This window comes from Pristiophorus japonicus, chromosome 19, assembly GCF_044704955.1.
Source record: "Pristiophorus japonicus isolate sPriJap1 chromosome 19, sPriJap1.hap1, whole genome shotgun sequence".
Lineage (NCBI taxonomy): Eukaryota > Metazoa > Chordata > Chondrichthyes > Pristiophoridae > Pristiophorus > Pristiophorus japonicus.
Window position 1 is genome coordinate 8,726,241 of NC_091995.1, and position 267,553 is coordinate 8,993,793.

The 267,553-nt window shown below is 50.5% G+C and overlaps 1 protein-coding gene and 1 non-coding gene across 2 annotated transcripts; one reads left to right on the plus strand and one right to left on the minus strand.

Moving 5' to 3' along the window:
- Positions 1 to 1,313: 1,313 nt before the first annotated feature.
- prrt1 (proline-rich transmembrane protein 1) lies at positions 1,314 to 241,624 on the plus strand. The gene is made up of 4 exons (XM_070862168.1): positions 1,314 to 1,376; positions 209,646 to 209,938; positions 212,848 to 213,027; positions 241,168 to 241,624. The coding sequence occupies exons 1-4, from the start codon at positions 1,358 to 1,360 to the stop codon at positions 241,342 to 241,344; spliced, it is 669 nt and encodes a 222-aa protein (XP_070718269.1). The 5' UTR covers positions 1,314 to 1,357; the 3' UTR covers positions 241,345 to 241,624.
- Positions 241,625 to 257,490: 15,866 nt separating this feature from the next.
- LOC139230679 (U2 spliceosomal RNA) lies at positions 257,491 to 257,688 on the minus strand. The gene has a single exon (XR_011587958.1). It is a non-coding gene; the product is annotated as a U2 spliceosomal RNA (small nuclear RNA).
- Positions 257,689 to 267,553: the final 9,865 nt, after the last annotated feature.

Here is a 267,553-nt window from a genome sequence, read left to right on the forward strand (position 1 = left end):
ATCCGTGTTTTTCTAAATGAAGATTTCTCCTGTCCCTCAGAATTTTCTGCAATAATTTTCCCACCACCAAGGTTAGGCTGACTGGCCTGTAATTACTCGGTCTATCAGTTCCTCCCGTTTTAAACAAAGGTGCAATGTTAGCAGTCCTCCAATCCTAAATGGGGGTAGATGAACTCATAACAAGATATGAAGTGACTTCCCACAACTGCACTTTACAGACTGCAGCGGTTCAAGAAGGTGGCCTACTACTAGCTTCTCAAGGGCAATTAGGGATGGGCAATAAATGCTGGACTTGCCAGTGAGGCCCACATCCCAGGAACACTTTTTAAAAAATTAGTGATATCTACCTGTGGTTATTTTTTGCTTACTGCTCTATCTTTGTTTAATCCACTTTGTGATTTGTGATATCTTGGTGATCAAAAGGTTAAGGGCTAGAAATGCATCTTGAAAAGACCGGTGTTGGATTGGCTGCCTGATACTCAATTCCATGCAATAGAACTGAATATAAGAACATAAGAAATAGGAGCAGGAGTAGGCCACCTGGCCCCCGGAGCTTGCTCCGCCATTCAATAAGATCATGGCTGATCTGATCTTGGCCTCAACTCCACTTCGCTGACCACTCCCCATAATCCACGACTCCCTTATCGTTCAAAAATCTGCATATCTCCACCTTAAATACATTCAATGACCCAGCCTCCACAGCTCTCTGGGGTAGAGAATTCCAAAGGTTCATGACCTCTGAGAGAAGAAATTCCTCCTTATTTCCATTTTAAATGGGTGACCCCTTAGTCTGAGACTAGGCCCCCTAGTTCTAGATTCCCCCATGAGGGGAAACATCCTCTCAGCATCTACCCTGTCAAAGCCCCTCAGAATATCAGGCGTTGTGTATCACGAGCGGCCGCTCCGATAGTGCTCATTTTGCACTACCGCCGGAGATGAATTTCTAGGCCAATGGCTTTCCCGAGGGTAAGCCATTGAGGGTAAGCGAATAATCCTGAAATGCCAAATCATGCGCTCTGTTGCTTGACTGTCTCTTTAATTATTATCCATCGACGCAAATTTATATAACTCTCCATAAGTCAGCTACACCTCGCAGTGTTCCCCCTTTAGTTATTCCATTCCGCAACAGAACAGACGATTTCAGTGCTGACTGAGGTCTATGAAGAGACAGGCGATATTTTCTTTCTCCCAGCTCAGTCTCGCTTTAAGAGCTGTTCCTCCCGCCCCCTTTTTTTTAATTAATTATTTTATTCTGTTCTCGCGGTGGAACAGCTGATATTTAGAAACTGGCAGTGTATTCTCCTAAAGACAACATCTGGATCACCTCTTGCTGTATCGCTCTCTAGTCTCCCGCAAGATGTCGACAGATAAACAAGGTAAATTGCATGCATGTGTGTTTCCTCCTCCCTCTGTGTCAATTGCAGATTCTGTCCTAATTTAGAGAGACGTTTGAGGTCCATTTATTTCTCATATTGCTTTTGGCTTGGGGGAGGAGGGGGGAATGGATAGAAAAAAATCTCACCCAATATTTATTTAACTGCAGCAACATTTCCCTGTTGTATTATTTTTAAACGGACCATTTGCTGGCCAGTTGCATTGGGTTATTGTTAACACAATTGTTCAAAAGATCGAGACATTGCAGACTGTAACATTCCCCCCCCCCCCCCCAGGGTAAGCATTTCCACAGCGCGCTTATGGAATATTTGCAACCAAACCGAGATGCATTCTGACCAAATCCTGTTTTTTTTATGATGGCTTTTAATCTCTGTAATTGGAATAAGCCCGTGGCGCAATGGAATGAAATAATGATGTGACAGTATATGGAACTCTATTATTTTATTGCGAGGACTATTTACAGTTTATTGACTGTTAGGGGGCGGGGTGAAAACAAGACTCTGACAGGAGAGGGGGAAAAAACAAACAAATGCTACATAATTGTAAGGTGTCACTCGTCGGAATATTACTTTCATATCTTTTCTCACATCAATGGGACTAACTGTGGATGTGTAATGTATATCATTTAATAATACAAGTTAAGGAAATACCATGGTTAGCAAAAAAAAGCACATTTTCTTATTATCTCAGTTCCACATTGATAATCGTATTTATCTTTGATGGTTTCGAATACGATTCGCCTTTGTCCCTTTTGCTTTTGAAAAAAAAAGCATTTTTAGACCACTCTTTTTAAAACAAAAATTTGTTATTTATTGCCGTGCATCAGAGTGGGTTCTTGATGTTTTGCAATGTGACATCGCGCTTGTCATGTATCTCCCCCAGTCTATAGTTTGCTTGTTTGAATACTGTAATTAACACAACTGATCGCCAAAACTGCTCCAGCACCCCTCCCTCATTGTCATTTGCTGGAGAGTGGAGCTGAGCGAGTGCTGGAAAACTCATTTAATCAGAAAGCTGCTCGCGTAGACAATAACAATGACAATTTATTTAAAAAAATAAACCATTGCAGGTTGGATCCAGTAACGATCTGAATAGTTTGTTGATGCTCAGGGAGCGTCTTCAAATTTGGCACAGTACTTCCTTAACCCGCTGGTGTGCTGAGCAGCTTGTGCCTGCTTCCTGCCTTGATTTTCCTGTGCTGAGTGTTAACAGAATATGAACGAGGCAAAACAGTCGGCATCTGGACCACCTGCCCTATTTTCACAGTGTCACTGGGACGGTTAAGAGTTTGCAAGGCGGGTTTGCACAGATGAATGCAACTGCATTTTTGTTTCCATCGAAATATTATATTCAGGGTCTGGTGTCTGGAGCCAGTGCGTGACAGCCATGGGGTAGGATTTTTCTTCATTCTTCAAATGGACGTGTCCTCCTCCATTCACTGTGCATTTTACCCCCTTTTGAAAAGGGACAGACAACAAGGCAGGAATAGATACACTTCTTGTGAGCACCACAGGAAAGAGGCATTCATTGAATGGATGTCAGTGGCGAGGTGCTGCTTGAGGGGACCTGGATAGTGTCGGGGGTGAAACAAGTGGGGGTAATTTGAACCGAACCCGGCGGGCGGGAATCCCACGGGCTTTACACCCTGCCCAGTGTTACTCTCCATTTACTTCAAAAGAGAGTAAAATCGTACGCGGGGTGTAAAACCAGCGTTGCACCCGCTCCCGTCAGTTTCCCGACGGGTGAGTTAGGTTAAAATTGCCCAAAGCTGTCCCCCACCCACTCCCTCTGGGAGCTGGGTTCAATTCCAGCCGGGCCGATACAATATGAATGCCTCCTTGGTCTGCGGAGTGAAATGAATTTGGGCAGTCTTACTCAGGTTGCGAGTGGTCAGGGCCCATGGCACAACATTCCACAAAATAGTCATTTCTTTGTACAAAACTGCCAATCTCAGCCACAGAGGCAATAGGATGAGCAGTGTAGGAAGTGGGAAAAGTCCATATTGATGCAGGACGGCGTCCTTTATTACATTGGGCCACATTGTTGAGGCACAAGAGAAGAAGCTTTGCTGTGCATCTAAATGTGTTTCAAGTCGCTCGGTGGCCTCACCCCTCCCTAACTCTGTAGCCTGCTCCAGCCCTACAACCCTCTGTGATCTCTGGGCTTCTTCAATTCTTTCCCCACCATTAGTGCCTGTGTCTTCAGCTGCCTAGGTCCTACACTCTGAAATTCTTCCCTAAACCTCTCCATCTTTCCACCTCTACACCTTTAACACACCTTAAAACCTATAAGAACATAATAATTAGGAGCAGGAGTAGACCATTCCACCCCTCGAGCCTGCTCTGCCATTGAATGAGATCATGGCTGATTTTCTACCTCAACTGCACTATCCCCATATTCCTTGATTCTCTTAATATCTTAGCCTTGAATATACTCAAAGACTGAGCCTCCACAACCCTCTGGGGTCGAGAATTCCAAAGAGTCACCACCCTCTGAGTGAAGAAGTTTCTCCTCATCTCAGTCCTAAATGGCCGACCCCTTACTCTGAGACTGTGACCCCTGGTTCTAGACTCCCCAGCCAGAGGAAACATCCTCCCTGCATTCACCCTGTCAAGCCCTGTAAGAAGTTTGTATGTTTCAAAGAGATCACCTCTCATTCTTCTAAACTCCAGGGAATATAGGCCAAGTCTCCTCAATCTTTCCTCATAGGACAATCCCCCCATCCCAGGAATCAGTCTGGTGAACCTTCGCTGCACTCTCTCTATGGCAAGTATATTCTTCCTTAGGTAAGGAGACCAAAACTGCACACAATACTCCAGGTGCGGTCTCACCAGGGCCCTATATAATTACAAGGTGGGTTTGTAATAAAGGCCAACATACCATTTACTTTTTTAATTGCTTGCTGTACCTGCATGTTAACTTTCAGTGATATGTGTACAAAGACACCCAGGTCCCTCTGAACACCAACATTTCCCAATCTCTCACCATTTCAAAAATACTCTGCTTTTCTATTTTTCCTACCAAAGTGGATAACTTCACATTTCTCCACATTATATTCCATTTGCCATGTTCTTGCCCACTCTATATCACCTTGACTATCTCTTTGACCAAGCTTTTGGTCACCTGTCCTAATAGCTACTTCTGTGGCTCGGTGTCAGATTTTGTTTGCTAATCGCTCCAGTGAAGCACCTTGGGACATTTTACTACATTAAAGGCGGTATGTAAATGCAAGTTGTTGCTGCAATACTGCTTGTTTTATGTTACAATCTTTGACCCCAATATATTTGTACTGACCCTGCTGCGTGCATTACTTTCTTATACAGTTTCATCAACCATGTCTTTTTAAGGCATTCGAATTGTGGGTTCACATGCATATATTTGAAGGTGATATTTATAGATCTTGAGGGCCTTTGTCATTAGGAAGCAGCCATGGAGCCTCTATTAATCTAAGGAATGTGCAACAGTCTGGTGAAATCAATAGTGTTCAGTATGACACCATCATGGGTCACTTGTGGCAGCCGGGATTTATTAAGTGGTAAATGTATGAATCCCAAAGTACACCGAGAATAGACCCATCATCCATATTCAAAAGCTTAAGAGACCTTGGGAGCCCGACTAGTTATTAGTTTACAGGAGCTGTTCTATGTTCAGCTCATCCTGAGAGCTTTGTGTCGATTATTACACTTTACCCGATGTTTTTGAGAAGTGTTGAGAGTTTTTTTTTTAAATGGAAGAATGCTGAACTAAGCAATAGGTAACCGCTGCTGCGATTATTGCATGAGTTCTCGAACCCTGAGATGATGATGATGAACCATGTTCTAGATACAGAGCTATGGGGAGACAGGAGAGTAGCCGGATTAGTTTTGTACTGCTCATGCAAAGAGCTGGCACAGACACGATGGGCTGAATGGTCTCCGTCCACCCTTTAAACCTCGATAGTTCCATGGAGAATTTGTGAATCGTGATTACGGAATGTGCTATATTATAGAAAACCAGGATTACTGTGTGTGCTGGGTTGTAGAGTCCTGTTATTATGGTGTGGTAATTTATAGCAACCTGTGATTATGATGGGATGGATTTTCAACTTGTCGCTAGGGGTGTGAAACTGATATTCTAGATTGGCCATTCGTTAGAGACTTTAATTTCTATTCAAATCAATGAAAATGAGAATGGGCAGTTTCTATAGCAGGCAGTCGATCCACAGCACAAATTTTACAGCCTGGCATTAATTTGAAAATCTACCTCATTATGTATTGTGGAAGCCTGTGACTACTTTGTGCTGGATTATATAACCTCATGATTACGCATGATGAATTCTAGAACCACATCAGACTTTAGCATGCCACAATTTCTGCATGCTATCTTCTAGAACACCAATAGCAGGGTGTCAGATTTTAGAACTCACATTGGAGTGTGCCAGATTCTAGAAATGTGATTGGAGTGTGCCAGATTCTAGAACCCAGATTGGAGTGAGTCAGGTTTTTGAATCGTGTTTCGATTGTGCCAAATACTGGAACCCATATTGGAGTATGCCAGATTCTAGAATTGTGATTGGAGTATGCCGGATTCTAGAATTGTGATTGGAGTGCGCCAGATTCTATAACCGTGATTGGAATGTGTCAGATTCTAGACCCGAGCTCAGAGTGTGCCATATTCTAGAATGCAGATTTGAACTTGTCAGATTCTAGAACCCAGATTGGAGAGTGCCAGGTTCTAGCACCATGATTGGAGTGTGCCAGATTCTTGAACCCAGACTGGAATGTGCCTGATTCTAGAATGCAGATTGGAGTGTGTTAGATTCTGGACTTGTGATTGGACTGTGCTAGATTCTAGAACTACAATTGGAGTGTGTCAGATTCGTGAACCTAGATTAAAGTGTACCAGATTATAGAACCGTGATTGAAGCATGCCAGATTCTAGAACGCAGATTAAAGTGTGCCAGTTTACAGAACTGAGACTGGAGTGTGTCAGATTCTAGACCAATTATTGGAGTGTTCTGGATTCTTGAACTCAGACTGGAGTGTGTCTGATTCTAGAAGCAGGTTGTTCCAGATTCTAGAACATGGTGAATAACATACACTAGATTCTAGAACCCTGGCAATTTAATTAAATTTTTTCAATCCCGCGTATATTGTTTTGACACAAATCTCACAAGTGGCATATATGGCTGATAACTAGAGGTAAACTAAATGTGATCAAAATGTCACTTTTTTCTTAATTTCTCCCTGGATCTTCTGTCACCGTGTAGATTGTTTCTTAATGTAACTTGAATTCGTATTGGAGGGCAGCACTGGGCAATTGTGCACTTGGGAAGGAGACTGGAAAAGTTGGTCAGAAAAGTGGTATCTATTAACATAGAAACATAGAAACATAGAAAATAGGTGCAGGAGTAGACCATTCGGCCCTTCGAGCCTGCACCACCATTCAATAAGATCATGGCTGATCATTCCCTCAGTACCCCTTTCCTGCTTTCTCTCCATAGCCATAAGGGCCACATCTAACTCCCTCTTGAATATATCCAATGAATTGGCATCAACAACTCTCTGCGGTAGAGAATTCCACAAGTTACCAACTCTCTGAGTGAAGACGTTTTTCCTCATTTCAGTCCTAAATGACCTACCCCTTATCCTTAGACTGTGTCCCCTGGTCTGGGGACTTCTCCAACATCGGGAACATTCTTCCTGCATCTAACCTGTCCAGTCCCATCAGAATTCTATATGTTTCTATGAGATCCTCTCTCATCCTTCTAAACTCCAGTGAATAAAGGCCCAGTTGATCCAGTCTCTCCTCATATGTCAGTCCAGCCATCCCAGGAATCAGTCTGGTGAACCTTTGCTGCACTTCCTCAATAGCAAGAATGTCCTTCCTCAGATTAGGAGACCAAAACTGAACACAATATTCCAGATGAAGCCTCACCAAGCCCTGTACAACTGAAGTAAGACCTCCCTGCTGCTTTACTCAAATCCCCTAGCTATGAAAGCCAACATACCATTTGCCTTCTTCACTGCCTGCTGTACCTGTATGCCAATTTTCAATGACTGATGAACCTTGACACTCAGGTCTCATTGCACCTCCCCTTTTCCGAATCTGCCGCCATTCAGGTAATATTCTGCCTTTGTGTTTTTGCCCCCAAAATGGATAACCTCACATTTATCCACATTATACTGCACCTGCCATGCATTTGCCCATTCACCTAACCTGTCCAAGTCACTCTGCAGCGTCTTAGCGTCCTCCTCACAGCTCACACAACACCCAGTTTAGTGTCATCTGCAAACTTGGAGATATTACACTCAATTCCCTTATCCAAACCATTGATGTATATTGTAAATAGCTGGGGTCCCAGCACTGAGCCCTGCGGCACCCCACTAGTCACTGCCTGCCATTCTGAAAAGGACCCGTTTATCCCGACTCTCTGCTTCCTGTCTGCCAACCAGTTCTCTATCCACGTCAGTACATTACCCCCAATACCATGTGCTTTGATTTTGCACACCAATCTCTTGTGTGGAACCTTATCAAAAGCCTTTTGAAAGTCCAAATACACCACATCCACTGGTTCTCCCTTGTCCATTCTGCGAGTTACATCCTCAAAAAATTCCAGAAGATTTGTCAAGCATGATTTCCCTCTCATAAATCCATGCTGACTTGGACCGATCCCATCACTGCTTTCCAAATGTGCTGTTATTTCATCTTTAATAATTGATTCTGACATTTTCCCCACTACTGATGTCAGGCTAACCGGTCTATAATTACCTGTTTTCTCTCTCCCTCCTTTTTTAAAAAGTGGTGTTACATTAGCTACCCTCCAGTTCGTAGGAACTGATCCAGAATCGATAGACTGTTAGAAAATGATCACCAATGCATCTACTATTTCTAGGGCCACTTTCCTAAGTATTCTGGGATGCAGACTATCAGGCCCCGGGGATTTATCTGCCTTAAATCCCATCAATTTCCCGCCTAATAAGGATATCCTTCAGTTCCTCCTTCTCACTAGACCCTCGGTCCCCTAGTACTTCCGGAAGGTTATTTGTGTCTTCCTTCGTGAAGACAGAACCAAAGTAATTTTTCAACTGGTCTGCCATTTCTTTGTTCCCCAGAATAAATTCACCTGAATCTGACTGCAAGGGACCTACATATGTTTTCACTAATCTTTTTCTCTTCACATATCTATAGAAGCTTTTGCAGTCAGTTTTTATGTTCCCTGCAAGCTTCCTCTCATACTCTATTTCCCCCCTCCTAATTAAACTCTTTGTCCTCCTCTGCTGAATTCTAAATTTCTCCCTGTCCTCAGGTTTGCTGTTTTTTCTGGCCAATTTATATGCTTCTTTCTTGGATTTAACACTATTCTTAATTTCCCTTGCTAGCCACGGTTGAGCCACCTATCCCATTTTATTTTTACTCCAGACAGGGATGTACAATTCTTGAAGTTCATCCATGTGATCTTAAAATGTTTGCCATTGCCTATCCACTGTCAACCCTTTAAGTATCACTCACCAGTTTATTCTAGCCAATTCACGTCTCATACCATCAAAGTTATCTTTCCTTAAGTTCAGGACCCTAGTCTCTGAATTAACTGTGTCACTCTCCATCTTAATAAAGAATTCTACCATATTATGGTCACTCTTTACAAAGGGGCCTCGCACAACAAGATTGCTAATTAGTCCTCTCTCATTACACATCACCCAGTCTAGGATGGCCAGCCCTCTAGTTGGTTCCTCGACATATTGGTCCAGAAAACCATCCCTAATACACTCCAGGAAATCCTCCTCTACCGTATTGCTACCGTATTGCTACCAGTTTGGTTAGCCCAACACTGTTGCAAAACATTAGTCTTCTGGATAATGTAGCCCGGACTGCAAGGAGGGGAGCAGCAGCATACAGACAAGATTGGATCTGTGGGAACATGTTGTGAAATACTGAAATCTCGTTCAGTTACAAATCAGATTGTTTTAAAAAATAACTTGGAACAAGAAACATTACCTTTAAATGTAGCAACCAACCTGTTCTTTGTGGAAGGCTCCCTGAACTATCATTCTGTTTTGTGTGGCAAACTCACAATTTGTGAATTTACAATGTTTTTCCCAAATACTATTGGAAAGGGACTGGATAGTAGGTTGGACCAGCAGGCTGCCCAGTCACATGTAAGAGCTGGGATTTTACAGCGTTATTGACATTACATTGAGTGTTGTTAATCAGTCTGTCTTCAAGTTCATTTACGAGACTGTTTGTAACAATCTCAGCTGGACAGAATGAAGTTAACAATTGTGGTCCTTATCGGAGGAGATAGAAGACTGCAACATCATGGCCTCGTCCCATCCTACCCCTGTTACCTCCTCCAGCCCAACAAACAACATTTCCATTAAGTTGCGGCCATGCAGCTGTCTGGAGGTCCCATATAGGCTGCTCATCGGCTTTGATATGAGAAAAACTCTGCATGCCTGAAAATGTGAATGGGCCGTGTAGCCAGTTAAAGGGCCCGTACACCTGAAACAACCCTGCCGAATCACAGCGTTCCTCCAAGTCTGGCCTCTTGCACATTCCCGATTTTAATCACTCCACCATCGGCGGCCGTGCCTTTAAGCTGCCTGGGCCCTAAGCTCCAGAATTTGTTCCCTAACCCTCTCCAACTCTCTATAACTCTCTCCTCCTTTAAAATGGTCCTTAAAACCTACCTCTTTGACCACTCTTTTGGTCACCTGCCCTAATATCTCCTTATATGGCTCGGCATCAAATTTTGACTGATAATGCTCCTGTGAAGGGCTTTGGGATGTTTTTCTAATTTAAAAGTGCTATATAAATACAAGTTGATGTTGTTACTTAGAAGATGGCATAGAAAGTCATATATCCAAATTTGCCGATGACACAAAGGTAAGTGGAATTGTAGGCAGTGTAGTTGGAAGCATAAAATTACAAAGGGATATTGATAGATTAAGTGAATGAGCAAAACTGTGGCAAATGGATTTCAATGTCGGAAAATGTGAGGTCATCCGTTAAAAGGATAGAACAGGATACTTTCTAAATGGTGAAAAACTAGAATCAGTGGCGGCACAAAGAGACTTGTGGGGGGTCCAGGTACATAGATTATTAAAATGACATTAACCGGTACGGAAAAGTATTAAAAAGGCCAATGGGATGTTGGCCGTTATATCTAGTGGACTAGAATACAACGGGGTAGAAATTATGCTGCAGCTATACAAAGCCCTGGTTAGCCCACACCTGGAGTACTGAGAGCACAGCTTAGGAAGGATACATTAGCCTTGGAGGGAGTGCAGCGTAGGTTTACCAGAATGATACACAGATTCCAAGGGTTAAATTACATGGAGAGATTACACATATTAGGATTCTATTCCCTAGAACTTTGAAGGTGATCTGATCGAAGTTTTCAAGATATTAAGGGGAACAGATAGAGAGAAACTAGTTCCACTGGTTGGGGATTCTAGAACTAGGGGCCATAGTCTAGAAATTAAAGCCAGGTATTTTAGGAGTGAAATTAGGAAACACTCCTACACACAAACGGTGGTAGAAGTTTGGAACTCTCTTTGACAAACAGCAATTGATGCTGGGTCAATTGTTCATTTTTAATTAGAGATTGATAGTTTTCAGTTAACCAAAGTTATTAAGGGATATGGGGAAAGGTATATGGAGTTAGGTCGCAGATCAGCCGTGATCTCATTGAATGGCAGAACAGGCTCAAGGGGCTAAATGGCTTCCTCCTGTTCTTGTATTCCTATGTTACCAGCACTGTCATAATGATCCCCACGGCCGGAAACTGTAGTGGTTTGGGGAATGAAGGAAGGAGCCATGGAGGAGAGCAGCGGATTATGTACACAATTGGATCTGAGAGAATGGGAGCAATTTTAATCTACCCGCCCAGTGGAAAGGCAATTTGACACCCTGCCCAATATCACTATCCATTGACTTCAATGGGGAGTAATTTCTTGCGTTGTGTAAAATCGGTGTTACACCTGATCTTGTCAGCTTTCCGATGGGTGGTTAGGTTAAATTGCCCTAGCATTTTCCTCGTATTTCCCCTGTGTTTCTCTGTCTCTTCCTGTATTTTTCTTGAAGGTCCTGAAAGTAAATAGGCACCAGTTCGAGAAACGATGAAATTGTGCTAATATTATGATAATTAGTAATTAAAACGAACTCTCCTACCTGTTTAGATGGTCATCTCCACTCTCTGTAACCTCCAATATGGGCCACTTTCATAATGGTCCTTAGCCAGTGAAATTCTCTTATTTAGCGATTCCTGGATGCATCCCATGGAGATTGCACAGATCCTGACAGCTCCGTTTCACTCATCTTGCAACGTCCCAGTTTTAAAGTCATGCAGCCCTTCTATGTGCCGTTAAACAGCTGAGAAGTCTAGAGAAATATCCAGTTGCCCTGAGTTGGGCTATTATTTTTTAAAATGTACAGTTGATACTGTGAAGCTGAAACAAACACTAATATTACAGTAACTTGAGGTCATCCAAAACTCGGCAGCCCGTGTCTTAACTCGCACCATGTCCTGCTCACCCATCACCCCTGTGCTCGCCGACCTACATTGGCTCCCGGTTAAGCAATGCCTCGATTCCAAAATTCTCATCCTTGTTTACAAATCCCTCCATGGCCCTCGCCCCTCCCTATCTCTGTAATCTCCTTCAGCCTCACAACCCCCCGAGATGTCTGCGCTCCTCAAATTCTGTCTCTTGAGCATCCCTGATTATAATCGCTCAACCATCGGTGGCCGTGCTTTCTGTTGCCTGGGCCCCAAGCTCTGGAACTCCCTTCCTAAACCTCTCCGCCTCTCTATCCCTCTTTCCTCCTTTAAGACACACCTTAAAGCCTACCACTTTGACCAAGTTTGCCATAATTTCTTCTTATGTGGTCCGGTGTCAAATCTATTTATTTTGTCTTGAAACACTCCTGTGACGGGCCTTGGGATGTTTTACTACATTAAAGGTGCTATATAAATAGTAGTTGTTGCTGTAATAAAGTTATTCAATATCTGGAGTACCTTTATTGCTGTAATATCAATCCAACATATCTAAAATAACTTCAGGTTTCTCTGGGATTCTGCCGACCTCCTGGAAAAGTTACAGCAGAGGAACAGGAGGAGGCCATTCAGCTCCCTGTTCTGCCATTCAATCAGATTGTGGCTGATCTCTATCTCAACTCTATTTACCCGCCATTGCTCCAAATATTCTTACTCAATAAAAATCTGTCGCTCTCAGTCTTGAAATTTTCAATTATCACAATTTACCAGCACACACAGCCTTTTGGGGGCCAGAGTTCCAGATTTCCACTACCCTTTGTGTGAAGAAGTGCAGGAAATGAGGACAAACCCCATAGAAGCTCAGGGCCTCAACATACAAACTCTAAACAGCTTACTTCTGCTCTCCATGTCTTCACTTTTTCTCCGCTCTTTCATGTTCCTCACTCTCACTCTCTCGTTTTATTATATTAATCTGAGTGTCTGTCCGTCTTTCCCCCCCCTCATCCTACACATGATCAGCTTTCCCTATTTCCCTTGATTTCAGTAAATATTCCTTTTTCAATAGCATTCCCTTTGTTAAATTATTTATCACTATAATTCAGTATTTTGTGCTACATGGCATTACGCACACACACATACCTGGAGTGGGACTCAACTTCATCAACATCATATTTCTCATTCAAACACAAAAGTAAAATACTGCCCATGCCGTAATCTGAAATAAAAGCAGAACATGCTGGAAACACTTTGCGGGTCAGGCAGCATCTGTGGAGAGAGAAAAGCCAGTTCTGACGAAGGGTCGTCGAGCTGAAACGTTAACTCTGTTTTTCTCTCCTGGCCCGCTGAGATTTCCAGCATTTCATATTTCTCATTGATTGCTAACTGCCATCACAGCTCCCATTGCAGTAACCATGGGTTGAATCACGGGGAGGGAGGGGGTATGTTCACATACATAGTTTAATGGCTGCCATCACGGTGTGCTGATTGATAAACTGGTCTTTTATTGTTAGTTGGTGTGTTGGGCATGTGGGATTGGGGTCGAGAGCAAAGCAATGATCTTGTTTTGCTGAAGCAGCATTGTATGGTGGAGGAGGAGAGAGAAAGCGATTCCAGTCTCGCCTCGCTCAGCAATATCCTCATTAAGGAAACCACAAATTAATTAGTTTGAATGCAGCTGGTCCAGTTTAGGGCAGGAGATTGATGGCGGGCATGGGATGTAAGATTGATTTACATTTCAAAAGCTTGGTGAAGCTTATACTTAATGCAAGGACGAGAGCAGGTAAATGCGAGGGAAGATACAGACAGCATTATAATTCCTGCTCTCAAATGAGAAATAATGCACAATTGCATTTTCTCCTTTCATTTACTCACTATATAGTTTAGTCCTCACAGTGCAGGTGCCAGCCATGGCTCAGTTGGTAGCACTCTCGCCTCTGAGCCACAAGGTTATGGGTTCACGACCCAAGCCATGGTACTTGAGCATGAAATCCAGGCTGATACTCCCAGGGCAGTACTGAGTGAGTGCTGCACTGTCAGTGATTCCACATTTTGACACGAAGTCAAGGCCCCATTTGCCCTGTCAGGTGGAGGACTAAACTATAGTGAGTAAAGATCCTTGTGGCAGCATTTTGAAGAGGAGCAGGGAAGTTCTACCTGTTATCCTAACTAATATTTATCCCTCAGCCAACATCACTAAAAACAGATTATAGGGTCATTATCACATTGCTGTCTGTGGGACCTTGTTGTACTCTCCCCATCCAAGGCTGCCGCATTACCTACATTGCAACAGCGATTACCATCCCAAATTGTATTTGGGAGGTCCCGAGGTCACAAAAGGCACTGTCTAAATGCGTGTCTTTCTTTTTCCTCTGATGCACCATGGCACAGGGCTGCAGGACACTGGGTGGAATTGGCACGTGCTGAACTTTCTATTACAGCTGCACCAGAGGCTGCTTTAACTAAAGTGTGGATGGTGGTTCATTCAGTTAAAGAATTTCTTCCTTACGCCTATTGCTATGAGCGTCGTCACGTTTCTGAAGGTCGGTTTGAGGAATGCGTGGGTCATGCGCTCACTCTGCCGACCTCTGCCCTTTGCCCTTAGGCTCTGTGATTGGCAGGAACATAGATGGGTGGAGAGCAAAGGTCAGCAATGCCGGTGAAAGAGGACATGAACCAAAACATGACCACTGCTGTGACGCTTGAGTATCGTGGTAGCGATGAACATCAGGATCAGTTCTTCTGCGAATTTGAGGTTACCTTCTTTGGAAGACAATTAAAATAATGTCACCGCAGTTCTGAAGCAGCTTTAAGTTTCGGAAGACAGCTTTGAGATTTAAATTCAGCTCTGTATTTAAAAGAAACCTGAGCCTTTGAGTTGCTGATCTGGGCTTTGTGCCGCAAAATAAAATGCAACGCGTGGAAGACTGACACCAGATGGTCTACTGTTCCCATTTGGAAATATTCCGAGGAATAACATGAATTTCTGCTGACTGCAAACACTGGCACAAATGGCATGCCTGCGGATGAGATAGATTTTATTTGAGACGGGAGCAGGCATTTTCTGTTTCTTCAAATTGTTGAAATATATTACAACCAAACATGACCTGATTGAATGGTGGAACAGGCTCGAGAGGCTTTTTGGCCTCCTCCTGTTCTCATGTTCACGGGACATTGCACGGGTATTAAAATCAGCTAAAGTCTGGAGAAAGGCCAGCCCGATTTTAACCTATGAGTTGATCACCCGTGGTATTGCTCCAGTCTGGGACCTGGAGCTTAGGTTTTGATGCGTAACCCAGTTCTCATAGAATCATAGAAATTTACAGCATTGAAGGAGGCCGGCTGACAAAGAGCTATCCAGTTGAATCCCACTTTCCAGCTCTTGGTCCGTAGCCTTATCAGTTACGGCACTTCAGGTGCATAGCCAAGTACATTTTAAATGCAATGAGGGTTTGTGCCTTTGCCACCCTTTCAGGCAGTGAATTCCAGACACCCTCTGGGTGAAAAAAGGTTTCCCTCAACTCCCCTCTAATTCTTCTACCAATCAAGTTAAATCTATGCTCCCTGGTTATTAATCTCTCAGCTGAGGGAAATCAGTCCTTCCTATCTACTCTATCTAGGCCCCTCATAATTTTATACACTTCAATTAAGTCTCCCCTCAGCTTCCTCTGTTCCAAAGAAAACAAAACTAGCCTATCCAATCTTTCTTCGTAGCAATATCCTTGTAAATCTCCTCTGTGCCCTCTCTACTGCAATCACATCTTTCCTGTAATGTGGTGACCAGAACTGTATGCAGTACTCTAGCTGTGGCCTAACTAGTGTTTTATACAGTTCAAGCATAACCTCCCTGCTCTCAGTTGTGGCAATGGTTCACCCATCAGTGCAACACTGCAAATGTACTGAAGCAATATACCATTTGACTAGGATGAAGTAAAAATATTACACAAGGTACCTTACTGATAATGGAAGTTACAGGTCTTATCAATTTGTATTATTTACCTATTATTTCACAAAACTTGCTTAAAGTCCAGGAAACTTTGTTGGTCCATCACGTAACCTTTTATTATGAGTTATGTATAGCAGTGCTGTCCAATACAAATGGCTACAGGCATAGCTATGGTGACACCATTTTAGCCACATGCACTCATTTTGGAAGAAAAAGCCTTACATACAATACAGGTCAATGTACTAGATGGTAGAACTAGGGGGCATAATCTTAGAATAAGAGGCCGCCCATTTAAAACTGAGATGAGGAGGAATTCCTTCTCTCAGAGGGTTGTAAATCTGAGGAATTCACTGCCTCAGAGAGCTGTGGAAGCTGGGTGATTGAATAAATTTAAGACAGAGATAGACAGTTTCTTAAACGATAAGGGAATAAGGGGTTATGGGGAGCGGGCAGGGAAGTGGAGCTGAGTCCGTGATCAGATCAGCCATGATCGTATTGAATGGTGGAGCAGACTCGAGGGGCCGTATGGCCTACTCCTGCTCCTATTTCTTATGTTCTTATGTATTTCATGTGTATACTTAGTTAGACATCTAGCACCATTCATTGCCAAGCTTTGCAGTCTTTCACCAATATTTGGAATTCTGGCATGAATTTACCAGGCACACCACATCGTAGTACAATTTCTCAGTTTTTGTTCAGCAGTTGTGAGCGGTGCTTTGGCTTCATCAGAGCGATTGCTGAGAAAGTTGACTCATACAACAAGATGCTCAAGACACGCCCCTGCTTGTTATTGTTTGGTTTCCTTTCTTCTGCTGGCCAGGATTGGTTATTCCGATTGGTCGAGCTGACCATAAGACGCCCCCGCTGTCTACATACAATGTTGCTGGTGTTTCCTTGGTGCTGAATTCAGGCGTTTTCAGGAGTGCTCCGCACCGTTTTAGTGGATAACTGAAGATCAGGAACCAAGGAAGTAAAGCACAGCAAATGATCACGCACACCGCTTTTCATCTTACTATTGTACCAACAAACGGACTAAAAGGATAAAACACTCACAGTTACATTGAGATCACATGGCCAGTTACGGTAATCATTACCTACATTTCATTTGCTGATCAAAAATGCAATTAGCCACATCTAGAGTCCCAACTAGCCACATGTGGCTACTGACCAACGTATTGGACCACACTGATTTATAATATAAAATGCTCTTTTGGTAGCCCTACCTCCCATAATGGATTTGTGGCATTTGTTTAAGATGTAACTGCTTTACATATTCTTTCCTCCTCCCTCCGCAAATTATCTTTTTTTCTCATTATTTATATATATATATATATATATATATACTTTTCTTCTTCTTCCCAAAGTTGATTTGTAGATGTTTTTGAAGCAGTTGTTGATGTTGCCTAACTGACTAATAGAATAAGGCCACAATGAAGGTGGTTAACATCAAAGTGCCTTTTACGCATCCTACTCTAGCTCTGGGGAAAACAGCAGTGCACCCCATTGCCACGCAGTGAAACAGAACCATCAGCTGGAATTTTAATGGTTTAAATGGCATCAAATGCTGAAAAAGATGCAAGGTTAGAAATTCGTCTTGGGCTGCGGAGCACGATGGTATCGGCTCGGCCGCCCGTGATACGTAGCGGCTGATATTCAGCTCCATTGCAGTCACTCTTTTAATTTGTAACGCCTCTTCCTGGCATTCGAATCTCACAGTCACTTAACAATCTCCTGCCTGGTTGTTCCTGTATACTCTGGCTATTGTAGTCCTGCAGGAGGAGGAACGAACTGCAACTCAGGGATGGTGAGAGGCAGCAGGAAGGAGCAGTTAGTGGCATTAGGGGGGGGCGGGGGCAAGGTGCCGAGGCTAGGGCATGGTTCATGAGCGGCGAATGGGATGAAGGAGTGGGAAGAGGCAACAGGAATTTGGGTTGGGCGAGAGACCTGATCGGCAAAGGTCTCAGGTGGGTGGGATTGTAGAGAACACATTGGTAGCTGAGTGGACTCAGTGAGAAGAGGAGCATGGGAAGGCTGAACCAATCAGAGGTATGTTTAAGAATAGAAATAGCAAGTTTAAGCATGACCGACAGGAATGATTGAAATAATGACAGGAAAGGATGAGTTACACTTACAAGAATGCATGTGATACGGAAAACTATTAATCTATCCAACATTACAACAGTGATTACACTTCAAAAAGTACTTCATTGGCTGTAAAGCACTTTGGGACATCCGGTGGTCGTGCAAGGTGCTATATAAATGCAAGTCTTTCTTTTTTATTCTTTTCATATATAGACAGACAGACAGACAGACAAAGCAATAGATAGAGAGAGAGAGAGAGATACATAGATAGATAGTTAAAGAGAGAGAGAGATACATAGATAGATAGAGAGAGAGAGATACATAGATAGATAGAGAGAGAGAGATACATAGATAGATAGAGAGAGAGATACATAGATAGATAGAGAGAGAGAGATACATAGATAGAGAGAGAGAGATACATAGATAGATAGAGAGCAAGAGATACATAGATAGAGAGAGAGCGAGAGATACATAGATAGATAGAGAGCAAGAGATACATAGATAGAGAGAGAGAGAGAGAGATACATAGATAGAGAGAGAGATACATAGATAGAGAGAGAGATACATAGATAGATAGAGAGAGATACATAGATAGATAGAGAGAGAGAGATACATAGATAGATAGAGAGAGAGAGATACATAGATAGATAGAGAGAGAGAGATACATAGATAGATAGATAGAGAGAGATACATAGATAGATAGATAGATAGAGAGAGATACCTAGATAGATAGAAAGAGCAAGAGATACATAGATAGATAGAGTGAGAGAGAGAGATACATAGATAGATAGAGAGAGATACATAGATAGATAGAGAGAGAGATACATAGATAGATAGAGAGAGAGAGATACATAGATAGATAGAGAGAGAGAGATACATAGATAGATAGATAGAGAGAGATACATAGATAGATAGATAGAGAGAGATACCTAGATAGATAGAAAGAGCAAGAGATACATAGATAGATAGAGAGAGAGAGAGAGATACATAGATAGATAGAGAGAGATACATAGATAGATAGATAGAGAGAGAGAGAGAGATACATAGATAGATAAAGAGAGAGAGAGATACATAGATAGATAAAGAGAGAGAGAGAAATACATAGAAAGATAGAGAGAGATACATACACAGATAGATAGATAGATAGACAGACAGGTGGATAGAAAGAAGCCAGGATTTGTCCATTGGTGAGACTGGAGTTCTGTCTGTCACCAGCTGATTTCCAGGATTAGGCTAATTTAAATAAATTCTGTCCAGCAGTGACGTGATTCCTACTTCTGTTGGCCATTCCGTCTGGAAGGAGAGGAATATGGCTGCAGCAATTCCCCTTCTGGGGCCGGGTAATCTACCCCAGTACTCCCAGCACTCTCCGGAGCACTGAAATGGGAAACCTAGGCCTAGATTTCTGTAATGTATTCAATGCATTTTAGAGCAATTTCCAGATTTATCTAATATTAAAGCACTATAAAATAAGGGTGTCAAAATCTTTTAAACAAAATATGATTGTGTATATTGCCTGTGGAATGCTTAAAATAAATGCAAAGCATTGTATGACGTATGGATGATTTATAATGTATACAGGGTGCTGTTTAATATACACAGGAAATGTACACATGGTTTTATTACAACACATAATATTACCCACACCACCTTATCTCTGAAAATGATAACCATTGCTCACTTTGAGTGGCATGATGCACACAACCTGAGGCATCTGGGAAACCATTTTTCCAGGAAACCATCCAGGAATGTGCATTGCTCTAAAATGTGCTTCATTGGTGCCTTCCGTTTGCTGAACATGAAACGCCACAGATCAGTTTTATCTGTGCTCGGAGACATGGTGCACTTCACCTCGTCTCTGTCTTCACAGATCATGTATCTGAACTGAATATAGGATCGAATGTGTAAAATAAACTCGATCTTCTGTCACAGTATTTACACATAAACATCAATGAATCAGTGTATTAATGAATGATGCCTCAGCATTTATAACATTCTATAGTATTTAGACTTGCACCAAGGTATCTACAATAATCTCATCAAAATCAGACACTGGTGTCATATAAGTGTTGGCAATGAAAGGTTGGAGATAAGGACCTAAGAACATAAAAAGTAGGAGCAGAGTAGTCCATACTGCCCCTCGAGCCTGCTCTGCCATTCAATAAGGTCATGGCTGATGGAGAGATAGACACCATGAAGGATTGGAGAAGGAAAGATAGACACACTGAGGGATGGGAGAGAGAGGGATAGAGACATTGAGGGATTGGAGAGAGAGGGGTAGAGACACTGAGGGATTGGAGAGAGAGGGATAGAGAGACTGTGAGATTGGAGAGAAAGGGATAGAGACATTGAGGGATTGAAGATTGAGGGATAGACAGACTAAATGATTAGAGAGAGAGGGATAGAGACATCGAGAGATTGGAGAGAGAGGGATAGAGAGACTGAGGAAATGGAAAGAGAGGGATAGAGACATCGAGGGATTGGAGAGAGTAGGATAGAGAGACTGAGGGATTGGAGAGAGAGGGATAGAGAGACTGAGGAATTGGAGAGAGAGGGATAGACAAACTGAGGGATTGGGGAGAGAGGGCTGGAGACATTGAGGGATTGGAGAGAGGTATAGACAGACTGAGGGTTCAGAGAGAGAGAGAGGGGTAGAGACACTGAGGGATTGGAGAGAGAGGGATAGAGAGACTGTGAGATTGGAGAGAAAGGGATAGAGACATTGAGGGATTGAAGATTGAGGGATAGACAGACTAAATGATTAGAGAGAGAGGGATAGAGACATCGAGAGACTGGAGAGAGAGGGATAGAGAGACTGAGGAAATGGACAGAGAGGGATAGAGACATCGAGGGATTGGAGAGAGTAGGATAGAGAGACTGAGGGATTGGAGAGAGAGGGATAGAGAGACTGAGGGATTGGAGAGAGAGGGATAGACATACTGAGGGATTGGAGAGAGAGGGTTAGACAGACTGAGGGATTGGAGATAGAGGGGTAGACAGACTGAGGGATTGACGAGAGAGGGATAGACAGATGGAAGAATTGAAGATGAAGCGATTGGCAGACTGAAGGACTGGAGATGGAAGGACAGAGACCATGAAGAATTGAAAAGGTAGGAATATACAAACTGAAAGATCGGAGATGGAAGGGAAAATACACTGAAAGACTGCGGGTAATGTAATAGACACAATGAAGGAACAAAGATGGAGGGACAGAAACACTGAGGGATTGGAAATGGAGAGACAGAGAGACTGAGGGATTGGAGATGGAAGGAAAATGAGACTGAAGGATTGGAGATAGAGGGACAGAAACGCTGAGGGATTGGAGATGGAGGGTTAGAGAGACTGAAGGATTCGAGATAGAGGGATAGAGAGACTGAGGGATTGGAGATAGAGGGATAGAGAGACTGAGGGATTGGAGATAGAGGGAGAGAGAGACTGAGTGATTGGAGATGGTGAGTTAGAGAGACTGAGGGATTGGAGATAGAGGGAGAGAGAGACTGAGTGATTGGAGATGGTGAGTTAGAGAGACTGAAGGATTGTAGAGCAATTAATAGACAGACGGAAGAATTAATGATGGAGAAATAGGGAACAAAGAAATAGAAGGTCAGGAGAAAGGTGAGGGATCAGACTATACTATTTGTAAGTGTCTGTGTTACTTTAGTTTTCAGCTCTGAAAGTGGGAAGTGACTCTAAGTTTAATTCGGATATATCCCTACCTTATCATTTCCCAATCATGCCTAAGGCATAAAACGAAACTACATATAATAGACTGACAGATTCAGAAATACTGTATCTTCAGCTGGTTGTCTTCAATTTAATGGCTGACCCCTATTTTTCATTTCATTTTGCAGAATTTCAATTTATATAAAGTACTTTGCAAGCTTTGATACTTTAACATCTGGGCCATAACCAGGTTAGATTTCATGAATATTAAACAGTCAGCTTCCATTCCAATAACACTTTTAATGAATCGGTTCGCTCTATTTTATTTAAATGAAATTACTTTTTGACCTTTATATTTTTCCCATTTTTAATTACACCATGAGAGGCCATGTTTCCTTGGTGAAATCATTTTTCTTCCACTGTTGAACACCACTGGCATCCAACGATCACTAATCCATTATTTCAGGCTCTGCTATCACAGGAGGACCTGCGCCCCTCACCGGAAACAAAAAGAAAGACTTGCATTTATATATCGCCTTTCATGACTTTGGGACGTCCCCAAGCTCTTTACAGAGAAGCGTAATCACCGTTGTAATGTAGGGAAATGCAGTGGCCAATTTGCACACAACACGGTCCCACAAACAGCAGTGTGATAATGACCAAATAATCTGTTTTACTGATGTTGGTTGAGGGATAAATAATGGCCGCAGGACACCTGGGATAACTCCTCTGCTCTTCTTCGAATAGTGCCATGGGATCTTTTATGTTCACCTGAAAGAGCAGACGGGACCTCGGTTTAATGTCTCATTCAAAAGACAGCACCTCCAACAGTGCAGTGCTCCCTCAGTACTGCACTGGAAGTGTCGGCCTAGATTCTGCACTAAAGCCGCTAAACTTGAAGCCATGACCTTCTGACTCAGAGGCAAGAGTGCCATCAGACTGAGCCACGGCTGATGTATATACAAACAAATGATTTCAAGGCTACCAAGGAGGAGAGGGTTCAGCTCCAATGGAAGTGGGATTCACTGTGGGAGTTGGTAAAGAAACTTTGCAAGAGATGGAATTCAATTTTTGTCAAAGAAGCAATTGGATCACCTGATCGAAGGAAAATGGGAGAAATATCAGTAAATGTTAAGATGAGACTTTCAGGGAGGGAGAGGGAGAGGGACAAGCAGGGAGAGGGGTTCCAAGTCAGGGGACTCACTGGGTGCTGAGTGTCCCACTCAACACTCAATCTTTCATTGTACTATATGGACATAACTATATTACATCATGTACTATGTAACCCGAAATGCACCATAGCCCAAAACAGCTTGTAAGATTTTTCTGCGTTGAATGTTTATTAAGCAGTAGGGACCGATGTCCATTTATCCAGTAGCAACAGGTGGCATATGCTATTTGTCACAGTGAGCCAGAGGATACGCTGAGGTGTGATGTCTCGGGTGTGACATTTGAAGTGTGATGGCTAAGTCGTGACAGGAAGCAAGTGTGATGCTTAGCAGAAGCACATGCTACACACTAGACTTTTAATATACTGTTAGTCCATATCCTATGGCATTGCACATGCACAGTCAAGAGCAAGTGAAGTCTTTGGGTATAGTGGGGTCTTCTAAGGCAGACCCCCGGAGTCGAGGATGACTTGCTTCCGCACTAAAATGAGTTCTCAGGTGACTGATGAGCCCAATGCGGGACCTACAGTCTCTGTTACAGGTGGGGCAGATGGTGGTTGGAGGGACGGGTGGGTGGGGTGCTTGGGTTGTCGTGCGCTCCTTCCACTGTTGGCTTCTGTGTGCTCCCAGCGGAGAGACTCGAAGTGTTCGGCGCCTTCCCGGATGCTTCCCCTCCACTTTGAGCGGTCTTGGGCTGGGAATTCCCAGGTATCGGTGGAGATGTTGCATTTTTTTCAAGGATGTCCTTGAAGCGTTTTGTCTGCCCTCCTGGGGCTCGCCTGCCGTGACATAGCTCGGAGCGGAGTGCTTGTTTCGGGAGTCTAGTATCGGGCATGCGGACAATGTGACCCATCCATCGGGCGGGGTACATAGTGGGGTTGAAGGGCAGTAAATAACAAGCGGGGTGCGAAAATGTACTTTTTTTTTGGGAGCTATTTCGGTGCGATGCTGACTCAGAAGTTCGGAGATGCAAAACCAAGCTGCTATTGCATTACCAATGATGGGAGGGTTTAATTACAGCAGTTATAGGCAGTTTCTGTTACAAGTGTCGAAATAGGAACTTATAATGGGAAAAAGTTGGCACATTAGTGTGACAAATCGCAACAACTGGGAATATGGCAATATAAACACCAATGTGTGCAGGCATTAGATTTTAAATATATATTATAAGATAGCTGTGTCGTGGTCGTGGAATTTTCATTGAGTTTGAGTTATGTGTGTCATAGAATGATACAGCACAGAAGAGGCCATTTGGTCCATCGTGACTGCCGGTTCTTTGGTAGAGCTATCCAATTAGTCCCATTTCCCCCCCCCTCCTCCCCCCTGCTACTACCCCATAGCCCTGTAAACTTTTTCTCTTCAAGTATTATCCAATTCTCTTTTGAATGTTATTATTGAATCTGTTTCCACCATGCTTTCAGGCAGTGCATTCCCGATCACAACAACTTGCTGTGTAAAAGTATTTCCTCATGTCACCTCTGGTTCTTTTGCTAATCACCTGAAATCTGTGTCCTCTGGTTACTGACCCTTCTACCATTGGAAGCAGTTTCTCCTTATTTACTCTATGCAAACTATTCAAGATTTTGAGCACCTCCATCAAATCTCCTCTTAACCTTCTCTGCTCTAAACTTGTTCTCCGCCTCTCCATCTCTCTTTCCTCCTTTAAGATGCTACCTCTTTGAGCAAGTTTTTGGGCATCTGCCCTTATGTGGCTCGGTGTCACATTTTGTTTGATAATTCTCCTGTAAATCGCCGTCTGACGTTTTACTACATTAAAGGTGCTATATAAATGCAAGTTGCTGTTGTTACTCTAAGGAGAACAACCCCAGCTTCTCCAGTCTCCCCACATAACTGAAGTCCCTCGTCCCTGGTACCATTCTAGTAAATTTCTTCTGCACCTTCTTCAAGGCCTTGACATCCTTCCTAAAGTGCGGTGCCCAGAATTGGACACAATAATCCAACTGAGGCCTAGCCTGTGTTTTATAACAGTTTAGCATAACCTCCTTGCTTTTATACTCTATTCCTCTATTAATAAAGCCAAGGATCCCAAAAGTCTCTGCGCTATTTGGCCCATCAAACCCATTCCTTCCACTGACTCAGAGAGGTTAGAAGGACCACAGATATGGCCAATGGTTTTATAAATTAAGAGTCGTGCAGAAGGGGCTCGTGTTCTGGCATAGCCAGCTGCAATAGGGGGCGCTGTGGTTGATGTGGCTACTTCTTAACCCACACAATGTTAGGCAGGCTGCAGATAGAGGAACTAGCCGCATGTGCCAGGTATTTGGATGGGCGGTCCCAGTGCGTGAAGCTCAGTGCAGGAGCAATAATTTGCAAAGCTCGCCCCACGACATGCGCAGGTGTAATAGATGGTGCCGATCTGAAGCTGGGGCTAGGTCATGTTGTTGGTGTTAAAAGAAAGAAAGACTTGCATTTCTGTAGCGCCTTTCACGACCACTGGACGTCTCAAAGCGCTTTACAGCCAATGAAGTACTTTTGGAGTGTAGTCACTGTTGTAATGTAGGAAACACGGCAGCCAATTTGCACACAGCAAGCTCCCACAAACAGCACTGTGTTAGTGATCAGATCATCTGTTTTTGTGATGTTGATTGAGGGATAAATATTGGCCCAGGGGATAACTCCCCTGCTCTTCTTTGAAATAGTGCCACGGGATCTTTTATTTCCACCTGAGAGAGCAGACAGGGCCTTGGTTTAACATCTCATCTGAAAGATGGCACCTCTGACAATGCAGCGTTCCCTCAGTACTGCATAGGAGTGTCAGCCCAGATTTTTTATGCTCCTGCAGTGGGACTTGACTCCCACTGACTCCAAGATGAGAGTGCTACCCACTGTACCACAGCTGACACTCAGAGTAGAGGGGAGATGATAGCTCATCCATTCCTTTGCTGCCCATGGAGATGTGGGAATTTGCGAAGAGGAATTCAAATGCTGAGAGAGATTAAAAGAAGAATCACGAAAAATAACAGTTGCAATCTTTATTTGCCTGGTATTTTCCTTTCGGTACAAAAGTGCATTTGGATTCTTCAAAGGGTTAAACCGGATAGCATGTAGGGTGGGCAGTAATTATAGTTTTCAACTGAAAGATGCAAATTATACTGCCGGCAAGCAGAAGCTGGCATTCTCTGGGTGTTGGGAACGGTTACTATCTGAGGAAGCAGCTCATAATTGTCAAATAACACCAGTTTCCAGTCCCAGATGTTCAATTTGAGGAGGCAGTAGCTATATTGAAATATGGGGATCAGGATGACGCAGCAGAGGCATTGGGGGATATACTGAGAGAGCAGAAAAAGAGACCAACCGGCCAATCCAATTGCTTTTCACAGGGTGCTGGGAGACTATCCTCCCATCCCACCATTATATTTGGAGATGTCGTTCTGAGTCCACTCAAATCCATTTTTGGATTTAAAAGCTACATTAAGCGCTTAACCATGGAATCTTGTTACGGTTGCAATAGAATTAGAAGTGTGTGGGTTAAAGATTTGGTTAGCTGGGGGGTGGGGGAGTGCGTGGCCCCGTGGATATGGCACAGGGTCCTTTTTTCACGACTTTGGTTTGAATCCTATCCATTGCGTGGGCCAGCAATCTCTATAGGGGGTCCCGTGTAAAATGAGTTTGAGCAGCCTTGACCCAGTTTCTGGTGAGTGCAGGCTCCCTGCATAAAACTGAGCCGATTTCGGCACAATTGGGACTAAAATTGTCAGTGTCAGAGAGATAGCAATTGTCTGACAGACAAAGAAGGATGCTGCAATTATACAGCACCTTTCATGCCCTGAGAGTGTCCAAATTGCTTTAGAGCCAATGAAGTACTTTTAAAGTGTGGTCACTGCAGTAACTTACGAAACACGTTTGAGCACAGCAAGATCCCACAAACAACAACGTGATCATGACCAAATATTCTACTTCAGTGACGCCGGCTGAGGGATAAATAAGATGTCTGGGAGAACTGCCCCTGCTCTTCTTCAAAATTGTGCCGCGGGATCTTTTACGCCCACCTGAGAGGGCAGGCGAGGGCCTTGGTTTAACGTCTCATCCGAAAGACGGTGTTGTGTAGGCATGCCTGTTCACTGTGTGATGTCTGTAACACTGTATGCAACATTGAATGTGCTCTTGTACTGTACATACCTTACCGGTACACTAGAGGGTGCTGTTGCTGGAGACCCAGGGGTTGCCTGCACACGGCAAGTAACCCAGTATAAAAAGGAACATACAGCTTGTCATCACTCAGGAGCTGCTAATAAAGGACTGCAGGTCTGCACAGTTTAAGTACCATACCCTGCCTCATGGAGTCATTACTAAAGCTGCCTACATACACTACAACTGGCGACGGGAATACAGGATCACGAACTACACGCTCAACATGTCTAACCTCAGCAACTTTCAGAAATTTACAGAGGGGGAAGATTGGGATGCTTTTGTGGAAAGATTGGAACACTTCTTTCGAGCCAACGACCTGGATGGGGACACACCGGCCACACTACCGAACAAACGCAGGGCTATCCTGCTTAGCAGTTGTGGGTCCACCATCTACGGTCTCGTCAGGGACTTACGAGCCCCGGAGAAGACAACCACCAAGAGCTATGAGGAACTTGTAACCATCATACAGGAACAACTAAAACCAAAAGAAAGCATCCTCACAGCCAAGCACCGGTTCTACACTTACCGGCGACCTGAGGGCCAAGAAATTGCCAAGTATGCTGCACACTTAAGACTAGCTGCACCGTGTGAGTTTGGCGACCACCTTAATGAAGCACTAAGGGACATATTTGTCATCGGAATCGGCCACGAAGGCCTCCTACACAAATTGCTCTCGGCTGACATCACGGTCACCCTGCAGAAAGCAATTCAAGTGAGTCAGGCCTACATGGTTTCGGCGAATACTGACCCAGGACTCTAAACCGGCGAGTGCAGTGCACCGCATGGACACTTTTAAAGGCAGAAATGCTGCCCCGAGTCCCGCAACCCTGAGTCCGCCACATGGGGCAAACCGGATGGCCCCGTGCTGGTGCTGTGGAGGAAACTACAGGGCCCACCAGTGCCGCTACAAAGACTATGCGTGCAAAGGCTGCAAAGAAAAAGGGCACCTTCAGAGAATGTGCAGAAAAGGCTGTACTCACTGCGTCTCTGATGAGTTGGCTGATCACCGGGGCTCCGACACAGATGCAGATGAAGCTGCTCAAACCCTGGGAGAGGAGTATGGAATCTTTACCTGTTCCACCGGAAGTTCTCCGTGGATGATGGAAGTGGACATCGACGGGGTCCCAGTCTCCATGGAGATCGACACCGGGGCGAGCCAGTCTGTGATGAGCCAAAAGACCTTTGAAAAAATTTGGAGGAATCCTGCCACTCGACCAAAACTGTCTCCTGTCCAGGCAAAGCTGCTCACCTATACCAAAGGTAAAATCCAAATCATTGGCAGTATAGATGTCCAGGTCTCCCAGGGCGGCGTGTTGAACAAACTCCCCCTGTGGATTGTAGCCGGCGACGGTCCCACACTGCTGGGCAGGAATTGGATGAACCGGGTCCACATCGGGCGAAGTGGCCCTGTGGAAGAAGAGAGCACCACAAGCAGCAGACCCAAGCATGTGGAAAAAATGAGCACCACATAATGGCTGCAGCACCACAAGCAGCAGACCTGCGTTTAAAATGGCCTCCTCCATGCCACGAGTCAACATGGAGGAGCAGCATGTGACATCGAGCGGCCAATCGGATTTGAAGGCTCCCTTAAAGGAGACCGGTAACCCAAAAAATTTAAAGGGCAAGTTCCAACTATTTGAGTACACGGACTTTAAAGCTAAAGATGCAATTAAAGGGTGCAAGTATGAAAATATATGCAATGTAACCATGAATTGTGATGCTGGTTTAACTAATGTGACTAATGAGATGAATGCAGGTGTCAGTAAGGTTAAGAACAAGTTTATTATGCTTAACAATAAAGATAGAGATTGTGAAATGCCTAATGTAACCATATCTGTTGAAACCAGGACACCCAAAAGTGATGCAAGTGCTCGAATGTATAATGCATGCTTGACTATGTGTGATCAGAGCCAAGGTGTCATGTATACCGGTAGGACACTGCCAAAGGACATTGGGTCCTACAGGGACCATGGTGATGCCAATGGAATCCCCCTGTGGGAGACCCCCAGGTCCAGCAGGCTACCTGACCATGTAGCCTGGACCTTTGGAACGAATGTGATGCCCCTTGCAGGACACACACACTGGCAGTGGGAGCAGACCCACTACAGGGACAGTGGCCAATGGGCAGCCCAGCCACCACCAATGGCAACCTGCACCAGACCGGCCCTACAGCCCCTGGCCACCAGGGCCAACGCCAGAAGCATGAGGCCAATACCCTCCAGCTTCCCTGGCAAACCCTGGGATGACCTGACCCTCATCCCCATTGGTGGACAAGGAGCCCACCCAGTCTTGTGGCCCTGCCCACCACCCCACAACTACCCACATCACAGTGTGTACACACCACCCACTGCTGCCGTGACTACTTTCCTGAGGGATCCAGAACCAGGGGTCACAGTTCCAGAACCAGGGGTCACAGTCTAAGGATAAGGGGTAAGCCATTTAGGACCTAGATGAGGAGAAACTTCTTCACCCAGAGAGTGGTGAACCTGTGGAATTCTCTACCACAGAAAGTTGTTGAGGCCAATTCACTAAATATATTCAAAAAGGAGTTAGATGAAGTCCTTACTACTAGGGGGATCAAGGGGTATGGCGAGAAAGCAGGAATGGGGTACTGAAGTTGCATGTTCAGCCATGAACTCATTGAATGGCGGTGCGGGCTCGAAGGGCCGAATGGCCTACTCCTGCACCTATTTTCTATGTTTCTATGTTTCTATCCCACACAGTGACACCCAGTTGGTCTGTGTGTGAGGGAGGGGAAACGTACGAGCCCAGCCTCAAGCACAGGGGTCACACCTGGCAACCACACAACCCTCACCACAACCTCCCATAGCCCACCACTGATCTCCTCCCCTGGTCATGACAACTAGGATATGAAAAATGCTCAGGGGGGGAGTATTGTGGTGTAGGCATGCCTGTTCACTGTGTGATGTCTGTAACACTGTATGCAACATTGAATGTACCCTTGTACTGTACACACCTTACCGGTACACTAGAGGGTGCTGTTGCTGGAGACCCAGGGGTTGCCTGCACACGGCAGGTAACCCAGTATAAAAAGGAACACACAGCTTGTTGTCGTCACTCAGGAGCTGGTAATAAAGGACTGCAGGTGCTGCACAGTTTAAGTACCATACCCTGCCCCGTGGAGTCATTACTAAAGGTGCCTACATACACTACAGACGGCACCGACGACAGTGCAGCGCTCCCTCAGTACCGCACTGGGGAGCGTCAGCTGAGGTTTCTGTGCTCAAGTCTCTGGAGTGGGGACTTGAACCTTCTGACTCAGAGGCGGGAGTGCTCCCCGCTGAGCTGCCGCTGTCACCATCGAAGTCTTGATCGTGTGCAGAACCCCAAGCCGCTGGGCAGAGGCACAACTGTGTTTCAGGGGTTGGGCATGATTGGGACAATTCTGGGCTCTTTAGCAGTAGAGTAGCGAAGTGTCACTTACCCCCCCCCCCCCCCCCCGCCTTCTTTGCCGCCCTCCCTATTCCCCAGATGTCTCCCAGTTATTGTGCATATCCTCTTGGTGTAGAGGAGTTTCACCCCATCCTCTGGCTGGATTCCAAGCTGGGTCCGAGAGGTGAGAGGTGAACCTCATCTACCGAAACGTCAATAGTACATGTTCAAACACATTAACGTCGACTGCTGCGAATAAACACTCTGATGCAGATGTGTGCCTGTGAGCTCTAATGTCCTCGTTGTGTGTATAGACTCACTCCAACTACCACACTGACCAACGAGACCTTACTCACTGTGTATTTGGGATAATAGGAATCGATCAGTGTCGGCCACGGGATATATCAAAGGATCTGTTTCTGAAGTAAACATTCATTCCCGGAGTTTGCATTTGAAGCTGTTTGACAAGGGAACAAGCAGAGGATTAGCTCTGTGTGAAAGCTCGCCCCATGTGTATGGTGACGTGCCCTATAACTAACGCATCATCTTGTCACTCGCCCCGCATTTTGGAAGTTGTGTGATCATCTGTTATCCACAAGCCCCCACAGTCACCACAAAATTATTTTTTTCCTCCACATCCAGAATGATTGAGAGATTGAGTCTGGCTTAAATAACAGTCCGTACAGCACAGTTTACGGTGCAGATATTCAATGTTTTTCCTGCATATTTGAGTTCAGCTGCATTAGAATCTGTGCTGTGACTGGAACACGTAAGAATTAGGAGCAGGAGTGGGCCATACGGCCCCTCGAGCCTGCTCCGCCATTCTATAAAATCATGGCCGACCGTCGACCTCAACTCCACTTTCCCGCCCAATCTCCATACACCTTGATTTCCCCTAGACTCCAAAAATCTATCTATCTCAGCCTTGGACACATGCCTGCCTTTGGACCACAGTAGGAGCATTGAGCATTTCCATGACATGTATCAGACATCCTCATGTTCTCTCTGAGTCAGACAGTGCAAATTTATGCCAAAATAAAAGCATTGGACGCAAAGAGAGTACCTGTGATGCAGAATGGCCTGAGTGCGAGAGTATCTGTGAGTGTGGGATGGGGTGAATGTGAGAGTGTACGTGTGGGACGGGCTGAGTAGGAGTGGGAGTGTGGAATGGGCTGAGTGTGAGAGTGTGAGTATGAGAGTGTGAGAGTGGAATGGGCCGAGTGTGAGTCTGTGAGTGTGAGAATGTGAGTGTGGAATGGGCTGAGGGTGACAGTGTGAGAGTGTGAGAGTGTGAGTGTGTGAGTGTGGAATGTGTCGAGTATGAGAGTGGAATGGGTCGAGTGTGAGAGTGTGAGTGTGGGAGTGGAATGGGCCAAGTGTGAGAGTGTGAGAGTGGAATGGGCTGTGTGTGAGTGTAAGAATGTGAGAGTGGAATGGGCCGAGTGTGAGAGTGGAATGGGCCGAGTGTGAGTCTGTGAGTGTGAGTCTGTGAGTGTGAGAGTGGGAGTGTGGAATGGGCCGAGTGTGAGTCTGTGAGAGTGAGAATGTGAGTGTGGAATGGGCTGAGGGTGACAGTTTGAGAGTATGAGAGTGTGAGAGTGTGAGAGTGGAACGGGTCGAGTGTGAGTGACAGTGTAAGAGTGTGAGAGTGGAATGATCTGAGTGTGAGAGTGTGAGTGTGGAATGGGCCGAGTGTGACAGTGTGAGTGTGAGAATGGAATGGGCCGAGTGTAAGAGTGTGAGTGTGAGAGTGGAATGGGCCGAGTGTGAGAGTATGAGTGTGAGAGTGGAATGGGCCGAGTGTGAGAGTGAGTGTGGAATGGGCCGAGAGTGTGAGTGTGGAATGGGCCGAGTGTGAGAGTGTGAGAGCGTGAGTGTGAGAATGGGATGGGCCGAGTGTGAGAGTGTGAGTGTGAGAGTGGAATGGGCCGAGTGTGAGAGTGTGAGAGTGTGAGTGTGGAATGGGCCGAGTGTGAGAGTGGACTGGGTCGAGTGTGAGTGAGACTGTAAGAGTGTGAGAGTGGAATGGTCTGAGTGTGAGAGTGTGAGTGTGGAATAGGCCGAGTGTGAGAGTGTGAGAGTGTGAGTGTGAGAATGGAATCGGCCGAGTGTAAGAGTGTGAGTGTGAGAGTGGAATGGGCCGCGCGTGAGAGTGTGAGAGTGTGAGAGTGTGAGAGTGTGAGAGTGTGAGAGTGTGAGAGTGTAGAGTGTGAGAGTGTAGAGTGTGAGAGTGTAGAGTGTAGAGTGTGAGTGTGTGAGAGTGTGAGAGTGTGAGTGTGGAATGGGCCGAGTGTGAGAGTGTGAGTGTGGAATGGGCCGAGTGTGAGAGTGTGAGAGTGTGAGAGTCGAATGGGGAGAGTGTGAGAGGGTGAGTGTGGAATGGGCCGAGTGTGAGAGTGTGAGAGTGTGAGAGTGGAGAGTGGAGAGTGGAGAGTGGAGAGTGGAGAGTGGAGAGTGGAGAGTGGAGAGTGTGTGAGTGTGTGAGTGTGTGAGTGTGTGAGTGTGTGAGTGTGTGAGAGTGGAATGGGCCAAGTGTGAGAGTGTGAGTGTGGAATGGGCCGAGTGTGAGAGTGTGAGTGTGGAATGGGCCGAGTGTGAGAGTGTGAGAGTGTGAGAGTGTGAGAGTGTGAGAGTGTGAGAGTGGAATGGGCCGAGTGTGAGAGTGTGAGAGTGTGAGAGTGTGAGAGTGTGAGAGTGTGAGTGTGGAATGGGCCGAGTGTGAGAGTGTGATAGTGTGAGAGTCGAATGGGGAGAGTGTGAGAGTGTGAGTGTGGAATGGGCCGAGTGTGAGAGTGTGAGAGTGTGAGTGTGGAATGGGCCGAGTGTGAGAGTGTGAGAGTGTGAGTGTGTGAGAGTGTGAGAGTGTGAGAGTGGAATGGGCCGAGTGTGAGAGTGTGAGAGTGTGAGTGTGGAATGGGCCGAGTGTGAGAGTGTGAGAGTGTGAGTGTGAGTGTGGAATGGGCCGAGTGTGAGAGTGTGAGAGTGTGAGTGTGGAATGGGCCGAGTGTGAGAGTGTGAGAGTGTGAGAGTGTGAGAGTGTAAGAGTGTGAGAGTGTAAGAGTGTGAGAGTGGAATGGGCTGAGTGTGAGAGTGTGAGAGTGTGAGAGTGTGAGAGTGTGAGAGTGTGAGAGTGTGAGAGTGTGAGAGTGTGAGAGTGTGAGAGTGTGAGAGTGTAAGTGTGGAATGGGCCGAGTGTGAGAGTGTGAGTGTGAGTGTGGAATGGGCCGAGTGTGAGAGTGTGAGAGTGTGAGAGTGGAAATGAGCCGAGTGTGAGAGTGTGAGAGTGTGAGAGTGTAAGAGTGTGAGAGTGTAAGAATGTGAGTGTGTGAGTGTGGAATGGGCCGCGCGTGAGAGTGTGAGAGTGTGAGAGTGTGAGAGTGTGAGAGTGTGAGAGTGTGAGAGTGTGAGAGTGGAATGGGCAGAGTGTGAGAGTGTGAGAGTGTGAGAGTGAGTGTGAGAGAGTGTGAGTGTGGAATGGGCCGAGTGTGAATGTGAGAATGTGAGTGTGTGAGAGTGTGAGTGTGGAATGGGCCGAGTGTGAGAGTGTGAGAGTGTGAGTGTGTGAGAGTGTGAGTGTGAGTGTGGAATGGGCCGAGTGTGAGTGTGAGAGTGTGAGTGTGAGAGAGTGTGAGTGTGGAATGGGCCGAGTGTGAATGTGAGAGTGTGAGTGTGTGAGAGTGTGAGTGTGGAATGGGCCGAGTGTGAGTGTGAGAGTGTGAGTGTGTGAGAGTGTGAGTGTGGAATGGGCCGAGTGTGAGAGTGTGAGAGTGTGAGAGTGTGAGAGTGTGAGAGTGTGAGAGTGTGAGAGTGGAATGGGCCGAGTGTGAGAGTGTGAGAGTGTAAGTATGGAATGGGGAGAGTGTGAGAGTGTGAGAGTGTGAGAGTGTGAGAGTGTGAGAGTGTGAGAGTGTGAGAGTGGAATGGGCCGAGTGTGAGAGTGTGAGAGTGGAATGGGCAGAGTGTGAGAGTGTGAGAGTGTGAGTGTGTGAGAGTGTGAGTGTGGAATGGGCCGCGTGTGAGAGTGTGAGAGTGTGAGAGTGTGGAATGGGCCGAGTGTGAGAGTGAGTGTGAGAGTGTGAGTGTGGAATGGGTCGAGTGTGAATGTGAGAGTGTGAGTGTGTGAGAGTGTGAGAGTGTGAGTGTGGAATGGGCCGAGTGTGAGAGTGTGAGAGTGGAATGGGCCGAGTGTGAGAGTGTGAGAGTATGAGAGTGGAATGGGCCGAGTATGAGTGTGAGTGTGAGTGTGTGAGTGTGAGTGTGTGAGTGTGAGTGTGTGAGTGTGAGTGTGTGAGTGTGAGTGTGTGAGTGTGAGTGTGTGAGTGTGTGAGTGTGTGAGAGTGTGAGAGTGTGAGAGTGGAATAGGCTGAGTGTGTGAGAGTGTGAGAGTGGAATGGGCCGAGTGTGAGTGTGAGAGTGTGAGAGTGGAATAGGCCGAGTGTGTGAGAGTGTGAGAGTGTGAGAGTGTGAGAGTGTGAGAGTGTGAGAGTGTGAGAGTGTGAGAGTGTGAGAGTGTGAGAGTGAGTGTGGAATGGGCCGAGTGTGAGTGTTGAATGGGCCAAGTGTGAGCGTGTGAGTGTGTGAGAGTGTGAGTGTGGAATGGGCCGCGTGTGAGTGTGTGAGTGTGTGAGAGTGTGAGAGTGGAATAGGCCGAGTGTGAGAGTGTGAGAGTGTGAGAGTCGAATGGGGAGAGTGTGAGAGTGTGAGTGTGGAATGGGCCGCGTGTGAGAGTGTGAGAGTGTGAGAGTGTGAGTGTGTGAGAGTGTGAGTGTGGAATTGGCCGAGTGTGAGAGTGTGAGAGTGTGAGAGTGTGAGAGTGGAATGGGCCGAGTGTGAGAGTGTGAGAGTGTGAGAGTCGAATGGAGAGAGTGTGAGAGTGTGAGTGAGGAATGGGCCGCGTGTGAGAGTGTGAGTGTGGAATTGGCCGAGTGTGAGAGTGTGAGAGTGTGAGAGAGTGTGAGAGAGTGTGAGAGAGTGTGAGAGAGTGTGAGAGAGTGTGTGAGAGTGTGAGAGTGTGAGAGTGTGAGAGTGTGAGAGTGTGAGAGTGTGAGAGTGTGAGTGTGTGGAATTGGCCGAGTGTGAGAGTGTGAAAGTGTGAGAGTGTGAGAGTATGAGTGTGGAATGGGCCGAGTGTGAGAGTCGAATGGGGAGAGTGTGAGAGTGTGAGTGTGGAATGGGCCGAGTGTGAGAGTGTGAGAGTGTGAGAGTGTGAGAGTGTGAGAGTGTGAGAGTGTGAGAGTGTGAGAGTGTGAGAGTGTGAGAGTGTGAGAGTGTGAGAGTGTGAGTGTGTGAGATTGGAATGGGCCGAGTGTGAGAGTGTGAGAGTGTGAGTGTGGAATGGGCCGAGTGTGAGAGTGTGAGAGTGTGAGTGTGGAATGGGCCTAGTGTGAGAGTGTGAGAGTGTGAAAGTGTGAGTGTGAGTGTGGAATGGGCCGAGTGTGAGAGTGTGAGAGTGTGAGAGTGTGAGAGTGTGAGAGTGTGAGAGTGTGAGAGTGTGAGTGTGGAATGGGCCGAGTGTGAGAGTGTGAGAGTGTGAGTGTGGAATGGGCCGAGTGTGAGAGTGTGAAAGTGTGAGTGTGGAATGAGCCGAGTGTGAGAGTGTGAGTGTGGAAATAGGCCGAGTGTGAGAGTGTGAGAGTGTGAGAGTATAAGAGTGTGAGAGTGTAAGCGTGTAAGAGTGTAAGCGTGTAAGAGTGTAAGCGTGTAAGAGTGTAAGAGTGTGAGAGTGTGAGAGTGGAATGGGCCGAGTGTGAGAGTGTGAGAGTGTGAGAGTGTGAGAGTGTGAGAGTGTGAGAGTGTGAGAGTGTGAGAGTGTGAGAGTGGAATGGGCCGAGTGTGAGAGTGGAATGGGCAGAGTGTGAGAGTATGAGAGTGTAAGAGTGTAAGAGTGTGAGTGTGTGAGAGTGTGAGTGTGGAATGGGCCGCGTGTGAGAGTGTGAGAGTGTGAGAGTGTGAGAGTGTGAGAGTGTGAGAGTGTGAGAGTGTGAGAGTGTGAGAGTGTGAGTGTGGAATGGGCCGAGTGTGAGAGTGTGGAATGGGCCGAGTGTGTGAGAGTGTGAGTGTGGAATGGGCCGAGTGTGTGAGAGTGTGAGTGTGGAATGGGCCGAGTGTGAATGTGAGAATGTGAGTGTGTGAGAGTGTGAGAGTGTGAGTGTGGAATGGGCCGAGTGTGAGTGTGGAATGGGCCGAGTGTGAGAGGGTGAGAGTGTGAATGTGGAATGGGCCGAGTGTGAGAGTGTGAGAGTGTGAGAGTCGAATGGGGAGAGTGTGAGAGTGTGAGAGTGGAATGGGCCGAGTGTGAGAGTGTGAGAGTGTGAGTGTGGAATGGGCCGAGTGTGAGAGTGTGAGTGTGGAATGGGCCGAGTGTGAGAGTGTGAGTGAGAGTGTGGAATGGGCCGAGTGTGAGAGTGTGAGAGTGTGAGAGTGTGAGAGTGTGAGAGTGGAATGGGCCGAGTGTGAATATGAGAGTGTGAGTGTGTGAGTGTGGAATGGGCCGAGTGTGTGAGAGTTTGAGAGTGTGAGAGTGGAATGGGCAGAGTGTGAATGTGAGAGTGTGAGTGTGTGAGAGTGTGAGTGTGGAATGGGCCGAGTGTGAGAGTATGAGAGTATGAGAGTGGAATGGGCCGAGTGTGAGTGTGAGAGTGTGAGAGTGGAATAGGCCGAGTATGTGAGAGTGTGAGAGTGTGAGAGTGTGAGAGTGGAATGGGCCGAATGTGAGAGTGTGAGAGTGTGAAAGTGTGAGTGTGGAATGGGCCGAGTGTGAGTGTGTGAGAGTGTGATTGTGGAATGGGCCGAGTGTGAGAGTGTGAGAGTGTGAGAGTGTGAGAGTGTGAGAGTGGAATGGGCCAAGTGTGAGAGTGTGAGAGTGTGAGAGCGTGGAATGGGCCGAGTGTGTGAGAGTGTGAGAGTGTGAGAGTGAGTGTGAGAGTGTGAGTGTGGAATGGGCCGAGTGTGAATGTGAGAGTGTGAGTGTGTGAGAGTGTGAGAGTGTGATTGTGGAATGGGCCGAGTGTGAGAGTGTGAGAGTGGAATGGGCCAAGTGTGAGTGTGTGAGAGTGTGAGAGTGTGAGTGTGGAATGGGCCGAGTGTGAATGTGAGAGTGTGAGTGTGTGAGAGTGTGAGAGTGTGATTGTGGAATGGGCCGAGTGTGAGAGTGTGAGAGTGTGAGAGTGTGAGAGTGTGAGAGTGTGAGAGTGTGAGAGTGTGAGTGTGGAATGGGCCGAGTGTGAGAGTGTGAGAGTGGAATGGGGAGAGTGTGAGAGTGTGAGTGTGGAATGGGCCGAGTGTGAGAGTGTGAGAGTGTGAGAGTGTGGAATGGGCCGAGTGTGAGTGTGGAATGGGCCGAGTGTGAGTGTTGAATGGGCCGAGTGTGAGAGTGTGAGAGTGGAGTGGGCTGAGTGTGAGAGTGTGAGAGTGTGAGAGTGAGTGTGAGAGAGTGTGAGTGTGGAATGGGCCGAGTGTGAATGTGAGAGTGTGAGTGTGAGAGAGTGTGAATGTGGAATGGGCCGAGTGTGAGAGTGTGAGAGTGTGAGAGTGGAATGGGCGGAGTGTGAGAGTGAGAGTGAGAGTGTGAGGTGTGAGGTGTGAGAGTGTGAGAGTGTGAGAGTGAGTGTGAGAGAGTGTGAGTGTGGAATGGGCCGAGTGTGAATGTCAGAGTGTGAGTGTGAGAGAGTGTGAACGTGGAATGGGCCGAGTGTGAGAGTGTGAGTGTGGAATGGGTCGAGTGTGAGTGTGTGAGAGTGTGAGAGTGTGAGAGTGTGAGAGTGGAATGGGCCGAGTGTAAGAGTTTGAGAGTGTGAGTGTGGAATGGGCCGAGTGTGAGAGTGTGAGAGTGTAATGGGCCGAGTGTGAGAGTGTGAGAGTGTGAGTGTGGAATGGGCCGAGTGTGAGAGTGTGAGAGTGTGAGAGTGTGAGTGTGGAATGGGCCGAGTGTGAGAGTGTGAGAGTGGAAATGGGCCGAGTGTGAGAGTGTGAGTGTGTGAGAGTGTGAGTGTGGAATGGGCCGAGTGTGAGAGTGTGAGAGTGTGAAATTGGAATGGTCCGAATGTGAGAGTGTGAGAGTGTGAGAGTGTGAGAGTGTGAGAGTGTGAGAGTGTGAGAGTGGAATGGGCCGAGTGTGAGAGTGTGAGAGTGTGAGAGTGTGAGAGTGTGAGAGTGTGAGAGTGGAATGGGCCAAGTGTGAGAGTGTGAGAGTGTGAGATTGTGAGTGTGGAAATGGGCCAAGTATGAGAGTGTAAGAGTGTGAGAGTGTGAGAGTGTGAGAGTGTGAGAGTGTGAGAGTGTGAGAGTGTGAGAGTGTGAGTGTGTGAGTGTGTGAGTGTGTGAGTGTGTGAGTGTGTGAGTGTGTGAGAGTGTGAGTGTGGAATGGGCCGCGTGTGAGAGTGTGAGAGTGTGAGAGTGTGGTATGGGCCGAGTGTGTGAGAGTGTGAGAGTGTGAGAGTGGAATGGGTCGAGTGTGAATGTGAGAGTGTGAGTGTGGAATGGCCCGAGTGTGAGAGTGTGAGTGTGGAATGGGGAGTGTGTGAGAGTGTGAGTGTGGAATGGGCCGAGTGTGAGAGTGTGAGAGTGTGAGAGTGGAATGGGCCCAGTGTGAGTGTGAGAGTGTGAGAGTGGAATAGGCTGAGTGTGTGAGAGTGTGAGAGTGTGAGTGTGTGAGTGTGTGAGTGTGTGAGTGTGTGAGTGTGTGAGTGTGTGAGTGTGTGAGAGTGTGAGTGTGGAATGGTCCGAGTGTGAGTGTGAGTGTGGAATGGGCCGAGTGTGACTGTTGAATGGGCCGAGTGTGAGAGTGTGAGAGTGTGAGTGTGGAATGGACCGAGTGTGAGAGTGTGAGTGTGAGTGTGTGAGAGTGTGAGTGTGGAATGGGCCGCGTGTGAGTGTGTGAGTGTGTGAGAGTGTGAGAGTGTGAGTGTGGAATGGGCCGAGTGTGAGAGTGTGAGAGTGTGAGAGTGTGAGAGTGTGAGAGTGGAAATGGGCCGAGTGTGAGAGTGTGAGAGTGTGAGAGTGTGAGAGTGTGAGAGTGGAATGGGCCGAGTGTGAGAGTGTGAGTGTGGAATGGGCCGAGTGTGAGAGTGTGAGAGTGGAAATGGGGGGAGTGTGAGAGTGTGAGAGTGTGAGAGTGTGAGAGTGTGAGAGTGTGAGAGTGTGAGAGTGTGAGAGTGTGAGAGTGTGAGAGTGTGAGAGTGTGAGAGTGTGGAATGGGCCGCGAGTGAGAGTGTGAGAGTTTGAGAGTGTGGAATGGGCCGAGTGTGTGAGAGTGTGAGAGTGTGAGAGTGTGGAATGGGCCGAGTGTGTGAGAGTGTGAGAGTGTGAGAGTGGAATGGGCAGAGTGTGAGAGTGTGAGAGTGTGAGAGTGTGAGAGTGTGAGAGTGTGAGAGTGTGAGAGTGTGTGTGAGAGAGTGTGAGTGTGGAATGGGCCGAGTGTGAATGTGAGAGTGTGAGAGTGTGAGAGTGGAATGGGCCGAGTGTGAGAGTGTGAGAGTGTGAGAGTGTGAGAGTGTGAGAGTGTGAGAGTGTGAGAGTGTGAGAGTGTGGAATGGGCCGAGTGTGAGAGTGTGAGAGTGTGAGAGTGTGAGAGTGTGAGAGTGGAATGGGCCGAGTGTGAGAGTGTGAGAGTGTGAGAGTGTGAGAGTCTGAGATTGTGAGAGTGTGAGTATGGAAATGGGCCGAGTGTGAGAGTGTGAGAGTGTGAGAGTGTGAGAGTGTGAGAGTGTGGGAGTGTGAGTGTGGAATGGGCCGCGTGTGAGAGTGTGAGAGTGTGAGAGTGTGGAATGGGCCGAGTGTGTGAGACTGTGAGAGTGTGAGAGTGGAATGGGCAGAGTGTGAGAGTGTGAGTGTGTGAGTGTGAGAGTGTGAGAGTGTGAGAGTGTGAGAGTGGAATGGGCCGAGTGTGAGTGTGGAATGGGCCGAGTGTGAGTGTTGAATGGGCCGAGTGTGAGAGTGTGAGAGTGTGAGAGTGGAATGGGCAGAGTGTGAGAGTGTGAGAGTGTGAGAGTGTGAGAGTGTGAGAGTGTGAGAGTGTGAGAGTGTGAGAGTGTGAGAGTGTGAGAGTGTGAGTATGGAAATGGGCCGAGTGTGAGAGTGTGAGAGTGTGAGAGTGTGAGAGTGTGAGAGTGTGAGAGTGTGAGAGTGTGAGAGTGTGAGAGTGTGAGAGTGTGAGTGTGTGAGAGTGTGAGAGTGGAATGGGCAGAGTGTGAGAGTGTGAGAGTGTGAGAGTGTGAGAGTGTGAGAGTGTGAGAGTGTGAGAGTGGAATGGGCCGAGTGTGAGTGTTGAATGGGCCGAGTGAGAGTGTGAGAGTGTGAGAGTGGAATAGGCCGAGTGTGTGAGTGTGTGAGTGTGTGAGAGTGTGAGAGTGTGAGTGTGGAATGGGCCGAGTGTGAGTGTGGAATGGGCCGAGTGTGAGTGTTGAATGGGCCGAGTGTGAGAGTGTGAGTGTGGAATGGACCGAGTGTGAGAGTGTAGAGTGTGAGTGTGTGAGAGTGTGAGTGTGGAATGGGCCGCGTGTGAGTGTGTGAGTGTGTGAGTGTGTGAGAGTGTGAGTGTGGAATGGGCCGAGTGTGAGAGTGTGAGAGTGTGAGTGTGGAATGGGCCGAGTGTGAGAGTGTGAGTGTGTGAGAGTGGAATGGGCCGAGTGTGAGAGTGTGAGAGTGTGAGTGTGGAATGGGCCGAGTGTGAGAGTGTGAGAGTGTGAGTGTGGAATGGGCCGAGTGTGAGTGTGTGAGAGTGTGAGTGTGTGAGAGTGGAATGGGCCGAGTGTGAGAGTGTGAGAGTGTGAGTGTGGAATGGGCCGAGTGTGAGAGTGTGAGAGTGTGAGTGTGGAATGGGCCGAGTGTGATAGTGTGAGAGTGTGAGTGTGAGTGTGGAATGGGCCGAGTATGAGAGTGTGAGAGTGTGAGAGTGGAAATGGGCCGAGTGTGAGAGTGTGAGAGTGTGAGAGTGTGAGAGTGTGAGAGTGTGAGAGTGTGAGAGTGTGAGAGTGTGAGAGTGTGAGTGTGGAATGGGCCGCGTGTGAGTGTGAGAGTGTGAGTGTGGAATGGGCCGAGTGAGAATGTGAGAGTGTGAGTGTGAGAGAGTGTGAGTGTGAGGGAGTGTGAATGTGGAATGGGCCGAGTGTGAGTGTGAGAGTGTGAGTGTGGAATGGGTCGAGTGTGAATGTGTGAGAGTGTGAGTGTGGAATGGGCCGAGTGTGAGAGTGTGAGAGTGTGAGTGTGGAATGGGCCGAGTGTGAGAGTGTGAGAGTGGAAATGGGCCGAGTGTGAGAGTGTGAGAGTGTGAGAGTGTGAGAGTGTGAGAGTGTGAGAGTGTGAGAGTGTGAGAGTGTGAGAGTGTGAGTGTGTGAGAGTGTGAGAGTGTGGAATGGGCCGAGTGTGTGAGAGTATGAGAGTGTGAGAGTGGAATGGGCAGAGTGTGAGAGTGTGATAGTGAGTGTGAGAGAGTGTGAGTGTGGAATGGGCCGAGTGTGAATGTGAGAATGTGAGTGTGTGAGAGTGTGAGTGTGGAATGGGCGGAGTGTGAGTGTTGAATGGGCCGAGTGTGAGAGTGTGAGAGTGTGAGTGTGGAATGGGCCGAGTGTGAGTGTGGAATGGGCCGAGTGTGAGTGTTGAATGGGCCGAGTGTGAGAGTGTGAGAGTGTGAGTGTGTGAGTGTGTGAGAGTGTGAGTCTGGACTGGGCCGAGTGTGAGAGTGTGAGAGTGTGAGTGTGGAATGGGCCGAGTGTGAGAGTGTGAGTGTGTGAGAGTGGAATGGGCCGAGTGTGAGCGTGTGAGTGTGGAATGGGCCGAGTGTGAGAGTGTGAGAGTGTGAGTGTGGAATGGGCCGAGTGTGAGAGTGTGAGAGTGTGAGTGTGTGAGAGTGGAATGGGCCGAGTGTGAGAGTGTGAGAGTGTGAGTGTGGAATGGGCCGAGTGTGAGAGTGTGAGAGTGTGAGTGTGGAATGGGCCGAGTGTGATAGTGTGAGAGTGTGAGTGTGAGTGTGGAATGGGCCAAGTATGAGAGTGTGAGAGTGTGAGAGTGGAAATGGGCCGCGTGTGAGAGTGTGAGAGTGTGAAAGTGTGAGAGTGTGGAATGCACCGAGTGTGTGAGAGTGTGAGAGTGTGAGAGTGGAATGGGCAGAGTGTGAGAGTGTGAGAGTGTGATAGTGAGTGTGAGAGAGTGTGAGTGTGGAATGGGCCGAGTGTGAATGTGAGTGTGTGAGAGTGTGAGTGTGGAATGGGCCGAGTGTGAGAGTGTGAGAGTGTGAGTGTGGAATGGGCGGAGTGTGAGAGTGTGAGAGTGTGAGAGTGTGAGAGTGTGAGAGTGTGAGAGTGGAATGGGCAGAGTGTGAGAGTGTGAGAGTGTGAGAGTGTGAGAGTGTGAGAGTGTGAGAGTGTGAGAGTGTGAGAGTGTGAGAGTGAGTGTGAGAGAGTGTGAGTGTGGAATGGGCCGAGTGTGAATGTGAGAATGTGAGTGTGAGAGAGTGTGAATGTGGAATGGGCCGAGTGTGAGAGTGTGAGAGTGTGAGTGTGGAATGGGCCGAGTGTGAATGTGTGAGAGTGTGAGTGTGGAATGGGCCGTGTGTGAGAGTGTGAGAGTGTGCGTGTGGAATGGGCCGAGTGTGAGAGTGTGAGAGTCGAAATGGGCCGAGTGTGAGAGTGTGAGAGTGTGAGAGTGTGAGAGTGTGAGAGTGTGAGTGTGGAATGGGCCGCGTGTGAGAGTGTGAGAGTGTGAGAGTGTGGAATGGGCCGAGTGTGTGAGAGTGTGAGAGTGTGAGAGTCGAATGGGCCGAGTGTGAGTGTGGAATGGGCCGAGTGTGAGAGTGTGAGAGTGTGAGTGTGGAATGGGCCGAGTGTGAGAGTGTGAGAGTGTGAGAGTGTGAGAGTGTGAGTGTGTGAGAGTGTGAGAGTGTGAGAGTGGAATGGGCCGAATGTGAGAGTGTGAGAGTGTGAAAGTGTGAGTGTGGAATGGGCCGAGTGTGAGAGTGTGAGAGTGGAATGGGCACAGTGTGAGGTGTGAGAGTGTGAGAGTGTGAGAGTGAGTGTGAGAGAGTGTGAGTGTGGAATGGGCCGAGTGTGAATGTGAGAGTGTGAGTGTGAGAGAGTGTGAATGTGGAATGGGCAGAGTGTGAGAGTGTGAGTGTGGAATGGGCCGAGTGTGAGTGTGTGAGAGTGTGAGTGTGGAATGGGCCGAGTGTGAGAGTGTGAGAGTGTAAGAGTGGAATGGGCCGAGTGTGAGAGTGTGAGAGTGTGAGTGTGGAATGGGCCGAGTGTGAGAGTGTGAGAGTGTGAGAGTGTGAGTGTGGAATGGGCCGAGTGTAAGAGTGTAAGAGTGTAAGAGTGTAAGAGTGTAAGAGTGTAAGAGTGTAAGAGCGTGAGTGCGTGAGTGCGTGAAAGTGTGGAATGGGCCGAGTGTGTGAGTGTGAGAGTGTGGGATTGGAATGGGCAGAGTGTGAGAGTGTGAGAGTGTGAGAGTGTGAGAGTGTGAGAGTGTGAGAGTGTGAGAGTGAGTGTGAGATAGTGTGAGTGTGGAATGTGCCGAGTGTGAGAGTGTGAGCGTGTGAGTGTGGAATGGGCCGAGTGTGAGTGTGTGAGAGTGTGAGTGTGGAATGGGCCGAGTGTGAGAGTGTGAGAGTGTGAGTGTGTGAGAGTGTGAGTGTGGAATGGGCCGAGTGTGAGAGTGTGAAAGTGTGAGAGTGTGAGAGTGTGAGTCTGTCAGAGTGTGAGAGTGTGAGAGTGTGAAATTGGAATGGGCCGAATGTGAGAGTGTGAGAGTGTGAGAGTGTGAGAGTGGAATGGGCCGAGTGTGAGAGTGTGAGAGTGTGAGTGTGGAATGGGCCGAGTGTGAGAGTGTGAGAGTGTGAGAGTGGAATGGGCCGAGTGTGAGAGTGTGAGAGTGTGAGAGTGAGAGAGTGGAAAGGGCCGAGTGTGTGAGAGTGTGAGAGTGTGAGTGTGGAATGGGTCGAGTGTGAGTGTGTGAGTGTGTGAGAGTGTGAGAGTGGAATGGGGAGTGTGGAATGGGCCGAGTGTGAGAGTGTGAGAGTATGAGAGTGGAATGGGCCCAGTGTGAGTGTGAGAGTGTGAGAGTGGAATAGGCCGAGTGTGTGAGAGTGTGAGAGTGTGAGTGTGGAATGGTCCGAGTGTGAGTGTGGAATGGGCCGAGTGTGAGTGTTGAATGGGCCAAGTGTGAGAGTGTGAGAGTGTGAGTGTGAAATGGACCAAGTGTGAGAGTGTGAGTGTGAGTGTGTGAGAGTGTGAGTGTGGAATGGGCCGCGTGTGAGTGTGTGAGTGTGTGAGAGTGTGAGAGTGTGATTGTGGAATGGGCCGAGTGTGAGAGTGTAAGAGTGTGAGAGTGTGAGTGTGGAATGGGCCGAGTGTGAGTGTGTGAGAGTGTGAGTGTGGAATGGGCAGCGTGTGAGAGTTTGAGAGTGTGGAATGGGCCGAGTGTGTGAGAGTGTGAGTGTGAGAGTGGAATGGGCAGAGTGTGAGAGTGTGAGAGTGTGAGAGTGTGAGAGTGTGAGAGTGTGAGAGTGGAATGGGCCGAGTGTGAATGTGAGAGTGTGAGAGTGTGAGAGTGGAATGGGCCGAGTGTGAGAGTGTGAGAGTGTGAGAGTGTGAGAGTGTGAGTGTGGAATGGGCCGAGTGTGAGAGTGTGAGAGTGTGAGTGTGGAATGGGCCGAGTGTGAGAGTGTGAGAGTGTGAAAGTGTGAGTGTGGAATGGGTCGAGTGCGAGAGTGTGAGAGTGGAAATGGGCCGAGTGTGAGAGTGTGAGAGTGTGAGAGTGTGAGAGTGTGAGAGTGTGAGAGTGTGAGAGTGTAAGAGTGTAAGAGTGTAAGAGTGTAAGAGTGTAAGAGTGTAAGAGTGTGAGTGTGTGAGTGTGTGAGTGTTTGTGAGAGTGTGGAATGGGCCGAGTGTGTGAGAGTGTGAGAGTGAGTGTGAGAGAGTGTGAGTGTGGAATGGGCCGAGTGTGAGAGTGTGAGCGTGTGAGTGTGGAATGGGCCGAGTGTGAGTGTGTGAGAGTGTGAGTGTGGAATGGGCCGAGTGTGAGAGTGTGAGTGTGTGAGAGTGTGAGTATGGAATGGGCCGAGTGTGAGAGTGTGAGAGTGTGAGAGTGTGAGAGTGTGAGAGTGTGAGAGTGTGAGAGTGTGAAATTGGAATGGGCCGAATGTGAGAGTGTGAGAGTGTGAGTGTGGAATGGGCCGAGTGTGAGAGTGTGAGAGTGTGAGAGTGGAATGGGCCGAGTGTGAGAGTGTGAGAGTGAGAGAGTGGAAAGGGCCGAGTGTGTGAGAGTGTGAGAGTGTGAGTGTGGAATGGGTCGAGTGTGAGTGTGTGAGTGTGTGAGAGTGTGAGAGTGGAATGGGGAGTGTGGAATGGGCCGAGTGTGAGAGTGTGAGAGTATGAGAGTGGAATGGGCCCAGTGTGAGTGTGAGAGTGTGAGAGTGGAATAGGCCGAGTGTGTGAGAGTGTGAGAGTGAGTGTGGAATGGGCCGAGTGTGAGTGTGGAATGGGCCGAGTGTGAGTGTTGAATGGGCCAAGTGTGAGAGTGTGAGAGTGTGAGTGTGGAATGGACCGAGTGTGAGAGTGAGTGTGAGTGTGTGAGAGTGTGAGTGTGGAATGGGCCGCGTGTGAGTGTGTGAGTGTGTGAGAGTGTGAGAGTGTGAGTGTGGAATGGGCCGAGTGTGAGAGTGTGAGAGTGTAAGAGTGTGAGAGTGTGAGTGTGGAATGGGCCGAGTGTGAGTGTGTGAGAGTGTGAGTGTGGAATGGGCCGCGTGAGAGAGTTTGAGAGTGTGGAATGGGCCGAGTGTGTGAGAGTGTGAGTGTGAGAGTGGAATGGGCAGAATGTGGGAGTGTGGGAGTGTGGGAGTGTGAGAGTGTGAGAGTGTGAGAGTGTGAGAGTGTGAGAGTGTGAGAGTGTGAGAGTGTGAGAGTGTGAGAGTGTGAGTGTGGAATGGGCCGAGTGTGAATGTGAGAGTGTGAGTGTGGAATGGGTCAAGTGTGAATGTGTGAGAGTGAGTGTGAGAGTGTGAGTGTCGAATGCACGGAGTGTGAGTGTGTGAGAGTGGAATGGGGAGAGTGTGAGAGTGTGAGTGTGGAATGGGCCGAGTGTGAGAGTGTGAGAGTATGAGATTGGAATGGGCCGAGTGTGAGTGTGAGAGTGTGAGAGTGGAATAGGCCGAGTGTGTGAGTGTGTGAGAGTGTGAGTGTGGAATAGGCCGAGTGTGAGTGTGGAATGGGCCGAGTGTGAGTGTGGAATGGGCCGAGTGTGAGAGTGTGAGAGTGTGAGTGTTGAATGGACCGAGTGTGAGAGTGTAGAGTGTGAGTGTGTGAGAGTGTGAGTGTGGAATGGGCCGCGTGTGAGTGTGTGAGTGTGTGAGTGTGTGAGTGTGTGAGAGGGTGAGAGTGTGAGTGTGGAATGGGCCGAGTGTGAGAGTGTGAGAGTGTGAGTGTGGAATGGGCCGAGTGTGAGAGTGTGAGAGTGTGAGAGTGGAATGGGCCGAGTGAGAGTGTGAGAGTGTGAGAGTGGAATAGGCCGAGTGTGTGAGTGTGTGAGTGTGTGAGAGTGTGAGAGTGTGAGTGTGGAATGGGCCGAGTGTGAGTGTGGAATGGGCCGAGTGTGAGTGTTGAATGGGCCGAGTGTGAGAGTGTGAGAGTGTGAGTGTGGAATGGACCGAGTGTGAGAGTGTAGAGTGTGAGTGTGTGAGAGTGTGAGTGTGGAATGGGCCGTGTGTGAGTGTGTGAGTGTGTGAGTGTGTGAGAGTGTGAGTGTGGAATGGGCCGAGTGTGAGAGTGTGAGTGTGGAATGGGCCGAGTGTGAGAGTGTGAGTGTGTGAGAGTGGAATGGGCCGAGTGTGAGAGTGTGAGAGTGTGAGTGTGGAATGGGCCGAGTGTGAGAGTGTGAGTGTGGAATGGGCCGAGTGTGAGAGTGTGAGTGTGTGAGAGTGGAATGGGCCGAGTGTGAGAGTGTGAGTGTGGAATGGGCCGAGTGTGAGAGTGTGAGAGTGTGAGTGTGGAATGGGCCGAGTGTGATAGTGTGAGAGTGTGAGAGTGTGAGAGTGTGAGTGTGAGTGTGGAATGGGCCGAGTATGAGAGTGTGAGAGTGGAAATGGGCCGAGTGTGAGAGTGTGAGAGTGTGAGAGTGTGAGAGTGTGAGAGTGTGAGAGTGTGAGTGTGGAATGGGCCGCGTGTGAGAGTGTGAGAGTGTGAAAGTGTGAGAGTGTGGAATGCACCGAGTGTGTGAGAGTGTGAGAGTGTGAGAGTGGAATGGGCAGAGTGTGAATGTGAGAGTGTGAGTGTGTGAGAGTGTGAATGTGGAATGGGCCGAGTGTGAGAGTGTGAGAGTGTGAAAGTGTGAGTGTGGAATGGGCCGAGTGTGAGAGTGTGAGAGTGTGAGTGTGGAATGGGCCGAGTGTGAGAGTGGAAATGGGCCGAGTGTGAGAGTGTGAGAGTGTGAGAGTGTGAGAGTGTGAGAGTGTGAGAGTGTGAGAGTGTGAGAGTGTAAGAGTGTGAGTGTGTGAGTGTGTGAGAGTGTGAGAGTGTGGAATGGGCCGAGTGTGTGAGAGTGTGAGAGTGGAATGGGCAGAGTGTGAGAGTGTGAGAGTGTGATAGTGAGTGTGAGAGAGTGTGAGTGTGGAATGGGCCGAGTGTGAATGTGAGAATGTGAGTGTGTGAGAGTGTGAGTGTGGAATGGGCCGAGTGTGAGAGTGTGAGAGTGTGAGAGTGGAATGGGCAGAGTGTGAGAGTGTGAGAGTGTGAGAGTGTGAGAGTGTGAGAGTGTGAGAGTGTGAGAGTGTGAGAGTGTGAGAGTGTGCGTGTGGAATGGGCCGAGAGTGAGAGTGTGAGAGTCGAAATGGGCCGAGTGTGAGAGTGTGAGTGTGGAATGGGCCGCGTGTAAGAGTGTGAGAGTGTGGAATGGGCCGAGTGTGAATGTGAGAATGTGAGTGTGTGAGAGTGTGAGTGTGGAATGGGCCGAGTGTGAGTGTGGAATGGGCCGAGTGTGAGAGTGTGAGAGTGTGAGTGTGGAATGGGCCGAGTGTGAGAGTGTGAGAGTCGAATGGGGAGAGTGTGAGAGTGTGAGAGTGGAATGGGCCGAGTGTGAGAGTGTGAGTGTCGAATGGGCCGAGAGTGAGAGTGTGAGAGTGTGAGTGTGGAATGGGCCGAGTGTGAGAGTGTGAGTGTGAGTGTGGAATGGGCCGAGTGTGAGAGTGTGAGAGTGTGAGAGTGGAAATGGGCCGAGTGTGAGAGTGTGAAAGTGTGAGAGTGTGGAATGGGCCGAGTGTGAGAGTGTGAGGGTGTGAAAGTGTGAGTGTGGAATGGGCCGAGTGTGAATGTGAGAGTGTGAGTGTGTGAGAGTGTGAATGTGGAATGGGCCGAGTGTGAGAGTGTGAGAGTGTGAAAGTGTGAGTGTGGAATGGGCCGAGTGTGAGAGTGTGAGGGTGTGAGGGTGTGAGGGTGTGAGAGTGTGAGAGTGTGAGAGTGTGAGAGTTTGAGAGTGTGAGAGTGGAATGGGCCGAGTGTGAGAGTGTGAGAGTGGAATGGGCAGTGTGTGAGAGGTGAGTGTGGAATGGGCCGAGTGTGAGAGTGTGAGAGTGGAAATGGGCCGAATGTGAGTGTGTGAGAGTGTGAGTGTGGAATGGGCCGAGTGTGAGAGTGTGAGTGTGGAATAGGCCGAGTGTGAGTGTGTGAGAGTGTGAGTGTGTGAGAGTGTGAGAGTGGAATGGGCCGAATGTGAGAGTGTGAGAGTGTGAGAGTGTGAAAGTGTGAGTGTGGAATGGGCCGAGTGTGAGAGTGTGAGAGTGTGAGAGTGGAATGGGCACAGTGTGAGGTGTGAGAGTGTGAGAGTGTGAGAGTGAGTGTGAGAGAGTGTGAGTGTGGAATGGGCCGAGTGTGAATGTGAGAGTGTGAGTGTGAGAGAGTGTGAATGTGGAATGGGCCGAGTGTGAGAGTGTGAGTGTGGAATGGGCCGAGTGTGAGTGTGTGAGAGTGTGAGTGTGGAATGGGCCGAGTGTGAGAGTGTGAGAGTGTGAGAGTGGAATGGGCCGAGTGTGAGAGTGTGAGAGTGTGAGTGTGGAATGGGCCGAGTGTGAGAGTGTGAGAGTGTGAGAGTGTGAGAGTGTGAGAGTGTGAGAGTGTGAGAGTGTGAGAGTGTGAGTGTGTGAGTGTGTGGAATGGGCCGAGTGTGTGAGAGTGTGAGAGTGTGAGATTGGAATGGGCAGAGTGTGAGAGTGTGAGAGTGTGAGAGTGAGTGTGAGAGAGTGTGAGTGTGGAATGGGCCGAGTGTGAATGTGAGAATGTGAGAGTGTGAGCGTGTGAGTGCGGAATGGGCCGAGTGTGAGAGTGTGAGTGTGGAATGGGCCGAGTGTGAGAGTGTGAGTGTGTGAGAGTGTGAGTGTGAGTGTGAGAGTGTGAGAGTGTGAGAGTGTGAGATTGTAAGAGTGTGAGAGTGTGAGAGTGTGAAATTGGAATGGGCCGAATGTGAGAGTGTGAGAGTGTGAGTGTGGAATGGGCCGAGTGTGAGAGTGTGAGAGTGTGAGAGTGGAATGGGCCGAGTGTGAGAGTCTGAGATTGTGAGAGTGTGAGTGTGGAAATGGGCCAAGTGTGAGAGTGTGAGAGTGTGAGAGTGTGAGAGTGTGAGAGTGTGAGAGTGTGAGTGTGTGAGTGTGTGAGTGTGTGAGAGTGGAATGGGCCGCGTGTGAGAGTGTGAGAGTGTGAGAGTATGAGAGTGGAATGGGCCCAGTGTGAGTGTGAGAGTGTGAGAGTGGAATAGGCCGAGTGTGTGAGAGTGTGAGAGTGTGAGTGTGGAATGGTCCGAGTGTGAGTGTGGAATGGGCCGAGTGTGAGTGTTGAATGGGCCAAGTGTGAGAGTGTGAGAGTGTGAGTGTGGAATGGCACGAGTGTGAGAGTGTGAGTGTGAGTGTGTGAGAGTGTGAGTGTGGAATGGGCCGCGTGTGAGTGTGTGAGTGTGTGAGAGTGTGAGAGTGTGAGTGTGGAATGGGCCGAGTGTGAGAGTGTGAGTGTGTGAGAGTGTGAGTGTGGAATGGGCCGCGTGTGAGAGTTTCAGAGTGTGGAATGGGCCGAGTGTGTGAGAGTGTGAGTGTGAGAGTGGAATGGGCAGAGTGTGAGAGTGTGAGAGTGTGAGAGTGTGAGAGTGTGAGAGTGAGTGTGAGAGAGTGTGAGTGTGGAATGGGCCGAGTGTGAATGTGAGAGTGTGAAAGTGTGAGAGTGTGAGAGTGGAATGGGCCGAGTGTGAGAGTGTGAGAGTGTGAGAGAGTGTGAGAGTGTGAGAGTGTGAAAGTGTGAGTGTGGAATGGACCGAGTGTGAGAGTGAGTGTGAGTGTGTGAGAGTGTGAGTGTGGAATGGGCCGCGTGTGAGTGTGTGAGTGTGTGAGAGTGTGAGAGTGTGAGTGTGGAATGGGCCGAGTGTGAGAGTGTAAGAGTGTGAGAGTGTGAGTGTGGAATGGGCCGAGTGTGAGTGTGTGAGAGTGTGAGTGTGGAATGGGCCGCGTGAGAGAGTTTGAGAGTGTGGAATGGGCCGAGTGTGTGAGAGTGTGAGTGTGAGAGTGGAATGGGCAGAGTGTGAGAGTGTGAGAGTGTGAGAGTGTGAGAGTGTGAGAGTGTGAGAGTGTGAGAGTGTGTGAGTGTGGAATGGGCCGAGTGTGAATGTGAGAGTGTGAGTGTGGAATGGGTCAAGTGTGAATGTGTGAGAGTGAGTGTGAGAGTGTGAGTGTCGAATGCACGGAGTGTGAGTGTGTGAGAGTGGAATGGGGAGAGTGTGAGAGTGTGAGTGTGGAATGGGCCGAGTGTGAGAGTGTGAGAGTATGAGATTGGAATGGGCCGAGTGTGAGTGTGAGAGTGTGAGAGTGGAATAGGCCGAGTGTGTGAGTGTGTGAGAGTGTGAGTGTGGAATAGGCCGAGTGTGAGTGTGGAATGGGCCGAGTGTGAGTGTGGAATGGGCCGAGTGTGAGTGTTGAATGGGCCGAGTGTGAGAGTGTGAGAGTGTGAGTGTGGAATGGACCGAGTGTGAGAGTGTAGAGTGTGAGTGTGTGAGAGTGTGAGTGTGGAATGGGCCGTGTGTGAGTGTGTGAGTGTGTGAGTGTGTGAGAGTGTGAGTGTGGAATGGGCCGAGTGTGAGAGTGTGAGTGTGGAATGGGCCGAGTGTGAGAGTGTGAGTGTGTGAGAGTGGAATGGGCCGAGTGTGAGAGTGTGAGAGTGTGAGTGTGGAATGGGCCGAGTGTGAGAGTGTGAGTGTGGAATGGGCCGAGTGTGAGAGTGTGAGTGTGTGAGAGTGGAATGGGCCGAGTGTGAGAGTGTGAGTGTGGAATGGGCCGAGTGTGAGAGTGTGAGAGTGTGAGTGTGGAATGGGCCGAGTGTGATAGTGTGAGAGTGTGAGAGTGTGAGTGTGAGTGTGGAATGGGCCGAGTATGAGAGTGTGAGAGTGGAAATGGGCCGAGTGTGAGAGTGTGAGAGTGTGAGAGTGTGCGAGTGTGAGTGTGGAATGGGCCGCGTGTGAGTGTGAGAGTGTGAAAGTGTGAGAGTGTGGAATGCACCGAGTGTGTGAGAGTGTGAGAGTGTGAGAGTGGAAATGGGCCGAGTGTGAGAGTGTGAGAGTGTGAGAGTGTGAGAGTGTGAGAGTGTGAGAGTGTGAGAGTGTGAGAGTGTGAGAGTGTGAGAGTGGAATGGGCCGCGTGTGAGAGTGTGAGAGTGTGAAAGTGTGAGAGTGTGGAATGCACCGAGTGTGTGAGAGTGTGAGAGTGTGAGAGTGGAATGGGCAGAGTGTGAATGTGAGAGTGTGAGTGTGTGAGAGTGTGAATGTGGAATGGGCCGAGTGTGAGAGTGTGAGAGTGTGAAAGTGTGAGTGTGGAATGGGCCGAGTGTGAGAGTGTGAGTGTGGAATGGGCCGAGTGTGAGAGTGGAAATGGGCCGAGTGTGAGAGTGTGAGAGTGTGAGAGTGTGAGAGTGTGAGAGTGTGAGAGTGTGAGAGTGTGAGAGTGTGAGAGTGTGAGAGTGTAAGAGTGTGAGTGTGTGAGTGTGTGAGAGTGTGAGAGTGTGGAATGGGCCGAGTGTGTGAGAGTGTGAGAGTGGAATGGGCAGAGTGTGAGAGTGTGAGAGTGTGATAGTGAGTGTGAGAGAGTGTGAGTGTGGAATGGGCCGAGTGTGAATGTGAGAATGTGAGTGTGTGAGAGTGTGAGTGTGGAATGGGCCGAGTGTGAGAGTGTGAGAGTGTGAGAGTGGAATGGGCAGAGTGTGAGAGTGTGAGAGTGTGAGAGTGTGCGTGTGGAATGGGCCGAGAGTGAGAGTGTGAGAGTCGAAATGGGCCGAGTGTGAGAGTGTGAGTGTGGAATGGGCCGCGTGTAAGAGTGTGAGAGTGTGGAATGGGCCGAGTGTGAATGTGAGAATGTGAGTGTGTGAGAGTGTGAGTGTGGAATGGGCCGAGTGTGAGTGTGGAATGGGCCGAGTGTGAGAGTGTGAGAGTGTGAGTGTGGAATGGGCCGAGTGTGAGAGTGTGAGAGTCGAATGGGGAGAGTGTGAGAGTGTGAGAGTGGAATGGGCCGAGTGTGAGAGTGTGAGTGTCGAATGGGCCGAGAGTGAGAGTGTGAGAGTGTGAGTGTGGAATGGGCCGAGTGTGAGAGTGTGAGTGTGAGTGTGGAATGGGCCGAGTGTGAGAGTGTGAGAGTGTGAGAGTGGAAATGGGCCGAGTGTGAGAGTGTGAAAGTGTGAGAGTGTGGAATGGGCCGAGTGTGAGAGTGTGAGGTTGTGAAAGTGTGAGTGTGGAATGGGCCGAGTGTGAATGTGAGAGTGTGAGTGTGTGAGAGTGTGAATGTGGAATGGGCCGAGTGTGAGAGTGTGAGAGTGTGAAAGTGTGAGTGTGGAATGGGCCGAGTGTGAGAGTGTGAGGGTGTGAGGGTGTGAGAGTGTGAGAGTGTGAGAGTGTGAGAGTTTGAGAGTGTGAGAGTGGAATGGGCCGAGTGTGAGAGTGTGAGAGTGGAATGGGCAGTGTGTGAGAGTGTGAGTGTGGAATGGGCCGAGTGTGAGAGTGTGAGAGTGGAAATGGGCCGAATGTGAGTGTGTGAGAGTGTGAGTGTGGAATGGGCCGAGCGTGAGAGTGTGAGTGTGGAATAGGCCGAGTGTGAGTGTGTGAGAGTGTGAGTGTGTGAGAGTGTGAGAGTGGAATGGGCCGAATGTGAGAGTGTGAGAGTGTGAGAGTGTGAAAGTGTGAGTGTGGAATGGGCCGAGTGTGAGAGTGTGAGAGTGTGAGAGTGGAATGGGCACAGTGTGAGGTGTGAGAGTGTGAGAGTGTGAGAGTGAGTGTGAGAGAGTGTGAGTGTGGAATGGGCCGAGTGTGAATGTGAGAGTGTGAGTGTGAGAGAGTGTGAATGTGGAATGGGCCGAGTGTGAGAGTGTGAGTGTGGAATGGGCCGAGTGTGAGTGTGTGAGAGTGTGAGTGTGGAATGGGCCGAGTGTGAGAGTGTGAGAGTGTGAGAGTGGAATGGGCCGAGTGTGAGAGTGTGAGAGTGTGAGTGTGGAATGGGCCGAGTGTGAGAGTGTGAGAGTGTGAGAGTGTGAGAGTGTGAGAGTGTGAGAGTGTGTGAGTGTGTGAGTGTGTGGAATGGGCCGAGTGTGTGAGAGTGTGAGAGTGTGAGATTGGAATGGGCAGAGTGTGAGAGTGTGAGAGTGTGAGAGTGAGTGTGAGAGAGTGTGAGTGTGGAATGGGCCGAGTGTGAATGTGAGAATGTGAGAGTGTGAGCGTGTGAGTGCGGAATGGGCCGAGTGTGAGAGTGTGAGTGTGGAATGGGCCGAGTGTGAGAGTGTGAGTGTGTGAGAGTGTGAGTGTGGAATGGGCCGAATGTGAGAGTGTGAGAGTGTGAGAGTGTGAGAGTGTGAGCGTGTGAAATTGGAATGGGCCGAATGTGAGAGTGTGAGAGTGTGAGTGTGGAATGGGCCGAGTGTGAGAGTGTGAGAGTGTGAGAGTGGAATGGGCCGAGTGTGAGAGTCTGAGATTGTGAGAGTGTGAGTGTGGAAATGGGCCAAGTGTGAGAGTGTGAGAGTGTGAGAGTGTGAGAGTGTGAGAGTGTGAGAGTGTGAGAGTGTGAGAGTGTGAGTGTGTGAGTGTGTGAGTGTGTGAGAGTGGAATGGGCCGCGTGTGAGAGTGTGAGAGTGTGAGAGTATGAGAGTGGAATGGGCCCAGTGTGAGTGTGAGAGTGTGAGAGTGGAATAGGCCGAGTGTGTGAGAGTGTGAGAGTGTGAGTGTGGAATGGTCCGAGTGTGAGTGTGGAATGGGCCGAGTGTGAGTGTTGAATGGGCCAAGTGTGAGAGTGTGAGAGTGTGAGTGTGGAATGGCACGAGTGTGAGAGTGTGAGTGTGAGTGTGTGAGAGTGTGAGTGTGGAATGGGCCGCGTGTGAGTGTGTGAGTGTGTGAGAGTGTGAGAGTGTGAGTGTGGAATGGGCCGAGTGTGAGAGTGTAAGAGTGTGAGAGTGTGAGTGTGGAATGGGCCGAGTGTGAGTGTGTGAGAGTGTGAGTGTGGAATGGGCCGCGTGTGAGAGTTTCAGAGTGTGGAATGGGCCGAGTGTGTGAGAGTGTGAGTGTGAGAGTGGAATGGGCAGAGTGTGAGAGTGTGAGAGTGTGAGAGTGTGAGAGTGTGAGAGTGTGAGAGTGTGAGAGTGAGTGTGAGAGAGTGTGAGTGTGGAATGGGCCGAGTGTGAATGTGAGAGTGTGAAAGTGTGAGAGTGTGAGAGTGGAATGGGCCGAGTGTGAGAGTGTGAGAGTGTGAGAGAGTGTGAGAGTGTGAGAGTGTGAAAGTGTGAGTGTGGAATGGGTCGAGTGTGAGAGTGTGAGAGTGTGAGAGTGTGAGAGTGTGAGAGTGTGAGAGTGTGAGAGTGTGAGAGTGTCAGAGTGTCAGAGTGTCAGAGTGTCAGAGTGTGAGAGTGTCAGAGTGTCAGAGTGTGAGAGTGTGGAATGGGCCGAGTGTGTGAGACTGTGAGAGTGTGAGAGTGGAATGGGCAGAGTGTGAGAGTGTGAGAGTGAGTGTGAGAGTGTGAGTGTCGAATGCGCCGAGTGTGAGTGTGTGAGAGTGTGAGAGTGTGAGAGTGGAATGGGGAGAGTGTGAGAGTGTGAGTGTGGAATGGGCCGAGTGTGAGAGTGTGAGAGTATGAGATTGGAATGGGCCGAGTGTGAGTGTGAGAGTGTGAGTGTGGAATGGGCCGAGTGTGAGTGTGGAATGGGCCGAGTGTGAGTGTTGAATGGGCCGAGTGTGAGAGTGTGAGTGTTGAATGGACCGAGTGTGAGAGTGTGAGAGTATGAGTGTGGAATGGGCCGTGTGTGAGAGTGTGAGAGTGTGAGAGTGTGAGTGTGAGTGTGGAATGGGCCGAGTATGAGAGTGTGAGAGTGTGAGAGTGTGAGAGTGTGAAAGTGTGAGAGTGTGGAATGGGCCGAGTGTGTGAGAGTGTGAGAGTAGAATGGGCAGAGTGTGAGAGTGTGAGAGTGAGTGTGAGAGAGTGTGAGTGTTGAATGGGCCGAGTGTGAGAGTGTGAGAGTGTGTGAGTGTGAATGTGGAATGGGCCGAGTGTGAGAGTGTGAGAGTGTGAGTGTGGAATGGGCCGAGTGTGAGAGTGTGAGAGTGTGAGTGTGGAATGGGCCGAGTGTGAGAGTGTGAGAGTGTGAGTGTGGAATGAGCCGAGTGTGAGATTGTGAGAGTGGAAATGGGCCGAGTGTGAGAGTGTGAGAGTGTGAGAGTGTGAGAGTGTGAGAGTGTGAGCGTGTGAGCGTGAGTGTGAGAGAGTGTGAGTGTGGAATGGGCCGAGTGTGAATGTGAGAATGTGAGTGTGTGAGAGTGTGAATGTGGAATGGGCCGAGTGTGAGAGTGTGAGAGTGTGAGAGTGGAAATGGGCCGAGTGTGAGAGTGTGAGAGTGTGAGAGTGTGAGAGTGTGAGAGTGTGAGAGTGTGAGAGTGTGAGAGTGTGAGAGTGTGAGCGTGAGTGTGAGAGAGTGGAATGGGCCGAGTGTGAGAGTGTGAGTGTGGAATGGGCCGAGTGTGAGAGTGTGAGTGTGGAATGGGCCGAGTGTGAGAGTGTGAGAGTGTGAGTGTGGACCGAGTGTGAGAGTGTAGAGTGTGAGTGTGTGAGAGTGTGTGTGTGGAATGGGCCGAGTGTGAGAGTGTGAGAGTGTGAGAGTCGAATGGGGAGAGTGTGAGAGTGTGAGTGTCGAATGGGCCGAGTGTGAGAGTGTGAGAGTGTGAGAGTGTGAGAGTGTGAGAGTGTGAGAGTGTGAGAGTGTGAGTGTGTGAGAGTGGAATGGGCCGAGTGTGAGAGTGTGAGTGTGGAATGGGCCGAGTGTGAGAGTGTGAGAGTGTGAGTGTGGAATGGGCCGAGTGTGAGAGTGTGAGAGTGTGAGTGTGAGTGTGGAATGGGCCGAGTGTGAGAGTGTGAGAGTGTGAGAGTGTGGAATGGGCCGAGTGTGAGAATGTGAGAGTGTGAGTGTGTGAGAGTGTGAATGTGGAATGGGCCGAGTGTGAGAGTATGAGAGTGTGAAACTGTGAAAGTGTGAGTGTGGAATGGGCCGAGTGTGAGAGTGTGAGAGTGGAATGGGCAGTCTGTGAGAGTGTGAGAGTGTGAGAGTGAGTGTGAGAGAGTGTGAGTGTGGAATGGGCCGAGTTTGAGAGTGTGAGAGTGTGAGAGTGTGAGTGTGGAATGGGCCGAGTGTGAGAGTGTGAGAGTGTGAGTGTGGAATGGGCCGAGTGTGAGAGTGTGAGAGTGTGAGAGTGTGAGAGTGTAAGAGTGTGAGTGTGTGAGTGTGTGAGTGTGTGAGAGTGTGAGTGTGGAATGGGCCGCGTGTGAGAGTGTGAGAGTGTGAGAGTATGAGAGTGGAATGGGCCCAGTGTGAGTGTGAGAGTGTGAGAGTGGAATAGGCCGAGTGTGTGAGAGTGTGAGAGTGTGAGTGTGGAATGGTCCGAGTGTGAGTGTGGAATGGGCCGAGTGTGAGTGTTGAATGGGCCAAGTGTGAGAGTGTGAGAGTGTGAGTGTGGAATGGCACGAGTGTGAGTGTGTGAGAGTGTGAGTGTGGAATGGGCCGCGTGTGAGTGTGTGAGTGTGTGACAGTGTGAGAGTGTGAGTGTGGAATGGGCCGAGTGTGAGAGTGTAAGAGTGTGAGAGTGTGAGTGTGGAATGGGCCGAGTGTGAGTGTGTGAGAGTGTGAGTGTGGAATGGGCCGCGTGTGAGAGTTTGAGAGTGTGGAATGGGCCGAGTGTGTGAGAGTGTGAGTGTGAGAGTGGAATGGGCAGAGTGTGAGAGTGTGAGAGTGTGAGAGTGTGAGAGTGTGAGAGTGTGAGAGTGTGAGAGTGAGTGTGAGAGAGTGTGAGTGTGGAATGGGCCGAGTGTGAATGTGAGAGTGTGAAAGTGTGAGAGTGTGAGAGTGGAATGGGCCGAGTGTGAGAGTGTGAGAGTGTGAGAGAGTGTGAGAGTGTGAGAGTGTGAAAGTGTGAGTGTGGAATGGGCCGAGTGTGAGAGTGTGAGAGTGTGAGTGTGGAATGGGCCGAGTGTGAGAGTGTGAAAGTGTGAGTGTGGAATGGGTCGAGTGTGAGAGTGTGAGAGTGTGAGAGTGTGAGAGTGTCAGAGTGTCAGAGTGTCAGAGTGTCAGAGTGTCAGAGTGTCAGAGTGTCAGAGTGTCAGAGTGTGAGAGTGTGGAATGGGCCGAGTGTGTGAGACTGTGAGAGTGTGAGTTTGGAATGGGCAGAGTGTGAGAGTGTGAGAGTGAGTGTGAGAGTGTGAGAGTGTGAGTGTCGAATGCGCCGAGTGTGAGTGTGTGAGAGTGTGAGAGTGTGAGAGTGGAATGGGGAGAGTGTGAGAGTGTGAGTGTGGAATGGGCCGAGTGTGAGAGTGTGAGAGTATGAGATTGGAATGGGCCGAGTGTGAGTGTGAGAGTGTGAGTGTGGAATGGGCCGAGTGTGAGTGTGGAATGGGCCGAGTGTGAGTGTTGAATGGGCCGAGTGTGAGAGTGTGAGTGTTGAATGGACCGAGTGTGAGAGTGTGAGAGTATGAGTGTGGAATGGGCCGTGTGTGAGAGTGTGAGAGTGTGAGAGTGTGAGTGTGAGTGTGGAATGGGCCGAGTATGAGAGTATGAGAGTGTGAGAGTGTGAGAGTGTGAGAGTGTGAAAGTGTGAGAGTGTGGAATGGGCCGAGTGTGTGAGAGTGTGAGAGTAGAATGGGCAGAGTGTGAGAGTGTGAGAGTGAGTGTGAGAGAGTGTGAGTGTTGAATGGGCCGAGTGTGAATGTGAGAGTGTGTGAGTGTGAATGTGGAATGGGCCGAGTGTGAGAGTGTGAGAGTGTGAGTGTGGAATGGGCCGAGTGTGAGAGTGTGAGAGTGTGAGTGTGGAATGGGCCGAGTGTGAGAGTGTGAGAGTGTGAGTGTGGAATGAGCCGAGTGTGAGAGTGTGAGAGTGGAAATGGGCCGAGTGTGAGAGTGTGAGAGTGTGAGAGTGTGAGAGTGTGAGAGTGTGAGAGTGTGAGAGTGTGAGCGTGAGTGTGAGAGAGTGTGGAATGGGCCGAGTGTGAATGTGAGAATGTGAGTGTGTGAGAGTGTGAATGTGGAATGGGCCGAGTGTGAGAGTGTGAGAGTGTGAGAGTGGAAATGGGCCGAGTGTGAGAGTGTGAGAGTGTGAGAGTGTGAGAGTGTGAGAGTGAGTGTGAGAGAGTGTGAGAGTGGAATGGGCCGAGTGTGAGAGTGTGAGTGTGGAATGGGCCGAGTGTGAGAGTGTGAGTGTGGAATGGGCCGAGTGTGAGAGTGTGAGAGTGTGAGTGTGGACCGAGTGTGAGAGTGTAGAGTGTGAGTGTGTGAGAGTGTGTGTGTGGAATGGGCCGAGTGTGAGAGTGTGAGAGTGTGAGAGTCGAATGGGGAGAGTGTGAGAGTGTGAGTGTCGAATGGGCCGAGTGTGAGAGTGTGAGAGTGTGAGAGTGTGAGAGTGTGAGTATGTGAGTGTGTGAGAGTGGAATGGGCCGAGTGTGAGAGTGTGAGTGTGGAATGGGCCGAGTGTGAGAGTGTGAGAGTGTGAGTGTGGAATGGGCCGAGTGTGAGAGTGTGAGAGTGTGAGTGTGAGTGTGGAATGGGCCGAGTGTGAGAGTGTGAGAGTGTGAGAGTGTGGAATGGGCCGAGTGTGAAAATGTGAGAGTGTGAGTGTGTGAGAGTGTGAATGTGGAATGGGCCGAGTGTGAGAGTATGAGAGTGTGAAAGTGTGAAAGTGTGAGTGTGGAATGGGCCGAGTGTGAGAGTGTGAGAGTGGAATGGGCAGTGTGTGAGAGTGTGAGAGTGTGAGAGTGAGTGTGAGAGAGTGTGAGTGTGGAATGGGCCGAGTTTGAGAGTGTGAGAGTGTGAGAGTGTGAGTGTGGAATGGGCCGAGTGTGAGAGTGTGAGAGTGTGAGTGTGGAATGGGCCGAGTGTGAGAGTGTGAGAGTGTGAGAGTGTGAGAGTGTAAGAGTGTGAGTGTGTGAGTGTGTGAGTGTGTGAGAGTGTGAGTGTGGAATGGGCCGCGTGTGAGAGTGTGAGAGTGTGAGAGTATGAGAGTGGAATGGGCCCAGTGTGAGTGTGAGAGTGTGAGAGTGGAATAGGCCGAGTGTGTGAGAGTGTGAGAGTGTGAGTGTGGAATGGTCCGAGTGTGAGTGTGGAATGGGCCGAGTGTGAGTGTTGAATGGGCCAAGTGTGAGAGTGTGAGAGTGTGAGTGTGGAATGGCACGAGTGTGAGTGTGTGAGAGTGTGAGTGTGGAATGGGCCGCGTGTGAGTGTGTGAGTGTGTGACAGTGTGAGAGTGTGAGTGTGGAATGGGCCGAGTGTGAGAGTGTAAGAGTGTGAGAGTGTGAGTGTGGAATGGGCCGAGTGTGAGTGTGTGAGAGTGTGAGTGTGGAATGGGCCGCGTGTGAGAGTTTGAGAGTGTGGAATGGGCCGAGTGTGTGAGAGTGTGAGTGTGTGAGAGTGTGAGAGTGTGAGAGTGAGTGTGAGAGAGTGTGAGTGTGGAATGGGCCGAGTGTGAATGTGAGAGTGTGAAAGTGTGAGAGTGTGAGAGTGGAATGGGCCGAGTGTGAGAGTGTGAGAGTGTGAGAGAGTGTGAGAGTGTGAGAGTGTGAAAGTGTGAGTGTGGAATGGGCCGAGTGTGAGAGTGTGAGAGTGTGAGTGTGGAATGGGCCGAGTGTGAGAGTGTGAAAGTGTGAGTGTGGAATGGGTCGAGTGTGAGAGTGTGAGAGTGTGAGAGTGTGAGAGTGTGAGAGTGTGAGAGTGTGAGAGTGTCAGAGTGTCAGAGTGTCAGAGTGTCAGAGTGTCAGAGTGTGGAATGGGCCGAGTGTGTGAGACTGTGAGAGTGTGAGTTTGGAATGGGCAGAGTGTGAGAGTGTGAGAGTGAGTGTGAGAGTGTGAGTGTCGAATGCGCCGAGTGTGAGTGTGTGAGAGTGTGAGAGTGGAATGGGGAGAGTGTGAGAGTGTGAGTGTGGAATGGGCCGAGTGTGAGAGTGTGAGAGTATGAGATTGGAATGGGCCGAGTGTGAGTGTGAGAGTGTGAGTGTGGAATGGGCCGAGTGTGAGTGTGGAATGGGCCGAGTGTGAGTGTTGAATGGGCCGAGTGTGAGAGTGTGAGTGTTGAATGGACCGAGTGTGAGAGTGTGAGAGTATGAGTGTGGAATGGGCCGAGTGTGAGAGTGTGAGAGTGTGAGAGTGTGAGTGTGAGTGTGGAATGGGCCGAGTATGAGAGTGTGAGAGTGTGAGAGTGTGAGAGTGTGAAAGTGGTGAGAGTGTGGAATGGGCCGAGTGTGTGAGAGTGTGAGAGTGGAATGGGCCGAGTGTGAGAGTGTGAGAGTGTGAGTGTGGAATGAGCCGAGTGTGAGAGTGTGAGAGTGGAAATGGGCCGAGTGTGAGAGTGTGAGAGTGTGAGAGTGTGAGAGTGTGAGAGTGTGAGAGTGTGAGAGTGTGAGAGTGTGAGAGTGTGAGAGTGTGAGAGTGTGAGAGTGTGAGCGTGAGAATGTGAGTGTGTGAGAGTGTGAATGTGGAATGGGCCGAGTGTGAGAGTGTGAGAGTGTGAGAGTGGAATGGGCCGAGTGTGAGAGTGTGAGTGTGGAATGGGCCGAGTGTGAGAGTGTGAGTGTGGAATGGGCCGAGTGTGAGAGTGTGAGAGTGTGAGTGTGGACCGAGTGTGAGAGTGTAGAGTGTGAGTGTGTGAGAGTGTGTGTGTGGAATGGGCCGAGCGTGAGAGTGTGAGAGTGTGAGAGTGTGAGAGTCGAATGGGGAGAGTGTGAGAGTTTGAGTGTCGAATGGGCCGAGTGTGAGAGTGTGAGAGTGTGAGAGTGTGAGTGTGTGAGAGTGGAATGGGCCGAGTGTGAGAGTGTGAGAGTGTGAGTGTGGAATGGGCCGAGTGTGAGAGTGTGAGAGTGTGAGTGTGGAATGGGCCGAGTGTGAGAGTGTGAGAGTGTGAGTGTGAGTGTGGAATGGGCCGAGTGTGAGAGTGTGAGAGTGTGGAATGGGCCGAGTGTGCGAATGTGAGAGTGTGAGTGTGTGAGAGTGTGAGTGTGGAATGGGCCGAGTGTGAGAGTATGAGAGTGTGAAAGTGTGAAAGTGTGAGTGTGGAATGGGCCGAGTGTGAGAGTGTGAGAGTGGAATGGGCAGAGTGTGAGAGTGTGAGAGTGAGTGTGAGAGAGTGTGAGTGTGGAATGGGCCGAGTTTGAGAGTGTGAGAGTGTGAGAGTGTGAGTGTGGAATGGGCCGAGTGTGAGAGTGTGAGAGTGTGAGTGTGGAATGGGCCGAGTGTGAGAGTGTGAGAGTGGAAATGGGCCGAGTGTGAGAGTGTGAGAGTGTGAGAGTGTGAGTGTGGAATGGGCCGCGTGTGAGAGTGTGAGAGTGTGGAATGGGCCAAGTGTGTGAGATTGTGAGAGTGTGAGAGTGGAATGGGCAGTGTGTGAGATTGTGAGAGTGTGAGAGTGAGTGTGAGAGAGTGTGAGTGTAGAATGGGCCGAGTGTGAATGTGAGAATGTGAGTGTGGGAGAGTGTGAGTGTGGAATGGGCTGAGTGTGAGTGTGTGAGAGTGTGAGTGTGGAATGGGCCGAGTGTGAGAGTGTGAGAGTGTGAGAGTGGAATGGGCCGAGTGTGAGAGTGTGAGTGTGGAATGGGCCGAGTGTGAGAGTGTGAGAGTGTGAGAGTGTGAGAGTGGAATGGGCCGAGTGTGAGAGTGTGAGAGTGGAATGGGCCGAGTGTGAGAGTGTGAGAGTCTGAGATTGTGAGAATGTGAGTGTGTGAGAGTGGAATGGGCCGAGTGTGAGAATGTGAGAGTGTGAGTGTGGAATGGGGAGAGTGTGAGTGTGTGAGAGTGTGAGAGTGTGAGATTGGAATGGGCAGAGGGTGAGAGTGTGGGAGTGAGTGTGAGAGTGTTTGTGTGGAATGGGCCGAGTGTGAGAGTGTGAGAGTGTGAGTGTGGAATGGGGAGAGTGTGAGATTGTGAGTGTGGAATGGGCCGAGTGTGAGAGTGTGAGAGTGTGAGAGTATAAGAGTGGAATGGGCCAGTGTGAGTGTGAGAGTGTGAGAGTGTGAGAGTGGAATAGGCCGAGTGTGTGAGAGTGTGAGAGTGTGAGTGTGGAATGGGCCGAGTGTGAGAGTGTGAGAGTGTGAGAGTCGAATGGGGAGAGTGTGAGAGTATGAGTGTGGAATGGGCTGAGTGTGAAAGTGTGAGAGTGTGAGTGTGGAATGGGCCGAGTGTGAGAGTGTGAGAGTGTGAGAGTGTGAGTGTGGAATGGGCCGAGTGTGAGAGTGTGAGAGTGTGAGTGTGGAATGGGCCGAGTGTGAGAGTGTGAGAGTGTGAGTGTGTGAGAGTGGAATGGGCCGAGTGTGAGAGTGTGAGAGTGTGAGTGTGGAATGGGCCGAGTGTGAGAGTGTGAGTGTGGAATGGGCTGAGTGTGAGAGTGTGAGAGTGTGAGTGTGAGTGTGGAATGGGCCGAGTGTGAGAGTGTGAGAGTGTGAGAGTGTGAGAGTGTGAGAGTGTGAGAATGTAAGAGTGTAAGAGTGTAAGAGTGTAAGAGTGTAAGAGTGTGAGTGTGTGAGTGTGTGAGAGTGTGAGTGTGGAATGGGCCACGTGTGCGAGTGTGAGAGTGTGAGAGTGTGAGAGTGTGAGAGTGTGAGAGTGGAATGGGCCGAGTGTGAGAGTGTGAGAGTGGAATGGGCCGAGTGTGAATGTGAGAGTGTGAGAGTGTGAATGTGGAATGGGCCGAGTGTGAGAGTGTGAGAGTGTGAGTGTGGAATGGGCTGAGTGTGAGAGTGTGAGAGTGTGAGAGTGGAATGGGCCGAGTGTGAGAGTGTGAGAGTGTGAGAGTGTAAGAGTGTAAGAGTGTGAGTGTGGAATGGGCTGAGTGTGAGAGTGTGAGAGTATGAGAGTGGAATGGGCCGAGTGTGAGTGTGGAATGGGCCGAGTGTGAGTGTTGAATGGGCCGAGTGTGAGAGAGTGACAGTGTGAGAGTCGAATGGGGAGAGTGTGAGAGTGTGAGTGTGGAATGGGCCGAGTGTGAGAGTGTGAGTGTGGAATGGGCCGAGTGTGAGAGTGTGAGAGTGTGAGTGTGTGAGAGTGGAATGGGCCGAATGTGAGAGTGTGAGAGTGTGAGTGTGGAATGGGCCGAGTGTGAGAGTGTGAGTGTGGAATGGGCCGAGTGTGAGAGTGTGAGAGTGTGAGTGTGTGAGAGTGGAATGGGCCGAATGTGAGAGTGTGAGAGTGTGAGTGTGGAATGGGCCGAGTGTGAGAGTGTGAGTGTGGAATGGGCCGAGTGTGAGAGTGTGAGAGTGTGAGTGTGAGTGTGGAATGGGACGAGTGTGAGAGTGTGAGAGTGGAAATGGGCCGAGTGTGAGAGTGTGAGAGTGTGAGAGTGTGAGAGTGTGAGAGTGTGAGTGTGTGAGTGTGTGAGTGTGTGAGTGTGTGAGTGTGGAATGGGCCGCGTGTGAGAGTGTGAGAGTGTGAGTGTGGAATGGGCCGACTGTGAGTGTGTGAGAGTGTCAGTGTGGAATGGGCCGAATGTGTGAGAGTGTGAGAGTGTGAGAGTGGAATGGGCCAAGTGTGAGAGTGTGAGAGTGTGAGAGTGTGAGAGTGTGAGAGTGTGAGAGTGTGAGAGTGTGAGTGTGGAATAGGCCGAGTGTGAGAGTGTGAGAGTGTGAGAGTGGAATGGGCCGAGTGTGAGAGTGTGAGAGTGTGAGTGTGAGAGAGTGTGAATGTGGAATGGGCCGAGTGTGAGAGTGTGAGTGTGGAATGGGCCGAGTGTGAGTGTGTGAGAGTGTGAGTGTGGAATGGGCCGAGTGTGAGAGTGTGAGAGTGGAATGGTCTGAGTGTGGGAGTGTGAGAGTGGAATGGTCTCAGTGTGAGAGTGTGAGAGTGGAATGGTCTGAGTGTAAGAGTGTAAGAGTGTGAGTGTGAGTGTGTGAGAGTGTGAGTGTGGAATGGGTCGCGTGTGAGAGTGTGAGAGTGTGAGAGTGTGGATTGGGCCGAGTGTGTGAGAGTGTGAGAGTGTGAGAGTGTGAGAGTGTGTGAGTGGAATGGGCAGTGTGTGAGTGGAATGGGCAGAGTGTGAGAGTGTGAGAGTGAGTGTGAGAGATTGTGAGTGTGGAATGGGCCGAGTGTGAGAGTGTGAGAGTGTGAGAGTGTGAGATTGTGAGAGTGTGAGAGTGGAATGGGCCGAGTGTGAGAGTGTGAGTGTGGAATGGGCCGAGTGTGAGAGTGTGAGAGTGTGAGTGTGGAATGGGCCGAGTGTGAAAGTGTGAGGGTGTGAGAGTGTGAGAGTGGAATGGGCCAAGTGTGAGAGTGGAATGAGCCGAGTGTGAGAGTGGAATGGTCAGAGTGTGAGAGTGTGAGAGTGTGAGAGTGGAATGGGCCAAGTGTGAGAGTGGAATGGGTCGAGTATGAGAGTGTGAGGGTGTGAGAGTGTGAGAGTGGAATGGGCCAAGTGTGAGAGTGGAATGAGCCGAGTGTGAGAGTGGAATGAGTCGAGTATGAGAGTGTGAGAATGGAATGGGTCGAGTGTGAGTGTGGAATGTGTCGAGTGTGAGAGCGTGAGAGTGTGAGAGTGGAATGGGCCGAGTGTGAGAGTGTGAGAGTGTGAGAGTGGAATGGGCCGAATTTGAGAGTGTGAGAGTGTGAGAGTGGGATGGGCCGGGTGTGAGAGTGTGAGAGTGTGAGAGTGGAATGGGCCGAGTGTGTGAGTGTGAGAGTGTGAGAATGGAATGGGCCGAGTGTGAGAGTGTGAGTGTGAGAGTGTGAGAGTGGAATGGGCCAAGTGTGAGAGTGGAATGAGCCGAGTGTGAGAGTGGAATGGGTCGAGTGTGAGAGTGTGAGAATGGAATGGGCCGAGTGTGAGTGTGAGAGTGTGAGAGTGTGAGAGTGTGAGAGTGTGAGAGTGGAATGAGCCGAGTGTGAGAGTGGAATGGTCAGAGTGTGAGAGTGTGAGAGTGTGAGAGTGGAATGGGCCGAGTGTGAGAGTGTGAGAGTGGAATGGGCCGAGTGTGAGAGTGTGAGTGTGAGAGTGTGAGAGTGGAATGGGCCAAGTGTGAGAGTGGAATGAGCCGAGTGTGAGAGTGGAGTGGGTCGAGTGTGAGAGTGTGAGAGTGTGAGAGCGTGAGAGTGTGAGAGTGGAATGGGCCGAGTGTGAAAGTGTGAGAGTGGAATGGGGAGAGTGTGAGTGTGAGAGTGTGAGAGTGTGAGAGTGAAATGGGCCAAGTGTGAGAGTGGAATGAGCCGAGTGTGAGAGTGGAATGGGTCGAGTGTGAGAGTGTGAGAATGTGTGAGTGTGAGAGTGGAATGGGCCGAATGTGAGAGTGTGAGAGTGTGAGAGTGTGAGAGTGTGAGAGTGTGAGAGTGTGAGAGTGTGAGAGTGTGTGAGTGAAATGGGCCGAGTGTGAGAGTGTGAGAGTGGAATGGTCCGAGAGTGAAAGTGGAATGGGTCGAGTGTGAGAGTGTGAGAGTGTAATGGGGCGAGTTTGAGAGTGTGAGAGTGGAATGTGTCGAGTGTGAGAGTGGAATGGGTCGAGTGTGAGAGTGTGAAAGTGGAATGGGCAGAGTGTGAGAGTGTGAGTGTGGAATGGGCCGAGTGTGAGAGTGTGAGTGTGAGAATGGAATGGGCCGAGTGTGAGAGTGAGTGTTGAATGGGCCGAATGTGAGAGTGTGAGTGTGGAATGGGCCGAGTGTGAGAGTGTGAGTGTGGAATGGGCCGAGTGTGAGAGTGTGAGAGCGTGAGTGTGGAATGGGCCGAGTGTGTGAGTGTGTGAGAGTGTGAGAGTGTGAGTGTTGAATAGGCCGAGTGTGAGAGTGTGAGTGTGAGAATGGAATGGGCCGAGTGTGAGAGTGAGTGTTGAATGGGCCGAATGTGAGAGTGTGAGTGTGGATGGGCCGAGTGTGAGAGTGTGAGTGTGGAATGGGCCGAGTGTGAGAGTGTGAGAGCGTGAGTGTGGAATGGGCCGAGTGTGAGTGTGTGAGAGTGCGAGAGTGTGAGTGTTGAATGGGCCGAGTGTGAGAGTGTGAGAGTGTGAGAGTGGAATGGGCCGAGTGTGAGAGTGTGAGAGTGTAAGTGTGGAATGGGCCGAGTGTAAGAGTGTAAGAGTGTGAGTGTGTGAGTGTGTGAGTGTGTGAGTGTGGAATGGGCCGAGTGTGAGAGTGTGAGAGTGTGAGAGTGTGAGAGTGTGAGAGTGTGAGAGTGTGAGAATGTGTGAGAATGTGTGAGAATGTGAGTGTGTGAGAGCGTGAGAGCGTGAGAGTGTGAGAGTGTGAGAGTGTGAGAGTGTGAGAGTGTGAGAATGTGTGAGAATGTGAGTGTGTGAGAGCGTGAGAGTGTGAGAGTGTGAGAGTGTGAATGTGTGAGAGTGTGAGAGTGAGTGTGAGAGAGTGTGAGTGTGGAATGGGCCGAGTTTGAGAGTGTGAGAGTGTGAGAGTGTGAGTGTGGAATGGGCCGAGTGTGAGAGTGTGAGAGTGTGAGTGTGGAATGGGCCGAGTGTGAGAGTGTGAGAGTGGAAATGGGCCGAGTGTGAGAGTGTGAGAGTGTGAGTGTGGAATGGGCCGTGTGTGAGAGTGTGAGAGTGTGGAATGGGCCAAGTGTGTGAGATTGTGAGAGTGTGAGAGTGGAATGGGCAGTGTGTGAGATTGTGAGAGTGTGAGAGTGAGTGTGAGAGAGTGTGAGTGTAGAATGGGCCGAGTGTGAATGTGAGAATGTGAGTGTGGGAGAGTGTGAGTGTGGAATGGGCCGAGTGTGAGTGTGTGAGAGTGTGAGTGTGGAATGGGCCGAGTGTGAGAGTGTGAGTGTGGAATGGGCCGAGTGTGAGAGTGTGAGAGTGTGAGAGTGTGAGAGTGTGAGAGTGTGAGAGTGTGAGAATGTAAGAGTGTAAGAGTGTAAGAGTGTAAGAGTGTGAGTGTGTGAGTGTGTGAGTGTGTGAGAGTGTGAGTGTGGAATGGGCCGCGTGTGCGAGTGTGAGAGTGTGAGAGTGTGAGAGTGTGAGAGTGGAATGGGCCGAGTGTGAGAGTGTGAGAGTGGAATGGGCCGAGTGTGAATGTGAGAGTGTGAGAGTGTGAATGTGGAATGGGCCGAGTGTGAGAGTGTGAGAGTGTGAGTGTGGAATGGGCTGAGTGTGAGAGTGTGAGAGTGTGAGAGTGGAATGGGCCGAGTGTGAGAGTGTGAGAGTGTGAGAGTGTAAGAGTGTAAGAGTGTGAGTGTGGAATGGGCTGAGTGTGAGAGTGTGAGAGTATGAGAGTGGAATGGGCCGAGTGTGAGTGTGGAATGGGCCGAGTGTGAGTGTTGAATGGGCCGAGTGTGAGAGAGTGACAGTGTGAGAGTCGAATGGGGAGAGTGTGAGAGTGTGAGTGTGGAATGGGCCGAGTGTGAGAGTGTGAGTGTGGAATGGGCCGAGTGTGAGAGTGTGAGAGTGTGAGTGTGTGAGAGTGGAATGGGCCGAATGTGAGAGTGTGAGAGTGTGAGTGTGGAATGGGCCGAGTGTGAGAGTGTGAGTGTGGAATGGGCCGAGTGTGAGAGTGTGAGAGTGTGAGTGTGAGTGTGGAATGGGACGAGTGTGAGAGTGTGAGAGTGGAAATGGGCCGAGTGTGAGAGTGTCAGAGTGTGAGAGTGTGAGAGTGTGAGAGTGTGAGTGTGTGTGTGTGTGTGTGTGAGTGTGTGAGTGTGTGAGTGTGTGAGTGTGTGAGTGTGTGAGTGTGTGAGTGTGTGAGTGTGTGAGTGTGTGAGTGTGTGAGAGTGTGAGTGTGGAATGGGCCGCGTGTGAGAGTGTGAGTGTGGAATGGGCCGAATGTGTGAGAGTGTGAGAGTGTGAGAGTGGAATGGGCCAAGTGTGAGAGTGTGAGAGTGTGAGAGTGTGAGTGTGGAATGGGCCGAGTGTGAGAGTGTGAGAGTGTGAGAGTGGAATGGGCCGAGTGTGAGAGTGTGAGAGTGTGAGTGTGAGAGAGTGTGAATGTGGAATGGGCCGAGTGTGAGTGTGTGAGAGTGTGAGTGTGGAATGGGCCGAGTGTGAGAGTGTGAGAGTGGAATGGTCTGAGTGTGGGAGTGTGAGAGTGGAATGGTCTCAGTGTGAGAGTGTGAGAGTGGAATGGTCTGAGTGTAAGAGTGTAAGAGTGTGAGTGTGAGTGTGTGAGAGTGTGAGTGTGGAATGGGTCGCGTGTGAGAGTGTGAGAGTGTGAGAGTGTGAGAGTGTGGATTGGGCCGAGAGTGTGAGAGTGTGAGAGTGTGAGAGTGTGTGAGTGGAATGGGCAGTGTGTGAGTGGAATGGGCAGAGTGTGAGAGTGTGAGAGTGAGTGTGAGAGATTGTGAGTGTGGAATGGGCCGAGTGTGAGAGTGTGAGAGTGTGAGAGTGTGAGAGTGTGAGAGTGTGAGTGTGGAATGGGCCGAGTGTGAGAGTGTGAGAGTGTGAGAGTGGAATGGGCCGAGTGTGAGAGTGTGAGAGTGTGAGTGTGAGAGAGTGTGAATGTGGAATGGGCCGAGTGTGAGAGTGTGAGTGTGGAATGGGCCGAGTGTGAGTGTGTGAGAGTGTGAGTGTGGAATGGGCCGAGTGTGAGAGTGTGAGAGTGGAATGGTCTGAGTGTGGGAGTGTGAGAGTGGAATGGTCTCAGTGTGAGAGTGTGAGAGTGGAATGGTCTGAGTGTAAGAGTGTAAGAGTGTGAGTGTGAGTGTGTGAGAGTGTGAGTGTGGAATGGGTCGCGTGTGAGAGTGTGAGAGTGTGAGAGTGTGAGAGTGTGGATTGGGCCGAGTGTGTGAGAGTGTGAGAGTGTGAGAGTGTGAGAGTGTGTGAGTGGAATGGGCAGTGTGTGAGTGGAATGGGCAGAGTGTGAGAGTGTGAGAGTGAGTGTGAGAGATTGTGAGTGTGGAATGGGCCGAGTGTGAGAGTGTGAGAGTGTGAGAGTGTGAGAGTGGAATGGGCCGAGTGTGAGAGTGTGAGAGTGTGAGTGTGGAATGGGCCGAGTGTGAGAGTGTGAGTGTGGAATGGGCCGAGTGTGAAAGTGTGAGGGTGTGAGAGTGTGAGAGTGGAATGGGCAAAGTGTGAGAGTGGAATGAGCCGAGTGTGAGAGTGGAATGGTCAGAGTGTGAGAGTGTGAGAGTGTGAGAGTGGAATGGGCCAAGTGTGAGAGTGGAATGGGTCGAGTATGAGAGTGTGAGGGTGTGAGAGTGTGAGAGTGGAATGGGCCAAGTGTGAGAGTGGAATGAGCCGAGTGTGAGAGTGGAATGAGTCGAGTATGAGAGTGTGAGAATGGAATGGGTCGAGTGTGAGTGTGGAATGTGTCGAGTGTGAGAGCGTGAGAGTGTGAGAGTGGAATGGGCCGAGTGTGAGAGTGTGAGAGTGTGAGAGTGTGAGAGTGGAATGGGCCGAATTTGAGAGTGTGAGAGTGTGAGAGTGGGATGGGCCGGGTGTGAGAGTGTGAGAGTGTGAGAGTGGAATGGGCCGAGTGTGTGAGTGTGAGAGTGTGAGAATGGAATGGGCCGAGTGTGAGAGTGTGAGTGTGAGAGTGTGAGAGTGGAATGGGCCAAGTGTGAGAGTGGAATGAGCCGAGTGTGAGAGTGGAATGGGTCGAGTGTGAGAGTGTGAGAATGGAATGGGCCGACTGTGAGTGTGAGTGTGAGTGTGTGAGAGTGTGAGAGTGTGAGAGTGTGCGAGTGGAATGAGCCGAGTGTGAGAGTGGAATGGTCAGAGTGTGAGAGTGTGAGAGTGTGAGAGTGGAATGGGCCGAGTGTGAGAGTGTGAGAGTGGAATGGGCCGAGTGTGAGAGTGTGAGTGTGAGTGTGTGAGAGTGTGAGAGTGGAATGGGCCAAGTGTGAGAGTGGAATGAGCCGAGTGTGAGAGTGGAGTGGGTCGAGTGTGAGAGTGTGAGAGTGTGAGAGCGTGAGAGTGTGAGAGTGGAATGGGCCGAGTGTGAAAGTGTGAGAGTGGAATGGGGAGAGTGTGAGTGTGAGAGTGTGAGAGTGTGAGAGTGAAATGGGCCAAGTGTGAGAGTGGAATGAGCCGAGTGTGAGAGTGGAATGGGTCGAGTGTGAGAGTGTGAGAGTGTGTGAGTGTGAGAGTGGAATGGGCCGAGTGTGAGAGTGTGAGAGTGTGAGAGTGTGAGAGTGTGAGAGTGTGAGAGTGTGAGAGTGTGAGAATGTGTGAGTGTGTGAGTGAAATGGGCCGAGTGTGAGAGTGTGAGAGTGGAATGGTCCGAGAGTGAAAGTGGAATGGGTCGAGTGTGAGAGTGTGAGAGTGTAATGGGGCGAGTTTGAGAGTGTGAGAGTGGAATGTGTCGAGTGTGAGAGTGGAATGGGTCGAGTGTGAGAGTGTGAAAGTGGAATGGGCAGAGTGTTAGAGTGTGAGTGTGGAATGGGCCGAGTGTGAGAGTGTGAGTGTGAGAATGGAATGGGCCGAGTGTGAGAGTGAGTGTTGAATGGGCCGAATGTGAGAGTGTGAGTGTGGAATGGGCCGAGTGTGAGAGTGTGAGTGTGGAATGGGCCGAGTGTGAGAGTGTGAGAGCGTGAGTGTGGAATGGGCCGAGTGTGTGAGTGTGTGAGAGTGTGAGAGTGTGAGTGTTGAATAGGCCGAGTGTGAGAGTGTGAGTGTGAGAATGGAATGGGCCGAGTGTGAGAGTGAGTGTTGAATGGGCCGAATGTGAGAGTGTGAGTGTGGAATGGGCCGAGTGTGAGAGTGTGAGTGTGGAATGGGCCGAGTGTGAGAGTGTGAGAGCGTGAGTGTGGAATGGGCCGAGTGTGAGTGTGTGAGAGTGTGAGAGTGTGAGTGTTGAATGGGCCGAGTGTGAGAGTGTGAGAGTGTGAGAGTGGAATGGGCCGAGTGTGAGAGTGTGAGAGTGTAAGTGTGGAATGGGCCGAGTGTAAGAGTGTAAGAGTGTGAGTGTGTGAGTGTGTGAGTGTGTGAGTGTGGAATGGGCCGAGTGTGAGAGTGTGAGAGTGTGAGAGTGTGAGAGTGTGAGAATGTGTGAGAATGTGTGAGAATGTGAGTGTGTGAGAGCGTGAGAGTGTGAGAGTGTGAGAGTGTGAGAGTGTGAGAATGTGTGAGAATGTGTGAGAATGTGAGAATGTGAGTGTGTGAGAGCGTGAGAGTGTGAGAGTGTGAGAGTGTGAACGTGTGAGAGCGTGAGAGTGGAATGGGGAGAGTGTGAGTGTGGAATGGGCCGAGTGTGAGAGTGTGAGAGTGTGAGTGTGCAATGGGCTGAGTGTGAGAGTGTGAGAGTGTGAGAGTGGAATGGGCCGAGTGTGAGAGTGTGAGAGTGTGAGAGTGTGAGAGTGTGAGAGTGTGAGAGTGTGAGAGTGTGAGTGTGTGTGAGAGTGTTAGTGTGTGAGTGTGGAATGGTCCGAGTGTGAGTGTGTGAGAGTGTGAGAGTGTGAGAGTGGAATGGGCCGAGTGTGAGAGTGTGAGAGTGTAAGTGTGTGAGTGTGTGAGTGTGTGAGAGTGTGAGAGTGTGAGTGTGGAATGGGCCGAGTGTGAGAGTGTGAGAGTGTGAGAGTGTGAGAGTGTGAGAGTGTGAGCGTGTGAGAGTGCGAGTGTGAGAGTGTGAGAGTGTGAGTGTGGAATGGGCCGAGTGTGAGTGTGTGAGTGTGTGAGTGTGTGTGAGAGTGTGAGTGTGGAATGTGCCGAGTGTGAGAGTATGAGAGTGTGAGAGTGTGAGAGTGTGAGAGTGTGAGAGTGTGAGAGTGTGAGAGTGTGAGAGTGTGAGCGTGTGAGCGTGTGGGAGCGGAATGGGGAGAGTGTGAGAGTGTGAGAGTGTAATGGGCCGAGTGTGAGAGTGGAATGGGCCGAGTGTGAGAGTGGAATGGGGGAGTGTGAGAATGGAATGGGCTGAGTGTGAGAGTGGAATGGAGCGAGTTTGAGAGTGTGAGAGTGTGAGTGTGGCATGCCTCGAGTGTGAGAGTGTGAAAGTGGAATGGGCAGAGTGTGAGAATGTGACTGTGAGAGTGTGAGTGTAAGAGTGTGAGAGTTGAATGTGTCGAGTGTGAGAGTGAGTGTAAGAGTGTGAGAGTGGAATGGGTCGAGTGTGAGAGTGGAATGGGTCGAGTGTGAGAGTGGAATGGACTGAGTGTGAGAGTGTGAGAGTGTGAGTGTGGAATGGGGTGAGTGTGAGAGTGTGAGAGTGTAATGGGGCGAGTTTGAGAGTGGAATGTGTCGAGTGTGAGTGTGGAATGTGTCGAGTGTGAGAGTGTGAGAGTGTGAGAGCGTGAGAGTGTGAGAGTGGAATGGGCCGAGTGTGAGAGTGTGAGAGTGTGAGAGTGGAATGGGCCGAATGTGAGAGTGTGAGAGTGTGAGAGTGTGAGCGTGTGAGAGTGGAATGGGCCAAGTGTGAGAGCATGAGAGTGTGAGAGTGTGAGAGTGGAATGGGCCGAGTGTGAGAGTGTGTGAGTGTGAGAGTGGAATGGGCCGAGTGTGAGAGTGTGAGAGTGGAATGGTCCGAGTGTGAGAGTGTGAGAGTGTGAGAGTGTGAGAGTGGAATGGGCCGAGTTGGAGAGTGTGAGAGTGAGAGAGTGAGAGAGTGAGAGTGTGAGAGTGTGAGAGTGTGAGAGTGGAATGGGCCAAGTGTGAGAGTGGAATGAGCCGAGTGTGAGAGTGGAATGGGCCGAATGTGAGAATGTGAGAGTGTGAGAGTGTGAGAGTGTGTGAGTGGAATGGGCCGAGTGTGAGAGTGTGAGAGTGTGAGACTATGAGAGTGTGAGTGTGGAATGGGCCGAGTGTGAGAGTGTGAGAGTGTGAGTGTGGAATGGGCCGAGTGTGAGAGTGTGAGAGTTGAATGGCCAAGTGTGAGAGTGTGAGAATGTGAGTGTGGAATGTGGCGAGTGTGAGAGTGGAATGAGTTGACTGTGAGAGTGTGAGTGTGGAATGGGCCGAGTGTGAGACTGTGAGAGTGTGAGTGTGGAATGGGCCGAGTTTGTGAGAGTGTGAGAGTGTGAGTGTGGAATGGGCAGAGTGTGAGAGTGTGAGAGTGGAATGGGGCGAGTGTGAGAGTGGAATGGGGCGAGTGTGAGAGTGTGAGAGTGTGAGAGTGTGAGAGTGTGAGTGTGGAATGGGCAGAGTGTGAGAGTGTGAGAGTGGAATGGGGCGAGTGTGAGAGTGGAATGGGGCGAGTGTGAGAGTGTGAGAGTGTGAGAGTGGAATGGGCCGAGTGTGAGAGTGTGAGAGTGGAATGGGCCAAGTGTGAGAGTGTGAGAGTGTGTGGGTGAGAGAGTGTGAGAGTGGAATGGGCCGAGTGCGAGAGTGTGAGAGTGTGAGAGTGGAATGGGCCGAGTGTGAGAGTGTGTGAGTGTGAGAGTGGAATGGGCCGAGTGTGAGAGTGTGAGAGTGGAATGGGCCAAGTGTGAGAGTGGAATGAGCCGAGTGTGAGAGTGGAATGGGTCGAGTGTGAGAGTGTGAGAGTGTGAGAGTGTGTGAGTGTGAGAGTGGAATGAGCCGAATGTGAGAGTGTGAGAGTGTGTGAGTGGAATGGGCCGAGTGTGAGAGTGTGAGAGTGGAATGGTCCGAGTGTGAGAGTGTGAGACTATGAGAGTGTGAGTGTGGAATGGGCCGAGTGTGAGAGTGTGAGAGTTGAATGGCCAAGTGTGAGAGTGTGAGAGTGTGAGTGTGGAATGTGGCGAGTGTGAGAGTGGAATGGGGTGAGTGTGAGAGTGTGCGAGTGGCATGGGGCGAGTTTGAGAGTGTCAGAGTGGAATGTGTCGAGAATGAGAGTGGAATGAGTTGTCTGTGAGAGTGTGAGTGTGGAATGTGTCGAGTGTGAGAGTGTGAGTGTGGAATGGGCCGAGTGTGAGACTGTGAGAGTGTGAGTGTGGAATGGGCCGAGTTTGTGAGAGTGTGAGAGTGTGAGTGTGGAATGGGCAGAGTGTGAGAGTGTGAGAGTGGAATGGGGCGAGTGTGAGAGTGGAATGGGGCGAGTGTGAGAGTGTGAGAGTGGAATGGGCCGAGTGTGAGAGTGTGAGAGTGGAATGGGCCAAGTGTGAGAGTGAGAGAGTGTGAGAGTGAGAGAGTGTGAGAGTGAGAGAGTGGAATGGGCCGAGTGTGAGAGTGGAATGGGTCGAGTGTGAGAGTGTGAGAATGTGACTGTGTGAGTGTGGGAGACTGGAATGGGCCGAGTGTGAGAATGTGAGGGTGGAATGGGTCGAGTGTGAGAGTGTGAGTGTGGAATGGGCAGAGTGTGAGAGTGTGAGAGTGTGAGAGTGGAATGGGGCGAGTGTGAAAGTGAGTGTGGAATGGGTTGAGTGTGAGTATGGAATGGGTTGAGTGTGAGAGTGTGAGAGTGGAATGGGCCGAGTGTGAGAGTGTGAGAGTGGAATGGGGAGAGTGTGAGAGTGTGAGCGTGTGAGAGTGTGAGTGTGGAATGGGCCGAGTGTGAGAGTGTGAGAGTGTGAGTACGTTCGAGTGTGAGTGTGAGTGTGGAATGGGCCAAGTGTGAGAGTGTGAGTGTGAGAATGGAATGGGCCGAGTGTGAGAGTGTGAGTGTGAGAGTGGAATGGGCCGAGTGTGAGAGTGTGAGAGTGTGAGTATGTTCGAGTACGAGTGTGAGTGTGGAATGGGCCAAGTGTGAGTAAGAGTGTGAGAGTGGAATGGTCTGAGTGTGAAAGTGTGAGTGTGGAATAGGCCGAGTGTGAGAGTGTGAGAGTGTGAGTGTGAGAATGGAATGGGCCGAATGTGAGGGTGTCAGTGTGAGAGTGGAATGGGCCGAGTGTGAGAGTGTGAGTGTGAGAGTGGAATGGGCCGAGCGTGAGAGTGTGAGAGTGTGAGTGTGAGAATGGGATGGGCCGAGTGTGAGAGTGTGAGTGTGAGAGTGGAATGGTCCGAGAGTGAGAGTGTGAGAGTGTAATGGGGCGAGTTTGAGAGTGTGAGAGTGGAATGTGTCGAGTGTGAAAGTGAAAGTGTGAGAGTGGAATGGGCCGAGTGTGAGAGTGTGTGTGTGGAATGGGCCGAGTGTGAGAGTGTAAGAGTGTGAGAGTGTGAGAGTGGAATAGGTCGAGTGTGAGAGTGTGAGAGTGTGAGTGTGGAATGGGTTGAGTGTGAGAGTGTGAAAGTGGAATGGGCAGAGTGTGAGAGTGTGAAAGTGGAATGGGCCGAGTGTGCAAGTGTGAGTGTGGGAGTGGAATGGGCCGAGAGTGAGAGTGAGTGTTGAATGGGCCGAGTGTGAGAGTGTGAGTGTGGAATGGGCCGAGTGTGAGAGTGTGAGAGTGTGAGTGTGGAATGGGCCGAGTGTGAGAGTGGAATGAGCCGAGTGTGAGAGTGGAATGGGTCGAGTGTGAGAGTGTGAGAGTGTGAGAGCGTGAGAGTGTGAGAGTGGAATGGGCCGAGTGTGAGAGTGTGTGAGTGTGAGAGTGGAATGGGCCGAGTGTGAGAGTGTGAGAGTGGAATGGTCCGAGTGTGAGAGTGTGAGAGTGTGAGAGTGTGAGAGTGGAATGGGCCGAGTGTGAGAGTGAGAGAGTGAGAGAGTGAGAGAGTGAGAGTGTGAGAGTGTGAGAGTGGAATGGGCCAAGTGTGAGAGTGGAATGAGCCGAGTGTGAGAGTGGAATGGGTCGAGTGTGAGAGTGTGAGAGTGTGAGAGTGGAATGGGCCGAATGTGAGAATGTGAGAGTGTGAGAGTGTGAGAGTGTGTGAGTGGAATGGGCCGAGTGTGAGAGTGTGAGAGTGTGAGACTATGAGAGTGTGAGTGTGGAATGGGCCGAGTGTGAGAGTGTGAGAGTGTGAGTGTGGAATGGGCCGAGTGTGAGAGTGTGAGAGTTGAATGGCCAAGTGTGAGAGTGTGAGAATGTGAGTGTGGAATGTGGCGAGTGTGAGAGTGGAATGAGTTGACTGTGAGAGTGTGAGTGTGGAATGGGCCGAGTGTGAGACTGTGAGAGTGTGAGTGTGGAATGGGCCGAGTTTGTGAGAGTGTGAGAGTGTGAGAGTGTGAGTGTGGAATGGGCAGAGTGTGAGAGTGTGAGAGTGGAATGGGGCGAGTGTGAGAGTGGAATGGGGCGAGTGTGAGAGTGTGAGAGTGTGAGAGTGTGAGAGTGTGAGTGTGGAATGGGCAGAGTGTGAGAGTGTGAGAGTGGAATGGGGCGAGTGTGAGAGTGGAATGGGGCGAGTGTGAGAGTGTGAGAGTGTGAGAGTGGAATGGGCCGAGTGTGAGAGTGTGAGAGTGGAATGGGCCAAGTGTGAGAGTGTGAGAGTGTGTGAGTGAGAGAGTGTGAGAGTGGAATGGGCCGAGTGCGAGAGTGTGAGAGTGTGAGAGTGGAATGGGCCGAGTGTGAGAGTGTGTGAGTGTGAGAGTGGAATGGGCCGAGTGTGAGAGTGTGAGAGTGGAATGGGCCAAGTGTGAGAGTGGAATGAGCCGAGTGTGAGAGTGGAATGGGTCGAGTGTGAGAGTGTGAGAGTGTGAGAGTGTGTGAGTGTGAGAGTGGAATGAGCCGAATGTGAGAGTGTGAGAGTGTGTGAGTGGAATGGGCCGAGTGTGAGAGTGTGAGAGTGGAATGGTCCGAGTGTGAGAGTGTGAGACTATGAGAGTGTGAGTGTGGAATGGGCCGAGTGTGAGAGTGTGAGAGTTGAATGGCCAAGTGTGAGAGTGTGAGAGTGTGAGTGTGGAATGTGGCGAGTGTGAGAGTGGAATGGGGTGAGTGTGAGAGTGTGCGAGTGGCATGGGGCGAGTTTGAGAGTGTCAGAGTGGAATGTGTCGAGAATGAGAGTGGAATGAGTTGTCTGTGAGAGTGTGAGTGTGGAATGTGTCGAGTGTGAGAGTGTGAGTGTGGAATGGGCCGAGTGTGAGACTGTGAGAGTGTGAGTGTGGAATGGGCCGAGTTTGTGAGAGTGTGAGAGTGTGAGAGTGTGAGTGTGGAATGGGCAGAGTGTGAGAGTGTGAGAGTGGAATGGGGCGAGTGTGAGAGTGGAATGGGGCGAGTGTGAGAGTGTGAGAGTGGAATGGGCCGAGTGTGAGAGTGTGAGAGTGGAATGGGCCAAGTGTGAGAGTGAGAGAGTGTGAGAGTGAGAGAGTGTGAGAGTGAGAGAGTGGAATGGGCCGAGTGTGAGAGTGGAATGGGTCGAGTGTGAGAGTGTGAGAATGTGACTGTGTGAGTGTGGGAGACTGGAATGGGCCGAGTGTGAGAATGTGAGGGTGGAATGGGTCGAGTGTGAGAGTGTGAGTGTGGAATGGGCAGAGTGTGAGAGTGTGAGAGTGTGAGAGTGGAATGGGGCGAGTGTGAAAGTGAGTGTGGAATGGGTTGAGTGTGAGTATGGAATGGGTTGAGTGTGAGAGTGTGAGAGTGGAATGGGCCGAGTGTGAGAGTGTGAGAGTGGAATGGGGAGAGTGTGAGAGTGTGAGCGTGTGAGAGTGTGAGTGTGGAATGGGCTGAGTGTGAGAGTGTGAGAGTGTGAGTACGTTCGAGTGTGAGTGTGAGTGTGGAATGGGCCAAGTGTGAGAGTGTGAGTGTGAGAATGGAATGGGCCGAGTGTGAGAGTGTGAGTGTGAGAGTGGAATGGGCCGAGTGTGAGAGTGTGAGAGTGTGAGTATGTTCGAGTACGAGTGTGAGTGTGGAATGGGCCAAGTGTGAGTAAGAGTGTGAGAGTGGAATGGTCTGAGTGTGAAAGTGTGAGTGTGGAATAGGCCGAGTGTGAGAGTGTGAGTGTGAGTGTGAGAATGGAATGGGCCGAATGTGAGGGTGTCAGTGTGAGAGTGGAATGGGCCGAGTGTGAGAGTGTGAGTGTGAGAGTGGAATGGGCCGAGCGTGAGAGTGTGAGAGTGTGAGTGTGAGAATGGGATGGGCCGAGTGTGAGAGTGTGAGTGTGAGAGTGGAATGGTCCGAGAGTGAGAGTGTGAGAGTGTAATGGGGCGAGTTTGAGAGTGTGAGAGTGGAATGTGTCGAGTGTGAAAGTGAAAGTGTGAGAGTGGAATGGGCCGAGTGTGAGAGTGTGTGTGTGGAATGGGCCGAGTGTGAGAGTGTAAGAGTGTGAGAGTGTGAGAGTGGAATAGGTCGAGTGTGAGAGTGTGAGAGTGTGAGTGTGGAATGGGTTGAGTGTGAGAGTGTGAAAGTGGAATGGGCAGAGTGTGAGAGTGTGAAAGTGGAATGGGCCGAGTGTGCAAGTGTGAGTGTGGGAGTGGAATGGGCCGAGAGTGAGAGTGAGTGTTGAATGGGCCGAGTGTGAGAGTGTGAGTGTGGAATGGGCCGAGTGTGAGAGTGTGAGAGTGTGAGTGTGGAATGGGCCGAGTGTGAGAGTGGAATGAGCCGAGTGTGAGAGTGGAATGGGTCGAGTGTGAGAGTGTGAGAGTGTGAGAGCGTGAGAGTGTGAGAGTGGAATGGGCCGAGTGTGAGAGTGTGTGAGTGTGAGAGTGGAATGGGCCGAGTGTGAGAGTGTGAGAGTGGAATGGTCCGAGTGTGAGAGTGTGAGAGTGTGAGAGTGTGAGAGTGGAATGGGCCGAGTGTGAGAGTGTGAGAGTGAGAGAGTGAGAGAGTGAGAGTGTGAGAGTGTGAGAGTGTGAGAGTGGAATGGGCCAAGTGTGAGAGTGGAATGAGCCGAGTGTGAGAGTGGAATGGGTCGAGTGTGAGAGTGTGAGAGTGTGAGAGTGGAATGGGCCGAATGTGAGAATGTGAGAGTGTGAGAGTGTGAGAGTGTGTGAGTGGAATGGGCCGAGTGTGAGAGTGTGAGAGTGTGAGACTATGAGAGTGTGAGTGTGGAATGGGCCGAGTGTGAGAGTGTGAGAGTGTGAGTGTGGAATGGGCCGAGTGTGAGAGTGTGAGAGTTGAATGGCCAAGTGTGAGAGTGTGAGAATGTGAGTGTGGAATGTGGCGAGTGTGAGAGTGGAATGAGTTGACTGTGAGAGTGTGAGTGTGGAATGGGCCGAGTGTGAGACTGTGAGAGTGTGAGTGTGGAATGGGCCGAGTTTGTGAGAGTGTGAGAGTGTGAGAGTGTGAGTGTGGAATGGGCAGAGTGTGAGAGTGTGAGAGTGGAATGGGGCGAGTGTGAGAGTGGAATGGGGCGAGTGTGAGAGTGTGAGAGTGTGAGAGTGTGAGAGTGTGAGTGTGGAATGGGCAGAGTGTGAGAGTGTGAGAGTGGAATGGGGCGAGTGTGAGAGTGGAATGGGGCGAGTGTGAGAGTGTGAGAGTGTGAGAGTGGAATGGGCCGAGTGTGAGAGTGTGAGAGTGGAATGGGCCAAGTGTGAGAGTGTGAGAGTGTGTGAGTGAGAGAGTGTGAGAGTGGAATGGGCCGAGTGCGAGAGTGTGAGAGTGTGAGAGTGGAATGGGCCGAGTGTGAGAGTGTGTGAGTGTGAGAGTGGAATGGGCCGAGTGTGAGAGTGTGAGAGTGGAATGGGCCAAGTGTGAGAGTGGAATGAGCCGAGTGTGAGAGTGGAATGGGTCGAGTGTGAGAGTGTGAGAGTGTGAGAGTGTGTGAGTGTGAGAGTGGAATGAGCCGAATGTGAGAGTGTGAGAGTGTGTGAGTGGAATGGGCCGAGTGTGAGAGTGTGAGAGTGGAATGGTCCGAGTGTGAGAGTGTGAGACTATGAGAGTGTGAGTGTGGAATGGGCCGAGTGTGAGAGTGTGAGAGTTGAATGGCCAAGTGTGAGAGTGTGAGAGTGTGAGTGTGGAATGTGGCGAGTGTGAGAGTGGAATGGGGTGAGTGTGAGAGTGTGCGAGTGGCATGGGGCGAGTTTGAGAGTGTCAGAGTGGAATGTGTCGAGAATGAGAGTGGAATGAGTTGTCTGTGAGAGTGTGAGTGTGGAATGTGTCGAGTGTGAGAGTGTGAGTGTGGAATGGGCCGAGTGTGAGACTGTGAGAGTGTGAGTGTGGAATGGGCCGAGTTTGTGAGAGTGTGAGAGTGTGAGAGTGTGAGTGTGGAATGGGCAGAGTGTGAGAGTGTGAGAGTGGAATGGGGCGAGTGTGAGAGTGGAATGGGGCGAGTGTGAGAGTGTGAGAGTGGAATGGGCCGAGTGTGAGAGTGTGAGAGTGGAATGGGCCAAGTGTGAGAGTGAGAGAGTGTGAGAGTGAGAGAGTGTGAGAGTGAGAGAGTGGAATGGGCCGAGTGTGAGAGTGGAATGGGTCGAGTGTGAGAGTGTGAGAATGTGACTGTGTGAGTGTGGGAGACTGGAATGGGCCGAGTGTGAGAATGTGAGGGTGGAATGGGTCGAGTGTGAGAGTGTGAGTGTGGAATGGGCAGAGTGTGAGAGTGTGAGAGTGTGAGAGTGGAATGGGGCGAGTGTGAAAGTGAGTGTGGAATGGGTTGAGTGTGAGTATGGAATGGGTTGAGTGTGAGAGTGTGAGAGTGGAATGGGGAGAGTGTGAGAGTGTGAGCGTGTGAGAGTGTGAGTGTGGAATGGGCCGAGTGTGAGAGTGTGAGAGTGTGAGTACGTTCGAGTGTGAGTGTGAGTGTGGAATGGGCCAAGTGTGAGAGTGTGAGTGTGAGAATGGAATGGGCCGAGTGTGAGAGTGTGAGTGTGAGAGTGGAATGGGCCGAGTGTGAGAGTGTGAGAGTGTGAGTATGTTCGAGTACGAGTGTGAGTGTGGAATGGGCCAAGTGTGAGTAAGAGTGTGAGAGTGGAATGGTCTGAGTGTGAAAGTGTGAGTGTGGAATAGGCCGAGTGTGAGAGTGTGAGAGTGTGAGTGTGAGAATGGAATGGGCCGAATGTGAGGGTGTCAGTGTGAGAGTGGAATGGGCCGAGTGTGAGAGTGTGAGTGTGAGAGTGGAATGGGCCGAGCGTGAGAGTGTGAGAGTGTGAGTGTGAGAATGGGATGGGCCGAGTGTGAGAGTGTGAGTGTGAGAGTGGAATGGTCCGAGAGTGAGAGTGTGAGAGTGTAATGGGGCGAGTTTGAGAGTGTGAGAGTGGAATGTGTCGAGTGTGAAAGTGAAAGTGTGAGAGTGGAATGGGCCGAGTGTGAGAGTGTGTGTGTGGAATGGGCCGAGTGTGAGAGTGTAAGAGTGTGAGAGTGTGAGAGTGGAATAGGTCGAGTGTGAGAGTGTGAGAGTGTGAGTGTGGAATGGGTTGAGTGTGAGAGTGTGAAAGTGGAATGGGCAGAGTGTGAGAGTGTGAAAGTGGAATGGGCCGAGTGTGCAAGTGTGAGTGTGGGAGTGGAATGGGCCGAGAGTGAGAGTGAGTGTTGAATGGGCCGAGTGTGAGAGTGTGAGTGTGGAATGGGCCGAGTGTGAGAGTGTGAGAGTGTGAGTGTGGAATGGGCCGAGTGTGAGAGTGGAATGAGCCGAGTGTGAGAGTGGAATGGGTCGAGTGTGAGAGTGTGAGAGTGTGAGAGCGTGAGAGTGTGAGAGTGGAATGGGCCGAGTGTGAGAGTGTGTGAGTGTGAGAGTGGAATGGGCCGAGTGTGAGAGTGTGAGAGTGGAATGGTCCGAGTGTGAGAGTGTGAGAGTGTGAGAGTGTGAGAGTGGAATGGGCCGAGTGTGAGAGTGTGAGAGTGAGAGAGTGAGAGAGTGAGAGTGTGAGAGTGTGAGAGTGGAATGGGCCAAGTGTGAGAGTGGAATGAGCCGAGTGTGAGAGTGGAATGGGTCGAGTGTGAGAGTGTGAGAGTGTGAGAGTGGAATGGGCCGAATGTGAGAATGTGAGAGTGTGAGAGTGTGAGAGTGTGTGAGTGGAATGGGCCGAGTGTGAGAGTGTGAGAGTGTGAGACTATGAGAGTGTGAGTGTGGAATGGGCCGAGTGTGAGAGTGTGAGAGTGTGAGTGTGGAATGGGCCGAGTGTGAGAGTGTGAGAGTTGAATGGCCAAGTGTGAGAGTGTGAGAATGTGAGTGTGGAATGTGGCGAGTGTGAGAGTGGAATGAGTTGACTGTGAGAGTGTGAGTGTGGAATGGGCCGAGTGTGAGACTGTGAGAGTGTGAGTGTGGAATGGGCCGAGTTTGTGAGAGTGTGAGAGTGTGAGAGTGTGAGTGTGGAATGGGCAGAGTGTGAGAGTGTGAGAGTGGAATGGGGCGAGTGTGAGAGTGGAATGGGGCGAGTGTGAGAGTGTGAGAGTGTGAGAGTGTGAGAGTGTGAGTGTGGAATGGGCAGAGTGTGAGAGTGTGAGAGTGGAATGGGGCGAGTGTGAGAGTGGAATGGGGCGAGTGTGAGAGTGTGAGAGTGTGAGAGTGGAATGGGCCGAGTGTGAGAGTGTGAGAGTGGAATGGGCCAAGTGTGAGAGTGTGAGAGTGTGTGGGTGAGAGAGTGTGAGAGTGGAATGGGCCGAGTGCGAGAGTGTGAGAGTGTGAGAGTGGAATGGGCCGAGTGTGAGAGTGTGTGAGTGTGAGAGTGGAATGGGCCGAGTGTGAGAGTGTGAGAGTGGAATGGGCCAAGTGTGAGAGTGGAATGAGCCGAGTGTGAGAGTGGAATGGGTCGAGTGTGAGAGTGTGAGAGTGTGAGAGTGTGAGAGTGTATGAGTGTGAGAGTGGAATGAGCCGAATGTGAGAGTGTGAGAGTGTGTGAGTGGAATGGGCCGAGTGTGAGAGTGTGAGAGTGGAATGGTCCGAGTGTGAGAGTGTGAGACTATGAGAGTGTGAGACTATGAGAGTGTGAGTGTGGAATGGGCCGAGTGTGAGAGTGTGAGAGTTGAATGGCCAAGTGTGAGAGTGTGAGAGTGTGAGTGTGGAATGTGGCGAGTGTGAGAGTTGAATGGGGTGAGTGTGAGAGTGTGCGAGTGGCATGGGGCGAGTTTGAGAGTGTCAGAGTGGAATGTGTCGAGAATGAGAGTGGAATGAGTTGTCTGTGAGAGTGTGAGTGTGGAATGTGTCGAGTGTGAGAGTGTGAGTGTGGAATGGGCCGAGTGTGAGACTGTGAGAGTGTGAGTGTGGAATGGGCCGAGTTTGTGAGAGTGTGAGAGTGTGAGAGTGTGAGTGTGGAATGGGCAGAGTGTGAGAGTGTGAGAGTGGAATGGGGCGAGTGTGAGAGTGGAATGGGGCGAGTGTGAGAGTGTGAGAGTGGAATGGGCCGAGTGTGAGAGTGTGAGAGTGGAATGGGCCAAGTGTGAGAGTGAGAGAGTGTGAGAGTGAGAGAGTGTGAGAGTGAGAGAGTGGAATGGGCCGAGTGTGAGAGTGGAATGGGTCGAGTGTGAGAGTGTGAGAATGTGACTGTGTGAGTGTGGGAGACTGGAATGGGCCGAGTGTGAGAATGTGAGGGTGGAATGGGTCGAGTGTGAGAGTGTGAGTGTGGAATGGGCAGAGTGTGAGAGTGTGAGAGTGTGAGAGTGGAATGGGGCGAGTGTGAAAGTGAGTGTGGAATGGGTTGAGTGTGAGTATGGAATGGGTTGAGTGTGAGAGTGTGAGAGTGGAATGGGCCGAGTGTGAGAGTGTGAGAGTGGAATGGGGAGAGTGTGAGAGTGTGAGCGTGTGAGAGTGTGAGTGTGGAATGGGCCGAGTGTGAGAGTGTGAGAGTGTGAGTACGTTCGAGTGTGAGTGTGAGTGTGGAATGGGCCAAGTGTGAGAGTGTGAGTGTGAGAATGGAATGGGCTGAGTGTGAGAGTGTGAGTGTGAGAGTGGAATGGGCCGAGTGTGAGAGTGTGAGAGTGTGAGTATGTTCGAGTACGAGTGTGAGTGTGGAATGGGCCAAGTGTGAGTAAGAGTGTGAGAGTGGAATGGTCTGAGTGTGAAAGTGTGAGTGTGGAATAGGCCGAGTGTGATAGTGTGAGAGTGTGAGTGTGAGAATGGAATGGGCCGAGTGTGAGGGTGTCAGTGTGAGAGTGGAATGGGCCGAGTGTGAGAGTGTGAGTGTGAGAGTGGAATGGGCCGAGCGTGAGAGTGTGAGTGTGAGAATGGGATGGGCCGAGTGTGAGAGTGTGAGTGTGAGAGTGGAATGGTCCGAGAGTGAGATTGTGAGAGTGTAATGGGGCGAGTTTGAGAGTGTGAGAGTGGAATGTGTCGAGTGTGAAAGTGAAAGTGTGAGAGTGGAATGGGCCGAGTGTGAGAGTGTGTGTGTGGAATGGGCCGAGTGTGAGAGTGTAAGAGTGTGAGAGTGTGAGAGTGGAATGGGTCGAGTGTGAGAGTGTGAGAGTGTGAGTGTGGAATGGGTTGAGTGTGAGAGTGTGAAAGTGGAATGGGCAGAGTGTGAGAGTGTGAAAGTGGAATGGGCCGAGTGTGCAAGTGTGAGTGTGGGAGTGGAATGGGCCGAGAGTGAGAGTGAGTGTTGAATGGGCCGAGTGTGAGAGTGTGAGTGTGGAATGGGCCGAGTGTGAGAGTGTGAGAGTGTGAGTGTGGAATGGGCCGAGTGTGAGAGTGTGAGAGTGTGAGAGTGTGAGTGTGTGAGAGTGTGAGTGTGGAATGGAAAGAGTGTGAGAGTGTGAGAGTGTGAGAGTGTGAGAGTGTGAGAGTGTGAGAGTTTAAGAGTGTAAGAGTGTGAGTGTGTGAGTGTGTGAGAGTGTGTATGTGGAATGGGCCGCGTGTGAGAGTGTGAGAGTGTGAGTGTGGAATGGGCCGAGTGTGAGAGTGTGAGTGTGTGAGAGCGTGAGAGTGTGAGAGTGTGAGAGTGGAATGGGGAGAGTGTGAGAGTGTGAGTGTGGAATGGGCCGAGTGTGAGAGTGAGTGTGTGGAATGGGCCGAGTGTGAGAGTGTGAGAGTGTGACAGTGTGATTGTATGAGTGTGGAATGGGCCGAGTGTGAGAGTGTGAGAGTGGAATGGGCCGAGTGTGAGAGTGTGAGAGTGTAAGTGTGGAATGGGCCGAGTGTGAGTGTGTGAGTGTGTGAGAGTGTGAGTGTGTGAGTGTGTGAGTGAGTGTGTGAGTGTGTGAGAGTGTGAGAGTGTGAGTGTGGAATGGGCCGAGTGTGAGAGTGTGAGAGTGTGAGAGTGTGAGAGTGTGAGAGTGTGAGAGTGTGAGAGTGTGAGAGTGTGAGAGTGTGAGCGTGTGAGAGTGGAATGGGCAGAGTGTGAGAGTGTAACTGTGGAATGGGGCAAGTGTGAGAGTGTGAGAGTGGAATGGGTCAAGTGTGAGAGTGGAATGGGCCGAGTGTGAGAGTGGAATGGGCCGAGTGTGAGAGTGGAATGGAGCGAGTTTGAGAGTGTCAGAGTGGGATGGGTCGAGTGTGAGAGTGTGAGTGTGGCATGTCTCGAGTGTGAGAGTGTGAAAGTGTAATGGGCAGAGTGTGAGAATCTGACTGTGAGAGTGTGAGTGTAAGAGTGTGAGAGTTGAATGTGTCGAGTGTGAGAGTGAGTGTAAGAGTGTGAGAGTGGAATGGGTCGAGTGTGAGAGTGGAATGAGTCGAGTGTGAGAGTGGAATGGACTGAGTGTGAGAGTGTGAGAGTGTGAGAGTGGAATGGGCCGAGTGTGAGAGTGTGAGAGTGTGAGAGTGTAAGTTTGGAATGGGCCGAGTGTGAGTGTGTGAGTGTGTGAGTGTGTGAGTGTGTGAGAGTGTGAGTGTGTGAGAGTGTGAGAGTGTGAGTGTGTGAGAGTGGAATGGGCCGAGTGTGAGAGTGTAAGAGTGTAAGTGTGGAATGGGCCGAGTGTGAGAGTGTGAGAGTGGAATGGGCCGAGTGTGAGAGTGTAAGAGTGGAAGTGTGGAATGGGCCGAGTGTAAGAGTGTAAGAGTGTGAGAGTGTAAGTGTGGAATGGGCCGAGTGTGAGAGTGTGAGAGTGTGAGAGTGTGAGAGTGTGAGAGTGTGAGAGTGTGAGAGTGTGAGTGTGGAATGGGCCGAGTGTGAGAGTGTGAGAATGTGAGTGTGTGAGAGCGTGAGAGTGGAATGGGGAGAGTGTGAGTGTGGAATGGGCCGAGTGTGAGAGTGTGAGAGTGTGAGTGTGGAATGGGCCGAGTGTGAGAGTGTGAGAGTGTGAGAGTGTGAGAGTGTGATTGTGTGAGAGCGTGAGAGTGTGAGAGTGTGAGAGTGGAATGGGCCGAGTGTGAGAGTGTGAGAGTGTGAGAGTGGAATGGGCCGAGTGTGAGAGTGTGAGAGTGTGAGAGTGGAATGGGCCGAGTGTGAGAGTGTGAGTGTGGAATGGGACGAGTGTGAGAGTGTGAGAGTGTGAGAGTGTGAGAGTGGAATGGGCCGAGTGTGAGAGTGTGAGAGTGTGAGAGTGTGAGAGTGGAATGGGCCGAGTGTGAGAGTGTGAGAGTGTGAGAGTGGAATGGGCCGAGTGTGAGAGTGTGAGAGTGTGGGAATGGAATGGGCCGAGTGTGAGAGTGTGAGAGTGGAATGGGCCGAGTGTGAGAGTGTGAGAGTGTGAGAGTGGAATGGGCCGAGTGTGAGAGTGTGAGAGTGTAAGTTTGGAATGGGCCGAGTGTAAGAGTGTGAGTGTGTGAGAGTGTGAGTGTGGAATAGGGAGAGTGTGAGCGTGTGAGAGTGGAATGGGGAGAGTGTGAGTGTGGAATGGGCAGAGTGTGAGAGTGTGAGTGTGGAATGGGCCGAGTGTGAGAGTGTGAGAGTGTGAGAGTGTGAGACTATGTGTGAGTGTGGAATGGGCCGAGTGTGAAAGTGTGAGAGTGTGAGAGTGTGAGAGTGTGAGTGTGGAATGGGCCGAGTGTGAGAGTGTGAGAGTGTGAGAGCGTGAGTGTGGAATGGGCCGAGTGTGAGAGTGTGAGAGTGTGAGAGTGGAATGGGCCAAGTGTGAGAGTGTGAGAGTGTGAGACTATGTGTGAGTGTGGAATGGGCCGAGTGTGAGAGTGTGAGAGTGTGAGAGTGTAAGTGTGGAATGGGCCGAGTTTGAGAGTTTGAGAGTGTGAGAGTGTGAGAGTGTGAGAGTGTGAGAGTGTGAGAGTGTGAGAGTGGAATGGGGAGAGTGTGAGTGTGGAATTGGCCGAGTGTGAGAGTGTGAGTGTGGAATGGGCCGAGTGTGAGAGTGTGAGTGTGTGAGAGCGTGAGAGTGTGAGAGTGGAATGGGGAGAGTGTGAGAGTGTGAGTGTGGAATGGGCCGAGTGTGAGAGTGTGAGTGTGGAATGGGCCGAGTGTGAGAGTGTGAGAGTGTGAGAGTGTGAGAGTGTGAGAGTGTGAGTGTGGAATGTGCCGAGTGTAAGAGTGTGAGAGTGTGAGAGTGTGAGAGTGTGAGAGCGTGAGAGTGGAATGGTGAGAGTGTGAGAGTGTGACAGTGTGATTGTATGAGTGTGGAATGGGCCGAGTGTGAGAGTGTGAGAGTGGAATGGGCCGAGTGTGAGAGTGTAAGTGTGGAATGGGCCGAGTGTGAGTGTGTGAGTGTGTGAGAGTGTGAGTGTGTGAGTGTGTGAGTGAGTGTGTGAGTGTGTGAGTGTGTGAGAGTGTGAGAGTGTGAGTGTGGAATGGGCCGAGTGTGAGAGTGTGAGAGTGTGAGAGTGTGAGAGTGTGAGAGTGTGAGAGTGTGAGAGTGGAATGGGCAGAGTGTGAGAGTGTAACTGTGGAATGGGGCAAGTGTGAGAGTGTGAGAGTGGAATGGGTCAAGTGTGAGAGTGGAATAGGCCGAGTGTGAGAATGGAATGGGCCGAGTGTGAGAGTGGAATGGAGCGAGTTTGAGAGTGTCAGAGTGGGATGGGTCGAGTGTGAGAGTGTGAGTGTGGCATGTCTCGAGTGTGAGAGTGTGAAAGTGGAATGGGCAGAGTGTGAGAATCTGACTGTGAGACTGTGAGTGTAAGAGTTGAATGTGTCGAGTGTGAGAGTGAGTGTAAGAGTGTGAGAGTGGAATGGGTCGAGTGTGAGAGTGGAATGAGTCGAGTGTGAGAGTGGAATGGACTGAGTGTGAGAGTGTGAGAGTGTGAGTGTGGAATGGGCCGAGTGTGAGAGTGTGAGAGTGGAATGGGCCGAGTGTGAGAGTGTGAGAGTGTGAGAGTGGAATGGGCCGAGTGTGAGAGTGTGAGAGTGTGAGAGTGTAAGTTTGGAATGGGCCGAGTGTGAGTGTGTGAGTGTGTGAGTGTGTGAGTGTGTGAGAGTGTGAGTGTGTGAGAGTGGAATGGGCCGAGTGTGAGAGTGTAAGAGTGTAAGTGTGGAATGGGCCGAGTGTAAGAGTGTAAGAGTGTGAGAGTGTAAGTGTGGAATGGGCCGAGTGTGAGAGTGTGAGAGTGTGAGAGTGTGAGAGTGTGAGAGTGTGAGAGTGTGAGTGTGGAATGGGCCGAGTGTGAGAGTGTGAGAATGTGAGTGTGTGAGAGCGTGAGAGTGGAATGGGGAGAGTGTGAGAGTGGAATGGGCCGAGTGTGAGAGTGTGAGAGTGTGAGTGTGGAATGGGCCGAGTGTGAGAGTGTGAGAGTGTGATTGTGTGAGAGCGTGAGAGTGTGAGAGTGTGAGAGTGGAATGGGCCGAGTGTGAGAGTGTGAGAGTGTGAGAGTGGAATGGGCCGAGTGTGAGAGTGTGAGAGTGTGAGAGTGTGAGAGTGGAATGGGCCGAGTGTGAGAGTGTGAGTGTGGAATGGGCCGAGTGTGAGAGTGTGAGAGTGTGAGAGTGTGAGAGTGGAATGGGCCGAGTGTGAGAGTGTGAGAGTGTGAGAGTGTGAGAGTGTGAGAGTGGAATGGGCCGAGTGTGAGAGTGTGAGAGTGTGAGAGTGGAATGGGCCGAGTGTGAGAGTGTGAGAGTGTGAGAGTGGAATGGGCCGAGTGTGAGAGTGTGAGCGTGGAATGGGCCGAGTGTGAGAGTGTGAGAGTGTAAGTTTGGAATGGGCCGAGTGTAAGAGTGTGAGTGTGTGAGAGTGTGAGTGTGGAATAGGGAGAGTGTGAGCGTGTGAGAGTGGAATGGGGAGAGTGTGAGTGTGGAATGGGCAGAGTGTGAGAGTGTGAGTGTGGAATGGGCCGAGTGTGAGAGTGTGAGAGTGTGAGAGTGTGAGACTATGTGTGAGTGTGGAATGGGCCGAGTGTGAAAGTGTGAGAGTGTGAGAGTGTGAGAGTGTGAGTGTGGAATGGGCCGAGTGTGAGAGTGTGAGAGTGTGAGAGCGTGAGTGTGGAATGGGCCGAGTGTGAGAGTGTGAGAGTGTGAGAGTGGAATGGGCCAAGTGTGAGAGTGTGAGAGTGTGAGACTATGTGTGAGTGTGGAATGGGCCAAGTGTGAGAGTGTGAGAGTGTGAGAGTGTAAGTGTGGAATGGGCCGAGTTTGAGAGTTTGAGAGTTTGAGAGTGTGAGAGTGTGAGAGTGTGAGAGTGTGAGAGTGTGAGAGTGTGAGAGTGGAATGGGGAGAGTGTGAGTGTGGAATTGGCCGAGTGTGAGAGTGTGAGTGTGGAATGGGCCGAGTGTGAGAGTGTGAGTGTGTGAGAGCGTGAGAGTGTGAGAGTGGAATGGGGAGAGTGTGAGAGTGTGAGTGTGGAATGGGCCGAGTGTGAGAGTGTGAGTGTGGAATGGGCCGAGTGTGAGAGTGTGAGAGTGTGAGAGTGTGAGAGTGTGATTGTGTGAGTGTGGAATGGGCCGAGTGTAAGAGTGTGAATGTGTGAGAGTGTGAGTGTGTGAGAGTGTGAGAGTGTGAGTGTGTGAGTGTGGAATGGGCCGAGTGTGAGAGCGTGAGAGTGTGAGCGTGTGAGAGCGTGAGAGTGGAATGAGGAGAGTATGAGTGTGGAATGGGCCGAGTGTGAGAGTGTGATTGTGTGAGTGTGGAATGGGCCGAGTGTGAGAGTGTGAGAGTGTAAGTGTGGAATGTGCCGAGTGTAAGAGTGTGAGAGTGTGAGAGTGTGAGAGTGTGAGAGCGTGAGAGTGGAATGGTGAGAGTGTGAGAGTGTGACAGTGTGATTGTATGAGTGTGGAATGGGCCGAGTGTGAGAGTGTGAGAGTGGAATGGGCCGAGTGTGAGAGTGTGAGAGTGTAAGTGTGGAATGGGCCGAGTGTGAGTGTGTGAGTGTGTGAGAGTGTGAGTGTGTGAGTGTGTGAGTGAGTGTGTGAGTGTGTGAGAGTGTGAGAGTGTGAGTGTGGAATGGGCCGAGTGTGAGAGTGTGAGAGTGTGAGAGTGTGAGAGTGTGAGAGTGTGAGAGTGTGAGAGTGTGAGAGTGGAATGGGCAGAGTGTGAGAGTGTAACTGTGGAATGGGGCAAGTGTGAGAGTGTGAGAGTGGAATGGGTCAAGTGTGAGAGTGGAATAGGCCGAGTGTGAGAATGGAATTGGCCGAGTGTGAGAGTGGAATGGAGCGAGTTTGAGAGTGTCAGAGTGGGATGGGTCGAGTGTGAGAGTGTGAGTGTGGCATGTCTCGAGTGTGAGAGTGTGAAAGTGGAATGGGCAGAGTGTGAGAATCTGACTGTGAGACTGTGAGTGTAAGAGTTGAATGTGTCGAGTGTGAGAGTGAGTGTAAGAGTGTGAGAGTGGAATGGGCCGAGTGTGAGAGTGTGAGAGTGTGAGAGTGTGATTGTGTGAGAGCGTGAGAGTGTGAGAGTGTGAGAGTGGAATGGGCCGAGTGTGAGAGTGTGAGAGTGGAATGGGCCGAGTGTGAGAGTGTGAGAGTGTGAGAGTGGAATGGGCCGAGTGTGAGAGTGTGAGTGTGGAATGGGCCGAGTGTGAGAGTGTGAGAGTGTGAGAGTGTGAGAGTGGAATGGGCCGAGTGTGAGAGTGTGAGAGTGTGAGAGTGTGAGAGTGGAATGGGCCGAGTGTGAGAGTGTGAGAGTGTGAGAGTGGAATGGGCCGAGTGTGAGAGTGTGAGAGTGTGAGAGTGGAATGGGCCGAGTGTGAGAGTGTGAGAGTGGAATGGGCCGAGTGTGAGAGTGTGAGAGTGTAAGTTTGGAATGGGCCGAGTGTAAGAGTGTGAGTGTGTGAGAGTGTGAGTGTGGAATAGGGAGAGTGTGAGCGTGTGAGAGTGGAATGGGGAGAGTGTGAGTGTGGAATGGGCAGAGTGTGAGAGTGTGAGTGTGGAATGGGCCGAGTGTGAGAGTGTGAGAGTGTGAGAGTGTGAGACTATGTGTGAGTGTGGAATGGGCCGAGTGTGAAAGTGTGAGAGTGTGAGAATGTGAGAGTGTGAGTGTGGAATGGGCCGAGTGTGAGAGTGTGAGAGTGTGAGAGCGTGAGTGTGGAATGGGCCGAGTGTGAGAGTGTGAGAGTGTGAGAGTGTGAGAGTGTGAGAGTGGAATGGGCCAAGTGTGAGAGTGTGAGAGTGTGAGACTATGTGTGAGTGTGGAATGGGCCGAGTGTGAGAGTGTGAGAGTGTGAGAGTGTAAGTGTGGAATGGGCCGAGTTTGAGAGTGTGAGAGTGTGAGAGTGTGAGAGTGTGAGAGTGTGAGAGTGTGAGAGTGTGAGAGTGGAATGGGGAGAGTGTGAGTGTGGAATTGGCCGAGTGTGAGAGTGTGAGTGTGGAATGGGCCGAGCGTGAGAGTGTGAGAGTGGAATGGGGAGAGTGTGAGAGTGTGAGAATGTGAGAATGTGAGTGTGGGAGAGCGTGAGAGCGTGAGAGTGTGAGAGTGTGAGAGTGTGAGCGTGTGAGAGCGTGAGAGTGGAATGGGGAGAGTGTGAGTGTGGAATGGGCCGAGTGTGAGAGTGTGAGAGTGTGAGAGTGTGAGAGTGTGAGAGTGTGAGAGTGTAAGAGTGTGAGAGTGGAATGGGCCGAGTGTAAGAGTGTGAATGTGTGAGAGTGTGAGAGTGTGAGAGTGTGAGAGTGTGAGTGTGGAATGGGCCGAGTGTAAGAGTGTAAGAGTGTGAGTGTGTGAGAGTGTGAGTGTGTGAGAGTGTGAGTGTGTGAGTGTGGAATGGGCCGAGTGTGAGAGCGTGAGAGTGTGAGCGTGTGAGAGCGTGAGAGTGGAATGGGGAGAGTATGAGTGTGGAATGGGCCGAGTGTGAGAGTGTGATTGTGTGAGTGTGGAATGGGCCGAGTGTGAGTGTGTAAGAGTGTGAGAGTGTGAGAGTGGAATGGGCCGAGTGTGAGAGTGTGAGAGTGTAAGTGTAAGAGTGTGAGAGTGTGAGAGTGTGAGATTGTGAGAGTGTGAGAGCGTGAGAGTGGAATGGTGAGAGTGTGAGAGTGTGAGTGTGTAAGTGTGGAATGTGCCGAGTGTGAGAGTTTGAGAGTGTGAGTGTGTGAGAGTGTGAGTGTGTGAGTGTGGAATTGGCCGAGTGTGAGAGTGTGAGAATGTGAGTGTGGGAGAGCGTGAGAGCGTGAGAGTGTGAGAGTGTGAGCGTGTGAGAGCGTGAGAGTGGAATGGGGAGAGTGTGAGTGTGGAATGGGCCGATTGTGAGAGTGTGAGAGTGTGAGAGTGTGTGTGTGGAATGGGCCGAGTGTGAGAGTGTGAGTGTGTGAGAGCGTGAGAGTGTGAGAGTGTGAGAGTGGAATGGGGAGAGTGTGAGAGTGTGAGTGTGGAATGGGCCGAGTGTGAGAGTGTGAGTGTGGAATGGGCCGAGTGTGAGAGTGTGAGAGTGTGATTGTGTGAGTGTGGAATGGGCCGAGTGTGAGTGTGTGAGAGTGTGAGAGTGTGAGAGTGGAATGGGCCGAGTGTGAGAGTGTGAGAGTGTGAGTGTGGAATGGGCCGAGTGTGAGAGTGTGAGAGTGTGAGAGTGTGATTGTGTGAGTGTGGAATGGGCCGAGTGTGAGTGTGTGAGAGTGTGAGAGTGTGAGAGTGGAATGGGCCGAGTGTGAGAGTGTGAGAGTGTGAGAGTGGAATGGGCCGAGTGTGAGAGTGTGAGAGTGTGAGAGTGGAATGGGCCGAGTGTGAGAGTGTGAGAGTGTGAGAGTGGAATGGGCCGAGTGTGAGAGTGTGAGAGTGTGAGAGTGTAAGTTTGGAATGGGCCGAGTGTAAGAGTGTGAGTGTGTGAGAGTGTGAGTGTGGAATAGGGAGAGTGTGAGCGTGTGAGAGTGGAATGGGGAGAGTGTGAGAGTGTGAGTGTGGAATGGGCCGAGTGTGAGAGTGTGAGAGTGTGAGACTATGTGTGAGTGTGGAATGGGCCGAGTGTGAAAGTGTGAGAGTGTGAGAGTGTGAGTGTGGAATGGGCCGAGTGTGAGAGTGTGAGTGTGAGAGCGTGAGTGTGGAATGGGCCGAGTGTGAGAGTGTGAGAGTGTGAGAGTGTGAGAGTGGAATGGGCCAAGTGTGAGAGTGTGAGAGTGTGAGACAATGTGTGAGTGTGGAATGGGCCGAGTGTGAGAGTTTGAGAGTGTGAGAGTGTGAGAGTGTGAGAGTGTGAGAGTGTGAGAGCGTGAGAGCGTGAGAGCGTGAGAGCGTGAGAGCGTGAGAGCGTGAGAGTGGAATGGGGAGAGTGTGAGTGTGGAATGGGCCGAGTGTGAGAGTGTGAGAGTGTGAGTGTGGAATAGGCCGAGTGTGAGAGTGTGAGTGTGTGAGAGCGTGAGAGTGTGAGAGTGGAATGGGGAGAGTGTGAGAGTGTGAGTGTGGAATGGGCCGAGTGTGAGAGTGTGAGTGTGGAATGGGCCGAGTGTGAGAGTGTGAGAGTGTGAGAGTGTGAGAGTGTGAGTGTGGAATGGGCCGAGTGTAAGAGTGTGAATGTGTGAGAGTGTGAGAGTGTGAGAGTGTGAGTGTGGAATGGGCCGAGTGTAAGAGTGTGAGTGTGTGAGAGTGTGAGTGTGTGAGAGTGTGAGAGTGTGAGTGTGTTAGTGTGGAATGGGCCGAGTGTGAGAGCATGAGAGTGTGAGCGTGTGAGAGCGTGAGAGTGGAATGGGGAGAGTATGAGTGTGGAATGGGCCGTGTGTGAGAGTGTGATTGTGTGAGTGTGGAATGGGCCGAGTGTGAGTGTGTGAGAGTGTGAGAGTGGAATGGGCCGAGTGTGAGAGTGTGAGAGTGTAAGTGTGGAATGTGCCGAGTGTGAGAGTGTGAGAGTGTGAGAGTGTGAGAGTGTGAGAGTGTGAGAGTGCAATGGTGAGAGTGTGAGAGTGGAATGGGCAGAGTGTGAGAGTGTGAGAGTGGAATGGGTCAAGTGTGAGAGTGGAATGGGCCGAGTGTGAGAGTGTGAGAGTGTGAGAGTGGAATGGGCCGAGTGTGAGAGTGTGAGAGTGTGAGAGTGGAATGGGCCGAGTGTGAGAGTGTGAGAGTGTGAGAATGTGAGTGTGGGAGAGCGTGAGAGCGTGAGAGTGGAATGGGAAGAGTGTGAGTGTGGAATGGGCCGATTGTGAGAGTGTGAGAGTGTGAGAGTGTGTGTGTGGAATGGGCCGAGTGTGAGAGTGTGAGTGTGTGAGAGCGTGAGAGTGTGAGAGTGTGAGAGTGGAATGGGGAGAGTGTGAGAGTGTGAGTGTGGAATGGGCCGAGTGTGAGAGTGTGAGTGTGGAATGGGCCGAGTGTGAGAGTGTGAGAGTGTAAGTGTGGAATGGGCCGAGTGTAAGAGTGTGAGAGTGTAAGTGTGGAATGGGCCGAGTGTGAGAGTGTGAGAGTGTGAGAGTGTGATTGTGTGAGTGGGAATGGGCCGAGTGTGAGTGTGTGAGAGTGTGAGAGTGTGAGAGTGGAATGGGCCGAGTGTAAGAGTGTAAGAGTGTGAGTGTGTGAGAGTGTGAGTGTGTGAGTGTGTGAGAGTGTGAGAGTGTGAGAGTGTGAGTGTGGAATGGGCCGAGTGTGAGTGTGTAAGTGTGGAATGGGCCGAGTGTGAGAGTGTGAGAGTGTGAGTGTGTGAGAGTGTGAGAGTGTGAGTGTGTGAGTGTGGAATGGGCCGAGTGTGAGAGTGTGAGAATGTGAGAATGTGAGTGTGTGAGAGTGTGAGAGTGTGAGAGTGTGAGAGTGTGAGAGTGTGAGAGTGTGAGCGTGTAAGAGCATGAGAGTGGAATGGGGAGAGTGTGAGTGTGGAATGGGCCGAGTGTGAGAGTGTGATTGTGTGAGAGCGTGAGAGTGTGAGAGTGGAATGGGCCGAGTGTGAGTGTGGAATGGGCCGAGTGTGAGAGTGTGAGAGTGGAATGGGCCGAGTGTGAGAGTGTGAGAGTGTGAGAGTGGAATGGGCCGAGTGTGAGAGTGTGAGAGTGTGAGAGTGTGAGAGTGTGAGTGTGGAATAGGGAGAGTGTGAGCGTGTGAGAGTGGAATGGGGAGAGTGTGAGAGTGTGAGTGTGGAATGGGCAGAGTGTGAGAGTGTGAGTTTGTGTGAGTGTGTGAGAGTGTGAGAGTGGAATGGGCCAAGTGTGAGACTGTGAGACTGTGAGAGTGTGAGAGTGTGAGAGTGTGAGAGTGTGAGAGTGTGAGAGTGTGAGAGTGTGAGAGTATGAGTGTGTGAGTGTGGAATGGGCCGAGTGTGAGAGTGTGAGAGTGTGAGAGTGTGAGAGTGTGAGAGTGTGAGAGCGTGAGTGTGGAATGGGCCGAGTGTGAGTCTGTGAGTGTGTGAGAGTGTGAGAGTGTGAGAGTGGAATGGGCCGAGTGTGAGAGTGTAAGTGTGGAATGGGCCGAGTGTGAGAGTTTGAGAGTGTGAGCGTGTGAGAGCGTGAGAGTGGAATGGGGAGAGTGTGAGTGTGTGAGAATGTGAGTGTGGAATGGGCCGAGTGTGAGAGTGTGAGAGTGTGAGTGTGGAATGGGCCGAGTGTGAGAGTGTGAGAATGTGAGTGTGGAATGGGCCGAGTGTGAGAGTGTGAGAGTGTGAGTGTGGAATGGGCCGAGTGTGAGAGTGTGAGAGTGTGAGAGTGTGAGAGTGTGAGAGTGTGAGAGTGTGAGAGTGTGAGAGTGTGATTGTGGAATGGGCCGAGTGTGAGTGTGTGAGAGTGTGAGAGTGTGAGAGTGGAATGGGCCGAGTGTGAGAGTGTGAAAGTGTAAGTGTGGAATGGGCCGAGTGTAAGAGTGTGAATGTGTGAGAGTGTGAATGTGTGAGTGTGTGAGAGTGTGAGAGTGTGAGTGTGGAATGGGCCGAGTGTGAGAGTGTGAGAGTGTGTGAGTGTGTGAGTGTGTGTGTGAGTGTGAGTGTGTGAGAGTGTGAGAGTGGAATGGGCCAAGTGTGAGAGTGTGAGAGTGTGAGACGATGTGTGAGTGTGGAATGGGCCGAGTGTGAGAGTGTGAGAGTGTGAGAGTCTGAGAGTGTGAGAGTGGAATGGGCTGAGTTTGAGAGTGTGAGAGTGTGAGTGTGGAATGGGGCGAGTGTGAGAGTGTGAGAGTGGAATGGGCCGAGTGTGAGAGTGGAATGTGTCGAGTGTGAGTGTGGAATGTGTCGAGTGTGAGAGTGCGAGAGTGTGAGAGCGTGAGAGTGTGAGAGTGGAATGGGCCGTGTGTGTGAGAGTGTGAGAGTGTGAGAGTATGTGAGTGTGAGAGTGGAATGGGCCGAATGTGAGAATGTGAGAGTGTGAGAGTGTGAGAGTGTGAGAGCGTGAGAGTGTGAGAGTGGAATGGGCCGAGTGTGAGAGTGTGAGTGTGAGAATGTGAGAGTGTGAGAGTGGAATGGGCCAAGTGTGAGAGTGGAATGAGCCGAGTGTGAGAGTGGAATGGGTCGAGTGTGAGAGTGTGAGAGCGTGAGAGTGGAATGGGCCGAGTGTGAGAGTGTGAGTGTGAGTGAGAGTGTGAGAGTGTGAGAGTGTGAGAGTGTGAGAGTGTGAGAGTGTGAGAGTGTGAGAGTGTGAGAGTGTGAGAGTGTGTGAGTGTGAGTCTGTGAGAGTGGAATGGGCCGAGTGTGAGAGTGTGAGACTATGAGAGTGTGAGTGTGGAATGGGCCGAGTGTGAGAGTGTGAGAGTGGAATGGGGCGAGTGTGAGAGTGTGAGAGTGGAATGGGGTGAGTGTGAGAGTGTGAGAGTGGCATGGAGCGAGTTTGAGAGTGTCAGAGTGGAATGTGTCGAGTGTGAGAGTGTGAGTGTGGAATGGGTCGAGTGTGAGAGTGTGAGAGTGTGAGTGTGGAATGGGCAGAGTGTGAGAGTGGAATGGGGCGAGTGTGAGAGTGGAATGGGCTGAGTATGAGAGTGTGAGAGTGGAATGGGCCGAGTGTGAGAGTGTGAGAATGTGAGTGTGTGAGTGTGGGAGACTGGAATGGGCCGAGTGTGAGAGTGTGAGGGTGGAATGGGTCGAGTGTGAGAGTGTGAGAGTGGAATGGGCAAAGTGTGAGAGTGTGAGAGTGGAATGGGGCGAGTGTGAGAGTGTGAGTGTGGAATGGGGCGAGTGTGTGAGTGTGTGTGTGTGTGAGTGTGTGAGTGTGAGAGTGTGCGAGTGGAATGAGCTGAGTGTGAGAGTGTGAGTTTGGAATGGGTCGAGTGTGAGAGTGTGAGAGTGTGAGAATGTGAGTGTGTGAGAGTGGAATGAGCCGAGTGTGAGAGTGTGAGTGTGGAATGGGTCGAGTGTGAGAGTGTGAGAGTGTGAGTGTGGAATGGGCAGAGTGTGAGAGTGGAATGGGGCGAGTGTGAGAGTGGAATGGGCTGAGTATGAGAGTGTGAGAGTGGAATGGGCCGAGTGTGAGAGTGTGAGAATGTGAGTGTGTGAGTGTGGGAGACTGGAATGGGCCGAGTGTGAGAGTGTGAGGGTGGAATGGGTCGAGTGTGAGAGTGTGAGAGTGGAATGGGCAAAGTGTGAGAGTGTGAGAGTGGAATGGGGCGAGTGTGAGAGTGTGAGTGTGGAATGGGGTGAGTGTGTGAGTGTGTGTGTGTGTGAGTGTGTGAGTGTGAGAGTGTGCGAGTGGAATGAGCTGAGTGTGAGAGTGTGAGTTTGGAATGGGTCGAGTGTGAGAGTGTGAGAGTGTGAGAATGTGAGTGTGTGAGAGTGGAATGAGCCGAGTGTGAGAGTGTGAGGGTGGAATGGGTCGGTTGTGTGAGTGTGAGAGTGTGAGAGTGGAATGGGCCGAGTGTGAGAGTGTGAGAGTGGAATGGGTCGAGTGTGAGAGTGGATTGGGCCAAGTGTGAGAGTGGAATGGGCCGAGTGTGAGAGTGTAAGAGTGTGAGACTGGTTTGGGCCGAGTGTGAGATTGTGAGAGTGGAATGGGCCGAGTTGAGTGTGGAATGGGTTGAGTGTGAGAGTGAGAGAGTGTGAGAGTGTGAGATTGGAATGGGCCGAATGTGAGAGTGTGAGTGAGGAATCGGGCGAGTGTGAGAGTGTGAGAGTGAGAGAGTGTGAGAGTGGAATGGGCCGAGTGTGAGAGTGAGAGAGTGAGAGAGTGTGAGAGTGTGAGAGTGGAATGGGCCTAGTGTGAGAGTGAGAGAGTGTGAGAGTGAGAGAGTGAGAGAGTGTGAGAGTGGAATGGGCCTAGTGTGAGAGTGAGAGAGTATGAGAGTGAGAGAGTGTGAGAGTGGAATGGGGCGAGTGTGAGAGTGTGAGAGTGGAATGGGCCGAGTGTGAGAGTGTGAGTGGAATGGGCCGAGTGTGAGAATGTGAGTATGGAATGGGGCGAGTGTGAGAGTGGAATGTGCCGAGTGTGAGAATGTGAGTGTGAGAATGTGAGTGTAGAATGGGGCGAGTGTGAGAGTGTGAGAGTGAGAGAGTGTGAAAGTGGAATGGGCCGAGTGTGAGTGAGCAAGTATGAGAGTGAGAGAGTGTGAGAGTGGAATGGGCCGAGTGTGAGAGTGTGAGAGTGGATTGCGGTGAGTGTGTGAGTGTGAGAGTGTGCGAGGGGAATGGGTCAAGTGTGAGAGTGTGAGAGTGGAATGGGGCGAGTGTGAGAGTGTGAGAGTGGAATGGGCCGAGTGTGAGAGTGTGAGAGTGGATTGGGCCGAGTGTAAGAGTGTGAGAGTGTGAGAGTGGAATGGGCCAAGTGTGAGTGTGTGAGAGTGGAATGGGTCGAGTCTGAGAGTGTGAGAGTGGAATGGGCTGAGTGTGAGAGTGTGAGTGTGGAATGGGCCGAGTGTGAGAGTGTGAGAGTTGAATGGGCCAAGTGTGAGAATGTGAGTGTGGAATGGGCCGAGTATGAGAGTGTGAGAGTGGATTGGGCCGAGTGTGAGAGTGTGAGAGTGGATTGGGCCGAGTGTGAGAGCGTGAGAGTGGAATGGGCAGAGTGTGCGAGTGTGAGAGTGGAATGGACCGAGTGTGAGAGTGTGAGAGCGGAATGGGCCAAGTGTGAGAGTGTGAGTGTGGATTGGGCCGAGTGTGAGAGTGTGAGAGTGGAATGGGCCGAGTGTGAGAGTGTGAGAGTGGATTGGGCCGAGTGTGAGAGTGTGAGAGTGGAATGGGTCGTGTGAGAGTGTGAGAGTGGAATGGGCCGAGTGTGAGAGTGTGAGAGTGGAATGGGCAGAGTGTGAGAGTGTGAGAGTGTGAGAGTGGAATGGGCCGAGTGTGAGAGTGTGAGAGTGGAATGGGCCAAGTGTGAGAGTATGAGAGTGGAATGGGCCGAGTGTGAGAGTGTGAGTGTGGAATGGGTTGAGTGTGAGAGTGTGAGTGTGTAATGTGTTGAGCGTGAGAGTATGAGAGTGGAATGGGCCGAGTGTGAGATTGTGAGAGTGTGAGGGTGGAATGGGCCGAGTGTGAGAGTGAGTGTGTGAGTGTGTGAGTGTGTGAGTGTGTGAGAGTGTGAGTGTGGAATGGGCCGAGTGTGAGAGTGTGAGAGTGTGAGAGTGTGAGTGTGGAATGGGCCGAGTGTGAGAGAGTGAGAAAGTGAGAGTGTGAGAGTGTGATAGTGGAATGGGTCGAGTGTGAGAGTATGAGTGTGTGAGAGAGTGAGAGAGTGAGAGTGTGAGAGTGTGAGAGTGGAATGGGCTGAGTGTGAGAGTGTGAGAGTGTAAGTGTGGAATGGGCCGCGTGTAAGAGTGTAAGAGTGTGAGTGTGTGAGAGTGTGAGAGTGTGAGTGTGTGAGAGTGTGAGTGTGTGAGTGTGTGAGAGTGTGAGAGTGTGAGTGTGGAATGGGGAGAGTGTGAGAATGTGAGTGTGTGAGGGCGTGAGAGTGGAATGGGGAGAGTGTGAGAGTGTGAGTGTGGAATGGGCCGAGTGTGAGAGTGTGAGAGTGTGAGTGTGGAATGGGCCGAGTGTGAGAGTGTGAGTGTGTGAGTGTGTGAGAGCGTGAGAGTGTGAGACTGGAATGGGGAGAGTGTGAGAGTGTGAGTGTGGAATGGGCCGAGTGTGAGAGTGTGAGTGTGGAATGGGCCGAGTGTGAGAGTGCGAAAGTGTGAGAGTGTGTGAGAGTGTGAGAGTGTGAGTGTGGAATGGGCCAAGTGTGAGAGTGTGAGAGTGTGAGACTATGTGTGAGTGTGGAATGGGCCGAGTGTGAGAGTGTGAGTGTGGAATGGGCCGAGTGTGAGAGTGTGAGAGTGTGTGAGTGTGTGAGAGTGTGTGAGAGTGTGAGAGTGTGAGTGTGGAATGGGCCAAGTGTGAGAGTGTGAGAGTGTGAGACTATGTGTGAGTGTGGAATGGGCCGAGTGTGAGAGTGTGAGTGTGGAATGGGCCGAGTGTGAGAGTGTGAGAGTGTGTGAGTGTGTGAGAGTGTGTGAGAGTTTGAGTGTGGAATGGGCCAAGTGTGAGAGTGTGAGAGTGTGAGACTATGTGTGAGTGTGGAATGGGCCGAGTGTGAGAGTGTGAGTGTGTGAGAGTGGAATGGGCCAAGTGTGAGAGTGGAATGGGGCGAGTGTGAGAGTGCGAGAGTGGAATGGGTCGAGTGTGAGAGTGGAATGGGCCGAGTGTGAGAGTGGAATGGGATGAGTGTGAGACTGGAATGGGCTAAGTGTGACAGTGTGAGAGTGTGACAGTGTGGAATGGGGTGAGTGTGAGAGTGGAATGGAGCGAGTTTGAGAGTGTGAAAGTGGAATGGGCAGAGTGTGAGAATGTGACTGTGAGAGTGTGAGTGTAAGAGTGTGAGAGTGGAATGTGTCGAGTGTGAGAGTGGAATGGACAGAGTGTGAGAGTGTGACAGTGTGAGAGTGTGATGGGGTGAGTTTGATAGTGTGAGAGTGGAATGGGTCGAGTGTGAAAGTGATAGTGTGAGAGTGGAATGGTCCGAGTGTGAGAGTGTGTGTGTGGAATGGGCCGAGTGTGAGAGTGTGAGAGTGTGAGAGTGTGAGAGTGGAATGGGCCGAGTGTGAGAGTGTGAGAGTGGAATGGGCCGAGTGTGCAAGTGTGAGTGTGGGAGTGGAATGGGCCGAGTGTGAGAGTGAGTGTTGAATGGGCTGAGTGTGAGAGTGTTTGTGTGGAATAGGCTGAGTGTGAGAGTGTGAGAGTGTGAGTGTGGAATGGGCCGAGTGTGAGAGTGTGAGTGTGTGAGAGTGTGTGAGTGTGTGAGTGTGTGAGTGTGGAATGGGCCGAGTGTGAGAGTGTGAGAGTGTGAGAGTGTCAGTGTGTGAGTGTGTGAGAGTGTGAGAGTGAGAGTGTGAGAGTGGAATGGGCCGAGTGTGAGAGTGTGAGAGTGTGAGTGTGTGAGTGTGTGAGTGTGTGAGAGTATGAGTGTGTGAGTGTGTGAGTGTGGAATGGGCCGAGTGTGAGAATGTGAGAGTGTGAGTGTGGAATGGGCCGAGTGTGAGAGTGTGAGAGTCGAATGGGGAGAGTGTGAGAGTGTGAGTGTGGAATGGTCCGTGTGTGAGAGTGTGAGAGTGTGAGAGTGTGAGAGTGGAATGGGTTGAGTGTGAGTATGGAATGGGTTGAGTGTGAGTGTGAGAGTGGAATGGGCCGGGTGTGAGAGTGTGAGTGTGAGAGAGTGGAATGGGCCGAGTGTGAGAGTGTGAGTGTGAGAGTGTGGAATGGGCCAAGTGTGAGAGTGTGAGAGTGTGAGAGTGTGAGAGTGTGAGAGTGTGAGAGTGTGAGAGTGTGAGAGTGTGAGAGTGTGAGTGTGGAATGGGCCGAGTGTGAGAGTGTAAGTGTGGAATGGGCCGAGTGTGAGAGTGTGAGAGTGTGAGTGTGTGAGAGCGTGAGTGTGAGAGTGGAATGGGGAGAGTGTGAGAGTGTGAGTGTGGAATGGGCCGAGTGTGAGTGTGAGAGTGTGTGAATGTGTGAGTGTGAAAGTATGTGAGTGTGTGAGAGTGTGAGAGTGTGAGAGTGTGAGTGTGGAATGGGCCAAGTGTGAGAGTGTGAGAGTGTGAGTGTGTGAGAGTGGAATGGGCCAAGTTTGAGAGTGTGAGAGTGTGAGTGTGGAATGGGGCGAGTGTGAGAGTGTGAGTGTGGAATGAGGCGAGTGTGAGAGTGCGAGAGTGGAATGGGTCGAGTGTGAGAGTGGAATGGGCCGAGTGTGAGAGTGGAATGGGCCGAGTGTGAGAGTGGAATGGGCCGAGTGTGAGAGTGTGAGAGTGGAATGGGCAGAGTGTGAGAGTGTGAGAGTGTGAGAGTGTGAGAGTGTGAGAGTGGAATGGACCGAGTGTGAGAGTGTGAGAGTGTGAGAGTGTGAGAGTGGAATGGGCCGAGTGTGAGAGTGTGAGAGTGGAATGGGCCGAGTGTGAGAGTGTGAGAGTGGAATGGACCGAGTGTGAGAGTGTGAGAGTGTGAGAGTGGAATGGGCCGAGTGTGAGAGTGTGAGAGTGTGAGAGTGGAATGGGCCGAGTGTGAGAGTGTGAGTGTGGCATGTCTCGAGTGTGAGAGTGTGAAAGTGGAATGGGCAGAGTGTGAGAGTGTGAGAGTGTGAGAGTGTGAGAGTGGAATGGGCCGAGTGTGAGTGTGAGAGTGTGAGAGTATGAGAGTGGAATGGGCCGAGTGTGAGAGTGTGAGTGTGTGAGTGTGAGAGTGTGTGAGTGTGAGAGTGTGAGAGTGTGAGAGTGTGAGAGTGTGAGAGTGTGAGAGTGTGTGAGTGGAATGGTACGAGTGTGAGAGTGTGAGAGTGTGAGAGTGTGAGAGTGGAATGGGCCGAGTGTGAGAGTGTGAGAATGTGAGAGTGGAATGGGGAGAGTGTGAGAGTGTGAGTGTGGAATGGGCCGAGTGTGAGCGTGTGAGCGTGTGAGAGTGTGAGAGTGGAATGGGGAGAGTGTGAGAGTGTGAGTGTGGAATGGGCCGAGTGTGAGAGTGTGAGAGTGTGAGTGTGGAATGGGCCGAGTGTGAGAGTGTGAGAGTGTGAGTGTGGAATGGGCCAAGTGTGAGAGTGTGAGAGTGTGAGAGTGGAATGGGCCGAGTGTGAGAGTGGAATGGGATGAGTGTGAGAGTGGAATGGGCTAAGTGTGACAGTGTGAGAGTGTGACAGTATGGAATGGGGTGAGTGTGAGAGTGGAATGGAGCGAGTTTGAGAGTGTGAAAGTGGAATGGGCAGAGTGTGAGAATGTGACTGTGAGAGTGTGAGTGTAAGAGTGTGAGAGTGGAATGTGTCGAGTGTGAGAGTGGAATGGGTCGAGTGTGAGAGTGGAATGGACAGAGTGTGAGAGTGTGACAGTGTGAGAGTGTGATGGGGTGAGTTTGATAGTGTGAGAGTGGAATGGGTCGAGTGTGAAAGTGATAGTGTGAGAGTGGAATGGGCCGAGTGTGAGAGTGTGTGTGTGGAATGGGCCGAGTGTGAGAGTGTGAGAGTGTGAGAGTGGAATGGGTCGAGTGTGAGAGTGTGAGTGTGGAATGGGTTGAGTGTGAGAGTGTGAGAGTGGAATGGTACGAGTGTGAGAGTGTGAGAGTGTGAGAGTGGAATGGGGAGAGTGTGAGAGTGTGAGTGTGGAATGGGCCGAGTGTGAGAGTGTGAGAGTGTGAGTGTGGAATGGGCCGAGTGTGAGAGTGTGAGAGTGTGAGTGTGGAATGGGCCAAGTGTGAGAGTGTGAGAGTGTGAGAGTGGAATGGGCCGAGTGTGAGAGTGGAATGGGACGAGTGTGAGAGTGGAATGGGCTAAGTGTGACAGTGTGAGAGTGTGACAGTGTGGAATGGGGTGAGTGTGAGAGTGGAATGGAGCGAGTTTGAGAGTGTGAAAGTGGAATGGGCAGAGTGTGAGAATGTGACTGTGAGAGTGTGAGTGTAAGAGTGTGAGAGTGGAATGTGTCGAGTGTGAGAGTGGAATGGGTCGAGTGTGAGAGTGGAATGGACAGAGTGTGAGAGTGTGACAGTGTGAGAGTGTGATGGGGTGAGTTTGATAGTGTGAGAGTGGAATGGGTCGAGTGTGAAAGTGATAGTGTGAGAGTGGAATGGGCCGAGTGTGAGAGTGTGTGTGTGGAATGGGCCGAGTGTGAGAGTGTGAGAGTGTGAGAGTGGAATGGGTCGAGTGTGAGAGTGTGAGTGTGGAATGGGTTGAGTGTGAGAGTGTGAGAGTGGAATGGGCCGAGTGTGAGAGTGTGAGTGTGAAAGTGGAATGGGCCGAGTGTGCAAGTGTGAGTGTGGGAGTGGAATGGGCCGAGTGTGAGAGTGTTTGTGTGGAATAGGCCGAGTGTGAGAGTGTGAGTGTGTGAGTGTGTGAGTGTGGAATGGGCCGAGTGTGAGTGTGTGAGTGTGTGAGTGTGGAATGGGCCGAGTGTGAGAGTGTGAGAGTGTCAGTGTGGAATGGGCCGAGTGTGAGAGTGTGAGAGTGGACTGGGGAGAGTGTGAGAGCGTGAGTGTGGAATGGGTCGAGTGTGAGAGCGTGTGTGTGCAATGGGCCGAGTGTGAGTGTGTGAGTGTGTGAGAGTGTGAGAGTGAGAGTGTGAGAGTGGAAATGGCCGAGTGTGAAAATGTGAGAGTGTGAGAGTGTTTGTGTGGAATGGGCCGAGTGTGAGAGTGTGAGAGTCGAATGGGGAAAGTGTGAGTCTGGAATGGTCCGAGTGTGAGAGTGTGAGAGTGTGAGAGCGTGAGTGTGTAATGGGCCGAGTGTGAGTGTGTGAGTGTGAGAGTGTGAGAGTGTGAGAGTGTGAGAGTGTGAGAGTGTGAGAGTGTGAGAGTGGAATGGGCCGAGTGTGAGAGTGTGAGAGTGTGAGAGTGTGAGAGTGTGTGAGTGTGAGAGTGGAATGGGCCGAGTGTGAGAGTGGAATGGTACGAGTGTGAGAGTGTGAGAGTGTGAGAGTGTGAGAGTGGAATGGGCCGAGTCTGAGCGTGTGAGCGTGTGAGAGTGTGAGAGTGGAATGGGCCGAGTGTGAGCGTGTGAGCGTGTGAGAGTGTGAGAGTGGAATGGGGTGAGTGTGAGAGTGGAATGGGCCGAGTGTGAGAGTGGAATGGGACGAGTGTGAGAGTGGAATGGGATAAGTGTGAGAGTGTGACAGTGTGGAATGGGGTGAGTGTGAGAGTGGAATGGAGCGAGTTTGAGAGTGTGAAAGTGGAATGGGCAGAGTGTGAGAGTGTGACAGTGTGAGAGTGTGATGGGGTGAGTTTGATAGTGTGAGAGTGGAATTGGTCGAGTGTGAAAGTGATAGTGTGAGAGTGGAATGGGCCGAGTGTGAGAGTGTGTGTGTGGAATGGGCCGAGTGTGCAAGTGTGAGTGTGGGAGTGGAATGGGCCGAGTGTGAGAGTGAGTGTTGAATGGGCCGAGTGTGAGAGTGTTTGTGTGGAATAGGCCGAGTGTGAGAGTGTGAGAGTGTGAGTGTGGAATGGGCCGAGTGTGAGAGTGTGAGAGTGTGAGTGTGTGAGAGTGTGAGTGTGTGAGTGTGTGAGTGTGGAATGGGGAGAGTGTGAGAGTGTGAGAGTGTCAGTGTGGAATGGGCCTAGTGTGAGAGTGTGAGAGTGGACTGGGGAGAGTGTGAGAGCGTGAGTGTGGAATGGGTCGAGTGTGAGAGTGTGAAAATGTGAGAGCGTGAGTGTGCAATGGGCAGAGTGTGAGTGTGTGAGTGTGTGAGAGTGTGAGAGTGAGAGTGTGAGAGTGGAATGGGCCGAGTGTAAGTGTGTGAGTGTGTGAGTGTGTGAGAGTGTGAGTGCGTGAGTGTGTGAGTGTGTGAGAGTGTGAGTGTGGAATGGGCCGAGTGTGAGAATGTGAGAGTGTGAGAGTGTGAGTGTGGAATGGGCCGAGTGTGAGAGTCGAATGGGGAAAGTGTGAGTGTGGAATGGTCCGAGTGTGAGAGTGTGAGAGCGTGAGTGTGGAATGGGCCAAGTGTGAGTGTGTGAGAGTGAGAGAGTGAGAGAGTGAGAGTGTGAGAGTGTGAGAGTGGAATGGGTCGAGTGTGAGAGTGTGAGAGTGTGTGAGTGTGAGAGTGGAATGGGCCGAGTGTGAGAGTGTGAGAGCGGAATGGTACGAGTGTGAGAGTGTGAGAGTGTGAGAGTGGAAAGGGCCGAGTGTGAGAGTGTGAGAATGTGAGAGTGGAATGGGGAGAGTGTGAGAGTGTGAGTGTGGAATGGGCCGAGTGTGAGAGTGTGAGAGTGTGAGTGTGGAATGGGCCGAGTGTGAGCGTGTGAGCGTGTGAGAGTGTGAGAGTGGAATGGGGTGAGTGTGAGAGTGTGAGAGTGGAATGGGCCGAGTGTGAGAGTGGAATGGGACGAGTCTGAGAGTGGAATGGGATAAGTGTGAGAGTGTGACAGCGTGGAATGGGGTGAGTGTGAGAGTGGAATGGAGCGAGTTTGAGAGTGTGAAAGTGGAATGGGCAGAGTGTGAGAGTGTGACAGTGTGAGAGTGTGATGGGGTGAGTTTGATAGTGTGAGAGTGGAATGGGTCGAGTGTGAAAGTGATAGTGTGAGAGTGGAATGGGCCGAGTGTGAGAGTGTGTGTGGGGAATGGGCCGAGTGTGAGAGTGTGAGAGTGTGAGAGTGTGAGAGTGGAATGGGTCGAGTGTGAGAGTGTGAGTGTGAAAGTGGAATGGGCCGAGTGTGCAAGTGTGAGTGTGGGAGTGGAATGGGCCGAGTGTGAGAGTGAGTGTTGAATGGGCCGAGTGTGAGAGTGTTTGTGTGGAACAGGCCGAGTATGAGAGTGTGAGATTGTGAGTGTGGAATGGGCCGAGTGTGTGAGTGTGTGAGAGTGTGAGTGTGTGAGAGTGTGAGTGTGTGAGTGTGTGAGTGTGGAATGGGCCGAGTGTGAGAGTTTGAGAGTGTGAGAGTGTGAGTGTGGAATGGGCCGAGTGTGAGAGTGTGAGAGTGGACTGGGGAGAGTGTGAGAGCGTGAGTGTGGAATGGGTCGAGTGTGAGAGTGTGAAAGTGTGAGAGCGTGAGTGTGCAATGGGCCGAGTGTGAGTGTGTGAGTGTGTGAGAGTGTGAGTGTGAGAGTGGAATGGGCCGAGTGTGAGTGTGTGAGTGTGTGAGTGTGTGAGAGTGTGAGAGTGTGAGAGTGTGAGTGTGTGAGTGTGGAATGGGCCGAGTGTGAGAATGTGAGAGTGTGAGAGTGTGAGTGTGGAATGGGCCGAGTGTGAGAGTGTGAGAGTCGAATGGGGAAAGTGTGAGTGTGGAATGGTCCGAGTGTGAGAGTGTGAGAGTGTGAGAGCGTGAGTGTGGAATGGGCCAAGTGTGAGAGTGTGAGAGTGTGAGAGTGAGAGAGTGAGAGAGTGAGAGTGTGAGAGTGTGAGAGTGGAATGGGTTGAGTGTGGGAGTGTGAGTTTGAGAGAGTGGAATGGGCCGAGTGTGAGAGTGTGAGAGTGTGAGAGTGTGAGTGTGGAATGGGCCGAGTGTGAGAGTGTTGAGAGTGTTGAGAGTGTTGAGAGTGTTGAGAGTGTGAGAGTGTGAGAGTGTGAGCGTGAGAGTGGAATGGGGAGAGTGTGAGTGTGTCATGGGCAGAGTGTGAGAGTGTGAATGTGGAATGGGCCGAGTGTGAGAATGTGAGAATGTGAGAATGTGAGAATGTGAGAGTGTGAGAGTGTGAGTGTTTGAGTGTGTGAGAGTGTGAGTGTGGAATGGGCCGAGTGTGAGAGTGTGAGTGTGGAATGGGCCGAGTGTGAGAGTGTGAGTGTGTGAGAGCGTGAGAGTGTGAGAGTGGAATGGGGAGAGTGTGAGAGTGTGAGTGTGGAATGGGCCAAGTGTGAGAGTGTGAGAGTGTGAGTGTGTGAGAGTGGAATAGGCCAAGTTTGAGAGTGTAAGAGTGAGAGTGTGGAATGGGGCGAGTGTGAGAGTGTGAGTGTGGAATGAGGCGAGTGTGAGAGTGCGAGAGTGGAATGGGCCGAGTGTGAGAGTGGAATGGGCCGAGTGTGAGAGTGGAATGGGCCGAGTGTGAGAGTGGAATGGACCGAGTGTGAGAGTGTGAGAGTGGAATGGGGCGAGTGTGAGTGTGTGAGTGTGGAATGAGGCGAGTGTGAGAGTGCGAGAGTGGAATGGGCCGAGTGTGTGAGTGGAATGGGCCGAGTGTGAGAGTGGAATGGGCCGAGTGTGAGAGTGTGAGAGTGGAATGGGCCGAGTGTGAGAGTGGAATGGGGCGAGTGTGAGAATGGAATGGGCTGAGTGTGACAGTGTGAGAGCGTGACAGTGTGAGTGTGGAATGGGGTGAGTGTGAGAGTGGAATGGAGCGAGTTTGAGAGTGTGAGAGTGGAATGGGTTGAGTGTGAGAGTGTGAGTGTGGCATGTCTCCAGTGTGAGAGTGTGAAAGTGGAATGGGCAGAGTGTGAGAATGTGACTGTGAGAGTGTGAGTGTAAGAGTGTTAGAGTTGAATGTGTCGAGTGTGAGAGTGAGCGTAAGAGTGTGAGAGTGGAATGGGTCGAGTGTGAGAGTGGAATGGGTCGAGTGTGAGAGTGGAATGGACTGAGTGTTAGAGTGTGACAGTGTGAGAGTGTGACAGTGTGAGTGTGGAATGGGGTGAGTGTGAGAGTGTGAGAGTGTAATGGGGCGAGTTTGAGAGTGTGAGAGTGGAATGTGTCGAGTGTGAGAGTGGAATGGGTCGAGTGTGAGAGTGTGAGTGTGGAATGGGGTGAGTGTGAGAGTGTGAGAGTGTAATGGGGCGAGTGTGAGAGTGTGAGAGTGTGAGAGTGTGAGAGTGGAATGGGCTAAGTGTGAGAGTGGAATGGTACGAGTGTGAGAGTGTGAGAGTGTGAGAGTGGAATGGGCCGAGTGTGAGCGTGTGAGAATGTGAGAGTGGAATGGGGAGAGTGTGAGAGTGTGAGTGTGGAATGGGCCGAGTGTGAGAGTGTGAGAGTGTGAGAGTGTGAGAGTGTGGAATGGGCCGAGTGTGAGCGTGTGAGAGTGTGAGAGTGTGAGAGTGGAATGGGCCGAGTGTGAGAGTGTGAGAGTGTGAGAGTGGAATGGGGAGAGTGTGAGAGTGTGAGTGTGGAATGGGCCGAGTGTGAGAGTGTGAGTGTGAGAGTGGAATGGGCCGAGTGTGAGAGTGTGAGAGTGGAATGGTCCGAGTGTGAGAGTGTGAGTGTGGAATGAGCCGAGTGTGAGAGTGTGAGAGTGTGAGTCTGAGAGTGGAATGGGCCGAGTGTGAGAGTGTGAGACTATGAGTGTGTGAGTGTGGAATGGGGAGAGTGTGAGTGTGGAATGGGCCGAGTTTGAGAGTGTGAGAGTGTGAGAGTTGAATGGCCAAGTGTGAGAGTGTGAGAATGTGAGTGTGGAATGTGTCGAGTGTGAGAGTGGAATGAGTTGACTGTGAGAGTGAGTGTGTGGAATGTGTCGAGTGTGAGAGTGTGAAAGTGGACTGGGCCGAGTGTGAGACTGTGAGAGTGTGGAATGGGCCGAGTGTGAGAGTGTGAGAGTGGAATGGTCCAAGTGTGAGAGTGTGAGTGTGGAATGGGTCGAGTGTGAGAGTGTGAGAGTGTGAGTGTGGAATGGGCCGAGTTTGTGAGTGTGTGAGAGTGTGAGAGTGTGAGTGTGGAATGGGCAGAGTGTGAGAGTGTGAGAGTGGAATGGGGCGAGTGTGAGAGTGGAATGGGGCGAGTGTGAGAGTGGAATGGGCCGAGTGTGAGAGTGTGAGAGTGGAATGGGCCGAGTGTGAGAGTGTGAGAGTGTGAGGGTGAGAGAGTGTGAGAGTGGAATGGGCCGAGTGTGAGAGTGTGAGAGTGTGAGAGTGAGAGAGTGTGAGAGTGGAATGGGCCGAGTGTGAGAGTGAGAGAGTGTGAGAGTGAGAGAGTGTGAGAGTGAGAGAGTGTGAGAGTGAGAGAGTGTGAGAGTGGAATGGGCCGAGTGTGAGAGTGTGAGAGTGGAATGGGCCGAGTGTGAGAGTGTGAGAGTGTGAGAGTGTGAGAGTGTGAGAGTGTGAGAGTGTGAGAGTATGAGAGTGCAATGGGCCGAGTGTGAGAGTGTGAGAGTGTGAGAGTGTGAGTGTGTGAGTGTGAGAGTGTGAGAGTGTGAGAGTGTGAGAGTGTGAGAGTGTGAGAGTGTGAGAGTGGAATGGGCCGAGTGTGAGAGTGTGAGTGTGGCATGTCTCGAGTGTGAGAGTGTGAAAGTGGAATGGGCAGAGTGTGAGAGTGTGAGAGTGTGAGAGTGGAATGGGCCGAGTGTGAGAGTGTGAGAGTGTGAGAGTGGAATGGGCCGAGTGTGAGAGTATGAGAGTGGAATGGGCCGAGTGTGAGTGTGAGTGTGTGAGTGTGTGAGTGTGAGAGTGTGAGAGTGTGAGAGTGTGAGAGTGGAATGGGCCGAGTGTGAAAGTGTGAGAGTGGAATGGTACGAGTGTGAGAGTGTGAGAGTGTGAGAGTGGAATGGGCCGAGTGTGAGAATGTGAGAGTGGAATGGGGAGAGTGTGAGAGTGTGAGTGTGGAATGGGCCGAGTGTGAGTGTGAGAGTGTGAGAGTGTGAGAGTGTGAGTGTGGAGTGGGCCGAGTGTGAGCGTGTGAGAGTGTGAGAGTGGAATGGGGAGAGTGTGAGAGTGTGAGTGTGGAATGGGCCGAGTGTGAGAGTGTGAGAGTGTGAGTGTGGAATGGGCCAAGTGTGAGAGTGTGAGAGTGTGAGAGTGGAATGGGCCGAGTGTGAGAGTGGAATGGGACGAGTGTGAGAGTGGAATGGGCTAAGTGTGACAGTGTGAGAGTGTGACAGTGTGGAATGGGCCGAGTGTGAGAGTGTGAGTGTGGCATGTCTCGAGTGTGAGAGTGTGAAAGTGGAATGGGCAGAGTGTGAGAATGTGACTGTGAGAGTGTGAGTGTGAGAGTGGAATGGGTCGAGTGTGAGAGTGGAATGGACAGAGTGTGAGAGTGTGACAGTGTGAGAGTGTGATGGGGTGAGTTTGATAGTGTGAGAGTGGAATGGGTCGAGTGTGAAAGTGATAGTGTGAGAGTGGAATGGGCCGAGTGTGAGAGTGTGTGTGTGGAATGGGCCGAGTGTGAGAGTGGAATGGGTCGAGTGTGTGAGTGTGGAATGGGTTGAGTGTGAGAGTGTGAGAGTGGAATGGGCCGAGTGTGAGAGTGTGAGTGTGAAAGTGGAATGGGCCGAGTGTGCAAGTGTGAGTGTGGGAGTGGAATGGGCCGAGTGTGAGAGTGTTTGTGTGGAATAGGCCGAGTGTGAGAGTGTGAGACTGTGAGTGTGGAATGGGCCGAGTGTGAGAGTGTGAGTGTGTGAGTGTGTGAGAGTGTGAGTGTGTGAGTGTGTGAGTGTGGAATGGGCCGAGTGTGAGAGTGTGAGAGTGTGAGAGTGTCAGTGTGGAATGGGCCGAGTGTGAGAGTGTGAGAGTGGACTGGGGAGAGTGTGAGAGCGTGAGTGTGGAATGGGTCGAGTGTGAGAGTGTGAGAGCGTGAGTGTGCAATGGGCCGAGTGTGAGTGTGTGAGTGTGTGAGAGTGTGAGAGTGAGAGTGTGAGAGTGGAATGGGCCGAGTGTGAGTGTGTGAGAGTGTGAGAGTGTGAGTGTGTGAGTGTGGAATGGGCCAAGTGTGAGAATGTGAGAGTGTGAGAGTGTGAGTGTGGAATGGGCCGAGTGTGAGAGTGTGAGTGTGAGAGTGTGAGAGTGTGAGTGTGGAATGGGCCGAGTGTGAGAGTGTGAGTGTGAGAGTGTGAGAGTGTGAGAGTGGAATGGGCCGAGTGTGAGAGTGTGAGAGTGTGAGAGTGTGTGAGTGTGAGAGTGGAATGGGCCGAGTGTGAGAGTGTGAGAGTGGAAAGGTACGAGTGTGAGAGTGTGAGAGTGGAATGGGCCGAGTGTGAGAGTGTGAGAATGTGAGAGTGGAATGGGGAGAGTGTGAGAGTGTGAGTGTGGAATGGGCCGAGTGTGAGAGTGTGAGAGTGTGAGTGTGGAATGGGCCGAGTGTGAGCGTGTGAGCTTGTGATAGTGTGAGAGTGGAATGGGGTGAGTGTGAGAGTGTGAGAGTGGAATGGGCCGAGTGTGAGAGTGGAATGGGACGAGTGTGAGAGTGGAATGGGATAAGTGTGAGAGTGTGACAGTGTGGAATGGGGTGAGTGTGAGAGTGGAATGGAGCGAGTTTGAGAGTGTGAAAGTGGAATGGGCAGAGTGTGAGGGTGTGACAGTGTGAGAGTGTGATGGGGTGAGTTTGATAGTGTGAGAGTGGAATGGGTCGAGTGTGAAAGTGATAGTGTGAGAGTGGAATGGACCGAGTGTGAGAGTGTGTGTGTGGAATGGGCCGAGTGTGAGAGTGTGAGAGTGTGAGAGTGTGAGAGTGGAATGGGTCGAGTGTGAGAGTGTGAGTGTGGAATGGGTTGAGTGTGAGAGACTGAGAGTGGAATGGGTCGAGTGTGAGAGTGTGAGTGTGAAAGTGGAATGGGCCGAGTGTGCAAGTGTGAGTGTGGGAGTGGAATGTGCCGAGTGTGAGAGTGAGTGTTGAATGGGCCGAGTGTGAGAGTGTTTGTGTGGAATAGGCCGAGTGTGAGAGTGTGAGTGTGTGAGTGTGTGAGTGTGTGAGTGTGTGAGAGTGTGAGTGTGTGAGTGTGTGAGTGTGGAATGGGCCGAGTGTGAGAGTGTGAGAGTGTGAGAGTGTCAGTGTGGAATGGGCCGAGTGTGAGAGTGTGAGAGTGGACTGGGGAGAGTGTGAGAGCGTGAGTGTGGAATGGGTCGAGTGTGAGTGTGAGAGTGTGAGAGCGTGAGTGTGCAATGGGCCGAGTGTGAGAGTGTGAGAGTGTGAGAGTGTGAGAGTGTGAGAGTGTGAGTGTGGAATGGGCCGAGTGTGAGAGTGTGAGTGTGAGAGTGGAATGGGCCGAGTGTGAGAGTGTGAGAGTGGAATGGTCCGAGTGTGAGAGTGTGAGTGTGGAATGAGCCGAGTGTGAGAGTGTGAGAGTGTGAGTCTGAGAGTGGAATGGGCCGAGTGTGAGAGTGTGAGACTATGAGTGTGTGAGTGTGGAATGGGGAGAGTGTGAGTGTGGAATGGGCCGAGTTTGAGAGTGTGAGAGTGTGAGAGTTGAATGGCCAAGTGTGAGAGTGTGAGAATGTGAGTGTGGAATGTGTCGAGTGTGAGAGTGGAATGAGTTGACTGTGAGAGTGAGTGTGTGGAATGTGTCGAGTGTGAGAGTGTGAAAGTGGACTGGGCCGAGTGTGAGACTGTGAGAGTGTGGAATGGGCCGAGTGTGAGAGTGTGAGAGTGGAATGGTCCAAGTGTGAGAGTGTGAGTGTGGAATGGGTCGAGTGTGAGAGTGTGAGAGTGTGAGTGTGGAATGGGCCGAGTTTGTGAGTGTGTGAGAGTGTGAGAGTGTGAGTGTGGAATGGGCAGAGTGTGAGAGTGTGAGAGTGGAATGGGGCGAGTGTGAGAGTGGAATGGGGCGAGTGTGAGAGTGGAATGGGCCGAGTGTGAGAGTGTGAGAGTGGAATGGGCCGAGTGTGAGAGTGTGAGAGTGTGAGGGTGAGAGAGTGTGAGAGTGGAATGGGCCGAGTGTGAGAGTGTGAGAGTGTGAGAGTGAGAGAGTGTGAGAGTGGAATGGGCCGAGTGTGAGAGTGAGAGAGTGTGAGAGTGAGAGAGTGTGAGAGTGAGAGAGTGTGAGAGTGAGAGAGTGTGAGAGTGGAATGGGCCGAGTGTGAGAGTGTGAGAGTGGAATGGGCCGAGTGTGAGAGTGTGAGAGTGTGAGAGTGTGAGAGTGTGAGAGTGTGAGAGTATGAGAGTGCAATGGGCCGAGTGTGAGAGTGTGAGAGTGTGAGAGTGTGAGTGTGTGAGTGTGAGAGTGTGAGAGTGTGAGAGTGTGAGAGTGTGAGAGTGTGAGAGTGTGAGAGTGGAATGGGCCGAGTGTGAGAGTGTGAGTGTGGCATGTCTCGAGTGTGAGAGTGTGAAAGTGGAATGGGCAGAGTGTGAGAGTGTGAGAGTGTGAGAGTGGAATGGGCCGAGTGTGAGAGTGTGAGAGTGTGAGAGTGGAATGGGCCGAGTGTGAGAGTATGAGAGTGGAATGGGCCGAGTGTGAGTGTGAGTGTGTGAGTGTGTGAGTGTGAGAGTGTGAGAGTGTGAGAGTGTGAGAGTGGAATGGGCCGAGTGTGAAAGTGTGAGAGTGGAATGGTACGAGTGTGAGAGTGTGAGAGTGTGAGAGTGGAATGGGCCGAGTGTGAGAATGTGAGAGTGGAATGGGGAGAGTGTGAGAGTGTGAGTGTGGAATGGGCCGAGTGTGAGTGTGAGAGTGTGAGAGTGTGAGAGTGTGAGTGTGGAGTGGGCCGAGTGTGAGCGTGTGAGAGTGTGAGAGTGGAATGGGGAGAGTGTGAGAGTGTGAGTGTGGAATGGGCCGAGTGTGAGAGTGTGAGAGTGTGAGTGTGGAATGGGCCAAGTGTGAGAGTGTGAGAGTGTGAGAGTGGAATGGGCCGAGTGTGAGAGTGGAATGGGACGAGTGTGAGAGTGGAATGGGCTAAGTGTGACAGTGTGAGAGTGTGACAGTGTGGAATGGGCCGAGTGTGAGAGTGTGAGTGTGGCATGTCTCGAGTGTGAGAGTGTGAAAGTGGAATGGGCAGAGTGTGAGAATGTGACTGTGAGAGTGTGAGTGTGAGAGTGGAATGGGTCGAGTGTGAGAGTGGAATGGACAGAGTGTGAGAGTGTGACAGTGTGAGAGTGTGATGGGGTGAGTTTGATAGTGTGAGAGTGGAATGGGTCGAGTGTGAAAGTGATAGTGTGAGAGTGGAATGGGCCGAGTGTGAGAGTGTGTGTGTGGAATGGGCCGAGTGTGAGAGTGGAATGGGTCGAGTGTGTGAGTGTGGAATGGGTTGAGTGTGAGAGTGTGAGAGTGGAATGGGCCGAGTGTGAGAGTGTGAGTGTGAAAGTGGAATGGGCCGAGTGTGCAAGTGTGAGTGTGGGAGTGGAATGGGCCGAGTGTGAGAGTGTTTGTGTGGAATAGGCCGAGTGTGAGAGTGTGAGACTGTGAGTGTGGAATGGGCCGAGTGTGAGAGTGTGAGTGTGTGAGTGTGTGAGAGTGTGAGTGTGTGAGTGTGTGAGTGTGGAATGGGCCGAGTGTGAGAGTGTGAGAGTGTGAGAGTGTCAGTGTGGAATGGGCCGAGTGTGAGAGTGTGAGAGTGGACTGGGGAGAGTGTGAGAGCGTGAGTGTGGAATGGGTCGAGTGTGAGAGTGTGAGAGCGTGAGTGTGCAATGGGCCGAGTGTGAGTGTGTGAGTGTGTGAGAGTGTGAGAGTGAGAGTGTGAGAGTGGAATGGGCCGAGTGTGAGTGTGTGAGAGTGTGAGAGTGTGAGTGTGTGAGTGTGGAATGGGCCAAGTGTGAGAATGTGAGAGTGTGAGAGTGTGAGTGTGGAATGGGCCGAGTGTGAGAGTGTGAGTGTGAGAGTGTGAGAGTGTGAGTGTGGAATGGGCCGAGTGTGAGAGTGTGAGTGTGAGAGTGTGAGAGTGTGAGAGTGGAATGGGCCGAGTGTGAGAGTGTGAGAGTGTGAGAGTGTGTGAGTGTGAGAGTGGAATGGGCCGAGTGTGAGAGTGTGAGAGTGGAAAGGTACGAGTGTGAGAGTGTGAGAGTGGAATGGGCCGAGTGTGAGAGTGTGAGAATGTGAGAGTGGAATGGGGAGAGTGTGAGAGTGTGAGTGTGGAATGGGCCGAGTGTGAGAGTGTGAGAGTGTGAGTGTGGAATGGGCCGAGTGTGAGCGTGTGAGCTTGTGATAGTGTGAGAGTGGAATGGGGTGAGTGTGAGAGTGTGAGAGTGGAATGGGCCGAGTGTGAGAGTGGAATGGGACGAGTGTGAGAGTGGAATGGGATAAGTGTGAGAGTGTGACAGTGTGGAATGGGGTGAGTGTGAGAGTGGAATGGAGCGAGTTTGAGAGTGTGAAAGTGGAATGGGCAGAGTGTGAGGGTGTGACAGTGTGAGAGTGTGATGGGGTGAGTTTGATAGTGTGAGAGTGGAATGGGTCGAGTGTGAAAGTGATAGTGTGAGAGTGGAATGGACCGAGTGTGAGAGTGTGTGTGTGGAATGGGCCGAGTGTGAGAGTGTGAGAGTGTGAGAGTGTGAGAGTGGAATGGGTCGAGTGTGAGAGTGTGAGTGTGGAATGGGTTGAGTGTGAGAGACTGAGAGTGGAATGGGTCGAGTGTGAGAGTGTGAGTGTGAAAGTGGAATGGGCCGAGTGTGCAAGTGTGAGTGTGGGAGTGGAATGTGCCGAGTGTGAGAGTGAGTGTTGAATGGGCCGAGTGTGAGAGTGTTTGTGTGGAATAGGCCGAGTGTGAGAGTGTGAGTGTGTGAGTGTGTGAGTGTGTGAGTGTGTGAGAGTGTGAGTGTGTGAGTGTGTGAGTGTGGAATGGGCCGAGTGTGAGAGTGTGAGAGTGTGAGAGTGTCAGTGTGGAATGGGCCGAGTGTGAGAGTGTGAGAGTGGACTGGGGAGAGTGTGAGAGCGTGAGTGTGGAATGGGTCGAGTGTGAGTGTGAGAGTGTGAGAGCGTGAGTGTGCAATGGGCCGAGTGTGAGTGTGTGAGTGTGTGAGAGTGTGAGAGTGTGAGAGTGTCAGTGTGGAATGGGCCGAGTGTGAGAGTGTGAGAGTGGACTGGGGAGAGTGTGAGAGCGTGAGTGTGGAATGGGTCGAGTGTGAGTGTGAGAGTGTGAGAGCGTGAGTGTGCAATGGGCCGAGTGTGAGTGTGTGAGTGTGTGAGAGTGAGAGTGTGAGAGTGCAATGGGCTGAGTGTAAGTGTGTGAGTGTGTGAGTGTGTGAGTGTGGAATGGGCCGAGTGTGAGAGTGTGAGAGTGTGAGTGTGGAATGGGCCGAGTGTGAGAGTGTGAGAGTCGAATGGGGAAAGTGTGAGTGTGGAATGGTCCGAGTGTGAGAGTGTGAGAGTGTGAGAGCGTGAGTGTGGAATGGGCCAAGTGTGAGTGTGTGAGTGTGTGAGTGTGTGAGTGAGAGAGTGAGGGAGTGAGAGTGTGAGAGTGGAATGGGTTGAGTGTGAGAGTGTGAGTTTCAGAGAGTGGAATGGGCCGAGTGTGAGAGTGTGAGAGTGTGAGAGTGTGAGAGTGTGAGAGTGTGAGAGTGTGAGCGTGAGAGTGGAATGGGGAGAGTGTGAGTGTGGAATGGGCAGACTGTGAGAGTGTGAGAGTGTGAGTGTGGAATGGGCCGAGTGTGAGAATGTGAGAATGTGAGAGTGTGAGAGTGTGAGTGTGTGAGTGTGTGAGTGTGTGAGAGTGTGAGAGTGTGAGAGTGTGAGTGTGTGAGTGTGGAATGGGCCGAGTGTGAGAATGTGAGAGTGTGAGAGTGTGAGTGTGGAATGGGCCGAGTGTGAGAGTGTGAGAGTCGAATGGGGAAAGTGTGAGTGTGGAATGGTCCGAGTGTGAGAGTGTGAGAGTGTGAGAGCGTGAGTGTGGAATGGGCCAAGTGTGAGAGTGTGAGAGTGAGAGAGTGAGAGAGTGAGAGAGTGAGAGTGTGAGAGTGTGAGAGTGGAATGGGTTGAGTGTGGGAGTGTGAGTTTGAGAGAGTGGAATGGGCCGAGTGTGAGAGTGTGAGAGTGTGAGAGTGTGAGTGTGGAATGGGCCGAGTGTGAGAGTGTTGAGAGTGTTGAGAGTGTTGAGAGTGTGAGAGTGTGAGAGTGTGAGCGTGAGAGTGGAATGGGGAGAGTGTGAGTGTGTCATGGGCAGAGTGTGAGAGTGTGAGAGTGTGAATGTGGAATGGGCCGAGTGTGAGAATGTGAGAATGTGAGAATGTGAGAGTGTGAGAGTGTGAGTGTTTGAGTGTGTGAGAGTGTGAGTGTGGAATGGGCCGAGTGTGAGAGTGTGAGTGTGGAATGGGCCGAGTGTGAGAGTGTGAGTGTGTGAGAGCGTGAGAGTGTGAGAGTGGAATGGGGAGAGTGTGAGAGTGTGAGTGTGGAATGGGCCAAGTGTGAGAGTGTGAGAGTGTGAGTGTGTGAGAGTGGAATAGGCCAAGTTTGAGAGTGTAAGAGTGAGAGTGTGGAATGGGGCGAGTGTGAGAGTGTGAGTGTGGAATGAGGCGAGTGTGAGAGTGCGAGAGTGGAATGGGCCGAGTGTGAGAGTGGAATGGGCCGAGTGTGAGAGTGGAATGGGCCGAGTGTGAGAGTGGAATGGACCGAGTGTGAGAGTGTGAGAGTGGAATGGGGCGAGTGTGAGTGTGTGAGTGTGGAATGAGGCGAGTGTGAGAGTGCGAGAGTGGAATGGGCCGAGTGTGTGAGTGGAATGGGGCGAGTGTGAGAATGGAATGGGCTGAGTGTGACAGTGTGAGAGCGTGACAGTGTGAGTGTGGAATGGGGTGAGTGTGAGAGTGGAATGGAGCGAGTTTGAGAGTGTGAGAGTGGAATGGGTTGAGTGTGAGAGTGTGAGTGTGGCATGTCTCCAGTGTGAGAGTGTGAAAGTGGAATGGGCAGAGTGTGAGAATGTGACTGTGAGAGTGTGAGTGTAAGAGTGTTAGAGTTGAATGTGTCGAGTGTGAGAGTGAGCGTAAGAGTGTGAGAGTGGAATGGGTCGAGTGTGAGAGTGGAATGGGTCGAGTGTGAGAGTGGAATGGACTGAGTGTTAGAGTGTGACAGTGTGAGAGTGTGACAGTGTGAGTGTGGAATGGGGTGAGTGTGAGAGTGTGAGAGTGTAATGGGGCGAGTTTGAGAGTGTGAGAGTGGAATGTGTCGAGTGTGAGAGTGGAATGGGTCGAGTGTGAGAGTGTGAGTGTGGAATGGGGTGAGTGTGAGAGTGTGAGAGTGTAATGGGGCGAGTGTGAGAGTGTGAGAGTGTGAGAGTGTGAGAGTGGAATGGGCTAAGTGTGAGAGTGGAATGGTACGAGTGTGAGAGTGTGAGAGTGTGAGAGTGGAATGGGCCGAGTGTGAGCGTGTGAGAATGTGAGAGTGGAATGGGGAGAGTGTGAGAGTGTGAGTGTGGAATGGGCCGAGTGTGAGAGTGTGAGAGTGTGAGAGTGTGAGAGTGTGAGAGTGTGGAATGGGCCGAGTGTGAGCGTGTGAGAGTGTGAGAGTGTGAGAGTGGAATGGGCCGAGTGTGAGAGTGTGAGAGTGTGAGAGTGGAATGGGGAGAGTGTGAGAGTGTGAGTGTGGAATGGGCCGAGTGTGAGAGTGTGAGTGTGAGAGTGGATTGGGCCGAGTGTGAGATTTTGAGAGTGGAATGGTCCGAGTGTGAGAGTGTGAGTGTGGAATGAGCCGAGTGTGAGAGTGTGAGAGTGTGAGTCTGAGAGTGGAATGGGCCGAGTGTGAGAGTGTGAGACTATGAGTGTGTGAGTGTGGAATGGGGAGAGTGTGAGTGTGGAATGGGCCGAGTTTGAGAGTGTGAGAGTGTGAGAGTTGAATGGCCAAGTGTGAGAGTGTGAGAATGTGAGTGTGGAATGTGTCGAGTGTGAGAGTGGAATGAGTTGACTGTGAGAGTGAGTGTGTGGAATGTGTCGAGTGTGAGAGTGTGAAAGTGGACTGGGCCGAGTGTGAGACTGTGAGAGTGTGGAATGGGCCGAGTGTGAGAGTGTGAGAGTGGAATGGTCCAAGTGTGAGAGTGTGAGTGTGGAATGGGTCGAGTGTGAGAGTGTGAGAGTGTGAGTGTGGAATGGGCCGAGTTTGTGAGTGTGTGAGAGTGTGAGAGTGTGAGTGTGGAATGGGCAGAGTGTGAGAGTGTGAGAGTGGAATGGGGCGAGTGTGAGAGTGGAATGGGGCGAGTGTGAGAGTGGAATGGGCCGAGTGTGAGAGTGTGAGAGTGGAATGGGCCGAGTGTGAGAGTGTGAGAGTGTGAGAGTGTGAGGGTGAGAGAGTGTGAGAGTGGAATGGGCCGAGTGTGAGAGTGTGAGAGTGTGAGAGTGAGAGAGTGTGAGTGTGGAATGGGTTGAGTGTGAGTATGGAATGGGTTGAGTGTGAGTGTGAGAGTGGAATGCGCCGAGAGTGGAATGGGCCGAGTGTGAGAGTGGAATGAGCCGAGTGTGAGAGTGGAATGGGTCGAGTGTGAGAGTGTGAGTGTGAGAGTGGAATGGGCCGAGTGTGAGTGTGTGAGTGTGTGAGTGTGTGAGAGCGTGAGAGTGTGAGAGTGTGCGAGTGGAATGGACCGAGTGTGAGAATGTGAGAGTGTGAGAGTGTGAGTGTGGAATGGGCCGAGTGTGAGCGTGTGAGAGTGTGAGAGTGGAATGGGGAGAGTGTGAGAGTGTGAGTGTGTGAGAGTGGAATGGGCCGAGTGTGAGAATGTGAGAGTGTGAGTGTGAGAGTGTGAGAGTGTGAGAGTGTGAGTGTGGAATGTGTCGAGTGTGAGAGTGTGAGAGCGTGAGAGCGTGCGAGTGTGAGAGTGGAATGGGCCGAGTGTGAGAGTGTGAGAGTGTGAGAGTGTGAGAGTGTGAGAGTGTGTGAGTGTGAGAGTGGAATGGGCCGAATGTGAGAGTGTGAGAGTGGAATGGGCCGAGTGTGAGAGTGTGAGAGTGTGAGAGTGGAATGGGCCGAGTGTGAGAGTGTGAGAGTGTGAGAGTGTGAGAGTGGAATGGGGAGAGTGTGAGAGTGTGAGAGTGGAATGGGTCGAGTGTGAGAGTGTGAGAATGTGAGTGTGTGAGTGTGTGAGACTGGAATGGGCAGAGTGTGATGGTGGAATGGGTCGAGTGTGAGAGTGTGAGAGTGTGAGAGTGGAATGGGGCGAGTGTGAGAGTGTGAGTGTGGAATGGGTTGAGTGTGAGTATGGAATGGGTTGAGTGTGAGTGTGAGAGTGGAATGCGCCGAGAGTGGAATGGGCCGAGTGTGAGAGTGGAATGAGCCGAGTGTGAGAGTGGAATGGGTCGAGTGTGAGAGTGTGAGAGTGTGAGTGTGAGAGTGGAATGGGCCGAGTGTGAGTGTGTGAGTGTGTGAGTGTGTGAGAGCGTGAGAGTGTGAGAGTGTGCGAGTGGAATGGACCGAGTGTGAGAATGTGAGAGTGTGAGAGTGTGAGTGTGGAATGGGCCGAGTGTGAGCGTGTGAGAGTGTGAGAGTGGAATGGGGAGAGTGTGAGAGTGTGAGTGTGTGAGAGTGGAATGGGCCGAGTGTGAGAATGTGAGAGTGAGAGTGTGAGAGTGTGAGAGTGTGAGAGTGTGAGAGTGTGAGAGTGTGAGTGTGGAATGTGTCGAGTGTGAGAGTGTGAGAGCGTGAGAGCGTGCGAGTGTGAGAGTGGAATGGGCCGAGTGTGAGAGTGTGAGAGTGTGAGAGTGTGAGAGTGTGAGAGTGTGTGAGTGTGAGAGTGGAATGGGCCGAATGTGAGAGTGTGAGAGTGGAATGGGCCGAGTGTGAGAGTGTGAGAGTGTGAGAGTGGAATGGGCCGAGTGTGAGAGTGTGAGAGTGTGAGAGTGTGAGAGTGGAATGGACCGAGTGTGAGTGTGAGAGTTTGAGAGTGGAATGGGCCGAGTGTGAGAGTGGAATGGTACGAGTGTGAGAGTGTGAGAGTGTGAGAGTGGAATGGGCCGAGTGTGAGAATGTGAGAGTGGAATGGGGAGAGTGTGAGAGTGTGAGTGTGGAATGGGCCGAGTGTGAGAGTGTGAGAGTGTGAGAGTGTGAGAGTGTGAGAGTGTGAGAGTGTGAGTGTGTAATGGGCCGAGTGTGAGCGTGTGAGAGTGTGAGAGTGGAATGGGCCGAGTGTGAGAGTGGAATGGGACGAGTGTGAGAGTGGAATGGGCTAAGTGTGACAGTGTGAGAGTGTGACAGTGTGGAATGGGGTGAGTGTGAGAGTGGAATGGAGCGAGTTTGAGAGTATGAAAGTGGAATGGGCAGAGTGTGAGAATGTGACTGTGAGAGTGTGAGTGTAAGAGTGTGAGAGTGGAATGTGTCGAGTGTGAGAGTGGAATGGGTCGAGTGTGAGAGTGGAATGGACAGAGTGTGAGAGTGTGACAGTGTGAGAGTGTGATGGGGTGAGTTTGATAGTGTGAGAGTGGAATGGGTCGAGTGTGAGAGTGTAAGAGTGTGAGAGTGGAATGGGTCGAATGTGAGAGTGTGAGTGTGGAATGGGTTGAGTGTGAGAGTGTGAAAGTGGAATGGGCCGAGTGTGCAAGTGTGAGTGTGGGAGTGGAATGGGCCAAGTGTGAAAGTGAGTGTTGAATGGGCCGAGTGTGAGAGTGTTTGTGTGGAATAGGCCGAGTGTGAGAGTGTGAGAGTGTGAGTGTTGAATGGACCGAGTGTGAGAGGGTGAGAGTGTGAGTGTGTGAGTGTGTGAGTGTGTAAGTGTGTGAGTGTGGAATGGGCCGAGTGTGAGAGTGTGAGAGTGTGAGAGTGTCAGTGTGGAATGGGCCGAGTGTGAGAGCGTGAGTGTGCAATGGGCCGAGTGTGAGTGTGTGAGTGTGTGAGAGTGTGAGAGTGAGAGTGTGAGAGTGGAATGGGCCGAGTGTAAGTGTGTGAGTGTGTGAGAGTGTGAGAGTGTGAGTGTGTGAGTGTGTGAGTGTGTGAGTGTGTGAGTGTGTGAGTGTGTGAGTGTGTGAGAGTGTGAGTGTGTGAGTGTGGAATGGGCCGAGTGTGAGAATGTGAGAGTCGAATGGGGAAAGTGTGAGTGTGGAATGGTCCGAGTGTGAGAGTGTGAGAGTGTGAGAGCGTGAGTGTGTAATGGGCCAAGTGTGAGTGTGTGAGAGTGAGAAGTGAGAGAGTGAGAGTGTGAGAGTGTGAGAGTGTGAGAGTGGAATGGGTTGAGTGTGAGTATGGAATGGGTTGAGTGTGAGTGTGAGAGTGGAATGGGCCGAGTGTGAGATTGTGAGTGTGAGAGAGTGGAATGGGCCGAGTGTGAGAGTGTGAGAGTGTGAGAGTGTGAGAGTGTGAGAGTGTGAGTGTGGAATGGGCCGAGTGTGAGAGTGTGAGTGTGGAATGGGCCAAGTGTGAGAGTGTGAGTGTGTGAGAGTGTGAGAGTGGAATGGGCCAAGTTTGAGAGTGTATGAGTGTGAGTGTGGAATGGGGCGAGTGTGAGAGTTTGAGTGTGGAATGAGGCGAGTGTGAGTGTGAGAGTGTGTGAGTGTGAAAGTATGTGAGTGTGTGAGAGTGTGAGAGTGTGAGAGTGTGAGTGTGGAATGGGCCAAGTGTGAGAGTGTAAGAGTGTGAGTGTGGAATGGGGCGAGTGTGAGAGTTTGAGTGTGGAATGAGGCGAGTGTGAGAGTGCGAGAGTGGAATGGGCCGAGTGTGAGAGTGGAATGGGCCGAGTGTGAGAGTGGAATGGGCCGAGTGTGAGAGTGGAATGGACCGAGTGTGAGAGTGTGAGAGTGGAATGGGCCGAGTGTGAGAGTGGAATGGGGCGAGTGTGAGAATGGAATGGGCTGAGTGTGACAGTGTGAGAGCGTGACAGTGTGAGTGCGGAATGGGGTGAGTGTGAGAGTGGAATGGGTTGAGTGTGGTAGTGTGAGTGTGGCATGTCTCGAGTGTGAGAGTGTGAAAGTGGAATGGGCAGAGTGTGAGAATGTGACTGTGAGAGTGTGAATGTAAGAGTGTGAGAGTTGAATGTGTCGAGTATGAGAGTGAGCGTAAGAGTGTGAGAGTGGAATGGGTCGAGTGTGAGAGTGGAATGGGTCGAGTGTGAGAGTGGAATGGACTGAGTGTGACAGTGTGAGAGTGTGACAGTGTGAGAGTGTGACAGTGTGAGAGTGTGACAGTGTGAGTGTGGAATGGGGTGAGTGTGAGAGTGTGAGAGTGTAATGGGGCGAGTTTGAGAGTGTGAGAGTGGAATGTGTCGAGTGTGAGAGTGGAATGGGTCGAGTGTGAGTGTGGAATGGGGTGAGTGTGAGAGTGTGAGAGTGTAATGGGGCGAGTGTGAGAGTGTGAGAGTGTGAGAGTGGAATGGGCCGAGTGTGAGAGTGTGAGAGTGTGAGAGTGGAATGTGTCGAGTGTGAGAGTGTGAGAGTGTGAGAGTGTGAGAGTGTGAGAGTGTGAGAGTGTGAGAGCGTGAGAGTGTGAGAGTGGAATGGGCCGAGTGTGAGAGTGTGTGAGTGTGAGAGTGGAATGGGCCGAGTGTGAGAGTGTGAGAGTGTGAGAGTGTGAGAGTGGAATGGGCCGAGTGTGAGAGTGTGAGAGTGTGAGAGTGTGAGAGTGGAATGGGCCGAGTGTGAGTGTGTGAGAGTGTGAGAGTGGAATGGGCCGAGTGTGAGAGTGTGAGAGTGTGAGAGTGGAATGGGCCGAGTGTGAGAGTGTGAGAGTGTGAGAGTGGAATGGGCCGAGTGTGAGAGTGTGAGAGTGTGAGAGTGTGAGAGTGGAATGGGCCGAGTGTGAGTGTGTGTGAGAGTGTGAGAGTGTGAAAGTGGAATGGGCCGAGTGTGAGAGTGGAATGGTACGAGTGTGAGAGTGTGAGAGTGTGAGAGTGGAATGGGCCGAGTGTGAGAATGTGAGAGTGGAATGGGGAGAGTGTGAGAGTGTGAGTGTGGAATGGGCCGAGTGTGAGAGTGTGAGAGTGTGAGAGTGTGAGAGTGTGAGTGTGGAATGGGCCGAGTGTGAGCGTGTGAGAGTGTGAGAGTGGAATGGGCCGAGTGTGAGAGTGGAATGGGACGAGTGTGAGAGTGGAATGGGCTAAGTGTGACAGTGTGAGAGTGTGACAGTGTGGAATGGGGTGAGTGTGAGAGTGTGAGTGTGGAATGGGCCGAGTGTGAGAGTGTGAGAGTGTGAGTGTGAGAGTGGAATGGGCCGAGTGTGAGAGTGTGAGAGTGGAATGGTCCGAGTGTGAGAGTGTGAGTGTGAGTGTGAGAGTGTGAGAGTGTGAGAGTGTGAGAGTGTGAGTCTGTGAGAGTGGAATGGGCCGACTGTGAGAGTGTGAGACTATGAGTGTGTGAGTGTGGAATGGGGAGAGTGTGAGTGTGGAATGGGCCGAGTTTGAGAGTGTGAGAGTGTGAGAGTTGAATGGCCAAGTGTGAGAGTGTGAGAATGTGAGTGTGGAATGTGTCGAGTGTGAGAGTGGAATGAGTTGACTGTGAGAGTGAGTGTGTGGAATGTGTCGAGTGTGAGAGTGTGAAAGTGGACTGGGCCGAGTGTGAGACTGTGAGAGTGTGGAATGGGCCAAGTGTGAGTGAGAGTGTGAGAGTGTGATAGTGGAATGGTCCGAGTGTGAGAGTGTGAGTGTGGAATGGGTCGAGTGTGAGAGTGTGAGAGTGTGAGTGTGGAATGGGCCGAGTTTGTGAGTGTGTGAGAGTGTGAGAGTGTGAGTGTGGAATGGGCAGAGTGTGAGAGTGTGAGAGTGGAATGGGGCGAGTGTGAGAGTGGAATGGGGCGAGTGTGAGAGTGGAATGGGCCGAGTGTGAGAGTGAGAGAGTGTGAGAGTGAGAGAGTGTGAGAGTGGAATGGGCCGAGTGTGAGAGTGAGAGAGTGTGAGAGTGAGAGAGTGTGAGAGTGGAATGGGCCGAGTGTGAGAGTGTGAGAGTGTGAGAGTGGAATGGGTCGAGTTTGAGAGTGTGAGTGTGTGAGTGTGTGAGACTGGAATGGGTCGAGTGTGAGAGTGTGAGTGTGGCATGTCTCGAGTGTGAGAGTGTGAAAGTGGAATGGGCAGAGTGTGAGAATGTGACTGTGAGAGTGTGAGTGTGAGAGTTGAATGTGTCGAGTGTGAGAGTGAGTGTAAGAGTGTGAGAGTGGAATGGGTCGAGTGTGAGAGTGGAATGGGTCGAGTGTAAGAGTGGAATGGACTGAGTGTGAGAGTGTGACAGTGTGAGTGTGGAATGGGGTGAGTGTGAGAGTGTGAGAATGTATTGGGGCGAGTTTGAGAGTGTGAGAGTGGAATGGGTCGAGTGTGAGAGTGTGAGTGTGGAATGTGTCGAGTATGAGAGCGTGAGAGTGTGAGAGTGTGAGAGTGGAATGGGGAGAGTGTGAGAGTGTGAGGGTGTGAGAGTGGAATGGGCCGAGTGTGAGAGTGTGAGAGTGTGAGTGTGGAATGGGCCGAGTGTGAGAGTGTGAGAGTGTGAGTGTGGAATGGGCCGAGTGTGAGAGTGTGAGTGTGAGTGTGGAATGGGCCGAGTGTGAGAGTGTGAGAGTGGAATGGTCCGAGTGTGAGAGTGTGAGTGTGGAATGGACGGAGTGTGAGAGTGTGAGAGTGTGAGAGTGTGAGAGTGTGAGAGTGTGAGAGTGTGAGTCTGTGAGAGTGGAATGGGCCGAGTGTGAGAGTGTGAGAGTGTGAGAGTTGAATGGCCAAGTGTGAGAGTGTGAGAATGTGAGTGTGGAATGGGGCGAGTGTGAGAGTGTGAGAGTGGAATGGGGCGAGTGTGAGAGTGTGAGTGTGGAATGGGCCGAGTTTGTGAGTGTGTGAGAGTGGAATGGGGCGAGTGTGAGAGTGGAATGCGGTGAGTGTGAGAGTGTGAGAGTGGAATGGGCCGAGTGTGAGAGTGGAATGGGCCGAGTGTGAGAGTGTGAGGGTGAGAGAGTGTGAGAGTGGAATGGGGCGAGTGTGAGTGTGGAATGGGTTGAGTGTGAGTATGGAATGGGTTGAGTGTGAGTGTGAGAGTGGAATGGGCCGAGTGTGAGAGTGTGAGTGTGGAATGGGTTGAGTGTGAGTATGGAATGGGTTGAGTGTGAGTGTGAGAGTGGAATGGGCCGAGTGTGAGAGTGTGAGTGTGAGAGAGTGGAATGGGCCGAGTGTGAGAGTGGAATGAGCCGAGTGTGAGAGTGGAATGGGTCGAGTGTGAGAGTGTGAGAGTGTGAGTGTGAGAGTGGAATGGGCCGAGTGTGAGAGTGTGAGTGTGTGAGAGCGTGAGAGTGTGAGAGTGTGCGAGTGGAATGGGCCGAGTGTGAGAATGTGAGAGTGTGAGAGTGTGAGTGTGGAATGGGTCGAGTGTGAGAGTGTGAGAGTGTGAGAATGTGAGTGTGTGAGAGTGGAATGAGCGAGTGTGAGAGTGTGAGAGTGTGAGAATGTGAGTGTGTGAGAGTGGAATGAGCCGAGTGTGAGCGTGTGAGGGTGGAATGGGTCGGTTGTGAGAGTGTGAGAGTGTGAGTGTGGATTGGGCCAAGTGTGAGAGTGTGAGAGTGGAATGGGCCGAGTGTGAGAGTGGAATGGGTCGAGTGTGAGAGTGTGAGAGTGTGAGAGTGGAATGGGGAGAGTGTGAGAGTGTGAGAGTGGAATGGGCCAAGTGTGAGAGTGTGAGAGTGTGAGAGTGTGAGTGTGAGAGTGGAATGGGCCGAGTGTGAGTGTGTGAGTGTGTGAGAGCGTGAGAGTGTGAGAGTGTGAGAGTGGAATGGGGAGGGTGTGAGAGTGTGAGTGTGGAATGGGCCGAGTGTGAGTGTGGAATGGGGTGAGTGTGAGAGTGTGAGAGTGGAATGTGTCGAGTGTGAGAGTGGAATGGGTCGAGTGTGAGAGTGTGGAATGTGTCGAGTGTGAGAGCGTGAGAGTGGAATGGGGAGAGTGTGAGAGTGTGAGTGTGGAATGGGCCGAGAATGAGTGTGTGAGAGTGTGAGAGTGTGAGTGTGGAATGGGCCGAGTGTGAGAGTGTGAGAGTGTGAGCGTGTGAGCGTGTGAGAGTGTGAGAGTGCAATGGGGAGAGTGTGAGAGTGTGAGTGTGGAATGGGCCGAGTGTGAGAGTGTGAGTGTGAGAGTGGAATGGGCCGTGTGTGAGAGTGTGAGAGTGGAATGGTCCGAGTGTGAGAGTGTGAGAGTTTGAGTGTGGAATGGGCCGAGTGTGAGAGTGTGAGAGTGTGAGTCTGTGAGAGTGGAATGGGCCGAGTGTGAATGAGAGTGTGAGAGTGTGAGAGTGGAATGGTCCGAGAGTGAGAGTGTGAGTGTGGAATGGGGAGAGCGTGAGAGTGTGAGAGTGTGAGAGTGGAATGGAGAGAGTGTGAGAGTGTGAGAGTGTGAGAGTGGAATGGGGAGAGTGTGAGAGTGTGTGTGTGAGAGTGGAATGGGCCGAGTGTGAGAGTGTGAGAGTGTGAGAGTGTGAGAGTGTGAGAGGTGAGTGTGGAATGGGCCGAGTGTGAGAGTGTGAGCGTGTGAGAGTGTGAGAGTGGAATGGGGAGAGTGTGAGTGTGGAATGGGCCGAGTGTGAGAGTGTGAGTGTGAGAGTGGAATGGGCCGAGTGTGAGAGTGTGAGAGTGGAATGGGGAGAGTGTGAGAGTGTGAGTGTGGAATGGGCCGAGAATGAGTGTGTGAGAGTGTGAGAGTGTGAGTGTGTAATGGGCCGAGTGTGAGAGTGTGAGAGTGTGAGCGTGTGAGCGTGTGAGAGTGTGAGAGTGCAATGGGGAGAGTGTGAGAGTGTGAGTGTGGAATGGGCCGAGTGTGAGAGTGTGAGTGTGAGAGTGGAATGGGCCGTGTGTGAGAGTGTGAGAGTGGAATGGTCCGAGTGTGAGAGTGTGAGAGTTTGAGTGTGGAATGGGCCGAGTGTGAGAGTGTGAGAGTGTGAGTCTGTGAGAGTGGAATGGGCCGAGTGTGAGTGAGAGTGTGAGAGTGTGAGAGTGGAATGGTCCGAGAGTGAGAGTGTGAGTGTGGAATGGGGAGAGCGTGAGAGTGTGAGAGTGTGAGAGTGGAATGGAGAGAGTGTGAGAGTGTGAGAGTGGAATGGGGAGAGTGTGAGAGTGTGTGTGTGAGAGTGGAATGGGCCGAGTGTGAGAGTGTGAGAGTGTGAGAGGTGAGTGTGGAATGGGCCGAGTGTGAGAGTGTGAGCGTGTGAGAGTGTGAGAGTGGAATGGGGAGAGTGTGAGTCTGGAATGGGCCGAGTGTGAGAGTGTGAGTGTGAGAGTGGAATGGGCCGAGTGTGAGAGTGTGAGAGTGGAATGGTCCGAGTGTGAGAGTGTGAGTGTGGAATGGACGGAGTGTGAGAGTGTGAGAGTGTGAGAGTGTGAGAGTGTGAGAGTGTGAGAGTGTGAGAGTGTGAGTCTGTGAGAGTGGAATGGGCCGAGTGTGAGAGTGTGAGAGTGTGAGAGTTGAATGGCCAAGTGTGAGAGTGTGAGAATGTGAGTGTGGAATGGGGCGAGTGTGAGAGTGTGAGAGTGGAATGGGGCGAGTGTGAGAGTGTGAGAGTGTGAGTGTGGAATGGGCCGAGTTTGTGAGTGTGTGAGAGTGGAATGGGGCGAGTGTGAGAGTGGAATGGGCCGAGTGTGAGAGTGTGAGGGTGAGAGAGTGTGAGAGTGGAATGGGCCAAGTGTGAGAGTGAGAGAGTGTGAGAGTGAGAGAGTGTGAGAGTGGAATGGGGAGTGTGTGAGAGTGTGAGAGTGGAATGGGTCGAGTGTGAGAGTGTGAGAATGTGAGTGTGTGAGAGCGTGAGAGTGTGAGAGTGTGCGAGTGGAATGGGGCGAGTGTGAGAGTGGAATGGGCCGAGTATGAGAGTGGAATGGGCCGAGTGTGAGAGTGTGAGGGTGAGAGAGTGTGAGAGTGGAATGGGCCAAGTGTGAGAGTGAGAGAGTGTGAGAGTGAGAGAGTGTGAGAGTGGAATGGGGAGTGTGTGAGAGTGTGAGAGTGGAATGGGTCGAGTGTGAGAGTGTGAGAATGTGAGTGTGTGAGAGCGTGAGAGTGTGAGAGTGTGCGAGTGGAATGGGGCGAGTGTGAGAGTGGAATGGGCCGAGTATGAGAGTGGAATGGGCCGAGTGTGAGAGTGTGAGGGTGAGAGAGTGTGAGAGTGGAATGGGCCAAGTGTGAGAGTGAGAGAGTGTGAGAGTGAGAGAGTGTGAGAGTGGAATGGGGAGTGTGTGAGAGTGTGAGAGTGGAATGGGTCGAGTGTGAGAGTGTGAGAATGTGAGTGTGTGAGAGCGTGAGAGTGTGAGAGTGTGCGAGTGGAATGGGGCGAGTGTGAGAGTGTGAGTGTGGAATGGGTTGAGTGTGAGTATGGAATGGTTTGAGTGTGAGAGTGGAATGAGCCGAGTGTGAGAGTGGAATGGGTCGAGTGTGAGAGTGTGAGTGTGGAATGGGTCGAGTGTGAGAGTGTGAGTGTGGAATGGGTTGAGTGTGAGTATGGAATGGGTTGAGTGTGAGAGTGGAATGAGCCGAGTGTGAGAGTGGAATGGGTCGAGTGTGAGAGTGTGAGAGTGTGAGAGTGTGAGAGTGTGAGAGTGGAATGGGGCGAGTGTGAGAGTGTGAGTGTGGAATGGGTTGAGTGTGAGTATGGAATGAGTTGAGTGTGAGAGTGGAATGAGCCGAGTGTGAGAGTGGAATGGGTCGAGTGTGAGAGTGTGAGAGTGTGAGAGTGTGAGTGTGGAATGGGTCGAGTGTGAGAGTGTGAGAGTGTGAGAATGTGAGTGTGTGAGAGTGGAATGAGCCGAGTGTGAGAGTGGAATGGGCCGAGTGTGAGAGTGTGAGAGTGGAATGGGTTGAGTGTGAGAGTGTGAGAGTGTGAGATTGGAATGGGGAGAGTGTGAGAGTGTGAGTGTGGAATGGGCCGAGAATGAGAGTGTGAGAGTGTGAGAGTGTGAGAGTGTGAGAGTGTGAGAGTGTGAGAGTGTGAGTGTGGAATGGGCCGAGTGTGAGAGTGTGAGCGTGTGAGCGTGTGAGCATGTGAGAGTGTGAGAGTGGAATGGGGAGAGTGTGAGAGTGTGAGTGTGGAATGGGCCGAGTGTGAGAGTGTGAGAGTGTGAGTGTGGAATTGGCCGAGTGTGAGAGTGTGAGAGTGTGAGAGTGTGAGTGTGAGAGTGGAATGGGCCGTGTGTGAGAGTGTGAGAGTGGAATGGTCCGAGTGTGAGAGTGTGAGAGTGTGAGTGTGGAATGGGCCGAGTGTGAGAGTGTGAGAGTGTGAGAGTGTGAGAGTGTGAGAGTGTGAGAGTGTGAGTCTGTGAGAGTGGAATGGGCCGAGTGTGAGAGTGTGAGACTATGAGACTGTGAGTGTGGAATGGGGCGAGTGTGAGAGTGGAATGGGGTGAGTGTGAGAGTGTGAGAGTGGCATGGGGCGAGTTTGAGAGAGTCAGAGTGGAATGTGCCGAGTGTGAGAATGTGCGTGTGGAATGGGGCGAGTGTGAGAGTGAGAGAGTGTGAGAGTGGAATCGGCAGAGTGTGAGAGTGAGAGAGTGTGAGAGTGGAATGGGCCGAGTGTGAGAGTGTGAGTCTGTGAGAGTGGAATGGGCCGAGTGTGAGAGTGTGAGAGTGTGAGAGTTGAATGGCCAAGTGTGAGAGTGTGAGAATGTGAGTGTGGAATGGGGCGAGTGTGAGAGTGTGAGAGTGGAATGGGGCGAGTGTGAGAGTGTGAGTGTGGAATGGGTCGAGTGTGAGAGTGTGAGAGTGTGAGAGTGTGAGTGTGGAATGGGCCGAGTTTGTGAGTGTGTGAGAGTGGAATGGGCCGAGTGTGAGAGTGGAATGGGCCGAGTGTGAGAGTGAGAGAGTGTGAGAGTGGAATGGGGAGAGTGTGAGAGTGTGAGAGTGGAATGGGTCGAGTGTGAGAGTGTGAGAGTGGAATGGGTCGAGTGTGAGAGTGTGAGAATGTGAGTGTGTGAGACTGGAATGGGCAGAGTGTGAGGGTTGAATGGGTCGAGTGTGAGAGTGTGAGAGTGGAATGGGGAGAGTGTGAGTGTGGAATGGGTTGAGTGTGAGTATGGAATGGGTTGAGTGTGAGTGTGAGATTGGAATGGGCCGAGTGTGAGAGTGTGAGTGTGAGAGAGTGAATGTGTGAGAGTGGAATGAGCCGAGTGTGAGAGTGTGAGAGTGGAATGAGCCGAGTGTGAGAGTGTGAGAGTGGAATGGGTCGAGTGTGAGAGTGTGAGAGTGTGAGAGTGGAATGGGCCGAGTGTGAGAGTGTGAGAGTGGAATGGGCCGAGTGTGAGAGTGTGAGAGTGGAATGGTCCGAGTGTGAGTGTGGAATGGGTTGAGTGTGCGAGTGTGAGAGTGAAATGAGCCGAGTGTGAGAGTGGAATGGGTCGCGTGTGAGAGTGTGAGTGTGTGAGTGTGTGAGAGCATGAGAGTGTGAGAGTGTGCGAGTGGAATGGGCCGAGTGTGAGAATGTGAGAATGTGAGAGTGTGAGAGTGTGTGAGTGGAATGGGCCGAGTGTGAGAATGTGAGAGTGTGAGAGTGTGAGTGTGGAATGGGTCAAGTGTGAGAGTGTGAGAGTGTGAGAATGTGAGTGTGTGAGAGTGGAATGAGCCGAGTGTGAGAGTGTGAGAGTGGAATGAGCCGAGTGTGAGAGTGTGAGAGTGGAATGGGTCGAGTGTGAGAGTGTGAGAGTGTGAGAGTGGAATGGGCCGAGTGTGAGAGTGTGAGAGTGGAATGGGCCGAGTGTGAGAGTGTGAGAGTGGAATGGGTCGAGTGTGAGTGTGTGAGAGTGGAATGGACCGAGTGTGAGTGTGTGAGAGTGGAATGGGCCGAGTGTGAGAGTGGAATGGGCCGAGTGTGAGAGTGGAATGGACCGAGTGTGAGTGTGTGAGAGTGGAATGGGCCGAGTGTGAGAGTGTGAGAGTGGATTGGGCCGAATGTGAGAATGGAATGGGCCAAGTGTGAGAGTGTGAGAGTGGAATGGTCCGAGTGTGAGTGTGGAATGGGTTGAGTGTGCGAGTGTGAGAGTGGAATGGGCAGAGTGTGAGTGTGGAATGGGGTGAGTGTGAGAGTGGAATGTGTCGAGTGTGAGAGTGGAATGTGTCGAGTGTGAGAGTGTGAAAGTGGAATGGCCACAGTGTGAGAATGAGACTGTGAGAGTGTGAATGTAAGAGTGTGAAAGTGGAATGTGCCAAGTGTGAAAGTGGAATGAGCCGAGTGTGAGAGTGGAATGGGTCGAGTGTGAGAGCGTGAGTGTGTGAGAGTGTGAGTGTGAGAGAGGAATGGGCCGAGTGTGTGAGTGTGTGAGAGCGTGAGAGTGTGAGAGTGTGAGAGTGGAATGGGGAGAGTGTGAGAGTGTGAGTGTGGAATGGGCCGTGAATGAGAGTGTGAGAGTGTGAGAGTGTGAGTGTGGAATGGGCCGAGTGTGAGAGTGTGAGAGTGTGAGAGTGTGAGAGTGTGAGAGTGTGAGAGTGTGAGAGTGTGAGCGTGTGAGAGTGTGAGAGTGGAATGGGGAGAGTGTGAGAGTGTGAGTGTGGAATGGGCCGAGTGTGAGAGTGTGAGAGTGTGAGAGTGTGATTGTGAGAGTGGAATGGGCCGTGTGTGAGAGTGTGAGAGTGAAATGGTCCGAGTGTGAGAGTGTGAGAGTGTGAGTGTGGAATGGGCCGAGTGTGAGAGTGTGAGAGTGTGAGAATGTGAGTGTGTGAGAGTGGAATGAGCCGAGTGTGAGAGTGGAATGGGCCGAGTGTGAGAGTGTGAGAGTGGATTGGGCCGAGTGTGAGATTGTGAGAGTGGAATGGGCCAAGTGTGAGAGTGTGAGTGTGGAATGGGGCGAGTGTGAGAGTGTAATGTGCCGAGTGTGAGAATGTGCGTGTGGAATGGGGCGAGTGTGAGAGTGTGAGAGTGAGAGAGTGTGAGAGTGGAATGGGCCGAGTGTGAGAGTGAGAGAGTGTGAGAGTGAGAGAGTGTGAAAATGGAATGGGGCGAGTGTGAGAGTGGAATGGGCCGAGTGTGAGAGTGTGAGAGTGGAATGGGCCGAGTGTGAGAGTGTGAGTCTGTGAGAGTGGAATGGGCCGAGTGTGAGAGTGTGAGAGTGTGAGAGTTGAATGGCCAAGTGTGAGAGTGTGAGAGTGTGAGAGTGTGAGTGTGGAATGGGCCGAGTTTGTGAGTGTGTGAGAGTGGAATGGGCCGAGTGTGAAAGTGGAATGGGCCGAGTGTGAGAGTGTGAGAGTGTGAGAGTGGACTGGGTCGAGTGTGAGAGTGTGAGAGTGGAATGGGCCGAGTGTGAGAGTGAGAGAGTGTGAGTGTGTGAGAGTGGAATGGGCCAAGTTTGAGAGTGTAAGAGTGTGAGTGTGGAATGGGGCGAGTGTGAGAGTTTGAGTGTGGAATGAGGCGAGTGTGAGAGTGCGAGAGTGGAATGGGCCGAGTGTGAGAGTGGAATGGGCCGAGTGTGAGAGTGGAATGGACCGAGTGTGAGAGTGTGAGAGTGGAATGGGCCGAGTGTGAGAGTGGAATGGGGCGAGTTTGAGAATGGAATGGGCTGAGTGTGACAGTGTGAGAGCGTGACAGTGTGAGTGTGGAATGGGGTGAGTGTGAGAGTGGAATGGGTTGAGTGTGATAGTGTGAGTGTGGCATGTCTCGAGTGTGAGAGTGTGAAAGTGGAATGGGCAGAGTGTGAGAATGTGACTGTGAGAGTGTGAATGTAAGAGTGTGAGAGTGGAATGGGTCGAGTGTGAGAGTGGAATGGGTCGAGTGTGAGAGTGGAATGGACTGAGTGTGAGAGTGTGACAGTGTGAGAGTGTGACAGTGTGAGAGTGTGAGAGTGGAATGGGCCGAGTGTGAGAGTGTGAGAGTGTGAGAGTGTGAGAGTGTGAGAGTGTGAGAGTGTGAGAATGGAATGTGTCGAGTGTGAGAGTGTGAGAGTGTGAGAGTGTGAGAGCGTGAGAGTGTGAGAGTGGAATGGGCCGAGTGTGAGAGTGTGAGAGTGTGAGAGTGTGAGAGTGTGAGAGTGGAATGGGCCGAATGTGAGAGTGTGAGAGTGTGAGAATGGAATGGGCCGAGTGTGAGAGTGTGAGAGTGTGAGAGTGGAATGGGCCGAGTGTGAGAGTGTGAGAGTGTGAGAGTGGAATGGGCCGAGTGTGAGAGTGTGAGTGTGAGAGTGTGAGAGTGTGAGAGTGTGAGAGTGGAATGGGCCGAATGGGAGAGTGTGAGAGTGTGAGAGTGTGAGAGTGGAATGGGCCGAGTGTGAGAGTGTGAGAGTGTGAGAGTGGAATGGGCCGAGTGTGAGAGTGTGAGAGTGGAATGGGCCGAGTGTGAGAGTGTGAGAGTGTGAGAGTGTGAGAGTGGAATGGGCCGAGTGTGAGAGTGGAATGGTACAAGTGTGAGAGTGTGAGAGTGTGAGAGTGGAATGGGTCGAGTGTGAGAGTGGAATGGGTCGAGTGTGAGAGTGGAATGGACTGAGTGTGAGAGTGTGAGAGTGTGAGAGTGTGACAGTGTGAGTGTGGAATGGGGTGAGTGTGAGAGTGTGAGAGTGGAATGGGGCGAGTTTGAGAGTGTGAGAGTGGAATGTGCGAGTGTGAGAGTGGAATGGGTCGAGTGTGAGAGTGTGAGTGTGGAATGGGGTGAGTGTGAGAGTGTAATGGGGCGAGTGTGAGAGTGTGAGAGTGTGAGAGTGGAATGGGCCGAGTGTGAGAGTGTGAGAGTGTGAGTGTGAGAGTGTGAGAGTGTGAGAGTGGAATGTGTCGAGTGTGAGAGCGTGAGAGTGTGAGAGCGTGAGAGTGGAATGGGCCGAGTGTGAGAGTGTGAGAGCGTGAGAGTGTGAGAGTGTGAGAGTGGAATGGGCCGAATGTGAGAGTGTGAGAGTGTGAGAGTGTGAGAGTGGAATGGGCCGAGTGTGAGAGTGTGAGAGTGTGAGAGTGGAATGGGCCGAGTGTGAGAGTGTCAGAGTGTGAGAGTGTGAGAGTGTCAGAGTGGAATGGGCCGAGTGTGAGAGTGTGAGAGTGTGAGAGTGTGAGAGTGTGTGAGTGTGAGAGTGGAATGGGCCGAGTGTGAGAGTGGAATGGTACGAGTGTGAGAGTGTGAGAGTGTGAGAGTGGAATGAGCCGAGTGTGAGAGTGTGAGAATGTGAGAGTGGAATGGGGAGAGTGTGAGAGTGTGAGTGTGGAATGGGCCGAGTGTGAGAGTGTGAGAGTGTGAGAGTGGAATGTGGAGAGTGTGAGAGTGTGAGTGTGGAATGGGCCGAGTGTGAGAGTGTGAGAGTGTGAGTGTGGAATGGGCCGAGTGTGAGAGTGTGAGAGTGTGAGTGTGAGAGTGGAATGGGCCGAGTGTGAGAGTGTGAGAGTGGAATGGTCCGAGTGTGAGAGTGTGAGAGTGTGAGAGTGTGAGAGTGTGAGAGTGTGAGTCTGTGAGAGTGGAATGGGCCGACTGTGAGAGTGTGAGACTATGAGTGTGTGAGTGTGGAATGGGGAGAGTGTGAGTGTGGAATGGGCCGAGTTTGAGAGTGTGAGAGTGTGAGAGTTGAATGGCCAAGTGTGAGAGTGTGAGAATGTGAGTGTGGAATGTGTCGAGTGTGAGAGTGGAATGAGTTGACTGTGAGAGTGAGTGTGTGGAATGTGTCGAGTGTGAGAGTGTGAAAGTGGACTGGGCCGAGTGTGAGACTGTGAGAGTGTGGAATGGGCCAAGTGTGAGTGAGAGTGTGAGAGTGTGATAGTGGAATGGTCCGAGTGTGAGAGTGTGAGTGTGGAATGGGTCGAGTGTGAGAGTGTGAGAGTGTGAGTGTGGAATGGGCCGAGTTTGTGAGTTTGTGAGAGTGTGAGAGTGTGAGTGTGGAATGGGCAGAGTGTGAGAGTGTGAGAGTGGAATGGGGCGAGTGTGAGAGTGGAATGGGGCGAGTGTGAGAGTGGAATGGGCCGAGTGTGAGAGTGTGAGAGTGTGAGGGTGAGAGAGTGTGAGAGTGGAATGGGCCGAGTGTGAGAGTGAGAGAGTGTGAGAGTGAGAGAGTGTGAGAGTGGAATGGGCCGAGTGTGAGAGTGTGAGAGTGTGAGAGTGGAATGGGTCGAGTTTGAGAGTGTGAGTGTGTGAGTGTGTGAGACTGGAATGGGTCGAGTGTGAGAGTGTGAGTGTGGCATGTCTCGAGTGTGAGAGTGTGAAAGTGGAATGGGCAGAGTGTGAGAATGTGACTGTGAGAGTGTGAGTGTGAAAGTTGAATGTGTCGAGTGTGAGAGTGAGTGTAAGAGTGTGAGAGTGGAATGGGTCGAGTGTGAGAGTGGAATGGGTCGAGTGTGAGAGTGGAATGGACTGAGTGTGAGAGTGTGACAGTGTGAGTGTGGAATGGGGTGAGTGTGAGAGTGTGAGAATGTATTGGGGCGAGTTTGAGAGTGTGAGAGTGGAATGGGTCGAGTGTGAGAGTGTGAGTGTGGAATGTGTCGAGTATGAGAGTGTGAGAGCGTGAGAGTGTGAGAGTGTGAGAGTGGAATGGGGAGAGTGTGAGAGTGTGAGGGTGTGAGAGTGGAATGGGCCGAGTGTGAGAGTGTGAGAGTGTGAGTGTGGAATGGGCCGAGTGTGAGAGTGTGAGTGTGGAATGGGCCGAGTGTGAGAGTGTGAGTGTGAGTGTGGAATGGGCCGAGTGTGAGAGTGTGAGAGTGGAATGGTCCGAGTGTGAGAGTGTGAGTGTGGAATGGACGGAGTGTGAGAGTGTGAGAGTGTGAGAGTGTGAGAGTGTGAGAGTGTGAGAGTGTGAGTCTGTGAGAGTGGAATGGGCCGAGTGTGAGAGTGTGAGAGTGTGAGAGTTGAATGGCCAAGTGTGAGAGTGTGAGAATGTGAGTGTGGAATGGAGCGAGTGTGAGAGTGTGAGAGTGGAATGGGGCGAGTGTGAGAGTGTGAGAGTGTGAGTGTGGAATGGGCCGAGTTTGTGAGTGTGTGAGAGTGGAATGGGGCGAGTGTGAGAGTGGAATGCGGTGAGAGTGTGAGAGTGGAATGGGCCGAGTGTGAGAGTGGAATGGGCCGAGTGTGAGAGTGTGAGGGTGAGAGAGTGTGAGAGTGGAATGGGGCGAGTGTGAGTGTGGAATGGGTTGAGTGTGAGTATGGAATGGGTTGAGTGTGAGTGTGAGAGTGGAATGGGCCGAGTGTGAGAGTGTGAGTGTGGAATGGGTTGAGTGTGAGTATGGAATGGGTTGAGTGTGAGTGTGAGAGTGGAATGGGCCGAGTGTGAGAGTGTGAGTGTGAGAGAGTGGAATGGGCCGAGTGTGAGAGTGGAATGAGCCAAGTGTGAGAGTGGAATGGGTCGAGTGTGAGAGTGTGAGAGTGTGAGTGTGAGAGTGGAATGGGCCGAGTGTGAGAGTGTGAGTGTGTGAGAGCGTGAGAGTGTGAGAGTGTGCGAGTGGAATGGGCCGAGTGTGAGAATGTGAGAGTGTGAGAGTGTGAGTGTGGAATGGGTCGAGTGTGAGAGTGTGAGAGTGTGAGAATGTGAGTGTGTGAGAGTGGAATGAGCGAGTGTGAGAGTGTGAGAATGTGAGTGTGTGAGAGTGGAATGAGCCGAGTGTGAGCGTGTGAGGGTGGAATGGGTCGGTTGTGAGAGTGTGAGAGTGTGAGTGTGGATTGGGCCAAGTGTGAGAGTGTGAGAGTGGAATGGGCCGAGTGTGAGAGTGTGAGAGTGTGAGAGTGGAATGGGCCGAGTGTGAGAGTGTGAGTGGAATGGGCCGAGTGTGAGAGTGTGAGAGTGGAATGGGCCGAGTGTGAGAGTGTGAGAGTGGAATGGGCCGAGTGTGAGAGTGGAATGGGTCGAGTGTGAGAGTGTGAGAGTGTGAGAGTGGATTGGGCCAAGTGTGAGAGTGTGAGAGGGGAATGGGCCGAGTGTGAGAGTGTGAGAGTGTGAGTGTGAGAGTGTGAGAGTGGAACGGGCCGAGTGTGAGAGTGTGAGAGTGTGAGTGGAATGGGCCGAGTGTGAGAGTGTGAGAGTGGAATGGGCCGAGTGTGAGAGTGTGAGATTGGAATGGGCCGAGTGTGAGAATGGAATGGGCCAAGTGTGAGAGTGTGAGAGTGTGAGTGTGAGAGTGGAATGGGCCGAGTGTGAGTGTGTGAGTGTGTGAGAGCGTGAGAGCGTGAGAGTGTGAGAGTGTGAGAGTGGAATGGGGAGAGTGTGAGAGTGTGAGTGTGGAATGGGCCGAGTGTGAGTGTGGAATGGGGTGAGTGTGAGAGTGTGAGAGTGGAATGTGTCGAGTGTGAGAGTGGAATGGGTCGAGTGTGAGAGTGTGGAATGTGTCGAGTGTGAGAGTGTGAAAGTGGAATGGCCACAGTGTGAGAATGAGACTGTGAGAGTGTGAATGTAAGAGTGTGAAAGTGGAATGGGCCAAGTGTGAAAGTGGAATGAGCCGAGTGTGAGAGTGGAATGGGTCGAGTGTGAGAGCGTGAGAGTGTGAGAGTGTGAGTGTGAGAGTGGAATGGGCCGAGTGTGAGTGTGTGAGTGTGTGAGAGCGTGAGAGTGTGAGAGTGTGAGAGTGGAATGGGGAGAGTGTGAGAGTGTGAGTGTGGAATGGGCCGAGAATGAGTGTGTGAGAGTGTGAGAGTGTGAGTGTGGAATGGGCCGAGTGTGAGAGTGTGAGAGTGTAAGCGTGTGAGCGTGTGAGAGTGTGAGAGTGCAATGGGGAGAGTGTGAGAGTGTGAGTGTGGAATGGGCCGAGTGTGAGAGTGTGAGTGTGAGAGTGGAATGGGCCGAGTGTGAGAGTGTGAGAGTGTGAGTCTGTGAGAGTGGAATGGGCCGAGTGTGTGTGAGAGTGTGAGAGTGTGAGAGTGGAATGGTCCGAGAGTGAGAGTGTGAGTGTGGAATGGGGAGAGCGTGAGAGCGTGAGAGTGTGAGAGTGTGAGAGTGGAATGGAGAGAGTGTGAGAGTGTGAGAGTGTGAGAGTGGAATGGGGAGAGTGTGAGAGTGTGTGTGTGAGAGTGGAATGGGCCGAGTGTGAGAGTGTGAGAGTGTGAGAGGTGAGTGTGGAATGGGCCGAGTGTGAGAGTGTGAGCGTGTGAGAGTGTGAGAGTGGAATGGGGAGAGTGTGAGTGTGGAATGGGCCGAGTGTGAGAGTGTGAGTGTGAGAGTGGAATGGGCCGAGTGTGAGAGTGGAATGGTCCGAGTGTGAGAGTGTGAGAGTGTGAGTGTGGAATGGACGGAGTGTGAGAGTGTGAGAGTGTGAGAGTGTGAGAGTGTGAGAGTGTGAGAGTGTGAGAGTGGAATGGGCCGAGTGTGAGAGTGTGAGAGTTGAATGGCCAAGTGTGAGAGTGTGAGAATGTGAGTGTGGAATGGGGCGAGTGTGAGAGTGTGAGAGTGGAATGGGGCGAGTGTGAGAGTGTGAGAGTGTGAGTGTGGAATGGGCCGAGTTTGTGAGTGTGTGAGAGTGGAATGGGGCGAGTGTGAGAGTGGAATGCGGCGAGTGTGAGAGTGGAATGGGCCGAGTGTGAGAGTGGAATGGGCCGAGTGTGAGAGTGTGAGGGTGAGAGAGTGTGAGAGTGGAATGGGCCAAGTGTGAGAGTGAGAGAGTGTGAGAGTGAGAGAGTGTGAGAGTGGAATGGGGAGTGTGTGAGAGTGTGAGAGTGGAATGGGTCGAGTGTGAGAGTGTGAGAATGTGAGTGTGTGAGAGCGTGAGAGTGTGAGAGTGTGCGAGTGGAATGGGGCGAGTATGAGAGTGTGAGTGTGGAATGGGTTGAGTGTGAGTATGGAATGGTTTGAGTGTGAGAGTGTAATGAGCCGAGTGTGAGAGTGGAATGGGTCGAGTGTGAGAGTGTGAGTGTGGAATGGGTTGAGTGTGAGTATGGAATGGGTTGAGTGTGAGAGTGGAATGAGCCGAGTGTGAGAGTGGAATGGGTCGAGTGTGAGAGTGTGAGAGTGTGAGAGTGGAATGGGGCGAGTGTGAGAGTGTGAGTGTGGAATGGGTTGAGTGTGAGTATGGAATGAGTTGAGTGTGAGAGTGGAATGAGCCGAGTGTGAGAGTGGAATGGGTCGAGTGTGAGAGTGTGAGAGTGTAAGAGTGTGAGTGTGAGAGTGGAATGGGCCGAGTGTGATTGTGTGAGTGTGTGAGAGCGTGAGAGTGTGCGAGTGGAATGGGCCGAGTGTGAGAATGTGAGAGTGTGAGAGTGTGAGTGTGGAATGGGTCGAGTGTGAGAGTGTGAGAGTGTGAGAGTGTGAGAGTGTGAGAATGTGAGAATGTGAGTGTGTGAGAGTGGAATGAGCCGAGTGTGAGAGTGTGAGAGTGGAATGGGCCGAGTGTGAGAGTGTGAGAGTGGAATGGGTTGAGTGTGAGAGTGTGAGAGTGTGAGAGTGGAATGGGGAGAGTGTGAGAGTGTGAGTGTGGAATGGGCCGAGAATGAGAGTGTGAGAGTGTGAGAGTGTGAGAGTGTGAGTGTGGAATGGGCCGAGTGTGAGAGTGTGAGCGTGTGAGCGTGTGAGCATGTGAGAGTGTGAGAGTGGAATGGGGAGAGTGTGAGAGTGTGAGTGTGGAATGGGCCGAGTGTGAGAGTGTGAGAGTGTGAGTGTGGAATTGGCCGAGTGTGAGACTGTGAGAGTGTGAGAGTGTGAGTGTGAGAGTGGAATGGGCCGTGTGTGAGAGTGTGAGAGTGGAATGGTCCGAGTGTGAGAGTGTGAGAGTGTGAGTGTGGAATGGGCCGAGTGTGAGAGTGTGAGAGTGTGAGTCTGTGAGAGTGGAATGGGCCGAGTGTGAGAGTGTGAGACTATGAGAGTGTGAGTGTGGAATGGGGCGAGTGTGAGAGTGGAATGGGGTGAGTGTGAGAGTGTGAGAGTGGCATGGGGCGAGTTTGAGAGAGTCAGAGTGGAATGTGTCGAGTGTGAGAGTGGAATGAGTTGACTGTGAGAGTGTGAGTGTGGAATGTGTCGAGTGTGAGAGTGTTAAAGTGGAATGAGCCGAGTTTGAGACTGAGAGTGTGTAATGGGCCGAGTGTGAGAGGTGAGAGTGTGAGAATGTGAGTGTGGAATGGGTGAGTGTGAGAGAGTGAGAGTGGAATGGGCCGAGTGTGAGAGTGGAATGAGGCGAGTGTGAGAGTGTGAGAGTGTGAGAGTGGAATGGGCCGAGTGTGAGAGTGTGCGAGTGGAATGGGCCGAGTGTGAGAGTGTGAGAGTGTGAGAGTGTGAGAGTGTGAGAGTGTGAGAGTGTGAGAGTGTGAGAGTGTGAGGGTGAGAGAGTGTGAGAGTGGAATGGGCCAAGTGTGAGAGTGTGAGAGTGGAATGGGTCGAGTGTGAGAGTGTGAGTGTGGAATGGGCAGAGTGTGAGAGTGTGAGAGTGTGAGAGTGGAATGGGGCAAGTGTGAGAGTGTGAGTGTGGAATGGGTTGAGTGTGAGTATGGAATGGGTTGAGTGTGAGTGTGAGAGTGGAATGGGCCGAGTGTGTGAGTGTGTGAGTGTGTGAGTGTGTGAGTGAGAGTGTGCGAGTGGAATTGGCCGAGTGTGAGAGTGTGAGAGTGTGAGTGTGGAATGCGTCGAGTGTGAGAGTGTGAGAGTGTGAGAATGTGAGTGTGTGAGAGTGGAATGAGCCGAGTGTGAGAGTGTGAGAGTGGAATGGGTCGAGTGTGAGAGTGTGAGAATGTGACTGTGTGAGAGTGGAATGAGCGAGTGTGAGAGTGTGAGAGTGTGAGAATGTGAGTGTGTGAGAGTGGAATGAGCCGAGTGTGAGAGTGTGAGAGTGGAATGGGCCGAGTGTGAGAGTGTGAGAGTGGAATGGGTCGAGTGTGAGAGTGTGAGAGTGTGAGAGTGGAATGGGCCGAGTGTGAGAGTGTGAGAGTGGAATGGGCCGAGTGTGAGAGTGGAATGGGTCGAGTGTGAGTGTGTGAGAGTGGAATGGACCGAGTGTGAGTGTGTGAGAGTGGAATGGGCCGAGTGTGAGAGTGGAATGGGCCGAGTGTGAGAGTGGAATGGACCGAGTGTGAGTGTGTGAGAGTGGAATGGGCCGAGTGTGAGAGTGTGAGAGTGGATTGGGCCGAATGTGAGAATGGAATGGGCCAAGTGTGAGAGTGTGAGAGTGGAATGGTCCGAGTGTGAGTGTGGAATGGGTTGAGTGTGCGAGTGTGAGAGTGGAATGGGCCGAGTGTGAGTGTGGAATGGGGTGAGTGTGAGAGTGGAATGTGTCGAGTGTGAGAGTGGAATGTGTCGAGTGTGAGAGTGTGAAAGTGGAATGGCCACAGTGTGAGAATGAGACTGTGAGAGTGTGAATGTAAGAGTGTGAAAGTGGAATGTGCCAAGTGTGAAAGTGGAATGGGTCGAGTGTGAGAGCGTGAGTGTGTGAGAGTGTGAGTGTGAGAGAGGAATGGGCCGAGTGTGAGTGTGTGAGTGTGTGAGAGCGTGAGAGTGTGAGAGTGTGAGAGTGGAATGGGGAGAGTGTGAGAGTGTGAGTGTGGAATGGGCCGTGAATGAGAGTGTGAGAGTGTGAGAGTGTGAGTGTGGAATGGGCCGAGTGTGAGAGTGTGAGAGTGTGAGAGTGTGAGAGTGTGAGAGTGTGAGAGTGTGAGAGTGTGAGAGTGTGAGCGTGTGAGAGTGGAATGGGGAGGGTGTGAGAGTGTGAGTGTGGAATGGGCCGAGTGTGAGAGTGTGAGAGTGTGAGAGTGTGATTGTGAGAGTGGAATGGGCCGTGTGTGAGAGTGTGAGAGTGAAATGGTCCGAGTGTGAGAGTGTGAGAGTGTGAGTGTGGAATGGGCCGAGTGTGAGAGTTTGAGAGTGTGAGAATGTGAGTGTGTGAGAGTGGAATGAGCCGAGTGTGAGAGTGGAATGGGCCGAGTGTGAGAGTGTGAGAGTGGATTGGGCCGAGTGTGAGATTGTGAGAGTGGAATGGGCCGAGTGTGAGAGTGTGAGAGTGGATTGGGCCGAGTGTGAGATTGTGAGAGTGGAATGGGCCAAGTGTGAGAGTGTGAGTGTGGAATGGGGCGAGTGTGAGAGTGTAATGTGCCGAGTGTGAGAATGTGCGTGTGGAATGGGGCGAGTGTGAGAGTGTGAGAGTGAGAGAGTGTGAGAGTGGAATGGGCCGAGTGTGAGAGTGAGAGAGTGTGAGAGTGAGAGAGTGTGAAAATGGAATGGGGCGAGTGTGAGAGTGGAATGGGGCGAGTGTGAGACTGTGAGAGTGGAATGGGCCGAGTGTGAGAGTGTGAGTCTGTGAGAGTGGAATGGGCCGAGTGTGAGAGTGTGAGAGTGTGAGAGTTGAATGGCCAAGTGTGAGAGTGTGAGAGTGTGAGAGTGTGAGTGTGGAATGGGCCGAGTTTGTGAGTGTGTGAGAGTGGAATGGGCCGAGTGTGAGAGTGGAATGGGTCGAGTGTGAGAGTGTGAGAGTGGAATGGGCCGAGTGTGAGAGTGAGAGAGTGTGAGAGTGGAATGGGTCGAGTGTGAGAGTGTGAGAATGTGAGTGTGAGAGACTGGAATGGGCAGAGTGTGAGGGTGGAATGGGTCGAGTGTGAGAGTGTGAGAGTGTGAGAGTGGAATGGGGCGACTGTAGAGTGTGAGTATGGAATGGGTTGAGTGTGAGTGTGAGATTGGAATGGGCCGAGTGTGAGAGTGTGAGTGTGAGAGAGTGGAATGGGCCGAGTGTGAGAGTGAAATGAGCCGAGTGTGAGAGTGTGAGTGTGTGAGTGTGTGAGTGTGTGAGAGCGTGAGAGTGTGAGAGTGTGCGAGTGGAATGGGCCGAGTGTGAGAATGTGAGAGTGTGAGAGTGTGAGTGTGAGAGTGGAATGGGCCGAGTGTGAGAGTGTGAGTGTGAGAGAGTGGAATGGGCCGAGTGTGAGAGTGAAATGAGCCGAGTGTGAGAGTGGAATGGGTCGAGTGTGAGAGTGTGAGAGTGTGAGTGTGTGAGTGTGTGAGTGTGTGAGAGTGTGAGAGTGTGCGAGTGGAATGGGCCGAGTGTGAGAATGTGAGAGTGTGAGTGTGAGAGTGTGAGTGTGGAATGGGCCGAGTTTGTGAGTGTGTGAGAGTGGAATGGGCCGAGTGTGAGAGTGGAATGGGTCGAGTGTGAGAGTGTGAGAGTGGAATGGGCCGAGTGTGAGAGTGAGAGAGTGTGAGAGTGGAATGGGTCGAGTGTGAGAGTGTGAGAATGTGAGTGTGAGAGACTGGAATGGGCAGAGTGTGAGGGTGGAATGGGTCGAGTGTGAGAGTGTGAGAGTGTGAGAGTGGAATGGGGCGACTGTAGAGTGTGAGTATGGAATGGGTTGAGTGTGAGTGTGAGATTGGAATGGGCCGAGTGTGAGAGTGTGAGTGTGAGAGAGTGGAATGGGCCGAGTGTGAGAGTGAAATGAGCCGAGTGTGAGAGGGTGAGTGTGTGAGTGTGTGAGTGTGTGAGAGCGTGAGAGTGTGAGAGTGTGCGAGTGGAATGGGCCGAGTGTGAGAATGTGAGAGTGTGAGAGTGTGAGTGTGAGAGTGGAATGGGCCGAGTGTGAGAGTGTGAGTGTGAGAGAGTGGAATGGGCCGAGTGTGAGAGTGAAATGAGCCGAGTGTGAGAGTGGAATGGGTCGAGTGTGAGAGTGTGAGAGTGTGAGTGTGTGAGTGTGTGAGTGTGTGAGAGTGTGAGAGTGTGCGAGTGGAATGGGCCGAGTGTGAGAATGTGAGAGTGTGAGTGTGAGAGTGAAATGGGCCGAGTGTGAGAGTGTGAGAGTGTGAGAGCGTGAGAGTGTGAGAGTATGCGAGTGGAATGGGCCGAGTGTGAGAATGTGAGAGTGTGAGAGTGTGAGTGTGGAATGGGTCGAGTGTGAGAGTGTGAGAATGTGAGTGTGTGAGAGTGGAATGAGCGAGTGTGAGAGTGTGAGAGTGTGAGAATGTGAGTGTGTGAGAGTGGAATGAGCCGAGTGTGAGAGTGTGAGAGTGGAATTGTCCGAGTGTGAGAGTGTGAGAGTGGAATGGGCCGAGTGTGAGAGTGTGAGAGTGGAATGGGTCGAGTGTGAGAGTGTGAGAGTGTGAGAGTGGAATGGGCAGAGTGAGAGAGTGTGAGAGTGGAATGGGCCGAGTGTGAGAGTGTGAGAGTGGAATGGGCCGAGTGTGAGAGTGTGAGAGTGGAATGGGTCGAGTGTGAGAGTGTGAGAGTGTGAGAGTGGAATGGGCCGAGTGTGAGAGTGTGAGAGTGGATTGGGCCGAGTGTGAGATTGTGAGAGTGGAATGGTTCGAGTGTGAGAGTGTGAGAGTGTGAGAGTGGAATGGGCAGAGTGAGAGAGTGTGAGAGTGGAATGGGCCGAGTGTGAGAGTGTGAGAGTGGAATGGGTCGAGTGTGAGAGTGTGAGAGTGTGAGAGTGGAATGGGCCGAGTGTGAGATTGTGAGAGTGGAATGGGGTGAGTGTGAGAGTGTGAGAGTGGCATGGGGCGAGTTTGAGAGAGTCAGAGTGGAATGTGTCGAGTGTGAGAGTGGAATGAGTTGACTGTGAGAGTGTGAGTGTGGAATGTGTCGAGTGTGGGAGTGTGAGAGTGGAATGGTCCGAGTGTGAGAGTGTGAGTGTGGAATGGGCCGAGTGTGAGAGTGTGAGTGTGGAATGGAGAGAGTGTGAGTGTGGACTGGGCAGAGTGTGAGAGTGTGAGAGTGTGAGAGTGGAATGGGGCGAGAGTGAGAGTGTGAGTGTGGAATGGGTTGAGTGTGAGTATGGAATGGGTTGAGTGTGAGTGTAAGAGTGGAATGGGCCGAGTGTGTGAGTGTGTGAGTGTGTGAGTGTGTGAGAGTGGAATGAGCCGAGTGTGAGAGTGTGAGGGTGGAATGGGTCGGTTGTGAGAGTGTGAGAGTGTGAGTGTGGAATGGGCAGAGTGTGAGAGTGTGAGAGTGGAATGGGCCGAGTGTGAGAGTGTGAGGGTGGAATGGGTCGGTTGTGAGAGTGTGAGAGTGTGAGTGTGGAATGGGCAGAGTGTGAGAGTGTGAGAGTGGAATGGGGCGAGTGTGAGAGTGTGAGAGTGAAATGGGGCGAATGTGAGAGTGTAAGAGTGTGAGAGTGGATTGGGCCAAGTGTGAGAGTGTGAGAGTGGAATGGGCCGAGTGTGAGAGTGTGAGAGTGGGATGGGTCGAGTGTGAGAGTGTAAGAGTGTGAGAGTGGAATGGGCCGAGTGTGAGAGTGAGAGAGTGTGAGAGTGGAATGGGCCGAGTGTGAGAGTGTGAGAGTGGGATGGGTCGAGTGTGAGAGTGTAAGAGTGTGAGAGTGGATTGGGCCAAGTGTGAGAGTGTGAGAGTGGAATGGGCCGAGTGTGAGAGTGTGAGAGTGGAATGGGTCGAGTGTGAGAGTGTAAGAGTGTGAGAGTGGATTGGGCCAAGTGTGAGAGTGTGAGAGTGGAATGGGCCGAGTGTGAGAGTGGATTGGGCCGAGTGTGAGATTGTGAGAGTGGAATGGGCCAAGTGTGAGAGTGTGAGAGTGGAATGGGCCGAGTGTGAGTGTTGAATGGGTTGAGTGTGCGAGTGTGAGAGTGGAATGGGCCGAATGTGAGAGTGTGAGTGTGGAATGGGGCGAGTGTGAGAGTGTAATGTGCCGAGTGTGAGAGTGAGAGAGTGTGAGAGTGGAATGGGCCGACTGTGAGAGTGGAATGGGGCGAGTGTGAGAATGTGACAGTGGAATGGGCCGAGTGTGAGAGTGTGAGAGTGGAATGGGCCGAGTGTGAGAATGTGAGTGTGGAATGGGCCGAGTGTGAGAATGTGAGTGTGGAATGGGGCGAGTGTGAGAGTGGAATGTGCTGAGTGTGAGAATGTGAGTGTGAGAATGTGAGTGTAGAATGGGACGAGTGTGAGAGTGTGAAAGTAAAATGTGCCGTGTGTGAGAGTGAGCGAGTGTGAGTGGGAGAGTGGAATGGGCCGAGTGTGAGAGTGTGAGAGTGGATTGGGGTGAGTGTGTGAGTGTGAGAGTGTGAGTGTGTGAGACTGGAATGGGCCGAGTGTGAGAGTGTGAGTGTGAAATGGGGAGAGTGTGAGAGTGTGAGAGTGGAATGGGGTGAGTGTGAGAGTGTGAGTGTGGAATGGGCCAAGTGTGAGAGTGTGAGAGTGGATTGGGCCGAGTGTGAGAGTGTGAGAGTGGATTGGGCCGAGTGTGAGAGTGGAATCGGCCGAGTGTGAGAGTGTGAGAGTGGAATGGGCCGAGTGTGAGAGTGTGAGAGTGGAATGGGCCGAGTGTGAGAGTGGAATCGGCCGAGTGTGAGAGTGGAATGGGCCGAGTGTGAGAGTGTGAGAGTGGATTGGGCCGAGTGTGAGAGTGGAATGGGCCGAGTGTGAGAGTGTGAGTGTGGAAAGGGCCGAGTGTGAGAGTGTGAGAGGGAGAGAATGTGAGAGTGGAATGGGCCGAGTGTGAGAGTGGAATGGGCCGAGTGTGAGAGTGTGAGAGTGGAATGGGCCGAGTGTGAGAGTGTGAGAGTGGATTGGGCCGAGTGTGAGAGTGTGAGAATGTGAGAGTGGAATGGGCCGAGTGTGAGAGTGGAATGGGCCGAGTGTGAGAGTGTGAGAGTGGAATGGGCCGAGTGAGAGTGTGAGAGTGGAATGGGCCGAGTGTGAGAGTGTGAGTGTGGAATGGGCCGAGTGTGAGAGTGTGAGAGTGGAATGGGCCGAGTGTGAGAATGTGAGTGTGGAAAAGGCCGAGTGTGAGAGTGTGAGAGGGAGAGAATGTGAGAGTGGAATGGGCCGAGTGTGAGAGTGGAATGGGCCGAGTGTGAGAGTGTGAGAGGGAGAGAATGTGAGAGTGGAATGGGCTGAGTGTGAGAGTGGAATGGGCCGAGTGTGAGAGTGTGAGAGGGAGAGAATGTGAGAGTGGAATGGGCCGCGTGTGAGAGTGGAATGGGCCGAGTGTGAGAGTGTGAGAGTGGAATGGGCCGAGTGTGAGAGTGTGAGAGGGAGAGAATGTGAGAGTGGAATGGGCCGAGTGTGAGAGTGGAATGGGCCCAGTGTGAGAGTGTGAGAGTGGAATGGGCCGAGTGTGAGAGTGTGAGAGTGGAATGGGCCGAGTGTGAGAGTGTGAGAGTGGATTGGGCCCAGTGTGAGAGTGTGAGAGGGAGAGAATGTGAGAGTGGAATGGGCCGAGTGTGAGAGTGGAATGGGCCGAGTGTGAGAGTGTGAGAGTGGAATGGGCCGAGTGTGAGAGTGTGAGAGGGAGAGAATGTGAGAGTGGAATGGGCCGAGTGTGAGAGTGGAATGGGCCGAGTGTGAGAGTGTGAGAGTGGAATGGGCCGAGTGTGAGAGTGTGAGAGTGGATTGGGCCGAGTGTGAGAGTGTGAGAGTGGAATGGGCCGAGTGTGAGAGTGTGAGTGTGTAATGGGTTGAGTGTGAGAGTGTGAGTGTGGAATGGGTTGAGTGTGAGAGTGTAAGAGTGGAATGGGCCGAGTGTGAGTGTGAGTGTGGGATGGGTTGCGTGTGAGAGTGGAATGCGGAGAGTGTGATAGTGTGAGAGTGTGAGTGTGGAATGGGTCGAGTGTGAGAGTGTGAGAGTGTGAGAGTGGAATGGGCCGAGTGTGAGAGTGTGAGAGTGTGAGAGTGGAATAGGCCGAGTGTGAGAGTGTGAGAGTGTGAGAGTGTGAGTGTGGAATGGGTCGAGTGTGAGAGTGCGAGAGTGTGAGAGGGAGAGAATGTGAGAGTGGAATGGGCCGAGTGTGAGAGTGGAATGGGCCGAGTGTGAGAGTGTGAGAGGGAGAGAATGTGAGAGTGGAATGGGCCGAGTGTGTGAGTGGAATGGGCCGAGTGTGAGATTGTGAGAGTGTGAGAGTGGATTGGGCCCAGTGTGAGAGTGTGAGAGTGTGAGAGTGGAATGGGCCGAGTGTGAGAGTGGAATGGGCCGAGTGTGAGAGTGTGAGAGTGGAATGGGCCGAGTGTGAGAGTGTGAGTGTGGAATGGGTTGAGTGTGAGAGTGTGAGTGTGGAATGGGTTGAGTGTGAGAGTGTGAGAGTGGAATGGGCCGAGTGTGAGAGTGTGAGGGTGGAATGGGCCGAGTGTGAGAGTGTGAGAGTGTGAGAGTGGAATAGGCCGAGTGTGAGAGTGTGAGAGTGTGAGTGTGGAATGGGCAGAGTGTGAGAGTGTGAGAGTGGAATGGGCCGAGTGTGAGAGTGTGAGGGTGGAATGGGTCGGTTGTGAGAGTGTGAGAGTGTGAGTGTGGAATGGGCAGAGTGTGAGAGTGTGAGAGTGGAATGGGGCGAGTGTGAGAGTGTGAGAGTGAAATGGGGCGAATGTGAGAGTGTAAGAGTGTGAGAGTGGATTGGGCCAAGTGTGAGAGTGTGAGAGTGGAATGGGCCGAGTGTGAGAGTGTGAGAGTGGGATGGGTCGAGTGTGAGAGTGTAAGAGTGTGAGAGTGGAATGGGCCGAGTGTGAGAGTGAGAGAGTGTGAGAGTGGAATGGGCCGAGTGTGAGAGTGTGAGAGTGGGATGGGTCGAGTGTGAGAGTGTAAGAGTGTGAGAGTGGATTGGGCCAAGTGTGAGAGTGTGAGAGTGGAATGGGCCGAGTGTGAGAGTGTGAGAGTGGAATGGGTCGAGTGTGAGAGTGTAAGAGTGTGAGAGTGGATTGGGCCAAGTGTGAGAGTGTGAGAGTGGAATGGGCCGAGTGTGAGAGTGGATTGGGCCGAGTGTGAGATTGTGAGAGTGGAATGGGCCAAGTGTGAGAGTGTGAGAGTGGAATGGGCCGAGTGTGAGTGTTGAATGGGTTGAGTGTGCGAGTGTGAGAGTGGAATGGGCCGAATGTGAGAGTGTGAGTGTGGAATGGGGCGAGTGTGAGAGTGTAATGTGCCGAGTGTGAGAGTGAGAGAGTGTGAGAGTGGAATGGGCCGACTGTGAGAGTGGAATGGGGCGAGTGTGAGAATGTGACAGTGGAATGGGCCGAGTGTGAGAGTGTGAGAGTGGAATGGGCCGAGTGTGAGAATGTGAGTGTGGAATGGGCCGAGTGTGAGAATGTGAGTGTGGAATGGGGCGAGTGTGAGAGTGGAATGTGCTGAGTGTGAGAATGTGAGTGTGAGAATGTGAGTGTAGAATGGGACGAGTGTGAGAGTGTGAAAGTAAAATGTGCCGTGTGTGAGAGTGAGCGAGTGTGAGTGGGAGAGTGGAATGGGCCGAGTGTGAGAGTGTGAGAGTGGATTGGGGTGAGTGTGTGAGTGTGAGAGTGTGAGTGTGTGAGACTGGAATGGGCCGAGTGTGAGAGTGTGAGTGTGAAATGGGGAGAGTGTGAGAGTGTGAGAGTGGAATGGGGTGAGTGTGAGAGTGTGAGTGTGGAATGGGCCAAGTGTGAGAGTGTGAGAGTGGATTGGGCCGAGTGTGAGAGTGTGAGAGTGGATTGGGCCGAGTGTGAGAGTGGAATCGGCCGAGTGTGAGAGTGTGAGAGTGGAATGGGCCGAGTGTGAGAGTGTGAGAGTGGAATGGGCCGAGTGTGAGAGTGGAATCGGCCGAGTGTGAGAGTGGAATGGGCCGAGTGTGAGAGTGTGAGAGTGGATTGGGCCGAGTGTGAGAGTGGAATGGGCCGAGTGTGAGAGTGTGAGTGTGGAAAGGGCCGAGTGTGAGAGTGTGAGAGGGAGAGAATGTGAGAGTGGAATGGGCCGAGTGTGAGAGTGGAATGGGCCGAGTGTGAGAGTGTGAGAGTGGAATGGGCCGAGTGTGAGAGTGTGAGAGTGGATTGGGCCGAGTGTGAGAGTGTGAGAATGTGAGAGTGGAATGGGCCGAGTGTGAGAGTGGAATGGGCCGAGTGTGAGAGTGTGAGAGTGGAATGGGCCGAGTGAGAGTGTGAGAGTGGAATGGGCCGAGTGTGAGAGTGTGAGTGTGGAATGGGCCGAGTGTGAGAGTGTGAGAGTGGAATGGGCCGAGTGTGAGAATGTGAGTGTGGAAAAGGCCGAGTGTGAGAGTGTGAGAGGGAGAGAATGTGAGAGTGGAATGGGCCGAGTGTGAGAGTGGAATGGGCCGAGTGTGAGAGTGTGAGAGGGAGAGAATGTGAGAGTGGAATGGGCTGAGTGTGAGAGTGGAATGGGCCGAGTGTGAGAGTGTGAGAGGGAGAGAATGTGAGAGTGGAATGGGCCGCGTGTGAGAGTGGAATGGGCCGAGTGTGAGAGTGTGAGAGTGGAATGGGCCGAGTGTGAGAGTGTGAGAGGGAGAGAATGTGAGAGTGGAATGGGCCGAGTGTGAGAGTGGAATGGGCCCAGTGTGAGAGTGTGAGAGTGGAATGGGCCGAGTGTGAGAGTGTGAGAGTGGAATGGGCCGAGTGTGAGAGTGTGAGAGTGGATTGGGCCCAGTGTGAGAGTGTGAGAGGGAGAGAATGTGAGAGTGGAATGGGCCGAGTGTGAGAGTGGAATGGGCCGAGTGTGAGAGTGTGAGAGTGGAATGGGCCGAGTGTGAGAGTGTGAGAGGGAGAGAATGTGAGAGTGGAATGGGCCGAGTGTGAGAGTGGAATGGGCCGAGTGTGAGAGTGTGAGAGTGGAATGGGCCGAGTGTGAGAGTGTGAGAGTGGATTGGGCCGAGTGTGAGAGTGTGAGAGTGGAATGGGCCGAGTGTGAGAGTGTGAGTGTGTAATGGGTTGAGTGTGAGAGTGTGAGTGTGGAATGGGTTGAGTGTGAGAGTGTAAGAGTGGAATGGGCCGAGTGTGAGTGTGAGTGTGGGATGGGTTGCGTGTGAGAGTGGAATGCGGAGAGTGTGATAGTGTGAGAGTGTGAGTGTGGAATGGGTCGAGTGTGAGAGTGTGAGAGTGTGAGAGTGGAATGGGCCGAGTGTGAGAGTGTGAGAGTGTGAGAGTGGAATAGGCCGAGTGTGAGAGTGTGAGAGTGTGAGAGTGTGAGTGTGGAATGGGTCGAGTGTGAGAGTGCGAGAGTGTGAGAGGGAGAGAATGTGAGAGTGGAATGGGCCGAGTGTGAGAGTGGAATGGGCCGAGTGTGAGAGTGTGAGAGGGAGAGAATGTGAGAGTGGAATGGGCCGAGTGTGTGAGTGGAATGGGCCGAGTGTGAGATTGTGAGAGTGTGAGAGTGGATTGGGCCCAGTGTGAGAGTGTGAGAGTGTGAGAGTGGAATGGGCCGAGTGTGAGAGTGGAATGGGCCGAGTGTGAGAGTGTGAGAGTGGAATGGGCCGAGTGTGAGAGTGTGAGTGTGGAATGGGTTGAGTGTGAGAGTGTGAGTGTGGAATGGGTTGAGTGTGAGAGTGTGAGAGTGGAATGGGCCGAGTGTGAGAGTGTGAGGGTGGAATGGGCCGAGTGTGAGAGTGTGAGAGTGTGAGAGTGGAATAGGCCGAGTGTGAGAGTGTGAGAGTGTGAGTGTGGAATGGGCAGAGTGTGAGAGTGTGAGAGTGGAATGGGCCGAGTGTGAGAGTGTGAGGGTGGAATGGGCCGAGTGTGAGAGTGTGAGAGTGTGAGAGTGGAATAGGCCGAGTGTGAGAGTGTGAGAGTGTGAGTGTGGAATGGGTCGAGTGTGAGAGTGTGAGAGTGTGAGAGGGAGAGAATGTGAGAGTGGAATGGGCCGAGTGTGAGAGTGGAATGGGCCGAGTGTGAGAGTGTGAGAGGGAGAGAATGTGAGAGTGGAATGGGCCGAGTGTGAGAGTGGAATGGGCCGAGTGTGAGATTGTGAGAGTGTGAGAGTGGATTGGGCCCAGTGTGAGAGTGTGAGAGTGTGAGAGTGGAATGGGCCGAGTGTGAGAGTGGAATGGGCCGAGTGTGAGAGTGTGAGAGTGGAATGGGCCGAGTGTGAGAGTGTGAGAGTGGATTGGGCCGAGTGTGAGAGTGTAAGAGTGTGAGAGTGGAATGGGCCAAGTGTGAGAGTGTGAGTGTGGAATGGGTTGAGTGTGAGAGTGTGAGAGTGTGAGTGTGGAATGGGCCAAGTGTGAGAGTGTGAGTGTGGAATGGGTTGAGTGTGAGAGTGTGAGTGTGGAATGGGTTGAGTGTGAGAGTGTGAGTGTGGAATGGGTTGAGTGTGAGAGTGTGAGAGTGGAATGGGCCAAGTGTGAGTGAGAGTGTGAGAGTGGAATGGGCCGAGTGTGAGAGTGTGAGTGTGTGATAGTGTGAGAGTGTGAGTGTGGAAATGGGCCGAGTGTGAGAGTGTGAGAGTGTGAGAGTGTGAGAGTGGAATGGGCCGAGTGTGAGAGTGTGAGGGTGGAATGGGCCGAGTGTGATAGTGTGAGAGTGGAATGGGCCGAGTGTGAGAGTGTGAGAGTGTGAGAATGTGAGTGTGTGAGAGTGGAATGAGCCGAGTGTGAGAGTGTGAGAGTGGAATGGGTCGGTTGTGAGAGTGTGAGAGTGTGAGTGTGGAATGGGCAGAGTGTGAGAGTGTGAGAGTGGAATGGGGCGAGTGTGAGAGTGTGAGAGTGAAATGGGGCGAATGTGAGAGTGTGAGAGTGTGAGAGTGTGAGAGTGGAATGGGCCGAGTGTGAGAGTGTGAGGGTGGAATGGGCCGAGTGTGATAGTGTGAGAGTGGAATGGGCCGAGTGTGAGAGTGTGAGAGTGTGAGGGTGGAATGGGCAGAGTGTGAGAGTGTGAGAGTGAAATGGGGCGAATGTGAGAGTGTGAGTGTGGAATGGGCAGAGTGAGAGAGTGCGAGAGTGGAATGGGCCGAGTGTGAGAGTGAGAGAGTGTGAGAGTGGAATGGGCCGAGTGTGAGAGTGTGAGAGTGGGATGGGTCGAGTGTGAGAGTGTAAGAGTGTGAGAGTGGATTGGGCCAAGTGTGAGAGTGTGAGAGTGGAATGGGCTGAGTGTGAGAGTGTGAGAGTGGAATGGGTCGAGTGTGAGAGTGTAAGAGTGTGAGAGTGGATTGGGCCAAGTGTGAGAGTGTGAGAGTGGAATGGGCCGAGTGTGAGAGTGGATTGGGCCGAGTGTGAGATTGTGAGAGTGGAATGGGCCAAGTGTGAGAGTGTGAGAGTGGAATGGGCCGAGTGTGAGTGTTGAATGGGTTGAGTGTGCGAGTGTGAGAGTGGAATGGGCCGAATGTGAGAGTGTGAGTGTGGAATGGGGCGAGTGTGAGAGTGTAATGTGCCGAGTGTGAGAGTGAGAGAGTGTGAGAGTGGAATGGGCCGACTGTGAGCGTGAGAGAGTGTGAGAGTGAGACAGTGTGAGAATGGAATGGGGCGAGTGTGAGAGTGGAATGGGGCGAGTGTGAGAATGTGACAGTGGAATGGGCCGAGTGTGAGAGTGGAATGGGCCGAGTGTGAGAATGTGAGTGTGGAATGGGCCGAGTGTGAGAATGTGAGTGTGGAATGGGGCGAGTGTGAGAGTGGAATGTGCTGAGTGTGAGAATGTGAGTGTGAGAATGTGAGTGTAGAATGGGACGAGTGTGAGAGTGTGAAAGTAAAATGGGCCGTGTGTGAGAGTGAGCGAGTGTGAGTGTGAGAGTGGAATGGGCCGAGTGTGAGAGTGTGAGAGTGGATTGGGGTGAGTGTGAGATTGTGAGTGTGTGAGTGTGTGAGACTGGAATGGGCCGAGTGTGAGAGTGTGAGAGTGTGAGTGTGAAATGGGGAGAGTGTGAGAGTGTGAGAGTGGAATGGGGTGAGTGTGAGAGTGTGAGTGTTGAATGGGCCAAGTGTGAGAGTGTGACAGTGGAATGGGCCGAGTGTGAGAGTGTGAGTGTGGAATGGGCCGAGTGTGAGAGTGTGAGAGTGGAATGGGCCGAGTGTGAGAGTGTGAGAGTGTGAGAGTGGATTGGGCCGAGTGTGAGAGTGTGAGAGTGGATTGGGCCGAGTGTGAGAGTGGAATCGGCCGAGTGTGAGAGTGTGAGAGTGGAATGGGCCGAGTGTGAGAGTGGAATGGGCCGAGTGTGAGAGTGGAATGGGCCGAGTGTGAGAGTGGAATCGGCCGAGTGTGAGAGTGTGAGAGTGGAATGGGCCGAGTGTGAGAGTGTGAGAGTGGATTGGGCCGAGTGTGAGAGTGGAATGGGCCGAGTGTGAGAGTGTGAGTGTGGAAAGGGCCGAGTGTGAGTGTGGAAAGGGCCGAGTGTGAGAGTGTGAGAGGGAGAGAATGTGAGAGTGGAATGGGCCGAGTGTGAGAGTGGAATGGGCCGAGTGTGAGAGTGTGAGAGTGGAATGGGCCGAGTGTGAGAGTGTGAGAGTGGATTGGGCCGAGTGTGAGAGTGTGAGAATGTGAGAGTGGAATGGGCCGATTGTGAGAGTGGAATGGGCCGAGTGTGAGAGTGTGAGAGTGGAATGGGCCGAGTGTGAGAGTGTGAGTGTGGAATGGGCCGAGTGTGAGAGTGTGAGTGTGGAAAGGGCCGAGTGTGAGAGTGTGAGAGGGAGAGAATGTGAGAGTGGAATGGGCCGAGTGTGAGAGTGGAATGGGCCGAGTGTGAGAGTGTGAGAGTGGAATGGGCCGAGTGTGAGAGTGTGAGAGTGGATTGGGCCGAGTGTGAGAGTGTGAGAATGTGAGAGTGGAATGGGCCGAGTGTGAGAGTGGAATGGGCCGAGTGTGAGAGTGTGAGAGTGGAATGGGCCGAGTGAGAGTGTGAGAGTGGAATGGGCCGAGTGTGAGAGTGTGAGTGTGGAATGGGCCGAGTGTGAGAGTGTGAGAGTGGAATGGGCCGAGTGTGAGAATGTGAGTGTGGAAAAGGCCGAGTGTGAGAGTGTGAGAGGGAGAGAATGTGAGAGTGGAATGGGCCGAGTGTGAGAGTGGAATGGGCCGAGTGTGAGAGTGTGAGAGGGAGAGAATGTGAGAGTGGAATGGGCCGAGTGTGAGAGTGTGAGAGTGGAATGGGCCGAGTGTGAGAGTGTGAGAGGGAGAGAATGTGAGAGTGGAATGGGCCGAGTGTGAGAGTGGAATGGGCCCAGTGTGAGAGTGTGAGAGTGGAATGGGCCGAGTGTGAGAGTGTGAGAGTGGAATGGGCCGAATGTGCGAGTGTGAGTGTGGAATGGGGCGAGTGTGAGAGTGTAATGTGCCGAGTGTGAGAGTGAGAGAGTGTGAGAGTGGAATGGGCCGACTGTGAGCGTGAGAGAGTGTGAGAGTGAGACAGTGTGAGAATGGAATGGGGCGAGTGTGAGAGTGGAATGGGGCGAGTGTGAGAATGTGACAGTGGAATGGGCCGAGTGTGAGAGTGGAATGGGCCGAGTGTGAGAATGTGAGTGTGGAATGGGCCGAGTGTGAGAATGTGAGTGTGGAATGGGGCGAGTGTGAGAGTGGAATGTGCTGAGTGTGAGAATGTGAGTGTGAGAATGTGAGTGTAGAATGGGACGAGTGTGAGAGTGTGAAAGTAAAATGGGCCGTGTGTGAGAGTGAGCGAGTGTGAGTGTGAGAGTGGAATGGGCCGAGTGTGAGAGTGTGAGAGTGGATTGGGGTGAGTGTGAGATTGTGAGTGTGTGAGTGTGTGAGACTGGAATGGGCCGAGTGTGAGAGTGTGAGAGTGTGAGTGTGAAATGGGGAGAGTGTGAGAGTGTGAGAGTGGAATGGGGTGAGTGTGAGAGTGTGAGTGTTGAATGGGCCAAGTGTGAGAGTGTGACAGTGGAATGGGCCGAGTGTGAGAGTGTGAGTGTGGAATGGGCCGAGTGTGAGAGTGTGAGAGTGGAATGGGCCGAGTGTGAGAGTGTGAGAGTGTGAGAGTGGATTGGGCCGAGTGTGAGAGTGTGAGAGTGGATTGGGCCGAGTGTGAGAGTGGAATCGGCCGAGTGTGAGAGTGTGAGAGTGGAATGGGCCGAGTGTGAGAGTGGAATGGGCCGAGTGTGAGAGTGGAATCGGCCGAGTGTGAGAGAGATCATTACCCCGTGGATTGGGCCTATTGTGAGAGTGGAATGGGCCGAGTGTGAGAGTGTGAGTGTGGAATGGGCCGAGTGTGAGAGTGAGTGGGAATGGGCCGAGTGTGAGTGTGGAAAGGGCCGAGTGTGAGAGTGTGAGAAGGGAGTGTGAGAATGTGAGAGTGGAATGGGCCGAGTGTGAGAGTGGAATGGGCCGAGTGTGAGAGTGTGAGAGTGGAATGGGCCGAGTGTGAGAGTGTGAGAGTGGATTGGGCCGAGTGTGAGAGTGTGAGAATGTGAGAGTGGAATGGGCCGATTGTGAGAGTGGAATGGGCCGAGTGTGAGAGTGTGAGAGTGGAATGGGCCGAGTGTGAGAGTGTGAGTGTGGAATGGGCCGAGTGTGAGAGTGTGAGTGTGGAAAGGGCCGAGTGTGAGAGTGTGAGAGGGAGAGAATGTGAGAGTGGAATGGGCCGAGTGTGAGAGTGGAATGGGCCGAGTGTGAGAGTGTGAGAGTGGAATGGGCCGAGTGTGAGAGTGTGAGAGTGGATTGGGCCGAGTGTGAGTGTGTGAGAATGTGAGAGTGGAATGGGCCGAGTGTGAGAGTGGAATGGGCCGAGTGTGAGAGTGTGAGAGTGGAATGGGCCGAGTGAGAGTGTGAGAGTGGAATGGGCCGAGTGTGAGAGTGTGAGTGTGGAATGGGCCGAGTGTGAGAGTGTGAGAGTGGAATGGGCCGAGTGTGAGAATGTGAGTGTGGAAAAGGCCGAGTGTGAGAGTGTGAGAGGGAGAGAATGTGAGAGTGGAATGGGCCGAGTGTGAGAGTGTGAGAGGGAGAGAATGTGAGAGTGGAATGGGCTGAGTGTGAGAGTGGAATGGGCCGAGTGTGAGAGTGTGAGAGGGAGAGAATGTGAGAGTGGAATGGGCCGCGTGTGAGAGTGGAATGGGCCGAGTGTGAGAGTGTGAGAGTGGAATGGGCCGAGTGTGAGAGTGTGAGAGGGAGAGAATGTGAGAGTGGAATGGGCCGAGTGTGAGAGTGGAATGGGCCCAGTGTGAGAGTGTGAGAGTGGAATGGGCCGAGTGTGAGAGTGTGAGAGTGGAATGGGCCGAGTGTGAGAGTGTGAGAGTGGATTGGGCCCAGTGTGAGAGTGTGAGAGGGAGAGAATGTGAGAGTGGAATGGGCCGAGTGTGAGAGTGGAATGGGCCGAGTGTGAGAGTGTGAGAGTGGAATGGGCCGAGTGTGAGAGTGTGAGAGGGAGAGAATGTGAGAGTGGAATGGGCCGAGTGTGAGAGTGGAATGGGCCGAGTGTGAGAGTGTGAGAGTGGAATGGGCCGAGTGTGAGAGTGTGAGAGTGGATTGGGCCGAGTGTGAGAGTGTGAGAGTGGAATGGGCCGAGTGTGAGAGTGTGAGAGTGGAATGGGCCGAGTGTGAGAGTGTGAGTGTGTAATGGGTTGAGTGTGAGAGTGTGAGTGTGGAATGGGTTGAGTGTGAGAGTGTGAGTGTGGAATGGGTTGAGTGTGAGAGTGTGAGTGTGGAATAGATTGAGTGTGAGAGTGTGAGAGTGGAATGGGCCAAGTGTGAGAGTGTGAGTGTGGAATGGGTTGAGTGTGAGAGTGTGAGAGTGTGAGAATGTGAGAGTGGAATGGGCCAAGTGTGAGAGTGTGAGTGTGGAATGGGTTGAGTGTGAGAGTGTGAGTGTGGAATGGGTTGAGTGTGAGAGTGTGAGTGTGGAATGGGTTGAGTGTGAGAGTGTGAGAGTGGAATGGGCCGAGTGTGAGAGTGTGAGGGTGGAATGGGCCGAGTGTGAGAGTGTGAGAGTGTGAGAGTGGAATAGGCCGAGTGTGAGAGTGTGAGAGTGTGAGAGTGTGAGTGTGGAATGGGTCGAGTGTGAGAGTGTGAGTGTGAGAGGGAGAGAATGTGAGAGTGGAATGGGCCGAGTGTGAGAGTGGAATGGGCCGAGTGTGAGATTGTGAGAGTGTGAGAGTGGATTGGGCCCAGTGTGAGAGTGTTAGAGTGTGAGAGTGGAATGGGCCGAGTGTGAGAGTGGAATGGGCCGAGTGTGAGAGAGTGAGAGTGGAATGGGCCGAGTGTGAGAGTGTGAGAGTGGATTGGGCCGAGTGTGAGAGTGTGAGAGTGTGAGAGTGGAATGGGCCAAGTGTGAGAGTGTGAGTGTGGAATGGGTTGAGTGTGAGAGTGTGAGTGTGGAATGGGCCAAGTGTGAGAGTGTGAGTGTGGAATGGGTTGAGTGTGAGAGTGTGAGTGTGGAATGGGTTGAGTGTGAGAGTGTGAGTGTGGAATGGGTTGAGTGTGAGAGTGGAATGGGCCAAGTGTGAGTGAGAGTGTGAGAGTGGAATGGGCCGAGTGTGAGAGTGTGAGAGTGTGAGAGTGTGAGAGTGGAATGGGCCGAGTGTGAGAGTGTGAGGGTGGAATGGGCCGAGTGTGATAGTGTGAGAGTGGAATGGGCCGAGTGTGAGAGTGTGAGAGTGTGAGGGTGGAATGGGTCGGTTGTGAGAGTGTGAGAGTGTGAGTGTGGAATGGGCAGAGTGTGAGAGTGTGAGAGTGGAATGGGTCGAGTGTGAGAGTGTGAGAGTGAAATGGGGCGAATGTGAGAGTGTGAGTGTGGAATGGGCAGAGTGAGAGAGTGTGAGAGTGGAATGGGCCGAGTGTGAGAGTGTAAGAGTGTGAGAGTGGATTGGGCCAAGTGTGAGAGTGTGAGAGTGGAATGGGCCGAGTGTGAGAGTGTGAGAGTGGAATGGGTCGAGTGTGAGAGTGTAAGAGTGTGAGAGTGGATTGGGCCAAGTGTGAGAGTGTGAGAGTGGAATGGGCCGAGTGTGAGAGTGGATTGGGCCGAGTGTGAGATTGTGAGAGTGGAATGGGCCAAGTGTGAGAGTGTGAGAGTGGAATGGGCCGAGTGTGAGTGTTGAATGGGTTGAGTGTGCGAGTGTGAGAGTGGAATGGGCCGAATGTGCGAGTGTGAGTGTGGAATGGGGCGAGTGTGAGAGTGTAATGTGCCGAGTGTGAGAGTGAGAGAGTGTGAGAGTGGAATGGGCCGACTGTGAGCGTGAGAGAGTGTGAGAGTGAGACAGTGTGAGAATGGAATGGGGCGAGTGTGAGAGTGGAATGGGGCGAGTGTGAGAATATGAGTGTGGAATGGGCCGAGTGTGAGAATGTGAGTGTGGAATGGGGCGAGTGTGAGAGTGGAATGGGCCCAGTGTGAGAGTGTGAGAGTGGAATGGGCCGAGTGTGAGAGTGTGAGAGTGGAATGGGCCAAATGTGAGAGTGTGAGAGGGAGAGAATGTGAGAGTGGAATGGGCCGAGTGTGAGAGTGGAATGGGCCCAGTGTGAGAGTGTGAGAGTGGAATGGGCCGAGTGTGAGAGTGTGAGAGTGGAATGGGCCAAGTGTGAGAGTGTGAGAGTGGAATGGGCCGAGTGTGAGAGTGTGAGTGTGAAATGGGGAGAGTGTGAGAGTGTGAGAGTGGAATGGGGTGAGTGTGAGAGTGTGAGTGTGGAATGGGCCAAGTGTGAGAGTGTGAGAGTGGATTGGGCCGAGTGTGAGAGTGTGAGAGTGGATTGGGCCAAGTGTGAGAGTGTGAGTGTGGAATGGGTTGAGTGTGAGAGTGTGAGAGTGTGAGAATGTGAGAGTGGAATGGGCCAAGTGTGAGAGTGTGAGTGTGGAATGGGTTGAGTGTGAGAGTGTGAGTGTGGAATGGGTTGAGTGTGAGAGTGTGAGTGTGGAATGGGTTGAGTGTGAGAGTGTGAGAGTGGAATGGGCCGAGTGTGAGAGTGTGAGGGTGGAATGGGCCGAGTGTGAGAGTGTGAGAGTGTGAGAGTGGAATCGGCCGAGTGTGAGAGTGTGAGAGTGTGAGAGTGTGAGTGTGGAATGGGTCGAGTGTGAGAGTGTGAGAGTGTGAGAGGGAGAGAATGTGAGAGTGGAATGGGCCGAGTGTGAGAGTGGAATGGGCCGAGTGTGAGAGTGTGAGTGTGGAATGGGTTGAGTGTGAGAGTGTGAGTGTGGAATGGGTTGAGTGTGAGAGTGTGAGAGTGGAATGGGCCAAGTGTGAGTGAGAGTGTGAGAGTGGAATGGGCCGAGTGTGAGAGTGTGATAGTGTGAGAGTGTGAGTGTGGAAATGGGCCGAGTGTGAGAGTGTGAGAGTGGGAGAGTGGAATGGGCCGAGTGTGAGAGTGTGAGAGTGGATTGGGCCCAGTGTGAGAGTGTGAGAGTGTGAGAGTGGAATGGGCCGAGTGTGAGAGTGGAATGGGCCGAGTGTGAGAGTGTGAGAGTGGAATGGGCCGAGTGTGAGAGTGTGAGTGTGGAATGGGTTGAGTGTGAGAGTGTGAGTGTGGAATGGGTTGAGTGTGAGAGTGTGAGAGTGGAATGGGCCGAGTGTGAGAGTGTGAGGGTGGAATGGGCCGAGTGTGAGAGTGTGAGAGTGTGAGAGTGGAATAGGCCGAGTGTGAGAGTGTGAGAGTGTGAGTGTGGAATGGGCAGAGTGTGAGAGTGTGAGAGTGGAATGGGCCGAGTGTGAGAGTGTGAGGGTGGAATGGGCCGAGTGTGAGAGTGTGAGAGTGTGAGAGTGGAATAGGCCGAGTGTGAGAGTGTGAGAGTGTGAGTGTGGAATGGGTCGAGTGTGAGAGTGTGAGAGTGTGAGAGGGAGAGAATGTGAGAGTGGAATGGGCCGAGTGTGAGAGTGGAATGGGCCGAGTGTGAGAGTGTGAGAGGGAGAGAATGTGAGAGTGGAATGGGCCGAGTGTGAGAGTGGAATGGGCCGAGTGTGAGATTGTGAGAGTGTGAGAGTGGATTGGGCCCAGTGTGAGAGTGTGAGAGTGTGAGAGTGGAATGGGCCGAGTGTGAGAGTGGAATGGGCCGAGTGTGAGAGTGTGAGAGTGGAATGGGCCGAGTGTGAGAGTGTGAGAGTGGATTGGGCCGAGTGTGAGAGTGTAAGAGTGTGAGAGTGGAATGGGCCAAGTGTGAGAGTGTGAGTGTGGAATGGGTTGAGTGTGAGAGTGTGAGAGTGTGAGTGTGGAATGGGCCAAGTGTGAGAGTGTGAGTGTGGAATGGGTTGAGTGTGAGAGTGTGAGTGTGGAATGGGTTGAGTGTGAGAGTGTGAGTGTGGAATGGGTTGAGTGTGAGAGTGTGAGAGTGGAATGGGCCAAGTGTGAGTGAGAGTGTGAGAGTGGAATGGGCCGAGTGTGAGAGTGTGAGTGTGTGATAGTGTGAGAGTGTGAGTGTGGAAATGGGCCGAGTGTGAGAGTGTGAGAGTGTGAGAGTGTGAGAGTGGAATGGGCCGAGTGTGAGAGTGTGAGGGTGGAATGGGCCGAGTGTGATAGTGTGAGAGTGGAATGGGCCGAGTGTGAGAGTGTGAGAGTGTGAGAATGTGAGTGTGTGAGAGTGGAATGAGCCGAGTGTGAGAGTGTGAGAGTGGAATGGGTCGGTTGTGAGAGTGTGAGAGTGTGAGTGTGGAATGGGCAGAGTGTGAGAGTGTGAGAGTGGAATGGGGCGAGTGTGAGAGTGTGAGAGTGAAATGGGGCGAATGTGAGAGTGTGAGAGTGTGAGAGTGTGAGAGTGGAATGGGCCGAGTGTGAGAGTGTGAGGGTGGAATGGGCCGAGTGTGATAGTGTGAGAGTGGAATGGGCCGAGTGTGAGAGTGTGAGAGTGTGAGGGTGGAATGGGCAGAGTGTGAGAGTGTGAGAGTGAAATGGGGCGAATGTGAGAGTGTGAGTGTGGAATGGGCAGAGTGAGAGAGTGCGAGAGTGGAATGGGCCGAGTGTGAGAGTGAGAGAGTGTGAGAGTGGAATGGGCCGAGTGTGAGAGTGTGAGAGTGGGATGGGTCGAGTGTGAGAGTGTAAGAGTGTGAGAGTGGATTGGGCCAAGTGTGAGAGTGTGAGAGTGGAATGGGCTGAGTGTGAGAGTGTGAGAGTGGAATGGGTCGAGTGTGAGAGTGTAAGAGTGTGAGAGTGGATTGGGCCAAGTGTGAGAGTGTGAGAGTGGAATGGGCCGAGTGTGAGAGTGGATTGGGCCGAGTGTGAGATTGTGAGAGTGGAATGGGCCAAGTGTGAGAGTGTGAGAGTGGAATGGGCCGAGTGTGAGTGTTGAATGGGTTGAGTGTGCGAGTGTGAGAGTGGAATGGGCCGAATGTGAGAGTGTGAGTGTGGAATGGGGCGAGTGTGAGAGTGTAATGTGCCGAGTGTGAGAGTGAGAGAGTGTGAGAGTGGAATGGGCCGACTGTGAGCGTGAGAGAGTGTGAGAGTGAGACAGTGTGAGAATGGAATGGGGCGAGTGTGAGAGTGGAATGGGGCGAGTGTGAGAATGTGACAGTGGAATGGGCCGAGTGTGAGAGTGGAATGGGCCGAGTGTGAGAATGTGAGTGTGGAATGGGCCGAGTGTGAGAATGTGAGTGTGGAATGGGGCGAGTGTGAGAGTGGAATGTGCTGAGTGTGAGAATGTGAGTGTGAGAATGTGAGTGTAGAATGGGACGAGTGTGAGAGTGTGAAAGTAAAATGGGCCGTGTGTGAGAGTGAGCGAGTGTGAGTGTGAGAGTGGAATGGGCCGAGTGTGAGAGTGTGAGAGTGGATTGGGGTGAGTGTGAGATTGTGAGTGTGTGAGTGTGTGAGACTGGAATGGGCCGAGTGTGAGAGTGTGAGAGTGTGAGTGTGAAATGGGGAGAGTGTGAGAGTGTGAGAGTGGAATGGGGTGAGTGTGAGAGTGTGAGTGTTGAATGGGCCAAGTGTGAGAGTGTGACAGTGGAATGGGCCGAGTGTGAGAGTGTGAGTGTGGAATGGGCCGAGTGTGAGAGTGTGAGAGTGGAATGGGCCGAGTGTGAGAGTGTGAGAGTGTGAGAGTGGATTGGGCCGAGTGTGAGAGTGTGAGAGTGGATTGGGCCGAGTGTGAGAGTGGAATCGGCCGAGTGTGAGAGTGTGAGAGTGGAATGGGCCGAGTGTGAGAGTGGAATGGGCCGAGTGTGAGAGTGGAATGGGCCGAGTGTGAGAGTGGAATCGGCCGAGTGTGAGAGTGTGAGAGTGGAATGGGCCGAGTGTGAGAGTGTGAGAGTGGATTGGGCCGAGTGTGAGAGTGGAATGGGCCGAGTGTGAGAGTGTGAGTGTGGAAAGGGCCGAGTGTGAGTGTGGAAAGGGCCGAGTGTGAGAGTGTGAGAGGGAGAGAATGTGAGAGTGGAATGGGCCGAGTGTGAGAGTGGAATGGGCCGAGTGTGAGAGTGTGAGAGTGGAATGGGCCGAGTGTGAGAGTGTGAGAGTGGATTGGGCCGAGTGTGAGAGTGTGAGAATGTGAGAGTGGAATGGGCCGATTGTGAGAGTGGAATGGGCCGAGTGTGAGAGTGTGAGAGTGGAATGGGCCGAGTGTGAGAGTGTGAGTGTGGAATGGGCCGAGTGTGAGAGTGTGAGTGTGGAAAGGGCCGAGTGTGAGAGTGTGAGAGGGAGAGAATGTGAGAGTGGAATGGGCCGAGTGTGAGAGTGGAATGGGCCGAGTGTGAGAGTGTGAGAGTGGAATGGGCCGAGTGTGAGAGTGTGAGAGTGGATTGGGCCGAGTGTGAGAGTGTGAGAATGTGAGAGTGGAATGGGCCGAGTGTGAGAGTGGAATGGGCCGAGTGTGAGAGTGTGAGAGTGGAATGGGCCGAGTGAGAGTGTGAGAGTGGAATGGGCCGAGTGTGAGAGTGTGAGTGTGGAATGGGCCGAGTGTGAGAGTGTGAGAGTGGAATGGGCCGAGTGTGAGAATGTGAGTGTGGAAAAGGCCGAGTGTGAGAGTGTGAGAGGGAGAGAATGTGAGAGTGGAATGGGCCGAGTGTGAGAGTGGAATGGGCCGAGTGTGAGAGTGTGAGAGGGAGAGAATGTGAGAGTGGAATGGGCCGAGTGTGAGAGTGTGAGAGTGGAATGGGCCGAGTGTGAGAGTGTGAGAGGGAGAGAATGTGAGAGTGGAATGGGCCGAGTGTGAGAGTGGAATGGGCCCAGTGTGAGAGTGTGAGAGTGGAATGGGCCGAGTGTGAGAGTGTGAGAGTGGAATGGGCCGAATGTGCGAGTGTGAGTGTGGAATGGGGCGAGTGTGAGAGTGTAATGTGCCGAGTGTGAGAGTGAGAGAGTGTGAGAGTGGAATGGGCCGACTGTGAGCGTGAGAGAGTGTGAGAGTGAGACAGTGTGAGAATGGAATGGGGCGAGTGTGAGAGTGGAATGGGGCGAGTGTGAGAATGTGACAGTGGAATGGGCCGAGTGTGAGAGTGGAATGGGCCGAGTGTGAGAATGTGAGTGTGGAATGGGCCGAGTGTGAGAATGTGAGTGTGGAATGGGGCGAGTGTGAGAGTGGAATGTGCTGAGTGTGAGAATGTGAGTGTGAGAATGTGAGTGTAGAATGGGACGAGTGTGAGAGTGTGAAAGTAAAATGGGCCGTGTGTGAGAGTGAGCGAGTGTGAGTGTGAGAGTGGAATGGGCCGAGTGTGAGAGTGTGAGAGTGGATTGGGGTGAGTGTGAGATTGTGAGTGTGTGAGTGTGTGAGACTGGAATGGGCCGAGTGTGAGAGTGTGAGAGTGTGAGTGTGAAATGGGGAGAGTGTGAGAGTGTGAGAGTGGAATGGGGTGAGTGTGAGAGTGTGAGTGTTGAATGGGCCAAGTGTGAGAGTGTGACAGTGGAATGGGCCGAGTGTGAGAGTGTGAGTGTGGAATGGGCCGAGTGTGAGAGTGTGAGAGTGGAATGGGCCGAGTGTGAGAGTGTGAGAGTGTGAGAGTGGATTGGGCCGAGTGTGAGAGTGTGAGAGTGGATTGGGCCGAGTGTGAGAGTGGAATCGGCCGAGTGTGAGAGTGTGAGAGTGGAATGGGCCGAGTGTGAGAGTGGAATGGGCCGAGTGTGAGAGTGGAATCGGCCGAGTGTGAGAGTGTGAGAGTGGAATGGGCCGAGTGTGAGAGTGTGAGAGTGGATTGGGCCGAGTGTGAGAGTGGAATGGGCCGAGTGTGAGAGTGTGAGTGTGGAAAGGGCCGAGTGTGAGAGTGTGAGTGTGGAAAGGGCCGAGTGTGAGAGTGTGAGAGGGAGAGAATGTGAGAGTGGAATGGGCCGAGTGTGAGAGTGGAATGGGCCGAGTGTGAGAGTGTGAGAGTGGAATGGGCCGAGTGTGAGAGTGTGAGAGTGGATTGGGCCGAGTGTGAGAGTGTGAGAATGTGAGAGTGGAATGGGCCGATTGTGAGAGTGGAATGGGCCGAGTGTGAGAGTGTGAGAGTGGAATGGGCCGAGTGTGAGAGTGTGAGTGTGGAATGGGCCGAGTGTGAGAGTGTGAGTGTGGAAAGGGCCGAGTGTGAGAGTGTGAGAGGGAGAGAATGTGAGAGTGGAATGGGCCGAGTGTGAGAGTGGAATGGGCCGAGTGTGAGAGTGTGAGAGTGGAATGGGCCGAGTGTGAGAGTGTGAGAGTGGATTGGGCCGAGTGTGAGTGTGTGAGAATGTGAGAGTGGAATGGGCCGAGTGTGAGAGTGGAATGGGCCGAGTGTGAGAGTGTGAGAGTGGAATGGGCCGAGTGAGAGTGTGAGAGTGGAATGGGCCGAGTGTGAGAGTGTGAGTGTGGAATGGGCCGAGTGTGAGAGTGTGAGAGTGGAATGGGCCGAGTGTGAGAATGTGAGTGTGGAAAAGGCCGAGTGTGAGAGTGTGAGAGGGAGAGAATGTGAGAGTGGAATGGGCCGAGTGTGAGAGTGTGAGAGGGAGAGAATGTGAGAGTGGAATGGGCTGAGTGTGAGAGTGGAATGGGCCGAGTGTGAGAGTGTGAGAGGGAGAGAATGTGAGAGTGGAATGGGCCGCGTGTGAGAGTGGAATGGGCCGAGTGTGAGAGTGTGAGAGTGGAATGGGCCGAGTGTGAGAGTGTGAGAGGGAGAGAATGTGAGAGTGGAATGGGCCGAGTGTGAGAGTGGAATGGGCCCAGTGTGAGAGTGTGAGAGTGGAATGGGCCGAGTGTGAGAGTGTGAGAGTGGAATGGGCCGAGTGTGAGAGTGTGAGAGTGGATTGGGCCCAGTGTGAGAGTGTGAGAGGGAGAGAATGTGAGAGTGGAATGGGCCGAGTGTGAGAGTGGAATGGGCCGAGTGTGAGAGTGTGAGAGTGGAATGGGCCGAGTGTGAGAGTGTGAGAGGGAGAGAATGTGAGAGTGGAATGGGCCGAGTGTGAGAGTGGAATGGGCCGAGTGTGAGAGTGTGAGAGTGGAATGGGCCGAGTGTGAGAGTGTGAGAGTGGATTGGGCCGAGTGTGAGAGTGTGAGAGTGGAATGGGCCGAGTGTGAGAGTGTGAGAGTGGAATGGGCCGAGTGTGAGAGTGTGAGTGTGTAATGGGTTGAGTGTGAGAGTGTGAGTGTGGAATGGGTTGAGTGTGAGAGTGTGAGTGTGGAATGGGTTGAGTGTGAGAGTGTGAGTGTGGAATAGATTGAGTGTGAGAGTGTGAGAGTGGAATGGGCCAAGTGTGAGAGTGTGAGTGTGGAATGGGTTGAGTGTGAGAGTGTGAGAGTGTGAGAATGTGAGAGTGGAATGGGCCAAGTGTGAGAGTGTGAGTGTGGAATGGGTTGAGTGTGAGAGTGTGAGTGTGGAATGGGTTGAGTGTGAGAGTGTGAGTGTGGAATGGGTTGAGTGTGAGAGTGTGAGAGTGGAATGGGCCGAGTGTGAGAGTGTGAGGGTGGAATGGGCCGAGTGTGAGAGTGTGAGAGTGTGAGAGTGGAATAGGCCGAGTGTGAGAGTGTGAGAGTGTGAGAGTGTGAGTGTGGAATGGGTCGAGTGTGAGAGTGTGAGTGTGAGAGGGAGAGAATGTGAGAGTGGAATGGGCCGAGTGTGAGAGTGGAATGGGCCGAGTGTGAGATTGTGAGAGTGTGAGAGTGGATTGGGCCCAGTGTGAGAGTGTTAGAGTGTGAGAGTGGAATGGGCCGAGTGTGAGAGTGGAATGGGCCGAGTGTGAGAGAGTGAGAGTGGAATGGGCCGAGTGTGAGAGTGTGAGAGTGGATTGGGCCGAGTGTGAGAGTGTGAGAGTGTGAGAGTGGAATGGGCCAAGTGTGAGAGTGTGAGTGTGGAATGGGTTGAGTGTGAGAGTGTGAGTGTGGAATGGGCCAAGTGTGAGAGTGTGAGTGTGGAATGGGTTGAGTGTGAGAGTGTGAGTGTGGAATGGGTTGAGTGTGAGAGTGTGAGTGTGGAATGGGTTGAGTGTGAGAGTGGAATGGGCCAAGTGTGAGTGAGAGTGTGAGAGTGGAATGGGCCGAGTGTGAGAGTGTGAGAGTGTGAGAGTGTGAGAGTGGAATGGGCCGAGTGTGAGAGTGTGAGGGTGGAATGGGCCGAGTGTGATAGTGTGAGAGTGGAATGGGCCGAGTGTGAGAGTGTGAGAGTGTGAGGGTGGAATGGGTCGGTTGTGAGAGTGTGAGAGTGTGAGTGTGGAATGGGCAGAGTGTGAGAGTGTGAGAGTGGAATGGGTCGAGTGTGAGAGTGTGAGAGTGAAATGGGGCGAATGTGAGAGTGTGAGTGTGGAATGGGCAGAGTGAGAGAGTGTGAGAGTGGAATGGGCCGAGTGTGAGAGTGTAAGAGTGTGAGAGTGGATTGGGCCAAGTGTGAGAGTGTGAGAGTGGAATGGGCCGAGTGTGAGAGTGTGAGAGTGGAATGGGTCGAGTGTGAGAGTGTAAGAGTGTGAGAGTGGATTGGGCCAAGTGTGAGAGTGTGAGAGTGGAATGGGCCGAGTGTGAGAGTGGATTGGGCCGAGTGTGAGATTGTGAGAGTGGAATGGGCCAAGTGTGAGAGTGTGAGAGTGGAATGGGCCGAGTGTGAGTGTTGAATGGGTTGAGTGTGCGAGTGTGAGAGTGGAATGGGCCGAATGTGCGAGTGTGAGTGTGGAATGGGGCGAGTGTGAGAGTGTAATGTGCCGAGTGTGAGAGTGAGAGAGTGTGAGAGTGGAATGGGCCGACTGTGAGCGTGAGAGAGTGTGAGAGTGAGACAGTGTGAGAATGGAATGGGGCGAGTGTGAGAGTGGAATGGGGCGAGTGTGAGAATATGAGTGTGGAATGGGCCGAGTGTGAGAATGTGAGTGTGGAATGGGGCGAGTGTGAGAGTGGAATGGGCCCAGTGTGAGAGTGTGAGAGTGGAATGGGCCGAGTGTGAGAGTGTGAGAGTGGAATGGGCCAAATGTGAGAGTGTGAGAGGGAGAGAATGTGAGAGTGGAATGGGCCGAGTGTGAGAGTGGAATGGGCCCAGTGTGAGAGTGTGAGAGTGGAATGGGCCGAGTGTGAGAGTGTGAGAGTGGAATGGGCCAAGTGTGAGAGTGTGAGAGTGGAATGGGCCGAGTGTGAGAGTGTGAGTGTGAAATGGGGAGAGTGTGAGAGTGTGAGAGTGGAATGGGGTGAGTGTGAGAGTGTGAGTGTGGAATGGGCCAAGTGTGAGAGTGTGAGAGTGGATTGGGCCGAGTGTGAGAGTGTGAGAGTGGATTGGGCCAAGTGTGAGAGTGTGAGTGTGGAATGGGTTGAGTGTGAGAGTGTGAGAGTGTGAGAATGTGAGAGTGGAATGGGCCAAGTGTGAGAGTGTGAGTGTGGAATGGGTTGAGTGTGAGAGTGTGAGTGTGGAATGGGTTGAGTGTGAGAGTGTGAGTGTGGAATGGGTTGAGTGTGAGAGTGTGAGAGTGGAATGGGCCGAGTGTGAGAGTGTGAGGGTGGAATGGGCCGAGTGTGAGAGTGTGAGAGTGTGAGAGTGGAATCGGCCGAGTGTGAGAGTGTGAGAGTGTGAGAGTGTGAGTGTGGAATGGGTCGAGTGTGAGAGTGTGAGAGTGTGAGAGGGAGAGAATGTGAGAGTGGAATGGGCCGAGTGTGAGAGTGGAATGGGCCGAGTGTGAGAGTGTGAGTGTGGAATGGGTTGAGTGTGAGAGTGTGAGTGTGGAATGGGTTGAGTGTGAGAGTGTGAGAGTGGAATGGGCCAAGTGTGAGTGAGAGTGTGAGAGTGGAATGGGCCGAGTGTGAGAGTGTGATAGTGTGAGAGTGTGAGTGTGGAAATGGGCCGAGTGTGAGAGTGTGAGAGTGGGAGAGTGGAATGGGCCGAGTGTGAGAGTGTGAGAGTGGATTGGGGTGAGTGTGTGAGTGTGAGAGTGTGAGTGTGTGAGACTGGAATGGGCCGAGTGTGAGAGTGTGAGTGTGAAATGGGGAGAGTGTGAGAGTGTGAGAGTGGAATGGGGTGAGTGTGAGAGTGTGAGTGTGGAATGGGCCAAGTGTGAGAGTGTGAGAGTGGATTGGGCCGAGTGTGAGAGTGTGAGAGTGGATTGGGCCGAGTGTGAGAGTGGAATCGGCCGAGTGTGAGAGTGTGAGAGTGGAATGGGCCGAGTGTGAGAGTGTGAGAGTGGAATGGGCCGAGTGTGAGAGTGGAATCGGCCGAGTGTGAGAGTGGAATGGGCCGAGTGTGAGAGTGTGAGAGTGGATTGGGCCGAGTGTGAGAGTGGAATGGGCCGAGTGTGAGAGTGTGAGTGTGGAAAGGGCCGAGTGTGAGAGTGTGAGAGGGAGAGAATGTGAGAGTGGAATGGGCCGATTGTGAGAGTGGAATGGGCCGAGTGTGAGAGTGTGAGAGTGGAATGGGCCGAGTGTGAGAGTGTGAGTGTGGAATGGGCCGAGTGTGAGAGTGTGAGTGTGGAAAGGGCCGAGTGTGAGAGTGTGAGAGGGAGAGAATGTGAGAGTGGAATGGGCCGAGTGTGAGAGTGGAATGGGCCGAGTGTGAGAGTGTGAGAGTGGAATGGGCCGAGTGTGAGAGTGTGAGAGTGGATTGGGCCGAGTGTGAGAGTGTGAGAATGTGAGAGTGGAATGGGCCGAGTGTGAGAGTGGAATGGGCCGAGTGTGAGAGTGTGAGAGTGGAATGGGCCGAGTGAGAGTGTGAGAGTGGAATGGGCCGAGTGTGAGAGTGTGAGTGTGGAATGGGCCGAGTGTGAGAGTGTGAGAGTGTGAGAGTGTGAGAGTGGAATGGGCCGAGTGTGAGAGTGTGAGGGTGGAATGGGCCGAGTGTGATAGTGTGAGAGTGGAATGGGCCGAGTGTGAGAGTGTGAGAGTGTGAGGGTGGAATGGGTCGGTTGTGAGAGTGTGAGAGTGTGAGTGTGGAATGGGCAGAGTGTGAGAGTGTGAGAGTGGAATGGGTCGAGTGTGAGAGTGTGAGAGTGAAATGGGGCGAATGTGAGAGTGTGAGTGTGGAATGGGCAGAGTGAGAGAGTGTGAGAGTGGAATGGGCCGAGTGTGAGAGTGTAAGAGTGTGAGAGTGGATTGGGCCAAGTGTGAGAGTGTGAGAGTGGAATGGGCCGAGTGTGAGAGTGTGAGAGTGGAATGGGTCGAGTGTGAGAGTGTAAGAGTGTGAGAGTGGATTGGGCCAAGTGTGAGAGTGTGAGAGTGGAATGGGCCGAGTGTGAGAGTGGATTGGGCCGAGTGTGAGATTGTGAGAGTGGAATGGGCCAAGTGTGAGAGTGTGAGAGTGGAATGGGCCGAGTGTGAGTGTTGAATGGGTTGAGTGTGCGAGTGTGAGAGTGGAATGGGCCGAATGTGCGAGTGTGAGTGTGGAATGGGGCGAGTGTGAGAGTGTAATGTGCCGAGTGTGAGAGTGAGAGAGTGTGAGAGTGGAATGGGCCGACTGTGAGCGTGAGAGAGTGTGAGAGTGAGACAGTGTGAGAATGGAATGGGGCGAGTGTGAGAGTGGAATGGGGCGAGTGTGAGAATATGAGTGTGGAATGGGCCGAGTGTGAGAATGTGAGTATGGAATGGGGCGAGTGTGAGAGTGGAATGGGCCCAGTGTGAGAGTGTGAGAGTGGAATGGGCCGAGTGTGAGAGTGTGAGAGTGGAATGGGCCAAATGTGAGAGTGTGAGAGGGAGAGAATGTGAGAGTGGAATGGGCCGAGTGTGAGAGTGGAATGGGCCCAGTGTGAGAGTGTGAGAGTGGAATGGGCCGAGTGTGAGAGTGTGAGAGTGGAATGGGCCAAGTGTGAGAGTGTGAGAGTGGAATGGGCCGAGTGTGAGAGTGTGAGTGTGAAATGGGGAGAGTGTGAGAGTGTGAGAGTGGAATGGGGTGAGTGTGAGAGTGTGAGTGTGGAATGGGCCAAGTGTGAGAGTGTGAGAGTGGATTGGGCCGAGTGTGAGAGTGTGAGAGTGGATTGGGCCAAGTGTGAGAGTGTGAGTGTGGAATGGGTTGAGTGTGAGAGTGTGAGAGTGTGAGAATGTGAGAGTGGAATGGGCCAAGTGTGAGAGTGTGAGTGTGGAATGGGTTGAGTGTGAGAGTGTGAGTGTGGAATGGGTTGAGTGTGAGAGTGTGAGTGTGGAATGGGTTGAGTGTGAGAGTGTGAGAGTGGAATGGGCCGAGTGTGAGAGTGTGAGGGTGGAATGGGCCGAGTGTGAGAGTGTGAGAGTGTGAGAGTGGAATCGGCCGAGTGTGAGAGTGTGAGAGTGTGAGAGTGTGAGTGTGGAATGGGTCGAGTGTGAGAGTGTGAGAGTGTGAGAGGGAGAGAATGTGAGAGTGGAATGGGCCGAGTGTGAGAGTGGAATGGGCCGAGTGTGAGAGTGTGAGTGTGGAATGGGTTGAGTGTGAGAGTGTGAGTGTGGAATGGGTTGAGTGTGAGAGTGTGAGAGTGGAATGGGCCAAGTGTGAGTGAGAGTGTGAGAGTGGAATGGGCCGAGTGTGAGAGTGTGAGAGTGTGATAGTGTGAGAGTGTGAGTGTGGAAATGGGCCGAGTGTGAGAGTGTGAGAGTGGGAGAGTGGAATGGGCCGAGTGTGAGAGTGTGAGAGTGGATTGGGGTGAGTGTGTGAGTGTGAGAGTGTGAGTGTGTGAGACTGGAATGGGCCGAGTGTGAGAGTGTGAGTGTGAAATGGGGAGAGTGTGAGAGTGTGAGAGTGGAATGGGGTGAGTGTGAGAGTGTGAGTGTGGAATGGGCCAAGTGTGAGAGTGTGAGAGTGGATTGGGCCGAGTGTGAGAGTGTGAGAGTGGATTGGGCCGAGTGTGAGAGTGGAATCGGCCGAGTGTGAGAGTGTGAGAGTGGAATGGGCCGAGTGTGAGAGTGTGAGAGTGGAATGGGCCGAGTGTGAGAGTGGAATCGGCCGAGTGTGAGAGTGGAATGGGCCGAGTGTGAGAGTGTGAGAGTGGATTGGGCCGAGTGTGAGAGTGGAATGGGCCGAGTGTGAGAGTGTGAGTGTGGAAAGGGCCGAGTGTGAGAGTGTGAGAGGGAGAGAATGTGAGAGTGGAATGGGCCGATTGTGAGAGTGGAATGGGCCGAGTGTGAGAGTGTGAGAGTGGAATGGGCCGAGTGTGAGAGTGTGAGTGTGGAATGGGCCGAGTGTGAGAGTGTGAGTGTGGAAAGGGCCGAGTGTGAGAGTGTGAGAGGGAGAGAATGTGAGAGTGGAATGGGCCGAGTGTGAGAGTGGAATGGGCCGAGTGTGAGAGTGTGAGAGTGGAATGGGCCGAGTGTGAGAGTGTGAGAGTGGATTGGGCCGAGTGTGAGAGTGTGAGAATGTGAGAGTGGAATGGGCCGAGTGTGAGAGTGGAATGGGCCGAGTGTGAGAGTGTGAGAGTGGAATGGGCCGAGTGAGAGTGTGAGAGTGGAATGGGCCGAGTGTGAGAGTGTGAGTGTGGAATGGGCCGAGTGTGAGAGTGTGAGAGTGGAATGGGCCGAGTGTGAGAATGTGAGTGTGGAAAAGGCCGAGTGTGAGAGTGTGAGAGGGAGAGAATGTGAGAGTGGAATGGGCCGAGTGTGAGAGTGGAATGGGCCGAGTGTGAGAGTGTGAGAGGGAGAGAATGTGAGAGTGGAATGGGCTGAGTGTGAGAGTGGAATGGGCCGAGTGTGAGAGTGTGAGAGGGAGAGAATGTGAGAGTGGAATGGGCCGCGTGTGAGAGTGGAATGGGCCGAGTGTGAGAGTGTGAGAGTGGAATGGGCCGAGTGTGAGAGTGTGAGAGGGAGAGAATGAGAGAGTGGAATGGGCCGAGTGTGAGAGTGGAATGGGCCCAGTGTGAGAGTGTGAGAGTGGAATGGGCCGAGTGTGAGAGTGTGAGAGTGGAATGGGCCGAGTGTGAGAGTGTGAGAGTGGATTGGGCCCAGTGTGAGAGTGTGAGAGGGAGAGAATGTGAGAGTGGAATGGGCCGAGTGTGAGAGTGGAATGGGCCGAGTGTGAGAGTGTGAGAGTGGAATGGGCCGAGTGTGAGAGTGTGAGAGGGAGAGAATGTGAGAGTGGAATGGGCCGAGTGTGAGAGTGGAATGGGCCGAGTGTGAGAGTGTGAGAGTGGAATGGGCCGAGTGTGAGAGTGTGAGAGTGGATTGGGCCGAGTGTGAGAGTGTGAGAGTGGAATGGGCCGAGTGTGAGAGTGTGAGTGTGTAATGGGTTGAGTGTGAGAGTGTGAGTGTGGAATGGGTTGAGTGTGAGAGTGTAAGAGTGGAATGGGCCGAGTGTGAGTGTGAGTGTGGGATGGGTTGCGTGTGAGAGTGGAATGCGGAGAGTGTGATAGTGTGAGAGTGTGAGTGTGGAATGGGTCGAGTGTGAGAGTGTGAGAGTGTGAGAGTGGAATGGGCCGAGTGTGAGAGTGTGAGAGTGTGAGAGTGGAATAGGCCGAGTGTGAGAGTGTGAGAGTGTGAGAGTGTGAGTGTGGAATGGGTCGAGTGTGAGAGTGCGAGAGTGTGAGAGGGAGAGAATGTGAGAGTGGAATGGGCCGAGTGTGAGAGTGGAATGGGCCGAGTGTGAGAGTGTGAGAGGGAGAGAATGTGAGAGTGGAATGGGCCGAGTGTGTGAGTGGAATGGGCCGAGTGTGAGATTGTGAGAGTGTGAGAGTGGATTGGGCCCAGTGTGAGAGTGTGAGAGTGTGAGAGTGGAATGGGCCGAGTGTGAGAGTGGAATGGGCCGAGTGTGAGAGTGTGAGAGTGGAATGGGCCGAGTGTGAGAGTGTGAGTGTGGAATGGGTTGAGTGTGAGAGTGTGAGTGTGGAATGGGTTGAGTGTGAGAGTGTGAGAGTGGAATGGGCCGAGTGTGAGAGTGTGAGGGTGGAATGGGCCGAGTGTGAGAGTGTGAGAGTGGAATAGGCCGAGTGTGAGAGTGTGAGAGTGTGAGTGTGGAATGGGTCGAGTGTGAGAGTGTGAGAGTGTGAGAGGGAGAGAATGTGAGAGTGGAATGGGCCGAGTGTGAGAGTGGAATGGGCCGAGTGTGAGAGTGTGAGAGGGAGAGAATGTGAGAGTGGAATGGGCCGAGTGTGAGAGTGGAATGGGCCAAGTGTGAGATTGTGAGAGTGTGAGAGTGGAATGGGCCAAGTGTGAGTGAGAGTGTGAGAGTGGAATGGGCCGAGTGTGAGAGTGTGAGAGTGTGATAGTGTGAGAGTGTGAGTGTGGAAATGGGCCGAGTGTGAGAGTGTGAGAGTGTGAGAGTGTGAGAGTGGAATGGGCCGAGTGTGAGAGTGTGAGGGTGGAATGGGCCGAGTGTGATAGTGTGAGAGTGGAATGGGGCGAATGTGAGAGTGTGAGTGTGGAATGGGCAGAGTGAGAGAGTGTGAGAGTGGAATGGGCCGAGTGTAAGAGTGTGAGAGTGGATTGGGCCAAGTGTGAGAGTGTGAGAGTGGAATGGGCCGAGTGTGAGAGTGTGAGAGTGGAATGGGTCGAGTGTGAGAGTGTAAGAGTGTGAGAGTGGATTGGGCCAAGTGTGAGAGTGTGAGAGTGGAATGGGCCGAGTGTGAGAGTGGATTGGGCCGAGTGTGAGATTGTGAGAGTGGAATGGGCCAAGTGTGAGAGTGTGAGAGTGGAATGGGCCGAGTGTGAGTGTTGAATGGGTTGAGTGTGCGAGTGTGAGAGTGGAATGGGCCGAATGTGCGAGTGTGAGTGTGGAATGGGGCGAGTGTGAGAGTGTAATGTGCCGAGTGTGAGAGTGAGAGAGTGTGAGAGTGGAATGGGCCGACTGTGAGCGTGAGAGAGTGTGAGAGTGAGACAGTGTGAGAATGGAATGGGGCGAGTGTGAGAGTGGAATGGGGCGAGTGTGAGAATGTGACAGTGGAATGGGCCGAGTGTGAGAGTGTGAGAGTGGAATGGGCCGAGTGTGAGAATGTGAGTGTGGAATGGGCCGAGTGTGAGAATGTGAGTGTGGAATGGGGCGAGTGTGAGAGTGGAATGGGCCCAGTGTGAGAGTGTGAGAGTGTGAGAGTGGAATGGGCCGAGTGTGAGAGTGTGAGAGTGGAATGGGCCAAGTGTGAGAGTGTGAGAGGGAGAGAATGTGAGAGTGGAATGGGCCGAGTGTGAGAGTGGAATGGGCCCAGTGTGAGAGTGTGAGAGTGGAATGGGCCGAGTGTGAGAGTGTGAGAGTGGAATGGGCCAAGTGTGAGAGTGTGAGAGTGGAATGGGCCGAGTGTGAGAGTGTGAGTGTGAAATGGGGAGAGTGTGAGAGTGTGAGAGTGGAATGGGGTGAGTGTGAGAGTGTGAGTGTGGAATGGGCCAAGTGTGAGAGTGTGAGAGTGGATTGGGCCGAGTGTGAGAGTGTGAGAGTGGATTGGGCCAAGTGTGAGAGTGTGAGTGTGGAATGGGTTGAGTGTGAGAGTGTGAGAATGTGAGAGTGGAATGGGCCAAGTGTGAGAGTGTGAGTGTGGAATGGGTTGAGTGTGAGAGTGTGAGTGTGGAATGGGTTGAGTGTGAGAGTGTGAGTGTGGAATGGGTTGAGTGTGAGAGTGTGAGAGTGGAATGGGCCGAGTGTGAGAGTGTGAGAGTGGAATGGGCCAAGTGTGAGTGAGAGTGTGAGAGTGGAATGGGCCGAGTGTGAGAGTGTGAGAGTGTGATAGTGTGAGAGTGTGAGTGTGGAAATGGGCCGAGTGTGAGAGTGTGAGAGTGTGAGAGTGGAATGGGCCGAGTGTGAGAGTGTGAGGGTGGAATGGGCCGAGTGTGATAGTGTGAGAGTGGAATGGGCCGAGTGTGAGAGTGTGAGAGTGTGAGGGTGGAATGGGTCGGTTGTGAGAGTGTGAGAGTGTGAGTGTGGAATGGGCAGAGTGTGAGAGTGTGAGAGTGGAATGGGTCGAGTGTGAGAGTGTGAGAGTGAAATGGGGCGAATGTGAGAGTGTGAGTGTGGAATGGGCAGAGTGAGAGAGTGTGAGAGTGGAATGGGCCGAGTGTGAGAGTGTAAGAGTGTGAGAGTGGATTGGGCCAAGTGTGAGAGTGTGAGAGTGGAATGGGCCGAGTGTGAGAGTGTGAGAGTGTGAGAGTGGAATGGGTCGAGTGTGAGAGTGTAAGAGTGTGAGAGTGGATTGGGCCAAGTGTGAGAGTGTGAGAGTGGAATGGGCCGAGTGTGAGAGTGGATTGGGCCGAGTGTGAGATTGTGAGAGTGGAATGGGCCAAGTGTGAGAGTGTGAGAGTGGAATGGGCCGAGTGTGAGTGTTGAATGGGTTGAGTGTGCGAGTGTGAGAGTGGAATGGGCCGATGTGCGAGTGTGAGTGTGGAATGGGGCGAGTGTGAGAGTGTAATGTGCCGAGTGTGAGAGTGAGAGAGTGTGAGAGTGGAATGGGCCGACTGTGAGCGTGAGAGAGTGTGAGAGTGAGACAGTGTGAGAATGGAATGGGGCGAGTGTGAGAGTGGAATGGGGCGAGTGTGAGAATGTGACAGTGGAATGGGCCGAGTGTGAGAGTGTGAGAGTGGAATGGGCCGAGTGTGAGAATGTGAGTGTGGAATGGGCCGAGTGTGAGAATGTGAGTGTGGAATGGGGCGAGTGTGAGAGTGGAATGGGCCCAGTGTGAGAGTGTGAGAGTGGAATGGGCCGAGTGTGAGAGTGTGAGAGTGGAATGGGCCAAGTGTGAGAGTGTGAGAGGGAGAGAATGTGAGAGTGGAATGGGCCGAGTGTGAGAGTGGAATGGGCCCAGTGTGAGAGTGTGAGAGTGGAATGGGCCGAGTGTGAGAGTGTGAGAGTGGAATGGGCCAAGTGTGAGAGTGTGAGAGTGGAATGGGCCGAGTGTGAGAGTGTGAGTGTGTAATGGGTTGAGTGTGAGAGTGTGAGTGTGGAATGGGTTGAGTGAGAGTGTGAGTGTGGAATGGGTTGATTGTGAGAGTGTGAGTGTGGAATAGATTGAGTGTGAGAGTGTGAGAGTGGAATGGGCCAAGTGTGAGAGTGTGAGTGTGGAATGGGTTGAGTGTGAGAGTGTGAGAGTGTGAGAATGTGAGAGTGGAATGGGCCAAGTGTGAGAGTGTGAGTGTGGAATGGGTTGAGTGTGAGAGTGTGAGTGTGGAATGGGTTGAGTGTGAGAGTGTGAGTGTGGAATGGGTTGAGTGTGAGAGTGTGAGAGTGGAATGGGCCGAGTGTGAGAGTGTGAGGGTGGAATGGGCCGAGTGTGAGAGTGTGAGAGTGTGAGAGTGGAATCGGCCGAATGTGAGAGTGTGAGAGTGTGAGAGTGTGAGTGTGGAATGGGTCGAGTGTGAGAGTGTGAGAGTGTGAGAGGGAGAGAATGTGAGAGTGGAATGGGCCGAGTGTGAGAGTGGAATGGGCCGAGTGTGAGAGTGGAATGGGCCGAGTGTGAGAGTGTGAGTGTGGAATGGGTTGAGTGTGAGAGTGTGAGTGTGGAATGGGTTGAGTGTGAGAGTGTGAGAGTGGAATGGGCCAAGTGTGAGTGAGAGTGTGAGAGTGGAATGGGCCGAGTGTGAGAGTGTGAGAGTGTGATAGTGTGAGAGTGTGAGTGTGGAAATGGGCCGAGTGTGAGAGTGTGAGAGTGTGAGAGTGGAATGGGCCGAGTGTGAGAGTGTGAGGGTGGAATGGGCCGAGTGTGATAGTGTGAGAGTGGAATGGGCCGAGTGTGAGAGTGTGAGGGTGGAATGGGCCGAGTGTGATAGTGTGAGAGTGGAATAGGCCGAGTGTGAGAGTGTGAGTGTGGGATGGGCCGCGTGTGAGAGTGTGAGAGTGTGAGAGTGGAATGGGGAGAGTGTGATAGTGTGAGTGTGGAATGGATCGAGTGTGAGAGTGTGAGAGTGGAATAGATCGAGTGTGAGAGTGTGAGAGTGTGAGAGTGGAATAGTCCGAGTGTGAGAGAGTGAGAGTGTGAGAGTGTGAGTGTGTGAGAGTGGAATGGGCTGAGTGTGAGAGTGTGAGAGTGGAATAGGCCGAGTGTGAGAGTGTGATAGTGTGAGAGTGTGAGTGTGGAAATGGGCCGAGTGTGAGATTGTGAGAGTGTGAGAGTGTGAGTGTGGAATGGGTCGAGTGTGAGAGTGTGAGAGTGGAATGGGCCGAATGTGAGAGTGTGAGAGTGTGAGAGTGGAATGGGTCGAGTGTGAGAGTGTGAGAGTGTGAGTGTGTGAGAGTGGAATGGGCCGAGTGTGAGAGTGTGAGAGTGGAATAGATCGAGTGTGAGAGTGTGAGAGTGTGAGTGTGGAATAGATCGAGTGTGAGAGTGTGAGTGTGGAATGGGTCGAGTGTGAGAGTGTGAGAGTGTGAGAGTGGAATAGTCCGAGTGTGAGAGTGTGAGAGTGTGAGAGTGTGAGTGTGTGAGAGTGGAATGGGCCGAGTGTGAGAGTGGAATAGGCCGAGTGTGAGAGTGTGATAGTGTGAGTGTGGAATGGGTCGAGTGTGAGAGTGTGAGAGTGGAATAGATCGAGTGTGAGAGTGTGAGAGTGTGAGTGTGGAATGGGTCGAGTGTGAGAGTGTGAGAGTGGAATAGATCGAGTGTGAGAGTGTGAGAGTGTGAGTGTGGAATAGATCGAGTGTGAGAGTGTGAGAGTGTGAGTGTGGAATGGGTCGAGTGTGAGAGTGTGAGAATGTGAGTGTGGAATGGGCCGAGTGTGAGAGTGTGAGAGTTTTGTGAGTGTGGAATGGGCCGAGTGTGAGAGTGTGAGAGTGGAATGGGCCGAGTGTGAGAGTGTGAGAGTTTTGTGAGTGTGGAATGGGCCGAGTGTGAGAGTGTGAGAGTGGAATGGGCCGAGTGTGAGAGTGTGAGAGTGTGAGAATATGAGAGTGTGAGAGTGTGAGTGTGGAATGGGCCGAGTGTGAGAGTGTGAGAGTGTGAGTGTGGAATGGGCCGAGTGTGAGAGTGTGAGAGTGTGAGTGTGGAATGGGCCGAGTGTGAGAGTGTGAGAGTGTGAGTGTGGAATGGGCCGAGTGTGAGAGTCATTTTCCAACATTCCATTGACTCTGGATCAGTTGCTATGGAGTGGAGGGTAGCCAATGTAACCCCACTTTTTAAAAAAGGAGGGAGAGAAAAAACAGGGAATTACAGTGTGACATCGGTAGTGGGTAAAATGATGGAATCAATTATTAAGGATGTCATAGCAGCGCATTTGGAAAGAGGTAATATGATAGGTCCAAGTCAGCATGGATTTGTGAAAGGGAAATCATGCTTGACAAATCTTCTGGAATTTTTTGAGGATGTTTCCAATAGAGTGGACAAGGGAGAACCAGTTGATGTGGTATATTTGGACTTTCAGAAGGCTTTCGACAAGGTCCCACACAAGAGATTTATGTGCAAAGTTAAAGCACATGGGATTGGGGGTAGTGTGCTGACATGGATTGAGAACTGGTTGTCAGACAGGAAGCAAAGAGTAGGAGTAAATGGGGACTTTTCAGAATGGCAGGCAGTGACTAGTGGGGTACCGCAAGGTTCTGTGCTGGGGTCCCAGCTGTTTACACTGTACATTAATGATTTAGACGAGGGGATTAAATGTAGTATCTCCAAATTTGCGGATGACACTAAGTTGGGTGGCAGTGTGAGCTGCAAGGCGGATTCTATGAGGCTGCAAAGCGACTTGGATAGGTTAGGTGAGTGGGCAAATGCATGGCAGATGAAGTATAATGTGGATAAATGTGAGGTTATCCACTTTGGTGGTAAAAACAGAGAGACAGACTATTATCTGAATGGTGACAGATTAGGAAAAGGGCAGGTGCAAAGAGACCTGGGTGTCATGGTACATCAGTCATTGAAGGTTGGCATGCAGGTATAGCAGGCGGTTAAGAAAGCAAATGGCATGTTGGCCTTCATAGCGAGGGGATTTGTGTACAAGGGCAGGGAGGTGTTGCTACAATTGTACAGGGCCTTGGTGAGGCCACACCTGGAGTATTGTGTACAGTTTTGGTCTCCTAACCTGAGGAAGGACATTCTTGCTATTGAGGGAGTGCAGCGAAGGTTCACCAGACTGATTCCCGGGATGGCGGGACTGACCTATCAAGAAAGACTGGATCAACTGGGCTTGTATTCACTGGAGTTCAGAAGAATGAGAGGGGACCTCATAGAAACGTTTAAAATTCTGACGGGGTTAGACAGGTTAGATGCAGGAAAAATGTTCCCAATGTTGGGGAAGTCCAGAACCAGGGGACACAGTCTAAGGATAAGTGGGAAGCCATTTAGGACCGAGATGAGGAGGAATTTCTTCACCCAGAGAGTGGTGAACCTGTGGAATTCTCTACCACAGAAAGTTGTTGAGGCCAATTCACGAAACATATTCAAAAAGGAGTTAGATGAAGTCCTTACTACTAGGGGAGTCAAGGGGTATGGCGAGAAAGCAGGAATGGGGTACTGAAGTTGCATGTTCAGCCATGAACTCATTGAATGGCGGTGCAGGCTAGAAGGGCCAAATGGCCTACTCCTGCACCTATTTTCTATGTTTCTATGTCTATGTTTCTATGTGTGAGAGTGTGAGAATGTGAGAGTGTGAGTGTGGAATGGGCCGAGTGTGAGAGTGTGAGAGTGTGAGAGTGGAATGGGCCGAGTGTGAGAGTGTGAGAGTGTGAGTGTGGAATGGGCCGAGTGTGAGAGTGTGAGAGTGGAATAGGCTGAGTGTGAGAGTGTGAGGGTGTGAGAGTGGAATGGGCCGAGTGTGAGAGTGTGAGAGTGTGAGAGTGTGAGAGTGGAATGGGCCGAGTGTGAGAGTGTGAGAGTGTGAGAGTGGAATGGGCTGAGTGTGAGAGTGTGAGAGTGTGAGAGTGTGAGAATGTGAGTGTCTGAGTGTGGAATGGGCCGAGTGTGAGAGTGTGAGAGTGGAATGGGCCAAGTGTGAGAGTGTGAGAGTGGAATGGGCCGAGTGTGAGATTGTGAGAGTGGAATGGGCCGAGTGTGAGATTGTAAGAGTGGAATGGGCCGAATGTGAGAGTGTGAGTGTGGAATGGGTTGAGTGTGAAAGTGTGAGTGTGGAATTGGTTGAGTGTGAGAGTGTGAGTGTGGAATGGGTTGAGTGTGAGACTGTGAGAGTGGAATGGGCCGAGTGTGAGAGTGTGAGTGTGGAATGGGTCGAGTGTGAGAGTGTGAGTGCGAGAGTGTGGAATGGGCCGAGTGTGAGAATGTGAGAGTGTGAGTGTGGAATGGGTCGAGTGTGAGAGTGTGAGAGTGGAATGGGTCTAGTGTGAGAGTGGAATGGGCCGAGTGTGAGAGTGTGAGGGTGGAATGGGCCGAGTGTGAGAGTGTGAGTGTGGAATGGGTTGAGTGTGAGAGTGGAATGGGCCGAGTGTGAGAGTGTGAGAGTGGAATGGGCCAAGTGTGAGAGTGTGAGTGTGGAATGGGTTGAGTGTGAGAGTGGAATGGGTCTAGTGTGAGAGTGGAATGGGCCGAGTGTGAGAGTGTGAGAGTGTGAGAGTGTGAGAGTGTGAGTGTGGAATGGACCGCGTGTGAGAGTGTGAGAGTGTGAGTGTGTGAGAGTGTGAGAGTGGAATGGGTCGAGTGTGAGAGTGTGAGAGTGTGAGAATGTGAGTGTGTGAGAGTGGAATGGGCCGAGTGTGAGAGTGTGAGTGTGAGAGTGTGAGAGTGTGTGAGAGTGGAATGGGTCGAGTGTGAGAGTGTGAGAGTGAAATAGGCCGAGTGTGAGAGTGTGAGAGCGTGAGTGTGGAATAGGCCGAGTGTGAGAGTGTGAGAGTGTGAGTGTGGAATGGGTTGAGTGTGAGACTGTGAGAGTGGAATGGGCCGAGTGTGAGAGTGTGAGTGTGGAGTGGGTCGAGTGTGAGAGTGTGAGTGCGAGAGTGTGGAATGGGCCGAGTGTGAGAATGTGAGAGTGTGAGTGTGGAATGGGTCGAGTGTGAGAGTGTGAGAGTGGAATGGGTCTAGTGTGAGAGTGGAATGGGCCGAGTGTGAGAGTGTGAGGGTGGAATGGGCCGAGTGTGAGAGTGTGAGTGTGGAATGGGTTGAGTGTGAGTGGAATGGGCCGAGTGTGAGAGTGTGAGAGTGGAATGGGCCAAGTGTGAGAGTGTGAGAGTGGAATGGGCCGAGTGTGAGAGTGTGAGTGTGGAATGGGTTGAGTGTGAGAGTGGAATGGGTCTAGTGTGAGAGTGGAATGGGCCGAGTGTGAGAGTGTGAGAGTGTGAGTGTGGAATGGGCCGCGTGTGAGAGTGTGAGAGTGTGAGAGTGTGAGTGTGTGAGAGTGTGAGAGTGGAATGGGTCGAGTGTGAGAGTGTGAGAGTGTGAGAATGTGAGTGTGTGAGAGTGGAATGGGCCGAGTGTGAGAGTGTGAGTGTGAGAGTGTGAGAGTGTGTGAGAGTGGAATGGGTCGAGTGTGAGAGTGTGAGAGTGAAATAGGCCGAGTGTGAGAGTGTGAGAGCGTGAGTGTGGAATAGGCCGAGTGTGAGAGTGTGAGAGTGTGAGTGTGGAATGGGGTGAGTGTGAGAGTGTGAGAGTGGAATGAAACGAGTGTGAGAGTGTGAGTGTGAAATGAGCCGAGTGTGAGAGTGGAATGGGCCGAGTGTGAGAGTGTGGGAGTGTGAGTGTGAGAGTGTGTGAGAGTGGAATGGGCCGAATGTGCGTGTGTGAGAGTGTGATTGTGGAATGGGTCGAGTGTGAGAGTGTGAGAGTGTGAGAGTGGAATGGGCCGAGTGTGAGAGTGGAATGGGCCGAGTGTGAGAGTGTGAGAGTGTGATTGTGGAATGGGTCGAGTGTGAGAGTGTGAGCGTGTGAGTGTGTGAGAGTGTGAGAGTGTGATTGTGGAATGGGTCGAGTGTGAGTGTGTGAGTGTGTGAGTGTGTGAGTGTGTGAGAGTGTGAGAGAGTGTGAGGGTGGAATGGGCCGAGTGTGAGAGTGTGAGAGTGTGAGTGTGGGAGTGTGGGATGGGCAGAGTGTGAGAGTGTGAGAGTAGAATGGGCCGAGTGTGAGAGCGTGAGAGTCTACGAGTGTATGTGGAATGGGCTGAGTGTGAGAATGTGCGAGTGAGTGTGGAATGCGCTGAGTGTGAGAGTGAGTGTGGAATGGGCTGAGTGTGAGAGTGTGAGTGTGGAATGCGCTGAGTGTGAGAGTGAGTGTGGAATGGGCTGAGTGTGAGAGTGTGAGTGGGGAATGGGCTGAGTGTGAGAGTGTGAGTGTGGAATGGGCTGAGTGTGAGAGTGTAAGAGTGTGAGAGTGAGTGTGGAATGCACTGAGTGTGAATGTGGAATTCGCTGAGTGTGAGAGTGAGTGTGGAATTCGCTGAGTGTGAGAGTGAGTGTGGAATGGGCTGAGTGTGAGAGTGAATGTGGAATTCGCTGAGTGTGAGAGTGAGTGTGGAATTCGCTGAGTGTGAGAGTGAGTGTGGAATGGGCTGAGTGTGAGAGTATGAGTGTATCAGCGATTGAGGAATGTGTTGGGGTTTATAATGGCCTGAGTGTGAGACTGTTTAACGTGACACCATGCATTTCTAAGCGATCCGATTATAAATTCCTGTGGCTTCTGATTGTTCAACTGTGAGGAGTCTGCTTGGAAGACTATTGATTGACTGTGGAGAATGTCGTGATGAGGCCTTTCAATGTATGGCCTGCACTCAATTCCCCTTCGAGCATACGGGGACAATCTTTACAGCTCTCCTCTGTAAACAATGGGAACAAGGCTGTGAATTTGCTGCAGTGATTCTGTATGAGGTGGTAGGACCAAATATATCTTACTACAAGGAGAGCTACTTGTCCGATTGTAAGGGACACTTCAGAGCTGATTGATATTATTAACCTCATGGCTATTACTGTTCAGGTTTTTTCACAACACTTTCCTGAGATACTAGGACTCATTCCATTGGAACAGGTAAGGCTGACAAGAGGTAATAATAGAATTGTTTTTTTAATTATAAAGAGTTTTGATCGCATGAATCGAGAGTTAATATTTATTCTGATTGGGGGAATCAGTAATGAAGCATCAATCAATTTAAAATTGTCTTTAAAAGAGTGAGGAGAGAGGTTCGGTGAACGGTCTTTGATCAGAGGACTGTAACAACATGGAATAGTTTGCCACTGGGAGCAGTTGAGGGAAAGACCATTGCATCTTCTGACGGGTAATTGGATAAATATTTGCAGAGTTTGACACAGGGGTATGGGGCGAGTGCTGGATTAGCTTTGGATTGCTAGCTAAGAGTTGGCTCAATGGGCCAACTGGCCTTCTTTTGTACTGTAAACAACAGCTTCATAAGGCTGAATGAAAACTGGTGCAGTCAGTTGGTGTGCCCCAGTTTAATAATTCATCATCGGCGGTCCCTGGAACCAGGATGACTTGCTTCCACATGAATTCACAGATGTTTCAATGAAGGACCCGATGTTCCAGTCCTGAACTCCAGGTGGAAGATGCCTGTGCGTGGACTTTTTTAACGTGTGGTGACCATTGCACATCAGCCACCACACGGACTTGACAGAGCTCGGCCTTTATCCAGTGGCAAGGGTTAACCAAGATGACTGGAGACCTGCTCTGCTGCACGGACCCAGTGCACTCATATCGCTGTGTGGGCAGGCCCTCGAATCTTCTGGGCCCCATACCCTCATTCACCGAACCTCTGCCACGATCACCCACCAAATCTCAGCCACGATCCCTCGTCGCACCTCTGCCACGATCTCCCGCCGCTCTGCAGTACCAGGGCCCAGCCGCTGTCCCTGCCCATTAATAATTTTAATAATTAACAATGTAATGAAGGTACGCTGCCTTTTGGAGATTACGCGGGATACCGATCACTTCATCCCCTCTCTTTTGAAAATGCAAAATACCATCTCACCAGAATAATGCCTAGAATCTAGGCTGACACTCTCCGTGCAGTGCTGAGGGAGCGCTGAACTGTCGGAGGTGCCGTCTTTCTGATGAGATGTTAAACTGAGGTCCCGTCTGCTCTCGCTGGTGGATGCAAAAGATCCCATTGCAATATTTCGAAGAAGAGCAGAGGAGTTCTTCCCGGCGTCCTGCTCAATATTTATCCATGTCCTGCGGTTGTGAAAGAATCTATATAAATGCAAGTCTTTCTTTTCACAGGCTAAAATTAGCTGGTCAGATTTATTTACACGTTAAACTGATCGATCACCCTTGCCTTTGCATACAGAGAGTCAAGACTAAGTGTGGCCTTCAGGCAAAGCTGAGTTAAGATTGTATTCCCTGAAATTTAGAAGGTTAAGGGGAGATGTGATTGAAGTTTTCAGGCTATTAAGGGGAACTGAATAGGTAGATGGAGAGAAATTATTTCCACTAGTTGGGAGTCTAGGACCTGGGAGCATAGTCTAAAAATTCGAGCCAGACCTTTCAGGAGTGAAATTAGGAAACACTTCTACACACAAAGGGCGGTAGTAGTTTGGAACTCTCTTCCACAATAGGCAGTCAATGCTAGGTCAATTTTAAATCTGAGATTGATATGTTTTTTGTTCACCAAAGGTATTGGGTATTTGCTATGGAGCAAAGGCAGATGTATGGAGTTAGGTCACAGGGCAGCCATGATCTCAATGAATGACGGAACAGGCTCGGGCGGCTGAATAGCCTCCTCCTGTTCCTCTGTTCCTGGAAGGCGTGGGGTAATTGGAGCTGGGAGTACAGATGTAATTCAGCCCCTATTTGAAAGTTATACATTCTGTCATTGTTATTTTTCTATTGTAAGTTCCCATCTTCCCAATTATAATGGAAAGAGCTTATATAAACGTATTGTGCTTAATACACCCTCCCATCATTGGGGCAAGTTTACATGGACATATCCAATTTTAAGTAAGACTTATAATGGAGGAACATTGGAAAGATGTGTGCGTAGGTGTAAGGTTTTTAATGTATTACATTATAGATAATACCAGGAGTAGAATAGACAAGCAAGATACTAATACGGTTCAGTGAATATACTTATACAATAGGATGATGTTCAGTGTCTGCAGGAAGCTTTGCCCAAACCAGCCAAGGCTGCTTCATCAGCTGCCCCCCCAAACTCACAACCTCCACCACCTAGAAGGACAAGGGCAGCAGGCGCCTGGGAACACCACCACCTCCATGTTCCACGCCAAGTCACACATCATCCTGAGTTGGAAATATGTCGGCCGTTCTGCCATCGTCGCAGGGTCACAATCCTGGAACTCCCTCCCTAACAGCACTGTGCGAGAACCTTCACCTCACGGACTGCAGCGGTTCAAGAAGGCGGCTCACCACCACCTTCTCAAGGGCGATTAGGGATGGCCAATAAATGCTGCTCTTGCCGGCGACGCCCACATCCTGTGAACGAATAACAAGAAACGTAAATCAGAGCGCGTGCTGCCAGCGATTTACTTTTCAACATTAAAATGAACGTTTGGAAAATGCGTGCGTGCTTGAGTTTCCACTTTGCACGGCTGGTTAGAGATCCTTGGCCACAATAATGGGAGATGGATTCCCATGTTTGCCGCCCAAGCCGTAACCCAGCAGAGCGAATAACCAGCCAGATAGAGAAGTGCCCGAATTTTGTTGTGTTTAACTCCGTGGGGTGAATGTCAGGTGGGTTGTATAACGGGCGACGTCCCCCAGATTACTGCACGGGCAGTGAAGGTGAATAAACAATCCCATAAAATGACTCCGTTTTGGTAAACTGAGTCAGTTCTTTAAAAACGGAAGAACCACAGTCCTGTGCGAGATGACACGAGTGCAAATCCCCATCCTGCCACCTCAAGCAATTATTACTTTGAAAAAGGTCCATTTATTTAAAGGTTTTCAGACTTGGGTGCCTTCTAATGGCCATCAGGAAATCATAGAATCATAGAAATTTACAGCATGGAAGGAGGCCATTTTGGCACATCGTGTCCGAGCTGGCCGACCAAGAGACTATCCAGCCTAATCCCACTTTCCAGCTCTTGGTTACGGCACTGCAGATGCACATCCAAGTACTTTTTAAATGTGGTGAGGGTTTCTGTCTCTACCACCCTTTCAGGCAGTGAGTTCCAGACCCCCACCGCCCTCTGGGTGAAGGAATTTCCCCTCAAATCCCCTCTAAACCTCCCCGCAATTACTTTAAATCAATGAACCTTGGTTGTTGACCGCTCTGCCAAGGGACTCAGGTCCTTCCTATCCACTCTATCCAGGCCCCTCTTAATTTCATACACCTCAATCAGGTCTCCCCTCAGCCTCATTTGTTCCAAAGAAAATAACCCCAGCCTATCCAATCTTTCCTCATAGCTAAAATTCTCCAGTCCAGGCAACATTCTTGTAAATCTCCTCTGCACCCTTTCCAGTGCAATCAGATCTTTCCTGTAATGTGGTGACCAGAACTGCACGCAGTAACCAGTGTTTTATACAGTTCAAGCATAACCTCTCCGCTCTTGTATTCCATGCCTTGACTAATAAAGGCAAGTATTCCATATGCCTTCTTAACCACCTTATCTACCTGGCCTGCTACCTTCAGGGAATGTTCTGCTGAAAGACCGCCGCCTAATTTGAACGACAGCAAATCATCAGTGATGTTCAGCGTGGCATAGAACATGTCGCTGCAAGCCTTCTCATCACAAACCGCTGATAGCAGAGGGGCGTGTGCTTCGGGGCTGGGCCAGAGCTTGCCATATCGAGACAGAGTAAGGCGTCAATCAGTGAAGGAAAAAGGACACAGGGTTACATTGCAAATGAGGTGTCAGCTGTGGCTCAGTGGGTAGCCCTCGCCTCAGAGTCAGTAGGTGCAAGTCCCACTCCAGAGACTTGAGCACATAAGCTTAGTCTTAGTGCCAGCACCGAGGGAGTGCTGCACTGTTGGAGGTGCCGTCTTTCGGATAAGACCTTAAACCAAGGCCCTCTCAGGTGGATGTAAAAGATCCCATGTCACTATTTCGAAGAAGAACTGGAGAGTTCTCTCCGGTGTCCTGGTCAATATTTATCCCTCAGCTGACATCAATAAAACAGATGATCAAATTGTCATTAGTGGGAGCTTGCAGTGCACAAATCGGCCGCCATGTTTCTTACTTTAGAACAGTGACTACACGTCAATGTTACTTCATTGGCTGTAAAATTGGCTGTAGAATGTTTTTGGGAAGTCATGAGGTTGAACATAATAAGAACATAAGAATTAGGAACAGGAGTAGGCCAACTAGCCCCTCGAGCCTGCTCCGCCATTCAACAAGATCATGGCTGATCTGGCCGTGGACTCAGCTCCACTTACCCGCCCGCTCCCCGTAACCCTTAATTCCCTTATTGGTTAAAAATCTATCTATCTGTGATTTGAAAACATTCAATGAGCTAGCCTCAACTGCTTCCTTGGGCAGAGAATTCCACAGATTCACAACCCTCTGGGAGAAGAAATTCCTTCTCAACTCGGTTTTAAATTGGCTCCCCGGTATTTTGAGGCTGTGCCCCCTAGTTCTAGTCTCCCCGACCAGTGGAAACAACCTCTCTGCTTGTGAAAGGAGCTGTAGAACTACAAGTTATTTTGTTATAAATGGACCTCAGATCCCCTGAGAGTCATGCTGAAATTGTACAGTGAATTAACGGGTCTGTATCTGTAAAACTGCGTACAGTTCTGGCTTCTGCCACATTCAGTGGGCCTCCGGGGGCAGTAGGGAGGAACGCGGCGAGGTAGGCCTCTGGCTTCAATGCGAGGAGCTGTGAGGAGGGATTTTGATAGGCATGGGCACTCTACCCAGCAAGGATACATCACAGAAGAGGGAACCTTCTAAAAGGTACATCGATTCTTAATGGGAAAAGAAAGACTTGCATTTATATAGCGCCTTTCATGCCCACCAGACATCTCAAAGTACTTTACAGCCAATCAAGTACTTTTGGAGTGTAGTCACTGTTGTAATGTGGGAAACTGCAGAAGTCAACTTGCCCACAGCAAGCTCCTACAAACAGCAATGTGATAATGACCAGATAATCTGTTTTGTTATGTTGATTCAGGGATAAACATTGGCCCCAGGACACCGGGGATAACTCCCCTGCTCTTCTTCGAAATAGTGCCATGGGATCTTTTACGTCCACCTGAGAAAATAGACGGGGCCTCGGTTTAACATCTCATCTGAAAGACGGCACCTCCAGCAGTGCAGCACTCCCTCAGCATGACACTGGGAGTGTCAGCCTAGATTTACGTGCTCAAGTCCCTGGAGTGGGACTTGAACCCACAACCTACTTATTCAGAAGGAAAGAGAAAGAAAGACTTGGATTTATATAGCGCTGTTCACGACCACCAGGTGTTTCAAAGCGCTTTACAGCCAATGAAGTACTTTTGGAGTGTGGTCACTGTTGTAATGTGGGAAACGTGGCAGCCAACTTGTGCGCAGCAAGCTCCCACACACAGCAACATGATAATGACCAGATAATCTGTTTTTTTTGTTATGTTGATTGATAAATATTGACCAAGACACGGGGGATATCTGTCCTGCTCTTCTTCAAAATCTTTTACATCCGCTTGAAAGAGCAGACAGGGCCTCGGTTTAACATCTCATCCGAAAGACAGCACCTCCGACACTGGAGTGTCAGCCTAGATTTCTGTGCTGACATCCCCAGAGTGGGACTTGAACCCACAACCTTCTTACTCAGAGGCGAGAGTGCTACCCACTGAGCCACAGCTGACACCTAGGACAGCAGGTGCATCCGAAATAACGCTTTCAAATGTGGCAGTGACCAGGTCATCGGGCGGTCTCGATAAAGATCGGCAGGTTGAAAATGCACCCCGACCTCTTTGCGCTGGTTAGCTCACGCTGGTTGTGGAACTTCCTGTCATGGCTGCATTAACCACTACAGTGCCCGTAGGAAATTTTGGGTAGGGGGATAGTTAAGTGTAATTCAGGATCTGGGGATCCCTTGAACGTGTAACAGGAGACGTTGTTGGGGATTAATGTCGTTAAGCAGCACAGTGTTCGAAGGCAAAAGGCTGCTTTCTCAATTAAAAATAGCACAATAACATAAACATCATTAATTTGAGTGCGTGCGGTGTTTGTGATTACAAATTAAGCGCAGCTAAAATACAATATATGGAAAAAAAATTCAGAACCTGCTTAATTGTTCAATTATATTCTAGATTAGATGTCCTTTTTTTGAGCATTCCCTTAATTGAATCTATTTCTCATTTTCCTGTCAGTTCATATATTTTTATATTTTCAGATGTTTTCTGTTCCAGCCGCAACACTTTCCTCTTCCATTTTCCTCAGCAACTCCCTCTGCAGATGTTGAAAGAGAGGCTGGAGATAACTTGCTTACATTTCTTTCTCCCTTAGCTGCGCTGTTGTCGGTGTGTGTTGCCCTGCTGCTATAGTCTACCCAATGACTCAAAGTTGAATTTTGGAATACAGAAATGTGAATTATCCAGTGACTTGACCTCAGACAACAACAACAAAAACAACTTGCATTTATGTAGTGCCTTTAGCATAGTGAAACGTCCCAAGGTGCTTTCACAGGAGTATTATGAACTAAAACCTATTTGGCACCGAGCTGCATAAGTAGAAATTAGCGCAGGTGACCAAAATCTGGGTCAAAGAGGTCGGTTTTAAGCAGCACCTTGAAGGAGGAAAGTGAGGTAGAGAGGCGGGGAGGTTTAGGGAGGGAGTTCCAGAGCTAGGGGCCCAGGCAGCTGAAGGCACGGCCAATGATGGTTGAGTGATTATAATCAGGGATACTCAAGAAGGCAGAATTAGAGGAGCGCAGACATCTCGGGGGGGGGGTTGTGGAGCTGGAGGAGATTGCAGAGATAGGGAGGGGCGAGGGCCATGGAGGGATTTGTAAACAAGGATGAGAATTTTGAATTTGAGGCGTTGTTTAACCGGAATCCAATGTAGGTCAGCGGGCACAGGGGTGATGGGTGAGCGGGACTTGGAATGAGTTAGGGCACGGGCTGCCGAGTTTTGGATCACCTCTAGTTTACATCGGGTAGAATGTGGGAGGCCAGCCAGGAGTGCGTTGGAATAGTCAAGTCTAGAGGTAACATAGAAACATAGAAAATAGGTGCAGGAGTAGGCCATTTAGCCCTTCGAGCCTGCACCGCCATTCAATGAGTTCATGGCTGAACATGCAACTTCAGTACCTACAAAGGCATAACACCAACAACTTGCATTTATATAGCACCTTGAACAGAGTAAAACGTCCCAAGACGCTTCACAGGAGCGCTGCCAGACAAAACTTGACTCTGAGCCACATACGGAGATAATTGGACAGGTGACCAAAAGCTTGGTCAAAGAGGTAGGTTTTAAGAAGCATCTTAGAATCATAGAATCAAAGAATGGTTACAGTACAGAAGGAGGCCATTCGGCCCGTCGAGCCCATGTCAGCTCTGCACAAGAGCACATCAGCTAGTCCCACTCCCCCGCCCTTTCCCCGTAGTCCTGCAATTTTTTTTCCTTCAGGTACTTATCCAATCCCCTTTTGAAAGCTACAATTGATTCTATCTCACCCACCCTTTCAGGCAGTGCATTCCAGATCCTAACCACTCGCTGCGTAAAAAGGTTTTTCCTTACGTCGCCTTTGGGCCTTCTGGTCCTCTGGTTCCTTCTGCCAATGGGAACAGTTTCTCTCTATCTACTCTGTCCAGACCCCTCATGATTTTGTACACCTCTATCAAATCTCCTCTCAATCTTCTCTGCTCCACCTCCACCTTCTCCAGTCTATCCACATAACTGGAGTCCGTCATCCCTGGAACCATTCTTGTAAATCTTTTCTGCACCCTCTCTAAAGTCTTCACATCCTTCCTAAAGTGCGGTGCCCAGAATTGGACACAATACTCCATTGTGGCTGAACCAGTGTTTTATAAAGGTTCATCATAACTTCCTGGCTTTTGTACTCTATGCCTCTATTTACGAAGCCCAGGATCCCGTATGCTTTTTTTAACCACTTTCTCAACCACCGTGCCACCTTCAACGATTTGTGCACATATACCCACAGGTCTCTCCATTCCTGTATCCCTTTTAAGATTGTATCCTTTAATTTAGGTTAGGAAGCGAGAGAAGCAAAGAGGTTTAGGGAGGGAATGCTAGAGCTTAAGGTCTAGGCAGCTGAAACTACAGCTGGCAATGGTGGAGCGTTGGAAATCGGGTTGTGGTGCTGGAGGAGGTTACGCAGATAGGGAGGGGGCAAAGCCAAGGAGGGATTTGAACACAAGGACGAGAATTTTAAAATCGAGGCATTGCTGGACTGGGAGCCAATGTAGGTCAGCGAGCGCAGGGGGGGGATGGCTGAATGTGACTTGGTGCGAGTTAGGATGTAGGCAGCAGAGCTTTGGATGGGCTCAAGTTTACAGAGCTCATTGCAAAGTGGAAATTTAAGGACAACTTTTAACCTAACTCTCCTAGTGGGAATGGATAGGAGCAAATAAGGTGCAGTTTTAGAAAAGGAAATTAGGAGGTAATGATTAAAATGACATGGCACATTGAGATCAAGAGGGGAATTGTATTTCAAGGTAGTTTTTGTGTGCCTTGATGTCATGTCTCCGGTTATTTGGCTAGTGATTTGTGAATACTGCACAGGTGCAGTAAACAGAGCAAGCTGTGGAAGAGACTGAGTAGGAGTGCTGTACTGTACTGTGGGACTGAAGCCACACAGCCAGATTGCAGGCACTGTGTCATCGCTCAGGGGCACACTATGTGGCTGGAAAGAACTGGGTGGGAGCTCGATTTAAAACATGCTCTTCTCCAGTGAAGCTCTGCACACTATAGGCACACTATTTCCTGTGATACTGCCATACCTGTCATTGCAGTAGAAATGTTGCTGATTGTGACAAGCTCTAGCACAATGTCATTGTGTGAGGAGAGTGTCAGAGTGAGAGGGGTGTTATCGTGAGAAGCAGCTTATGGTGGGACCATCTTACAGTAACGAGTGTTTTTTTTTAATTCATTCATGGAACGTGGGTACTTGTTGCTCATCCATAACTGGCCTTGAGAAGGTGGTGGTGAGCTGCCTTCTTGAACCGCTGCAGTCCGTGTGGTGAAGGTACTCCCACAGTGCTGTTAGGGAGGGCGTTCCAGGATTGTGACCCATCAACAATGAAGAAATGCCGATATATTTCTAAGTCAGGGGAACTTGGATGTGGTGGTGGTCCCACGCGCCTGCTGCCCTTGTCCTTCTAGGTGGTAGAGGTCGTGGGTTTGGGAGGTGCTGCCGACGAAGCCTTGGTGAGTTGCTGCGGTGCATCTTGTAGATGGTGCACACTGCAGCCACGGTGCGCTGGTGATGGAGGGAGTGAATGTTGAAGGTGGTGGATGAGGAGCCAATCAAGTGGGCTGCTTTGTCCTGGATGGTGTCGAGCTTCTTGAGTGTTGTTGGAGCTGCACACATCCAGGCACCTGGAGAGTATTCCATCACACTCCTGACTGGTGCCTTGTAGATGGTGGAAAGGCTTTGGGGAGACAGGAGGTGAGACACTCACTGCAGAATACCCAGTATCTGACTTGCTCTTGTAGCCACAGTGTTTATGTGGCTGGTCCAGTTACGTTTCTGGTCAGTGCTGACCGCCAGGATGTTGATGGTGGGGAGTTCGACGATGGTAGTTCCGTTGAATGTCAAGGGGCGGTGGTTAGACTCTCACTTGCTGGAGATGGTCATTGCCTGTCACTTGTGTGGCGCGAATGTTACTTACCACTTATCAGCCCAAGCCTGAATGTTGTCCAGGTCTTGCTGCACGTGGGCACGGACTGCTTCATTATCTGTACAGTGTTTGCAACTCCTCAATCATCAGCAGATATCCCCATTTCTGATCTTATGATGGAGGGAGAGTCATTGATGAAGCAGCTGGACCTTGGACACTGTTCTGAGGAACTCCTGCAGCGATGCGCTCGGGGCTGTGATGATTGGCCTCCTACAACCACAACCATCTTCCTTTGTTTTAGTGAGAGAGTTTTGTGCTGATTAACTATGTGTTGTTGGATCTAGACTGAAACTGTCCAAAACTCATTTTGTGTCGAAGAGTTTGTAGCCGTTGGATAGAGGAAACATTCATAGTGGACGAGAAATAACTGGTTGGTAACAAATGCTTATTCCGTTGCTCCTCTGTCCACTGTTTTAGAGCAGGTGTTAATGGTCCTGGAATTCCATAGTGCTAGCACTGGTTTCCTGCTGTATATCCGGCGGGAGACTGGCGGAACTCACGGAAAAATGGCATGAACAGCTAGTTAAGCGATTTCTTTGGGAATTTCACCAAACTCCCACCTGTTACGACGACGGACCACTGGTAGCTATTCTGAACCTCAGGGCTATGATGTATTTGCTTCATGGGTTCTTTGCTTAAGAAATCATAGCAACACATTGCTACTAAGAACTAGTTGGTTTATTAGCATAGCTTTAACAATCACACTACATATTATCAGTTCATCCATCAGGCTCACAATCACCTGCCTCATCGTGGATCCCCCGAACCCCATTTGCTAGAATTTTATGGATCTTGTGAACATCACGTAACTGGCTAAGCCACTCCCACTCAACAGCTCTACAACTCTTTTTGTTTCAACAGCTCTACAACTCTTTTTGTTTCAACATCTCTACAACTCTTTTGTAGTGAACAAAATCAACAGTTAAATCAAGTTCCCCCTGATCTGGGGGACACTTCAAACATTTTTCCAGGCCCTTTTTTTTTTGTTGATTTATTTTGTTTTTTTGGGGCACTAAAACATATATACACAAAATATATACACAAGTGCTCCCTATAAAAGGGGAGGGGGACACTAAAACCCGGCAATTAAAACAAAGTGAACTTTAAAACATATAAAATCAAATTAAAATTTGGTTGCCGGGGGTAACGATGCACTCCAGTCCCTCCGGCACCCACCTCTCACGGAAGGCCGCGAGCGTACCGGTGGACACCGCGTGCTCCATCTCCAGGGACACCCTGGCTCGGATGTAACCGCGGAAGAGAGGCAGGCAGTCAGGCTGAATGACCCCCTTGACCGCCCGCTGCCAGGACCGGCTGATGGCCCCCTTGGCCGTGCCCAGGAGCAGTCCTACGTCAACAGCCCTACAAAGCTGTGAGCACCCTCACAGGCGCATACATTACAAGGACCAATCTGTTTATTTCGAACAGAGCCTGTTTAAATAAGGCACAGAGCTGCACCGTACAATCAGGTTCGAGACTGTTCTGCCATTATCATCAACGGTAATTTCCGGGCTCACGTCCGACTGGGCTGGAGTCAAACGCAAGGTGAAAGGTCACCCTGTGAGTATGTGTGTAGGATTGAGACATTGGATCAGAAGTTGCTGCCAAAGCAAATTGCTGGCACTTCCAGAACGAAAGCTTTTCGAGCTGAAGGATGAGGGAAAGAGTGTAATTAATGGGGCCACGCGAGATGCCACGCTCCAGCAAATTCTGGGTACCAATGTTCAGATTCTTAAAATGCGAAGGGAGATGGTTACCCAATGGGAGATACAACGAGAGCAAACTGCTGCTTCATTCTCAAAAGCATAGACCATAAGAACATAAGAATTAGGAACAGGAGTAGGCCATCTAGCCCCTCGAGCCTGCTCCGCCATTCAACAAGATCATGGCTGATCTGGCCGTGGACTCAGCTCCACTGACCCGCCCGCTCCCCGTAACCCTTAATTCCCTTATTGGTTAAAAATCTATCGATCTGTGATTTGAATACATTCAATGAGCTAGCCTCAACTGCTTCCTTGGGCAGAGAATTCCACAGATTCACAACCCTCTGGGAGAAGAAATTCCTTCTCAACTCGGTTTTAAATTGGCTCCCCGGTATTTTGAGGCTGTGCCCCCTAGTTCTAGTCTCCCCGACCAGTGGCAGCAAACTCTCTGCCTCGATCTTGTCTATCCCTTTCATTATTTTTGAAATAAAAACAGAAAATGCTGGAAATCTCAGCATCCGTGGCGAGAGAAACAGAGTGAACGTTTCAGGTCGATGACCCTTCGTCAGAACTGGGAAAAATTAGGGATGTAACCGGTTTTAAGTAAGTGTAGGGGCAAGGAAAGGCGGGAAAGAACAAAAGGGAAGGTCTGTGATTGGGTGGAGGGCAGGAGAGATTAAATGACAAAAGGGATGAGGGTACAAGGCTGGAGCGGGTGGTAATGGCACAAGTAAAGAAACAAAAGCTGCGGCTAGATAGGGTGTGAATGGAGATGGCAGAATCCTCAACAACTGCCATGTGACAAAATAGGGGCAGAGGTTATGGTCTGAAATTTATGAACTTGCTGTTGGGTCCAGAAGGCTGTAAAATGCCGAATGAAAAGAAGAACTGGTGCTCCTCGACCTTACATTGAGCTTTGTTGGAACAGTGTAAGAAGCTGAGGTCAGGATGGTTAGAGTGGGAGTTGAACGGAAACTTTTAATAGATCCCAGTTGTACCTTCACTAATCACGACCAACAGTGTAGTGTTAATTTTTGCCTACAGTCACTTTTTAACATGAACCTTTCTTTGCTGGCATTGTGCAGCATAGAATCATTTTCTTCCAACGCCTGTCAGATACAAATGATTGTAGTTCCCCCTGGAAAGACGGTGTAATTAAAATCACACGAGCAGGCAGTGCGGAGAGAGAAAGAGACAGACTGATTTCACACCCACTTACTTTGAAGTGGTTCATCCTGTCCTGAATGTCTCTCAAAGGAGAAGGACGTCACGTTGGAGTGAAATCATCTTACAACACCGCTTTTCAATTATTGTCAGGTTTTTTTTATGTGAGGCAAATTTAAAGTGACAATAACAGGGCACCCTGAGGCGTTTTGTTCATTGGAGTGAGGCACTGTGTCATACAGCGGCAGGAAGGTAGAGCTGGGTATTCTGAAGTGTGGTGTGGGAATATTAGGAAGTTAGAGCTGGAATACTGGGAAGTGTAGAGTGAGAATGTTAGGAAGTTAGAGCTGGAATATTGGGAAGTGTAGAGTGAGAATGTTAGGAAGTTAGGGCTTGAATATTGGGAAGTGTAGAGTGAGAATGTTAGGAAGTTAGGGCTGGAATATTGGGAAGTGTAGAGTGAGAATGTTAGGAAGTTAGGGCTTGAATATTGGGAAGTGTAGAGTGAGAATGTTAGGAAGTTAGGGCTGGAATATTGGGAAGTGTAGAGTGAGAATGTTAGGAAGTTAGGGCTTGAATATTGGGAAGTGTAGAGTGAGAATGTTAGGAAGTTAGAGCTGGATTATTGGGAAGTGTAGAGTGAGAATGTTAGGAAGTTAGAGCTGGAATATTGGGAAGTGTAGAGTGAGAATGTTAGGAAGTTAGAGCTGGAATATTGGGAAGTGTAGAGTGAGAATGTTAGGAAGTTAGAGCTGGAATATTGGGAAGTGTAGAGTGAGAATGTTAGGAAGTTAGGGCTGGAATATTGGGAAGTGTAGAGTGAGAATGTTCGGAAGTTAGAGCTGGAATATTATGAGGCGGAGAGTGGGAATATTTGGAAATGTGGAGTGGGAATATTAAGAAGTTAGTTTTGGAATATTATGAAGTGTAGAGTGGGAATGTTTCCACATGTACGCTGATGACACCCAGCTATAGCTCGCTATCGCTTCTCTCGACCCCTCCTCAGTCTTTAAATTGTCAGACTGCTTATTCAACACCAGTTCTGGATGAGCAGAAATTTTCTCCAATTGAATATTGGGAAGAACAAAACCATTGTTTTCAGTCCCCGCCACAAACTGCATCCCGTGGTCACTGACTCCATCCCTCTCCCCAACTTCTGTCTGAGGCTGACCCAGACTGTTCACAACCTTGGTGTCATATTTGAGCCTGAAATGAGCTTTCGACCACATATCCGCGGCATAACTAAGACCACCTATTTCCGCCTCCGTTGCATCGCCCGTCTTCGCCCTTGCCTCAGCTCATCCGCTGCTGAAACCCTCATCCATGCCTTCGTTACCTCTAGACTTGACCATTCCAACACACTCCTGGCTGGCCTTCCACATTCTACCCTATGTAAACTAGAGGTGATACAGAACTTGGCAGCCCATGTCCTACCTCGCACCAAGTCCCGCTTACCCATCACCCCTGTGCTCGCTGACCTACATTGGCTCCTGGTTAAGCAATGCCTCGATTTAAAATTCTCATCCTTGTTTACAAATCCCTCCATGGCCTCGCCCCCCCTCCCTATCTCTGTAACCTCCTCCAGCCCCACAACCCCCCCGAGATGTCTGCGCTCCTCTAATTCTGCCCTCTTGAGCATCCCTGATTATAATCGCTCCACCATCGGTGGCCGTGCCTTCTGTTGCCTGGGCCCCAAGCTCTGGAACTCCCTTCCTAAACCTCTCTGCCTCTCCACCTCTCTATCCTCTTTCAAGACGCTCCTTAAAACCTCCCTCTTTGTCCAAACTTTTGGTCACCTGCCCTAATTTCTCCTTATGTGGCTCGGGGGTCAAGTTTTTTTAATCTCATAATACTCCTGTGAAGCACCTTGAGATGTTTCACTACGTTAAAGGCGCTATATAAATACAAGTTGTTGTTGTTGTGCGGAGTGGGAATATTGGAGAGTGCAGAGAGGGAATATTAGGAAGTTAGATTTGGAATATTAAGAAGTGTGGAAGTGGGGTCAGGTAGGCTCAGTTGGTTGTGCTCTTAGCTCTAAGCCTGAGGTTGTGGGTTCAAGGCCCGTTCCAGTACTTGAGCTTACATATATCATCCAAATTGGCATTTAGCTCAGTGCTGAGGCGTCCGCTTTTTGGATGAGATGTTAACTCGAGGCCCTGTCTGCCTGTCCGGGCAGATGTAAAGGAATCCATAGCCCCCTTGAAGAAGAGCAGGGTGTTTCCCTGGTGTCCTCACCAAGAATCATCCCTCAACCAGCACCGCCAGAAACCAATGAAGTGGTCCTTCATCCCCTGGTTGTTCATGGAACCTCTCTGTGTACCAACAAAGGCCGCACTTTGCAAAAATAATTCATTAGCTGTGAAGCACTTTTGGACAGCCTGAGGATGTGAAATGCAAGTTATTTGTTTATGACACATTCTGTGTATCTGTAAATGCCTGTGTGGGTGTGTATCTGTTTATCTTCGATTTACATTTGTATAAATATGTCCCTGTCCATCTACCTCCGTTTATCTCTGTTTATATGTGCGTTAGTCAATATATGTCTCGCAGGGTGTATCTGTTTATCTGCCTATCTCCTATGTATATCTGTGCTCCCTGTTGGACTCTCTGTCTTTGTCTGTCTGCCTGTCTCTGACCGTCTATCCCTGCCAGTCCCTATCTACAGATATACCATTTGAACAGTGCGTAAATTGCCCTCCTGCAGTTGTATATGTGAATAATGAGAATGCCGGTCGCTGACTGCGCGATACGGCCTTGAGAAAATCGCATTGGAATGAAGCACGTCAGCCAAGAGCCTCAATGAATGCAATAGTCTGTTTAAAACCAGAGACTGACTTATTCTGCAGCCATGATCAGACCCACTCACATAGCTAATCCTGCCCTCAAACCGCTCTGCGAAGGACAGACCTGTTTTCCTTCACGCTTATTTATCTTGGTCACATTCACTCTTCCTGTGTTCGAGTTTGGAGATTTATTATCTACCTGAGAATTGTTTGTCCAACTCCAAACTATAACAGGAGTATTTAATTGTTTCTTACTCGGTCTATATATATATGTGTCTGTCTTTCTCTCCTTCATATATCTGTCTGTCTATCTATCTATCTATCTATCTATCTATCTATCTGTCTGTCTGTCTGTCTATCTCTCCGTCTATCTATTTACATCTGTCTGTCTATCTATCTGTCTGTGTCTGTCTGTCTATCTCTCCGTCTATCTATTTACATCTGTCTGTCTATCTATCTATCTATCTGCCTGCTTGTCTGTCTATCCATCAATCACTCTCTATCTGACTATCCCTCTGTCTGTCTGTCTATCTGTTTATCTATCTATCTGCCTGCCTGCCTGTCTGTCTGTCTATCCATGTATCTCTCTCTATCTGTCTATCCCTCTGTTTGTCTGTCTGTCTGTCTCTTTTTCTATATCTGCCTGTCTATCTATCTATGTCTTTCTGTCTGTCTGTCTATATATATATATAACTGTCTGTCTGTCTATTTATATCTGCCTGTCTATCTATATCTGTCTGTCTATCTGCCTACCTGTTTGTCTGTCTATCCATCTATCTCTCTATCTGTCTATCCCTCTGTCTATCTGTCTGTCTGTCTATCTATCTGCCTGCCTGCCTGTCTGTTTGTCTATCCATGTATCTCTCTCTATATGTCTATTTCTCTGTCTATTCCTCTATCTATCTATCTATCTGTCTATCTATCTGTCTGTCTGCCTGTCTATCCATCTATCCTTCAGTTTGTCTGTATGTTCTATCTATCTATCTATCTATCTATCTATCTATCTATCTATCTATCTATCTATCTATCTATCTATCTATCTATCTATCTATCTAACTAACTAACTAACTAACTAACTAACTATCTATAATGTGGACCTGTCTAGTGCTCTTGTTTGAACTCCAAGGCTCGGCTGACCCACAAAAGGGTAGGATGAGGGTTAACCCACGTGACTCTTCCTGCACTCAGTAAACTACCAGCACCCCGTGGAGGGGTTGAGCAGAGATGAGTCATTCTTTTGCTGCAAGAGTGCGACCCCAGCTTGCTATACCATGCGCCGTGCTTCCAATTTCAGCCATGCCTGTTGCATGCCCACTTCTAAGGTGATTCCAACAGCCACTGGGTCCTGTTGAGACAGGCTGTGCAGGTGACTGGCACACTGAACCATACACCTGGGGAATGATGAATGTCACAGCTTCACCTGAAACAATGCAAGCAGAGAGTCATCACCCCAACCCCAGCAAAAAAGGTATAGGAAACACTGTAGTTCTATCAGTTAGTCAGATTTTAAATAGAATATATACAACCAAACATGTTTGTAATTGTAGGCAAGAGCGTTTACTGGTTATTTAATGTTGTGCCTGGGACATTCCTTCATCAATGGGACTATGTGAAGGTGTTCTCTGATTGATGGGGTTACGTGGGAGAGTTCCCTGTCTGATGGGCTGTATGTAAGCTTTTGCTCAGTGATTAGGCTGTGTGGAGCTGTGTGTTTGTATGCATGTGTATGTGTGTACATGTGCATATATGTGTGTGTGTATACATGTGTGTGTATATGTTTGTATATATATGCATGCATGCACATGTGTGTGCGTAGTTGAAAAGGCTGTACAGGTGGAAATTCTTCATTGATGGAGCTGTGAGTATTTCCTGACTAGTGGAGCTGTGTGTATGTGTGTGTCTGTGTACATAGAAACATAGAAACATAGAAACAAGGTGCAGGAGTAGGCCATTCGGCCCTTCTAGCCTGCACCGCCATTCAATGAGTTCATGGCTGAACATTCAACTTCAGTACCCGATTCCTGCTTTCTCGCCGTACCCCTTGATCCCCCTAGTAGTAAGGACCTCATCTAACTCCTTTTTGAATATATTTAGTGAATTGGCCTCAACAACTTTCTGTGGTAGAGAATTCTACAGGTTCACCACTCTCTGGGTGAAGAAGTTCCTCCGCATCTCGGTCCTAAATGGCTTACCCCTTATCCTTAGACTGTGACCTCTGGTTCTGGACTTCCCCAACATTGGGAACATTCTTCCTGCATCTAACCTGTCTAACCCCGTCAGAATTTTAAATGTTTCTATGAGGTCCCCTCTCATTCTTCTGAACTCCAGTGAATACAAGCCCAGTTGATCCAGTCTTTCTTGATAGGTCAGTCCCGCCATCCCGGGAATCAGTCTGGTGAACCTTCGCTGCACTCCCTCAATAGCAATAATGTCCTTCCTCAGGTTAGGAGACCAAAACTGTACACAATACTCCAGGTGTGGCCTCACCAAGGCCCTGTACAATTGTAGCAACACCTCCCTGCCCCTGTACTCAAATCCCCTTGCTATGAAGGCCAACATGCCATTTGCTTCCTTAACCGCCTGCTGCACCTGCATGCCAACCTTCAATGACTGATGTACGATGACACCCAGGTCTCTTTGCACCTCCCCTTTTCCTAATCTGTCACCATTCAGATAATAGTCTGTCTCTCTGTTTTTACCACCAAAGTGGATAACCTCACATTTATCCACATTATACTTCATCTGCCATGCATTTGCCCACTCACCTAACCTATCCAAGTCGCTCTGCAGCCTCACAGCATCCTCCTCGCAGCTCACACTGCCACCCAACTTAGTGTCATCCGCAAATTTGGAGATACTACATTTAATCCCCTCATCTAAATCATTAATGTACAGTGTAAACAGCTGGGGCCCCAGCACAGAACCTTGCGGTATCCCACTAGTCACTGCCTGCCATTTTGAAAAGTACACATTTACTCCTACTCTTTGCTTCCTGTCTGACAACCAGTTCTCAATCCATGTCAGTACACTACCCCCAATCCCATGTGCTCTAACTTTGCACATCAATCTCTTGTGTGGGACCTTGTCGAACGCCTTCTGAAAGTCCAAATATACCACATCAACTGGTTCTCCCTTGTCCACTCTACTGGAAACATCCTCAAAAAATTCCAGAAGATTTGTCAAGCATGATTTCCCTTTCACAAATCCATGCTGTCTTGGACCTATCATGTCACCTCTTTCCAAATGCACTGCTATGACATCCTTAATAATTGATTCCATCATTTTACCCACTACCGATGTCAGGCTGACCGGTCTATAATTCCCTGTTTTCTCTCTCCCTCCTTTTTTAAAAAGTGGGGTTACATTGGCTACCCTCCACTCTATAGGAACTGATCCAGAGTCAATGGAATGTTGGAAAATGACTGTCAACGCATCCACTATTTCCAAGGCCACCTCCTTAAGTACTCTGGGATGCAGTCCATCAGGCCCTGGGGATTTATCGGCCTTCAATCCCATCAATTTCCCCAACACAATTTCCCGGCTAATAAGGATTTCCCTCAGTTCCCCCTCCTTACTAGACCCCTCGACCCCTTTTATAACCGGAAGGTTGTTCGTGTCCTCCTTCGTGAATACCGAACCAAAGTACTTGTTCAATTGGTCCGCCATTTCTTTGTTCCCCGTTATGACTTCCCCTGATTCTGACTGCAGGGGACCTACGTTTGTCTTTACTAACCTTTTTCTCTTTACATATCTATAGAAACTTTTGCAATCCGTCTTAATGTTCCCTGCAAGCTTCTTCTCATACTCCATTTTCCCTGCCCTAATGAAACCCTTTGTCCTCCTCTGCTGAGTTCTAAATTTCTCACAGTCCCCAGGTTCGCTGCTATTTCTGGCCAATTTGTATGCCACTTCCTTGGCTTTAATACTATCCCTGATTTCCCTTGATAGCCACGGTTGAGCCACCTTCCCTTTTTTATTTTTATGCCAGACAGGAATGTACAATTGTTGTAGTTCATCCATGCGGTCTCTAAATGTCTGCCATTGCCCATCCACAGTCAACCCCTTAAGTATCATTCGCCAATCCATCCCAGCTAATTCACGCCTCATACTTTCAAAGTTAGCCTTCTTTAAGTTCTGGACCATGGTCTCTGAATTAACTGTTTCATTCTCCATCCCAATGCAGAATTCCACCATATTATGGTCACTCTTCCCCAAAGGGCCTCGCACAACGAGATTGCTAATTAATCCTCTCTCATTACATAACACCCATCCTAAGATGGCCTCCCCCCTAGTTGGTTCCTCGACATATTGGTCTAAAAAAACCATCCCTTATGCACTCCAGGAAATCCTCCTCCACCGTATTGCTTCCAGTTTGGTTAGCCCAATCTATTGGCATATTAAAGTCACCCATTATAACTGCTGCACCTTTATTGCACGCACCCCTAATTTCATGTTTGATGCCCTCCCCAACATCACTACTACTGTTTGGAGGTCTGTACACAACTCCCACTAACGTTTTTTGCCCTTTGGTGTTCTGCAGCTCTACCCATATAGATTCCACATCATCCAAGCTAATGTCCTTCCTAACTATTGCCTTAATCTCCCTCCTTAACCAGCAATGCTACCCCACCTCCTTTTCCTTTTATTCTATCCTTCCTGATTGTTGAATACCCCTGGATGTTGAGTTCCCAGCCCTGATCATCCTGGAGCCACGTCTCCGTAATCCCAATCACATCATATTTGTTAACATCTATTTGTACAGTTAATTCATCCACCTTATTGCGGATACTCCTTGCATTAAGACACAAAGCCTTCAGGCTTGTTTTTTTAATACCCTCTGTCCTTTTAGAATTTTGCTGTATATATGTGTGTATATATTATACATAAGTGTGTGCACTTGTATATGTGTGTGTATATGTGTGTGTACATGCTTGTGTGCATGCATGTGTATACATGTGTGTATATGTATGTAAATGTATGTGCGTGCATGTAGATATGTGCGTATGTGTGTGTATTCATGCGTGTACATGCTTGTGTGCATGTGTGTGTATATGTATGGGTGCATGTGTATATGTGTGCATATGTGTGTGTGTATACATGCATGTACATGCTGGTGTGTATGTGTATATGTATGTGTGCTAGTGTATTTGTGTGTGCATGTGTATGTATACATGTGTGTACATGCTTGTGTGCATGTGTGTGTGTGTATGAATGTGTATATGTGTGTATACATGCATGACATGATTATATGTATGTGTATATATGTGTGTATATGTATGTGTGCATGTGTATATGAGTGTGTGTTTATGTGTGTGTACATGCTTGTGTGTGTGTGTGTGTGTGTGTGTGTGTGCACTGTGGGAGGCATGATATCCTCGTTGAAAGAGCTCTGGTCGGTATTATTTACCAGATGATGGTAGTGTTGCCAATGCTGCAGGATTGTCCTGGGGTCTCCAAGAATGAAAGATTCATCTACTGCGAGCGAAACTCCACGAGAAAAATAATAGGAGCGTTAAAAAAATGTGCTTTTGTTTTCAATTTTCTTTGAACACTTTAGTTCATTAGTTGTAAAAATATTGCAAGAGGGGAATAAAGGTTATTTGACTGACAGTCAAGAATCATTCAATTGGCCGTGTGAAGTCGGGGTGCCAGGCGCAAGGACGTGTAGGCTGTCCAATGGCAGGGCGATGGGAGGTCATGTGATGAAACCTCTAAGATTACATCCAACCAGAGTTGCCGACCCCTAGCTGATGGGGTCATTGCCGCCTTCATTTTACAGTTGTTATCCTCGTGTTCTAATCCCTCCATTACCTCACTCCCTCCCTATCTCTGTAACCTCCTCTAGTCCTACAAGCCTTCAAGATCTCACCGTTCGCCGATTTTAACACCCCCCCCATCGGTGGCTGTGCCTTCAGCTGCATGGGCCCCAAGCTCTGGAACGCCCTCCCTAAACCTCTCCGCCTCTCTACCCCTCTTTCTTCCTTTTAAGACGCTCTTTAAAACCTCCCTCTTTAACCAAAGTTTCGGTCAAATGTCCTAATATGTGGTTTGGTGTCAAATTTTCTTTGATAATCTCTCTCGTGAAGCACCTTGGGATGTTTTACTACGTTAAAGGCATTGTATAAATGCAAGTTGTTACTTACTGGCTCTGAGATGACTGCTGCCAATTGCAGTGCACAGATTGTGATTTTATTTTCCCTCTCAGTAGTTTCCTTGCAACTTCGCCAGTCCTGGAAGAGTTTCTGTGCTAAGTAGGACAGAATGAAGAACAGAGACTGTTTCATTGCGGATAGTAACACCCAATCTAAGCCAACAAACAGAACCTGTGGGAATTCAGGAGGAACAGACTCTACACCCTTTGGCTGAATCAAACCACGTGGTTTTCTAAAAGTTACGTAACTAGATGATATTTAAATGAATGCCAGCTTTGAGTGAATGCAGCAATTCCAGGGCTGCATTAATGTCCTGCCCTTACTGTGCACACCTCAGCGTGCAGAACTGCTTTCGACAGAGGCTACTCTCTGACAATTTAGCCTTGCTGCGGAAATCAACATTCAAATTAAAACCGCCCTCAATCAGAACATTTTTTTAACCCTTATTTTTTGGTGGCGGATCCTGGGAAATTCCTGTCTCCCTGGGCTCACCAATTTTGCTTTGCTTTTAGCTCGTGCACCATCAGGCTGAAACAGACACTAATATCCCAATAATACAGATACTCAAATATCCAGAGTGTTTTTATTGGCTTCAGGAAACCAAGTAACACAGTTCCACTTCAGTTTTATTTTACGAAGCACAGATTGTGGCCTCGTTTTAACCTAACCCAACCGGTGGAAATTAGGTGAATTTCCATCACATGCCTGTTTTTCACCCCTGCTTTGAAGTCACAGAAGCGTAAAATTGGACGGAGTGTAAAACGGGTGTCTGACCCAAAGCCACTCCGTTCAGAACCAGGTACGTCAGGTTAAAATCGCTGATCACACGATCACTTCTTCCACACACCATTTCTCCGTCATTCACAATCCTCCTTTTACATTTAAAAAAAATATTTTAATTCCATATAATTATTTTCTACCATTATAATGTATCAGATCTTTCTCAACCCCTCACCTCTGATGAATTAGCCCTTTTGCCTACCTCCCTCTTCAGTGTCAGCCTGGGTCAGGTGACAGCACTGTCAACTTCGAGTCAGTAGGTTGTCGGTTTGAGACCCACATCAGGACCATAATTAGGTTGACAGCCCAGTACAATAGTGTAGTGGTTATGTTATTGGACGGGTAACCCAGAGACCTGGGCTAATCATTCCAGGTTCAAATCCCACCTTGGGAATTTGGATTCTTTTTTTTTTTTAAAACCTTTTTGAAATAAAAGCTGGTATCTATTAAAAAAAAAAGTGGCCATGAAATAATTGGATTGTTGCAAAAGCCCACCTAGCCCACTAATATAATTGAGGGAAAGAAACCTCTGTCCTCACCCGGTCTGGCCTGTATGTGACTCCAGGCCCACGCCGATGAGGTTGACTCTTAACTGTTGGATCAAACTACGACAAAGAATAACAAGAAGCTTCATCACATGGACTGCACCGGTTCAAGAAGGCAGCCCTCATCCACCTTCTCAGGGCAACTAGGGATGGGCAATAAATGCTGGCCTTGCCAGTGATGCCCACATCCCAAGAATAGATGTGAAGCACTTTGGGTCACACTGTCCTGAGAGGCATGACCAGGGGCTCGAAATTGGTTATGGCCATTTTTGAGACGGCGTTGCCCTCTGAGTGCTAATTTTAGCGCCAGGCGTTAGGTGCAGCCTCAAAATGCCAAATTGAGTTTTCGCGCCCAAAGGTGAGGGAGCAGCGCTAAAAGTGGCGTTGCACACTCATCCTTGGTCACTGACGGGGGGGGGGAGGGCGGGAGCTCAGGAGGCCGAGTCAATGTCAGGACGGAAAAACACGAAGAAAAAAAACCGAAAACTTCTCCAACCCACGCACACGCTTCCCCACTGGTACGACTAGGAAATAAATCTTGAAAGAAATGAAGAGAAAAACTGCCCGAGATCCGCTATGTTCCCACCATTTTTTGCAGGCGGTACGAATGCCTGCCGGGAAGGCCACCATAGAAACACAGTGTCGTGACAGCGGTGCCAAGGGGAGTGTTGCACGCTGGGTGACATCACCACGCGGGTGGCGTTAGAGGGCACCTCCACCAATGCCGAACTCAATCTCCATGGAGGCGTGGACGCCGCGCTCTGTCGACGGTAGGCCTTAGTCGCCCACCGCCGGTCTTAACGGGCAGCGATATCAAATCAATTTCGACCCCAAGTTCTTTTCTTTCTTTCTTGGCTCCCGTCATCTATTTTAGAGGGTGGAATAAAGTTTTTTTTTCCAGGAAGTGTTTTCATTGGCTGATTGAAAGACCAGATACTGAAGACTGATCAACTTTATCTTAACAACAGAGAAATGCTTTGCCAATCATGTGTTGGCAATCGCTGGGCGTAGGGTTTATAGGCGTCAGCAGTGGCTCAGTGGGTAACACTCCTACCTCTTAATCAAAACGTTGTGGGTTCAAGTCCCACTCCAGAAACATGAGCACATAATCCAGGCTGAAACTCCCAGTGCAGTACTGAGGGAGTGCTGCACTGCTGGAAGTGCCGTCTTTCAAATGTAGATGTTAAACTAAGGCCCTGTCTGCCTTCTCCTTTGGCTCTATTTTGAAGCAAAGCAGGTGAGTTCTCCCAAGTGTCCTGGCCAATATTTATCCCACAGCTAACATCACTGAAACAGATTATTTCATTGCAAATTGGCTGCCATGTTTCCTACATTACATCAGTGACTACACTTCAAAAGTACTTCATTGGCTGTAAAGTGCTTTGGGATGTCCTAAGGTCATGAGAGCAGTATATAAATGCAAGTCTTCCTTTCAATAACTCCTCTTAGATGGTACCCTTTGTTCCCGAATGTATCTGTACTGATGTTAGTCCAGCTTGCTCTTACTATCAGGCTCAGTAACTCCTCCCAGCCAACACCCTGTGTTGCTGAATGAAGACAAAAAGTATGGACACCCCTGGTCTGGACTACCACACGAAGAATGTCCCATTGAACATGGTGAGAGAGGGCCACTGGTGTACACATCTGTGGGAAAGGGAGGGGACAAATGCTGAACGATAAAGGAATATCAAAATCTGTGATATTAAAGGGATGGTCGTGTCTAGTGTGATGATAATGAACAGCAGAATGTCCCTGCAGCCTTGGCTATCAACTCTAAACTTGTTTTCTCCTGAAGCCTTACAGGATGGAGGGCACCAAGCAGCAATGTCACCTCCGCCTTACCCAGTGCAGGAGGCATCAGCAAACGGCACGGCACCAGGCTACTCGATGCCAATGCACCCTTCCGCAATTACTCTGGGCACAGACGGCTTCGTCCAGGAGACTCAGTTTAACGGCTCGTCTCAAGGCTACGCCATACCCGCAAACCACCCCGCGGGGCCATTGGGGTCGGCAGGGTACGGGCACCAAGGCTACGCCATGCAGTACCAGCCCTGTGCAGCTTACGTGCCGGTCTATCCCATGGCAAACGTGAGTATGACTCTTGTATGAAGGGGTAACACAGTGGGACAAGGCAAAGGCCCCAGGTACTGACTGTTGTAAGATCAATGGCGTTAGTGTTGCCTTCATATCTTCCCACGGTGAACAGTGCGAAGTAGCTTGGAAAATTTCACCGGCTGACTGAAATGACATGAACACTCCTTCCAGGCCGTAACCATCTTTCCACCAGACAGTAGAGTGAGTTAAGCCTTCATAAGAACATAAGAAATAGGAGCAGGAGTAGGCCATTTGGCCCCTCGAGCCTGCTCCGCCATTCAATAAAATCATGGCTGATCTGATCTTGACCTCAACTCCACTTCTCTGCCCGCTCCCCATAACCCTTCACTCTCTTATCGTTCAAATATCTGTTTATCTGCACTTAAATATATTCAGTGACCCAGCCTCCACAGGTTTCTGGGGCAGAGAACTCCACAGATTGACGACCCTCTGAGAGAAGATATTCCTCCTCATCTCAGTTCTAAATGGGTGACCCATTATTCTGAGACTATGCCCCCTAGTTCTAGATTCCCCCAGGAGGGGAGACATCCTCTCTGCATCTACCCTGCCAAGCCCCCTCAGAATCTTATATGTTACAATAAGATCACCTCTCATTTTTCTAAACTCCAATAAGTAGAGGCTCAACCTGCCTTCATAAGTCAACCCCCTCATCTCCAGAATCAACCTAATGAACCTTCTCTGAACAGCCTCCAATGCAAGTAAATCCCTCCTTAAATTCGGAGACCAAGGTGAGGTCTTAGCAATACCCTGTACAGTTGTAGCAGGACTTCCTGACTTTTATACTCCATCCCCCATGCAATAAAGGCCAACATTCCATTTGCCTTCCTGATTACTTGGGGTATCGGGGTTTCTAGGCTCGCACAACGCATACGATGATGGGAGAGGCCACCCAAACCCACCGATCCTGCTGGGTGTTTACCAGCTAGGGCTCTGGTCTCTTCTTGCAGGGAGAGCCCGGAGTGGGGTTTGAACCTGGCACCTCCTGACTCAGAGTACATATATGATTCTGATTCTGAGTATGAAAACATGGGCCAGTATATTCAACAATGAAAGCCTATATTCTGTATCAAGTCGGCATATATTCTGCTTCTGGTAATAATAAAATAATATTTTCCTCGGTCTTGTTTTTACTCTCTTATTGTTTATTCTATTCAGCCTATTTGGGAGGCCTGATATTTTTTTCTATATTTATTTGGTGGGCTTATGTTGTTTGGTGGGCCTGGGGTTGCAGCCCCAGCTGTCGCCTGGTTAATCCACCCCCTGGTTAATCTACCCCTGGTTAATCCACCCCCTGGTTAATCTACCCCTGGTTAATCCAACCCCTGGTTAATCGCCCCCTGGTTAATCCACCCCCTGGTTAATCTACCCCTGGTTAATCCACCCCCTGGTTAATCTACCCCTGGTTAATCCAACCCCTGGTTAATCGCCCCCTGGTTAATCCACCCCCTGGTTAATCTACCCCTGGTTAATCCACCCCCTGGTTAATCTACTCCTGGTTAATCTACCCCTGGTTAATCCGTCCCGGGTTAATCCGCCCCCTGGTTAATCCGCCCCCTGGTTAATCCACCCTCTGGTTAATCCACCCCTGCTGAATACACCCCCTGGTTAATCCCCCTCCTGGTTAATCCCCCCCTGGTTAATCCACCCCCTGGTTAATCCACCCCCTGGTTAATCTACCCCTGGTTAATCCACCCCCTGGTTAATCTACCCCTGGTTAATCCAACCCCTGGTTAATCGCCCCCTGGTTAATCCACCCCCTGGTTAATCTACCCCTGGTTAATCCACCCCCTGGTTAATCTACTCCTGGTTAATCTACCCCTGGTTAATCCGTCCCGGGTTAATCCGCCCCCTGGTTAATCCGCCCCCTGGTTAATCCACCCTCTGGTTAATCCACCCTCTGGTTAATCCACCCCTGCTGAATACACCCCCTGGTTAATCCCCCTCCTGGTTAATCCCCCCCTGGTTAATCCACCCCCTGGTTAATCCACCCCCTGGTTAATTCCCCCCCTGGTTAATCCACTCCTGGTTAATCCGCCCCTAATCCACCCGCTGGTTAATCCACCCCCTGGTTAATCCGCCCCCTGGTTAATCCACTCCCCTGGTTAATCCACCCCTTGGTTAATCCACCTCTTGGTTAATCAACACCCTGGTTAATCCACCCCCCTGGTTAATCCACTCCCCTGGTTAATCCACCCCCTGGTTAATCTGCCCCTTGGTTAATTCGCCCCTTGGTTAATCCCCCCCTGGTTAATCTAAATCCGCCCCCTGGTTAATCCGCCCCCTGGTTAATCCGCCCCCTGTTAATCCACCCCTGGTTAATCCGCCCCCTGGTTAATCCACCCCCTGGTTAATCCGCTCCTGTGCTCCACCATTGATGGGAGGGGGGCCCCGAGTCAACCGAATCTCCATGGCGACAGGTGGCGAATTTTCTAGGCACATAGGGAGGGCAGGCACCAGAGATGTATCTGTACTGCGGGTTGTGTCCTATTGTCCATGCCAATGAGGTGTATTCCCACTGACCCTGCCAACCGTGGATGGACTGGTGCTGGAGGGAACTGATGGGCGTGATCTCGTCATTACTGCCAGGATTGCACCCTGAGGAATTTCAAGGCTCCTGTCTGTACAGTGATTCGAATCACCAATTCACCAGTGGGAAATAGTGCCGACATTTCCTGCCTCTTAAAGTGCTTCGAATTGCCAATTGCTCTTTGGGAAAGAGGGTGTGGATTTCTTGTCTCCTGTCCTTACAGTGATTACAATCACTAATTACCCATTGGGAGAGAGGTCGGCAATTTCAGGGCTTCCTGAGCTGATCCTCCATCTAAGGACTGACTGCCTCAAGTGATATTGATTATCTGAAACTGAGCTTCTCTTCTCCTCAGAATATGGGGCCGTATCTCCCCGGAAACAATGGGATTACATCACGTGGGCAGCAGATGCCACCTTCTATCGCAATGGTGAACCTCCCACGACCCCCTCACGATTATCTACCCATCGCAGTGTTGACCACAGTGTGCTGTTTCTGGCCAACTGGGATTTTTGCCATATTCAAAGCTGTACAGGTGAGTGCCCAAGCTGCCTTGTCTCCTGTCCTGGGCAACCTGTCAGCAGGCGTACCAAAAATGTGCACAGGAAACGCAGACTGGGTCTGATTTTAGATTAATTTTCACACTTAGGAGTCTTGTCATTATTGTCCCCGTGTAAAGAAAGAGGTTCGCCATTGTATGAAGTGACATTTACAATAACCCCAACTAATATCAAACTGAACCAGTAATTAAATTATAGAAGCTGTTTTGAATACAGTATTAGATACTTCACACCATCGAGTGTTGTCTATGTGACTTTCCCTTTAAGAAAGGTGCTGATTGTGAGACTCCTTTCATAAAAGGCACATTGATGGTGAAGCTGCTGTGGTTATGGATATGTAGGTAAGTATATGAGTGTGGTGTGTGTATATGTGTGTGTATGTATATGGGTGTGTGTGTAGATATGTAGTTAAGTGTATGTGTGTGTGGTGTGTGTGTGCAGATCTGTAGGTAAGTGTGTGTGTGGTGTATGTATGTGTGTAACTCTGTAAGTAAGTGTGAGTGTGTGTGTGTAGATCTGTAGGTAAGTGTGTATGTGTATGATATCTGTGTGTGTGTAAATGTGTATGTGTATATGGGTGTGTGTTTCTAGATATGTAGATATGTATATGTGTGTATGTGTGTGTGGTGTTTGTGTGTGTATATGTGGTGTGTGTAAATCTGTAGGTACGCACATGTGTGTGTGGTATGTGTATATGGGTATATGTGTGTATGTATGTTTGTAGATCTGTAGGTAAGTATGTATGTGTTGTGTGTGTGGTGTTTGTGTATGTGTTGTGTGTAAATCTGTAGGTACACGTGTGTGTGTGTGGTATGTGTATATGGGTATGTGTGTGTATGTGTGTGTGGTGTGTGTATATGTGTATGTGAGTGTATCTGTGTCGTGTGTGTAGATCTGTAGGTAACTGTGTGTGTTTTGTGTGTGGTGTATGTATATATGTATAAGTGTAGATCTGTACGTAGGTGTGTGTGTGTGTAGTTCTGTACGTAGGTGATTGTATGGGCATCTGTGTGTGATGTGTGTGTGTGGTGTGTAGATCTGTACGTATGCGTGTGTGGTGTTTATGTGTCTGTGTAGAGAAGTAGGTATGTGTGTGTATGATATCTGTGTGTGTGTGTGTAAATGTGTATGTGTATATGGGTGTGTGTTTCTAGATATGTAGATATGTGTGTGTGTGTGTGTGTGTATATGGGTGTGTTTGTATCTGTGTATGTGTATATGTATGTGTTTTTAAAAATATAGGTAAGTCTGTGTGTGTGTATGTTTGTGTATGTGGGTGTGTGTGTATATGGGTGTGTGTGTAAATGTGTGTGTGTGTATATGGATGTGTGTGTATATGGGTGTGTTTGTATATGGATGTGTTTGTATATGGATGTGTGTGTATATGGGTGTGTTTGTATATGTGTACATGTGTATATGTATAAGTGTGTATATATATATGGGTATGTGTTGGAGATATATAGTTAAGTGTATGTGTGTGTTGTGTATGCAAACCATCTGGTCCATCAAGCCCTCTCCCATCTAGATATTGTACAGCCAGTACACTATTCACAGCCCAGCTCCCTGAGGCAATCAAACACGGTCTGTGGGTGTGTGCAGATGTGCGTTTGCGTATACATGAGTTTGCAGTTGTGAATTTCCTTCCTCTCTCTTCCCCCCATAGGACAGTTTCACACCTCTGACCTTTAGTGGCTGATGAAGAAGGCTCGAGCTTGCCTGCCAAGCCTTTGTTACCCCGGCAGCCATGTAATCTCCTGTGAGAGGCATAAAAAGAACCCAAGACCAATAAGGGAAAAAGAGGAAAATTCCTCTCCAACCCCTCAGTTTAACTTCAATACTCTGTGTGACCCAGCCACCGTGCACATTTTTAATTGACGTTGGTCCCCTCGTTACTTTAAAACAGATATTATTTGGCTCTCTCCTCCCTCCATGGACCCAGCTGGCACTGGCCAAGCCAAGACCATTTGGCCCCTGGCCTTCTCTAGTGCTGTTCCTCATCCGGCCAACAGAGGGCGACCTGCTTAGCTCATCCTCTGAATTGCGAGCTGAGAGGTAGAAGCTGACCTCTGCTCATCTCTTGATGGGACGCAAAGACCAACCATTTACCGTTCCAGAATTGCTGGTAGCCGACCGATGTCCCAGTGTTCTCTGGCACCGCCCATTGCGGCCACCAGCGCTGGCCCTTGTGTTACCCACTCTGCAGCCATTAAGCTCTCTCTCCGCCTCACTCGGAGGTGTGAGAGCTTGGTACGGAGCGACTCTCCACTAAAAATCTGAAGTCGAGAGGAATAATAGTTTTATTTTGTTAAACATAGCTGGCAGGCAGCTTTTTAACTCAGAGCTCCATCAACAAAGGATTAACCCCATGTTCCAGAGCCTTTGCTGATTCATAAGAACATCAGAAATAGGAGCAGGAGTAGGCCATTTGACCCCTCGAGCCTGCTCTGCCATTTAATACGATCATGGCTGATCTGATCTTGGGCTCAGCTCCACTTCCCTGCCCGCTCCCCATAACCCTTCACTCCCTTATCGCTCAAAAATCTGTCTATCTCCACCTTAAATATATTCAATGACCCAGCCTCCACAGCTCTCTGGGGCAGAGAATTCCACAGATTTATAACCCTCTGAGAGAAGAAGTGCCTCCTCATCTCAGATTTAAATGGGCGGCCTCTTATTCTGAAACTATATCTCCTAGTTCGAGATTCCCCCCACGAGGGGAAACATCCTCTCTGCATCTACCCTGTCAAGCCCCCTCAGTATCTTATATATTTCAGTAAGATCACCTCTCATTCTTCTAAACTCCAATGTGTATAGGCCCAACCTGCTCAACCTTTTTTCATCTGACAACCCCCTCATCTCAGGAATCAACATTGTGAACCTTCTCTGAACAGCCTCCAATGCAAGTATATCCTTCCTTAAATAAGGAGACCGAAACTGTACGCAGCACTCCAGGTGTGGAGTGTAGCAGGACTTCCCTACTTTTATACTCCATCCCTGGGCAGTATTCACACTACCTGGGCAGTGACCATGAGTCACACGGCTGAAGGTTTCAATTGGTCTCTGGACAGAATTTCACCGCTTTAACCGAAGCCATGTTGGGGGTTTTGAGCAGAGCAGGGACTCTCAGAGGCAGAGCCGGATTAAGGCTGTGAGGGGGTCTAAGGCTAGTAGGAGGGAATAGTGAGGGATGTACTATATATTGCATACAATTCATAAAATCATCAAACAAATATAATTGTATATTTATTCAAATTTATCAACAAACAAAAATCAAAGTTATGTACATTAAACAACAGCATGCAATTCAAACAGAGAATGGCTCCTTCCTGGCTTTAAACTGTGATATCAAACAAAAAGTTCCCTGAATATATATTTTCAAACAAAGTTACTGGCCTTGACTGTGGCAAACAAATTACAAAAATCAAAGCTATGTACATTAAAATAAACCCAGCAAAAACAGCATACAGTTCAAGCAGAGATTGGTTTCTTCCTTGCTTAAACTGCGATATCAAACACAAAATGATGTAACTATTTGAATTGCACTTTTTTTGAACGACAGGCGACAAGCTCCGCCCCCGGTCAAGCCCAGCTCTCCCCACCCCCCTCCCCGGTCCCGGCCGGAAACGTTCCATGCGCGTGGTGCTGAGCAGCAGGACCTGAGGCGCCGAGTCTCTCATCCCAGCCGGTGTGAGGGGTCAGTGAGGGGTCAGTGTGAGGGGTCAGTGTGAGGGGTCGGTGAGGGGTCGGTGTGAGGGGTCAGTGTGAGTGATCGGTGTGAGGGGTCGGTGAGGGGTCAGTGTGAGGGGTCAGTGAGGCGTCAGTGTGAGGGGTCGGTGAGGGGTCGGTGTGAGGGATCGGTGAGGGGTCAGTGTGAGGGGTCAGTGAGGGGTCAGTGTGAGGGGTCGGTGAGGGGTCAGTGTGAGGGGTCAGTGAGGGGTCATTGTGAGGGATCGGTGAGGGGTCAGTGTGAGGGATCGGTGAGGGGTCAGTGTGAGGGGTCGGTGAGGGGTCAGTGTGAGGGGTCGGTGAGGGGTCAGTGTGAGGGGTCAGTGAGGGGTCAGTGTGAGGGATCGGTGAGGGGTCAGTGTGAGGGATCGGTGAGGGGTCAGTGTGAGGGATCGGAGAGGGGTCGGTGTGAGGGATCGGAGAGGGGTCGGTGTGAGGGATCGGTGAGGGGTCAGTGTGAGGGATCGGTGAGAGGTCATTGTGAGGGATCGGTGAGGGGTCAGTGTGAGGGATCGGTGAGGGGTCAGTGTGAGGGATCGGTGAGGGGTCAGTGTGAGGGATCGGTGAGGGGTCGATGTGAGGGGTCGGTGTGAGGGGTCAGTGTGAGGGGTCGGTGAGGGGTCGGTGTGAGGGGTCAGTGTGAGGGGTCGGTGTGAGGGGTCGGTGAGGGGTCGGTGTGAGGGGTCGGTGTGAAGGGTCGGTGTGAGGGGTCGGTGTGAGGGATCGGTGAGGGGTCGGTGTGAGGGGTCGGTGTGAGGGGTCGGTGTGAGGGGTTGGTGTGAGGGGTCGGTGAGGGGTCGGTGTGAGGGATCGGTGAGGGGTCGGTGAGGGGTCGGTGTGAGGGATCGGTGAAGGGTCAGTGTGAGGGATCGGTGAGGGGTCGGTGTGAGGGATCGGTGAGGGGTCAGTGTGAGGGATCGGTGAGGGGTCGGTGTGAGGGGTCGGTGAGGGGTCGGTGTGAGGGGTCGGTGTGAGGGGTCGGTGAGGGGTCAGTGTGAGGGATCGGTGAGGGGTCGGTGTGAGGGATCGGTGAGGGATCGGTGTGAGGGATCGGTGAGGGGTCAGTGTGAGGGGTCGGTGAGGGGTCATTGTGAGGGATCGGTGAGGGGTCGGCGTGAGGGGGTCGGTGTGAGGGATCGGTGAGGGGTCAGTGTGAGGGATCGGTGAGGGGTCGGTGTGAGGGATCTTTGAGGGGTCGGTGTGAGGGATCGGTGAGGGGTCAGTGTGAGGGATCGGTGAGGGGTCAGTGTGAGGGATCGGTGAGGGGTCAGTGTGAGGGATCGGTGAGGGGTCAGTGTGAGGGATCGGTGAGGGGTCATTGTGAGGGATCGGTGAGGGGTCGGTGTGAGGGGTCAGTGTGAGGGGTCGGTGAGGGGTCAGTGAGGGGTCGGTGAGGGGTCGGTGAGGGGTCGGTGTGAGGGGTCAGTGTGAGGGGTCGGTGAGGGGTCAGTGAGGGGTCGGTGAGGGGTCGGTGAGGGGTCGGTGTGAGGGGTCGGTGAGGGGTCGGTGTGAGGGGTCGGTGTGAGGGATCGGTGAGGGGTCAGTGTGAGGGATCGGTGAGGGGTCAGTGTGAGGGATCGGTGAGGGGTCATTGTGAGGGATCGGTGAGGGGTCGGTGTGAGGGGTCGGTGTGAGGGGTCAGTGTGAGGGGTCGGTGAGGGGTCAGTGAGGGGTCGGTGAGGGGTCGGTGTGAGGAGTCGGTGTGAGGGGTCAGTGTGAGGGATCGGTGAGGGGTCGGTGTGAGGGATCGGTGAGGGGTCGGTGTGAGGGGTCGGTGAGGGGTCGGTGTGAGGGGTCGGTGTGAGGGGTCGGTGTGAGGGATCGGTGAGGGGTCAGTGTGAGGGATCGGTGAGGGGTCGGTGTGAGGGGTCGGTGAGGGGTCGGTGTGAGGGGTCGGTGTGAGGGGTCGGTGTGAGGGATCGGTGAGGGGTTGGTGTGAGGGGTCGGTGTGAGGGGTCGGTGTTAGGGGTCGGTGTGAGGGATCGGTGAGGGGTCAGTGTGAGGTGTCGGTGAGGGGTTGGTGTGAGGGGTCGGTGTGAGGGGTTGGTGTGAGGGGTCGGGGAGGGGTCGGTGTGAGGGGTCGGTGTGAGGGGTCGGTGTGAGGGGTCGGTGTGAGGGGTCGGTGAGGGGTCGGTGTGAGGGATCGGTGAGGGGTCGGTGTGAGGGGTAGGTGTGAGGGGTCAGTGAGGGGTTGGTGTGAGGGATCGGTGAGGGGTCGGTGTGAGGGGTCGGTGTGAGGGGTCGGTGTGAGGGATCAGTGTGAGGGATCGGTGAGGGATCGGTGAGGGGTCGGTGTGAGGGATCGGTGAGAGGTTGGTGTGAGGGGTCAGTGTGAGGAGTCAGTGTGAGGGGTCGGTGAGGGGTCGGTGAGGGGTTGGTGTGAGGGGTCGGTGTGAGGAGTCAGTGTGAGGGGTCGGTGAGGGGTCGGTGAGGGGTTGGTGTGAGGGGTCGGTGTGAGGAGTCGGTGTGAGGGGTCAGTGTGAGGTATCGGTGTGAGGGGTCAGTGTGAGGGATCGGTGAGGGGTCGGTGTGAGGGATCGGTGAGGGGTCGGTGTGAGGGGTCGGTGTGAGGGGTCAGTGTGAGGGATCGGTGAGGGGTCGGTGTGAGGGATCGGTGAGGGGTTGGTGTGAGGGGTCAGTGTGAGGGGTCAGTGTGAGGGATCGGTGAGGAGTCGGTGTGAGGGATCGGTGAGGGGTTGGTGTGAGGGGTCGGTGTGAGGGATTGGTGAGGGATCGGTAAGGGGTTGGTGTGAGGGGTCGGTGTGAGGGGTCGGTGTGAGGGATCGGTGAGGGGTTGGTGTGAGGGGTCGGTGTGAGGGATCGGTGAGGGGTTGGTGTGCGGGGTCAGTGTGAGGGGTCGGTGAGGGGTTGGTGTGCGGGGTCAGTGTGAAGGATCGGTGAGGGGTCGGTGTGAGGAGTCAGTGTGAGGGGTCGGTGAGGGGTCGGTGAGGGGTTGGTGTGAGGGGTCGGTGTGAGGAGACGGTGTGAGGGGTCGGTGAGGGGTCGGTGAGGGGTTGGTGTGAGGGGTCGGTGTGAGGGATCGGTGAGGGGTCGGTGTGAGGGGTCGGAGTGAGGGGTCGGTGTGAGGGGTCAGTGTGAGGGATCGGTGAGGGGTCGGTGTGAGGGGTCGGAGTGAGGGGTCGGTGTGAGGGGTCAGTGTGAGGGATCGGTGAGGGGTCGGTGTGAGGGGGTCGGTGTGAGGGGTCGGTGTGAGGTGTCGGTGTGAGGGGTCGGTGTGAGGGGTCGGTGTGAGGGGTCGGTGTGAGGGGTCAGTGTGAGGGATCGGTGAGGGGTCAGTGTGAGGGGGTCGGTGTGAGGGGTCAGTGTGAGGGGTCGGTGAGGGGTCAGTGTGAGGGGGTCGATGTGAGGGGTCGGTGTGAGGGGTCGGTGTGAGGGGTCGGTGTGAGGGATCGGTGAGGGGTCGGTGTGAGGGGGTCGGTGTGAGGGGTCAGTGTGAGGGGTCGGTGAGGGGTCAGTGTGAGGGGTCGGTGTGAGGGGTCAGTGTGAGGGATCGGTGAGGGGTTGGTGTGAGGGGTCGGTGTGTGGGGTCGGTGTGAGGGGTCGGTGAGGGGTCAGTGTGAGGGGTCAGTGTGAGGGGTCGGTGTGAGGGGTCAGTGTGAGGGATCGGTGAGGGGTCAGTGTGAGGGGTCAGTGTGAGGGATCGGTTTGAGGGGTCGGTGTGAGGGATCGGTGTGAGGGGTCAGTGTGAGGGATCGGTGTGAGGGGTCGGTGTGAGGGGTCGGTGTGAGGGATCGGTGTGAGGGGTCGGTGTGAGGGGTCGGTGTGAGGGGTCGGTGTGAGGGATCGGTGTGAGGGGTCAGTGTGAGGGATCGGTGTGAGGGATCGGTGTGAGGGGTCGGTGTGAGGGGTCGGTGTGAGGGATCGGTGAGGGGTCGGTGTGAGGGGTCGGTGTGAGGGATCTGTGAGGGATCGGTGAGGGGTTGGTGTGAGGGGTCGGTGTGAGGGGTCAGTGTGAGGGGTCGGTGTGAGGGGTCGGTGTGAGGGGTCGGTGTGAGGGGTCGGTGTGAGGGGTCGGTGTGAGGGATCTGTGAGGGATCGGTGAGGGGTTGGTGTGAGGGGTCGGTGTGAGGGGTCGGTGTGAGGGATCGGTGTGAGGGGTCGGTGTGAGGGATCGGTGAGGGATCGGTGTGAGGGGTCGGTGTGAGGGATCGGTGAGGGATCGGTGTGAGGGGTCGGTGTGAGGGGTCGGTGTGAGGGATCGGTGAGGGGTCAGTGTGAGGGATCGGTGTGAGGGATCGGTGACGGGTCAGTCTGAGGGGTCAGTGTGAGGGATCGGTGAGGGGTCGGTGTGAGGGATCGGTGAGGGGTCGGTGTGAGGGATCGGTGAGGGGTCGGTGTGAGGGGTCGGTGTGAGGGGTCGGTGTGAGGGGTCGGTGTGAGGGGTCGGTGTGAGGGATCGGTGAGGGGTCGGTGTGAGGGATCGGTGTGAGGGGTCGGTGTGAGGGGTCGGTGTGAGGGATCGGTGAGGGGTCGGTGTGAGGGGTTGGTGTGAGGGGTCGGTGTGAGGGGTCGGTGTGAGGGGTCGGTGTGAGGGGTCGGTGTGAGGGGTCGGTGTGAGGGATCGGTGTGAGGGGTCGGTGTGAGGGTTCGGTGTGAGGGGTCGGTGTGAGGGATCGGTGTGTGGGGTCGGTGTGAGGGGTCGGTGTGAGGGATCGGTGAGGGGTTGGTGTGAGGGGTCAGTGTGAGGGGTCGGTGAGGGGTCGGTGTGAGGGGTCGGTGAGGGGTCGGTGTGAGGGGTCGGTGAGGGGTCGGTGTGAGGGGTCGGTGAGGGGTCGGTGTGAGGGGTCGGTGTGAGGGGTCGGTGAGGGGTTGGTGTGAGGGGTCGGTGAGGGGTCGGTGTGAGGGGTCGGTGTGAGGGGTCGGTGAGGGGTCGGTGTGAGGGGTCGGTGAGGGGTCGGTGTGAGAGGTCGGTGAGGGGTCGGTGTGAGGGGTCGGTGAGGGGTCGGTGTGAGGGGCTGAGTGCGGCCGGCAGGGGGGCCTGAGGGCGGCGGTCCTGAACCCCAGGCTGCGGGGGAGGGAAAGAGAGACTGGGGGTGAGAGAGAGAGAGACTGGGGGTGAGAGAGAGAGAGACTGGGGGTGAGAGAGAGAGAGAGACTGGGGGTGAGAGAGAGAGAGACTGGGGGTGAGAGAGAGAGAGACTGGGGGTGAGAGAGAGAGAGACTGGGGGTGAGAGAGAGAGAGACTGGGGGTGAGAGAGAGAGAGAGACTGGGGGTGAGAGAGAGAGAGAGACTGGGGGTGAGAGAGAGAGAGAGACTGGGGGTGAGAGAGAGAGAGACTGGGGGTGAGAGAGAGAGAGAGAGAGACTGAGGGTGAGAGAGAGAGAGACTGAGGGTGAGAGAGAGAGAGACTGGGGGTGAGAGAGAGAGAGACTGGGGGTGAGAGAGAGAGAGACTGGGGGTGAGAGAGAGAGAGAGACTGGGGGTGAGAGAGAGAGAGACTGGGGGTGAGAGAGAGAGAGAGACTGGGGTTGAGAGAGAGAGAGACTGGGGGTGAGAGAGAGAGAGACTGGGGGTGAGAGAGAGAGAGAGAGAGAGACTGTGGTGAGAGAGAGAGAGACTGGGGGTGAGAGAGAGAGAGAGAGACTGAGGGTGAGAGAGAGAGAGACTGAGGGTGAGAGAGAGAGAGACTGGGGGTGAGAGAGAGAGAGACTGGGGGTGAGAGAGAGAGAGACTGGGGGTGAGAGAGAGAGAGAGACTGGGGGTGAGAGAGAGAGAGAGACTGGGGGTGAGAGAGAGAGAGACTGGGGGTGAGAGAGAGAGAGAGACTGGGGGTGAGAGAGAGAGAGACTGGGGGTGAGAGAGAGAGAGACTGGGGGAGAGAGAGAAGAGAGAGAGAGACTGCGGTGAGAGAGAGAGAGACTGGAAGTGAGAGAGAGAGAGAGAGACTGGGGGTGAGAGAGAGAGAGAGAGACTGCGGGTGAGAGAGAGAGAGAGAGACTGGGGGTGAGAGAGAGAGAGACTGGGGTGAGAGAGAGAGAGACTGGGGGTGAGAGAGAGGGAGACTGGCGGTGAGAGAGAGACTGCGGGTGAGAGAGAGACTGCGGGTGAGAGAGAGAGAGACTGGGGGTGAGAGAGAGAGAGACTGGGGGTGAGAGAGAGAGAGGGAGAGACTGGGGGTGAGAGAGAGAGAGACTGGGGGTGAGAGAGAGAGAGACTGGGGGTGAGAGAGAGAGAGAGAGAGACTGGGAGTGAAAGCGAGAGAGAGACTGGGGGTGAGAGAGAGAGAGAGAGACTGGGTGGGAGAGAGAGAGAGAGACTGGGGGTGAGAGAGAGAGAAAGCCTGGGGGTGAGAGAGAGAGAGAGAGAGACTGGGTGTGAGAGAGAGAGAGAGAGAGACTGAGGGTGAGAAAGAGAGAGAGAGACTGGGAGTCAGAGAGAGAGATAGACTGGGGGTGAGAGAGAGAGAGAGACTGGGTAGGAGAGAGAGAGAGACTGGGCGTGAGAGAGACTGGGCGTGAGAGAGAGAGAAAGCCTGGGGGTGAGAGAGAGAGAGAGACTGGGGGGGGGGGGGGTGGAGAGAGAGAGACTGAGGTGAGAGAGAGAGAGAGACTGGGGGGGGGGTGGAGAGAGAGAGACTGGGGTGAGAGAGAGAGAGACTGGGGGTGAGAGAGAGAGAGACTGGGGGTGAGAGAGAGAGAGACTGGGGGTGAGAGAGAGAGAGAGAGAGAGACTGCGGTGAGAGAGAGAGAGACTGCGGTGAGAGAGAGAGAGACTGGAAGTGAGAGAGAGAGAGAGAGACTGGGGGTGAGAGAGAGAGAGAGACTGCGGGTGAGAGAGAGAGAGAGAGACTGGGGGTGAGAGAGAGAGAGACTGGGGGTGAGAGAGAGAGAGACTGGGGGTGAGAGAGAGAGAGAGACTGGGGGTGAGAGAGAGAGAGACTGGGGGTGAGAGAGAGAGAGACTGGGGGTGAGAGAGAGAGAGACTGGGGGTGAGAGAGAGAGAGAGAGAGACTGGGGGTGAGAGAGAGAGAGACTGGGGGTAGAGAGAGAGAGAGAGACTGAGGGAGAGAGAGAGAGAGACTGAGGGTGAGAGAGAGAGAGACTGGGGGTGAGAGAGAGAGAGACTGGGGGTGAGAGAGAGAGAGACTGGGGGTGAGAGAGAGAGAGACTGGGGGTGAGAGAGAGAGAGAGACTGGGGGTGAGAGAGAGAGAGACTGGGGGTGAGAGAGAGAGAGACTGGGGGTGAGAGAGAGAGAGAGAGAGAGACTGCGGTGAGAGAGAGAGAGACTGGAAATGAGAGAGAGAGAGAGAGACTGGGGGTGAGAGAGAGAGAGAGAGACTGCGGGTGAGAGAGAGAGAGAGAGACTGGGGGTGAGAGAGAGAGAGACTGGGGGTGAGAGAGAGGGAGAGACTGGGGGTGAGAGAGAGAGAGACTGGGGGTGAGAGAGAGAGAGAGACTGGGGGTGAGAGAGAGACTGCGGGTGAGAGAGAGAGAGACTGGGGGTGAGAGAGAGAGAGACTGGGGGTGAGAGAGAGAGAGAGAGAGAGACTGGGGTGAGAGAGAGAGAGAGACTGGGGGTGAGAGAGAGAGAGACTGGGGGTGAGAGAGAGAGAGAGAGAGACTGGGAGTGAAAGCGAGAGAGAGACTGGGGGTGAGAGAGAGAGGGAGAGACTGGGGGTGAGAGAGAGAGAGAGACTGGGGGTGAGAGAGAGAGAGACTGGGGGTGAGAGAGAGAGAGAGAGAGACTGGGAGTGAAAGCGAGAGAGAGACTGGGGGTGAGAGAGAGAGAGAGAGACTGGGTGGGAGAGAGAGAGAGAGACTGGGGGTGAGAGAGAGAGAAAGCCTGGGGGTGAGAGAGAGAGAGAGAGAGACTGGGTGTGAGAGAGAGAGAGAGAGAGACTGAGGGTGAGAAAGAGAGAGAGAGAGACTGGGAGTGAGAGAGAGAGATAGACTGGGGGTGAGAGAGAGAGAGAGACTGGGTAGGAGAGAGAGAGAGACTGGGCGTGAGAGAGACTGGGCGTGAGAGAGAGAGAAAGCCTGGGGGTGAGAGAGAGAGAGAGACTGGGGGGGGGGGTGGAGAGAGAGAGACTGAGGTGAGAGAGAGAGAGAGACTGGGGGGGGGTGGAGAGAGAGAGACTGGGGTGAGAGAGAGAGAAAGCCTGGGGGTGAGAGAGCGAGAGAGAGACTGGGGGGGGAGGGGGTGGAGAGAGAGAGACTGAGGTGAGAGAGAGAGAGAGACTGGGGGGGGTGGAGAGAGAGAGACTGGGGTGAGAGAGAGAGAAAGCCTGGGGGTGAGAGAGCGAGAGAGAGACGGGGTGAGAGAGAGAGCGAGCCTTGGGTGAGAGAGAGAGTGACGGGGGTTAGAGAGAGAGGCTGGGGGGAGAGAGAGAGAGACTGGGGGAGAGAGAGAGTGACTGGGGGGAGAGAAAGAGTGACTGGGGGGAGAGAGAGAGAGAGAGACTGGGGTGAGAGAGAGAGAGAGAGAGCCTCGGGGGGAGAGAGAGAGGGAGACTGGGGGGAGAGAGAGAGAGAGAGAATGGGGGAGAGAGAGAGTGACTGGGGGGAGAGAGAGTGAGAGCGACTGGGGGGAGAGTGAGAGCGACTGGGGGGAGAGTGAGAGACTGGGGAGAGAATGAGAGAGACTGGGGGAGAGAGGCTGTGAGGAGAGAGAGAATTTGGGAGGAAAGAGGCTGGGGGTGGGGGAGACTGGCTGTGGCAAGAGAGAGAGACATGGGTCGGCGGGGGGGGGGGGCGCTGGTGGTGGGGGGAGGGGAGACCCACGGGTGGGGGGAAGACGGATCATGTTCCTCCACCCCCTATAAGTGACATCGTTGGAGTGGATGATATCCAGAAGTCACCACACTGTCAATATTCACTTCATACCAATAAACCTGGTATCAATCCATCAGCTATGGATGGGGGGGGGGGCAGGCGGAGGGGAAGGATGTACTTGTGCTGGAGTAAGGCACTTCAGCTGGGGGAGGGATGTACTTGGACTGGGGTAAGGCACTTCGGCTGGTCCTTGCTGTCTTCTGGGGAGCTCTGTCCTCTGTCGCTTCAGGAAGTCAAAATGGGTCGAGTTACAATTTGCAGTCAGTGGGCCCTTGGGATGGGCGGTTCCAGTGACACATTCCTGTGAAACTTCAGGGTGTGGCAAGGTGGATAAAGTGCCACATAAAATGTTACTGCACAAGATAAAAGTTCACGGGGTTGTGGGTAATATATTAGCATGGATAGAGGATTGGTAAACGAACAGAAAACACAGCATCGGGATAAATGGGTCATTTTCCGGTTGGTAAACAGTGACTAGTGGGGTGCCGCAGGGATCAGTGCTGGGTCCTCAACTATTTACAATCTATATTAATGACTTGAATGAAGGGACCGAGTGTAATGTAGACAAGTTTGCTGATGATACAAAGATGGGCGGGAAAGCAAGTTGTGAGGAGGACACAAAAAATCTGCAAAGGGATATAGACAGTCTAAGTGAGTGTGCAAACATTTGGCAGGTGGAGTATAATGTGGGAAAGTGTGAGGTTATCCACTTTGGCAGAAAAAAATTGAAAAGCAAATTATAATTTAAATGGAGAAAAATTGCAAAGTGCTGCAGTGCAGAGGGACCTGGGGGTCCTTGTGCATGAAACACAAAATGTTAGTATGCAGGTACAGCAAGTGATCAGGAAGGCAATGGAATGTTGGCCTTTATTGCAAGGGGGATAGAGTATAAAAGCAGAGAAGTCCTGCTACAACTCTACAGGGTATTGATGAGGCCACACCTGGAGTACTGCATACAGTTTTGGTCTCTGTATTTAAGGAAGGATATACTTACATTGGATGCTGTTCAGAAAAGGTCCACTAAGTTGATTCTGGAGATGAGGGGGTTTGACTTATGAAGACAGGTTGAGCAGGTTGGGCCTATACACATTGGAGTTCAGAAGAATGAGAGGTGATCTTATCGAAACAAATAAGATCATGAGGGGGCTTGACAAGGTGGATGCAGAGAGGATATTTCCACTCATAGGGGAAACTAAAACTAGGGGACATAGTCTCAGAATGAAGGGACACCCATTTAAATCTGAGATGAGGAGGAATTTCTTCTCTCAGAGGGTCATAAATCTATGAAATTCTCTGCCCCGGAGAGCTGTGGAGGCTGGGTCATTGAATATATTTAAGGCGGAGATAGACAGATTTTTGAATGACAAGGGAGTGAAGGGTTATGGGGAGCGGGCAGGCTGAGTCCATGATCAGATCAGCTATGATCTTATTGAATGGCGGACAGGCTCGAGGGGCTGTATGACCTACTCCTGCTCCTATTTCCTATGTTCTTACGTTATCCTCCAAAGGGATCAATCAGAAACAAAGGGTGGAGCATGTTGGCCATTTTTGCAGTCCAAATACGTCCAACAAACAATCTCTGAATACGTCTCTTCAAACAAAGACTGGTTTCTTCCTATGCATTTATCCTATGAACAGCGTACATAACTCTCCGGGGGAATTTTGTTGGGGATATTTATACATGTTTCAAGATTGTCACAGAATTTTATGCACACTTTGAGCCATAAGGACGTAATATTTTGCACCTCTGAAGATATAATTATGCAATTATATATGATATTGCTTAACCAACCTTGTGACAAAGATTTAGGGTTAATGATATAAAACTTAGGGCCTAAAGTTGAGGGCATAAAAAAATGTGATGGCCTAAGGCTACAGTCTTGTTAGCCGATGGGTTAATCCGGTCCTACTCAGAGATTGCAGCCACTGAAATGACTTAAAGAAACAAGACAGTGTGCAGCATAAAAATATACTTTTGATACAGAAGAATACTGATTAACATTAACACCCATTCTTGTCCCTGTTTCCGTGGGTTATTTTCATTCTAAAAATGGTTATTATTTTAAAATGATACTGACTGCATAAATATTGTATCCCAAAATGTTATTTGTTGAACAAAATCCATCTAATTTGCATCTGAATGAATCAATACTAAATGCCGCCACCATCTCCCTCGCGAGCCTGCTCCATAGATTGACTCGCTCACTGAAATATTGATACAGCAGATTAGTTTAGAATTTATTCCCCTTCAAGTACTCGACGCGTCCTCTGGTCCTGCTGTTCTGGACATGGTGAAACAGCTACTCATGTTCGACATTATCCAGTCCCTTCAGAATCATTAAAAGCAGCAATCATATCACCTAGCAACCATCTTCATTCCGGTGAGAACAGGTCCAATTTATGCAACCGCTCCTCATAACCCGATCCCTCCATCCGCTCAAACATTCTGGCTGCTCCCTTTCCACAGATACACTACCCACAGATACATTACCCACAGATACATTACCCACAGCTACACTACCCACAGATACACTACCCACAGATACATTACCCACAGATACACTACCCACAGATACATTACCCACAGATACACTGCCCACAGCTACACGACCCACAGATACACTACCCACAGATACACTGCCCACAGATACACTACCCACAGATACACTACCCACAGATATATTACCCACAGATACACTGCCCACAGATACATTACCCACAGATACACTACCCACAGATACACTACCCACAGATATATTACCCACAGATACACTACCCACAGATATATTACCCACAGATACACTACCCACAGATATATTACCCACAGATACACTACCCACAGATACACTACCCACAGATATATTACCCACAGATACACTACCCACAGATACACTACCCACAGATATATTACCCACAGATACACTGCCCACAGATACATTACCCACAGATACATTACCCACAGCTACACTACCCACAGATACACTACCCACAGATACACTACCCACAGATACACTACCCACAGATACACTGCCCACAGATGCACTACCCACAGATACACTATCCACAGATACACTACCCACAGATACATTACCCACAGATACACTACCCACAGCTACACTACCCACAGATACATTACCCACAGATACACTACCCATAGATACATTACCCACAGATACACTACCCACAGCTACACTACCCACAGATACATTACCCACAGATACATTACCCACAGATACACTACCCACAGATACATTACCCACAGATACATTACCCACAGATACACTACCCACAGATATACTACACACAGATACATTACCCACAGATACATTACCCACAGATACATTAGCCACAGATACACTACCCACAGATACATTAGCCACAGATACGCTACCCACAGATACATTACCCACAGATACACTACCCACAGATACACTACCACCAGATACATTACCCACAGATACACGAACCACAGATACACTACCCACAGATACACTACCCACAGATACATTACTCACAGATACACTACCCACAGATACATTACCCACAGATACACTGCCCACAGATACATTACCCACAGATACACTACCCACAGATACACTACCCACAGATACATTACCCACAGATACATTACCCACAGATACATTACCCACAGATACACTACCCACAGATACACTGCCCACAGATACACTACCCACAGATACACTACCCACAGATACATTACCCACAGATACATTACCCACAGATACACTACCCACAGAAACATTACCCACAGATACATTACCCACAGATACACTACCCACAGATACACTGCCCACAGATACACTACCCACAGATACACTACCCACAGATACATTACCCACAGATACACTACCCACAGATACATTACCCACAGATACACTACCCACAGATACATTACCCACAAATACATTACCCACAGATACACTACCCACAGATACATTACCCACAGATACACTACCCACAGATACATTACCCACAGATACACTACCCACAGATACACTACCCACAGATACATTACCCACAGATACATTACCCACAGATACATTACCCACAGATACACTACCCACAGATACATTACCCACAGCTACACTACCCACAGATACACTACCCACAGATACACTACCCACAGATACATTACCCACAGATACACTACCCACAGATACACTACGCACAGATACATTACCCACAGCTACACTACCCACAGATACACGACAACCAGATACACTGCCCACAGATACATTACCCACAGCTACACTACCCACAGATACACTACCCACAGATACACTACCCACAGATACATTACCCACAGATACACTACCCACAGATACACTACCCACAGAGACACTACCCACAGATACATTACCCACAGATACACTACCCACAGATACACTACCCACAGATACATTACCCACAGATACACTACCCACAGATACATTACCCACAGATACACTACCCACAGATACACAGACCACAGATACACTACCCACAGATACACTACCCACAGATACATTACCCACAGATACACTACCCACAGATACATTACCCACAGATACACTACCCACAGATACACTACCCACAGATACATTACCCACAGATACACTACCCACAGATACATTACCCACAGATACATTACCCACAGATACATTACCCACAGATACACTACCCACAGTTACACTGCCCACAGATACACTACCCACAGATACACTATCCGTAGATACATTACCCACAGATACACTACCCACAGATACACTACCCACAGATACATTACCCACAGATACACTATCCGTAGATACATTACCCACAGATACACTACCCACAGATACACTACCCACAGATACACTACCCACAGATACATTACCCACAGATACACTACCCACAGATACATTACCCACAGATACATTACCCACAGATACACTACCCACAGATACACTACCCACAGATACACTACCCACAGATACATTACCCACAGATACACTACCCACAGATACACTACCCACAGATACATTACCCACAGATACACTACCCACAGATACATTACCCACAGATACACTACCCACAGATACACTACCCACAGATATATTACCCACAGATACATTACCCACAGATACATTACCCACAGCTACACTACCCACAGATACATTACCCACAGATACACTACCCACAGATACATTACCCACAGATACATTACCCACAGATACACTACCCACAGATACATTACCCACAGATACATTACCCACAGATACACTACCCACAGATATACTACCCACAGATACACTACCCACAGATACACTGCCCACAGATACATTACCTACAGATACACTACCCACAGATACACTACCCACAGATACATTACCCACAGATCCATTACCCACAGATACACTACCCACAGATACACTACCCACAGATACATTATCCACAGATACATTACCCACAGATACATTACCCACAGAAACATTACCCACAGATACATTACCCACAGATACACTACCCACAGCTACACTACCCACAGATACATTACCCACAGATACATTACCCACAGATACATGAACCACAGATACATTACCCACAGATACACTACGCACAGATACATTACCCACAGCTACACTACCCACAGATACACTACCCACAGATACACTGCCCACAGATACATTACCCACAGCTACACTACCCACAGATACACTACCCACAGATACACTACCCACAGATACATTACCCACAGATACACTACCCACAGATACACTACCCACAGAGACACTACCCACAGATACATTACCCACAGATACACTACCCACAGATACACTACCCACAGCTACATTACCCACAGATACATTACCCACAGATACACTACCCACAGATACATTACCCACAGATACACTACCCACAGATACACTACGCACAGATACACTACCCACAGATACACTACCCACAGATACATTACCCACAGATACACTACCCACAGATACACTACCCACAGAGACACTACCCACAGATACACTACCCACAGATACACTACCCACAGAGACACTACCCACAGATACATTACCCACAGATACACTACCCACAGATACACTACCCACAGCTACATTACCCACAGATACATTACCCACAGATACACTACCCACAGATACATTACCCACAGATACACTACCCACAGATACACTACGCACAGATACACTGCCCACAGATACACTACCCACAGATACACTATCCGTAGATACATTACCCACAGATACACTACCCACAGATACACTACCCACAGATACACTACCCACAGATACACTACCCACAGATACACTACCCACAGATACATTACCCACAGATACACTACCCACAGATACATTACCCACAGATACACTACCCACAGATACACTACCCACAGATACACTACCCACAGATATATTACCCACAGATACATTACCCACAGATACATTACCCACAGCTACACTACCCACAGATACATTACCCACAGATACATTACCCACAGATACACTACCCACAGATTCATTACCCACAGATACACTACCCACAGATACACTACCCACAGATACATTACCCACAGATACATTACTCACAGATATACTACCCACAGATACACTACCCACAGATACACTGCCCACAGATACATTACCTACAGATACACTACCCACAGATACACTACCCACAGATACATTACCCACAGATCCATTACCCACAGATACACTACCCACAGATACACTACCCACAGATACATTACCCACAGATACATTACCCACAGATACATTACCCACAGATACACTACCCACAGATACATTACCCACAGATACATTACCCACAGATACATTACCCACAGAAACATTACCCACAGATACATTACCCACAGATACACTACCCACAGCTACACTACCCACAGATACATTACCCACAGATACATTACCCACAGATACACTACCCACAGATACATTACCCACAGATACACTACCCACAGATACATTACCCACAGACACATTACCCACAGATACACTACCCACAGATACATTACCCACAGATACACTACCCACAGATACACTACCCACAGATACACTACCCACAGATACATTACCTACAGATACACTACCCACAGATACACTACCGACAGATACACTACCCACAGATACATTACCCACAGATACATTACCTACAGATACACTACCCACAGATACACTACCCACAGATACATTACCCACAGATACATTACCCACAGCTACACTACCCACAGATACATTACCCACAGATACACTACCCACAGATACATTACCCACAGATACATTACCCACAGCTACACTACCCACAGATACATTACCCACAGATACATTACCCACAGATACATTACCTACAGATACACTACCCACAGATACACTACCCACAGATACACTATCCACAGATACATTACCCACAGATACATTACCCACAGATACACTACCCACAGATACATTACCCACAGATACATTACCCACAGATACATTACCTACAGATACACTACCCACAGATACACTACCCACAGATACATTACCCACAGATACATTACCTACAGATACACTACCCACAGATACACTACCCACAGATACACTACCCACAGATACACTACCCACAGCTACACTACCCACAGATACATTACCCACAGATACATTACCTACAGATACACTACCCACAGATACATTACCCACAGATACATTACCCACAGATACACTACCCACAGATACACTACCCACAGATACATTACCCACAGCTACACTACCCACAGATACACTACCCACAGATACACTACCCACAGATACACTACCCACAGATACACTGCCCACAGATACACTACCCACAGATACACCACCCACAGCTACACTACCCACAGATACACTACCCACAGATTCATTACCCACAGATACACTACCCACAGATACACTACCCACAGATACATTACCCACAGATACACTACCCACAGCTACACTACCCACAGATACACTACCCACAGATACACTACCCACAGATACATTGCCCACAGACACATTGCCCACAGATACACTACCCACAGATACATTACCCACAGATACACTACCCACAGATACACTACGCAGATACATTACCCACAGATACATTACCCACAGATACACTACCCACAGATACACTACCCACAGACACACTACCCACAGATACACTACCCACAGATACATTACCCACAGATAGACTACCTACAGATACACTACCCACAGATACATTACCCACAGATACACTACCCACAGATACATTACCCACAGATACACTACATACAGATACACTACCCACAGATACATTACCCACAGATACACTAACCACAGATACATTACCCACAGATACACTACCCACAGATACATTACCCACAGATACATTACCCACAGATACACTACCCACAGATACACTACCCACAGATACACTACCCACAGATACATTACCCACAGATACATTACCCACAGATACACTACCCACAGTTACACTGCCCACAGATACACTACCCACAGATACACTATCCGTAGATACATTACCCACAGATACACTACCCACAGATACACTACCCACAGATACATTACCCACAGATACACTATCCGTAGATACATTACCCACAGATACATTACCCACAGATACATTACCCACAGATACACTACCCACAGATACACTACCCACAGATACACTACCCACAGATACATTACCCACAGATACATTACCCACAGATACACTACCCACAGATACATTACCCACAGATACACTACCCACAGATACACTACCCACAGATACACTACCCACAGATATATTACCCACAGATACATTACCCACAGATACATTACCCACAGCTACACTACCCACAGATACATTACCCACAGATACATTACCCACAGATACACTACCCACAGATTCATTACCCACAGATACACTACCCACAGATACATTACCCACAGATACATTACTCACAGATATACTACCCACAGATACACTACCCACAGATACACTGCCCACAGATACATTACCTACAGATACACTACCCACAGATACACTACCCACAGATACATTACCCACAGATCCATTACCCACAGATACACTACCCACAGATACACTACCCACAGATACATTACCCACAGATACATTACCCACAGATACATTACCCACAGATACACTACCCACAGATACATTACCCACAGATACATTACCCACAGATACATTACCCACAGAAACATTACCCACAGATACACTACCCACAGCTACACTACCCACAGATACATTACCCACAGATACATTACCCACAGATACACTACCCACAGATACATTACCCACAGATACACTACCCACAGATACATTACCCACAGATACATTACCCACAGATACACTACCCACAGATACATTACCCACAGATACACTACCCACAGATACACTACCCACAGATACACTACCCACAGATACACTACCCACAGATACACTACCGACAGATACACTACCCACAGATACATTACCCACAGATACATTACCTACAGATACACTACCCACAGATACACTACCCACAGATACATTACCCACAGATACATTACCCACAGCTACACTACCCACAGATACATTACCCACAGATACACTACCCACAGATACATTACCCACAGATACATTACCCACAGCTACACTACCCACAGATACATTACCCACAGATACATTACCCACAGATACACTACCCACAGATACACTACCCACAGATACACTACCCACAGATACATTACCCACAGATACATTACCCACAGATACACTACCCACAGATACATTACCCACAGATACATTACCCACAGATACATTACCTACAGATACACTACCCACAGATACACTACCCACAGATACATTACCCACAGATACATTACCTACAGATACACTACCCACAGATACACTACCCACAGATACACTACCCACAGATACACTACCCACAGCTACACTACCCACAGATACATTACCCACAGATACATTACCTACAGATACACTACCCACAGATACATTACCCACAGATACATTACCCACAGATACACTACCCACAGATACACTACCCACAGATACATTACCCACAGCTACACTACCCACAGATACACTACCCACAGATACACTGCCCACAGATACACTGCCCACAGATACACTACCCACAGATACACCACCCACAGCTACACTACCCACAGATACACTACCCACAGATTCATTACCCACAGATACACTACCCACAGATACACTACCCACAGATACATTACCCACAGATACACTACCCACAGCTACACTACCCACAGATACACTACCCACAGATACACTACCCACAGATACATTGCCCACAGATACATTGCCCACAGATACACTACCCACAGATACATTACCCACAGATACACTACCCACAGATACACTACGCAGATACATTACCCACAGATACATTACCCACAGATACACTACCCACAGATACACTACCCACAGACACACTACCCACAGATACACTACCCACAGATACATTACCCACAGATAGACTACCTACAGATACACTACCCACAGATACATTACCCACAGATACACTACCCACAGATACATTACCCACAGATACACTACATACAGATACACTACCCACAGATACATTACCCACAGATACACTAACCACAGATACATTACCCACAGATACACTACCCACAGATACATTACCCACAGATACATTACCCACAGATACACTACCCACAGATACACTACCCACAGATACATTACCCACAGATACATTAGCCACAGATACACTACCCACAGATACATTACCCACAGCTACACTACCCACAGATACATTAGCCACAGATACACTACCCACAGATACATTACCCACAGATACACTACGCGCAGATACACTACCCACAGATACATTACCCACAGATACACTACCCACAGATACATTACCCACAGATACATTACCCACAGATACACTACGCGCAGATACACTGCCCACAGATACATTACCCACAGATACACTACCCACAGATACATTACCCACAGATACACTACCCACAGATACATTACCCACAGATACATTAGCCACAGATACATTAGCCACAGATACACTACGCGCAGATACACTACCCACAGATACATTACCCACAGATACACTACGCGCAGATACACTACCCACAGATACATTACCCACAGATACACTACCCACAGATACACTACCCACAGATACATTATCCACAGATACACTACCCAATATACACTACCATAGATACATTACCCACAGATTCATTACCCACAGATACACTTCACACGATACACTACCCACAGATACACTAGCCACAGATACACTACCCACAGATACACTCCCCACAATTACACTACTCACAGATACACTACCCACAGATATCTTACCCACAGATACACTACCCACTGATGCACTCCCCATAGATACACTACCCACAGATACACTACCCACAGATACATTACCTACAGATACACTACCCACAGATACACTAGCCACAGATACACTAGCCACAGATACACTCCCCACAGATACACTCCCCACAGATACACTCCCCACAATTACACTACTCACAGATACACTACCCACAGATATCTTACCCACAGATACACTACCCACAGATACACTACCCACAGATACACTACCCACGGATACATTACCCACAGATACACTACCCACAGATACATTACCCACAGATACACTACCCACAGATACACTACCCACAGATACATTACCCACAGATACACTACCCACAGATACATTACCCACAGATACATTACCCACAGATACATTATCCACAGATACACTACCCACAGATACATTACCCACAGATACACTACCCACAGATACACTACCCACAGATACATTATCCACAGATACACTACCCACAGATACATTACCCACAGATACACTACCCACAGATACACTACCCACAGATACACTACCCACAGATACATGAACCACAGATACATTACCCACAGATACATGAACCACAGATACACTACCCACAGATACATTACCCACAGATACACTACCCACAGATACATGAACCACAGATACACTACCCACAGATACACTACCCACAGATACATGACCCACAGATACATTACCCACAGATACATTACCCACAGATACACTACCCACAGATACACTACCCACAGATACATGAACCACAGATACATGAACCACAGATACATTACCCACAGATACACTACCCACAGATACATGACCCACAGATACACGACCCACAGATACATTACCCACAGATACATAAACCACAGATACACTACCCACAGATACATTACCCACAGATACATGACCCACAGCTACACTACCCACAGATACACTACCCACAAATACATTACCCACAGATACATTACCCACAGCTACACTACCCACAGATACACTACCCACAGATACACTACCCACAGATACAATATCCACAGATACATTACCCACAGCTACACTACCCACAGATACACTACCCACAGATACACTACCCACAGATACAATATCCACAGATACATTACCCATAGATACACTACCCACAGATACACTACCCACAGCTACACTACCCACAGATACACTAACCACAGATACATGACCCGCAGATACACGACCCACTGCTCCACCACCAACACCTACAGTATCCTGCTTGTAACGCAGAGACCAGAACGGGACTTAATGTTCTAATTGAGGCCTAACTCTTGATCTCGATAGCATTAGCCTTACCTCAAAGCCTACATTTATAAAACCTCAGGTCCCATATGTAATTTTTTTTTACAGCTGAAACAATTTCCCTCTTTTCTAATCCAAGTCTGAAATCAAACCTTCTTCTAAATTCGAAAGTGAATTTGAAGTTTGAGTTCTTTCCACGTCCTCAGTTCTACTTTGCCCTTTCACTGGTTGCCAAATTGGGGAAATATCCAATGTTCCTGGATACTTGCCCTTCCTCAAATAAAGGATGATCAGGCACGTAAGGGGCTGTGAGAAATGAGACATATCACAGAGTGACACAGGCATGAGAAATGTCGGCAATTTGACATTGAAATTATAGCACAGAAACAAGCCATTGGACCCAACAGGTCAATGTCGGTGTTTCTGCTCCACACGAGCCTTCTCCCACTTTACTTCAGCTCACCCTATCAATATATCTTTCTGTCCCTTTCTCCCGCATGTAATTATCCAGCTTCCCCTTAAGTGCATGTGTGAAATTCGCCTCAACCATTCCACTGTGGTCGCGAGTTCCACATTCTCACTACTCTGAGTAAAGTGATTTCTCCTGAATTCCCTTTTGGATTCATTAGTGCCTAACTTATATTTATGGCTCTGAATTTTAGGCTCCCCACTGTCCCAGATGCTGTGTGGGTTGGGACTTTCCGCCCCAGCACTCCCGGTGCGTGCTGGGAAATTCTGACGACTGGGATTTCCCAGCCTGCACCGGGAGCTCCGAAGGTCAACAATTCTGGCCTTGTTCTCATGATGTGAGAGTGAGGGTGTTGACAACCCTCCAGGATTGGCCTGGAGTGTCCAGTAAATTGAGGATTAACCTCCAGGATACTGCTGCGAGCAGAATCCAGGGAGAAAAATCATAAGAGGCATTCTTTCCTCATTTTCTTTGGACTCTTGTGTTTAATAGTTATGAAAATATTGGAGTTGGTCAAGGATTGGCTGTGGGCACTCGAGGATGGATGTGTCGGGCGACCAATGGCGGTAAGAACATAAGAAATAGGAGCAGGAGTAGGCCATTTGGCCCCTCGAGCCTGCTCCGTCATTCAATAAGATCATGGCTGATCTTCGACCTCAACTCCACTTCCGTGCCCGCTCTCCATAACCCTCGACTCACCAATGTACAAAAATCTGTCTATCTCCACCTTAAATATATTCAATGACCCAGTCTCCACAGCTCTCTGGGGCAGAGAATTCCAAAGATTCACGACCTTCTGAGAGAAGAAATTCCTTTTCATTTCCGTTTTAAATGGGACCCCTTATTCTGAAACTATGCCCCCTAGTTCCAGATTCCCCAATGAGGGGAAGCATCCTCTCTGCATCTACCTTGTCAAGCCCCTTCAGAATCTTTTACGTTTCAATCAGATCACCTCTCATTCTACTAAACTCCAGTGAGTATAGGCTCAACCTGCTCAACCTCTCCTCATAAGACAAGCCCATCGTCTCAGAAAAGGGGCATTGGGGGGGTGGGGCAGTGGGGGACGGGGCAGTGGGAGGCGGGTCCGTGCGGAGTGGGGGGTGGGGCAGTGGGAGGTGGGGCAGTGGGGGGTGGGGGAGTGGGGCAGTGGGTGGGTGGGGCAGTGTGAGGTGGGGCAGTGGGGGGTGGGGCAGTAGGGGGCGGGGCAGTGGGGGTGGGGCAGTGGGGGTTGGGGCAGTGGGGGGGTGGGGAAATGGGGGGCGGGGCAGTGGGAGGTGGGGCAGTGGGGGTGGGACAGTGGGTGGGTGGGGCAGTGGGAGGCGGGGCAGTGGGGGGCGGGATAGTGGGGGGTGGGGCAGTGGGAGGCGGGGCAGCGGGACGTGGGGCAGTGGGGGGGTGGGGCAGTAAGGGGTGGGGCAGTGGGAGGTGGTGCAGTGGGGGGTGGGGCAGTAAGGGGTGGGGCAGTGGGAGGTGTGGCAGTGGGGGGTGGGGCAGTGGGGGGTGGGGCAGTGGGGGGGGCGGAGCAATGGGGGGTGGGGCAGTGGGGGGTGGGGCAGTGGGGGTGGGGCAGTGAGTGAGTGGGGCAGTGGGAGGAGGGGCAGTGGGGGGTGGGGAAATGGGGTGCGGGGCAGTGGGAGGTGGGGCAGTGGGGGTGGGACAGTGGGTGGGTGGGGCAGTGGGAGGCGGGGCAGTGGGGGGCGGGACAGTGGGGGGTGGGGCAGTGGGAGGCGGGGCAGCGGGACGTGGGGCAGTGGGGGGGTGCGGCAGTGGGTGAGTGGGGCAGTGGGAGGAGGGGCAGTGGGGGTGGGACAGTGGGTGGGTGGGGCAGTGGGAGGCGGGGCAGTGGGGGGCGGGGCAGTGGGGGGGGGCAGTGGGGGGGTGGGGCAGTGGGAGGCGGGGCAGCGGGACGTGGGGCAGTGGGGGGTGGGGCAGTAAGGGGTGGGGCAGTGGGAGGTGGTGCAGTGGGGGGTGGGGCAGTGGGAGGTGGGGCAGTGGGGGGTGGGGCAGTGGGGGGGCGGAGCAATGGGGGGTGGGGCAGTGGGAGGTGGGGCAGTGGGGGGGTGGGGCAGTAAGGGGTGGGGCAGTGGGGGTGGAGCAATGGGGGGTGGGGCAGTGGGAGGCGTGGCAGTGAGGGGTGGGGCACCAAGGGGTGGGACAATGGGGGGTGGAGGTGGGGGTGGGGCAGTAGTGGGCGGGGCAGTGGGAGGAGGGGCATTGCGGGGTGGGGCAGTGGTGGGTGTGGCAGTGAGGGGTGGGGCACCAAGGGGTGGGACATCAGTTAATGAATCCCCCAAGAATACGTCCAACCAGAGTTGGGACCGCAGTGAGTGCGTCTCCCCAAATCCCCACTGAATTTAACTTTAGCGGCTAGGCTTCAGAGCGTTGACTAAGCAGCACAACTAACCTCCGCGCCTCTCTCCATCAAACAGGTGCGGGCCGCCATCGCGCGGGGGGACATGGTGTCGGCGGAGATCGCCTCTCGCGAAGCCCGGAACTTCTCCTTCATCAGCCTGGCCGTGGGGATCGCTTCGATGGTCCTGTGCGCCATCCTGACAGTGGTGGTCGTCATAGCGGCCCAGCACCACGACGACGAGTGGGATCCTTAACTCGTCGCCGACAGCTCCGTGGCGGCTCCGCGGGCCCGAGGGCCTTCTCGACACTTCAGGTGTTACCACGCAGGAACTCTTCGACAAAGCATCCCAGTCCCACCTCTCCGCTCCCCGCTCCTCCCCATCCCACCCTCAGTCTCCGGATCTGCCCCCTCCTGGTTTGCAGACATTACCCGAGACCACTGACGCGGTGAACAGTTAATCCGTTTTGCCAAAATAATAGCCTTGTATTTACCTCCGTTGGTTCTTGGCTTTGCTAAAGGGACTGAGAATGTTTTGTCCATTTGATTAAATGTGTTTTGTTTAAATACAGACAGACGCTGTTGGCACAAGACGATTGGCTCGGGCCCTGACCTGCTGGTGAGGGGGGTGGGTAGAAGTGAGGACAAGGGGCGCGGTGGTGGGAGGGGAGCGGGTATGGGGGGGGCAAATGATTGTGTACTTGGAGTTTGCCAGCTTTTGGCAAGTGCGGAATCAGGCAAGAGGGACAGGTGGGACTGGGCAAGGGGCTGGCATTGTAGCTTTTGCGTCTACTTTGGTGGATAAAAGTTCATTCAACCTTAATCAATGACTCGCACAGCATGAAGAGATAGAAAAATAAGTGAGCCAATTCATTCAAATTTACCGAGGCTGTGAGGAAAATATTCTGTTGTGATGAGAGGATTGACACCACGGTCAGAGACTCCCCAGACCCTGAGAAGGAACTTGCATTAACATAGCGCCGCCCATGACCCCAGGATATCCCAAAGGGCTTTACAGCCCTTGAAGTATTGTTGAAGTGTTTTTCACTATCCTAATGTAGGAAATGGAAACTCTAACTGAGAAAAGCTTTCTTTAAAAATATACAGCTGGAAATTTCTCGGCTATCTTGCAGACTCGAGGGTATCTTTCCCCCATGGAACTCCTGCTCAAGTTAGTTAGTTAAGTTGCCCTATCTCTCAGTGAACTACATAAGAACATTAGAACATTAAGAAATAGGAGCAGGAGTAGGCCATTTGGCCCCGCGAGCCTGCTCCGCCATTCAATAAGATCATGGCTGATCTGGTCATGGGCTCAGCTCCACTTCTCTGCTCGCTCCCCATAACCCTTCACTCCCTTATTATTCAAAAATCTGTCTAACTCCACCTTAAATATATTCAATGACCCAGCCTCCACAGCTCTCTGGGGCAGAGAATTCCACAGATTTACAACCCTCTGAGAGAAGAAATTTCTCCTCATCTCAGTTTTAAATGGGCGACCCCCTTATTCTGAAACATGCCCCCAGTTCTGGATTCCCTCACAAAGAGGAAATATCCTCTCTGCATCTACCTTATCGTGCACCCTCAGTAGCGTAAACGTTTCAATGAGATCGCCTCTTTCTTCTAAAAGAACTGTCCAATGGAGGCCAGTCAGACAATAGGCACAACTGGCAAAGCGGATAATCCCATCACACGGGGATCTGTCAAGTTGAAAAGGTGATTTTGGACGGCTGTTACGTTACATCTTATCTGCAGCCGCAATATGTGACAAAGAGAGATGCTGGAGGCTGCAATGGATCATAACTGTCTGAGCGACTTAACTCAGCAGAAATTCAGTGCGTGAAAGCTGCAGCCAAGTTACCTGAGGGATAGCCAGTTGTTTGTTTTAAAGAAAGCTTTTCTTGCTTAGAGCAACAAATTTTGAAATTTCCAGCAGCAACGTTGTGAGCATTCCATCCGCAATGCAAAGGCTGCACCATCTCTGATTGGCTGAACTGTTGCATTTGCATAACATTTCAAGCCCTCTCTTCCTGCTTAAAATGCATCTTTAAGCTCTGGTGCACATACATGCTGAGATGCTGAGAGGCTCTTTCTCCTGGCTGAGGAGTCTAGAACCAGGGGTCACAGTCTCAGGATAAGGGCTCGGCCATTTAGGACTGAGATGAGGAGAAATGTCTTCACAGAGGGTGGTGAATCTTTGGAATTCTCTACCCCAGAGAGCTGTGGAGCCACAGTCTCTGAATATATTCAAGGCAGAGATCGATAGATTTTTGGATATTAAAGGAACCAAGGGATATGGGGATAAGGCGGAAAAGTGGAGTTGAGGTAGAAGATCAGCCATGATCTTATTGAATGGCGGAGCAGGCTCGAGGGGCCGTATGGCCAACTCCTGCTCCTAATTCTTATGTTCTACATCTGTAGACTTAACGTGAGACCTTTGTGCTTTTGTACACTCACTGGTGGTCATTTTAACTTTGGCTGATAATGTAAAATGGGTGATATTGGATCGGACGCCCGTTACACATCTCACCTGGATTTCCTTTCTATTGAAGTCAGTGGGTCTGATCTGATATCGTCCTTTTTACACTATCGGCCAAAGTTAAAATTGCCCCCACTATCTCTGACCCCGTGGTGTCTCCAAGCCGCCATTGTCAGCACCTTCACCGAGGTGTACGAGAGCATGGGCCTTACACTAAACATCCATAAGACAAAGGTCCTCTACCAACCTGAGCTCGCCACACAGCACCCTCCGTTTGTCATGTCCCTTCAGGGTTAGGTGACTCTTTAATTATTTGGCAAATCAACAAAGCTATTGTGTTAGCGTAGAACCGTTTCTCCTCCCAACACAGATGGTGCTATTGCATGTTATAATAATTCATGAATGGTTCAGAACAGAAGCTGAGCGGGTGTCAGCAATAGCCAAACTGCCTGGGAACAAATAGGGCCTCGAATTTCCTCAATCGGCATAACCGACAAGCTGTGCCGAAATTTATTCCGATTCTGCCGTCAGCAATTTACGCTGAAATTTCCTGACAATTTTATCTGGGTCAAAACAGGCGTAAACAATTAAGGCTCGAGGAAACTTAAGCCAAATTCTTTCTCTCATGCATAAAAACTTAGTTTGACACCATCAAACCATCCTTTATGCACACATTGGGCAAACGTTTCAAAAAATGTATTCATGGAAGCTTTTCAGTTTTTAGTGTAACTCATTCTAATGCCATAAAAATGCAATCAAATATTGAGATAGTACAATGTCGGCCTCAGTGAGGAGAAATAAAAAATTAACCTACCATAAAACACCAGAAATATGACTTTGGCCCCTTGGAGAATGGGTGTAAATGCAGGAAACTCGTATTCTCTGGTCTTTTGCTTGGGATGGGGCTATGCAGAGAGTATTGTCGGAAAAAGGTCCAGGAAATTCGAGTGCAGTGTAAAAACAGACTTCTAAATTTCCTCAACGTTTTGCGCTGAAATTCAGCATTATGCCGTAATTACGCCATTAATTTTGGCGCATATTTTTCAGGAAATTCTGGAGCCTCTGCTTATTTCTTAGTGGGACTTATCTATAGACCCCGTAAGATTTTGTTTTTGCACAGATGCCTGCGGCACAGCTCTTGATAGGCCACCATGATGGTGAGCAGTGGTCATGGGAGGGTCAGCAGGGTTCAAATCTACACAGCAATAAACCTAGCTACAGAAATTAATCAAAAAGGCTAATGGGATGCTATCCTTTATATCTAGAGGACTAGAATACAAGAGGGTAGAAGTTATACTGCAACTATACAAAGCCCTGGTTAGCCCACATCTGGAGTACTGTGAGCAGTTGTAGGCACCACACCTTCAGAAGGATATATTGGCCTTGGAGGGAGTGCAGCGTAGGTTTACGAGAATGGTACACAGACTCCAAGGGTTAAATTACAAGAAGAGATTGTACAAACTAGGGTTGTATTCCTTAGAATTTAGAAGGTCAAGGGGTGATTTGATCAAAGTTTTCAAGATATTAAGGGGAACAGAGAGGGTAGATAGAGAGAAACGATTTCCGCTGGTTGGGGAATCTAGGTCCAGGGGGCATAGTCTAAATATTAGAGCCAGGCCTTTCAGGAGTGAAATTAAGGAACACTTCTACATGTAAAGGGTGGTGCTGGATCAATTGTTAATTTTAAATCTGACCAAAGCTATTAAGGGGTATCGGGCAAAGGCAAGTGTGTGGAGTTAGGTCACAGATCAGCCATGATCTCATTGAATGGCAGAACAGGCTCGAGGGGCTAAATGGCTTCCTCCTGTTCCTATGTATCGTACCAGAGGACATTACCCTCCCTGGTATGTTTTAGAGTCACAGCAGGTTCTGAAGCAGAAAAGGCTTTAATTCGTAATACTCTACATTGGGTATCTCCGTGGGGACTTCCCCTGCCCTGCATCACTGGGCTTTGTTGCTATTAAAGTAGGATTGCCAACTCCGATAGGTCGTATTCCTGGCGATGTCACCTTGGGACCACTCACCTCCATCCACCCTGCCCGATCAAACAGTCTTTCCTCCCTCCCTCTGCAATATATTTTCAACTAATAAACAAAAGTGATCAAAACAAATGGGGAAAACCACACACACACACGCACACACACACACGCACAATTCCTCCATGATTTTTCTCCTAGGTTTATTGCTTGCAGGAGATTGATCGTTAATTCCTGGAGACTCCAGTTCAATTCTGGAGGGTTGGCATCCCTACATTAAAGGGGTTACAAATTAAAGCTCACCAGACGAGATTTGATTTGTTCACCAGCTTTCTTCATTTTCTCCTAAAGATGCTGACCGACTCACAGTCTAGTCATCATCATCATCATAGGCGGTCCCTCGAAACGAGGACGACTTGCTTCCACGTCAAAGAGGATGAGTTCACAGGTGTTCCAATGAAGGACCCAAACTACGTCCTCAAGGGTAGAAGATGCCTGTGCGTGCATTTTTTTTAAGGTGGGGTGGCCTTTGCACACCAGCCACCTCACGGGCTTGACAGAGCTAGGTCTTGGTCCAGTGGCAAGGATTACCCAAGACGACTGGAGACCTGCTCTGCTGCACGGTTACCTAGTGCGCTCACATATCGCAGTTTGGGCTGGGCCCGTGCTGCCCCTGGGCCCTCGTCCAAACTCATGCCTCCCCCGGGCACACGCTCTCGTACTGTTCCACAGGCACCCTCTGATACTGTGCTGAACATCAGGGCGAGTGGGGGAATGAGGGAGGAGGTGGCATTGCCTCACCCTCTCAGGCCCATCCATTCCCCATGTGACATCCATACACTTTTCATGTTCCTTGTCTAATTCCCACCCATCCAATCCAGGACCACTGAGAGTGAGAAAGTGGAGCTGAGGTAGAAGATCAGCCATGATCTTATTGAATGGCGGAGCCGGCTCGAGGGGCCGAATGGCCGACTCCTGCTCCTGCCCCTCTGAAACTGTTTCCAAAGGCTGAAGGGTCGACAACCAAAGGGCAGAGGTTTAAGGTGATTGGCAAAATTACCAGAGGTGACGTGAGAAAAAAAAACCTTTGTACGCAAAGAGTGGTTAGGATTTGGAATGCACTGACAGATAGGGTGGTGGAGACAGATTCAATAGTCGTCTTCAAAATGGAATTGGATAAATACCTGAAGGAGAAAAAATTGCAGGGATGTGGGGAAAGAGCGGGGAAATGGGACTAAGTGGAATGCTCTTCGAAAGAGCTGGCGCAGACTCGATATTTCTGTGGTCTTGTGTAGCCGCTCCAAGTGAGCCTAAGTAATTTAGTACAGATTGTGGATCCAATCTATTATTTGCCAGGTCTTCAGGTTCAGTATCGCTTTATGTGATGCACTTTTAACCACCAGAGGAGTCTTTCAACATGTTAAAGGGAACCAATGGCTGGGAGGATGCATCAACAACAGAAAGGGCTGAACTCAATTATTTAGCCCCACCTTTTATCGACCCCTTTAACCGAGCTTGTAGTGACGGTATCTGTCTGTATTTATTTCTTGGCATTACCGAATACATTATTAACAATGTCATTATTTGTGCTGTCTCTTTAAGTGATCGAGCATGCCCAGTTGACACAGTGCCTTGAAGGTGCTCAAATCCCGTGCCTGCAGTGCCCAGAACAAGTGGGCATGTGGGCGCAGGTTCCTGTCATTCACTGAGGGGGAGGTGGGAGGGGGCGCCTGGTGGCCGAGGTCAGTTGCCAAACCCTGCTTTAACACTTTGAGTGCCGCATCTCCCTCCCGATGGAAAAACCTAACCAGGATATACTGGTCTCCTACTGAAGTATACAATTGAACGAGTTAATTCGCTGACAGTGGGCCGCATGACATCCGACTACAGTAAGAGATGGGACTCTCTCTCCATTCCCAGTGACTGGCAACCAAACTGAGAATCGATCAGCTCCTTCCATTTTTAACAATCCACGCAAAGGTGCCATGGTCATTCTCAAAGGGTGAAAGGGCGCAGGTCATCACAAATTGTCGGCTTGCAATCAACAAATCCTCATCATTCTTTTGGTAAGCAAAAAAGCGACATCGAAAATACCGGTGAGGGAAATTTTTTGAATCTGTTGCGACACTTTGCAATAAATGATTATTTTGAAAGTATTTATTTTTTTGCTCAGCGAAATAAACCTTACCAGCTAAAAGTTCCACTTTGTTTTTGAATTATGGGACTTCATATAGTTTCTTAGCAGTTCATTCTCCGGATGTGGGCGTCGCTGGCGAGGCTGGCATTGATTGCCCAAAGAAGGTGGTGGTGGGCCTTTCTAGCAGTTGAATACAAGGCCATAACTTGCTAGATCACTTCAGAGAGCCGTATAAGACTCAGCCACCTTGGTGTGGGACTGGAGTCACATGTAGGCCAGACCGGGTAAGGACCAGGTTTCCTTCCCTAAAGGGACATTAGTGAACAAGTTCGGTTTTTACAACAATCTGACCAACTTCATGGTCACTTCTACCAGAATTGAAAAAAAGCTGAATTAAAATTCATAACCATCATAGGATTTGAACTCATGTTTGAAGTGGGTGATTAGTCGAGGCTTCTGGATTTTTGTCCAGTGCCATAACCATTGCACAATCATACCCCACACTAGAATTGAGTGCTGTGGTTTAACTTCCAGTCAATTAGCTTCTTACGTTTGCATAGCTTTGAAGGGTGGGAGTTAGGATCAAAGAGAATGAGGCTGACCATAGGGACGGGAGGACGCCATTCAGCCCCTCGAGCCATTCAGTTAGATCAAGGCTGATCTGTACCTTAACTCCATCTACCCTTACCTTGATTTCTGAAACCCTTAATACCTTTGTCGAACAAACCCATTTAAAGGTGAGGTTCTAGATTTATTTTTAAGAAACAGGTGCCGCTTTTAACATCAGACAGGTTGAAACGCTTCAGACAGGAATTAAACTTGAACAGGTTAACCAGTGCCCTAGAAGTAGCACTCAGAGGAAATTACTGGGTGCATTTTCAGCTTGTGTGACAAGACTTGAAAGCAGGAGCTTTCATTTATACAGCACCTTCCATGACCTCAGGATGTCCCAAAGCACTTTTCAGCCAATGAAGTACTTTTTGAAGTGTAGTCACTGTTGAAATGTGGGAAACGCGGCAGCCAATTTGTGCACAGCAAGCTCCCACAGACAGCAGTGAGAAAATGACAAAATTATTAGGTTTTTTTTCAGTGATGTTGGTTGAGGGATAAATATTGGCCCAAGACACCAGGCCCTGCTCTTCTGTGAAATAGTGGCCGTGGGGTCTTTTAGGTCCACCTGTGAGAACAGCCGGGGGCCTCGGTTTAACATCACCTCCGAAAGACAGTTGTGCGCTCCCGGTGCTGGGCCTTGCGTGATGGGAAAAAAGTCGTACTGGGAAAAGATGGCACCAGCTCGATTTCCTGCCGCATGCTCCTCAGGAGCGAGGCTCCACATCTAGAGCGTACACACATACCCCGAGCTCCCCAATGAGTGAGACTTGGTTCCACGGGTTTATGTGTCTCCCTGTCGTGACAAGCGCCAGATGAGGTGGATATGGAAATGTTCTATCAATTGCCACGTGGCTCTTAAAGCACTGGTGACCGAAGAAACTGGCAGCGCTGTCTGGTGAAATGTCTTGGGACGTGTTAGGACATCAAAGATGCAATTTGTTGATGATGGCAACAAGCCTCTTGTTTAAACCTCTCCCGTTTTCTCCTGTCTTTGTTTTTCTTCCTTTAACGCTCCTCAGTGGGGGTAGGGCGGGGGGAAGGGGGAATTCAACTTGGGCGGGGGCTCAAAATGAGCGTTAGCAGATCGGGTCGCCCGTTATTTAGCCCCACCAAGATTGAATATCACCCCCCCCCCCCCCCACCTATCTCTTTTTTAAAAATTTCAAAATATACTTTATTCATATAAAAATTTGTACAGTACATTCAAAAGCAGTTCAGTACATTTAGCTGCGGTCAGCAATCCCATACACTACATTTGGGTGCTGACGGCAGTTCCGTTCGATACATTTCCCTGCTTTTCATTTCAAGTACAATTCGGTACAATACGGGGTACATTGTAGTACATTCAACAAATTACATTACATGTGTCACTATACAGTACACGGAATGGGTGACGGTACATTTACATTTTTCTTTTCAACGTGCATTACGAAACAGACCTTGCATTGTACATGGCACTACATAGGTGTTTACAGATCATGGTGCTCCATGTACACAAGAAAGAAGTTACAAGTACGGCCCGAGGGGGGTTTTGTACTGATTCCTGCCCCCGGGTTTACCGTGTCAGAAGGGCTTTAAACTGTGGCCCTGCCCCACCGTGCCTTTGCGGCGACTGCACCAATTTTCAGTGCGTCCCTCAGCACGTAATCCTGGATCTTGGATTGTGCCAGTCTGCAACACGCAGACGTGGACATCTCCTTGCTCTGGAAGACCAGCAAGTTTCGGCAAGACCAAAGAGCGTCTTTGACCGAGTTGATGGCCCTCCAGCAGCAGGTGATGTCTGTCTCGGTGTGCGACCCTGGGAACAGCCCGTAGAGCACAGAGTCCTGTGTTACGGAGCTGCTCGGGATGAACCTCGACAGCAACCACTGCATCTCTTTCCAGACCTGCCTTGCGAAGGCGCAATCCTGAAGGAGATGGGTGACAGTCTCGTCCGCCCCGCAGCCGGCCCGGGGGCACCGTGCCGTGTTGCTGAGACGCCGGCTGTGCATGAACGCTCTGACGGGTAAGGCCCTCCTCACCGCCAACCAAGCTACGTCTTGGTGCTTGTATGAAAGCTCTGGCGATGAGACGTTCTGCCAAACGAGTTCGACAGTCCGCTCAGGGAACCACCCGACAGGGTCCACCCTCCTTCTTTCGTAAGGCGTCCAGGACCTTACGTGCTGACCACTGTTTGATGGCCTTGTGGTCAAAGGGGTTTTTTGTGAAAAACTTTTCCACGAAGGGCAGGTGGGCAGGCATGGTCCAACTGGTGGGGGCGTTTCGCGGCAGCGTGGCCAGGCCCATCCTTCGCAGCAATGGGGACAGGTAGAAACTCAGCACGTAGTGACACTTGGTGTTTGCGTACCGGGGGTCTGTGCACAGCTTGATGCAGCCGCACACAAAGGTGGCCATCAGGATGAGGGCCACGTTCGGAACATCCTTTCCTCCACTGTCCAGAGATTTGTGCAGACACGTTCCATTTTGGAGCTCCAGACAAAGTGTAAGACGGCTCGGGTGACTGCCGCGGCACAGGAGCGAGAGATGGGCCAGACCTGTGCCACGTACAGCAACCCCGAGAGCACCTCACTCCTGATGACTAGGTTCTTTCCTGCCATGGAGAGGAAGCGCAGCTTCACCATCCCAGTTTTTGCTTCACTTTGGCGATACGCTATTCCCAGTTTTTGGCGCACGCCTCGTCCGCTCCGAACCATATTCCCAACACTTTCAGGTAATCTGGCTTAACGGTGAAGGGAATAAAGGATCGGTCGGCCCAGTTTACAAAGAACATGGCCTCGCTCTTGCTGCGATTGACCTTCGCTCCCGAGGCCAGTTCAAACTGGTCGCAGATTGTGAGCAATCTGTGGACCGACTGCGGATCCGAGCAAAAGACGGCGACGTCGTCCATGTACAGAGAGGTCTTGACCTGAGCGCCTCCGCTGCCTGGGATCGTCACTCCTCTAATGCCCGCATCCTTCCTGATGGACTCGACAAAGGGCTCGATACAACACACAAACAAGACAGACGAGAGAGGACAGCCTTGCCTGACTCCAGATCTGATCAGAAAGCTTTCAGTTTCCCACCCGTTGATTAGAACTGCACTACTGATGTTTCTGTAGAGCAGTTGGATCCAATTGAGGATACCCTCTCCAAACCCCATTTTGGAGAGCACGTCCATCAGGTACGTGTGCAATATCCTGTCAAAGGCCTTCTCCTGGTCCAGACTGATTAAACAGGTGTCTACCCTCCTGTCCCGCACTTAGGCGATCGTATCCCTGAGTAGCGCGAGGCTATCAGAGATCTTCCTGCCGGGGACAGCGCAGGTCTGGTCCGGGTGAATCACCAGCTCAAGAGCAGACCTGACCCTGTTGGCGATGACCTTTGACAGGATCTTGTAGTCCACATTGAGCAGCGAAATGGGCCGCCAGTTTTTGATTTCCTCCCTCTTCTTTCTCCTGAAGTCTCATGCCAGGTACCGCTCTAGATTATCAGAAACCCTCGATATCTTGTCGAATTGGTCAGTCTTTATGCAGTAGCTTAACAGTGAGCGTGGCCAAGTTATTGTATTATATAAGGGGATGGAAGGGCGGGGAGGTGTGTGTGTGTGTGTGTGTGTGTGTGTGTGGCACTTTACAGCAGGGGGTGTCACCGGTTAGTAATCGGACATGGGAATCCCGACAGTATTATTCCCGCTCCGCTAGCTCAGGAATATCTAGGCTAATTATAGCGCCCTCACCACTGGCCCTTGACAACGAGGTGTTGGAACCAGGAATTCCCCGGTCTGTCCAGCTCAATGCCTGTACGTCGCTGCTCTGATGGCACTGTCTAAGTCAGTCAGACGAGCTCTTGGGAGATTCACTCCTAACCTCCGCTAGGTTTATGGCTATGACAGTGTGGTGGCTATGGTACTAGACTAGCAAGACAGAGAAGTTGAATTGGGAGGACAGGTTAATATACATAAGAAGATAAGAAATAGCAGTCCTCCTGTCCTAAATGGGGGTAGATGAACTCATAACAAGATATCAAGTGGGTTCCCACAACCTTCACCTTACAGACTGTAGCGATTCAAGAAAGCGGCTCACCACCACCTTCTCAAGGGCAATTAGGGATGGGCAATAAATGCTAGACTTGCCAGTGAGGCCCACATCCCAGGAATGAATTTTTTTTTAAACTAGTGATATCTACCTGTGGTTATTTTTTGCTTACTGCTCTATCTTTGTTTAATCAACTTTGTGATTTGTGGTATCTTGGTGATCAAAAGGTTAAGGGCTAGAAATGCATCTTGGACAAAGCACCGGTGTTGGATTGGCTGCCTGATACTCAATTCCATGCAATAGAACTGAATATAAGAACATAAGACATAGGAGCAGGAATAGGCCACCTGGCCCCCGGAGCTTGCTCCGCCATTCAATATGATCCTGGCCTCAGTTCCACTTCCCTGCCCACTCCCCATAACCCTTGACTCCCTTATCGTTCAAAAATCTGTCTATCTCCACCTTAAATATATTCAATGACCCAGCCTCCACAGCTCTCTGGGGCAGAGAATTCCAAAGATTCACGACCCGCTGAGAGAAGAAATTCCTCTTTATTTCGGTTTTAAATGGGCGACCCCTTATTCTGAAACTATGCCCCCTACTTCTAGCTTCTCCCACGAGGGAAAACATCCTCTCCACATCTACCCTGTCAAGCCCCCTCAAGATCTTATTAGTTTCAATCTTATACAGTTGCATAGACTAGGCTTGCATTCCCGAGTATAGAAGATTAATGGGTGATCTATTTGAGGTGTTTAAGATGATTAAAGAAGTTGATCGGGTAGAGAGAAAGAAACTATTTCCTCCGGATGGAGTCCAGAACAAGGGGGCATATTTTTAAATTTAGAGCCAGGCCGTTCAGTGGTAATGTCAGGAAGCATTGCTTCACACAAAGAGTAGCTGAAATCTGGAACTCTCTTCCCCCAAAAAGCTGTTGAGGCTAGCGGTCAATTGAAAATGTCAAAACTAAGATTGATAGATTTTTATTGGGTAAGGGTATCAAGGGATATGGAACCAAGGCGGGTTGAAGGAGTTAAGATACAGAGCAGCAATAATGTAATTGAATGGTGGAACAGGCTCGAGAAGTTGCAATGCATACTCCTGCTGCTATGCTCCTATGTGGAACATATGTTCCTATGTTCTTATGTAGGTCAAGTTCAAATCCCACCATGGCTTGTTGTGTGCTTTCCTGTTCTGAATCAGCTTGGCTTTTGGCCCATTTCTAGCTTGAGGTTCCTAAACGCAGATGTTGAAGGAGTTGACTTAGCTAAGAGAGGGTATTACCTCCAGTGCTTCAAGTGTGTACACACCAATACTCACAGAGCCACATTATAAGTCACAAGTGCGGTTTCCAATCAGCGCTGGAGGGAGGCCAGGGGGGGAGGGGAGCAGGGGTGTGAAGGGGGCCAAAATAACAATCAGGCCCGGAGGTTCTCTGCTAGGGTGGGGGAAGCGATCTGGAGGGGAAGGGGGGGCGGAGGGGGAGGGGAAACAAAGATCAGCCAGGGTTCCCACTCCTGATTACTATCCAGCGATCTCTGCAGGAAAGTGAGTCTGTGTGTCTGGGCATTGGGTGAGACCAGGGTGGGATTCAGCTGTGATGCCCCACATGTTTGAATAGCTTGCTCACACTCACTGGCAACAGCCAGTAGCTCCAGAACAGGCAGCTTAAAAATATAATCAGAGGTGGGGAACAAAACAAACTGGAAGCTGAACGACGACACAATGGGGAGGAATCAGGAAACCAGTTTGAGGGTTTGTAGAGCCCGGAAATATAATCGCCAATCTCAGCTCCATTGCTCACAACCAGTATGTCGTGCAACCAGTCAAACGAGGATTGGCTGAGAAAATTTCTCCTCGTGCCCTCAGTATTTGAGATGTGACAGCGCTCAATTTTTCAATCACCCCTGCCCCACAATCAGTGGCAGTTCTCCTCCCAACTTTGGGACAGGTTTTCCTGTTCCTGTGGGCCTATCGGACCACTGGGGGTGCAGCCGATACAGGAAGATTGAGCGCACTGATTATCTAGTCGGAAAATCGGGTGCACCCCCTGCTTAGGATGAGTGTTCCTTCCTGCCTGATCTTCCTGCATTCACTGTGCCCGGGTGATCCAATAAACATCAACACAGGGACAGGCAAAATCTTCTTCCCAGCTTTTCTCATTTACAAGTGAGGCCCAAAAGAACTAACCATCATAGCGCACCCTGTCTGTCTGTGTGTGTATGTACACGTGTGTGTGTGTGTGTGTGTGTGTGTGTAGGTGTATACACATGTGTGTGTGTGTGTGTGTGTGTGTGTGTGTAGGTGTGTGTGGGTGTATACACATGTGTGTGTGTGTGTGTGTGTAGGTGTGTGTGGGTGTCTGATCCTGAGAATTAAACAAGTGGTATTTGGTGAATGGACAGATGAATACAAGTAAAGACACAGTGTTGAATTTCAGTGGATTCTGACTTCAGGAACAGTCAAAAAAAATAAAACTTTAAGAATTTGTACCATTTATCACTCTAGTGTCTTGCCTGTTCATTCCAGCATAAAACATAAAGAGGATCGGTGAACTTATAACACCTCTAGTTGAAAGATGATACACCCTCGCTGTTTACATACTTTTATTATGACTAGTTGGCCTCCTGTGACACTTGAGAATCTAATAAGGATACATTTACTGTGTTACTCACCGATCACCTGTGACATTGCTCATGGCGAGTTAGAGGATGCAGAAACATCTGAAGTGTGACGTCCAGAGTGTGACAGGAAGTAAGTGCGACGCTTATCGGAAATGTGTGCTATACACAAGACTTTTTAATAGATTATAGATATGTACTTATACCGTCTATATCTCCTGCTATTCTGTGGATCATTCGCCTGTACCACATATTTTTTATTTATAATAAATGGGAAGAAAATGCTGAACTCTTACCTCCCGTTTTATATTCTATTTATCAAGGATGATACCAGAACGGAGAGGTTATAACTATCTTACACTCAACCTATATTTAAGAAGAGGGATAGAATATGTCCAGGGAATTATAGACCAGTCAACTTAACATCGGTGGTGGGAAAAATAACGGAATCCCTACTAAAGGAGAAAATAGGAGAACATCTAGAAACTAAAAATATAATTAAGAATAGTCAGCATGAATTTCAAAAGGGAAAGTTTTGCTTGACCAACCTCATTGAATTTTTTGAAGAGGTAACAGAGAGAGCAGACAATGGTAATGCAGAACAGTTAGATGTAATTTATCTAGATTTTCAAAAGACCTTCGATAAGGTACCCCATAATAGACTGATGAACAAGGTCAGAGAATCAGGGAACAAGTAGCAGAATGAACAGCTCGCTGGCTTCATGACAGAAAGCAGAGAATAGGGGTAAAGGGTCGCTATTTACAGTGGCAGAAGGTGGGGAGTGGTGTAGGGAGGATCAGTGCTGGGACCAATGTTGTTCACAATTTATATTAATGATTTAGACTTTGGAATCAAAAACACAATTTATAAATTTGTGGATGACACGAAATTAGGGCCGATAGTCAATACTGAGGAGGACTGCAACAAATTACAGGAGAACATTAATAAAGTTGCAGAATGGGCATATATTTGGCCAATGAAGTTCAACACAAATAAATGCAAGGTATTACATTTTGGTAGGAAGAATAGGGAGGTCACTTATTACTTGGAGGGTACGAGTCTAGGCGAGATTGAGGAACAAAGGGATCTCGGAGTACAAATACACAAATCGCTAAAAGTTGTGACACAGGTTAGCAAGGCCATAAAAAAAAAAACAAGCACGAGGGTTTATTTTTAAAGGTATAGTATTGAAAAGTAGGGAAGTTATGCTAAACCTGTATCAAATCTTGGTTAGACTGCACTGCGTACAGTTCTGGTCGCCATATTATAAAAAGGATAAAGAGGCACTGGAGAAGGTGCAGAGAAGATTTACAAGGATGAATCGAGAAATGCGAGGGTATACATATCAGGAAAGGATGAACAAGCTGGGTCTCTTTTTTCTTGAAAAAAAAGGCTGTGGGGTAAACTAAGAGAGGTCCTTAAAATTATGAAAGTTTTTGATAGAGTGGATACGGAGAGAATGTTTCCAGTTGTGGGGAAGAGCATAACTAGAAGCCATCGACATAAGGTAGTCACCAAGAAATCCAATAGGGAATTCAGCAAAATATTCTTTACCCAAAGTGGTGAGAATGTGGAACTTGCTACCACAGGGAGTGGTTGAAGCGAATAGTATAGATGTATTTAAAGGGAAGGCCAGACAAGCATCTGAGGGATGACCTGATCGTGGTCTTTAAAATTATGAAAGGATTGAATAGAGTAGATGTAGAGAAGATATTTCCACTTGCGGGTGAGATTAAAACTAGGGCAATAAATATTAATCCAATAGGGAATTCGGGCAAAAATTCTTTACCCAGAGCGTGGTGAGAATGTGGAACTCGCTACCACAGGGAGTGGCTGAGGCAAATATTATAAATGCATTTAAGGGGAAGCTCGGTAATCACATGAGGGAGAAAGAAGTAAAAGGGTATAGTGATAAAGTGAGATAAAAAGGGGTGGGAAAGGGCTCAAGTGAAACATAAATGCTGGCATAGACCAGTTGGGCCAAATGGCCTGTTTTTGTGCTTGGCCTCGATGTAACTCATCTTTTAACCCAAGAGAAACTCCTTGAACGTTTTCCATGATGTCACTTAGTCATGGTCATGTCATGTGATAACCAGCGACCAATCGCAGATGAGATTGTTCTATCCTTATTTTCACAGACCAATCATAGTGCTCAAACAATTATTACCATGGAAACAGTAACTTAGTTGCTAGGGAGCTAATGAGCCATCACTTTGTAAACTAAAAGCAACTGAATTGCTAGCTCTCTCTCTGGTGCACCTTTTGGTCTAAAATCCTGTCAATCAAAAGCAAAACAATCAACTCGGTCATGTGCTTAGCAGCATCTAATGACCTTGATGCGATGCACCACAATGCTGCTGTGATCGCTGTTGACCAATTGGATAACTTAAAGGTATCACTTAGGAGTTCAAAAGTCCTGAGTTCACTTCGGCCAATGGGATAGGTTGAATATATTTTTTTTTTATTCGTAGCCAATCTTTCCAATTCTTTGTCAAATCACAAACGCCAGAGGTCACCTTGCACACATCAAGGATCACTCTGCACCAATGCTCTTAGCCAAAAGGCCGAGAGCCACTGCACCGTTCCTGGAAGTACTGCAATACCAGGTTCCATGGAGGTGGATGGGTCAAGCCACCCCACCCACCTCCTATTTCCAAAAAGCATCGGAGAACCACCTTCCTGATCCAGAGAGAACCACTTTGGGGTCATGGTTACTCCCCTGTCAGGTCAGTTACGCATGATCTTAGCCAAAAGGCCGAGAAGCGATTGGTCGGTCTCTGCAGACCTGGAGGCTCGAGACGTGACTTTGGAAAACTCACCAATTCTTGATCAGCCACCTCCTACCTCTGTGCAGATACCCCACCAACCCCCAAGGACAGAAATGACAAGTGTCAAGTTGGCGGGGCGTCGGGCCACCTGCTGCCGACCATGAGCATCCAAAGCCCCGCATATCACTCATTGGAAAAGACCAGGTGATCACTATTGGCAAATGAGATTCCTTAAAATGAACACATAAACTATTTTTTTTTACATTGCGTAGATTGATTTTCCTTCACTCTGATGAGAAATGCTAATGTTGGGAACGGAACACTTTTTACTTTTGTCTAATACTGTCAGCATCCAGCAATGCCAGATCAGGTGTAGCACAGCCTCAGCAAGACACAGATTAATGCTCCTCTTCTCTGCCCCAACTATATACCTTCATTTCAACCTCGAATCAGTGGCATCTCTTCCATTAGAGTAACACGACTACATTGTCAACAACAAACAACTCCGTGGCATGTCATTTTTGAAAAGTTCGTAACTCTTTTTTCTCCCACTCGACCCGGCTACCATCATAGAATCATAGAAATTTACAGCATGAAAGCAGGCCATTTCAGCATATCATGACCTCGCTGGCCGACAAAGAACTATCCAGCATAAATTCCACGTTCCAGCTCTCAGTCTGTAGCCCTGAAGGTTACGTCACTCCAAATGCACATCAAAGTACTTTTTAAACATGGTGAGGGTTTCTACCACTATGTCAGAAACTAATTTAGAAAAATGAAAACAAAGACAAAATTAATGATGCATTTTAATGGGAATCCCACTACAACCAATTCCAAAGCCAACCATGCCAATAATAGCACAGCGCAACTGTAAGGAATCAATGGTGGCCAGCTGGGATCTCATTGCAAAAACCACAGGAAATTGACCATGATTAAATTACTCAATAGATTAATTATCACAATGACATCATGAACAGGCAATGGCTGTTAGATAATGATACCATCAACAGGTGCCCTCTCGCACTATTACACCAACAGGAGACCCTCTCACACTATCACACTAACAGGAGCCCTCTCACACTATTACACCAACAGGAGCCCGCTCACACTATTACATCAACAGGTGCCCGCTCACACTATTACATCAACAGGTGCCCCCCCTGTGCGGAGGGGAGCAGGTAGGTCCGAGGGCCTCCTCGTAGGACTGCACCTGGGCACGGCCAAGAGTGCCATCAGCCGGTCCAGGCAGCGGGCGGTCGAGGGGGTCGTTCAGCCTGACTGCCTGCCTCTCTTCCGCGCGTACATCCGCGCCAGGGTGTCCTTGGAGATGGAGCACGCGGTGTCCACCGGTACGCTCGCGGCCTTCCGCGAGAGGTAGGCACCGGAGGGACTGGAGTGCATCATCACGCCCGTCAACCAAATTTTAATTTGATTTTATGTTTTAAAGTTTAATTTGTTTTAATTGCCGGTGTTTTTAGTGTCCCCCTCCCCTTTTATAGGGGCACTTGTAGAATTAATGATTTTATGGCCCTTTAAAAAAAAGTCAACAAAAAGTAAAAAAAAGGGCAGTTTGAAATGTTTGGAGTGTCCCCCAGATTGGGGGGCATTTTGGTTTAACGTTTATTTCGTTATTCAACCAAAAAGAGTTCTGTGGACCAATGGTGGAGCTGTTGGAGGCTTGGCCTGATCATTTGGAGCTGTGCTGCAGTGAGAGGAGGAGCTCCCTGCTGTTGCTCCTGCCTGGAAGGCCTTTGTGCGCCCTGTGAAACAGCCCTGAAGAGGAGGAAGGGGCTTACTTCATTACAACCCATCCAGAGGGAGAGGAGGAGTGCAGAAAATTCAACAGGTGCCCTCTCACACTATTACACTAACAGGAGCCCTCTCACACTATTACACCAAAAGATGCCCTCTCGCACTATTACACCAACTGGAGACTTCTCACACTATTACAGCAACAGGTGCCCTCTCACACCATTACACCAACAGGAGCCCTCTCACACTATTACAGTAACAGGTGCCCTCTCACACTATTAAACCCAAGGCAAAGAACAAAAAGGACCATTGTACAGCAAAATTCTAAAAGGACAGAGGGTGTTAAAAAAACAAGCCGAAAGGCTTTGTGTCTTAATGCAAGGAGTATCCGCAATAAAGTGGATGAATTAACTGTGCAAATAGATGTTAACAAATATGATGTGATTGGGATTACGGAGACGTGGCTCCAGGATGATCAGGGCTGGGAACTCAACATCCAGGGGTATTCAACATTCAGGAAGGATAGAATAAAAGGAAAAGGAGGTGGGGTAGCATTGCTGGTTAAGGAGGAGATTAAGGCAATAGTTAGGAAGGACATTAGCTTGGATGATGTGGAATCTATATGGGTAGAGCTACAGAACACCAAAGGGCAAAAAACGTTAGTGGGAGTTGTGTACAGACCTCCAAACAGTAGTAGTGATGTTGGGGAGGGCATCAAACATGAAATTAGGGGTGCGTGCAATAAAGGTGCAGCAGTTATAATGGGTGACTTTAATATGCACATAGATTGGGCTAACCAAACTGGAAGCAATACGGTGGTGGAGGATTTCCTGGAGTGCATAAGGGATGGTTTTTTAGACCAATATGTCGAGGAACCAACTAGGGGGGAGGCCATCTTAGGATGGGTGTTATGTAATGAGATAGAATTAATTAGCAATCTCGTTGTGCGAGGCCCCTTGGGGAAGAGTGACCATAATATGGTGGAATTCTGCATTAGGATGGAGAATGAAACAGTTAATTCAGAGACCATGGTCCAGAACTTAAAGAAGGCTAACTTTGAAGGTATGAGGTGTGAATTGGCTGGGATGGATTGGCGAATTATACTTAAGGGGTTGACTGTGGATGGGCAATGACAGACATTTAGAGACCGCATGGATGAACTACAACAATTGTACATTCCTGTCTGGCATAAAAATAAAAAAGGGAAGGTGGCTCAACCGTGGCTATCAAGGGAAATCAGGGATAGTATTAAAGCCAAGGAAGTGGCATAAAAATTGGCCAGAAATAGCAGCGAACCTGGGGACTGGGATAAATTTAGAACTCAGCAGAGGAGGACAAAGGGTTTGATTAGGGCAGGGAAAATGGAGTATGAGAAGAAGCTTGCATGGAACATTAAGACGGATTGCAAAAGTTTCTATAGATATGTAAAGAGAAAAAGGTTAGTAAAGACAAACGTAGGTCCCCTGCAGTCAGAATCAGGGGAAGTCATAACGGGGAACAAAGAAATGGCGGACCAATTGAACAAGTACTTTGGTTCGGTATTCACGAAGGAGGACACAAACAACCTTCCGGTTATAAAAGGGGTCGGGGGGTCTAGTAAGGAGGAGGAACTGAGGGAAATCCTTATTAGTCGGGAAATTGTGTTGGGGAAATTGATGGGATTGAAGGCCGATAAATCCCCAGGGCCTGATGGACTGCATCCCAGAGTACTTAAGAAGGTGGCCTTGGAAATGGTGGATGCGTTGACAGTCATTTTCCAACATTCCATTGACTCTGGATCAGTTCCTATAGAGTGGAGGGAAGCCAATGTAACCCCACTTTTAAAAAAGGAGGGAGAGAGAAAACAGGGAATTATAGACCGGTCAGCCTGACATCGGTAGTGGGTAAAATGATGGAATCAATTATTAAGGATGTCATAGCAGTGCATTTGGAAAGAGGTGACATGATAGGTCCAAGTCAGCATGGATTTGTGAAAGAGAAATCATGCTTGACAAATCTTCTGGAATTTTTTGAGGATGTTTCCAGTAGAGTGGACAAGGGAGAACCAGTTGATGTGGTATATTTGGACTTTCAGAAGGCGTTCGACAAGGTCCCACACAAGAGATTGATGTGCAAAGTTAGAGCACATGGGATTGGGGGTAGTGTGCTGACATGGATTGAGAACTGGTTGTCAGACAGGAAGCAAAGAGTAGGAGTAAATGGGTACTTTTCAGAATGGCAGGCAGTGACTAATGGGGTACCGCAAGGTTCTGTGCTGGGGCCCCAGCTGTTTACACTGTACATTAATGATTTAGATGAGGGGATTAAATGTAGTATCTCCAAATTTGTGGATAACACTAAGTTGGGTGGCAGTGTGAGCTGCGAGGAGGATGCTGTGAGGCTGCAGAGCGACTTGGATAGGTTAGGTGAGTGGGCAAATGCATGGCAGATGAAGTATAATGTGGATAAATGTGAGGTTATCCACTTTGGTGGTAAAAACAGAGAGACAGACTATTATCTGAATGATGACAGATTAGGAAAAGGGGAGGTGCAAAGAGACCTGGGTGTCGTGGTACATCAGTCATTGAAGGTTGACATGCAGGTGCAGCAGGCGGTTAAGAAAGCAAATGGCATGTTGGCCTTCATAGCAAGGGGATTTGAGTACAGGGGCAGGGAGGTGTTGCTACAGTTGTACAGGGCATTGGTGAGGCCACACCTGGAGTATTGTGTACAGTTTTGGTCTCCTAACTTGAGGAAGGACATTCTTGCTATTGAGGGAGTGCAGCGAAGGTTCACCAGACTGATTCCCGGGATGGCGGGACTGACCTATCAAGAAAGACTGGATCAACTGGGCTTGTATTCACTGGAGTTCAGAAGAATGAGAGGGGACCTCATAGAAACATTTAAAATTCTGACGGGGTTAGACAGGTTAGATGCAGGAAGAATGTTCCCAATGTTGGGGAAGTCCAGAACCAGAGGTCACAGTCTAAGGATAAGGGGTAAGCCATTTAGGACCGAGATGCGGAGGAACTTCTTCACCCAGAGAGTGGTGAACCTGTGGAATTCTCTACCACAGAAAGTTGTTGAGGCCAATTCACTAAATATATTCAAAAAGGAGTTAGATGAGGTCCTTACTACTCGGGGGATCAAGGGGTATGGCGAGAAAGCAGGAATGGGATACTGAAGTTGAATGTTCAGCCATGAACTCATTGAATGGCGGTGCAGGCTAGAAGGGCCGAATGGCCTACTCCTGCACCTATTTTCTATGTTTCTATGTTTCTATTACACTAACAGGAGCCCTCTCACACTATTACATGAACAGGAGCCCTCTCTCATTATTACACCACCAGGAGCCCTCTCACACTATTACACCAACAGGAGCCATCTCACACTATTACACCAACAGGAGCCCTCTCACACTATTACACCAACAGGAGCCCTCTCACACTATTACACCAACAGGAGCCCTCTCACTCTATTACACCAACAGGAGCCCTCTCACACTATTACACCAACAGGAGCCCTCTCACATTATTACATCAACAGGTGCCCTCTCGCACTATTACACCAACAGGAGCCCTCTCACACTATTACAGGAACAGGTTCCCTCTCACACTATTACACTAACAGGAGCCCTCTCACATTATTACATCAACAGGTGCCCTCTCGCACTATTACACTAACAGGAGCCCTCTCACATTATTACATCAACAGGTGCCCTCTCGCACTATTACACTAACAGGAGCCCTCTCACATTATTACATCAACAGGTGCCCTCTCGAACTATTAAACAAACAGGTGCCCTCTCGCACTATTACACCAACAGGAGCCCTCTCACACTATTACACAAACAGGAGCCCTCTCACACTGTTATACCAACAGGAGCCCTCTCACACTATTACACCACCAGGAGCCCTCTCTCATTATTACACCACCAGGAGCCCTCTCACACTATTACACCAACAGGAGCCATCTCACACTATTACACGAACAGGAGCCCTCTCTCATTATTACACCACCAGGAGCCCTCTCACACTATTACACCAACAGGAGACTTCTCACACTATTACACTAACAGGTGCCCTCTCACACTATTACACTAACAGGAGCCCACTCACACTATTACACGAACAGGAGCCCTCTCTCATTATTACACCAACAGGAGCCATCTCACACTATTACACCAACAGGAGCCCTCTCACACTATTACACCAACAGGAGCCCTCTCACACTATTACACCAACAGGTGCCCTCTCACACTATTACACCAACAGGAGCCCTCTCACACTATTACAGGAACAGGTGCCCTCTCGCACTATTACGCCAACAGGAGACCTCTCACACTATTACACCAACAGGAGCCCTCTCACACTATTACACCAACAGGAGCCCTCTCACACTATTACACCAACAGGAGCCCTCTCACACTATTACAGGAACAGGTGCCCTCTCGCACTATTACGCCAACAGGAGACCTCTCACACTATTACAGGAACAGGTGCCCTCTCACACTATTACGCCAACAGGAGCCCTCTCACACTATTACAGGAACAGGTGCCCTCTCGCACTATTACGCCAACAGGAGACCTCTCACACTATTAAACCAACAGGAGCCCTCTCACACTATTACATCAACAGGAGACCTCTCACACTATTACATCAACAGGTGACCTCTCGCACTATTACGCCAACAGGAGACCTCTCACACTATTACATCAACAGGAGACCTCTCACACTATTACATCAACAGCTGACCTCTCGCACTATTACACGAACAGGAGCCCTCTCACACTATTACATCAACAGGAGACCTCTCACACTATTACACCAACAGGAGCCCTCTCACACTATTACAGGAACAGGTGCCCTCTCGCAATATTACGCCAACAGGAGACCTCTCACACTATTACACCAACAGGAGCCCTCTCACACTATTACACCAACAGGTGACCTCTCACACTATTACACTAACAGGAGCCCTCTCACACTATTACACCAACAGGAGCCCTCTCACACTATTACACCAACAGGAGCCCTCTCACACTATTACAGGAACAGGTGCCCTCTCGCACTATTACGCCAATAGGAGCCCTCTCACACTATTACACCAACAGGAGCCCTCTCACACTATTACACTAACAGGAGCCCTCTCACACTATTACATCAAGGGGAGCCCTCTCACACTATTACACCAACAGGAGCCCTCTCACACTATTACACCAACAGGAGCCCTCTCACACTATTACACCAACAGGAGCCCTCTCACACTATTACACTAACAGGAGCCCTCTCACACTATTACACCAACAGGAGCCCTCTCACACTATTACACCAACAGGAGCCCTCTCACACTATTACACCAACAGTAGCCCTCTCACACTATTACACCAACAGGAGCCCTCTCACACTATTACACCAACAGGAGCCCTCTCGCACTATTACACCACCAGGAGCCCTCTCGCACTATTACACCAACAGGTGCCCTCTCACACTATTACACCAACAGGAGCCCTCTCAAACTATTACACCAACAGGAGCCCTCTCACACTATTACATCAACAGTAGCCCTCTCACACTATTACACCACCAGGAGCCCTCTCAAACTATTACACCAACAGTAGCCCTCTCACATTATTACATCAACAGGAGCCCTCTCACACTATTACACCAACAGGAGCCCTCTCACACTATTACACCAATAGGAGCCCTCTGACAATATTACACTAACAGGTGCCCTCTCGCACTATTACACTAACAGGTGCCCTCTCACACTATTACACTAACAGGTGCCCTCTCACACTATTACACCAACAGGTGCCCTCTCACACTATCACACTATTAACAGGTGTCCTCTGGCACTATTACATCATTTGCAAATCTGCGCCACTTTTAAACTGCCTTTGGATTCCTGGTATTCCCTTCAGGGGCACAGCAAGTCTTGCTTGTGCATTAGGCATTTCTCTTGTTGTGGTGCCATGACCTCAATGGAAAATTACAGGTGAAGCAGTCAGGCTGGTGAGTCAGTCAACTGGAAGAAGTCGGTGAATGTGTAAATCCCATCAGATCAGATGTACTTTATGGATCCCAACGATTTTTTATTCCATCGATGTGGATGACAATATATCCCAGTAGCTAGCTGTAACTAGCTGTTGTCAGGAACCGGTATACCCAATGATTAAGTCTCAGAGGGTTAATGCTCTCTGTGAAGAACAGTGTGGAGAAAGACCAACCATCAAAGAGAAGCAATGGGGTATAGGGTCAATTCTGCTGTGTTTGTAGGTTGAAGTCTCATTGAAACACTGGCAGATTGTTAAAAAGAATAGATGTGTGAAAGGGTTAATCCTGTCCACGAACAACAGGCCAGTGACTGATTGCAAATAGAAATAAATGCATGAATGGGTTGTCAACATCAGGGACATGTTCGAAGAGACATTCATGATTCAAGAGACACAGATACAAAACATTTTTTTTAGTTTCGAAGCAAGAATTTCTTGTGTCTATTAAGAGCAAATATTTAACCCCTTGGCATGACATTGCTCAGCCTGGCATTTTAACGCAGTCCTTAACCAGCTTAAGTTAAATTGGTCAAATCCTCCCTTTCTCTGCAACCTCCTCCAGCCCTGCACACCCCCGAGATCTCTGCTCTCATCCAATGCTTGCATCTTGTGCATCCCCTATTTTAATCACTCCATTTATGGCCGTGTCTTCAGCTGTTCTGTGTCCAAGCTCTGGAATTCCCTCCCTAAATCTCTCCACCTCTCTACCTCTCACTCCTCCTTTAAGACACTTCGTAAAACCTACCTCTTTGACCAAACTTTTGACCACCTGTTCGAGTATCTCCTTATTTAGCTCAGTGTTAAATCTCGTTTGATATTCGCTCCAGTGAAATGTCTTGGGATGTTTTACTCGATTAAAGGCTCTAAATAAATTCAAGTTGTTGTTGTTGGACAATAATACATGGAGGAATATCATGCAAGTGCATTTCGCATTCCACTGATATTGGTCCCCAGTCATTTCTAGGCTATGAAATTATTGTTATCGTTAAGTGATACACACTGAAATACTCTTCAAAGCAAGGTGAGTAATTGTCAGTCCTGACGAGTGACCCTTGGCAGGGCTGACTGATCCAGCTTGGTGTGTGGCTCTGAACATCAGTTGAAAGAAATGTAACACAATAACTTGTACCATGCCAGGACCTCGTTTAGTGTCAGATATGGCTCAGTGGGTAGCACAGTTGCCTCTGAGTCAGACAGTTAGTTGTGTGTTCAAGTCCCACTCCAGTGACTTGAGCACAGAAATCTAAACTGACGCTCCCACCGCAGTACTGAGGGAGCGCTGCACTGTCAGAGTTGCCGTCTTTCAGATGAGACATTAAACCGAGGCCCTGTCTGCTCTCTCAGGTGGACGTAAAAGATCTCATGGCACTAATTTGAAGAAGATCAGGGGAATTCTTCCCAGTGTCCTGGCCAATATTTATTCCTCAATCAACATCAATAAAACAGATTATCTGGTCATTATCACATTGCTGTTTGAGGGAGCTTGCTGTGCGCAAATTGACAGCTGCGTTTCCCACATTACAACAGTTACTACACTTCAAAAGGTCTTCATTGGTTGTAAAGCACATTGGGACGTTCTGAGGTCATTAAAGGCGCTAGATTATCAACTCCTTGATTTCAAAATTCTCATCCTTGTTTACAAATCCCTCCATGGCCCTCAACGCTCCGTATCTCTATAATCTCCTCCAGCCCCACAATCCACCGAGATGTCTGCGCTCCTCTAATTCTGACGTCCTGAGCATCCCTGATTATAATCGCTCAACCATCGGTGGCCGTGCCTTCAGCTGCCTGGGCCCCAAGCTCTGGAACTCCCTATCTCTGTAACCTCCTCCAGCCCTGCACACCTCCGAAATCTCTACGCTCCTCCAATGCTAGCATCTTGTGCATCCCTTATTTTAATCACTCCATTTATGGCCGTGTCTTCAGCTGTTCTGGGTCCAAGCTCTGGAATTCTCCCCTTAAACCTCTCCACCTCTCTTTCCTTCTTCAAGACGCTCCTTAAAACCTCCCTCTGGTCACCTGCCCTAATTTCTTCTTATATGGCTAGCTGTCACATTTATCTGTTTGGTCTTATAAA

Coding starts and splice junctions, on each gene's coding strand:
- prrt1 (XM_070862168.1), top strand. Junction 209,939..212,847: donor CGGTCTATCCCATGGCAAAC/GTGAGTATGACT, acceptor TCTTCTCCTCAG/AATATGGGGCCGTATCTCCC. Junction 213,028..241,167: donor CCATATTCAAAGCTGTACAG/GTGAGTGCCCAA, acceptor TCCATCAAACAG/GTGCGGGCCGCCATCGCGCG.